Source organism: Harpia harpyja, chromosome 5 (assembly GCF_026419915.1).
Source record: "Harpia harpyja isolate bHarHar1 chromosome 5, bHarHar1 primary haplotype, whole genome shotgun sequence".
Classification (NCBI taxonomy): Eukaryota; Metazoa; Chordata; class Aves; order Accipitriformes; family Accipitridae; genus Harpia; species Harpia harpyja.
In genome coordinates, this window is record NC_068944.1 from 27463182 (window position 1) to 27704315 (window position 241134).

General features: G+C 42.4%; 5 protein-coding genes and 1 long non-coding RNA gene across 20 annotated transcripts; 3 read left to right on the forward strand and 3 right to left on the reverse strand.

The window, feature by feature from the left end:
• Positions 1-15517: 15517 nt before the first annotated feature.
• Positions 15518-27003, reverse strand: LOC128142316 (uncharacterized). 2 transcript variants are annotated; one of them, XR_008235348.1, is made up of 2 exons: positions 20275-27003; positions 15518-18247 (listed from the first exon to the last, which is right to left on the reverse strand). It is a non-coding gene; the product is annotated as an uncharacterized LOC128142316 (long non-coding RNA). The 2 variants fall into 2 exon arrangements; XR_008235347.1 differs by having other exon boundaries at positions 15518-19587.
• A 416-nt stretch (positions 27004-27419) lies between these two features.
• On the forward strand, positions 27420-103909 carry CABLES1 (Cdk5 and Abl enzyme substrate 1). 2 transcript variants are annotated; one of them, XM_052788487.1, is made up of 10 exons: positions 27420-28300; positions 64168-64239; positions 66527-66619; positions 74824-74901; positions 85165-85264; positions 86806-86962; positions 87747-87850; positions 97867-97973; positions 98904-99111; positions 100711-103909. In XM_052788487.1, the coding sequence occupies exons 1-10, from the start codon at positions 27768-27770 to the stop codon at positions 100849-100851; spliced, it is 1593 nt and encodes a 530-aa protein (XP_052644447.1). In that variant the 5' UTR covers positions 27420-27767; the 3' UTR covers positions 100852-103909. The 2 variants fall into 2 exon arrangements, with proteins under 2 accessions (XP_052644447.1, XP_052644448.1); XM_052788488.1 differs by lacking the exon at positions 74824-74901.
• On the reverse strand, positions 84766-175504 carry TMEM241 (transmembrane protein 241). Of its 7 annotated transcripts, none has more exons than XM_052788492.1 (15): positions 175343-175504; positions 172947-172993; positions 170286-170363; positions 165818-165899; positions 162499-162576; positions 161083-161105; positions 159591-159642; positions 158378-158426; positions 156305-156350; positions 155275-155310; positions 148116-148150; positions 146778-146847; positions 143905-143998; positions 121799-121863; positions 117708-118393 (listed from the first exon to the last, which is right to left on the reverse strand). In XM_052788492.1, exons 1-15 carry the CDS (start codon positions 175412-175414, stop codon positions 118333-118335), a joined length of 888 nt encoding a protein of 295 aa, XP_052644452.1. In that variant the 5' UTR covers positions 175415-175504; the 3' UTR covers positions 117708-118332. The 7 variants fall into 7 exon arrangements, 6 of the variants coding, with proteins under 6 accessions (XP_052644449.1, XP_052644454.1, XP_052644453.1 ...); XM_052788490.1 differs by having other exon boundaries at positions 161083-161108; XR_008235394.1 differs by lacking the exon at positions 117708-118393 and adding an exon at positions 123552-123625 and having other exon boundaries at positions 121810-121863; positions 161083-161108.
• Positions 175505-178906: 3402 nt separating this feature from the next.
• Positions 178907-190694, forward strand: RIOK3 (RIO kinase 3). 4 transcript variants are annotated; one of them, XM_052787616.1, is made up of 13 exons: positions 178907-179055; positions 179968-180089; positions 180913-181058; positions 181187-181291; positions 181836-181945; positions 182661-182804; positions 183702-183829; positions 185001-185189; positions 185668-185827; positions 186845-186925; positions 187014-187103; positions 187475-187582; positions 189089-190694. In XM_052787616.1, the coding sequence occupies exons 1-13, from the start codon at positions 178993-178995 to the stop codon at positions 189188-189190; spliced, it is 1548 nt and encodes a 515-aa protein (XP_052643576.1). In that variant the 5' UTR covers positions 178907-178992; the 3' UTR covers positions 189191-190694. The 4 variants fall into 4 exon arrangements, with proteins under 4 accessions (XP_052643576.1, XP_052643577.1, XP_052643579.1 ...); XM_052787617.1 differs by having other exon boundaries at positions 185004-185189; positions 189089-190439; XM_052787619.1 differs by lacking the exon at positions 178907-179055 and adding an exon at positions 179138-179283 and having other exon boundaries at positions 189089-190439.
• Positions 190695-193050: 2356 nt separating this feature from the next.
• On the forward strand, positions 193051-209711 carry RMC1 (regulator of MON1-CCZ1). 4 transcript variants are annotated; one of them, XM_052786856.1, is made up of 21 exons: positions 193051-193306; positions 193346-193450; positions 195821-195897; positions 197364-197448; positions 197833-197889; positions 198954-199040; positions 200221-200361; positions 202027-202130; positions 202595-202684; positions 202796-202901; positions 204269-204380; positions 205460-205504; positions 205934-205987; positions 206302-206430; positions 206761-206867; positions 207605-207724; positions 207908-207985; positions 208148-208252; positions 208338-208406; positions 208550-208775; positions 209526-209711. In XM_052786856.1, the coding sequence occupies exons 1-21, from the start codon at positions 193253-193255 to the stop codon at positions 209603-209605; spliced, it is 2031 nt and encodes a 676-aa protein (XP_052642816.1). In that variant the 5' UTR covers positions 193051-193252; the 3' UTR covers positions 209606-209711. The 4 variants fall into 4 exon arrangements, with proteins under 4 accessions (XP_052642816.1, XP_052642818.1, XP_052642815.1 ...); XM_052786858.1 differs by having other exon boundaries at positions 193051-193303; XM_052786855.1 differs by having other exon boundaries at positions 193051-193450.
• NPC1 (NPC intracellular cholesterol transporter 1) lies at positions 209619-239016 on the reverse strand. Its single transcript, XM_052786854.1, has 25 exons — positions 238851-239016; positions 230067-230189; positions 228698-228804; positions 227924-228099; positions 226849-227016; positions 225962-226211; positions 224377-224453; positions 223336-223706; positions 222742-222968; positions 222075-222175; positions 221002-221104; positions 219855-220044; positions 219292-219474; positions 218432-218546; positions 217485-217612; positions 217255-217395; positions 216587-216676; positions 216283-216473; positions 215371-215486; positions 214667-214796; positions 214063-214263; positions 212950-213181; positions 211891-212004; positions 210931-211093; positions 209619-210248 (listed from the first exon to the last, which is right to left on the reverse strand). Exons 1-25 carry the CDS (start codon positions 238932-238934, stop codon positions 210166-210168), a joined length of 3864 nt encoding a protein of 1287 aa, XP_052642814.1. The 5' UTR covers positions 238935-239016; the 3' UTR covers positions 209619-210165.
• Between the last annotated feature and the right edge of the window lie 2118 nt (positions 239017-241134).

The window sequence follows — 241134 nt, forward strand, 5'->3', positions numbered from 1 at the left end:
AAAGCAGAAGTTACATCCACAAAAAGAAAAGTGGAGGCAGAGTGTAACTCATCAAATATAAAATTTGCTATGAAGTAGGCTATATGAAAAAGTTTTGTAAAGAATTAATTATAAATCCTATTTTTAAGAACTATCAGAAAGAGCAAACTTCACAGTAAGTTGGTAGAGTAAATGATCAAACGATAATGGGAACATTTAAAGGTAAGGTGACAAGAAAAGTTGGGATTTTTGCACCGATATTCATTATGGAAGTGCCTAAGGACCTTTCTTTGCAGGGTGAGTGGGTGGAGCTGTTGTAAACTCAAATGGCAGAAAAGATCAATGAAATGAGTGTCAGCAAGCTGCCAGGACTGGAGCCTACTCCCATGGATTCGAAAGCAAGAGAAGAAACTGCTAACCCCCTCACTGTAGCATGGAACTTGTCACTTAAAGCAGCTTTGATGGTCAAGGAGTACAAAGTGACAATTCTGCCATCAGACTTTAAAAAAGACTCCAAGAAGATCAGTGGAGCTGCAGCCTGATGAGTTTTACGGAGTATTGGAAACAGTGGGCTAATTGATAAGAGTATAACGCACAAGATTTTCAGAGCTATGGATAAATATAATGTGAAAAGTCAACACACTTTAAAGGCAAGTCATTCTGATGGTCTTTGAGACTCTCTGAAGGTGTCAAAGCATGTGTCAACTGACAGCTTGTAGTAGAAGCAACCTTCCATCATCTAAAAGGAAGAGTTCTGTTCTATATTATGCCTTTTTAAAGGTACATAAATCACCACAGCGGGAGGAAATTACAGTGGAGTTCTGCTAGGACCCATTTCATTTAGCCTATTTGTAAGTGTTTTGAGAAAGGGTGGAGGGCAAAGTAGAAAGTTGGTTAAATTATTCACTGTGCAAGGTAGAACTAGAATATAGAAAAGAAGGGCAGAATTTGCAAAGCAGCAGGTAAGATTCAGTCTGAAAAGGAGACACAGAAGAAGGGGTGTGATGGATGCCAGTAGAGTAATGAAGTGTAGAAGCAGTAAATAGGAAGGGTTGCTCACTAAGGGGCAGCAGGTTCAGTTACAAGCAGAAAGGAGCAGTTAGTGTCCGTGAGGATATTGCTACTCCACTAGAGGACAGTAAGGAACTGCTTTTACACTTAAAACAATATAAGAACTACCCTTTCCTCTTCAGTTAGTCGATTTTTTAAGACTCCACTTGCCTTTAAAATTTTAGATCTTTTGCCTAGCTGTTCTAATGCCAGAAAAAATATTTCACTATTGAGAACCAGATTTCGTCTTGACAAGTAAGAGAACAACTTAAAAAATCTAGAAACAAGAATAGAAACAGACTATGTTTTCCCTTACAAAAAGTAAGAGAAATTCCTCAAGAAATACCAAAAGTCTGAGCAACTTTTGTGTACCAAAAAAGATGAATGAAATTTATAAATTTTAGAATTTCAGTTAAAGATTTCTATTTGCAGTAATTTCTGATTGCAATTTCTAATTACAGCTTACCTGTATTTTTAGTAAACTCTTGCAATAATGTATATTTTTTGCCCAGAGGAAATTGAAGGAAAAAGGGAGCCAGTCAAGCCCAGCAAGGAGAGTCTGCAAAAAAAAAAAACTTTAAATGTTGTTACATTCATAATTAGCATTTTTGTCCTCTCTATGGCATGGCAGCACATTGTGATAGCAGTCAGCTGTGCTGTCAGAGGAGTGGACTATGTTCTTTGATGAGCTGGTGTTTTCCACATCTGTAAGCAGTGGAGAAGAAAGGGAATTTCGTATAAAACCCGTAAGCTGAAATAGGTTCGCGTCTTTGGAGGAGATTGGGACAATTGACTAAAACCAATGTTTGTGAGCCAAGTATTTGTATACTTTCTTACATGAAGCCAATACTCACAAGTTGAGAGAGGGGGGGAGATTTCTTCAGGTGTATTCAGGTGTGACCATCCAAATAGGAATCTTTGAATAGTAGTGCCTGTTGGGTCATACCTCCACCACCTGGCACTCCTGCCAGGGTGGCCACAGCTGTTTTCTAGTTTCCTCTCCTTCTCTGTGACAGTGTCTTAGGATTCAGCTGTGTCCACATGCTGCCTCTTCTCATTTTATGAAATGAGGGGAAGCTTAGCATAATCGATGCTGGATTTGTGCATATTTTTTAACAGATAGGTGGATGTATAATGATACCACATTAGCTGTGACTGGGAGAACTTGAAGTTTACATAGTAACAACACCCAAAGAGACAGTAACAGCTAAAAACTCATCCATTTGACATCATCAAAAATGACCCCTGTCAGAATGGGTTGAAGTTATTTCTGAAAGTCTGCTTTTCTTAACTCAGATCCAAGGTAATGCTCAGGGGTTCCAGCAGAGCATCTTCTGGACTACTGGAGTACAGAGCGTTGCCCCTGTATTCCTAGTGATTCTTAGCATATGTTCAACTTTGTGATGTTCAGACACTGGCATGGGCCCAACAATTGTACAGCCTTCAAGTCGGTGGCCTAGTGTCATTCCCAAAAAACGTAAAGATGGCAAGTTGATGGCTTTAGCGCATCCAGAACGTTATCTGTCCAGTCTGCAAACAGATCTCAGCCTGAGAAGGAAACCTTTGATCATAAACCGTTTCTTGGGCTGCTTGGAGCACTAAAGTCAGATTGTTGTGAAAATATCCACAGGCAAGCTGCGTTTTCTGCACTCCCTGCAGGGGCAACTTGGTCATTAGTTGCTTTTAATTAGTTGTGCTTTTGAACTTTGCCTTTCTCCTGCAGAAAAGATGAATGGCTTGTCCCTAATGAAGCGGGAGGAAAACACTGTCTGCTGATTAATGGAAAGAGAGTGGTGAGGTGCTAGTTGTTGATACATCATGGGGTATCAGTGGACTCTTCTTTTTAAAAATAATCAACATTAAAATCAGCCTGGCCTTGTCAGCCCCGATCCTCAAAGAAAGGGCTTTGCTGTATTCAAATAAATCAGTTGTGGAGAATTTGGAAGAATGAACTGACGATACCTTTCTCTTGCGTGTCTTAGTGCAGAAAGACTGCTTGGTCTGAACAGATTTAGTCTTTGCTTTGTTCCTGCACAGAGTGAGCGTAAAATTTCCAGGAGCATTCTCTGTGTACAGGTATGAACAACTAACTACCGAGGGAGGAAGCGAGACAGTGCAGAAATAACCCCAAAGTTTGACCCAATGGAAGATGGACCGAGCTTGCTTCATGCCCATGTAGAACAGTTTAATTGTATAAAACCTGAAATCTAAAGCATTTTCCTCAGAATTCCTCTTGCTTCTTTAGTCTGTGCTTTGTGTGCAGTCTTGGAGGACAATTTGTGTTCCTATATGTCAGCACGAGGAAAAATTACGTGCTGTAGGTGATATAAACAGTGTTGTCTTCTGTGAATTATTTTACAGTTTACAAAGTGATGGGTCAGCACAGGTTGGGCTGCTGTTTCTTCGAACAACGATGTGCTATAAAAATACACAATGCATTTTGACACTCAGTTTTGAGATTATGAGTGCTGTAAATAGAGATAAATCTCTTCTCCCCTTCATGATCACATTAATATGAGATTTTTCCTGGGTTACAACTGTCTTCTGTCTCCCACTCTTTTTAATCTGCTTCTCTTTAGAATGCCTTTAGTGTACACGTATCGCTAGACATTGGGCATCCTGGGCACAGTGCTTGACATGCAAGCATCATCACAGCAGAGCCACATGGGCTCCCAGGTGGCTGGGAGGAGTTATTGCATCAGGTTCGTTGTGAAGAGAGGGACTGGGAGTCTCTCCTCAAGGACAGCGACGTCTGTCTCCTACACTTGGCAATGGTGGGAGATAACCCTGCCCAGCAGGAACTTTGAGAAGGACGTTTGAAGACTGCTTGCCCTTGGGTGGTTTTTGTCTGCATTCCAGCTGCAGCCATGAACAAGGCTAATCAGAATTTCATTTATAGCCAAGGCTCCTTTTTAGCTTCTTGTTAGGAAAATTAGTTGGAGCTTAAGGTCAACACAGGAGGAAAGTTTTTCATTACAGACAGGAAAGCTGATTTAAGCTAAAAGCATGTATTTGTTGGGAAGACATCCTCAAACTAGAATATGTTACCAGATCAGAACAGTAACATTTGGTACATGCTTTCTACACCCATGAGTAGCTACACTTGGAACTAGCCAATGCACGAGCAAAGTTTTATATACAATCTGGTGACAGGCATTGAGGAATATATCCCCAGAAATAATTGTAGGAGGAGTCTCTATTTGACCCATTTCTTCTCTGAAGATACCACTTCCATGTGGTGATGACACATCCTAATACATTTCAACTACTGTACCAGAATAAATATAATTTTAACCACAGTTTGGAAATACAGAAGATCTCCCTTTTTTTTCCTTCTTATTTCTGAGGAGGTTACGTAGAACATCCTCGATGCTCTTACCTAGGACATTGAACTTCAGAGTAGAGATCAGTTAGGTCTTTGATTTTATGTTTGATATTCACCAGCTTTAATAACTGTTTTGAATTAATTCATTTTCACTTACTTAATACCTTACCTAATGTTGTTTATACTTAGTTAACAGTTTCATATGGGGAAAGCTTTAAAAAAAAACTCATAATGATAGAAAAGACAAGAACTTTATATGCCTGTACTCCAGACACAGTAGATATAGACAGGAGACTATGCAGTGGATCATACACATGTGAAACAGGAAGCAGAGGAGACAAAATTCAGATCCAGTCATCAGCTCAAATCCATGTGGTGATAAAAGCCACCCAATCCCCTCACAGTCAAAATTACCAACTCGATGAGTCTTTTTAGAACAGTTTTAAATAAAGTGAGAATAAAATAAGGCTACATAAGAAAGAAATAATGATTTGGGGGCCTTTGGGAATCTGTTACGTGTGCTTTACTTGTGCCCTTGGGTAAATTAGTTGTGGGAAAAGATAAAGAGATTAAATACAGTCTTTGAAATGACATTGCTAATGACTCACCGTTTCAGAGATCTTGAGAATTTAAGCTGCAATTGAAAAGCATAAAATGAAAAAAAAAAAGAACCAACACTAACATTATCTTGGAGAATGTGTATCAGATAATGAGTTGATATTCTTTTAATGTTGAACAGATGTCCTAGAAGAGGCAATTATTTTAATTCAAATTTTCTTTTACTTAAACCAGTTTGCAAAAATACAGGTACTCTATCACACAAGTATAAGGATGAATATAATTAGAACCAAGACACTAATAGTTGCAAATCAGGAAAGCTCATTTCCTATTTCTATTCTATGGAAACATCCAGTATCTCAAATTGTAGTAGCATTCCACATTGGAACAAAAAGCCAAAATTTTCCACAAAATTACATGTAAAAGAATTGGGTTTGAAATATTAGACTTCTTGAAGTATTTTGCTCTGTCCTAATGCAATTCACTTTATATCATTACTGTCAAATTAATAGAAGCAGTCAAGAAATTCAAACTCATCATGACAACTCTCTCTGAAATCACAGTGCTCTTTATATGCATTTCTAAAGTGTTTTTCTTGCTGGGTATCAACTGAATACTTTTCAGTTTGCTAGCCTGCCAAATACACTCTTAATTGCTAATAAATTGTTAAATGCTTGGCAAATCATTCAGACAAACCAATGGGAATTTTGAAGTTTAGTCCTAATAATTTGACACTTAAGCAAGGAAAAAAGGAAATATAAAAAGTTATAAAGAATATGTTTTTAGCCATACTTCCCTCTCCTCCTCTCTTGGTCTATAATAGATAAGCACATGAAATCATTGGAAATATGACTCTGTTCTTCTCAAGCCTGTGTTGAAAGAGTTAAGTATTTAAGGGGACAGGGGGGTGTCAAAAAGCCCTTTTTATTCCTCAGCCTCTGAGTATTGACACAGAGTATTTTCTTAGTGAGTCTTGAAAGGTATTATGCTTTCCTGAGAAAGGACTTGCATATATGTCTCATCTGCTCCGTCTTCTGCCTTAGTTAATGGAGAGCAGCATCGAGCCGGAGGAGCCTTGGGTTAGCGGTGCTTACTGGTAAGCCACTCCACAACTGCACTCATCAAGACTTTGTTAAGGCTCCTCTTCACTCTAAGAATAAGGAAAGGAGGCTTTTGTGAAAATTTTGTCAAGACATTAGATGACCAAACAGTTCTAACATAGCATTATGGAAACTAAGTTTTCATAAGTCATCAAATGTGGTCAATACTTTTTAAGAAAGACAGGTATGTGCTGTGGAGACTGGTGGTCTCCAGGCTGTGCCAGCTGTTTAAAGTTACTGCATATATGATCTCCTCACAGAAAGGGCTTCATTTATAAAGGCATTTATGTTCCTTAAAGCAAGTGCGAACTAGCACTGAAACCGATTTTTTAAAAGTATATTTCCCTTTGTGATGAAAACTATTTCCAATTCAGTATATATAAAAATGGATCTCATGGGTTTTCTCAGAAGAAAACTTCTGCAGAATCTGCTTATCCTAGGACTGAACTGGGAAGGACATGAGAATATAAACACTAAGACTTAAGGCATTTATTACCAAGAGACTACAAATGATTATTCCAAATGGGTATGAAAACTTGACATGACCTGCTCTAGGGGCTCTCACCCATGTCCCCATAACCTGTGGTAGCTCTTTTTACACCTGGCAAAGACACCTGCAAGCTGTAGTAAGCACTGAGTCATTCTCCTAGAGGGAACTGCTTTCAACATACAGTCATGAGACTCGCAGGAGTCTCCTAAAAACAAACACTTCTTCTTTCTGCCACTTTTATTTGCTACCTAGAGGTAGTACCCTGCTTTAATCTGCTCAACTCTTCCAAGTCCTACATGTATGTACCTTTTCAGGACCAAAACTGATGCTTGCCTGCCAAGGGCCATCATCTTCATTCCTTGTGGTAGAATATTTTCCTCAGCAATTTCCCATCTCTCACACAATTCTAGATTCAGGCTTTTGGTTCAGACTAACTTGAAATGTTGTCAAAAGGGGATCTTATTTCAAAGGACAAGAGGCTCAAGATGCTCTGAAACGCGATGGAGTTCAGCAATTAGAAAGCAAGGTGCTGTAATTCACAACCCATTGCAAAAAGCTTGGCTGTAGGTTGGGGCACTGGCAGAGGGCAACCCACAAGGAGGGAGTTTTGTGTGAAAATATTCTGTTTCCCCAGAGTTTGAGAAGCATGTAAACATAAGGGTGGCCACGACCCTTTTGTCAGATCCTGGCCTATTCTACAGCCACTTTCAAAATTCACCAATCTGGATTAACCCCCTGCTCTGTTGGCTTTCCTTGAGACATCATACAACTGATGGCTGTTGAATCAAATATTTCAAATGGGCTTACTGTATTTTAAATCTTAGTTGCCTCTTTTTCTGTATTTTTTACCACTCAGCCAAAGGGAACTGCGTATTTTTTATATATTTATGATATATACTAACCAAGAATAAATCATGCAAGTGGAAGAATATCAGGAACAGTCAAGAAAAATGAAATAATGTGATTATGTCTGTGGCTGCTGTACCTGCAGACCTCAAGCAGAATATCTGCTGCTCTGCACATCTCTCATTCTTTTGAAAGGTAAAAAAAAAAACTACAACATAAAAGACCTGACCTTCCTTGGCCATGGCTGATGCTGAAGGCGAGACTTTTCCAGGGAGGATTTCCAAACTGCCCACTCACTAGCCTATTCAATTCTTTAAGGTTTTGGGATAATAGAAACTCATTTATTGCTCAGAAGTGGCCTGCATGTAACTTTATATCACGGAGGTTTGACAAATTTTCAACATGTGAAATTCCAGGATTTTCCTGGCCTACTGACAGTCCTTCTGAGCTCTTTCTCTTTTGCTACTTACGTGTGTGCATTTAGGTATCTCGGTTGTGTTTTCAGACCATTCCGCTTTCACATTTTCACTGCTGCAGTGCTTTTGAGGGTCATGATCTCACCGCCAAGCCCACAGTTGTTGCATCGCTAAAGCTCCAGCCCCTACAATCAAACGATTGTATAAATTTCTGCTTTTATTTAAGCAAAGCTTTCAAAATAACCTGGGAGGGCAAATAGTTTTCCATATGTCAGACCTAGTGTTATGTGACAAAAGGCTCACCCCCGCACCCCACAGAGGAGCACGGAGGCATGACAGCACGTGGGGAGGCCCTAATAACCTCACTGGGGACACAAGTCCCTCCCGGCCCCTTGCAGGGCTGTCCCAGGGGACCCTCAGCCCCATGGGCCGGGGGTGACCTCCATCAGGGTGAGACAATGGGAGAGGTTCTCCCAAGCACCTCACAGACTGAGGGGAGTTGGCACATCATGGGACACAGGGGAACAGCATCTTGGGATTGCACAAACTTATAGGATGTTATGGGGAGGAACCAAAAGCGATGAAAGAAGAGGGATCACGGGTGGTTTGGGGAATAACGAGTGTGGGAAAATTCAGGGATAAAAGAGGCCAGAGCACGTCAACAGCAGCTGGTCAGTACACTTCTCTGGCCATGCCCTGTGTCTCACTGCTGCCATCTGTCCTGTCTGCTCATTAAACTCCGTTTCTATTTCCCTGGGTAGGGGGGTCCCTACTGTTGCTGGCAGGCAAGTGAGATAGGTGGCTTGGGAGCCAGGCATCAAAGCGGAGATAAGCCCGGGCCAAATGTGCGTGTGTCCCTGCCTGTGAGACAGCTGGAGGAGTTGGCTACTGGCAGGGCCAGGGGGTCCAGGCCAACTGCAGTGGGGGCTGTGGGGTCTCAGTTCCACTGTGAGACCTGTCTGCATGTGTGTATGTGTGTGTGTCTGTGCAAAGGGGGTTGTGAGCATCCAGGGCCAGCCGCTGGGTAGACTGGGTGTCCATGAGTGGCTACTGGAGGGGTCCATAGCCTGCGTGTGTGTGTGTACACATGCAAGGGGGTCTGCGTGCCTGCAACTGGAGTGGGGCTGGGGCCTTCGGGAGCTCATGTGCCCCCCAGGTGCCAGCAGCTACTGGATAGACTGGATGTATGAGGGCAGCTGCTGTCCACAGGGTGTGTATGTATGTATTTCCCACCAATGGACCTTCATGCTCATCAGACACAAAGAGGGACAGGACTAGAGCTGTTTGTGCTGCTTGTGCGAGTGCTGTGTTTTCTGGGCTGTGCTATGTGGCCACGTGTATGCAGGTTTTGTGTGTGTGCCTATTGGGAATTTGTACTCAGCCTGACTACAGGCTAGCCTCGCCTGTTAGGCTGCTGGATCCAGTAACCCCCAACAATTAAAGCTTCATGAATGTCAAAACAGAGTCCCCATGTCCAGGGCTCTTCTCTGCTGAAAGCAGTGGGGATGAATAAGTGACCTAAAGCCTGATATTAAATAAATTTAGATTATTGGTCTTTCTAAATGAAGGATTTCCCTTACACAGAGAAGGCTTACAGACACAGAGGGTCTGTCCGGTCTCTGCTGGTGGCTGCTCAGGGATCTATACAGGGGGAAGTAATTTCTGACTGCTGCACTGGCACTTCTAACTCAGCCCCTATGCAAAAATAAGAGAAAGAAACTACAGAGGGAGAAACTTTGAGCTGCAACTAGTGCAGAGGCTGCAGCTTCTCCCGTTGGATTTCACTAGTGCAGGGCCATGCCTCCAGGATGGCCGTGCCTGTGGGTTTCGTTCTCTCATGCTGCCAGGGATTACACAGCTCCCAGCACAAGATCATCAGCTACATGACCTAGGGCTGCAGGTCCATCCCACTATCCAGTTACCAAGAATTTTCCAGTAAGTGAGACCCCATAAGGAACTGTCAGTGATAAGAGCCAACCTGAGAAGAACCCTCCCAGCATCAACGCTGAGCACACTAATAAATCATTTAGCCCAGCACCTTCTAAATTAACAGCCCCAAAGCAGCAATATTTACATAAGTTTCTCCAGCTCATGCACAGATGGTCTCCTACCGCTTATGCTGTGAGAGAGCTCTCAGCGTGAGCAAGAAGTGCCCTGAATAGGGGAACAGCTCAAGTTATTCACGGGGACAGTTTGCGCACTTAGCTTCGGGTAATAAACAGTGCAAAATAAAGCAGAGAGTATTTCCTATGAGTCTGGGAATTCTGACCTGTTTCTAAACAAGCATCTGTTTGCTCTGAGCATCAAAACCATAAACAAGCACAGGAAGAACCTTCTTGTGAAAGCAGAGCGATGGAAAGCTTTCAAACCCTTTAAAATTCCCGAGATCCTTTAAAATTCCCCAGATCCTTTAAAATTCTTGAGACATGGTATCAAGCGGAAACATCGCCTCAGCATGTGCCAGGATGACTGGCTGGGTTGGCTGTGACACTGCTTGGAATAACTGATCCACTGCCCAGCTGAGCAGAGACGGCAAACTTCACAGGTGATGCCTTGTGTCCTCCAACCAGGAAAACAAAAGACATAGTGGAAGCACGTCAGCCTTACTCACTTCTTTGCCTTTTGGTCCCAAGTGAGACGGCTTCACCTTGCAAGCATTGCTAAGTGTGAATAGCTGGACCACACTCTCTTCTTCCCCAGCAAAGTAGCTTTTTGAAGTAACCTTTTTTAAGGCATGCATTGATAGGAGGCAGTCCGGTCACACGAGATGCACGCACAGCTGGGGCTGTGACATGGTCCTGTGCCGAAAGCTTTGGTTGCAGCCCTAGGTTGAAAAAAAGTGTAAGAAAAAAAATCCTTCATAATTTCTAATGCTTTCCATGAAAGTGATGGGGGAAAAAAAAAAAAAAGAAAAAAGCGGCAATAAACATGTCAGTTCCAGAGGGCTGCTTTGGAGGTGTCCTTGGGGACAAGCTTGGGTTTACCTGGTGATGTTTGCAAGCCGGGCAGCCAACATCATTGGGACTCCTCTTTTTCTCTGTATTGTCATTTCCCGTTTGCTTCTGTCCAAGCAGGTGGATGCCCGAAGGAGGCTGTGACCCCATGGGAAGCCCGCACTGGAGCAGGCTCCTGGCAGGACCTGTGGACCCATGGAGAGAGGAGCCCATGCTGGAGCAGGTTTGCTGGCAGGACTTGTGACCCTGCGGGGGACCCACACTGGAGCAGTCTGTGCCTGAAGGACTGCAGCCCGTGGAAAGGACCCACACTGGAGAAGTTCATGGAGGACTGTCTCCCATGGGAGGGACCCCACGCTGGAGCAGGGGAAGAGTGTGAGGAGTCCTGCCCCTGAGGAGGAAGAAGCAGCAGAGACAGTGTGTGATGAACTGACCCCAACCCCCATTCCCCGTCCCCCTGTGCTGCTGGCGGGGAGGAGGGAGAAAAAATCAGGAGTGGAGTTGAGCCTGGGAAGAAGGGAGGGGTTGGGGGCAAGGTGTTTTAAGATTTAGTTTTTATTTCTCATTACCCTGCTCTGATTTGATTGGTAATAAATTAAGTTAATTTCCCCAAGTCAAGTCTGTATTGCCAATGACAGTAATTGCTGAGTGATCTCCCTGTCCTTATCTCAGCCCATGAGTTTTTGATTCTATTTTCTCTCCTCTGTCCAGCTGCGGAGGGGGAGTGATAGAGCAGCTTTGGTGGGCACCTGGCATCCAGCCAGGGTCAACCCACCACACCCTCTGATCATACATGTCTTAAGAAAAGGAGCAAGGATCTCTCTAGCCTCCACCTAATATTCAGCCTGCTCACTCAGCAGGTAGACATTTCTGGAGCAGGGATTTCCAAAGCACGTACCAAGGAAATGAAAAGTGAAACATGCCGGTCAAAGCGATGGGTCAACACAGTGACACAAATGCAAAATGGTCTGGCATGATCTGTTCCACACCAGTGCACCAAGCATTCATGAGTGCTGCATGGACAGTGCTCCTCACCGAGGGCCAGATCCTGACAAAGCTCCCCTTTCCCCTGTACTGAAATTTTAAAACTGAAAGGCCGCTTCAAGGCTTTGTCCGTATGTCTATAGCCATAGGAAGAGCAGCACATCTAGCAGGAGCAGAGGTCCACTAAACCACAGCTATGACTTAAAGAGTATAGAAAAAGACGCAGGTAAAGTATAGCAAGCCGTTCTTCACGTGGCACAGCATCCCAGCTTCCCGCACTTCACAGATTTCCTGCACCAGAGGTTATGTCTGGACCATTGTCTGGACATAGAGCTTACTCACACCCTCCATGGAGCAGGGAGGCTTGTTCCCGTGTGAAATAAGCAGATATCCCAGTGGAAGGACTAATGAACAAATCGCCTCTGTGGGACAGCACCATCTCACATGCCCCGACACCGAGGATCGGAAGCATCCTGCCACCCTGCCAAAGGGTCCCAGCTTGGAGCTGGCTATAGCTCTGAGTCAGTAACGGTATCCCTGTGCTGGACATTAAAGGAAATATTTCCATATTTTACTTTCAGACTGTGTTGAGATTGCCTCCATGCTGTGGAGCTGCCTTAGCAATGCTTGCTCACAGCAGGCAAAATCCATATCTCGGGTAACATTAAGTCCCTCCTAGGCCTTGCTTTAGGTCCCATCTTCGTCAAGCAGAGGGAATGAGCTGTACACCCAGCAGCAACTTGAAGCCAAGGAGAAGGAGCAGGCCAGCAGAAGTTGACGGTATCCACGTTGACTTGTGACCTACCTGGAGGTCCCAGTCTGATCTCAGGAGGTGTGATGGGGTTCAGCAGGAGAGAAGAGGGGTGCTTTTGTCCCTGGAGACTACACCACCAGTGCTACGCTCAGGGCACAGCTGCTTTCCGCTGGCTGAGTTAATGTTTAAAGCATAGACAGTGTCCATGAAAAATCCTCAGGGAAAGCAATCTTCTGCCATTATGCCGAGGAGGAGGAGGATGCAGTCCCCAGGGAAGCTCTGCTGGCAGCTGAAGTCTGCGCACCAGCCTTTACTGGCCGGGTTAGTCCAGGCAGGGGAGGAAGAGGGCCGCCTCAGCCTCTGTACCCCTTCAGTTCAGCACGTGTGTGGCTTCAGACACGGGCTTGGATCTATGAAGACTAAGATTTGGGTTTAATCATGTCTTCAACAGAATGTAACAGGAAGTTGTGAGCATATTGGTTTGAGGTATGAATACCTAATGGAGCAAATACCAACCAAAACTGAAACTGCTATAATTAACCGGTGTGTAACAGAGATTTCGGTTCATCATCACAGTACTTTTTAAAGTAGGGGGTTATCTGCATGTAAATCATAAGAGTATTTTTAAAAAGGTATTAATAATAGAACAACCTGATTTGCTCTAGTAACACATTCTGGAAGTCAAATTTCTATTTATTTATAGATAACCAAAATGAAAATATTATGTCTGTTTTCATGTGGCAGGCTTAGAAAACAAAAAACAGTCACAGGAAAAGCATTTGTGGTGGAAAGTTACTGTCTTCTCACTGGGACTGCTCAGTCTGTGAGAAGGAAAGGGGAGGGCAGAGCTATATATATATTTAGAGATAGATACATATATAGTATGTGTTTATTTTCATATATATATATTATATATAGAAGTAAGAATCATAATCTCAGGAGAAACCAATATGAATATTTTTAGTTAACATGAGAAGAAATAATACTTTTTCTGAGGCTAGAAGGGAGCAATACATGCTCCACAAATGCACACGTCCTCGCTGGGCGCTGGAGGCCTGGACATTAGTAGTTTCGGTGAGGGCACGAATGACAGACAAATAAATCCAGGCCCTGGCTCCCACCACTGTAGCTCCTAGCACCCATCCTCAGGACGTAGAGGGTGGCTGGGTACAGAAACGTGTGTGCAGGGCCCCCGGTCACTCCCCCAGCTTTCCTGTGGGAAGCCTCCAGGGAGGCTGTGGGCTCTATAGGAGCCTTAGAAGCTGCACTCTGCATTTGTGAAAAGCAATTATAAGGTCAATTATAACATTTTTCTTCTTTCCCTGTAGCAAAGAACATCCCTAAGAGAGTCTCATCCAAACACCTTCGCTCTGCTGCATCCTCCATTTCCCCAGCTTTGGCTGAGCCATCCCCAAACAAACACCAGCCCCGAACCCCTCCCCTCTCCATCTGCCCCAAGGGCTCAGCACCTCTGTAAGAAAAGCTGTCGTCACCTTGCACCCCAAAAAATCAGAATCTAAAAATATCAGCTGGTGCTTTTATAAATGAAAAGGGTGGCCCATCGGATAAAACCCATCGGAGACCCAGTGGATACTTGGTGCCCACGCGTGTGCATACACACTGTGCCACCCACCCGGGTGGGTGAGCAGCAGGCATCGAGGCAAACCTCACGTGCAGCGATGCCGGCCAATTTGTGGAGAACAAAACCCTCCACCAACTCTTCCAGAAAAAAAAAAAGCCTTGAACAAACCAGCCCCAGGCCATTTCAGCCAGCAACAAAGCTAACAAGCAAATCAAATAGAGAAATATCCCAGCAGACCTCAACTGGCTGAACAAACAAACAGAGAAACTCAGGTTCCAAAGAGCAGCGGAGCTGGGTTATGAAACAAGATTTTTGATACAAAAGGAAGCTTACAGCTATCTCTGGTGATTAGACACGGAAGAGAAAGGTCGCTCTGGGTGTCAGGCCACACTTCACACACACGGAGATTATTCAATCAATATTTGTCCTGGAATCACATGTGGTGGAAAAATTTTCAAGTGAATGGTCAGCAGAATTTAATGCTCGTATTCATTCACTTTGTGCTCTTGGATGGACATGTGTTTTTAAATCTAGCACAACCTAAGCTTCAGAATCCAGCAGGTTTTTAACCAAAATACAGGAAAATCTTGGAATTAAACACTGTATTTGTATATGCCTTTCAATTACATCTTCAGCAGGATGGAGACCACTCACCTATAATTTTAGAAAGGGATCTGTGGTAGGAGGGAGATTATTTGAATCACCCAAGTTCTGAACCTAACGGGAAAAATAATTTAGTTAAGGCTCCAGAAAAACAACCCTGTCCACAGAAACCTCCCCAAGGCAGAAGGGAGGGATTTATTCCTGCCATCGCTGCGTTCCCTGGCCACGCTGCTGCACTGGCATTAGAGGTTTTATTTAGGGTCCCAGCAGTAACAGCAGGAAGATATAATCCTCTGATGAACAGACAGCTGTTACCCCCTGCCTTCTTGAAAATGATGATCTCAGGTTGAGGATATTGTTGCCTTGAATCATCATATTTTTTTTATCCCCCCCCCATGAGTTTGCCACAACAGATTGTTTGCTTATGTTCAGATCATAAGGTCGTGACTCAATTTCCATCCCCACCCACACCCCAGCAAGAGTTAAAGGAAGTTTGACCATAGGGGCCCTAACCATGGACTTTAGAATTTGGCTGCAAATGATGATGATTAAAACACAAACAAAACAAAATAAAAACAGACGAAACCCAACCCTCTTGCCTAGTGACTTAATGACAAAGTATGCACAAGTCACAGCACAACATCCAGTTCACTTCAGGTTGTGATACAGCTGATGGGTGGCATTCAGGTAACTATCACTGGGGCAGGGTGCCTCTAAGTCCTTAGAATAGTGGTTTTGTGTGACTAAAGTGAGGTATTGGTGCTCTCTAGGATTGCATAGGGGTTAATTTCAGCTGCACAGGGGATAGCCCGGGAGAGAAGAGCCCCATTCAACAGCAGGGAGAGTTATAGAACAAAGGCAAATACAGAGGCAGGGTGGCTGCTTCAAGGCAGAAGCTTTCAGGGAGAAGTTTATTTTAATAGCCTAGCTGGAAATTCACTGGAAAAACAGCTCCATTAGCTCTGGTCAGGAAGAGTGAAGGCAGAGATTAGGTTCCTCTGGCAGTCTGTCCTGCTGAAGTACCCGTGCTCCAGCACAAGACAAAGCGTTGCCATGTCCTGCATCCGATGTGCTTTCTTCCTTGTGCCACTAATGCAAAAGAAAAAAAGCCTCTCAGTTGGTCACACTGTGTTAAAGATCACTTTGATGGACTTCAAACAGCCTGCTGGAATCATCATCGGCTGCGCACTCAGGGCTGCCCTGCTTCCAGAGGAGATGCTGCAGGAGGACAGAGGGATGAGCAGGGAGCACTGCCCAGGTCAGGGACCACATCCATGTCCAGGGGAAAGGCTCTTTGTCCACATGGCGGGTGGAAAACCAGCAAACCCCATGCTGAAGTCGTTTGGCATAGCACCATCCTGGCACATTCACAGGAAAACTCAGTCCTGCTTCTCTTGCAAACCATTTCTCTTCCACCTGCACACTTCCTCGCCTCTAAAAACACTTGCCCTCGGGGCAACGCTGACCCATGCCCCTGTCATTTGGGGAGAGGAAATTCCCTATTCAAAGTGGGGCACCCTGGCATGAAACAGGGTTTATCCTGCGCATGGTGAACAGGGCTGGCATATTTCATGTGCGGAGTTGCTCTTTCTAGGTTTCACCCACACAAGGCTATTGCATTTGTATTTTGTAACACTTGCAAGCGAATATTCAAAGGTGAGAGGGAAAAGAAAGATCCTCCCTGAGCGTGATCTGCCCCTTTCAGAGCTTTGGCTCTCAGTCTGCATGGCACTGAGCATTACAGTGTCCTGCCTCACTGTGTGCTGTCCTCTGGCTCTGAATTGGGGCAAAACTGCACAGATTCAGGCACAATTAAAATGATGTTTCATGGGAGTCACTCTTAATGCTCTGTAATATATTTCCTTAAATAGCCACACATTTGGCCTAAAATTACTTGGCTCGATGCCCTTTAAAAATACTCACGTTGGAAACAACCGCATACTGAATTTGAGCATTTGAAGTTCTGGGACAAATGACCCTACCTGCATTTGTCATCTTCTTATCTTTATGGGCCATCATCCTCCTGCTTTTCTCCGTAGTCCAAGTATGCTTCGTACAGAGCAATAAAAGCAACATATCCCTCACCTATCTTGTTCTGGTTGGCAAGCAAATACTAAAGGCTCAAGACCAGCAGATGGCTATTCAAACAAATTCACATCTTATCAAGCCTACAAAGGATTAACACACCCGTGTTTTCACTGTGTGGTTCTCCTGTGAGCTGTAAGGGTTTTTCTAAAGACAGAAACTGCCAATGATTGTTTCCAAAGGCACAGTATGCTTCATAATATATTATCAGATATTACATTCGGTCCACTGAAATGCTGATTAGGTGTCAGTTTAAAATTCCTGTACCTTCTTAAGAACAAAAATAGGGAGAGGTGACAACATGTCATTGCTGTTTAGAGCAGCACAAAATTTAAACCGGGGAATTTCTTGAAATTAGAAAGAGGAATTTCAACACTAATTGAAGTTCTGCAATTTTTAAACCTTTGTTTACAGCCTGTTCTTCTTCACTTCTTTTTCTCACAAACATGTTTTCTACCCCCAAAAATAAACAATCACTCAGGTGAAACTGTACATGGAGGTGGGACCTCATGGCCACTTAGGAGCTGCTGAGGTTGTCCCTAACACCAGTACCGCATAAATCAGTCCAGGCAGATCTCTCCTGAAATGTGCTTCAAGTTTCTCAACACCAAGTGTCAATCCTACCATATCACCATCAAGACTTTTTCCTGGAGGTTTTTACTGGTGCCTTAAATCAAAAGGTGTCTTAGGCACCTTTACGATTTCTTCTTAGAGCCATCTCACCATCATCTGCCCTAAGGATGACAGGGGAAATGGCACACACAAATGGTCCCTATGCCTTTAGCACGTGGATGTCTCACACTGGCCACCCTCTGCACCTCAAGCGAGGTGCAAAGGGAGTTGTACTGATGTTAGCGCATCAGTGACAGAAGGTAGGACTATACCAGCAGAGACAAGATATAGATGAAACAGTGCTGAGAATAGAGCTAGAGAAGACATTTTAGCAGTGGTTACAGAAGTGATAAGACCAGGACTGGAAGATACGACTCTGAAACCCTGGTTTCATTTCTTTCCACTAGAGAACCTGTATTTCTGGACTCATAGTACCAGATGGGACGTGATGGGACCACACTTGAGGTTTCATTTACATCTGTACCCTTGATGTACACCACATCTGACTCCATTTAACTGCCTGTTTTCCCCAACTTACAATCTTGCCTCGAAATTTGAGTCCCAGCCTCCCCGTAACTTCCAGTCCATTCATTCATTACCTGCTGGCAAAGAACTGCAGGTTAAATTCTGCCTCCTTTGTATCACTTACGGGCATAACAGCTACTTTGCCGGCAATTTTAACAGCTTGGAGTTAAAAATAAAGCACAGATATATTTGATCATCTTCAGTTCAGGGAATGAACACTCAGAATATTGAATCAAAGAAGTATTCAGCTATCTGCAGCAATCGCTCTGGTTTCTGACCGACTGGTCAGATCGATGCTTTTCTTCCCCAGAATCCCTTATTTTCAAGGCATATTCGAGAGAGCTTTGAAGTTCCAGGGTTTTCTTCTATTAAGCGTTGCTCCTGCTGCAAGTCAACGTTAACGCAACATAAAACTCTTACAATACACAACACAAGACCTTGCTTCTCAGAGGAGAGATGCATTTAAGGCAAACGTTAACTTAAAGCCAGATTCTAATATGCTCCCTCACAAAGAATAGTACTTTAATCCAGCAGTAGTCCCATTAAAGCCTATGGGATTACTCCTGCAGTGTGGTGCTTTTCAAAAGGGGTATCATCATTAGGGTGCAGCTCTGGGAAGTAACACTATGGTTGCAAGGAAGGCGCGAACAAGCTTTTACTACTGAGGATCCACTAGTTAGTCCTAACAATGGTTTGAATGTGGCTGATTGCATCTTGCCTCATTGGCAGAGTAGAAAAGAACTCTTTCAATTAGTTTTGAAAATGAGTAAATTTAATCAGAATATTGCAGAATACTTGACATTTACAGAATATTTAGTTTTGTGCTAAACCCCAAGTTTTTAGCCAGGATTCACCTACTCTCGCTATAGAAGCCTCTTGCTTTGAGGCAGCTTGTTCCCATAGGAACACAGTCACACTGGCATCATGGAGATGGCTAAAACATTTCCAAAAACAGCCAGCAGAATAATTCTGCTACATATTCCTTCTACTGCTCTAGTTTAAGTGTGTGTATTATGTCCTATTATATCTAGTTGGAATTACATCCCTGCAGGGCAAAATGAAATGCACATATATATATATATACACACACACACACATTCATACATTATAGAGACAGCCAAAATCTTGTTAATTCCTGTTGGCGTATATTTGAACTATTTCTTTTTTTTTTTTTTCTTGAGGGGCTGGCACAAAACCCAGCCACCTCCAAAGACACTGCAGTAAATTAGAAGTAAACCATCCATTTTTACTTTGGAAGAAGGAATTACTGGTGTGTCGAACTTCCCAACAGAGACACCTACAGATGCACCACATATGTACCAAATGCCATGCTAGGAGAGCCGTACCCTCCTGCTACATTGCTGTTTCTTTCACTTTGCTTTCTGGCCCCTAACAAAGTTTTATTTTGTAATAAATTTTAGAATGGATCTGACAGACTCTTTCTAGCTCTTATTTCTTCACAGCTTAATGGATTTATCCATTCCTTGGGGCTCAAGGAGGCTTGAATTTTAGTCTTTTGATTCCAATGCCATCTCTCTTCCCTTACTTCCTTCTACACCTGAATGCTTCATTTATTTAAACAGCCTCATTGATCTCCAATATGAAGATTATTACACTGAGGTGCTATTCAATTTGAGCAGAGACAGCAGAAGGCTTTGGATCTGTCTTGCCAGGGGATCGCCTTTCCGTTTATGTCATTTCCATTTACCGCTTAGAAAACTTTCCTGCCAAAACATTCGGAGGAGAAATGTATGCAGTTTAGACCAATTTTTAGCAGCTTTAATTTCAATGTGATTATGTAAAACGTGCACGTGGCAAGTTATGGTTATTTGGGCTGGGGCCGAGCTGCTGGTTTCCCCCCAGTGGCAGCAAGCCACCCCCCCGCCCCATGGGCCGCCAGCTACCCTGGTGGACCCCAGTGCAGAGCTGGGGCACCCGTGGCCATTCCTCTGCAGGTGAACTTGCTGTTCCTCGAGCCGGGGGGCTGGACTCCCTCTCCTCCCAACGCGAAGGCAAGCAGAAGGATTTCGGAAGCACAGGCAACAGCCCCACATGAGCACCATGTCGGCAGCCCAGGGTGGCAGGGAGCCGTGAAAGACCTCCGAAGGGCTGTGGTGGGAAGCCCGCAACCTGACCCGGCCCTGAATGAGACCCCCCCCCGGTCGGGCACACACCAGCATCGAGGTGCGCAGCCTTTGGCAGCTCAGAGGTTTTGAGGGAGAGGAGCTGACTGCCATCCTCCTCCCACCCACTGGTCCCATGACCCCCCCCCACCAAGGTCGCCGCCATTTCACCTTCTTTCTCAGCAGCTCAGTCGCTTGTGTCAGTTTTTCGGGCTGCCCCGGGACAGAGGCAGAGCTGACCTGGCTGGGTTTTATTAAGCTGGAAATTTGCCAGTGGCAAGTATTTACCTGGGAGTATCGCTCGGAGGATCCAGGCAGGACCCGTGCCCCATCCTGGGGGCAAGGAGAAGTGGCTGCAGACCTCCTGGACCCTAGTGCAGGTGGCCCAAGGTGGCAGGACTCAAGGGTGCAGGCGCAGGTTTTATTTCTCTTCTGCTTTCCACACTAGCCTGTGATGAGCACTACCTGCTGACGATCTCCCAAAGTTAAAAGGGTTCTGAAACTTTCCCTGAAATTTCAGAGTGAACCAAGCCTGGCGCTCACAGGATATCATGTTGCACGCAGACCAAAAAAAGCCATTGAGCTGAACGCAAAACCCCAGCTCCTGCCGCCAAAAAGTTTTCCATTTGCCTCCTTCGTTCCCCTTGGAATCACACTCCCTGAATTTAATATTTTCAAGAGGAGAAAAAAAAAAATCCTTTGAACTTTTTTTCTTTTTCTTGGATATTAAACATTTCCAGTCAAGCTGAACTCGTAAGAGAGTGTCTGAAGTGAAACACTCCACCAGCATGTCCCTCCGGGAACTTCAAACGCTAGTTATTTAATGTTTTTACTCATTGAAGACCATGTCTGAGAAGGTGTCAACAGCGTTTTCACTCTCACCCTGCCCCTTGGTCTGACTGTCCTGTGAACTGGAGGACTTTCCTACCCTCAGCAGCCAGCAAACTGAAGGACTTGCTCACATGAATGTTTCAGAAACCTGCAGCCTGTTTTAAAATTATCCCTAGGTGATTAAAAATTACTGGACGCTGTGATGAAGACGGATGTTCTTGCAGGCTTCCCTCTGAAATCTTAATGTCCAGTGATTCTGTACTTGACTCCAAATTGTCTCAAAAAGATAAAAAACAGGATAAATCACAGCTGTCACTTAATGAAAACCTTAAAAAAGCTCTTTTTAGCAACCAGTCGTTCTGTTCTACTGCACTTACAAATGGCTTTTTATTTACACCTCTGCTTAAGGAGATTTCCAGGCAGACAGGACATTTGCCCATTCCTCGTTTCAATAAAGACTACTCCATTTTGAACCTCACGCCTATGTTAACTTATGATACTGCAAAAAAAAAAAAAATCCTGATTTCACAGAAAAAAACTGCAGCAAGACAAGGACAAACAGAGACAGGGGTTGTTTTCTGTACGAGTGCCCACAGTTTTTGTTTTTCAAGGGAGGGAGGAGTTATGTGGCCCTGTTCCCGTTTAATCACTCCAGTAGGAGCCAGCAACAGCCACATTCCAGTTGCAGTTCCGACATGGCCACCTTCCTTGTTTTGTCTAGTTATCCCGCAAGCTCACTGAGGCATGGAAGAGCATTTTAGCAGCACCCAGTAAAAGAGAGGTCCCAGTTTAGTGTGGGTCTTTAAGGGGTCCGACAGCATATAGAGTGAACAAACAACAGCAGCAACAACAAAAAACCTCAAAGCCACCTTAAGTTGAATGAGGAACTTGAAAAATCCAAGCATGCAAAAAAATAGTGAGGAGGACTTCATGTTGGATGTGTAAGCCCTCAGCTCCCCCCGTGTGTATGTGTCAGACCCAAGGACGGTATCTTTTCCTCCTGCAGCTCCTTCCCTCTCCACATCCAAGCGGGCTGCTCCCTCCTCCACTCCGCTTGCCCGCCCTGCACCGGTGGTCCGGCAGCTGCCCCCGCCGTGCCCCAGAGCAGCTGGGAACATCGCTCCCAGCACTCCTGTAGGTCGGGGGACTGCAGGTGCTCAGCCCATGCAGCAAATGCGGAAAGCTGAAGTCTTCTCCATGAAGATATATCCTCACTGGCGGTTCTAGCTGCTAGGCAGGACTAAGTCCCTAGCTAGCATAGGCAAGCTATGATTCAAAGGCTTAGAATTGGACAGAGGTGGGTGGATTTTGATGGGAAGGGCACCCCCTCCTCCTTCCCCAGCCCCACCTCAGAGACAGAAACCCATCTCCTGAATTCTTGTCTTGGTGCTGGGATGCTGGGGTATGCCAAAGGAAAGGTCACAAGAATTTCTAATGTGGGCGAAGCAATGTATTTTTCTTGGTCTTGCCCTTGGAGCTGGCATAACCATTTTGACCAAAGTTTTCCAATAAATGTTTGGCCTGAATTGGATCTAGCATGGGTCTAGCAATGGAAAATGTTAAGTATTCTTAATAAATGGCTGTTGCCACCAGCCTCACCTAAAGGTACTGTAAGTTGGAGTAATGATACAGATTCCAGTTTTGACTTAACTAGACTGCCGTAATTTCTCTGAGAGACAAACGACTATCAGATCAGCTCTACCACCCATATGCACACCACTAGCTTACTGAAGATCTCAGGAAACTTTCAACGCACACACAAACACCATGCATGCCACAACTCTGACATCCAAAACAACTGGCAGGTTGCATGCGCTGACCATCCGCACCTCAACTGATCCGCAGAGACACCGTTTCATCTTTGCTGAGGGCATCTGCTTCTGCACATCCTGTCCCGCAGTCACACACACTGCTCAAACCATGATTTTAGGCGGTCACAAATCTCTGCCACTTTCCCACTGCCATATACGAATTTGGTTTTGCGTTAACTCGGTAATGTTGGCACCTACCCTGGAACGATGCAAGCAAACAACATTAGGTTCTTCATAGAGAGGCAAGTGTGGACCTACACCTATCCAAGGAACGCTGTTCTTCAAGGAAGGTGACACTCATGTTAGTGTAAAGCTTTTACATTTCAATTAGCAAAGGTGGCCCTCAACAAGTAAAACACTCAGGCTCCTGAAAAACGACCAATGGGAAGCACAAGTACTTAGTATTTCTGAGAATCGGGCTAAATTTACAACAGACTGAAGGTTAGGGCCTGGCACCAAAACAGGCCTTGCTATCCAGATGCAGTATTAGTCTTTTGTAAAGAATTTGTACTGTCTTTATCCAATTTCCAGTCTTAACTATGGCTCTCAGTGAAATGTGTTCAAACTCCCTCTACTTTTTTTCTGCCAGACACTCTTTCTAAGCAGAAGGATTATTAAATTCATATTCCAAGTCCTTCTCGAATACTACAACTGCTTCCTCTTTTGAAGCACAATTCTCTTCTGAAAAGGGACTCTGGGAAGGAAAGAAAAAAGCATTTATAAAGACTGCACATTTCTTGTTTCTCCAAAGTCTCGGTGCACAGCAAGGGTGCTCACAGGCTACAGCAAATCTGCCTAACTGTTGGGATCTGATAGTCATATCCATGACCACTGGTAATAATGATCTCCGTTCTCAACTACAGGAGCGCAGAAGCATTACCTCCAGACTACGTCTTTGCTGAGCTTTGCATAACAGCATTACGTGACTGATCCTAACAGTCAGAAAACATGCCTGTCAAAATTAAACGAGACAAATGCATTTACTTTTTCTTCCAATAGCTGCCTTGGTTCTGCAGCTGTAACAAGTATCAGTGACAATAAGAAACTTGGTTTTGTCACTAAACCAGGCAAGAACTATGCTGAGGCCACTCAAGAACTGGCCTGGTGACTCACGCTGGTGACTCAGGACCAGTTATTCCTGCAGAGTTAACTCTCGGTATAATACAAATCTTGCCTCTAACTCAAATTCCAGGTGAAGTTTTCAATTCACTCGCAAAGATATTTTTAAGCTTGACTTGGCAAGCCACTCAGGAGCCCAGCTTTAGCTCAAGGTCTGTGGTCTTTCAGACTGGCTCTTCATGTCTTGCTGGCCGCACGCTTGCATTGTAGCAGGACTGCCCTCACACTCGTTAAAGTAAACCCAAGACAACATGAGGCTTCCACACTTGGCTTAACTTGGAAGGCAGGTACGCAGAGGCACTGCTTCTCCAATCTCATTTCTCAGACTGGAAAATTGCTGAGCTTTCATTTTTGTTCAAACTCCCTCCACCTTCTTCAATGTCTTTCAAGCCAGCCTCTCCACTTAACTGAGTTAATGGGTTCCCCAAATTCCATGTTGTCTCCGAACACCCACAACTGATGAGTCTCTCTTCTAGCTCTTGGTGCACTGGGTGAAAAAGCCATCATGCTCTACCACTCCTATTACCACTTGTCATCCAACCGCTTACGTAAGTCTGTGACCTCTGAAAAATACCCATTTGCTTGCACTTAGGTAGAGCTGGTTGGTTGGTTGGAAGAGAACTGGGAGAGAGAAATGATTGAAAAAACAGTCATAGAAGCAAGCTTCCAGAATATGCCTTTTTGGTTTTCCTTTCAACTTTGCTATTTCCTCTTGTCAACCACTGGTTCCCCATCAAAGAAAAAAGTTTCAAACGGCAAAGTCAATTTGTTTAACATTTCCACATATCCTCCAGCAGACAGGACTACTATAGCACATGTAACCATCTGTAGTTCTGCTAAGCACAGATCAAAAGGACATAAGTAACTGGAAAAAAACATTCACCTTAGGTTGTGCACATTGTGCACAAATTAAATTTGCTACTAAATGTATAAATAGGTCTAGAGAACCTGGTATTTCTAACATGCCAATTATCTTTGTACTGTGGTACCCCACTCGTTATCAAAAATAGCTTCACTTCAGACTGAAAAAGTCATGCTTTTCTTCTTGTATGTGGCTTTCTCAAACAGGTTTATTCTTATGCGCCTTGGAAGGGATGTTTTAACACACCTTCAACGTGATTTTTGGAAAAGGCAGTCTGTGCACACACAGTACCCCCAGAGGCGGCTTGTGCAAGTTAGACCATGGACATCAGTCCACTGAAGTAGTTAGGCTGGTGAGCACAGACATGCACTTTGCAAAGGTTGCACTGGGTGATAAGGTGAGCTCAGCTGAATGAGCCTGGCTAGCAAAGGCCTACAGTTTATCCTGACCCTCCAATTTTGATGCAAGGAGGTTCAATAAGCTCAAGCATTCACGTAAGCATTCCTGGTCTCAGAGACAGTATTGTAAAAATCACGTGCCAAAAAGCATCTGGATGCACATGTGGACATGGGGTGGGTAACACTTTCCTCTGGGACAGCTCTAGAGGAGCAGAGGTCATGGCTCCATTTAAAATAATGCTTACAACAGAGAGTGATTTATCCTATCACAAGAGTAATTTTGTGAAAGGAGTGCACACTTCTGCACTCATAAAAACTGTCCCAAGTTAGACCTACCTCTGGAACCCCACCTGGTGTTTTTTTGGTGGTGGTTCTCTTTCCCAGAACCATACCTTGTGAGCGGCTGGATTTGGAAAATACACTCCAGGACTCAGTTGCCATAGCAAGCTTTTGAGCTCTGGAGAAAAACACTCACTGTGGCTGCTTTCCCTTAGAAATGCAAGAGGAAAAAAAAATCCCAGCGTATACCTTACTCGGCTATAATGTTGGAGGCCTGAGTTTCATGACCTACCTACCATCTAGTAGTAGTCCTTGGACCAGAAGTCAGCATCCAGTGAATGTGCTATCAGGCTGTGACACCTCTCTGTGGCCCAGGACCCCTCCTCCAAAAAGTCCTGAATTCTTTTAAAAGCAGTACTGTCTCAAAAGCACCACGGAGCTCCTCCACGGAAGCAGAGTGCATCGGTGCCCCAACACCAGACATCCCGCTGGTTCTCACTGCATGGACAGGGCCTCCAGTCAGAAATGAGCATCGCCTGCCCCATCAAAGGAAGGTGGCAGGTCTCCAATTCCTTGGTCTTCCTCTCCGAAACAGAAGTTTGAAGGACACTTTGCAACACAGGGGTACAGAGCAAACTCCTAGCAGGTGGGAGATGCCAGCTGGGCTCTTCTTCAGGGAGGCAAGTCTAGCACTCAGGCCGACCCACTTCCCGTCCAAATGATTGAGCCCTGATGTGCCAGAGGGACAGGCACACCAGTGCCCTCTGTTAGGAAAGACAGCTTCAGTGTAAACCTCAAGAGAGCAGTCTGAAATGAGAATGCCCATCTCAAAATAGCACTTACCTTTCTAAGAAGGTGGGATCTGGGAAACATCCCTTTCCTTCATCACTTCTCATTCCCTTGCTCAGTGCTTCTTGCTCAGGATGCTGCCCATACAGCATCCTTACCGCATAAGGAGCACACCCCAGGGACTTGGCCCCTTAAAGTTCAGGTTTTGTGGCACCCAGTGTCAGTAAAGGCCAAACTTTCAGAAATCAATCCAAGTCACAGAGCTTGATTCTAAAGTCATTGAATGCTCCAAAGGTCAATTTTGAGAGGAATGCAAACCTGGGTCCATAGCTCCCTCTAACAATAGGAATAGGTTCCCCCCTGATCAATCTAATTTTTTTTTTGATCAAATTAGCAAGCTTTTGACGAAATTGTAGGGGACATTACAATATTTTTGACAGTTTGGGATGGCTTGTAAATCATCTACCAACTATAACTGGAATATAATACAAGTCATTGTAATGCTTTATGAAGTAGGCGCACATTGCTATCTTGCAACAACCATATGTTCTGCTGTTTGTATGTATGTGTTACCCAACCCTTACATAAGCCGTCGATGAAATTATCATCACAGGACAAGAACACTTGTAGCACGGTTGAGTTGATCAAAATAAAGTAATGAAGAAAGGAAGGAGGTTTATGCTAAGGTGGGACTGGCTGCTCGCCCTCCCAAGCCGCAGCTGCAGAAGGAGGGAGCGTGCAGACCTGCAGCCAGCTGCACCACAGCCATCCCTTCGGAAAAGACAGGGAATAGACAGATTTCGGGCTTGGGCTACATACCAGAGGGCAAACTAAATAACCGCACTTTGTCTGGTGCAGGGGAGAGGGAAGGGTTGGGTAGGGGTTTGCTTTGATGGTTCAGGGAACTCGCGATACGTTACTTACACACACGCACGCCTCACAGGGCAGCTGGGGCAGCCCAGCCTTGCCGCACCGGGGGACGCGCCGCCGGCAGCCAAGCGCATCCCCGGGGGCTGCCCCCCCCGCCCCCTGCCTCCCCCTTCCCGCCCGCCGGGGCGCCAGCGCCTGCCCTGGGCCACTGGCCCCCTCCCGGTAAAACCGGCGGGGCAGCACCCGGGCCACTTTGCCGCGGCCAGCAGCCGCGGGGGGGCCGGGCCGGGCCGGGCCGAGCCGAGCCGCAGCCCCCGGGTCCGGTGCTGCCGGTGCCAGCCTCCGAGGGGCATGTGCCGTGTACGACGGGCGCAGACTCCACCTTCCCCGGCTCCCGCCCGCCCCCACGCATCCAGGAAGGGAAAAGGAGGAGGAGGAGGAGGAGGGAAGGGGGTGAAAGGGAAAAAAAAAAAAAGAGAGAGAGGTTGAAAGGAGGGAGCTCGCCGAGACCCACCCTTCTCCCTCCTCCTCCTCCGGGCTGCTGGCTGGGCTTTTGTTTTCCTCCAGCTCCCCGTTTCCCACACGTGATTGCCGTGTTATTGCACAGGGCGCTCGGCGGCGCGGCTGCACCTATAAATACGGAGCGGGCGGGCGGCGGGGGCCCGGGGCAGCGCGGCGCGGCCGGGCGGAGGGCACCCCCGCGCCACCCCCATGCACCCCGGCGGGCCGACGGCTCCCATGCCCCGCCGCCCGCCCGCCTAAGGGGGAGACCGCGAGAGGCAGCGCCCGGCCAGCGGGGAGGGGAGGGGGAGCCGGCCGACAATGGCGGCGGCCGCCACCGCCGCCAGCCCCGGTAGTCCCGCCGCCGGGCCCCTGCCGCCGCCGGAGCCCTGCCCCAGGAAGGGGCCGCCGCCGCCGGGGCCGCCGCAGCCGCCGCCGGCGCGCAGCGACCCCCGCCGCAGGCAGGCCGCCCTCTCCTTCCTCACCAGCATCTCCCTCGACGGGCGGCCCCCGCCGCCGGGCAACGACGGCTCCGCCGCCAGGCCCCGCCAGGCCCCGCCGCCGCCGCCGCCGCCGCCGCGGCTGGGCAGCCCCCCGGCGGCGCCCGCCGAGCCCCCCCGGGCCCAGGAGGAGGAGGAAGAAGAGGAGGAGGAGGACGCCTTCGCCGCGGTGCAGGTGCCGGCCGCCGCCTTCCTGGGCGCCGCGGCGGCGGGCAGCCGCGGCCGCCTCAACTCCTTCACGGCGGGGGTGCTGCCGGCGCCCTTCGGCCGCACCAGCCCCCAGGGCCCCGCCGGTGGCGGCGGAGAGCTGGGGCAGCCCGGCCCCGCCGCCGCCTTCGAGCTGCAGCGGTCCCGGTAAGCCGCGCCGCGGAGATGAGGGATGATGCGCGGGCGGTGGGCTCGCCCCTCGGGAAGGGCGGGCGCGGCAGCCGGGCGGCGGGGGGCGGGCGCGGGGAGGCCCGTTAGCCGCCGGCTGGGAGCGCCGGTGGCGCGGAGCCTCCCTGCGCGGGGCTGGGCGGGCGCTCGGCTGCCGCCCGGCCGCGGGGCAGCAGCGGCCGCGGCGGGGATGGTCGAGCGTGCAGGGCAGGGGCAGGTCTGCAAAGGCGCCCCAGGCTCCCGGGCGGCAGCAGTCCCTCCCGCCCGGGCGCGAGTGGCGGAAAGTTTCGCTCCTGCTAAGCGATGCAGGCGTAGGGCTGCACAGCCGCCGTCCTCCTGCTGCAGCCGAGCACCGCTCCGCAGCAGCTGTCACCCCCTCCTCGTGGCTGGCGGCGGATTCAGCCCGCCGTGCTGCCGGTCTTCCAGGCAGCAGGCTGGGAACCAGCCCTGAGCCAAGTGCACTGCAGCCAGATCTGTAGCCCACAAAGGGCAAGGAAATCTTCCCATCGATGCCCACGGAATACGCTGTGCGCGCATGGTGTAAGCTGCGTCTCGCTCCCTCCCTAAATAAGCTCGTTGTCTACAAGCACTTCGTGTTCCTCTGGGTTGTTCCTTGCCGCCGGGTACTCTTTTGCCTTTTAGTAAGCTCATCTCAAAAGGATAACCTCACCTGCTTGAAAAGCTGAGACTTTCGGCAAAGAAGCTGCAGTCATGTAAACGTGTGCAAATGCCTATGGATTTATTGCTCCACGGGTACAACATCATCTTCCTTCACTTCTTCAACAACATACTCGGCTATCAAAGGCTCGCGGCGGGGGGGGGGGGGGGGGGGAGAGCCGGGGAAGAAGCTGGAGGAAATGACTGCTCTCCCCAGGCCCACATCGGTCGCCACTCCCACATTCCCCATTCGCCACACTCCCTTCTTGTTTCTCCCTTGGACAAATAGGTAGACTTTGAGTCACATGTTATTGCAAGGGTTTATAAGGGTAATTGAGCATAGATCGCTGTAGAAAAATCCCTTTACAAAACCAACTAGCTTGGGGAAACTGGAGGTATTCCAGGAGAAGGTTCTCTTAGCTGTGTGCCCCTCTGTTGGTTGTTTCTTTTTTCTTCCATCTGGTTTGTATTGGTGGCTTTTTTGAGCCCCTTTTCAGGTGCCGTGCTAGGGAGCCCCACCTTCCCAAGTAAAATGCCTGCTGGTGGGTTACGACCCATCTTCTCCCCATCATGTGACTCTCAAAACATCTCCTGCAGTGACAACCCTCTAATTGCGCCGTGGATCACCAGAACAGCGACGTGACACACACACACACTTGTGCATTTTAGTCTGTGATATGGTTCTGCACACTGCTGCCCTTGGCTTTGTGAGGGAGGAGTGACCCCCAGACCATGATTTGGGAATTGCTTTTCTGCTCTTGAACTTTTTACTTGTTGGTGATAATGCACTTGGCAGTACCCTCTTAGTGGTCAAGAGACTGGATTCTCCTTGGCCTTCCAGTTAGTGAGTTTATTATTCATGCAGGATTCCTACGTTAACTTTCTGGATTCCCAAGGATCCTCATTGTTTTTCCTTGCTTGCACTCTTTGATCCTGCGCTCAGTTCTGGGAAGGATGCTCCGATCTCACCTGTTTCACTCCTTCCCTCAGCCCTTCCTCTTCCCATCATTGTTTTCCCTTGCCCCTGTTTGCCACTCTCTGAAATTTTCCTTCCACAACCGATGGGTTTTTTGTTGTTACATGAGAACACTGTGGAGTTTAAGAGGGAAAGGTAATTACTGTTTCTGTTTAAAACCTAGAAATCCAGCATCATGCAAGCTCTGCTGTGCTCCTAGCCTGCAAACAGGTGGAATGGATAGCCCAAGTCCATAGCAAGGGAAATCACCTAAACGAAACCTTGTCAGGGTGCTCCTCTGGTCCTATAACGGCCCTCCTTTGTGCTGTGTATTTTCTTGTGGTGTAAGGTATAAGGAGAGTGCTGGTTTTCCCATGCCCTTTTGTTTTCTTGAGAGCTAAATTCAGCTGTGGCAGAGACCTTGCATAACTCCACCGACTGTGTGAGGCCTTCTATTGTAGCGGCTTGCTTGCGGTTGGTGCTGGTGCAGGAGAGCTCTGGGTTATGCCCCCGACTTTGCTGACTGCTGTGACACTGCACACGTGCAGCCTGGGGCAGACTTTGGCCTGCCTTCAATAGATTTGATTCTCTTCTGGAAAAGGTACATATTTTTAAACATCAGGAACGGACAGCTGCGGGCCACGGAGGTTGTATTGAGTGTTTGCTCCTCATTATCTCAATGAAAAGATGTGGTAGGGCCTCTGATTGCTGGGTTCACTCTTAGCTGCACAGAAGATAAATTGCAGGCGTGCCCAGGGCTGGCGCAAGCCCAGGGACGGAGGGTTCAAGCAGACCTTCTGCTGCTCTCTTGATGGAGAAGAAGGAGCCGAATGGCCAGCACATGGCCTGCCCTTCTCGGCACGACGGGGTGGGAATCACAGCAACTGCCCAGAGACAGGCATTAGCTCACCTGAGGGAAGATACAGAGAAGCAGAGAGGGAAATCGGAGATTTTTTTTGTAGTTCATGTGTACATCTGCTGTCTCTCCTCCCACCCTTCCGCTCTCCTTGCAGCGGGCTTGAAATTGAGTTTGATGCATCGTTTGACAGACTAGTCCTCTGTGCTGAGACATGTGAGTTATGTTGTAATATGAAACCATCTTCTATTACAGTATCAGGCAAGACAGGCTGCCTTATGTTGTTGTTTTTATATAGTTTTCAGAAACCATTGTGAACATATAATCAGAGTTTCCTGGCTTTTTTGTTTGTGTTAGCAGTTTGTATAATTGCATACTAGTTTATATTTAACAAGGTTATCATTAATGTGGTTTGGGTTTGTGCTTTATGTGTATTCACAAGAAACAAGCGATACAAAAAAAGAACATGGAGCTTCTAGCCGTTCGGAGGCTAGTATGTAATTATATGTAAATGGAAAAAACCCCGCTTCAGAAGTCAGCTTGTTGATGCCAAAGGCTCCTGTCTAGTGCAGAAGGAATTTGTCTCAGTTTTGTGGTGAATGGGTGGCTGAGGACGCAAGGCTACTGGAAACGAGAGCCAGGTTCTGCCAGGTTTTCCTTCACGTCAAACTGTAATTAATTTTAATAGCTTAATCTTAAGATTTCAGCAACACCACTTTAACATCATTTCAGATCCTGGAGGTTAGCTGATGATCGCAGGTACTTGTTTTTATGTATGCCTAGAGTTCTTGTTGCCATAGTTTTCTTTGGGAAAAATATTGCTGTTTCCATACCTGAGGTTTCGTTTTCTACATAAGGCCTTTTCCAGTGAGCCGGGTGGTTAGAATCAAGCACATGCTTTTTTCTGTTGGGGTTTTTTTTTTGCTAAGGAAGCAAATCAGTGATTGGATTTGGAGTTTAAACATCACTTACAGTTGCATTTGTCTGTGTTGCTGTGTCAGGCTTGAAGGCAGATGGGCAGGAGAATTCCTTCTGGGAGCAGCTGGTGCTGGGAAGGAAGCAGAGAGGACTGTCTGCTGAGTAATCGCTGAGGGGGAGGTCCACTCAAAAGGACATCTAAGTTGTCATGGTCCAAATAGATTTATCTTCAGAATTCATTGACCTACAAGACAAATCTCGTTTCCTGAGTAATTCTAAAATTAATTTATGATTAGTAAAGCTCAGTTTGTTTCTACCCATTAGAAAATACAGAGCTGCATATGGCCTCAGTATTCATCTTCTGGAGAGGTGCAGTGAAGGGGGATACTGGAATGGTTGACTTGCCTGGCTTTGGTATGGCTCACGAAGCACGATGGGTTGTTAGTGCTGGAGGAAGCCTCTGGGATGTTGTTGAGGAGCTGAATCCCACCGTTTAGTTTCGTGGCAGAGGGCTGAAATGCCAGAACCCAGTCCTCTGCAGCCTGGGGTGGGTGGGCAGCGCAGGCTCAGCTCACCACAGAAGATGCCTCCAAACTGAAGACACCGGAGTCGAGAGTCGCTCAGAAATAAGTGTCTTGCAGGCAGAGTCCTGAAAGAGGAGCCAAACAAAGAGCTGGGGGCACCGTCCACCCTGCGGGGTCATCCCAGCATCAGCACTTGGCTTGTGAGCCGCTGGAAGCACATTGGACCTTTTGTGTGTTATGGAGACTCTGCTATTCACTGAACCTAAAGCTCTTCAGGCAGCCCGAGTTTCAGAATGATGTGTACAAGAATAGCGTGAAAACAGCAGTTTAATGGTCTGAGAAGTGAATGGGAAGTGCACATGCTGAACTAAGTTTTTTCATAGGTGTGTAACCTTGTATACCACTGATGGTTGCTGTGTCTAAAGAAGGGATGCTTATTGACTTCAGCTGTCACTTCAGGAGGCTAAATGGCCTTTCTATGCCACCCTGAAGAGGGGGACGTTCAACAACAGGGTTAAGACTCAGGTAACAAGGGATGTTTCACGGGTTGCACCAGCATCCTGCTACATCTCTTGGGGCAGGTCCCTCACGGCCCATTTTCAGTGCTACAGGCCCTGTGTAAGTTGGTTGTCCCCCAAGCAAGGGCTTGCAGTACCCATGCACGCAGCTTGCAAGCTCCTTCAGGAGTCTTGTGAGGGACACTGAGCGCACCGATGTCCCTTAGCACGAGCATGCTGAGAGGCTGGGTCCTCACCGTCACTTCGAGCTGTGCAGGAGTGGTCACTGACTGCCGGTGGGCTTTCTGAGCTGTGCGTGTGCTGAGCACGGCCAGCCCCACACCCACGCTGACCAGCATCCATCACCGTTGGTCTCTGCCAGCCTTTTCCCTTGTTCAGGGCACAGGTTTGAGCTTCCCTCCGTTGCTTCCTTGAAACTTGTGGAAATGTAGTCATCTTCCAGATGTTACTTGAAGTTCACCAATGCTTCAGAAGTCACTGCAATACGACGATGCAGAGACAGATGGACAGCATAGATGCATCACTCTTGTTCCCTTAATACACAAAGTTTCAAGAAAAAATCCCACAGATGTTTGTTCTGGCTTATTTTAAGCTTTTATTATACTACTGAGCAAGCATCTCTGGCAGATAAAAAAGGTGATATTCATCAGACAAGGAAAAAAACCCTTTGCTGTCAATTCTGAAGAGGAGCTGGGACAGAACGTAGTGTTCACAACTACTGTGGAATTCATTAGACATCTTCACAGAAGGACAGAGGGTGAGAGGGAGCTGCCTCTGCCGAAGCCTCAGGACGCGGCTGGTTTCAGAGTGATACAGCTGGTAACATGCAAAAAATTGTGTTTGTGTTGGCTGCTTTCACTGGCCGCCAATTCAAAGCTTTCTAGGTCCAACCCTGCCTCAGGAATTCCCGTGGTTATACTGCTCAGGTGCCTAGCTGGTAAGTGGTGACCCCTCATTAGCCATCAGGAGAGCAGAGGAGTGAGACGTTTCAGCAGGTTTGCTTATGTGGTCGGTGCATTTCCATTACTCGATTTTTCTTTTCACCCTTTTCTTTACCAGCAAAGCTCCTATGCAGGCAGCCAGACCGGCCCTTTTCCTTAGGAGCCTGCTACACAGCTTTCTGCTGCACAATACGGCTGCAAGTGTCTTGACATGATGAAGATCGGTAATAACCATGTGAGTCACCAGGCCTCCAGACCATCACAAAAGCATAGTTTGATAGTAGATAGATAGGATAATGACAGATCATAGTATGCTGACAGCTTTTGCATAGGAAGTATGCTTTAATCTATAATTATTACGACTTTGAGAACTCTTGTGGTGGAGGATACAGCTTAGCTTGGAACAGTTCAAAACAGCTAAAACACAAATGTGAGATTCCCGGGTGTGCTCTCTGAAAGGAAAAAAAGCCAACCCTCTAGTAATTCTGTGGCTTCCTTGTTTTAAAGGGGTAAATATCAGGTGGCCTGTCCAGAGGCTCTGTAGAGTGGCGAGTGTGATAGGAGGTAAAGACAAGAAGCAGAACCAAATCCTGATTTTTTTTTTTTTTTATTACCCCCGCCCCCAATTTCAGCTGTTCACAGTCTCTCAGGCAAGATCTCCACACACGAACATAAAGGCTCATCTTCATAATTTAACATGAAAATGCAGAAGTTTGGTTTTACATGTTGGGAATTCTGTACATTGAAACTTCAGTAGACACCAACTTATCCCATGATAAATACGGGAAATCAGATTCTATTTGAGCCACGCAAATATCCACGAAATTCACCTTTGGATGTACGCTAATACCTTCAAGGATGTAACCAGTCCTTTCTGACAAACACTCTCATCTACACCCAGAATTGCTATTGATGGCTGTGGGACTGCCACCGGATTCCAGGCTTAGCAATGCAGCAGGTGCAGCTAGACACAGAGCTGGCTCTTTTCATAACCCAACTAAAAAACCCCTTGCCAGTTTGCTGTAAGAAGTATTATTCCTAGAAAATGGAAATGACATAATTTGGCATATGGAGAGTATCTATCTGCCGGCCTGCAGTTTGCAAATAACATGCTGAGAAATTTAAGGAATGGTATTTGATTTCATAAGAAGGGCTTAGCAGAAGTTTTATTTGCTGCAAGGGTAGGGTAAAGAGCTAGGCAAATCAGTTAGAAGAAGAAAATTTCACCGGTGGTTGGAGAAAACATGATGGTGCCAGTGAGAGACTTCTAGGACTCTCAGGATTTGCTTTTCAGCCTGTAATACGCAGATTTAGAGGAGTACATATTTAAGGAACTGTGAGGTTCCTTTACAGGGGCTACCGTGTTACATTCGTAGCAACTGCTTTCCTGCCATGAATGCTAAATGTATTTTCTGTTCTCATGATATATTTCAAAGTCAACACTGCTCTTAGCAGCTACATTTCAGAGTTTTTGCCTAAGGAAGGTTTTCTATTGTGGAAAATTTAGAAGTGAATGAAAAGCAAAGCAAAGGCTACCTTCCTTTCTAGAAGTATTTTTTTTAAAAAGCCTTTCACCCTATGTATGAATATAAAGGACAAGCACATGTTCTTAGCAAGCAGTTGTGTTTTCCTCCATGTTGTTATAGATTAGGTTAGCAATTTTGTGAAATTGAGGTTGGGGGAAAAAAAGATTCACTCACCACAACTGAAATGTGTTTTCCCCTACTTGTCTTGTATGGCAGAGGAAGGTATGTCCTTTCTGACCCGGGATCCTACAAAGCCTGAACTGTACATTTACATACGTATGAAATTACTCAGTTAAATCAAGCACCAGTGTATATAGTTATGATAGTAAGTAAATCTTTGCAATAGCAGGGATTTTACTGTATAGTATTGGTGGGATTAAAAAATAGAAAGCTAGATAACTTTATTTATAATAATTTTTCAGACAATGGATTGCATTTCGGTGCTCTTACAGATAATCATATTACCAAGGTAAATATGATTAGGTTTTCAAATCTACGTGCTGTCAAGGCAAATCAGACATAGGCACATCAGTTTGTGGGTAAAGGCATTCAAAAGAAGCATAAATTTTCCTGCAAAGAAAAAAAAATCCCCTGATTTTGTGTAACAGGAAAAATCTGTAAGGTGACATTATGCTGACTTCTTTCTGCACCACATCATGCAGCTGGAATTGAGGCACATGGAATAAACAGGGATGAGGCTCTTCGGTTTGCTTTTCCCTTTCTCTGGGCTTTGTGTAGGATGTTAAGCACCAAGAAGTCAGTAGTGCCACTCGATTGGCAGCCTGCTTGCAGGTAACTGTTTTTTTCAGCCATCCGTGTGCTGTCTGCTCCGCGTGGCCTCGCCCATGACCGTTTAGGACATATCTGCACCTATTTTTTGTGTAGACACAAGGGACAGAGAAATGATACTGGGATGGGGTGGTGGTGCCAGTGCAGCCTCAGCAGGTACCAACCACTAGGCACTGTTGCTGTCCTTGGAGTTGAGCTTGTGCCTTCTGCATGGGAACAGTCTCTCTGTTCTGTCCCCTCTGTGGGGCATCGCTTCAGGATGGAGAAAGAGCCACTGCAGGTATAGGGTCAGCAGCTCCCAGTAAGGAAGTGGATGGGGAAAGATGCGGGAGGCTCCAGCGTTGCCAGCATCGTTGTTTCTGGTGGGTCTGCAATGGGTGGAAGTGCAGGGAGAGGTCCCAGCCCTCCAACGAGGTTGGATCACACAGAGGTTAATCTAATCACACAGGAAGGGAAGAGGAGGAGGTGAGAGACCCTGAGCTGAGCTGTCGCCCTGTCCTACAGGAGGTGTACATGCTGGCATGATGGCATGGATTTTAATTTCATCACGATGAAAGGGTCAGATGTTATTACCATTGCTTTTTACACAGGTAACTCACAGCACTGGACCAGCCTGTTCCCCTCTGCAGCTGCTAGCAGAGAAGCGGATTGTAACCCCAGTATGGTGGTGTGCCCTTTGAAGGGTGCAAGCAGCACAGCTTCGCCTGCCTACTTCAGAGGGAGATCTGCTGAATTTTAGTTCCCTGGGTGCATGGAGGGAGGAGAGCAGGGGAGAGCAGACCCTCATCACCCCAAGGACCTAGGATGCCTTCAGCACTTGGGGAGGACCGTTGTGTCACCTGGAGGGATGTCTGGTTTCATCCAATTCACCCAGCACATGTAGGGATGGAGAAAGGGGAACCCGGAGATGAATGTCACATAAGGCCCTTTGCCTTCACGCATGCTTGGATCACATACGTACATTTGTGTGTACACAGATACAGCCCATACCTACAGTTCAAGAAGTTCTCAATATTCCTTGTTCACACTGGCATGTGCTAGGAACCTGCACTTCCCACCCCACTGTGCTCAGCCTGTCTGAAGGATGTCATATAAAGCAGAAGCTAGATGTCAGCTATGGTCTGAAATGTGTCTTGAAAACATCTTACTCTTTTTTTTTTTTTTTTTTTTTTTAACTCACCAACTTTATTCCTTGTGTTTTGTCTGTCATACCCCTTTACGGACAAAATTTTATTTTCCTGTTGCTTCTGCACTTATATTAGTACCTACAGATCCAACAGAAAAGGAGATTAATTTCCTCCTTTTTTGGTTGAGGTTGCAATCAGCTACACCCAGGCAAATGCGGCATGACAGAAGGATTGCCCACGTGTCTGTGGGGTGCGGTGGACTTGCACGGCAGGGAGTGAAGTCCCTGTTAGGTGACAGAGAGCTACATGAAAATGAAGACTCCATCTTGATACCTGGGACGTGGGCAGTGTTGAGCAGCGTTGGTGGTTACAAGCAAACTTTGTAGTGCTCTGAATTTACTTAAGTGAATGATACTGTTTCCCACTGTAAAACACGGAGGTAGGTTTTGGGTAATAGGAAGAGAGGAAAAACAGCTTTCAGATGCTACAGTGCAAAGTATGGTTTAATCGCTTGGGTAGGTGAGTCGTGCAGGTGCTGGAGCAGGTTATGTAAAAAGGCGTGGAAAGCTCGCCGTCTGCTATTAATAGTCTTGAAAGCATGGTCTTTAAAACACAAGGGTGTAATTACGTTTTCTAAAATGGAGTTCACTTAACTTCCCGTCTTCAACACATTGTGTATCTTCAGAACCACCTTAATTTTATGAGGCTGTTTTCTTAATGAAAGCAAAACTGCATTTGATTTTTAGTTGATGGTGTTTACTGTTTTGTAGAATGCCATCTTTTAGCATAACCTAATCCAGATGAAGTGGCAGCTAAGAGGTCATTGCTTAAAAAGGCAGAATTATTTACAGCAGAACACAAAGTGCCACTGTCAAATACCTCATTGTGACCTTTGAGATTTATTTGTAAAATCCATATTTTTCTGTGTGCGTGACTCGCCTCAAGATAAAAAGCTTTTCTACTTCAGAAGGCATTCCAGGTACTGCAGAACTCAGGAACAGCCTCACAAATATCAAGTGTCTGCACACATTTGTTTTAAGGAACAGACTTCATTGTCCAAGGTTTTTTGCTTCTGTTTGTTTTAAAGAGATTATTATAAATATTGGTTTCTTGTTTGTTCATTAGTTTCCTTATTGATGTAAGGCTATTCAAGTCAAAGATAGTGCTAGGGTGTAACAGGGAGCAGATTTTGAGCAAATGCATTTAAAAGTAAAAAATACAAATTGTAGGAATTTGTCAGTACCCTTAAATAGGCACTTCCAAGGCAGTATTATCTGTTGCTATCCTCATGCTCTGCATGAAGGTTGAATGGATGATGTGAACGGAAACATGTATTTTCTCGCAGTGAGTTTGTGAGCTCACAAGCTTCTTTCTCCTGGAAGGATGTAGCCTTGCAGCAGGAGCAAGGATTTTTTTATGGCATGGTACCGATGCTATGCTCAGTGCTGTACAAAATGTCGTTATTCCTCCATGTCCCTTAGGAGCTCAGCCCCAATCCCATGAACCGTTTTGTGCAGTAGGGCACCGCACAAGGGTGTGGGTTGTAACTGGAATTCACTCCCTTGGGGAGAATGGGGTGGGAGCGAAGAGGCTCAAGTGAAAGAGCCCTCGTGGGCCACTGTGTGTTTGCAAAGGTCGAGGCATCTGAAAATGAACAGGCTCTGAACTAATTGCAAGGTTGCTCAGGTACAAATGAGAACAGGATTAGGCCTGCCTCTTCTATTTTAGGTGCAGAGGTAATATTTTCAACCTGTCAAGCGATTGCATATCTTGAATATCTTACTGGATAAGTGAATGTGATATCAACAGTTCAGGGTGGCACGGTCTTCCATGTAACTGGCAGTTTGTCTTGCAGTTGTTGCAGTTCTCTGTTTTGTATGATCCCCAGGAATATTTTGACATGGTCTTGTCAGGGTTCTTTTTGTGTGTGTCGTTTACATATGTTAGAAGAAATGCAGCTTTTGAGAGGCTCTTGACCCTCACATCCACTTTCCCAAGATGTGGCGTTATGGTAATGAAGACTTGACTTCACTTCTCCAGTGTTTGTTCTGAATTAGATGTCAGTCTTGTGTTATTCCAGCTAAAGAGAGCAGAGCAGTTGCAGTTCAAGCTGGGGTTTTTGAAAGAACCTCTGAGCCATGAATTTTGAGGAACTCTCTGAGCTCCCTTGAAAATCTCACTCTGAAAAGACAGCATGTGCTTCTCCTTTACAAGTTGTCACAAATTTTGCTTACCACACTGTCCAGACCTGCTCCCATTTGTATACTTGTCCTCACTGGCATTTTTGGGGGGAGCAGTTGACGTTGTTGTGGACTGTCATTGTGGTTCTGCTTTTATTGAAGCTTACAGCACACCTCTGGTTTGATCAGTGGGCCATAGAGCTTGCTTTGTGCTGACACATTAATAGAAATTGTCAAAAGTGTTCTTTATAAAACTTGAAATGTGACTTTGGAGGCCACAGCACTACTAATCCTTTGCATCTTAGCCTGTGGAGGGACGTGGGCCATGAAAAGCAGAAAATTGAGGTGCAGGTTGTGCTTTTCTAACACAATGTGATTGTAATTGTCTGATCACTCTTCAAGCTGTTGTTTCCACAAGCTCAGAACGAGAGCAAAATTGGAATAAAAAGCCATCTCAAAGGCTTGGTCAGCTCCTCACATGATGTGCCCATGCCATGCTGTGGGGTGATGGTCAGTCCCACTGGGCTGCACTCTTTCTTGTTTTGCACGAGCTGTTTAAACATCCAGTGTGCTGAAGCAAAGCTAAACAAGAACCACCGGTACTATGCATTGTTTAAACATGGAGCCTTTGTGAGAGAATTGGGCCTTCTCCGTCCAGAAGGGCCGTGTCTGTGTCAACAAGCAGCATGGCCCAGCAGGAGCGGGTCGGTAGAGCCAGGAGCTTGGTGCTGAGGACCAGATGTCCACTCTGCGGACGTTCAGACCAGCTCTAGCCCGGACCTGTGGACGGGACACCCAGCAGTAGCTAGAGGACGGGCGCTGTGCTCCTGCAGCGTGTCACCTGGCTTCTTGCCGTCGGAGGGGAAGCCTTCGTGCTCTGGGGCTGCTCCATGCTGCAAAGAAGAGGATGTCGTAAGTGGGCATAGTCGGGAGGCTCGCTTCAAAAGCGTGCTCCTGAGCCAAAGTCAAACACGGTGGAGATAGGCCTGTAGAGTCTGTTCCCTGTTCTGGGACAAAGGGATTCATATTGAGCTAATTTAAATTTCTCACACCCTTCCTTCCACTTGGGTTAATACACTTTTTGTTTGACCCTGTGAATTCAGATGCCTTTCCCCTAGTAATTTCCATTGGAAATTACTGACTTGCCTCTTTCCACTGGGGGTTTTAAAAAGATTTTGTAGGGAAAACATATTTTTTTGCTTGTTGAATCAGAGCACTGGGCATCTGTTTTCTTTTTACTGGTCAGTTGTGGCTTTCTAGATCTTCATTTCGTAATGTGGTAGATTCTGTGAAAATGGATTTTTTTATTACAGTTATTCACATTAACAGACATCTTTCCCGTCTGTTTAGTGCAAAAGGTGAAACAGGAAAACCAAAGTTTCAAAATTCTGTATCACATGTTGATGGCAGTTTGTGAGCTTGATCAACACAGAGGTCTAATGTCATACCCAGCACTGTTTTACCCTTGCCCCATGCTGTTTTTAGATGCAAACATGCAGCGGCTGAGGAAGTAGTGGTTTCTGTTCGTGAGTTCTAGGGAGGAGGGTTCATTTGTTTAATTAAAAGAAAGAAAAAACCCCACTCTTACACAAAGTATAGCTAATTTCACTTTCAGTGGAAGCAATAAGGCAAAATTTTGCCTGTGACTCCTATGTGAGTAGCTACCAAATGAGCCTCCGTGTTGGGTCCCACCCGAGATTTGCAAGGGGGAACGACACCAGGGTTTTGCACAGAGGTCAAGCGTTGTGCTCCTCCTCCGGCCCCGCCATCTGCAGCTCCTCACATGCACGTTTGCGCTTCTCCCCTTTCCCAGCCAGATGCAGGCAGCGTTTGGCAAACACATCTATGCATGTATCTGCTCTGACCCATCCAAGCACAAAGCCATTCCCCTCTCCCCTCCATGTTAGACAAGCTCATTATTGTTCAGGTCTGAGGAGGCAAAGGATGACAGAAGCAAAACAACGCAAGTTTTGTATAATTTGGGTTTTTTCCTGCTGCTCTGGGGGCCATGGCCCTTGTATAGCAGCACTTAGTTCAAACTTCTTCCTCTGCAGAGACTTGCGGGGAGGAGGGAAAATGCTGCAGGTGCTAGGGCAGTCAGAGATATGACAGCAGAAGTGCATTTTTGGTTCCTTCGCTGGACGGATTCTTCGTAAGGTGCTGCTGCTTCTGAAGGAAAAATAATAAGCCTTATATGATCCTGTTTTCCAAATAGTGGTTAGCAGATCCTGCCCAAGAGAGGAAATCTTCCCAGTTCTCCTTATCGCTCTGTCACAGGTAACCGAATGCTGCTCCATTAGCCTTCACATCCCTAATTTTACTTGTTGAACTTGTACAGATGGTTTCCCGCTGTTGGGATCGAGTATCCCAATTACCACTGCCGGGAGCGCCGCTGGCTGCCCCGCGACAGTGCCTGTGGAAGAACCTGAGCATCAGCTGCAAACCCCTGGTCCGCTCCCTTCCCTGCAGCCGCCGCCTCCTTACACCTTCTTGCTCTGGAAAGCTTCACCGTGGGTACACAGATTACTTGACCATCCCATTTCTTGCTGGCATTGTTCTTGCAGTCTGCAAGGCTGTGTAGCGCCTGTTGGAGCACGGTGAGGTGGCTGGGGCTGTCACTGTGAAGGCTTTAGATGTGCTTTACTTCAAACAATAGCTGTATGTCCACATTATATTTGTCCTTATTAGTACAAGCAAGGATGTTTATTCTGTATTGATAGCTGTATTTATTCTTTATGAGGTGCAGGGATAAGTTTTTCCAGTTGCTAAAACACAGGGTTTTTTCCTGTCTATAACTGCAGTGGTTCTATTTCCAAATTTGGTTTTCAAATTTTTTTTTTCTTTTTCTTAAAAACTTTCAAAGCATGCTATGCTTGTCGTGATTAGGTGCAAAATTAGTTCAGATGTAAAAAAAACAAGGGGAGGAATTGGCAAGGGGAAATACTCAGTCCTAGGGCCGCTTTCTCTGTACCCCTTCTGGCTAATACAAATACGGAGAAATTTTTGTATGCAAGCAAGTTCAAAAGGATGCTAAACAGTTTGTCTTCATAGGTTGTAGTATTGTCATCAGGATACTATTTTCTGTGTATTACTTACTTACCCAGATACTACTTTATATATAATTTGAAAGCTTTAAGTTACCAAAAATGTGCTACAAAAGTGTATGCTTCCTGAGCTCCTAGTTAAAGCCAAAAGGAAGAGATGTGTATTTACAGATAATAAAATGTATTGTTTTGGGGAGGAATATTGTTTCTTTATTTGCCTGTCTGATATCCTCCTTGGAAGATTAAGTATTTTGGCAGCAGCTTTGTGGTCTATACCCTGGTTGCTTAATATCTGTCATAAAACGATGTAACTGGTTACTGGCGCAGGTAAAACTTGAGCTTGTGTTCAGTGGTAGGGTATTGTAAATGGGAAACTGTTGTGTATACATAATCCCATTAGGCAATATTGTTCAAAATCCTTTTTTTTTTTCTTTCCCCTCTCACAACAAAGCTCCTAGGTCTGCGCTGAAGTGTTTTGTGACACATTTTTGAATGGGCCTTTTGCCCTGCTTTCAGTTCTTTAATGCAAGAAGCTTTACCAGGAAACAAGAATCTCTTTCTTCTCTCTGTTTTTTCAGCTTGGGGCTGTGATGCTGAATATGCAGACAGACACACAAGTCAGATGATCTAAGATGTGTAATATTATAAGGTTAGCCATTTCACATGATAATAATTTAAAATCTGTATCAGACTTGTTAGGTTTGCATTTAATGTCTATGCCATCTAAATGTCTTAATCCTTTTAAAAGATAGGTTTTTGTGTGTTTTCACAACTCCCCAAGGCTGTTCTGAAGTAAATCTTCCTTGCATTACAATAAGTTGCATCTTTTGAAAGAGGCGATTAGTTTGAAACAAGTATTTCTAAATTAGCTTTTGTCATTGATAAAGGGCTGTATAAAAATAGAGCCTGATCCTGCAAACACTTGCAGATATGGTCAGTCTTAACTCTCCCAGGTAACTCGCTGCCTTTGGCCTATAAAGTCATTGCCTAACACAGTCAAAATGAGCATTTTTGTAGTTTCATTTGAGCACGAGCCCCATCAGCTGAGGTTTCTGCAGAAGTGCATCATTAGTCATGCAGTTAGTACCTTTGTTAAGAATACTGAAGTGCATGAGCTTTTGCAGGATCAGATCAAATTATTGGTATAACTGACTTTTTTCCAGTTAGTAGTCTGGTATATTTTAAAATCTTGGAGAAAATGGGCTTTCAGTCATCACCTTTGAGATGTTTCTGTAAATGAATGTGTGCGGTTAGTTCTTATAATATTAAAAGCTGAATATAACTTATTGCAACCTGGGAGAATACTGGACACTAAATCAGTGAAGTCTGTGACAAAAACTGATTTTTATCCAAAGTGGTGGCAAAGTGCGATTTTTTTCAAGGCATTTCACACTTTATATTCTCCTTTAAATGCCTAGTCTTCTAAGGAGACATGGTGAGCTGTTGTCAAAATTTTCACCAGCTGGTTTTCTGTTTAAGTTTTTTGTTGTCTGTCTGATGCTGCTTATAGAGCAAAGACTTTTCTGCCTGGAGGTGCCTCTAGGTGATTTGGGGTAATTCAAGGGATTACTGTCCCCAAAGCAGAGGCTGGCTGAAGCAAATATGCTCACAATTCCAAGATTTTATTTCACAACCCAAAGTATCACCTTAAACTGAAATAGCTGCTGGTTTAAGCTAGCACACAGGTCTGACTCTGCTTTCATAAAACCCCACATTTAGGTTTTTCAGCTTTCAGAAATATGTAGCTTTTTAGATTGAATGGAGTAGGAGAGCCAGATCCATTGCATCTGTTTTCAGGGACTCAAACTTTTTTCTTTTCTTTCTGCATATGCGAGTGCCTTCAGCAGAACTCAGTAATCGTGTTTGAAAGGTAGCATATGCATGCACATCACACTTCTGGCTTGGGGAAATGGAGGAACAAACAATGGATAGTGTGAACCACAGCGTAGCAGTTTTTAAGATTTTTTAGTAGCTGTTTTTAAGATTTTCAGTATGTTTTTTCATGGTGGTTGGAAGCACTAGCAACATTTCTAAATTACATGATCTGATAAAGGGTCCCATGTCTCCTCTCCACCTGCATACCAGCAGGCAAAAATAAGACTCTTTAAGGATTCACAGAAATTCATAAATTTTTAATATGTTTTAGCTTTGTATTTGTTGTTTAAATGGATAATACAGAGTCACAGGTCTCTCGTGCCTTCTGCTTTTGGAGAATCAGCAATGAATGCTGGAGACACCGTATGCACGTGTAGAGTCCTTGCATGTATTTTTTCATGGAAATAAGGCTCTCCAAAAAATGCCGAATACCACCATGGAAGTGGTAACAACTGTCCCTGTCATGATGTTGCTTTTAGTGTCTGCCTTGGCACCACTGGTCATGGGAAGATGCAGCTTCTGAGGCAGGTGTGGGTACAGCACGGATGGGTTGGGGCAGATCGGGCATCCCGGTACCGAAGCATCCCGCAGCGTAGGGCTGTCTGGTGAATTGCCTCTGCGCTGACATCTCTTCTAACAGGAGCCAGGGTAAGGTGGATGTGAAATTGGAAAACAAGCCAACACACCCTGACGAGCAGCAATGTGGTTCCTGAGTTTACAGGAGGAGGTGTAGAGAAATGGAAGGGGAACCATGCATCCTTCTGACGGTTGAACTTCGTTCTAGCATCCTCACCCCTCCAGTGGTATTTGTGGGAACGGTCTGGATACAGGGACCCCCTTTGTCCTCTTCTCCCAGAAATTTGTGATACTGAACTCAGTCAGGAGGGACTTCTGATTTTATTTTTGTACTATTACTTTTTTTTTTTCTGCAAGGCAATTGACTCCTGTTTCAAAAATGCCTTTTGCCTGTGGACATGACCTGGTGGCACCGTTGCCTGTGTCAGCAAAACCAGCCAGCTGCTCTGGGGCGTGCTAAATCCCCAAAAGGTTGTTAACCTGTCACGAGACGGGGCGTCATCTCCTGCTGGACTGAGATGTTCAAATCCTTTTTCAAAATTACCTGTTTTGCACTAGTACAGGTTTCGTAATGGTGTTTTAGGGTCACACCAGGGGCGGTGCCTGCGAGTAGCTCATCGCCAGCTCTTGCTGAAACTAGTCCCAACAGCAGCCACTTGCTTGGGTTACAGTGGCTGTGGGGCTGGCTGCTGCCCGTAATCCTGTCTGTGGGGTATGAAGCCAGCCATCAAGTGTCTAATTAAAATACCTGGGTCTGGATGACTTAATGATTTTTGACAATAACAGAATTACTGGCAATAGTAAAAGTTCCTTGAAAAACAAGAAGTGGCACTGCAAAATTGTCACAGTGCATAATGTTGGGATGGGGGACAGAGCTGCCCCTTGTATTTGTGACCCTTATTTTTAAGAATTTCTCTCCGATTGTTGTAGTCTGTGAATCAAAATAACATCATGTCTCCTTCTGAATATTCATTAATTTGGGCAATGCCATGGCCAGCTCCCCAGTCCCTGTGGAACTGGATGGGTTTAGTGGCTGTAGTAGCTTGGGAGGTTGGTGTTACTGAGTTTTCTTTCAGGTTGTGATTTTTTTATGTACGTATTGTCAGTCAAATAATTTGCCCGTGCAGTCAGAGGTTAGAATGAGTGACTTCCAGAGATCAAGATAAATATTTTTAAAATTAAAGTCTTGATTCTGTGAAAAGCTTAATGGGCATTTAGTTATGCTCTGGAGTAGTTCACTGGGCTTCAAATGGGGATTAAAAATAAGAAATGCTCAGAGTGAAAGTCATCTCTGCACGGTACTCTGCAGCCCAGTGAAAGCTGCTGCTTCAGTGCTCCAGCTCCCCAGCAAACCTGGCAGGGATGGAGTGGGATATTTGCAAGAGTAAAGGAGGGTAAGGCTTTTTTGTCCATCTTTTTTCCAGGACAGAGGAAAAAAAAGTAGCTCCTGTTTTTACTCTGTGTGTAAAGGGGAGAACAAAGCTTTCAAAGGAAATACTGGGAAGGGAAAGCAGCTGTTTCCTTCTTCCTCCCACTTTCCTCTTCACTTCCCCGTCCCTCCCCCATTGCTGGGATGATCTCAAAATGCTGTGGATATTTGGGCTCAAGACTTGTTTTATAGTGAGATGTGGATCGGGACACTGGTTGGGGGTTGTGACCCCACGTAATTTTTCTGACATTCGTGTTAAGTACAGAGCTAGAAGCAGCGTTCCTGAGGCCTGCCCTGAAGAGGCAGTCTGTTGGGGTGTCAGCCTTTGCGTTGCTTTGGGCAACTGCAGTTGTTTTGTTGTAAAAAAGTGTCTCTTGACTGTTCTCATTTAAGAATAGGACAGATAATTTGGCGTTCCCTGTTTCAGAGAGTCGGTGCTCTGAGTTGCTCAGAAAATTACCATCTTTTAGGATGAAAACTTGCGGTTTTGGGGTGTGTGAAGCGGTGTGCACGCTGTTTGCCTACAAATGACATTAAGCAGGTTGTTCAAACAACCCTCAGGTTGGTCTCCTCACTCTTTTGGCAAACGCTTGCGGCAAATAACCAGAACTAAATTCAAAGTGACTCCTCATGAGAAAGGTACGACAGCTCAGGAAATACACGGTAATACAGGATAAATATGTTGTTTTAGTGATGCTTTAGTACAGCATCACACTGTGGCCAGATGGGCGGGAGGAGAGAAACCTTACCACCTCTAAGCATTTGGACCACTTTGCAAAATACTTTGAAAATTTTTTTTTTTTTCTCTGTCCTCTGCTGGCTGGCCTGACAGCAGTGGCAGAATACCTCCTGCTCCTCCTGTGGTTACAGCCTGGAAGTAGCTCCTGAAAAAGCTTCTAGAAAATAAAATTGAGGGATAATAGAGGATAGAGAACAGCATGGCCACGCTTCGTATGTTATCTGTAATGCCTAACGGAGCTTCTTTAATAGAAAAGATTTCTTCTCCGCTGTCCTTGTGTTAGTGGGGCACGAGCCTACAGGCAAAAAAAATTGGATAAGTGAATATTAATGAAATCTGTCATTAATTATCGCCAGAGCAGCCTCTGGGAGAATTGGGTTGCATTTTCAGTGGATTTAAATATAACTTTGCTTATGCAATCCTGTTAAACATTGTTGCAGTATGTCACTGAGAAAGCTCATTATATTTGCTATATAAAGATTACAACTTTGGAGGGGGGATTAAAGTTTTAGCAGCGGCTGCCGTCTTTCTTGTGGTCACAAGAGCAAACTGTTAAATGTGGAGAAGAGGGGGGAAGCTGTGGGTAAACCAGACTTTTCCGTCTGCCTGGAAACACAACCTTTAATGCTGTTAAGCCAAACCAGAGGAAACTCTGAGCTTTTTTTCAGGAACCAAAATTCTTCAGAAAGGTGGCATGTTCAAGCAGTGGGAAGCATTTTTTTTCTGAGTATGAGTCTTTTATATCATGTATGCAGATTAATATATATGTGTGTGTATATATATAATAAGAAAAAAATAATTTCAAAGTGAAACATTGGCTTCAGGCAAATCAAAATGCGGTGTTCCCCACAAAATCTGAGATTTTTTGATTTTGCTGAGAGGAGTGGCTAAAATGAAAACAGAAATGTCAGGGGGTAACCGAGTCAAAACCCTGCACCTGGCGACTAGGAGGAGCCTCTGCCCTTCAGTGTTGTAGCCCGTGTTCCTGATTGCTAGAGCTGCTTGGCATTTTTAGCCTGAAGATTTTGCCCTTAGAGCTGTGTTGTCCATTATTTTTGCTGTTACGAACCTAAGCATGTCCCTTTGGCCCACTCATTTCTGTTAGTGAAAGTCTGAGCTTGGTGTAAGGGGAAGCAGGTCTGCATTTGCTTGTAGCGTTGATGTGCTGGGGTATGGCTGAGGGGGTTGATGTTCAGATGCTGTTCTGCAATGTATTTTATTCACACCAAGCAGCACTTGCTTCAACAAGTCATTTGCTGACCTCAGTTAAAGTCGTGTTTGCAGACAGATAGCTCTAATTGGACACAAGGCACCTGGTATATCAGTGATTAAAAATAAGAAACATTATGACGAGTTATTGTACAACTGGCTTGAAACCACTGTGTAATGATGGTGCATTTGCCATCAGATTAGGTCATGAAGCAGCTTTACTGCAGCTTGGAAAATTAGGATCAAAAATAGTCGTCTGATTAAAACTTGAGCTTTTGAAAGCTCTTCAGAGAAGAAAGATGTGCAAATGCAGATGTATGGGAGAAATTAAGCAGTCTGGATATGCACGGTTCTTGAATTTAAAGAGAATAATTGATTGAACCACTGTGCTAGCTCATTTCTCACAGCCACCCTGTCTTAAAATTAAATGAAACATCAGAATGATCTGGGAATAAGTTGCCTAAAATACAATCCATAATGGGTCAATGTATTAACATAGTGAATTTAGTAGTTTCTGTGGACATGCAGTTGTTCTGCATGTACCAATGTCAGCCTGCAATAGCAGTCTTGGTTTAGATTTATGAATTTCTGCCACATTTAAAAAAATATTTCATACACTTCATCACACATTTATCAGCAGTAAAATAATTTCTCTTTGAAATGACACTTGCTTTCTGATATCAATGAGAATTGATCTCTTCCTCCTCCCTTCACTGCAGCAGCATGATTCCATCAACCATGGTGCATTCTACAAGTCCCTTACATCCTGCCAGGCAATTTTTAAACACCAGGAAAAAAAAAGAATGTTTGAACCGATAAAGAAAAATTATTAGGTTCTCATTTTGCTGCCATTGTGTTGCTTGCTTTCCTTTGCATCAAGCAGAAAAGCATCAACTGTGCTGGAGTTGTGCTATCAGGTACCTAAAGGCTGAATCTGGTCAGTATTGGCCACAGGCCTATTTGGCGCCTGTATCTGTTGAGCTTGAAGGATTCCAGCCTAAACCTGTTCCCTGTGACTGTTTCAGGTGTCCGCTTTCTGGCTGAATTGAAGGTGAGACCTGTAGCTGCAGTGGAGAAAGGATTGGGGACACATGGGAGCTACGGGAGCAGCTGCCAGGGATGCAGGAACAGCAAGTCTGTTGCTGTGGTTTGAGGATTGTTTTGGGCTGATCCCATGGAGGTCAGCAGGTCTTTCCTCTCTCACAAAACCCAGGAAGAGCTGATCCCTAATCGGGTTTTTTCACTTGTGTGCTTGTTGGCGGGATCAATTCCCTTACTTGGCCGGCTGCAGGAGCCCTTCTGCTGGCATGATGCAGGGGGTGGGTCGGTGGCTGAAGCAGCACGGTGCCTTTTGGTCACAGTGTAAGTTTATTAGCATAAATGAGGCTGGTTTAAACCAATTACGAAGCCATAGTTTGCAGGAGGTCTACATGGGGGCTGACCTTTACTTCGTTTAACCTTATTTTGGTGTCAGGATGTTCCGTGGGTCTTTCAAGGTGAAGTTGTTCACGAGGACAGTTTCTTTGCACGTCAAGTGTCCAGCTGTGGGCTATTCTGCCTGTAAGGTACCAGAGTTTGATAAGTTTTAAGAGTGTTCACTTTTTAAAACCTCATACCCATCTTAGGCAAAATTCAGTATAGTGTGGGTTGACATCTGTTTAACTAATGTCTGTTTACACCTGGCCCAAGGCCATTTTTGTATATTAAAAGTGATGCTGCATTGAAGTAGGTGTTGCCTGTTGTCTATGACATGGACATGATTGATGGTACCGATAAAGGGTCATGATCATGCTGAATACGGTTGCCGCCTGCTCCCTCTGCGGCAGCTCCGTTAGCCTGGACACATACAAGGCATTTGCTCAGTGTTGGAGAGGAGCAAGGAGCAGAGAATTGAGGGAGAACATAAAATCAACTGTGACAAACAAGCAGTGTCAAATACGGTGTACCTCAAGCTCAAACACGACGTATCCCAAGCTCGCAGGTCAGCACGAGCCTGGTGCCTATTCAGAAAATTGCCATGGGCTCAGCTGGAAAGCAACAGAAATGCTCCTGGCAGTGAGCACAGCCCCGGCTAGCCAGGGCAGTCAAATTCCCTTGCCTGTTTATCAGTGTTCCCAAGCTGAAAGGCTGATAGAAAGTGCTTCCTGATCAGCATGATAAATGGAATTTTGCATGATAATTATGTTTACAGCAGGACAGATGTACTAATAACACATCCCCTAAAGACTTCAAATGAGCTATAAAAGAACCAAATCTCTGCTGAAAATGCTGGCAGCAGTAGTATTAATTGTGTAAGTTATAGCTGATAATTGCGTTGTTTCATTTGAATGAGGCAGTCAGCTATTAATGGCTTGCGCTCTGTAGTACCAAAACAGCAGTCTGTGCAAAATTTGTCAGTCTGGATAATATAGTTATATATTAGCAATGCATCCTGATGGACATACTCAAGTGGCTAGGGAAGGGAAGAAGTGTTACAGTTAATTTCTAATGCTGTTTCATCTTTTATATCAAAATACTTGCTTATGTGCCTTCAGGAAGAGAACTTCTTTTTCTTATCTACAAATTGTTTGATGTAAGACGATGCCTGCAGTAAAAAAACAAACTCTCTTTGTGGTTATTGAGGATTGAAATGGAGAATGACTAATTAGCCATCTTGTTCCACTTATCTCTTCCACACTGGTGATATGAATGAAAATCTTACCCTTTTTTAATGTGTATGAAAGATCCCACTGTTCTGTAAATCTGTTAAAGAGCACGTGTAAATGTGCAAGTTCATAGAAATATACATATATATAAAATATAAATGTGACCTGAAAACCTGTTAGAATTACATTATCAAGCCTAATTTTTAAAATAGCAGTAAATGAAGTCCAAAGTGGTGATCATAGTAGGTATTGTGCCAGGTTTACAGTTAAATAAAGATCTTGTAGGTAACTAACCAAATTTAAAACCCTGCTGGTCCAAATTGAATTAGTTTTTGTGACATCCTAATTCATTTGCATTCCCAAAGCGTATTTCATTTCATCTGCAGTAAGTTGAGCTTATCCCCGAGGACCGTGCTTCTAGCAGTCCTAACCCACATCCTTGCTCTGGCTGATTAATCTGTAAATCCTTCAAAATTTCTCTCCCATGCTATTACATCAAAGCATGCCCAAGTAAAACATGTGAGCAGAATCTTGAAATGTGTTCCCTTAGCATGAGAAGGACTCTTTGTGTGTTTCATTAGGCAATACTTTGGGGTTTTTTATGGGGAAACAGACGGTTGACTTTCTAAAGAGTGCAAGATGTGCTCGTTGGTTAGCAAAAGAGAGCTGATGGCCTGGAAAAACTGCCTGGAGATGCTCTGTAAAAATTGTCCTTGGTTCCTTGTAACCTTTCATCAACTTAATTCATTGCTAACAAGCTGCAAGTTCATTACAATTCATTGCAGAGCTTTAAAATTGCCACTGAGTCAGATGACAAAGTGCCTTGTTTCATGTTATCAAGAAAAATCCCCCGATTGATGGAGGACTAGGCGGTAGCACAACTCTGGAAAAAGTCTTGAGCCTCTTGTCTCTAAAGGGTACCAATGGAAGTACAGCAATTTTGAGAAAAGAAAGGAAGGGAGAGACAGAAAAACAGAAAATCTTTCTTAACTTGCATCCACATAGGTTTTATCCTTATGCCTGCTCACCCTAGGGAAATGGTAATGTGATTGATTTGTTCCAGGCAGATAGGCAAAGCCTTAAATATCAAATATATCCATTTCTGCACTGGCTTAGTGTTTTTTCTTCTGAAAACCATCTAAAAAGTGCATGTATATAAACAAATGAAACACCAACAAGAAAAAATGCCAAAAAGAGTCTCGGCTAAAGAAGAGCTGAATAATTTTTTGCATCTATAGTAACGGATGGCATTTGCCTAAGGTTGTACTTGGCATAGCTACAGTTGTAACCACAACACTACTCCTGCCAGGCCCTGGAAATCATTAAGACTAAGTCAGGGTACGGCACCTCAGCTTTGAGAGGACCGACCACTGTATCAACTCAGGTTCCCGTGCCAGGTGTTTTTCAAGTCTGGTGCTGTGATTTGCTCCTGTGCTTCCCAGACCTGTGGAGACAGGCACCTCAAGCAGCTAGCTTTGACTGCTGGGAAGATTTGGAAATGTTGAGTGGTGTCTTACACCCTTATAAATGCTTTGTTAGTAAAGCCTATGGCAATCCATTTTGACAAGGGAGAGGTCCATCATCAAATGTGGGACTGTGGAAGCCATCCCTGCCTTTGCTGAGCTTCAGAAGCAGAGGAGAGAGATCTGCTAACAGACTGCCCCTCCTGGGACTTTACTATCATTTTTAGACTTTTTGCCCCCACCTACTATGTGTATAGGCCCCCATCTGAAGTAATGTACAGGGTGTATTAACTCACCATAAGCAACTTAACGTTTGAGTTAACAATTTCTGATGGGAAGAACTGGGTAACTCAGATCCTCCAGAGTTCCCATAAGGTTAGGGTGTGAACCTGTTCTCAATTAAGCATCTCTACCAGAAGATGGATTGCAACTATATTATTAATGGTTGCTTTATCTATTTGTTTTCTTATATGCACTGTAGATTAGATGAGGTCAAGGGCTCAAGAGACATTTGAAGTGGGTTACTGTGACATTAGGGGTAGGTCAGCCAACCTCTTCCCTTATTCACTGCATAATATGAATGCAACGTATCTTTTGGGTGTGCTGGGGAGAGACTGAACATGTCAGGAACCATCACTGGAGTTATTTGGTACAGCAATCAGTGTGCTTTAAGAGGGCTGCCTGCTCTTGCATCTGCCTGAGCTGCTGCCTCTGCTTCTTCTGGCACGGCATGGCTGTGTGTGGAGGTAGTGAACACAGCACTGACATGGGTGAACCAAGGCAGGGGAGATTACCAAGTATGTAAATGTGAAATCTGGGTCTTGTGCTGCCTTCTAATAATGCTGGTCTTAAAGCAGCCCTCTAAATTGCACTTTGTTAGCCAGATTTGTCACTATGAGATGCTTTTTATTGCACTGATAATATAAAATATCAGTAGACCCAGTCTAGCAGAGCGCTCTGGCAGCTTTCCTCACTTTTGGTGTGTTGATGAATCTGCTTTGAGAATAGAATAGAATAAAATACTTCCGTTTGAAGGGACCTGCAACACTCATCTAGTCCAACTGCCTGGCCACTTCAGGGCTGACCAAAAGTTAAAGCATGTTATTAAGGGCATTGTCCAAATTTCTCGGACCTTCATTTTTCCCCCCAAACTGATTGAAAACTGATATTCAGTACTGGGTATTTGCTGGCCAACCAACTAGTTGGCACCCAGAAAAATTCAGTCCGCTAATAATTAAGTAATTTACTAAGTAGGAGACTGCTCAGATTACCAAAATAAGCATTATTTCTGTACATCTGATAAACCAGCACTTTGACAGTATGTGGGGAATATAAGAATATAAAAGGTCATAAATTTGGGACCCTTTCAGGTCTTCACATCCAGCTGTTTCTGGGGTGGCAGAGCAGCGTGTGTTCCCTGAGTGAGTGAGTGGGGATGGTGCCCTTCGAAGAGGCTGTTTGCAGTAGAGAGTAGGGGAGATGCTTTCTGAGCCTCCGGCCTCTGCCAGTTGCGGTGTACGCTCTGGGGGGGAAGTATTGATCCCGGGAAAGGCAGTTCCTCAGCCTGCAGATGTAGGCTGCATTTGCCAAGTCAATGAAAAGTTCATTAGGGTGACTGCTGGGTGCTCTCTGTTGTGAAAACAGGCAGGGAGGCTTCTTGGCAAGCTTCTCTAAATATTGGACACTACTGTGCCACCATACTTTAACAGTGAGCAAATGATACAGCTACACAACCAAGTGTTACCAGTATTATGAGGATCCCCATAATACTTGCTTACTGGGAGTAGGGGGAAGTGAGGGTTCCTCACAGAGATCTGATCTCTTAGTTGTCACCCTCTAAACCATGATTAGTCTGTGTATGTGTACCTGTGATAAGCCGTACCATCGTGTTTGGTTCATAGCTAGTCTTCCACTCTGCGGATCATACGAACTTAGTGTTCTGAATGGAGTAAACTTGTTTCTGAAAACACTTAAATTTTTAATAGAGATCTGTACCAGGAGAGAGCAGCCTGAGGCTGGGAGTGTGCCAATTATGGTATGCCATGCTGAGCAAGGGACCTCGACAGAGAGAGAAGAAAATGATCTAATCCTCTGCTACCACCTATCAACCCCGTGCCCAGTAACAGGAAGATGCCGTGCCCAGGCACAGTGGCCAGGAGGAAGGGAAAGAAGAGGTAGCTTGCTTTTCCAAGAGCAATCATGCTGGTTGGGTCCAGGATCTGTCCCTAGCAAGAAGAGCAGGGAAGAACCGAAGCTCGCTCTTGTGAGCCCCAGGCCCACCAGCTTGCAGGCATGTTAAAGCACTTCTGCTGGACAGTAAGGACCTTCCTTTACCCTAATAATGGATCTTGTTGCACTGTTTTTGAAACGTCTCTCTGTTATTGCAAATGTGTTTTTAAGTAAAGCATAAGCAAATGCAATATTTTAAGTAAATACATCTTTTTGTACTTGGATGTCTTTGGCATTAAAACTGGCTGTGCGTGAACTGACAGGCAAGAAGGCATTAATCCCTGTGGATGTAATAATGTTTAAAATTATGGCACTGGACTGTCTTGCGTTATCACAGGTATCACATATCCAAAAGTATACCCAGTATTGGATATCTAAGCTATCCAATATTTGACTTCTCTGAACCATATGAATTGGCTTGGGCTTTAGCAATGCATGGCCAGGGAAAGGAGGGCGTTGACTCCTGGGTATGTAACAGGATGGTGGGAAAAGTGCCTGATCCAGAGGAAGTTTGTAGCAAATGTGCCCAGAACTAAATCCAAACTATGCACCAGTAAACACTCTGATTGCCACCACCTGTGCCAGCATTCATATCTCATGCATGAAATGCCTCATGCTAGCTTTCACTTGTTTGTTTTGGTCTTTATGTCCTGCTCACACAGGGGACTTTCTTTTTTCCATCAAAAGAACTTTATCCAGGCAATTCACAGTGTCTAGGATACATTTTTTTTAGCAATGAGATTTATTAAGTGCCTGCTCAGATCTCTTCTAAGTCTAATGTTAAGATGTGGGATTGCAGAATATGTTTTCGCAGATAGCACATGTGCATCTGGAGGCAAGACAGGGATATGAGGTTGGGCTGCAGGTAACCTAAGAAATACTGCAAATGAAATAAAGCAAAACAAACAGGAAAAGGCAGAGGTTTTAATTGCATAGTTATGTATACAGGCTAGAATTAAAATCTTTTTTTTTCAGATGACTTAGTAGGGCATAGATGTGTTTCTATGTGTTACAATATCTACTGCACATAGCCTCGACTTGCGAGTTTCTTAGTTAATTCCAGAACCTTGGCTGCTCTGAAATACAACATTATGGGATTTGATACTTTAAAAACTGGTCTTGCAGTGTGGCTTACTCAAGTAGCGTCCTCGGTGTAAGTCTTGTTTCTTCATTTCTTTTGTTAGGAATAGATATCCTTAGGATGTGACTTTTAAGGAGCAATGTTGCTTGTGAACAGACCTAAATATTCATTGTTTTACAATGCACACAGTTTGTCATGCAGAAATGACACATGAAGAATCTGTTAGTTTAATGTTGGTCGGACAAAGGCTATTATGGTGTGTGGGTTTTACTGTAGAAAAAGGACATAAAGATGGAGAATTTATATGTCCTTTACAGTGCTGTTGTGTCTGCTTTGGCAAGAATCCTTGTTTTCATAGGGACAGATGATTAATCTTGTTGCTTGCTCCTTTGCTAGTTTTGAGTGTCTTTAATTAAGCTGGTGCCCACTGATGTCTTACCATGATAATATGTGTTAGGTTATGAGGTAATGGCTGTTCTGAAAAATATAGCTGTGGCAGTGTTCGGGCATACTCAGAATAAATCACTGCACAGAAACCTTCTGAAAGCTATCACGTTGCTGCAGAGTCAGTAAAGTGAAGACAGTGAATCTGTAAATCATTGGTTACAGATAATAGAGGATGTAGATTTTAGGTGCTTCAGGATCTGTGAGAGCTCTGCTGTCTTTAAATGAATCTTACTGAATTGCAGCTGTAGCTCCTCACTGTGGCTTGGGTAGAGCCAACAGTAGGAGGACTGGGTGCAGAGGCAGCTGCCTGCAGAAGGAAGATGGTAGGTTTCAAACAAGATCCGTCTTTGGTGAATTGGGAATCCATCTGGGGAAGGTGAAAATGAAAGGGCCCCCAGAATCAACAACATGTGGTGATTGCTCTTCCATTCTCCCTAGACTCAACCCTGTTTTTTTCCTTCACTAGAGATTTCATATCAGTGCCTAATTTTGAATGCATCTTCTCCCAGAAACATGTCTTCTAGCAAGACTAATAATTAATATATCAAGTTGAATTGTGCAAGATGTTAAAAAACTGCCAAAACCCAGTTCTACCATACCTTCTGTTTTTCAGCACACGTGTGTATACACATTCACACTATACAAATGCTTTGTCAGTGAACAGCTTGCTTCTCAGCAATTCTAGTATAAGTCCCCTGTCTCTTCACAGTGCTGGTACTCCTGATTTTATATTTGATATAACCAGACCCAGATGATCCCTCTGGGACATTGGGATGGAGCCATGCTAGAATTTTGTGGGCCATTTGAAGGATGACGTGTGTAAAGCTACATAATAATTTGTGAACAGAGCATTATCTTGCATTGCCACGCTATGAAAGGTCAGTGGGATACTTCAGTATTGTCACGTTGATTTCCTTCATTCTTACTTCTTTTCTTTTTGTACTCTGTATTTGACATGAGTATGATTTGTACACAAAAAAATAATCCTACCTGTGGGATGGCAATGTAGGTATTTTTTATGCTGAGATGTTACGTGCAGGCAGGCCAGCAGGCAGCCATTTGAGTGCTGTGTATTTCGAAGCTTCTGCCTTGGGTATTGTGGGAGGGTAAGGCTTGGAGAAGGAGTTGGATGGCAATATAGGTAGGTTACTCAGTGCAGGGGGGACATCGGTTTGTGAGGAGTCTGGCATGGAGGCATGTTCATGCCATAGCCTCATGCCCTTGTTTTCTACCCATCTTCCTTACCCCCGAAAAGTTGATGGAGACTGAGGAGGCATTTGGCATGGAATTATTCTCCTAATTATCACTAGCCTAAGGTTTGAAGGTCTCTCTCCTTGCCATACGTATCCCAAGAAGAGCAGGTTGTTGGGGGTCCTGCTAGCTCAGGATTTCTGCGTCAGAGACTTTCCTTCACAGCCCACTGCAGAAGGCAGTGGTCTTAAACCATGTTTGTATCCTGCCTGCACAGAGATGACAGCTAAATTGAGGTCTCTTGGTATATTCTCTGTGTGTTTGGGTTAGGCTGCTGAATTAACAAAATAACCCATTTCCAGCATGCACCAGATGCTTTTAACTCCCGTTGCGGGCAGCCTTGCCAATATGCTTCACAGCTTGGAAGTCCTAAATGGAGTTTGATGTCCTTTGCAGAGAATGGCTCTGCTGCGTAATTATGATAGCACACAATTAAATACTGCTTTATATCTGTTTGGGTAGCTCCTGGTAACTCTGTTTCCCTTAATAATTTTTAATAGTCTCAGGGTTTGTTTTTCCTGTGTTTGTCTTCCTGTGATATTGGCAAAAGATAGGAAGAAAATGAGCTGGGACATAGGAATCCCAGTAAAAACTTCAGAGGGAGGGCAAGAGGTGACTCATTAGCCAGTCTTTCATCCGGGTTCATGCTGGGTCATGGAGTCAGGGGTCAGGAAGTGAATGGGGATTCGTACGCAGCTGATGTCTTGTATAATATTTCAGAAGAGTGTATTAATTGACGGCAGCCTAGCCTGGGAGTTTGGGCAGAGGCGTTCAGCCAGCAGGCTGAGAAGGAGTTGGAGAGAAGTGGCTTTTAGGTTTCCCCAGGGTGACGAAGGGGCCGGGGCTGCCGGGGACAGGGCATCGCTGGCGTCTGGCAGCTCTCTGCTGATGACCTGCTCCCCTGGCCCAGGAGGGAGCCGGCAGCTGCAATTCTGTTCATACTCGGATCCTAACTCCAAAGGAGTTAGGGAGGAAAATGGTAAATGTACCTTATTCGAAACTCAGAGCTGCTTGGAAGATATGTTTGTGGCCAGCATGTGCCGAAGGAACTAAAACATTGAGCAGCCGGGGTTGGTTGTGGACTATAGGCCAGAACTGTGTTTATATCTATATACATTTACTTGTAATATGTAATATGTATTTACTTGTAGTTTTGTTGGGGTTTTTTTTCCCCCATTCTAGCACCTAGAAGGCTGATCTTAGATCTCATTGAATACTCTCCTTTTCCTTTTATTGGTCAAGCCATTTTGGTGCTGGAGGGAACATTATGAAGCACAATGAAAAAACAGCCCTAGGGTTGCTGTTCCCATAGAGGTTGGATCAAGGTGATGCTCTGCCTGGTTTGACTTACAGGACCTGCATGTCCAGAGCATGTTTTGGTAACTCCCCAGGGAGTGTTTGCAAAGGGCTAGGTTGGCTTTTGGGCAATAGTAAGTTGGCTTTTGGGCAAGAGCTCCTCTTTTGAGTCCAGAGCTGGCACCTTTCAGAAGGGTGGATGGATGGCAGAGGGAAACCCCCCACTTACACCTCTAGGCAGGCCCTGAGGTATCCTTACGGGTATCCTGATCTCATTCCCCATTGCTGCAAGTTTTATAATGACTTTCTTTCCACTCCCTTTGTGTACATATCTAGGGTCGTCATCCTGCGTGTAGGACATATCTTTTGTGATGAAGGCACAGTGAAAATAAGGAATTCAGCATTTTCCAAGTGCCAAGCAGTCTTGTGCTTTTCTGATTCTCCCAAGCCACAATATTAGGAACGCGGTTGTGACCAGAAGGTAATAGCCCTGATGTTTCTGCCCCGTGGCTCTTGTTTGTGCACGTTCATTTTCCCTGGCCACCTGAAGGGAGGGGGTGACCCACTGGGCGTGTGAACTACCGACAGTCTTCAGCTGCTGAAATGTCTTTGCCCTCCCAAGTTCTCCCATCAATGCTAATGCAGTCAGCAGATGTTCGGATAATTAGCACTCATATGTCCCGTCATCACTGCATCTCTGAAGGGATTCAGTTGTCCCGGACAAAGTGGAGAAGCTTGTCCTGAGGGATACTTTTGTTCTGGGAGCCAGCAGCACCCACACTACTGGCTTCAGCCATTGTAGGTTTGTAATCTTAACAGAAGGAGGGGGGATCTACACCCACAACTTTCACAAAAATTAGGCGTATTTAAAATGCAGCTTTTTCTTCCTGGTTTTGTAGCTGTGCTAGAAAGTCATTACACATGGATTTATTTTTCCTTATCTCTTGGATTATCATTGGCTTCCTTCCTTCCTTCCTGGATGAATTTATCCAGTGTTCTGATTGCAGCTCCATTTTTTTATCATCTCTTGTCTAGGGAGCTTAAGATTTTGTATGTTTAACATAATTGAGCTGAGTATTTTGCAGCAATTGACAGCGAAGATAATTTTCCACTGATTGATGGGTTGGTTACAGTGAATCTTTTTGCAGTCTACTCACTGGCTGTTTGCTGTTTTGGTCACAGACCTGCTTTATTTTATTTGTCCTCGTATTTTATTTCTTTTTTTGTCCTTGTATTTTATTCCATTTTTGCAACTGAGCCACATATTAATCTGACTTTAGAGAGGGGAAATGGAGACAACATTTTAGGTTTTAAGAAACTTCCTACCGAGATTCAGACAGCTGGTCAAAGATAAATCCAGTATGCAAACAGGGTCATGTATATCTTAGAAAACAGCTGTTTAAAATACCAGGGCATCAAATGTATCTTTAGTCTCTTTGGACTGGGCTTGGAGTTTGATTGTAGGGTATTGGTTATTTCTGGGCTTATGCAACAATTGCACAGGGAACAGGGAGGAAACAGGAAAAAAATATTTTAGATAGGTGTTTAAGGGAAAGTGGTATTACATGATTTAAAAAAAAAAACAAACTTGTAAGTTGCATGAGACTGTGACTGACAATGTCCTACAGGGGCTGATGGTTAGAACTAGGAGGTTGTCATCTTTCCAGAGCTAAACTGCTTGCTTCTGTGTGCATGAGGGTGCGGAGAGAGAGGGGTGAGTTTGGTATAGCCAGGATGTGGTAGTTAAACTAGGAGGAATTTTTTTAAGGCTTTCCGTGAACTAGGAGAAATTAACGTTTTTACTGAAACATCTTTAATTTTGTTATTAAGGGCAATTGTATTGTAGTGTGTGTTAGCTGGCCAACATTTACTTTGCGCAAGTTTTAAAGCATTTTATATCAAAAATGCATCTGCCTAAAGACTTATCCCAAACCCTGAATCCTGTATGAGTCACAGAGTGCTATTTTGTTTTGGTCTGCGTATAGATACCCTTCCTTAACAATAGAAGGCTTTTCTCCTAATTATTATTGAAATAGGACTTTTTTTATTATAAAATAGGTATCAACACTGCTGTACATCAGAATGATGGTGATGTGTGATATAAAACAGTTTGGGTTATTTCAGTGCAAGTGTCTACATATACCAGCTGCTATAGCATGTTAATCAATTTTTGAGAAATAACCCTTTTAGAAGTTGTATAGACAAGCCCTGACTGCTTGCCTGAAGAAAGAAAGATGATAAATTAATTTAAATATTAAACACCAGTTGAGGCAATTAATTTTTAATGAAGACAATGAAAAACTGGTTTTGCTTGTATTCCCTGGAACACCCTTTTCAAAAGCTTTGCTTTTCTGAAATTGTTTTTTTTCCTATGTGTGTGGCACAGGATGTGACTTGATTCACAGCAGGTAGGTTCATTAACTGGCATTTCTGGTATAATATCCAGCTGTGGAAAGCTTATAAAATATTGGTATTTAGGTCATCTTAATTAGGCCGCGAAATAAAGATTTAAGATAAAGTAGAATAATTGCACATACTTCATTGCAGCTGAGCTTCTTCAGTGAAAAGAGGGTGCAATTCCTGGGCAGTATGAATGGATTTCAGCAGAGTTGCTGCAAATCTGCCTCACTTGTGCTCCTGTGATTGTGCAGGGAGGGAGCTGAACCAATTAAAACTAATGATTTTGGGGAGAGGTGAAAGATGTGGTAGTTTTCAGCTGGGCTGGGTGCTGGCCTGGATATCCTTGCTCTCACTGCTACCAATGCGATACAGGGAGCGGATTAGGCTGGGGCAGCCCCCTTTTATATCACTGCAGGCTTCTGTGTGACTCATGCTTCTTCATTGCTGGTTATTTTGGGGGGCGTTTATCTGCTTCCTTCCTTCCTTCCTTCCTGGATGAATTTATCCAGAGTTGTGCTTATGTTCACACTAGTTGAGAGGGAGCTCAGGAATCAGTGCTCCTCTCCCAAGCCTGGGTGAGCAGAGAGCTTCCCCTTCTTTGTACAGACTCACTTACCATGTTAGGTCCCCAAAATACTGCAAAATCACTATTGGTGAAAATCAGTGTGAGCTCTTTTGTGCCAAGAGGGGTAGCAGCAATTCTCACCCTACCTGTGTAGCATTCAAGGTTAGCAAGCAAAAACCAGAAGGCAGCATCCCTGGTGCTGGGTTTATGAAGTTGTGACCAGCAAGGGAAGCCAGAGGAATCTGAACAGTCAGCAGACAACTGGATGACCAGCGTTTAAAGCTGCCCTGGAGCTGATGAAATGCAGTCGCCTGTATTTCTGCCAACCAATGCATTTGCCTTAATAACAGATGCAAATGTAGAATCTTCAAACCCATCTCCGCCAAGCCGTTGGCAGTGAAGTTGAGGATGGTGCATAACTTTGGGCGAGGAGAGACTTGGAGGAGGGTTGCAGTGGTGGCTGGAATATGCATCTGGTGTTGTACAAGCACCTTATGGCATCTAACAGGCATCTAGGGGAAACACTGTGTGACTAGTTTGACAAATTTAATACGCAGAAGCTGGCAAGGTTGTACTCTTGTTTATCTCTCCTTGACTAACAATACGCAAAGTATGCTTTTGGTGTTGTAACACCACAAGATGGGAGGGTACCATCATTTAAGTGTGTTAGTAAGCTAATGATGTATAAAGAGGTATTAAAAAGCATATCGTCTGCTACATCAGTCGTCCTGGTAGTTGAAACTTCCAACTTTTGTTTATGGACCAATGTAACTGAAAATGGAGGCGGAGCTCCTCCTGATCTGAATTTCTCCCTATAAGAGCATCTCCGTGTCCTCTGACTGGATGGAGCAGAGGGAGCACCTATGGGCACAGGAGACAGATGTTTGGTCTCTTCTTCCTTGAGTACAGCAGCAAGTTCAGCACACCCTGAAATGCAGACTTTGTTTTTTCTTAGCATTTTGAAGGTGTATTCTGTCTTGCACCAGATCTTCTAAATTTCTAGTTTAGACAAAGCCTGAGGGGATTTAGGTTTGCATATTTTCCTAAGAGGATTACACCTCACACTTAGTTGCTCTATAAATTGTTTGAGGGTTTTTTTTATGATTTTCTAAGTACACGAAAAGCCGCATATATATTCAAACTGTCCTGAAATGTGTTGTCTGGGTGTTAGTGATAGAAATCTGGTGTTTGAACTAGTAGTAAACTGAATCACTGAACCTCAGGGTTATTTTGAACTGAAAAACATTTTGGTAATCAGATTTGCAGCACGGCTGCAGGAACAGTTGTAGCAGCACAACTGGAGGGGCTAGCAAATTGCAAGAAGGATTAGAAACTGCTTACACTGGCATCAGAGAAAACAATTTATTGTGAACATACAGCCCAGGAATAAATTAATGAGCACCCTTCCAAGCACAGTGGTGCTCATAACGCGTTGAGATTCTGGGAACTCTTTACTTGCAGAGTAAGGGAGTAAGACAGCTTGGTGGGAAGGGTATTAAGGTAATTGGGGAAAAAATAGTGGTAGTCTATGAGGACTTTTGTCATTTAAGTTCATTCTCATAAAATCACTGGCAAGGTACTGTACACCTCAGCAATGGCCCCTAGGAGCGATGGGTGCTGACATTCCTTGTGCTAGCCGGGTGCTGTGGCATGACACGGCACCTTTACTCCACTGGCTGTTGCTGCAACGGGGTCGTTTTGACGATTGCTAGCTTAATTTTTCATTATGTGCCTGTGGGTGGGCTGTATCGTATGCATTTATTTTTTGTATTTACGGTGTTTTTTGGAGGGCTGGATGCAGCTCCTCATTTTGGGCTGCCATCAGGGTGTTTGGAGGCTGTGCAGCAGCAATTGCTGCTAAAACCAAGCCTGTACTGGGGCATCTTCCCTGCCCACTAGAACAGTCAGAAAACTGGAAATGCTAAGATTTCCTTACTTCATTTCAGTGAAGGTGAATGAGGGATCTGACTCAGCTGTAGAAAACTGGTTTAAAACAGGACTAAACTCATCTGTGCTGCTCACAGGGATGGTCAGAGCTCCCTTTTAAACTGCTGTTTTGTGCCCAGTGCTGCCGGCTCCATCATCTTTCATCTCTCTTCAGTCAGTCCTCTCAGGAGTGATGAGATGGACATCACTGAGAAACAAGTGGCATTTATTTGGTAAAAAGGGCAAGGAGCAAAGAGAAGTGTCCCTGGTGGCAGTGTGAACGACAGGCAGTCTCTGTGGATCTACGCCTGCATTATTTTATCAAAAAGCGGTACTTGTAGCATTGCAAGCTATAACACAGCAAATGTGGGACTGGTGTTAGGTGGGTGTTAAACCCCTGAAGGAAGGAAAACCTGAAAGCACAAACTGAGGAGGAGCTGTTGGGAAGTTTCAGCTTCTGTTTTGCTATAGAAGCTTGTATGGAGTATGGAGTAAGTTTGCTTCTGGTTGGGATCAAATTGATTTAGCAAGGTAAGCAGAACAGAACAAAATTGATTAATATCCAAAGGTACAGTTCAGCTAGTGAACTGCAGTTTGTGAGCTTTACCAAATAACAGCTCTGAGGTCTTTCTCATGCCCTCTAACCCATGGTGATCTTTTGTGTTCTGTTTTCTCTGCAGACGTCGGCTGATCTCCCAGCGATCTTCTCTGGAGACTCTGGAGGACATCGAGGAAAATGCCCCACTGCGGAGGTCATTTTATTTACTCTCTCTCTGGTTACTTGTCTGTAAGGCACGTGCATGGACAGACTTGCTGTCCCTGCACATGTTGGAAAGTAGCTGGGAGTTCACGTTAAGATGTTCTTCACAGTGGGTAAAGTGAAACCTCACACACCCTGCAAGGTGGTAGGTGACATGAATTACATGTTCCCTGGCTTTAGGTTATTAAATAAAAAGGCAGTGTTTAAATAAAATGTCAGGAAATAAAAAGCCAGATTTGATTAATAGAGGGGTTTAGTTGTCACTAACAGGAATGACTAGCCTCTAACATAGTACCTTTAAAAAGTAAGTACAGCTGGTTTAATAAAGTAAGCTTTTGAAGGCTAGTATTTTTAGTATTCTTATTTTTTATGGATTTCTATCATTTGTTCTCTGAGCACACGCAATCTTATTTCAGTAACCAGTGTTACTGTCTTTCTGTGTTGGCTGGTAGGTTTGTGACTGCTACCTCACTAATAAATATGTCCCCATCCTTGTTATATCAGCAGCTTCAGTGTGGTTTTATTTCTGCATCCAAGAGGCCACAGCTTCTCTGAGGACCGCAGTAATTAGTCACTAGTCAATCCTCTGGGGTGATGGAAAATGGAGCAACTGCTTAACAGTTCAGAAACAGGCTGATCAGTAACCTGACCAGTGTGTGGTATGCTTCCAGGTCAGCTGTTTGGCAAGGCAGGAGCTTAATTTTGAATGTCTCTTTATCTTGGCACCTGTAATTCGTCTGGTTTATATTGATGTTTAGCCTATAGCCTTGTTTATCCACATGCAGATGGGCTGTCTCTCCCCACCTTGAAGCAAAGACTTAATAGCAGAGGCTGTACCAACTGGCCTATTACCAAGGCTTGATTATTTTTACCAAGCTTACTGTTGAACACTTACCAACATTTTATGAAGCGTTCTCGTAAATAATTCAAACACGTATAATTGGCAAAAGATATAAACAAAGTATGGTTTGCGAGGCAGTATTTTTACTTGCTAATTTGCAGAATTAGTGGTAGAACCTCTCTCTTGGTGGTATTTTCCCATGAAGACACTAACAAGGCTAATTGCAACCAGGGGGTGAGGGAATCTCAGGGATTTTAGTAACAGGAGGAAGGCAGAAATGGCAAAGTGATGGGGTCCCCCCCTTGGGGTCTGCCCATGCAGTGTGATGGTGTTTGGGTACAGCAATGGGGACTGGCAGTCCCTGGTGTCTTGGGACCGGTGGTCTGTGGTTTCAGTCCAACAAAAGGACCTCTTGGGGTTGGGAAGCTGCTGAACTCTGCCTATGCATAGGAGACGATGGGAAAAATAGGTTAGGGAGCCTCAACACAGAGGGACTGTGCTGGTTCCGTGTGCCGGCAGAGGATGCTTGTCCCTTAGCTCCCACAGAGGATGCAGCGGCTGCGGTCTGGCAGCCCTGGCCACGCAGCGAGCGCAGGAGTTATCTCCGGTGCCTGCGCGTCGTGCCATGCCTTGCAACAAAACAGCGCTGAGATGAAACAGAGGAAGCTTTCACACGCGTTGTGGTTTCAGCTGATTAAAAAGAACAAGGCTGGAGGGGGGCGGATATTGCTGTTTGTCTCATCTCTCCTCCCTCTGGCAATTTCTTTCTCTAACCGCAATTTTAAAAGTGCGTTCAGATGTAAAATAGATTTAAGGATTAATGTATTGAAGAAAGATTTTTTTTTCTTTTTCCCCCTGAGGTAATTTATTTTATTTTCAGTTGTTTTGTATGCTGTCAGGAATGTGAAAAGTGATATGTAGAGTTAAAAGCAAATAGGATTTATCCTTGCAAATGAGAGATTTTAAATCTTTCTAAAATTAAAACAAGAAAGAACTTTCCTCAATAGCTTTTTTATCAATAGCTGAGGAGGATACAGAAGTGTGGGTGTTGGTGTGAGGGGGAAAATTGCATATTTACCAGGTTTTGGTTTAGTTTAATTTTCTTTTTTTCTTCTGAAAGCTTGGGCTAAGCTGTCACAGCAGATTACAGGAAGTTTTATTTTGCTCAGATTTTTTTTTATGATGTGGGTTTTTTGCATGAAGGGAGGCGTGGTGGTGCCTTTTCTTATTACTTTAAATAATTTTTTTAATTTGAGCTGTCACATTTCCAGACTTACTGTCTTTATTGTTCTTGCTGATTCCTAACACAGGGTGACTTGAATCATTTGTCTCGTCTTTCCTTCCTGCCTTTGTGTAGACTTCTTGGCTGTACAGCTGGGAACTGAGCACTTTTATTTTTTTTCTCCCACCCCTCGCCCGCAACTGATTTATTTTTCAGGTGTCGAACACTCTCAGGATCACCCAGACCAAAGAACTTTAAGAAGGTTCATTTTATCAAGAACATGCGGCAACACGATACCAGAAACGGCAGGTACTGTGTTTCCAAATGCTGCTTCTGCAAAGGCAATCCATGGGGCGCGAGGGAAAGGGCAGGGTCAGCGTCCTCGTGCAAGAGTGCAGTGTGCCATTGCCACTTACCACAAACATAGTAATGGCCTTTAAAGTAGTCTGTGAAGGTGCAAGCTGCAATGTACACTCCTTCCTCGGGTGAAGTATGAGTCAATGGAAGTGCTAGCCCATGGATTTTTAAGACCTGTGTCTCCATAATACAAATAACTTGCGTAAAATGAAAATCAGTTGGAGTAAACTAGGCATAATCTGGTTGCATTTCTTCAACGGTAGTGCGGGGTGCTAAGTGTGAGAGGGGCGCATGGCCGAACCTGCCTGGAGCAAGTTTAGCAATGGCTGAATGACATCCTAAGATCTATTAGTGGGTATAAGGGTAGGCATCAAGCTAGCTGGGTTGTCAGGGCTGCCTGTGGTGGGAGGCTTACCGGACAAGTGACTCAAGAAAACAGCTTCAGGGAAAGGTATTAAGATTATCCTCAGTCTTACAAGATAAATTATAAACATGACGGATGCCAGTCACACCATTGTGTCCTCCTGGATGCAAAGTGCTGGTTGGTAAATGCACAGCGGGGGGTGTTTGTGGCAAGGTGAGGAGTGGGATCCCTGTTTTCAGGGCAGATGCAGGCAGAGGGGCTCAGGGGGGTGTGTGAGAGGTGCAGCTGCAGCCCGGATTGCAGCCATAGGCACTGGTGGGACCTATACGGCAGCAGTTGGCAGGGACTTCCCTTACTGCAAAGGCACGGTGCCTGTTGTTGTGTTCCCACCAGCAAAATAGATTCTTTATTGCAGTATCACCCAGCTCAGAAGTGAAACTAGCTCCTACCTGCTTATAAAGAAGACACCTGCCCTCTCTGGTTTTTCTCCCGAGACAATTTCCCCATGTGCCTCATGACTTTATTCTTGAGTTTTCAGGTTTTAAATAGACTACCTGAACAGGTTGCATATAGACTAAACCATCCCACTGAGAGTTGACCTTTGAACATACCTGTTCTCATACAACTGCCGTGGGCGAGAACCACATACGTTCCTGTGGACCAATTTGTGGACGTAGCCTGTGGTTTCCATCAGACATGGAACCAGGTCAACAGAAGTTCTGACATTACATTGAACCGCAGGTTTTATGAATTGAATTCTAGTGGGTGTTACTTGGCTCGAGCAAAATTTTCCTCACATTTATTCTCACATGTACAATTAAATGAAGTGAAGGGTAGTAATCAACATAAATATTGCAGAAGCTGGCTCTGAGAGATGACAGCTTTTTAGAAACAGCTTTTGTAGCAAACAGATGCATGCAGAACTGTTAACTATTGTCTGACTAGCAGCTGATTATTGTCTTTACAACAAATACATGTGGAATCAAATGCTGAAAAGCAGCCCTCTAATTTTAGTCTGCTTTGTGCAGAAATAGATGTATGCTCTGGGAATTTCTTACAGCAAAAAATACTTATTCATAAGGTATTATGCAAATTCCACAGAGAACGAGTAATTTCTGAGATGTGTATAAAATACATGCATAAACTTGATAGAAATATTACCTGTGAAAAAAAGAATAAATATTTGATTTGTAAACTCTTTTCTCCATCTTTTGCAAAAAAGTATTTGTAGGGTATGTGCAGCATTTTATCTTAATTCATAGATCAGTCATTATGTCTGATAATATAACTGAATAGTTTTCTTGCTAAGAAAACAGTGAGTAAGCTTCTGCTATTCAACTGGCTACTTATCTTTGTCAGCAGACACAGTTTTCCAGAACATTTCCATAATCGTAATAAACAATCTCTTTATCTAGAATACAGGTACAATAAGAATAAGACACACAGTTTTGGAAATGCTTTTCGTCCTATGGATAAAGAGCCACAGCGATAGATAAAATAAAATGCAAAGTCAACACTTTGTGTCACCCCTAAGGCCAGCTAAGTCTAGCCATAAGTAATCTGAGCACATACCCTGGTTTTCTGAGGGTTCTAGATGCTGTTGCAGTCACTGAAGTTAATAGGCATTCTGGATGAACAGGACCTCAGGAAAGTCAGGTGGATCTGCTTTATGAGTTCATCGTAAAATAACAGAGTTTCTGAGTACCTTAAGACCTCTAAAGCAGGTGTCCTCTCTGGTTCCCTGTGACATGGAGGAGCACAGGTATTGCAATGGATAGAAGACCCTCCTGGGGCTCCTTCCCATGCTCCGGACCTCATCCCTGGCAGCTCATACATGGTTGTGCAGGACACAGGTGCTGAGCCGGGCTGGGGTCAGGCTCTCTGAGCTCTCTCCGAAACCCCTGACTTTTCTGTCGCAGCATGACAGCCTTTCACTTAGCTTGAGGAACCCAGCTTTGAAAACATCTATACAGAATATATTTTTGAGTGGTGCATTCGATAGCTGGGCTTTAAAATAGCTAGCGCTTTCAGTAATTGTTTCACTGGCTTTTGACTGAGTGTCACAGCAAAGAAAGCTGCAGTGTGGATGATAGCTCAGGGCTCCTTTCTCTGGTAGCTGCCCTTATTTGTGGCTCTCAACCTGTAAAGTGACGTGTCCTTGTCCTGTGGCACTGAGAGCTCTTCCCCTCTCAGCCCCGGGGATGGCACACACTGAGCGACAGTGCTCTGGGTCCAGCCTTCGGCAGTCCAGTGGCAAGGCAGGACTGGCTGTGGTTAAAATAAGAGTTCAGCTATTTAGCACAGAGGAAAACCACCTATACACAGACTGGAGCTTATCAGCTAGTCCTTGTAAAGCTTCCTGTTGATGGTTCTGTGCACTGGTTAAACCGGTTTCTTTGGATTTGTAGGACGTGGCTTATTAAAGGAGCTGGAAAATTAGATTTTCTAGACTGTATTGTCAAAGCAGTCTTGTAAAACAGCACAAAATAAATTCTCCCATTAAAAGACAAAAACAAGTCAACCCTAACATACAAATTCACACAGGTAGCCACCAGCGTGTGGTTTCACCCACTTTGCTCAACAGTTTTATTGGTGGTATCTTCCATAAACTGTGAAGCAGAAGATTTCCTATCTAGCAGAAACAGGCCACCGAAACAGCAGCCTGAGCCAGCCAAACAAACAATTCATGGTGAGAATGGGACAAGAACATTTCTGGAGTCATCCTATATAGCAGATATAAAAGTAGTAAAACAGTGCTCCTCTCCCACCCCCATGCCATCGCTTTCTCAATTTTTTTGTTAGCATGCAGATCTAAGCCAAGGCCAAACACCACCCATAGGCTATGAAAGGTCTCTTTTGCTGCGCTTTTAATTGTGGAAATGCACACACATGCACTCTTAAGAGGTTGGCTATTTGTAGCATCCTCACAGTTCGTAATTACTCTTGGCCACCTTCCAATAGCCCCAGTCTGAACATGGGAGACTCCAAAATGATGGCTGCTTCCCAGACAGCATCCATGGTTTGTGTGTTCACCTTTACGTGCAGGGCAGCAAAGCCCTGGTAGTCAAACACCATCAATCAGGTATGAGAAAAGAGGCTTCAGTATTCCGCATGTGTATGGTACATATGATGTATATCACATTGCCTGATGGCAGCCTTTTGGTGCAACACAATCAAACCTAGAGAGACACTAAAGAAAAGAGAGATTATTCTTCAAGTCAAGCGAATTACTGATTCTGTTGAGAGCCTTATGCTCAGGAAGTTTTTGTAGTTTCATAGCATACACCTCATTAAAGAAATTGGAAGATTAGCTTTTACAGTCTCAGACAGTTGCGCATTGTCAGAGCTCTCTTGCAAAATAATGGTTGCTCTGAACCATAGTAATTAGGACAACTTCTTGGTGAAATGTGAGAATTAGAGAGTGAAAACCTTTTCATGGAGAAATTTTAAACATGTCTAGGTGCCCCAATGGCAATCAGGGCACGTAAACCCACTTTGACTCAAACTGCTGATGTCGGAGATAGCTCATTCAGAGCTGCGCAGGTTTGTAGATGCCCTTTGTTGAAGGGTTGAAATCCAGGAAAATGTTTTCCTCCCTGTCCTGCTTTCAGCTGGGATAGAGTTAATTTTCTTTCTAGTAGCTGGTACAGTGCTATGTTTTGGGTTCAGTATGAGAAGAATGTTGATAACACACTGATGTTTTCAGTTGTTGCTAAGTAATGTTTATGCTAAGTCAAGGATTTTTCAGTTTCACATGCCTAGCCAGTGAAAAGGCTGGAGGAGCACAAGAAGTTGGGAGGGGACGCAGCCAGGACAGCTGACCCAAACTGGCCAAAGGGGTATTCCATACCATGTGATGTCATGCCCAGTATATAAATTGGAGGGAAAGCTGGACAGGGGCTGCTGCTCGGGAACTGACTGGGCATCAGTCAGTGAGTGATGAGCAATTGCATTGTGCATCGCTTGTTTTGTATATTCCAATCCTTTTATTATTATTGTCATTTTATTATTGTTATTATTATCCTTATTAGTTTCTTCCTTTCTGTTCTATTAAACTGTTCTTATCTCAACCCACACGTTTTACCTTTTTTTTCCTGATTCTCTCCCCCATGCCCCTGGGTTGAGGAGAGTGAGTCAGTGGCTGCATGGTGCTTAGTTACTGGCTGGGGTTAAACCACAACACTCCCATAAACAATAATTCGATATTCCTGAACAGCAATGGGCTTCTGCCACACCTTCTCCAAGGCGTACTTTGTGACAAGTTTCTGGACTTTCTGCCCCAGCAAACCATTGCAGGCCCTCAGAATTTTTTTATTTTCCATGCTGTCGTGGTTTAACCCCAGCCAGCAACTAAACACCATGCAGCCGCTCACTCACTCCCCCCCACCCAGTGGGATAGGGGAGAAGATCAGGAAAAGAAGCAAAACCCGTGGGTTGAGATAAGAACGGTTTAATAGAACAGAAAAGAAGAAACTAATAATGATAATGATAACATTAATAAAATGACAACAGTAATAATAAAAGGATTGGAATGTACAAGTGATGTGCAGTGCAATTGCTCACCACCCGCCGACCGACACCCAGCCAGTCCCCGAGCGGTGATTCCCCACCCCCACTTCCCTGTTCCTATACTGGATGGGACGTCACATGGTATGGAATACCCCGTTGGCCAGTTTGGGTCAGGTGCCCTGGCTGTGTCCTGTGCCAACTTCTTGTGCCCCTCCAGCTTTCTCGCTGGCTGGGCATGAGAAGCTGAAAAATCCTTGACTTTAGTCTAAACACTACTTAGCAACAACTGAAAACATCAGTGTTATCAACATTCTTCGCATACTGAACTCAAAACATAGCACTGTACCAGCTACTAGGAAGACAGTTAACTCTATCCCAGCTGAAAGCAGGACACATGCGTATCATCAGACCTCTAAATAAAATGCCATTTTATCCCTCCGTGATGGGCTTCTGACCGCTGCCTTCCCTGCTTCTCTTCCAGTCCAGCTCCTAAGGCTGTTCTGCACTAGCCCCCTCCTGCAGCAGATGAGGTTTGGTGGCATCCTGGCAGTGGAGGCCGTGGGCTTCTCTCCTGCTCTGCCTGGGAGATCTTTATATAAAGAGGGTCCCCCAATTTACAGAAAGAGGGGCAATACTTGGGTCCCAAGGGAAAGAAACCTGAAAAAAACTAGAGGCTGGGCTGGTGCTTTTTATTTCCTTTCAGGTCTGATTCCTTCTGATACACACAGTAAGGTTTGTGTAGTCACGTGCCACTGTTGTCTCTGCTTGTGAATATGGAAGCACAGTTTGTTCTTCTTCAGGTATTAAGAGCTGGGGTTTTTTTTTAGGGAGGTGTAGGGTGTTGGTGTAAGAGCTGTATTTCCAGAAGCAACCAGAGGGAGTGGGGCGAATATGCTTAGTGGATACCGTGGTTTTCTGAATTCAAAGATGCTTTCTTATGTCAGCCTCAAAATCTGTGCTAAGTTTCATAACATCAGCAAGCCAAGGCTTCCAGTGAATAAGCAAGCTGTTGTGAGTAGCAACCATTCAGCAATAAGTAGCAGCAAGCACAAAATTAATCACATGCCAGGTTTTTTTGCTTGTGGATTGCCTTTATTAAATGTGAAAAATGATTCCTCCCCCCCCGCTCTATAACTTACTGCTGCACCATGAGATCATCTTTTAGGATCTGAGATATTTACCATAGGTAAGGGGTGTTATGGCATTCAAACAAAAAATGAAGTCATACTTTATCTGCTGCAAGAGAACTTCATAATGCTGTATGCATGTTTATTATTAGAAACTCTCCTTTATTAAAGGGTAAATACCACTTTGCTTTTAAACATGCTTTTAAGGAGAAAAATAGGATTGCTCTAACAGAATGGGCTAGGAGAAGGAAAATGATCATTCTGCATTTTTCCAAGCATTGCATGCAGCAGCTCTCTTGGGGGTCTAAACCTTTTCCAAGAATGATGACTAAGCTGGTCCCTTAAGGAAATAGTGTTTTAATAACAGTGTAACTGGTACGAGATTTGTAGGTGCATATGGTGGTTTTCAGACAGTAAAGAATAAAATAGCTTGCTAGGGTTCATTGTCCAACTTTGACCAGTGTAGGACAAAGGATGAAATACTCGGGTGAAATCCTCACATACAGATCTGTGGCACAGAACATTGGAAAAATCAATGTTGGAGAGCAGAGCAAGGAAGTGCAATAGCCCTGACAACCAGCCTAGCAGTAGGTCCTAGCATTTGGACCACAAGTACAGAATTTTAGAAAGGTAAAATGTCAGTAAATTCTAACACTAATAGGATTAGAAGATGGCACAAATTGCATCCCCTCAAATTCCTCTAAGACATGGTGATGGCAGTTAGAGGGAAGAAGGGTCTTTTTAGTGTTATGTTGTACAATTGTCAGTGTCCTGCAGGTAAGAAGGAAAGAGGGTATATTTATAAACAATAGGTTATTTATTGGTATTTTATATCTTACATCTTGATCAAGCTTCTCTTGGCTTCTTGCCAATCTGCATCTCCCCACACTATAATAATGTAGCTGTTGGCAGTCCATGCAGTTTTATGGAAAGTGGGTCTTGACCTCATGGTGGTTTTGATGTTGCTTAATGATACGTCAGAGCATGATGGCTAAAGGTAATAGTGTGGCTGTAAAACAGATAGGGTGCTCTGAGGTATTTGATTTAATGCCGCACAGTGACTTTGCAGATGATGCAGAGATTTGGAGACTGGTTAAGAATACAAGGCGTTTGCTGTAAGAGTGGCCTGGATTCTGAGATAAGCTCTGTGCAGGCAGTTAATGTATGCTTTCATGTAGCCAAATCTTGAGCTTCCTGCCTATAAGGAATGAAGGCAAACCATGCTTACAGGAGGGATTCAGTCCTGACAGTTAGTGACTGAGACAGACGTGGCACTGGAGGAGAAGGGGCGAGGAGCTGTGGATCAGTCATGCCTGAGTGTCAATGCAACATCATAACCAAGAGGGATGATGTGATTACTGGGTGCAGAGGCTGGTGGGTCGTCAGAGCTAGACACTGATCTTGAAGGTAAGACTGAAAGATGTGATGTTTATATTTGTCATCTGTGCAACTGCTGAGGCCAGTGATACTGCCCAGAGACCAAGAAGGGCAAAGGGGAAAAACTGGAGAAGACTGAAGGAGGAACCTGGAAAACAGTGAAAGGATCTGAAAGCTTATGATAATAGCAAACTTGGACTTCATCCATGAATCAGTCTATTGCAGGAACTGGAAGCTGAAAATTAAGGGAGTCCTTTGGTTTAGCAGAGAAAGGTCATGACCAGCAGCTGGAAATTCTTGTCTGATAAATGCAGACTCCCAAGTCAGCCACAGAGTTGTGGTGTGTATCGCAGGTGGTTATTGGTGTGTATATCACCTGGGTTGCTGCTGGATTTGTCTGGTTAGTTTCAGCCGTAGAGGTGAGTTGTCAAGAATGGCTCCTTGCCTGTCTGAGTGGACTCCTTTCACTAGGACTCCTTTCACTAGAAAACCATCTATCCTGGATTCCAAGTAATGTGTCCAAGATAGTCTTCCTAGAAAAGGGGATGGGACTGCACTACTCGTTCACCTTGTAATGCATGGCATAGGCTTCAGCACTTCTGTAAACACTCAGTAGCACGATACCCTACCTGTGAGATAAAAAAGAGGAGGGAGAAGTCATCCATGATGGAAGTTTTATGATTATGAATTCCTCAATGGTAACATCTGTTGCTTTGCTTATTGTGGTGGGATTTTTAAATTTTAGTCTTTGATTTCTTTTATTTTCTTTTATATTTTAGAATAGTCCTTATCAGCAGCAGAAGATCCTTCTGTAGCATATTTTCAGTGCTGCCATATCGAGACTGTACCCAAGTCGGGTATGTATATTTATACATGTACTACATAGTCTTTCTGGGCCTGCATGTAGACCCGTTAATGGACAACAGCATGATGGAGGCTAATGCTTTTACATATCTGCTCTGAGAAGAGATAAATGCATTTAGATGTATTTGCCTTGTGGAACATCACCAGGTTAAAAGTACAGCTCTCAGTCCCCAGTTTATTTATATGTATTGTGGTGTCTTTGGTTATTAAACTGGAGAAAACTACCCCCCTGAAATCAACGTTCTTGAAATATGCACTGTTTTTATTGTTTCTTCTGACTTCACTCATCTTTGACAAAGCAAGTACTCTAGACAGCACAACTTTTATTTTATAAGCAGTCTTAGTTTTCTTATTCTCCCACACAAACATGGTGCTACTGTATCTAGGTTTCCAGAACTATAGAGAAATATTTGGATTTAAACACAATACCTTTTTATTGTACATTTAGCCATCGATCAGATCATTCAGTCAGTGAAAACAGATTATTTTGGCCATAATACCATACAGGTTCTTAGCTGGTGTAAGCAATGCCTGTGGAGCTGCCTTGGATCCCTCGACGTGCTGAGACACTAGACCTCTGACAGAAAAGTTTATTTAGATTGAAGCAGTTCTCCAAAGACTGAGATAGCTTTTTGCCCTTGCACTGAAACTGCAGAAGTGGAAGAAACTGGATTTGGCTAGGAGACATTGTCTGGCAGGCTCTGGGGCATGGCTTGCTGGGTGCCTTCAGGGGCACAGGGCAAGTCTGGGAAGGGCAGTGCTGGTCCCCGGCAGCTCCGTGCCCCTGGGGCAGAGGAGTAAAGCGTGGCCACTATGGCTGCTCACCAGAGAGAGCTGAGCTGTCTGTAGTTGGGGTCGGCTCAGCGCCTGCAGGGCACAAAATTTGCGGGAAATATTCAGCTGATACCCTGAGGTGGGTTTGAAAGACCCACAGATCATCTAGAGTCACATTTATCCAGTGCATTAAGGATGAATTCAGCTCGTAGTTTTCAGCCATTTATTTAATTCTGGAGAGTGATTTGCCACAAGCTGCTTGTGCATCAGTAATTCAAAACAAAGGGAGGTTATTTTTAATGCACAAAGGAAAGGAGGCACCTTTGTAGGAGAGTTGACTTGTTCTCCTGTCTCTAACAGTAAATTTTTTCCCTTAATTAAACTGGGATGACCCATCAGGCAACTTCTTGACAGACTGGCAGCTTTGTTCATTCTTCTTGAGTACACTGTCATTCATTTATGATCATTGCCCTTTGGAAATTGCCTCTTTATTGAAAACTGAATGTATTTTGAAATGCTGATGACTGGTTATACCTTCTAAATTACAGCAGTAACGAGCCCAGCTGCAAACCTAAATATTATTTCAGCATGTAATGTCTTGTACCATGCTTGCACAGCAAGAAGGGCATGGGATGAGAAGGTAGCAAGTGCCAGTACAAAACAATTTAGCCCTGTTCCCTTTGCTAAAAAGCCAAGATTAAAAAAAAAAAATGCCCTCTGTCTTTCTTCCAGATCATCAGAGGAAGAGAGGAACAATTCAGTGGCACCTCCTTCCAGGAACAGCTGGTGCAAAGAACAGATGAGGCAGTACAGCATAAACTGTAGCCACTCTGTTCAGGCTGCACAGTGCTTGCTTACTTCATTGCACATTTTGGATGTGTGGTAGGAGCGGGGAGAGACACTGGTACCCTTTTGAAGTACTGTAGTGACAGCATCCTTTAGCTTTGCTTCCTCTGAATCTCTGGATCGCTGATGTCTGTCCCCAGGCAAGATGTCCTAACTGGTTTATGTTCTGCAAACGTTACTGAATAGTTTACAAAAAGAAACAAATTGTTGCAGGGAACCATAGGCACATATGCAATTAGGCTGGAGTAAGCCCTGGCAGGAGTGGGAGGGAGAGAGGGCTGGACGTGCATGCACGGGGGACAATTCCGTGTGAGAGGAGCACATGGTAGAGCTGCTGCTGCTTCTCCACCTCTCCTCCAACTCGCGGGCACTGTGGCCAGAGGGGAAATCTGCAGGCACAGCTGTGTTTTGGGGAGGCTGCCAGCCCCCGTTATATTGTAGGCAGCACAGAAGGGCTCTACTGTATCGATGCTGGCAGCGAAACTGCACTAACAGATCCTTTTTAAAAACCTGTCTGAAAGGCAGTTCCTGCAGTCACAGCTAAACTCTATGTACTTGGCCACGGTGTATGGGGCAGCATCACCCCATACCAACGAGGTGCAAGCAACATACTCTAGACTCTGGCCCTTGCTTGCCCATCCTCTATGCCGAGGTCAAGCTACAATAGCAAGAACCCCCCCCAAACTGTGTTTTTAAGTGGTTGTACAAGTACAAATGGAGGTCTGGGGCATGCAGGGAGGAGAACTGTGGAAGTACATAAGAGGATGAAGTTTGAGCTGTTCCCTGGAATATGTTTCCCAAATCCCCCTCCTGGGCAGCCGGGCAGCAGCCAGCTCACTGGAGCGTGGCTGGCAGCAGGCTTTTGAAGGGAAAAAGGCTCCAGAGCGGCGCAGAGGCTGCTGGTGATGAATGGTAGGTTTTTCTACCTGCAGTTTCAGAAGGCCAATCTGGTGGTACTTGCTGGGGCTGAGAAGGAGGGACACCGTTTGCTAGGGAAATTACTTTCTCTGGTTTTCTCTGTTATGCTGAAGAGAAGCGAAAAGTACAAGGCAGAGTGAAATGGTGCGGAGAAAAAAGTTACAAACAGAAGTAATCACTAGAATTTTCTGTCCTCAAAATTTTGTCCCTACCTAGTATCTGATAGAAACCTAATGCTTTAGCTTATAGTGCTTTTGTGCAAGGGAAAGGGGAGAATTAAAACTAAATTGACAGAGGTTTTGAGATGTGGTATCTCCTCCTGGAGTCACTGAGGCAGGTACTTTTGTGCATCTGGGCCATAAATTCTCTCCAGGTCTGGCTACATTAAGATTGCCGGCATCTTTGCTGGTGGTGTGAAGACAGGCACAGCTTCACCTGTTTCCATAGCCAAGAGTAGGGTAATGGGCAGGACCAGAGCTTGCTTTTCTTCCTCTATCTAGACCAGCAGAGCAGCTGTGAGAGCAGACATAGCCAAGTCAAAGCAATGTAAGGAAGGCTATACTTCAAGTTAGGAGGTGAAAAGAGGAGCTCAGCGTCTTGCCTGTTGGCTTCCCTTGGCTCCTGCCCTGTGGTGTTACAGCCCAAAGTCATCAGACCCTGCGCAGGGTTTAGTGGTGGCTAAGGGCAGTGGTGAGAGGCTTGCCCTGTACTGAGAGCACTGTAACAGTGCTATTGCCTCTGTTATTAAATTAACAGACACACAAATTCTCTTTATCATTACAGGCTGATCTGCAGAGGCAGGTAGCACCTACAGCATCCAGCAACACTGATAATGTCTGAATGCTTGGCTTTGATTATGTTTTTATGAAATACAAAGCCATTGTGTGCACAGGTTAGGGGCGAGGCTATTCAAATGCTAGTAGTGATACTGCAGGATCAGTTGTGCAGTTGCTACTCTTTTTTTCAGTGTATTGGAAATCTTCATGGCTAAAGGGTATCCATGCTCTGAATTTTTCTGCTGAAGAAAATCTTGCTCACCTGTGAAACATGCATGCTGTTACCACACAGAGATTTTGCAGTAAAGTTTACAAACAAAACACATGCATGAGAAGATGCAGCAGTGACCGCTGAACCTTTTTTGCCATTGTGGAGAGATACTTGTGCTTTATAAAAATTGTTTCTCCTCTCCTTTCTCACCATTCACTGGTGTTATACTGTGCATCATGTTGACACCCCCCTATTCTTTCATAATACTTAAAAATTTGAAGCACCATGTGTAATATTATGCTAATACTATTCTTCAAGTTCCTCTTTCTTATTTAAACACAATACTCCGAAAAATGGAAGAGCTACTTTGTGAAGGGTATTGAAACTGGATTTCTGGCTCAGCATCCACCTTCTATCTTCCTTGCAAAAGATGAGAATTAATCCCCATCTAGTTCTGCAGATAGGCAGAAAATGGAAGGTAATGACAGCTATCAGAGGGTGCGCCTTGTGCAACCCCTGAACTGCTGTAGTGTACACCTCCTTTGTCAAAGGTTGTCGTGGTGGAAGCTCATGGCAAGTGGAACTGAGCCTTAGCGCGGTTCCTCTTCCAGGACAAGGGGAGATGCCTCAGGTCACTAGCAAATAGCTGCCCCACCACACACACACTCAGCACGTGCATGTACACACGCATGCTGACCTGCTCTAGGCCCTCAGAGGGGATTCGTGTCACGGCAGACCGAAGAGTGGAGGTGTTCACAGATGGATTAAACAAGACTTGAAGGAATTATTCATTTGGAGATGGGCTCCAGGTGGTTTGAGGTGAATTGGGTTTCAGCCCTTTGAGACAGGAGCTGGGGTTCAGACACAGCAGTTATTAGCCTTTTAGCCATTTAGCCTGTGCAAGGGCACTCTGCGGACCCTCCGTGCGACCCCAGCCAGGGTGGAGAAGGACCAGGTTCAGCTCTGCCTCCAGGTAGCTACCCTGGGAAAGGCAGATTTCCTTGGTAGGGGAAGAAGGAAACCCTTTCTCCATTGCTTGCCTGCTCTTGGAGCTTCTCTAGGCACCACTTCAACTTCCAGGGAGACGGTACAACTCTGGCAGTCCTCATGGATGTTGTCGGAGTTGGTCCATGTGGCCTGCAGGACATGGTGGCCTGCAGAAGGGCTATGCATATGCCTGCAGCCAACTGAGCAATCAGTGCTCGTTAGTATTTTAAAATGCCTAAGCATTTTCAAAAAAGGCAATGGCAGTGTATGTCTGTCACTGTTAGAGGTGTTATAAAGGAGGAAGAAAGTAACGTATTGTCTTTACCCCCAGGAAAAGAAGGTAGTGCAGTTAGTTGGGTTTATAGTTCTGTTGTGTTGTGGGTTTTTTTCTTTGGCGTGCATAATTTAAAAACATGTTTCTGAAAAGGGACTTTTTAGGCTTGTTTTTGTTAATGGAAAAAGCATTCGCAGATTAAAATCATATCTATTCTGATGATAACTTTATTTTGTGATTTTGTAAGAACCTTTTAAGTATTTCCAAGTTCCTGTGAAGTCCTGCCCAGAAGGTGAATCTAGAGGACCCGGGGGAGGAGGAGGAGAGCTGGCAGTGTCGCACAGATGTGGCACTGCAACTTGGCTAGTCTTACATTTGACTCTCAGCTGCTGGGCTTGCAGTGACTGCCTGCCATTGGGGCTGGAGGCGATGAGCTACAGGACAGAAAATCCAGAGCATCAGAAAGTACATGTCCTTACAAAACCGGCCCCAATTCACCTCATCTTTTATTCTTCATGGCATTGAATTCATTAAGTGGTTAGAAACTTACCTGCAGCAGGCATAGCTGCTGAATATTGCTGTCTTGACAAGAATATAGGTATTCATCTGACTAAACTTGCCTCCAGTTAAGGGAAATAATAATATGAGTAATCAAATGGATTGAAGCCCAGGAAACAGACCATTCTTCTAAAGTAAAGCAGCAAGTCGTTAAATAAAAAGACTTTGTGTCCTTCTCAGAAATGCTACAGACCAGCTTCATCCAGTTTCTAAAGATAAATCACTGCTGAATTTAACTTTGAATTTAACTAGGTGCTGGCCAGAACACTAATGAGTTCAACGATGCTGAGAGCAAGAGGTTTTCAATACCATCACCCCAAATAACATGTAGCCACAACGATCGATGTGTCCATAGGCCAGGCATTCCCAATGGCCTTTGTTACCTAAACTCTGAAATCTTTGTTTGTCTTCAATGTTTAAACTGGGTAAGAAAGTCATATGCAAAATGGGGCAAAAAGAAGCATTTAGGTGAGATTGTCTCACATGCCGCACCCCTGCTGTCAGTTATTTGGCAGGTCAGGTAACAAGCATTGCAGTGAGTGTGGAAAATGGGAATATTTACAGGAGAAATGAGAGCATCAAAATTGCATTAAAGATAGTAGCAATAAGCACACAGCAAGGCGGAATGCTCTGTTACGTCCTTCAGATTTGTTACCAAGTTCCTTGCTGTTCTTCCCCAACAGATTTTTGTACGCGTGGCAATTTTGATTAAGTCATCAATCTCAAGTGTTTTTCCTGAGCATTTATCATTCCGTAGGCCTAGGGAAGAATAACTAGCTGGTTTTAGCTGATAATAGGGAAACTGAAATATCCCTGCTTTTCTTTACCATTGCCCATTTTCCCTGGTTCTCCCAAATTGAACAAAAAACGAAAACCAAGTGCATATTAGCTTTACAGAAAGACACATAAATCTGGGGGGGGGGGTTCCCCACAACAGGACATTTCAAAACTAATGATGTCATGTATGAATTTTATAGAGGCACTGTTGCTCATTTTTGAGTTGTCCTGTTCCCTTAGATTGAAATTCAGCAATGAATTTCCAAAAGCTAATAGGTTTGAATTCTGATCTTTTAGTCTGTGTTGGGCAAAACATCGAGACAAGAGCTCACGTGCTGACATCTGAATATGTTTGAGGAGAGAGAAAGGATACTGGCCCATTAGAGCCACCTTTCCAGGAGCTTTTCCACCTCCTCTCCCTGTAAATTGCCGCTGGAGTTGTTGTTCTAGCAACACTAATGGCAATTAGGATCTGAAAGCTCTCAATCAATTAAAGCAGGCAGTCTCAGGCAGCAGGAGATCTGCTGCTGGACTGGCTGGCAGCATGTCTTTTCCAAAGCTGTCATTGTCCTTGACCCTATCAACAGAGACGATAAGTAGAAATTATTTATAGTGACAGATAACAACAGTATCTTTTCTTGATGTCTCATGAACTGCCTTCGCTTTTATAATAAATCTTAACAGTCAGGAGTCACTAAGCATAAAATATAGACACAAGAGTCTTACATCTCTAAATAACAATTATCAGATTCCTTTTCTAATAAGCAGAAGACTTTTTCATGTATCTAGAAATCTATTTAATATTTAATGGACTCCTAAATTATTCACAGGTTAAAGTGTTCAACTGTTGCTGTCATTTAAAGAGCAACTACCCAGCAGGAGTCTTGCATGGGGCTTTGTAGATCACATCAAAGCATAACATTTGATTCATTAAAGAAATGTTATACTTTCAAAAGTAATAGCATCCAATTTATATTCTGTTAGTCCTGGCTTGACTAATAAAAGACACGGTGAGATTTCCTGTTTTGATTCTTATCTACCTGCTTAGTAAAACTTTTCACCATCCGACAACAAATTTGGGATCCCAAGTCACTTGGTACTGTTCCAAGAAAATCTGTGAACTCTGTTAGGTGGAGAAACTTTCGGTTTTTTCTGCAGTCCTGGATAACTAAAACAATATGCTTAGTTTTGAATGTAGTTTTTAACACTGCTCAGCTTTCTGGAAATGGTATGCACGAATAGAATATCTAGAGCTTGACATTGATGTAAATCAGGGTAACTCCCCGAACTTTGTCAGAAAATGGGATCTAGTTTTTTGCCTCCTAAGGAAATGTCATCCCTGATCTTCTCATTTCCTCAAGTTTATCCTGCTCAAATAAAGCGAAGGTAGTAAAATTAAGTTCCCGTGATTTATTTTTGCTTTTCGGTGTCTGCTCGAATCCCTTGAAAACATTGTTTTGGAAAATAAAACAGAAAAATCAAAAATGAGGAAGAAGAGGAAGGAAGTTTTCTTCACTTAAAAGCCTCTTTGGCAAGGACCATCTTTCCTACTCTGCATTTTGTAAGCACCTTTTACTACTGGATATTGGTTTGTGCAGTTCCTCAGTCCCGTTGGTAATCTAAATAATGTAAACACAGTGAAAGCTTGATTTTTTTTTTATATGAAGTGCCTATCCTCCATATGCCTCTGCCCCGTGGGGCCCATTGACTGTGGTGCCACGCGAGGGCATGTGTCCTGAAGAACTTGGTGGTGGTGGTTGATAGCACTGGTGCGGCGGGCTATACCCAACCAACCATCCTGACTCTTCCCCAGGCACGGCTCACCCCTTTGGAGAGGGCAAAGCGGAGGCATCCCCCAGGTCTTTCCTAGCTGCTCTTGGGATTTTGGGTGTGTGGGGAGGAAGCAGCTGTGCTGGGGCTCCCCCAGCAGCAGGGTGGCAGCCCTTGGGCTTGCTCTTCCAGCAAGAGCTTTGCTGAGGCATTCTTGAGCTTTTTGTCTGTAATAGGAGGGAGGGAAAAAAATCAAGGCTTGTCCTGCAGAAACTTGACTAGCTTGCTGTTGATCGTAGTGGTAGGGAACTCAAAAACGGTACGGTAAAGTTGCCTAGGAATTTCTTACTAGGTGTTCTCCAAGATCTTTTACCAGTGAGAGGAGGATGTGTGTAAGCTAGGATAAGCCTTTCCATGTATATGCTGATAAGAAACTGCACATTGTTTAGTACTGATTTTCCTCAGAGAGGGAGTTTAATTCTCTGTTTTATGGACAGGTTTCTCTCCAAACAGTAATACTTTATTACTGTATTTTACAACACAAGCAATCATATACTACCTAGAAATACAGGGTGTATGGAGAGGAGGGGAAGACCCTAAGTAGCCCTTGCAAAACACCTAGGATGAGGGAGAATGGCTATAGTGTTGTTCACAGGGTCCTGAAGGTACAGTCTTCTTTAGAAACATCAGAAAGATGGGAAAATGGAGGCACATTAATGTCCATCGATCTTCAGCTAATGTCCAGGAATCGTTCCCGTGTGTGCTCACACGTGCCAGCTGACACTGGTCCCAGAGCGCTGATTTCTTTTCAGTCCCTAGAGCTGCTCTTTTTTTTTAAAGCTGCTGTGCTGACTCTTCAAAGGGTAGAAGATTTTCATTTGATGAATTACAGAGTTATCTATCCTTGTCTGTTAATTGCATGGAGAAATTTCTTTGTGACTTGTTTTCAAAGTCATAACGGTGTTATTTCTTACTCTATGTCTGTAAGGTTTTGAGTGGAAGGAAACTAAACTGTTCTGATACTATTTCAGGTAATTCAGATATTTGTTTTCATTTCTGGGTTTGGGGGCTACCTCAGGTTGTGTATTTGTTTCATAGATAAGACCTGCTGAAATGGTTACTGTTTGGCATTTATCTCTGTGAGAAATAGTTCCTTTAAGCAACTTCTGCGCAAGAGCGGAGAGGCTAATCCCATGCCTCTGACAAAGAGTTATTTTTACATAATTATTTGTCCAGCCCCCCCACTAACATGATATCAGGAAACAAAAAAGATAATGTGACACTGTGCTAAGTGAACCCCAAGCAAGAAACTAAGAGGACTTTATTGGGATTAGAGACTTGATACAGTCTTTTCCTTTGTCACAGAAGTATGTTTTCCAGCAGATAGACGTGTTGGATTTTTCCAGCAGTAAGGTACATGATCTATTGGAAACTCACTGTTTGCCGTGTTTCAGAGAAATAAAATGAGTGACAGGTTGGAAGGGGAAGACAAGGATACAGGGTGTGCAGAGACACAGTAGGAGACAGCCCAGCCCTGCAATCGGGTGAAGAGCCTGCAGGGTTTCTCCCTGCCTCAGTGTCAGCATCTCTCCCACAGAGATTTTTAAGCACATACTTGGACCTCAGCGGAAGTCAGCCAGGAAAATATTGTGAGATAAATAGTTTGGAGTTGTATACAGCTGTCATTTGCAGAGCGTAGATTTGCTCATAGTCTTTTTTACTTTCACTCACATTTTGATCCTGAGGCTAAAGCATGGGGTACAGCCTGGTTGTCTCAGGCATCTCATTTACCTCCAAGTGGTAGATGCTGAATGGGTCAGTCCTTCTAAAGTAGATTCCCAAGTTTCCATCCCGAGGCAATGGAGAGCTGGATTTCTCCTGCAGGCCTCCAGCAGGAGGGTCACTGGGCTTTGGACACTCTTCTGGGCTCGGAGGAGCAGGAATCCCTCCTGAAGGCTTTCACGGGCAGTTACCTCTGTCCAACGTGGGTATGTACTCTGGGAGCATCTGTCTGCTAGATATGTGGCAGTCAAGCGTTCAAGCTAGATGATTGTTGGATCTTACCTGAAGTGTACATGACTTCCAGTTCCTTCCCAGGGCCAGGTTCTGTCAGAGGCACCCGATGATGGGGAGCCTTGCTCTGCCGCATAGGTGGGGTATGAGGTGCAACCTGGAATAAAGTGGGGGTTTCCTCTGTAACGTATTTTAGGCAGCACAAGTGCTGCCTGTAGGAAAAGTTGTCTGGTCTGTGCTTTGCATTGGCATGTTTGGATTAATGCTGCTACCTTATTTCAGCATTAGGTGGTGGAAGGTGAACAAGGCGTGTGTATTAAGAGCTGTTTCTGCTCTGGTTTCTGTTTCCCAGGGATATGAAGCTGGATGGTGGACGCCAGTGCCATTCTACTGGAGTGTGTCTAAAAGAGATAATTGGTCTTGAAGGTGTGGAGCTCGGAGCAGATGGGAAGGTGGGGATGCTTCAGTTCCTACTCCCTTAGATTTTATGTAATAAGGGGAAAAAAGGCTTAACTAATAACCAACACAAATATAAACATAAATTATAACATGCAGTGTAACACAGTAGTTAAAGCACAGTATGTACAAACTGTAGATAAGCTGAGAAGAAGTTCAGGAGGACTGCCCAAGCTGTCAATGCAAACAACTCTGTCTCCTTGAAGAAATTTGCCTCTGGCAACATCTGACTCTGTAAAGCCTTACTGAATCGCGCAGCCTTCCCCTGGCTCTAGCAGCAGGTATCACTGCAGAGTATATTGTCAGGGGCTTGAAAACAATTTCTGGTGAGAGTTGTAAGCTGTAATTCTGTTTGCTCTCTGTTTTATTTAATGAAATAGATTTTGCTTAACGGTATGTTTTTCCAAAGAGCAGGAAGACAGTAGTACAAATCTGATGAGTATTTCAAAATCCAAGAGTGCATTCACTTGAATAGAATAAGCAATTATGAATCTTTAGGGAAAGTGATCTGTTTTAAACAAATATATAGAGGAGAGACAATTTTCATCATAAATGAAAACATTTTTTGCTGAAGGCCTGATTTACTTTTTACAGTTCAGTTTACCCAGTCTGCTGTCATGTATGGATTTAAAGGCCCTAGGTCAATGCTGCTACACATGGTGTGCTCACCTAACCAGGTGTCAGGCCAGACCACAGGCTGTAAATTCCTAAGGACAATCTGTCTGCTTATAAATAAATGAAAGCTTATATGTTTTATTTGATAGCTGTTCTGACCTCCTCGTAAACCAGTCTAGAGTCTGAGACTCTTTTTTTTTCTTCAGTATTAAGTTATTTTTGGAAAATAAACCTATGAGAAGCAAGGCATAGCCTATTCCTGACCAAGGGTACAAGCAGAGAATCAGTAAGCTCTAAAAATAATTTTGTCACAAGTTATTCATTCACACTTAGTCCATGTTGGGAGGCAGTAAATGATCTCCCACAACCATTGCTGTAAACTGGAGCTTACTTACGACACCAATAAGACCCTGCTAGACAAAATCCTAAAGGAAAAAATACCAAAGTGCTTAAGTTTAGCAGTGTTCAAGTGATTTGCCTCTGGCAGCTCTGTGCTGAAGGGACCGGTCTAGATGATGCTGTTTCAGTAAAGAAGCAGCTGAAATCTGCTACAGATGAGGCCCACTGAAATCTGCTACAGATGAGGCCCACTGAAAAAAACCCGACCAAACTGACATATTTTTAAATCTGACCCTTGAGTAGGATTTTGTAAATCCAGTGTATTAGAGCTTTTGTGTGTGTGTTTGTGGTTTTGTTTTGTTGAATTAATGCCTTTGCAAAAGCTTTTTTTGCAAGAATAAACGGACTGCACTGAAGCACATGTAGGTGACTGGTGTTTATTCATCTGTGCCTAACTATTAAATCCAGAAAATCCTCCGCTAATTTGGCTTCCCTTGCTTCCAGTTGGGATGCACCAAAGGCATCCCGCTGCGGCTGAGCTGGGCTGATAGTAACCGTCTGTCTGTTCTGAGTTTCTTTTTAGACGGTTTCATATACACAGTTCCTATTTCCCACCAATGCTCTGGGAACTCGGAGAAACACGATAGACTCCACCTCATCCTTCTCCCAATTTCGCAATGCAAGCCATCGTAGCCTTTCTTTGGCAAGAGCTAACAGCACGCAGGGGAGCATTGATGCAGGTAACTTCTCAAGAAGCTTCTTTTAATATACTTGCATAGCCTGGTGATAGGCAGTTATTATGAAGGATGGACATATGTCATATTTTAGCCCCCTTTTTTGCTTAAATGAAGCAAAATATAGTCTTGTGGATAAAAGAGCTCATTCTCTGTTTGCTTAGCAAAGCTGGCTTACAAATGATGTAAAGTTAAGTAAACAAGACTGCTGGTCGTATTGACAGCCCCTGATGGCACTCAGCCTGCCTCCTGTCACTGGCATTGTTTGTTCCTCCTGCATCAGGCTCATCATTACCTCCCTTTGCTATGGAAAATTTACAGTGGCAACGTGGTAGTCATAAGCTGAAGGTGTAAATCATACTTGTGACCTTTATTAGGCTGGAAAGGGCTGTGTTTACAAAACTGGGCACAAAACATAAGCCAAAGCACTGTATGCTTAAGATATTTTGGCATGTTAAATGAAACAAATCAAAACATCTGCATAAACAGATGCAAACTTGTTGCTGGGATTAAAAGTCTTTGTGGACCTTTATATAATTTTGCAGTTCTCAGCCCTAAATTCACATTTACCAAGTAATTCATAAGCTGTAGGTCCTCCATATCTTTGCAAATTGTATTAGTATTGAAATACTTAGAGTTTTCAAGATTTAGAGAAATCTTTCGACTCTTTCAAAAATCTTGCATGAAGATCATGTTGTGCATTATCTATGAACTCGTTTGCCACTTCTGATAAGTCCAGAAATTTCTTCATGTAATGAATTCCTTTCTTATTTTTACCATTGTTTTATAGGTAGCGACCTGGGAGACTTTGTTGAATACGACCCAAATCTTTTAGATGATCCCCAATGGCCATGTGGCAAACATAAACGGGTTTTAATATTTCCTTCATACATGGTAAGTGATATGCAAAATTAGGTGTAGCACAGATAAATTTTGGTAACAATATTTTGAAGGTTGAGGTTACATTTGGCCATATTTTAAGAAGATTATTATTATTTTTAATCTACTAATAACAGATGTTTGGAATGCTTTGTTCTAAATGACAGTTACTTACTAGGACATGTAAAAGCAAACTCGTGGAGGTATTACAAAAGTAAACGCTTTTATTACTGCTGTATTTCGTAAATGCTTTAGATGAAAGGCTTGTTCAAACAATGTGTTCGTTCTCTCGCATTCAGAGGAAAATTTATACTTCCTCTAATTGGCATCTACTACAAAATAGGAGGATGCCCATTAGGGTTTTTGTGAAGTCATGAAGCTGTATTGTGTTTTGATGCTTATCATTCACTCCTTGGAACAGCACTTTGGTGTCTAGTAGAGCCTTTGTTTCCCAGGTATTTATTTCACCGTAGGATAGTCCTTCCTTTAATTGCAGCAATTATGAGCAGAGCCTGTGTGTTTTTCACTATATCCAAACCCGTAACAATACAGACACATACCTGTTCCTTGTTCTGTGCTCTAACTCAGTGTTTTCTGTGGTGAGAGACTTCTGTAGCATTTCTTCAGCTGCACCAAGTCTGTAGACTTTGGTGTGCTATTTTGGCAGGACTGTTGCAAGATGCAGTGCCATTGTATGCATGTGACCATGTATCTGTCTGAATTATGCATCCAAAGTACTAGTAGGCAGCAGGGAAAAGCTTTTTTTTTTTCCCAAAGTGGTGAACTAGTACCCTTACCTATATACAAATAGGATACGATTTGAAACACTGAGGTCTAAAGGGTCATCCATCACCTCACGTAACTTGGAACAGAAGATATTATTTAAGAAACTGCTAATGTATGTAAAGATACAGTCTTTGTAGGTTGTCTTCTGCCCCGACCCTGGTCTTTATTTGATAATAGGGCTTTTGGGTGCTCCTTCTTAAAAATAAATGGATTTTAAGTGTTTCATGTAGGTTGAAGCTTATCTCCTTGCTGACAGGAGTGTTCTGCCTGTTGCACAAAGAGGCTTAATTGAGCTCTGAGGCTGTGTTTGTGCTAAATTTTCAAATGGGAAGTCCAGTATGTCCTCTGCTTACTTTCAGCCAGTTTTACTTTTAGGGTTGGCAAGTTATTTTTTGGCTGCCAACCCACAAAGCGTCAACCTTTTATGGCAGCTACATCTGGGTGGAAAAACATTTGTTAGGTTTTGATATGGTTATTGTCAAGGACAGGAAACTGTCTTCCCTCAAAGAGAAAGACATTGTTAACCAGCATCCAAAGTGAACATAGCTTTAGCAGTCATGGTTGTGTTTCTAACCTTCCTCAGGCTGCGAATGTGTGCCAGGCGATCTCTAGTCCTCTAGGATCACCTGAGATCTTTGATCCTTTTTCAACTTGGTGTTGAGATGGTTGGGTGAGTCAAAATAGGGCAGCCAGGATAGTGTCCTGCAGGGGAGGTCTCTGCCCAGGAGTGTGTGTTTGATGCCCTTCTTCTCCATATGCTGGTTAGCCACAGCATTTTGAGGTCTGTGTTTGTCCCCTTTTTGCAAAAAGGAGCTGACTAGGGATTTCCACTGTGACAGAGGTATGACTAGATACTTTAAAGGTGAAAAATGTACTTCAAGGGCAATTGTTAAAATCAACGTCATTGTCTAGAATGTATCTGGACTGACAGGGGTCTCCCCGCTTTTTCATTTTCTCTAGCAGTTAATTACTGCCATGTCTGGAAACACGTCTTATTTGACATTTTGGGGGTTTTTGCCTGAATTTGCCTTCCAGCCATCACTTCTTCAGCACTGCCTGAGGGTCTGCAGCACTCCCATCTCCCTCTCTGAAGGCAGGCACTAATCTAAGAAGGGGCTGAAGGACATTAAGTGCTGTGTTTCTTTTGTTGGTGAGAATCGCAGGAACGTGCCAAGAGCTCTCTTGTTCAAGGATTTCGCCTGTCCCTGGTTGAAGCAGCATAGCTGTGATGCCATGCAGGAGCTACGCAGCTTTGCAAGAAACCGAAGAGTGGGTGGTTGTTCTTCAGTGCTTGGCTGAGAGATTTCACAGGGGCTGGTGCTTCCTTCAGCCGAGAGAAGGGAGAAGAGGCAGTGCCGGAATGTCCTGGGACCTTGCAGGTTAAACAGGATTTTGCAACTTGGGCTGCGGGTGAGAAGGGCTTGTGCATTGAACTGGTGAATATAGGGCCATATTGGCTATGTGGGAGACTTTACTTGCATCCATATTAGACTTTCCTGACTCAGCTGGCTTTCCCCATCCCTGCAGTTCACATCAGCGTGAACAGGAGCATAATAGGCTGTAATTTCAAGTCATTTCCTTCCCCAAATATAAAAATCGGTGTATGCTGCAATTAAAGGAAATTGCAGTCTGAGGCCAGTGAGAAACCTGTGTTTTTTTCCTGACCGTGCACAGCCATCATGGTAGCGACAGACCTCTGCCAAATGACCGTGGAACTGTAGAGCTGCTATACAGAGTCTCTGGTCCTGAGCAGAATGTAGCTGTAATTACTGCCTCACACAAGTGCTGGAGCAGCTGAGAGTGGCTCTGATGTCAGCGCCAAACATTTTGTTGTGTGTGGAGAGCTGCAGCTTGTAATTAAAGTTTCGTTACTTGGCCAGCATTTAGCATTAATGCTTGGCAGCTGCAAGCTTGTAGATATTTCCCCTCCCCAGTTCCTTATGGATGTCAGAGCAGTCAATGGGGGGAAGGTGTGCGAGAGAAATGTGAACACGTGGCGGTGTGGATGAGCGAGGCTGGATGCTGGGCTGCAGCACTGGCTGCGGGATAGAGCTGCGTGCACCAACTGGTATTACTCCTGGGAGCTGGGCTCGTGCTTTGCAGGCCAGGATTTCTCCACTGGTAAAACTGTGTTGAGGTCTGTGTGAATGCTGCATCAGTAAACAGTGCAGGCTTTATCCTGAGGCATGAGACGGACAAAATGTGTGGTCTGGCTTGGATTTTACTCTGAAATACATGCAGTTAACACTCGGCATGCCGTTCCCTCCATTTTTGTGGAGCCCGAGTTTATTATCACTGACATTGACTTTATAGTCTTGTAATTTTACTGAGTTGAATTAGTCCTGACTTGCAGAGGATTTTTAACTGCAAGTCTTCAGCTGTTTTCAAGGAGCAGCTGAGCTTCCTCCTTGAAGATAGCTGTGGGGAAGGAGAAGTGCTTTTGGTTTGGTCTTTTTTTTGCAGTGGAGTTCCTGGCTTGAAAGGGTATACACTTCCCTGTTGCGTTTCTAAAAGTAATACCCACAAACAGCCTGTCAGGGGACGATTCTGAAAAAGCAGCTTCAATACTTGCCCAACACAAATTCTACAGCTTCTATTAATTGTACTAGTCATATTTAAATCCTGGTCTACCCTGGAGAAATTATTTCACTTTGTGCCATCTTTGTAGGAGAGTCTACAATCTCTGCCACAATATAAACAGTAAGAGGTAGAAAAATTTCATGCTGAAGGTCAGGGGGAGGAGGGAAACATCATGTCACGGTTGACAGATGTCTTCCTGGGTGATACTGCTAAAACAGGAATTCTTGCAGATTCTTAAATCTCTCTAGAATAGGAACTTTATCTGCCAGACAGAGCAGTAATTTCTTTGCTAGAGTCTCATGTCGACCGGCGTACATCCAGACTTGTCAGTGCCTCCCTGGCCTCCCTGCATCCTCGCCAGCAGGAACAAACTCCTTTCGTGCAGAAGGAAAAAAACTCACTCGGCAACAGGTGTGAGGCTGACCCCGCAGTCCTGCTTTTGTTGGTAGCACAGAAACGCAGGAGTGTGTTAGCTGGCTGCTGTGCACTGCCAAAACTTGCAGCAAAAGAAGAAAAGCCCAGATCAGTAGCATCTTGACTTTGAGTGACCCTTGTGTAATAACATCCCTGCAATATCCATCTATCTGTGCCCAAGGGATACACATGGAAATTGGCTTGGGTACTTAAGTACAATTTCAGTGCATTGGTTTAATTATGTCAAAATAAATTGACATCTCTACACCGCTAATAAAAAAGCATGTCGCAAAAGTCTGCAGTGCTCTTACAGCGGGCTGACCATCAGCCTGCACTAGTGTCAAGCACAGCCAGGCTGCGTTATTAAATATTAGTCCTCCAATGTGATTTTAAAATTAGAACTGCTTGCTGCCCTGGCCATTTAGTCTAACAAAAGCCCTGCATGATGATACAGCGCATTCAGTCTCTTTCTCCCCCATTCTGTCTTTCACAAGGAGCATCAAGGTCAGGAGTACTCCACTACAGCCAGCGTCCTTCGGTGCCATCACCCTATTCTTTAAGCCGCTTCTGTAGTTGTAAATTAAGCAGCTCCAGACTTCTTTTTTATCGGCTGCTGACCTTGTACCCAAAAGTCTCAGGGAGCAGAGGATCACAGTGGTGCTATATATTCATATTTAAACCCTGTGCTCTATGCATTTAATGCTATATTTGGCTGAGACTCCAATAAACCACTGTTTTGTAACAATGACACACTGTATTAATTGAGAATTATTCCAGTGTGTTAACCGTATAAAATAAACTGGCACCCTTCCATGTACTTTAATTCAAACAAGCAGTTTTGAGATTATTTGCTTTGTGAAATTCAAAAGCTTTCAGTTTAAGATCCTTGAATGTTAGTAACTTTCTAACAACAGAAACATCTTCTTTTAGTCTTCCTTTTCCTTTTTTTTGTTGGTTTTTTTTTTCATTATAAATAAGGAACCACTCCCATTTTCCATCACCATTTTAAGCCTTTGCTCTATCAGGATTTCCCATATATATGCATCTTCAGCCATAATCATATGAATTAGGTTACTGACAGTTTATAGCTACATATCTGGTCACCTATGGTATGCATTAAGGTAGCCAGGCAGCACAGAGTCATTGACTTCTTTTCATTTGTTATGTGGTTGAGAACTTAGCGTTGACCTACTGAAAGTCTGTTAAAGGTACCAGTCTTCTGTCTGCTCTCTGTGAAGTAGATTTATCAGGGGTACACAGTAACGACAGCTGAAGAGAACCTATTATATATCTTTCATTTTATTCACCTATTTTATTCTGATTTTATCCTTCTTAAGCAGGTGATAGAGGCATCCGAGGCTAGATCATCTTTTACTGGTAGCGTGCCAAAGTAGGATTTATTTTCAACAATGTTTCATCTTGCCAGTCTTTCCAACCATTTCAGGCATCCTCCCTCCTCCCATATTTATGAAACTATATATACAGCTTTCCTATGAGAAAGCAGCTGCTTGAAAACACTTGTGAATAACACACAAGCTAACCTCCAAGTTCAAAACTGCCAGCCATGCAAAAAGTGTGCAGAGTACAGACTTCGGCCGAAGCATTCATCATGTCATCCAGGCATCTGTCAGCTACCATATATCAAGGCTTTCATTTGTCTTGTGCAACTTCCATCGCCAAACTAAAATATACATACACAGATTTGTATACAGAGAATGTGAACAGAGTTCACGAAGGAATATTGCTGAATACTGAAGTGAAATGTGTTTTGTGCAAATAAGCTGTGAGAAACAAGACAGACGTTTCTGGATGACAGAAGTTGCAAACATTCGAGATCAGAATTTGAGAAAGACAGTGTGGTAGTTCCCAGTGCCTTGCTCATGTGTCTGACAGCTCTGGGAGTGCTGAGTGCCTGCCTGGTAGGGAATACATTATCTATAAGAAAGCACGTTTGGATAGAAAAATGCTGTGCTCCTTCTAGGGAAATATTTGCAAGCCCTTTAGAAAATTTGGGACATCGATGTTGAACAGTGCTCTTACACAGGCAATACCAGGATTGTTTCGGACAGACAAAAATCCACGGCATTTACAGTCATGTCTTCTCCTCAACATGGCAGCTTCATTTGGGACTCACAGGCAGCTAAAGTGCAATGAAATGGCCTAAAACAGAGGAGAGAAGCATAAACGCTAAGCAGAGAGCAGGCAGCAAAGGATGCTGTTAGGGCAGAGCCCTCCCATATCAGATACCAGCTGGCCCTCATGGGTCGCTGGGCCACCCCAGAGGTTTCCTCTGCTCCATCCCTCATGGGCAGGGGCAGCAGTGGGGATTGCTGCTCGGTGCCAAGCTGTTCATGGGGTGCAGGAGGTGCCCTGGGCAGGAGTGGGGTCAGGGACCGGGATTTCTGTGTAGCCTCGTGAGTGCTGTGCGCCAGCCACGGCATGACAGCGGGAGGGATGCTTGGGTGTCTGGTCAGAAACAGTTAGAAGGGGCAACTGTTTCAATCACTCACACTAATTCAGTATTGCTTTTAAATTACCTGTCAACAGATACTTTCAATCACTCACACTAATTCAGCATTGCTTTTAAATTACCTGTCAACAGATACTTTTTTTTTTTTTTTTTTTTTTTTGCTGCCTGCCTCTCTGGCGGGCAGGGTCCCGCATGCACGCATTTCTATAGGCACCAGCTGGGCAAACAGCATCCCACTACTCAGACAAAGTTTGGCTTCTGCAGCAGCTATGGAAAAAAAAAATTAGGGGGTGGGGGGAAGAAGTTGCACAATTCCTTTTCTTGAGAATAAGGGCAGTTAGCTGAGGTCTCCAGCATGGCACTGACAAGATGAGACAGCTGTCTTAGAGCCAGTGTGTTCACACATGCTGCCGTTATCCTGTTACATGAATCAAAACTAGCACACACCAGCTTTCCTCTGGATTTCATTATTGTGATTTACATCGTAGAGACTGTTGTCTCGCAGGAAGCAACAGTCTTCGGAATTTGGGAGGAGGGGGGAGAGATTCTTATCAACAGGACAAAATTGACAAATCTCTGTTTAAAAATAGCCGTACCTCCTTACCATTTTCAGTTTTAAGCAGTCTGCTTATTCTCAAGCCTCTGAGTGCTTTGCTTTAAATAAAATTTTTAAAAAGAGCCTTTCTCCTTCTAAAGAGAATTTAGCTGAATTCTGGCAAATCTCCCACGGCCTGGAGGAGTCCCAGGTAAAACAGACGGTGCCTGCAGAGCGGCCGTGGGGAAAGGTGCACCCCGGGGGGCTACTGCTGCTGTGTGGCAGAGCCCGGGGCTCGCTCCCCCTCCGCGCAGTCACCCCTGGAGCTGGGGTCACGCTGGCACCTGCTTGTTAGAGGTGAAAGCAACTGAAACTTGCTGTCCAGCATAATTTCTGTGCGGCCCTTCAGCTGAGTCCAGAGGATGGTCAGGCCCTCTGTCCTCTGCTGGGCCATTTGTGCTGCCAAGGGGATTCTGTCTTGCACGCGAGGTTCATGCATGTTTGCATCCTCCTCTGTGCGGGGAAGGATGATTACCTGGAGAGAGCCAAAGGCAAGTCTGCCAGAAAAACCCGTGATCACTTTGACGGAGATAATTAAGATAAAACTAAGGAGCTCCATGGTAATGGAGAGCAAACAACAGGCGGTTAGTTTTGCAGTGAAGCATGAAATAAGGTGTTGTGTAGCTTTGCACAGTAACACTGAGCTCAGTCTTTCTAGAATTGCCCAAGACAACGAAAAAACACTGGTAGTAACTAAAATCATCTTTGGATTTAATAGCAGGTAACCTTTATGTGCTTAGAGTCTCTTGACTATGTAAGTAAGAGCAGCAGGGACCAGTGTTTCTGCACTTTGAGTAGCAGATGGCACTGGTCTAAATTATATGTGGCTTGTTTCAGTCGTCCTCTTATAGCAGTACTAAGAGGAACCCTGTTAATAACACATAAAACTCCCAGCATATCTGTGTGTCAGAAGCACCCAACTTGCTGATGATCCTCTGGCAACAAAACCAAGGAGTGGGCAGGCAGGCAGGCAGCGACATCCCAGGGAAAGACAGGAGAGGAGTAATTGATAAGATCTTCATTCTTCTGCTTCAGAGGGCTGAGCCCTGCTGGGTGAGATGAAGAACATGAGAAGCTGTCTGCAACAGAGGCACGGCCGCACGGGTGTGTGCCTACGTCCTTCCAACCTCAGCAAGGTTAAAACCAGGCAGACCCACACATTCAGTTGAAGCCTTTCCCTCCAGCCCTGGGTAGGGAAGGTTTTTCCTCCCTGTCTTTTCCTCTCTTCCTTTTGTTTAGGCATGGTAGCACGTTGCCCTGCCTCAGCGTCAAGACAGTGTATGAAATTTTAACCTCGGTGGCACTGCAGCATCTGCCCGGACCTGCGCTCAAGCTCATCCATATGCATGCAGGGCAGCAGGGGTGGCTGAAGGGGGTTGGTGTGGCATTCTCCTTTTTGATGATTTCTTATAATTGGCAGCTTTCCTTAATAGGACAGAATTTCCTTAATAAATTGTCCCCTTTATTTTAGCAAAAATTGGACTGGTGCTTAACACGTAACTGGGTCGGAGGGGGCTTGCAAACTTTTATACTCAAGACAACAGCATGAAACTGTTGTGCGTGACGTGCCCAGCAGAATTACCTGCCAGGACGTAGTGGGGAGCAATTTATCCGGACAGATGATGCTTCTCACACTGCAGGTCAGATAGCACAGTAGCCCACATTTTAAAACGTGTGTATGGCCATAACAGTGCACTGTGGCAAGAAGCTGATTTTTTCCTCTTTATTACAGAATGTTTACCTCAAATACTGCTGTGGGCTGTTTAGGGCATACTCCACTTTCTTTTAAATTCCTGTAATTACCCATTATTTCAGTACCATAGCTCCTAAATAAAGTGCAGGAAAAGTTAGGTGTGTTTTACTCCCGTTCATGCTCATTTCTGATCCAGCCAAGGACACGATCAGATAACAAGAGTTGTCTGATTGCTCTCTAGAGCCATTACACTCTCTCCTCCCCAAGCCCTTCCATTTTAATTATTGAAAAAAACCTGCAATCATAGGCAGTCAGTCTTTTGGGCTGATTTAGATTCCTATGAGGATACATATAATACAGTGAGGCTCCATCTTTTATAAAAGTATAACATGCAGCAAGTGTTTTGCACGCCTCTTTCCACCTCTTGTTCTTTAACATTAACAGCCCTTTGCCATAACACAGGTTAATCATAAATGGAAATTAGAAGGGAGAAGTTACTTTACTGGAAGGAGAATGCACTGCACTGCAGACTGCTGCTCTCCCACTGCCCACGCTTGAAGCTGGCCAGGAGCTGGATGCCTGGGGACAAGGTTGTCCCCTGGCTGTCCTGGGGCTTTTCCCTGCTTCTGTCCAAGGGACAGAACAGCCAAAGCTGGGAAGAGAATTGGCACATCCCCAAAATGAAGGTTCATTTGTTGTACACCTGATAGATTTTGGCCAGGTGAGCAGTGACAGAGGATTTGGGCAAAATTGTTCCTGAACTAATACTGAAGGAACAAGAGAAGCGCTGCGCACTCGTAGATGCGAATGCTGGCATTGCAGTACTGGCTGGGAGGGCCCTCTGCTACTTGGGGAAATTCTTTAGGTTGTGACAAAAAGGAATAGAAATCTCAATGCAAAGGAAATAGACTGTACACTTTGAATGTTGTCCTAACTCAATACTTCTGTCCACTTATTGCATAGCTTATGACAGCATTACTGTCTTACACTCCATTGCATTACCTGCCGTGTAGGCTAATCACCTATTTTTTCACAAATGTACGTGGTGGCAGTCAAGAATTTGTACCAGCGGTTGCTTTGAAGAATCAATTGGAGAGAAACTCACAATATGTTTCAGAACCACATGGAGATATGCACACAAAATCTGGCCATCAAATCAGTTATTGTGATGATTTATTTTGGTTTAACAAGACTTCTCAGCTAGGTTTTATCCACCTGCATTTCACTTAAACTCACTCTCAGAGATACTTGGAGGATCCTAATAAGGTATGTGTTGTTCAGGGCTTGTGCTGAATAGTCATGTTAGATTTCAGGTCGCTTGTTCTGACAGAGCAGTCAGAAACAAATGTGGCCTTAATTCAGATTGAATTTTCCCCTCTACTGAAAGCATTGGGACTGACTGGCACTTGTTTGGTGTTACTTGCTTTTGGGAACTGAGTGATCTTGTTTATTACAAACTAAAAGAATAATTCTTTCTTGACCACGTGTTACAGACTACAGTCATAGACTACGTGAAGCCATCAGATCTCAAGAAGGACATGAATGAGACCTTTAAGGAGAAGTTCCCTCACATCAAGTTAACCCTCAGTAAAATAAGGAGGTACGTTGCAAAGCTTGGTAAGGCTGCAACATGATGCAGTTGTCTCGCATTTCAGTGCAATTGCTCTTGTACATGAGGGAAAGCACAGCACTGATTGATCTTCCAGGAGCAGTGACCGGCAGAGGTGCAGAATAAGTCAGATGATTGCTTTGATGAGTGGACTGAGTAAACAAGATAGGGGAATGTACAAACATGTACCGGTCAGGTGTCAAACACGACGTCTAGTGGGATGAGGATGTGAGCTGGGCATGCACTATACTAAAAGTTCCAGAAAAATAACACAAAAAGCTCTCCAAGCTCATGGCACTGAACTTAAAAAAAGACTGAGGAAAGAGAAATGCTGACTTTCGTGCCTTGTCCAGAGAGCATGGCCAGAAGCAAAACAAGTGGTCAGCTTCACAGAAAAGTTGTAGTATTTCATCACTGTTTCCAGTGTAACAGGCTAGACATACCGCTTCACTGAAGTAGCAATAATTTCATTTGACTGAAGTGGCCAGAAGGATACTGAGTTGTATTGCTCTGTAACCAGACAATACTGCAGTACATGGAAAGACATGGATTTGACCAACCATAACCAGCAGCAAAGCTGCATATAGAGCACAAGCAATCAAGCTGTTGTTACTAAATAAAGTATATGCAGCTTAAGACTTCTGATGAAATATTGTTAATAAAAATGTCAAAAGCTTTTCAGTTGCTTTTATAGTTAGACACAACTATCTGTTGGGGGCAGCAAGGGGGAAGGCTGAGGTCAAAATGTGCTGTGAAATGTGTATCCAAAACAGAGCATAAAGATATCTGCCCAGTAAATTACGTTTTACTTTTCCCCTCCATTTGACTAAGAAGGAATCTCTGAAAGGATGACTCTTAGGGTGAAATGAGAAATGCCTTAAAACGCAGTTCACAGCATACTTGTCTGGTCTCTTTACTCAGCTTGAAGAGAGAAATGCGCAAGCTTGCTCAAGAAGAATGTGGTTTTGAAGAGCCCACAGTGGCCATGGCCTTTGTCTACTTTGAGAAGCTCGCTCTCAAGGGGAAGCTGAACAAGCAGAATAGAAAGCTTTGTGCTGGAGCCTGTGTTCTTTTAGCAGCCAAAATTGGCAGTGACCTCAGAAAACATGAAGTCAAGCATCTTATAGATGTACGTATCCATAGGTTTCCAGTGTTCCTTCTACATGAAGTGCTAGTGTATGGTCTATGCAAGCCTGCTTGTCAGTGGTCACACTCTCCTCTAGGTTTCCAGCTGTACAGCCAGCTAAATACCTTTTTTTTGTTATACATTTATGTGGAAGTAGTAGTGATCAATGTCACTGCAGAGGCATGGGAAGCTCATTTGATGTGATTGAAAATCCTGGTGTCAAATACTGTGAGGTCTGAGAGGTATCTGACCACCATTCTGTCAATACAAGTCAAAAGTTAACCTTCAGGAAGTTCATTTTGCTTTTAATTATGTTTTCAAGAGTGTCAATAACGACTCTCCTTTGAGAGGTAAATGCAGATACTAATTTCAGAGGGAGTCTAATAGACTACCAAGTTTGTATTTCTTTCATCATGTTAAGCATTTGGGCAAGAAAACATAAAAAAGTGTTTCCATTAGAACACCTCACCCCAACTGTTTTTTTGTAGAGTAAGGTGTTTGGTCTTCCACGCACTCCATATGAAAGAGTTAACAGAGAGGAGTGTTATTCCATAATTCTTTGCAAGCACTGAGATACCAATCTGATTTAATGCTACAGAAGGTTAGGCAGGTAGCTGGGTACTTGGCTACAACCAACTCACTCAGTTGAGGAGACATGGGAACTTGGTTGGGGGACAGGACTGAACTCATACCCTTCTGCCACAATCACAGAGCTGGGTCTACAGTCAGTTTGTTAGAAAGCTCTCCGAATAACCAGAAGAAAAACCCAGTGTGAGTTGGAAGATCTGGCGTCTCTTGCTATACTGAAACATTGGTCCATCCTTAAGACACATTGAGCTTTTCAGTAGACCCAGTGGGCAGAGAAGTAGCAAGCCAGGGAGATCATACAAAGAGGACGGGGAGGGGCGGAAATATTCCTGAACAGCTGGTTGCCTACTTGTAGCATCCAAATCCAGTGGAACAGCAGAGCAGATGGGAGGCTTAGTACATTACAGCAGAAAGCCAACTATGAAACCCATCTCAACCCCCTTGAGGGCAGTAGTTTCTGTTACTCACTGTTCTTATGGTTGTTGCAAATGACACCTTCTGCATCTGAGGTATTAATGTCAAATGTATGTAATTGTAGCAGAAGTAACTTCCCCAACAGGGTGTTGTAACACAGTCTGATGCTGAAAGGAAAATCAGTGATTTCAAGCAGTGCAGGAAGTTTGTGGGCAGTTACGAGATGCATGTCTTCCATTACACAAGTGATTTCGATGTTTGCATGAAGCCAGGAGTTTCCTCTTCCTGCAGTGGTAATCACTATGATCGTTAGAAGACATATCTGCTGGAGATGGAATGAGTGAAATGACAGACATGTCAGAAATAGCATGGCTGGCTGAGCTTTGTGTGTTCACCTCCGTAGTAAGGAATCAGTAGATCCAGTTCATCCTGCTCTCATTTTCTAAACCTAGAGCCATGCAAGTCCAGCAGGGCAGAGGTTTAATGACAGCAGCATGCGTGTTCTGAATAAAGTCATCTGTAAGAAAGCACTAGAAAGTCAAATCCTTATTCACAAAGACATTGTTTTTATTTGTATTTTTATCTCGGCTGTCGTTGCAGAAACTGGAAGAGAAGTTCCGGCTGAACAGGCGAGAGCTGATCGCCTTTGAGTTCCCGGTGCTGGTGGCCTTGGAGTTTGCTCTCCACCTTCCCGAGCACGAAGTGATGCCGCACTACAGACGCTTGGTGCAGAACTCCTAGCGCTGGCTGCCCTGCAGGGAAGGGGCTCCCGACTGTTCCCGCTTGGCTCTCCTGAGCTGCAGTTACTACTGGAAATGCAAAATCAGACTCCTAACACTTCACTCTCTCTCTCTCTCTCCCCAGAATAGTTTTTCCAGCAACATATAGGAAACAGTGCATCAGCCTAAGACTCTCAGCTTTGACAAATTTACGTATCGTTACTTTCTCAAAGCAGGTGAAGACTGAGCTGCTGGTAAATGGTTAACATGCTGAAACTGGGTGGCGACTGACCCTACCTGTGGGGACTACAGCTAAAAAAGTAGGTGAAAATTTGAAGGGCAGCCTCCATGACCACCCCTCTCTCCATCACACAAACCCTGGAAGCCCACGTGAGTGCATTCTCATAGCGCTTTTTCTACAGACCTGCTGCAACTTCCAAGAGGACTTCTTAACGTGAAAAAGCTTTTAAAGATGATATCTTCACTGTGTCAAAAAGAATGTGCCAATCTATTTTTGTATCAGCAATTGAAAGTGCACTTTTTCCTGTGGGGTGTTTGTGTGTGTATCCGTGTGTGTGTGCGTGTGCGACACCAAGCTGATCTCAGTCCAGCTGGTTGGCTTAGCTGTTTCCGAGTGTATCAGTTACCGACAGCGAAGATCAAGGTGACCTTACATGTTTACTTCTTGAAAAACTTAACTACTGGAAAAGTGGTAAATGGGATCATTTTTGGACACTTGGTTTTTTTATTCTCTGATCTTTCCAACATTGTACCTTTGAAAGGATTACACTACTACTACTATGAGAGAAGGATCAGCAACTGACCTTAAGTTTTCAGTCATGTTTGTGATAAAGATGAAAGCATTAGTATGAGATTTTCATGTCATGTTTTTTAAAAATATCTTGTGTTAAGCCACATGCATATTTTTAACCTTCGCACTTTTCCCACTGTGGAGATGGTTAGACTTGCACTCTGTAGTGTTGTATTTCTGTGCTCTATGTTAGAGTGCGTAATAAGCACATTTATTGTGCTCTATCTTAAAACAGTGTTTTATTAAAAAAAAAAAAAAAAAAAGAAGAGTAGGGCTCAGCAGTATAACAGGTGTCTTAAGGCTCCAACAGCAGGGGCATCAGCTATTAAAGTTTTGGGTTTTAACTAGAATTGACTGTGCAAAACCGAAAATCAGTGACCATTGAAGTTAGAGGTCCAGTTCCTTTAGACATTTCACTACTGGAGTTTTATAGTAAAACTTCTTGCAGCTTCCCTGGTTCTAACTGGACACCCAGAAAGCTGGAGGGTTTCATCCAAGCTCCCCGATGCTACATACACACTATGCTAGTGCCATGCTTACGGACGTCGTTCCAATTGCTGTTATCCTGTGGGATTACACCGCTGTCCAGTCTTCTTCTGTGCTGGTTCACTTAACAAGCCTTGCCCTTGACATGCCCCACATGGATCCGGTAAAGTCAAATACTTACATTTAGGGTAATTATATAAAATAAATAATAATCTCAACTGTGAGATTTTAGCTGAAGCCTTACCTCTCTAAGTTTGGGAGTGCTTGCTCAGAATATGGAAAGGGCTTGTGAGCAGAACGTAGAGAAGTGGGACATACCAGAGGATGTAAACACACTAATGCTTACTTTCTTTTGCTCTTACTTAAATCAGTTTTATTATTTCCTTCAGTTAGGCCAGGAAACATCCAGTTTCTTTACCAGCTTTGACTCCTTTAAATTCTAGTATGAAAAATGCCTGCGTATGATTGCTCTATAGGATCTGGAAAGGTTACACATGTCAGGACAAATGGGAATTTGTTTGATGCTGTTGCTCTCCCTCCATTTTAAGGGGGAGTGTGACTATGCTAGCTTACAGTTATTATTAATACTTAGCTAATTACTGATATAGATACATTCCAACAGGATTGGGGAGGAGGGTCTAAAGAGAAAAGTGTGCACTTAACCTCCCCGGTGCAACGCCCCACGCTGCTGCAACCCACACGTCACTCAGCTGCGGAGCGAGGGGGGGGGGGGCCTTGCCGGCACTCCTGCTCCCTCCTCCTCTTCTTCCTCCCGGCCCCCACGCAGCCAAGAAACAGAGGAGCCAAGAGCCTGGAACACGCCTACAGCTGCCCTGCCGGTTTATTCAGCCCAAGAAGGCGGTGCGGTGTTGACCTACAAGCCAAAACGGTCTGCGGGTCTGCTAGGGGGGCTTCCATCCTTGGCTGCATCCCTTCCCACTGAAATCGTGTATATATGTTCAAGATTTGCTTCTGATTGCAGAGATCTGTTTCTAATAGCGACCACTCAAAGCTAAGCAGAAGCTTTACCTTTCCGTAAAGGCTTCTACCTTTTGCTTTTGAGTCTGATTTTTTTTTATGTTGCTTTATCATATTGCAGGGAAAAAGCAAATTGTGATTGCAAGATGCAGACTAAAGAATGACAGTCTTACAGTAGTCTTTAGAGACGCTATTGAATCATGCTGTCACATCTTTTGTCTTCTGTGCTGCTACCCAACCCTGATCTACAGTTTACACAGATTTCTGGGATGAAATCTGATTGCTGGAGACTTTCTGCTTTTCGTTGTTTTTCTTCTTGTTGTTTTGGGGGCGGGAAAGGGTTTCAGAGTGATGTTCAGTTACAGTTTGAATGTGGAATAAACACTTAAGACGATGATGATGTTGCACTGTTCACTTAGGAACGTATATAAAGCCATATGATGCTAGATCTCAGAGCACAAAGCTTGGTCAGTACAATTATGGTTAGGACAACGGGCAAGATTTGCCCCCCTTTTCTCTCCAACCCTGGGAAAATTCAGGCTGAAGTGGTAGAGGAAATCTGTACCAAACAAAAACCATGTTGATTGTTTTCTTTTGTCTTACATGGTAATGAGTGTTGATTTACAAATGATTTTAGGTTCAAGTTTAAATAGTTAGGAAAATAATCCATTCCATATCACTTGTTCTGTTTTGAAATTATATACCATACACTCTACCATGCAGAGTTTATTCCTTTTCTAAAAAAATAAATAAAAGTTTAAAAAAAAAATTGAAAAACCCAGACTCTTTTCCACCATTGACAGTACGTAAAATTATTCTGTTCTCTCATTTGTATGTGTCAAATGGTTTTGGTTTTGTCTTCCTCTGGGAAATAAAGCTGCTTATTAATAAGCCAGTGGTGGGATTGCCTGAGGGCCATCACCATCTCCTGGCATTCGTCTCCCTGCAGAGCCCTCACTTCCAGGATCTTTCCTCCAGCCAAGATCTTAATCTTCTTCTTCCCAGACCATTGTTCTGGGTTTGCTGGTTTTTTGAAGCCCTTCTTTTTGGCACCAGCTCCTCCTCCTGGAGCTGCCAGGCCCTGGTTCTCCTGGTCCAAACCATCGGTGTGCAGAAGAATGAGGCACAAGCAGGCTCCTCAGCATTGCTCATGTCTCACAACCCCTTGTTCACTGGAGAATTTGGGATATGCCACTTTGGTTTAGTCCAGGTGGTAGCAAAATTTACAACTGGCCCCTGTACCAGTTGTAGATCACAAGCAGCTGCTTCTGCTTGGGAGGTTGAAAGTTCAGTTTTGGACATTCATGCATGCACACACCCAATTATCCACCACCTGTTGGCATTCAAGCTATTTTCTTCCACCTATGATACCCCCTAAATCCAACACTTAGCCAGGTGGTCTCACCAAACAACACCCATTTATTGTGCATTTTCATTCCATGTTAATAAAGTTATGTGGAAGGTTTGGCTCCTTACCTCCACCCATCACTGTCTGGGTTCTCTAGAGACCCTCAGCTGTAAATCATATTTGTGGCAATAGGAACATTAGCTGGATTTATCCCCAGAACATAACAGATCTACAGAAAAATGCTTTACTACTAATTTTCCAAAACTACTTACTAACAGGCAGTGGCTTCTTTGGGATAGCCTGTAACGTCTTTAAATGATACTTCAGCTAATTGCTCCAGCCTCCTAAAATATGGAGCCCACAGCATAAGTCTTTCCTGGAAGCAGTAAGGAGTAGTTTGTTAGGAGACGGTAACACCTTCCCACGATGCTAAAAGATTTTAGCACCAGGCCCCACATTAAACATTTAAAAAAAGAAAAGGTAAAAGTAGTTTAGCGAGGTGAGAGACTGAGCAATCACAGCAACAATGCTAACATCACTAGCTGAGACTGAAATCTGTCCCAAGTTGCACCTTTGGGGAGGAAGGGAAGGAGTGTGAGAGACAGATTTGAACTTAATTTGCTCATCTTCCATTGTAAAACTTCTAGTGAAGAGAGGAAAAAGAAACTTCAGGTGCATCCCTTCAAAGAAAGTTGCACACAAGCATAAAGGCCTTTATGAAATCTTAAACCTTGTTCTTTCCCACTGACTTCACTGTGAGCCCATACAGCCGGAGACTCCCTGCCTCAGCCTGGAGGCCGCTGGTCTGGATGAGCTCAGAGGGGAGCTTTTCAGTCACTATGAAAAAAACCTTGCCCAGACCCCAGCAGCAAATACCAGGACCAACAGTGAGAGGAGGAGTAGCGCTTATAGTGTGCTACTGGGAAAGAGCAGGAACTGTGATCCTGGAAAATGGCCTGTATACCTTCAAAGCAAGGCGGGGGAACCAAGAAGTTGCTGACGTTGCCGCTGATTTGAGCAGCAAACACTTCCTTCCCTTAGTGAGAGCTAAATATTGGCTACTAGCCAATTTGCCTTTTCTACGCATTCCTCTAGCCTGTCATACACCCCTTTCCATAATCTTGCTGAGCCATCATCTTAAACCAGAACCAGCTAGGACCCTTGCCTCTGCTACACTGTTTAGACAGATGCTCCAGGTCTTAATTCCTCAAACCAGAAGAAGCCTTCCAGTTTGCAGTGAAATTTAATTGATGACTAATTTATAACTTTTTGAACTCATGTCAGTATTTCATCTAACTTGAAACTGAAATCTTTCCCCTGTGGGAACTCGGGGATGGGGGGGTCCTCAGCAGCAGCTGCTATTCTTAACGAAGTTCTGGCATTTAGTTAGACGATACTAAAAGGAGAGGCAAGAAAATAACCCTCTTCCAAGTGCAGTGAAGTGTTGCCTTGGCTAACATCAGTGGGTATGTCCATCAGGGAAGAAGCTGTGCAGGCCAGGTTTTCAGAACCACTGACACAAGCCCTCAACTTCCCTCATTTTTTTAATTCGGCAGCATCCGTGAGCTAGCCTTTATACTCTTCTCTCCTTTCCTTCCCAGCACATACGGACGCGAAGGGCAAGTTTCCCTCTTCCCCATTGCTTCCCTCTACCAACAGCTGGAGAGTTTTTACTTTGAGAGTTGGCTGGGAGAGCAAGAAGCTGAAGAGGCAGAAGCGTTTATTTACAAACCAGTATTAAATCCCCGGTGTTCACAGAGACTCGTTTACCAGAAATGGATTCTGTTCATTGATTTAGGAGAGGGAATATTGGGCTTTTCTTTTAGTTTTTCAACTGAGCTTCAGACAAGCTTTTCTTCAGCACCTGTAGAGGCTGGAGCCTGACAGCAAGGAAAGTTTTGGAGAGTAGATCTAGACTACCTCAAGCCACCTGTTTCTCCTCTGTTGCCAGACCAATTATATGTGTTGCCCGCACAGCTGCACTGTGCGGGGTTTTTACAAAGGACAAAGGCATTGCGTCGCAGCACAAGAACAGCGGGTGCAGCATTGGCTTTTAGTCTCTCACACCAGAAGACAAAGGGTCCCCATTCCGGTCCCTACATTTCTGCCTATCTGTTTGTCTATTAGGAACACCTGGGAGTGCACAGGTCTCAGCTCTTTCTCCTTCTCTCACACTTAGCCAATCATCACATACACACAAATGAAAATAAAAAGCAGGTAATATCTCATCATATTTATAGAATGCTAAAAAAAAAAGCAAGCTTACCAAATGGCAAGCACAAGAGATGCATGACGTGCTGGTCCCCCCTTGCAAGGAGCCCACATGGCAGTCCCCAGTGGGTAAAGCAGCACACTCATGACAGCCCCCCACCCCTCCACACCTCAACACGGTCTTCACTAAATGGCCACACTGGATGGGAAGGGACGATAATGCACCAGGAATAGATTCAAAAGAATTGCAGAGCTGAACGGTCTGACACACTGCGTGAGGGAGGGAGGAACCGTTCATGAAATTATAAATACGCAGAAAACAATGGCAGTCTGTGGTTTCCAGTGGTATTTTCTGCTGGCAACTGAAGAAGCCCAATTGTAATTCTTATTTTTATTTTTAAAGATAAAAACCTAATGCAGACACATAGTAGCTGTAAAGTTTTAAAAAGGTGGATAAAAGGATTTTATTTCTAAACTGCTCTCATCCCACTCAGAGCAAAAACGAGCGAGTTGTTACCACCCGAGTTGGATTAACGGTCTAGACCGTGCTGTTTCCCCAGTCCCTCCCCACTTGCTGGCAGCTGGATGTGCCTGCAGAACGACCCGTGAACACCCCTAACCAGAGGCCTGAACCCCAGACACCTTCCTCATGTCCTCCCACTTCTGTGGGTGAGAGCACAGCCTGTGAGACAATCGACTCCTGTCAATTAAACTGCCCCGTGCAGTCTTTTTTAATCATGAAAAATACTAGGTCTGTCTTCGGCGCAGGGCAGGAGCACATGGTGGGCCTAGTTCCCACCTCTGTATATTGGCTACCTCTTGGCTGCATGTTGGGGTAAGACCTGGCTGTGCACCACCACCCCCCATTCAGCCTTCCTTCAAAAGGAAACCCAGAGCGCCGGCAAGAAGGGAAGCAAGGGGCCATCACCACATTTGTCCACGTGAGCATCCCTGGAGGAAAAGCGAGAACTGAGGCATGTTGAAGACATGCCCACCTAAAGAAAGGAGAATTGAAGCAATGACTACCCACTCATCATCAGCTTCCACTTCATCACCATCTCTTCTTAAGAAAAGGATCTCTTCTCCCACCAGCTGAGGGAGGACTAAAAGGGTGTTGAACAGCACAGTTGCAATACAATCATTAACAACCTTTCTTCTGCCTTCCAAGGCCAAAAGTGAGCTATTCAAGGAGGGCTAGGTCAGTGCTCTGACCTCCCATGATGCAACCCACAAACTAACTGCACTGTAGCTCCTCATGGAGCACAAGCATTTTAACGAACCATCTAAGCATGATTTAGACATTTCAGATGGACAAAGTCCAATGCATTTCCAAATATCAGTAGGTTGTTCCAATTTCAGTCTCCTCTAGTTGTGAGCATTTTTTCTAGCCAAAACTAGACCAACTTCAGCTTATAAGCAATCCCAGGGCATTTATATGCAACATCTTTCAAAAGCACGCTGTGCTTTTGAAAGCTCAGTATTTAATACCTTCTTCTGGAGCAACATTCTCCCAGCTATCTTAAAACGTCCTCCAACGAGCAGCAGAGACAGGACGTCAATCAGTATCTGGGGTATTTCCATGGGCAAAGATTACAATGCACAGAAAGCCACCACCAAAGCTGCAAAGTGCTCATCTCTCATGACAGCCCAAGAGGTTCATTAATGTTTTCTGAATCCAAGACTCTGCAAGCTGTCACCTGCCTTCCCGAGTGACCTGTATATCATCTTATTGCTGTACAGATTGGGGTTGAATTAAAACAACAACCTACATATAGAAGAAAAAAAAAGACTTTTTTTTTTGTCCTGTACCCCATCTTTCATTTCCTCTAACCTGAGAAATATCATACTGAGTTAGACCTTTACCAGTCAGTGAAGCATACGAGGCATTGCATTCAGATGTACTCTCTAAGGAACATTTCAGGTATCACAGTTTAAATTATGGATCGTGTAGATGGATTAAGAACTATGAGTTCCTGTTTCCTCTTTTATTCCTTGTTAGGTGCTTTTGCTTGACTGCTGCTGTTTAGGTGTCTTTTTTCTTTTTTTTTTTTTCCTTTTGGTTCACGTTTTATTATTTCAATAAACGCAAAGATAAGCAAAAAGTGCTGGTGCAGTGCTGGGAGTTGAGTCTGGCTGACTCTTTCACACGGTGCATCCGGAGCTGCAGACTCCACCCTTTGTCTGATTTATTTTAAAAGCCTGCTGTGTCCATTAATGGAAAATTGGACTCTGTTCAGGCTGTGATGGTGTCCATGGACAGGAAAATGGAAAGTTTCAGATTAAAGCTGCAGGAGGCCAGGAAGAAAAATATCTGGTGAATTTAATTGATGGTGGCAGCACAATTATTACAGACAAATATTAAAGAAATGGCAGTCTGTGACCCAAAGCAGATCCTTAGTTAGAAAGATAAAGGAGGCTAGCATGAAAGTGTGCAAGGCCACAGGGCTGAGAAATTGAAATATTCCTCACCGGCAGGAAGTTCAGACACTTTGCAAAATTGATCTTTTGGACATATACAATAGGACATCTATCACTGTGACATTAAATTTGCTAACCATCCAAGTTATTCTCTCTTTAATTTCTTAAAGATCTGAGACATATCTGATGACACTCAGGCCTCCCCTGCTCGCTTTTGTACCCATCACTAGGTTTGAGAAAGTGGTAGGAGTCTCAGGGACATCATTCTGTAGTTTCATTAAAATAAGCAGCTGAGTAGAGGGAAGAAGTCATGGTTAGTAGCCTTTACTGAAGACCTGATCAGACATTGGAGAAGCCCATCAAGGCACATGGAAACCCATCTACACCTGGGTTGCTGCTGTAGAGCAGAAGCCAATAAATCGGTGAACAGACTTTTCAAAGTGCAACTGAGCTTAGATCCTAGCAATGGGATTCTTAAGGGGGGAAACAGATAAATAAAAAGCTGGAAAAACAAGCAGAATTGCTGCTCTTAAACCTACTGATTGATTTAATAACAACACTGTCTTCATATGATTTTTTTTTTGCAGTTAACAGTGTAGCAATAAAATAAAATAAATATTTATTGTTAGCATAACCTTAACTATGGTTATTTATATATGACTACTATAGGATATAAGGGGAGATGAAACCAGTGTGATGACATGGAAACTTAATGAATTCTACACCAAAAAAAATCCCAAGACTCCAAAACCTTAAAGAACGCTCCAGCTGAAATCTCATGCCATGGTCTTGCTTTATTGTTTGTTTTTAAACCATCAGATGGAAAATGATGATAGAATTCTATAGCAGGAATATATTTTTGGAGTGGTCAAAAATATTTCAGAGTACTTTGTACCTTCCTATTAAGGCAAGATAGATGAATCTCCAGCCCATGAAAGAATTTGTCATGAAGTGAGTTCATGAAGTCTCTCAGAGAGACCAACATGAAAGACATGGGCTCTTTAAGAGTATGTTCCCTTCTCGTCTTTCCCTAAAAAAATATAAACACTTGCAAAACCCTTCCAGTCTTTACCTTTGGATGAAACAATTGAGCTGACTGGGAGCTTGCGCAATATAATATTCCATTATTTTCCTCCTCCTAGCTGAAGTCACAGCCTAAGACATTCCCATCAGCACAACCATCTAAGGGAGCTGTATCTAGCCTGAAGTCCATACAAAGTGAATGGGGTATCATGATTGATTGATAAGCAGATTTAACTTGCATCAGTTTAAAAGAAGAGGTGGTTTATTAACTCACGGTACAGAACACGGTAATAGACCCAAGTTTCCTCTAGTCTAGAAAACTCTCCCTGTTTTCCCATGAGCTGCTGAAGCCCCAGATGTTGGCAGCAAGAGGTTACACAATCACCTCAGCTGTTTTCCACTGCATTTGCTCCTTTAAAACTGACTTTCCATGGTTTCAAAGAGAAGTTTGAACCAGAATGGTGCCCTTGTGTCACTTGTTTAGAAACAAAAAGAGTAAAAAACACGAGAGAGACTTTGAAGGGAAAGGGGGAGTTATTTTCTAGCTTTTACACCAATTTCTGTAGCAGGAGGTTAAGGGTTTCTCTGTCAAAATTTTCAGTGGTGCTGCCTTTGCAATTCAGCATTTGCTCTGGTGCTTTTCTCCAAAGATTTCTGAATCACAGAGGGTTTGTTTGTTTGTTTTAACCCAAAAGAAAACAATATAGTTGAATTTTTCCATCTGAGAGGCTGCGGTAAGCAACTTACCCATACAACACAGCTATTCACAACATGAGCCATTCAATTCTTTGCTCAGCAATTTTAATATTCCACTTTGAATACAGCTGAGCCACATGAAATTCTGTTGTGTAAGGCTCTCCTTGAAAATAGAGATTTATTTTCTTTGGTTACAGCTCATCAAGTTTTGAGGCTACAACCATCTGTGTTAATCTCCACACAGTCTGTTCTTATTCATCATCAATAATAAGCCCAAGGAGCACCCATGCTGAAGACAGTACGAACAGACAAGTATAATAAAGAAATAAAAGCTGTCTTGCTGAAATTTTTAGCTTCTGTGTCTATCCTACATCCTAATTCTTTGAATATAACTGGAGACATTAAATGAGAGAAAACAATTATTTCATCCTGAAGGAGCATAACGTTTGAAAGAAAGTTCAACTCCGTTTTCTGAGCAGCCATCGCTGGAGTGATTTGCAGATCTCAGTCTTTGGCAGTGGGACAGCCAGGAGCAGGATAACAAAGAGAGAAACCTGGATGCTGTTTGCTTCTGCTTGCTAAAATTTATTGTGTCTCTTACACTACAGCTATTGGGGTGTACTCCACTAACTGCTGAAGTTTGGTACACGAGTAGACCGGTTCATTCAGCTGCTTGTGAGCGAGATCCAGGGCAATGCCTGCAGAGTCACGTACAACTTTACCTCTAGCTTGATCTCCAGTGACGCTGAAATGGAGCTGGCACTTCTGTCGTTCAGCTTAAATGAAGAAACTCACTGTAAGGTCTGATCAGCTAAGCACCGCTGGCAATGTGCTGATAATCTTTTTGCTGGCATTGGACTGCCCGCAGGGTTGCAGACTTATGGGGATGGAGCGTCTCAATTAAAATTTCTTCTGACTGCTCTAACCTGAATGAACTTCATTTGCTAACTTGTGAACTTCTGGAGGTAACTGGCACGGAGGCACAGGGCCCCCTCCCCTGGGAAGGCAAAGAACAGACTGTTTTCTAGGCATCAATAAGGGAGAGGAGACTCCTTGACAGAAGTTTTCCATGCCTTGTTTGAAGCTAAAGCTCATCCCTTGGTGTCCCAGAAGGTACGTGACAGAGAAACATCAAAAATCCCTTCTGGTTCCCATCTCCAGCCAGGGCTAGAGGGGACAATTAGCCAGACTGGCTTAGTCTCCACAGCTTTCAAAATGAAGGTCTGAGAAATATTTGCCTTGCGGTGTTCCCCACCCTAGTCAACGAATGCTTTTGCGATGTGACTGCTAATTACAGCAGTGTAGTTCTTACAGCGGGCATTAGGGCATTCGCAAATTCCAAAACATTTCTGCTTACCAACTTTATGCTTGAACCATAGGTCTCTTAGTAGAAACTTTAACCCTCTTGTTAATCTATCTGGTGTTAGTGATACTCCTTCTGCAGCTAGGCATGGCAAATGCCATTCCCAGCTCTCCACCCTTCCGTTCCATCTTTGTTGCCTCATGATTTAAGGAGCCTAACTGCAATCTACCAGTTTCTCAATCTGAATATCCATTTCCTCCAAACAACATCAACCCTTATCAGTTTCCAACGGGTTGTGCTGGAGGCTTGTTCTATTCAGCCAGCTTGCCTCAGGCAGGCATTGTTCTTACACAGTATGGCAAGGCACTGGGTGCCTGCAACTCCAGCACAGACAACTTGTTGGTGCACCAGCTTTCCTCATTGGCAAGGGGTATAGAAATCAGAAGTTTAAGTGTAAACATGGATCAAACTCCTACAGGAAAATAGGCCTTACGTCTGCTTCCCAAGGGTACTGATCCTCAAGTACTTGAACCAACATCAGTCTTAGGGGAGAGCAACCACCTCTTCACCAGCCTCATCTGTAGAAATGGAAGTTTTCCTCTCTCTCGAAATGACATTTGTGGGGAGTTGTGAAGGGTACAGGACTGCTGATGGCAAACAGCAGGAAGAAAAGCTCAAGCGCTCTCAGTTCCTGACACTACGCAGTGTCTCCTACAGTCATGTCTGTGAATGCAGTTATGGGATTTCATCAGTTGCCAGGCAGGAATGTTCAGAGAGGCTCGCACCCATTTTACTCTATTCTTCTATATACAGACTTCTCCATACAGGCAACAAGTTGGCAATTGAACAAGTTCTGAACTACATGTTTTTAAATCTTAATGACAGCATAAGACAAAATATACTAAGCATGCTCTCAGTGTGTTTTTCAAAGAGAGCTTTTATGCCATCAAATCAAGAATTTAACATGCCAGCTGGCTACCCCCACCTATTCTGGAAGCCAAGGCATTTATTAAGAGGTAGAAGAGCACTGTGTGACTGCTTCCCATCCCAGATAGTAAGGGGGAGGTACACTCCCCACCTTGGTGATCAAGAAGAGAGCGCACAACTTTTTTTCACCAGCATTCTTCCAAAAAAGTCAATTCTCTAGCAGAAATCAAGGCTTACACAATGTCACTTTCAAAGCATAGTTAAAAAAGGGTTAAGCTTCTCAAACCAGGCAATTAATATGAAAATGGTTACACAACCTTCATGGGCTCTTCTAATTCCTTTTTGGGACTAAACAGACTTGTATTTGTAATATACTCTAATAAAAAAGCCCCTATGAATAAGCAACACATTTTTCGGAAGCAAATCTCTTCCCATTTTATCTCCTGGTACGAAAGTATTTCAGCCTCAAGTTTTTTTCAGTCCTGCCCCCAATCTCCTTCTCCTCACCCACACCTTCTTTTTCAGACAAAATTAGCCTGTCCCTGTGTCTATCCTCTGGAACAGGATTAAAGTTTCACACTGAGCCTGTTGCCCCGTTCACAGATGGTCTCTTTGAAAGCTGTTCATTCAGCTTCTGCTCTGGGCAAGACAAATTTGCTATGGAGTTTTCCTGAACCCACCATCTCCTTTAGCCTACAGGTGAAACAAAGCTGGAGGAAACCTTTCCTCAGCACTCAGTACAGCTCCTGGCAACTAACTTTTCTACAATACTTAATAAAAGCATCCTTTTCAAACCATGTTCTGTGTTGACATCACATTTCTTGAATTCTCCAGATCTTCTTGAGGATGGGAAACAAGAACAGAAATATATATACACTTATCCACCAACTCAGACATTGGTGTTAAAAAGAGTAATAGTAAATCAGAACTCTATCCCTTACCCCTAGCGTTTTAATAGGTCCATTGCTCTTTTTAAAAAGAATTTTAAAAGCTTTTCCTATTGCTTTTTCCTATGATCACTTGCTCTGCAGATTTTCAGCTTCAGTATTAAACTGGTACTGAAAAGATTGGCATAGATTCTCTTCCAACACGAGGCACAACAGCCACGCAGCAATAGGCAACAACAGACTCACTTCAGTAGTAAGCATCAGGTTCATTTAATTCATTTAATAACATTTTCTGCTGGAAGCTATGTCACAGCTGCCAGATCCAGAAGACTGTTTCGAAACAGCATCTGTGTTTTCTGCATTTTAGTAACCCACTTGTAGTCAACATCCAGCAGCTTTACTGTTTCAGTTTTCTTTTGATGGCACTTGGCTTTAAGTAGAGGCTCTTTATCATGAAGGGCAGCGACATGCATCAGTGATGCCTCTGCAGCAGGTAATACAAGCCTTGCCCCAAACCAATTACTTTGGGAGAAAAAAAAAAGACGTGAAAAATAAAAGTGTAAGCAAGATAAGATCAAAAAGGTATTACATGATTCAGGACCATCTCTGTCAGAGTGGTTTGATCAAAACCAGTAGGTGTGAAAACGGTGTGATGGGACAGCCTCTAGGGACCTGCTACCTCTCAGAAAGACCAGCACACTCCCATCTCTCTCTCTTGTGCCAACAGCCCGAGAACTGGGGAGCCTTGAGACTGTAAGTTCCTTAAATGATGGATACTGATAAAACCAGAGGTACTTATACCAGCTAAGCTACAAACCCATTGCTTTGCATTCAGGCATTAATTGGTGTCATTGCATCTTTGCAACCTAAAGGAACAACTCCTTCCTCAGAGCTGTGTGTTTATCACTTTGTATCTTTGACTGACTGGAATACAGGTCAATTAGATATAAAGAATCGACCCTTGCATATTCCTTCTCTAAATTACTGAACATAACTGTTCACTAGTCTTGCAAGAGCCATCTTAAGCTTGAACTTCTGAGGTTTCCTACTTCGAAGATCATTGTAGCAACCCTGAAGTGTGTTTTTTACCATGCAGTATCCCTCCTTCTGAGGCAGGGCTGAATTAAAGACCAGGCCGCTGCTTCCTCAGGAAATCATGAGGTCTGCTCTGCCCCATCCCCTCCAGTTGCCAGCCTCTGCAAGGGGCCAGTACGTGCCTGTCCTCCCCTCATTTCACCTCTGCTGTAATCGCCTCCCCGCCTGGGGCTGTTTGCTGCCGGGACCAGGGAGCCCAACCGGCGCCTGTCTGTCTCTCTTCTCCCCTGGGTGCCGCTGGTGGGAATGCACCCCTTCCCAGGAGCAGCGGGGGGTAGCTGGGGTCTTCCCATAGGCGCCCTCCCATGTCTCACGTGTTGGTTTGTATCGCACCCCTGCTCTGAAGTGCCAGCGGAGACGTCATCTTAGGGCTGCAGCTCACCCCTTCCAGGCTGACATCCCCACCCTAGCACTCGTGTTTACAAAGGCACCACTTGTTGCAACAGCCAGAAACCCTCCAAAGGGCTCTCTCTCCACAACCTCTTCCCCTACAGCAGGGCGAACCCTCCATCAGCTCACTGCTGACAACGCTTGAGCAGCCTTTTGCTCATAGGCAATCCCACAGGGGCGGCTGCCACCCCGGACCCCAGCTCTGTTGTCACCTCTGCCACGGCCTGAGGAAGAAGGAAGCCAGCCCATGCCTTTAGCATCTTGAGACAACTCTGAATACACAAAGACAGATTTTGAAAGCCCTGGAGCTCCACTTCTACCCTACTTCAAGTCTTCAGCAAGACTGATGAGCCTCATGCTGATCCGCAGGAGTCATCCTCTCCTGAAGCAGGTCAGGTCGGTTCAGAAGGTGCTTTTTCTTCCCAGCCACGTCTGACAGAGGAGCCCAACTTCACTGTTCGCTCTGCTTCCTTGATTTGCTTATGTGGCAATCAATTTAAACCTGCAGTATTTTACTTACACCACGCAGAGTCTTAGAAACGCAAGCACATTGCGCTAAGGCACAAAAATGAAAGCAGAAGCAAACAGCTCAATGTTGTTTAACATGCATGAAATTAAATAAAAAAGTCCTTAAATAAAAAGGACTTACTACACATGGAGATACTAATTCAGCAGCTACAGAGACTGAATTCCCCCAGAGCCCAGACAACATAATGCCTGTTGCAGCCAAACAACCTTCCCGCAGCTGCCCCAAGCATGCCCTCTGCAATTAAAATGCTACAGCAACCCCGGCTGCTGATTTGGCCACTGGCTTTCCGCTGAGACCACCAGCAAGAGAGCAAATGGGTGTTCCGGGTTTTGGTACATTGCTATGAACACCACAGACAAGAGAGAGGAAGAAAAAAAATCCAGACTGTGGCCTACCCTTGAAAGTTATGCAAGAAGAGAGGTAAACGATGAGCTTTTCCCACAGCAAAGGTTCTAGCTACAATTGCAAAACCTCAGCTATCACACAGGGACTCTTTCATGAGGCCTCCCAGGGTCACTAGTCACTTCAAAATCAGCAGAAAGGTGACACGGCAAGGATCTTACCACATTATCACGACTGGCTGGCAGAGCTAGTTGTCTGGGGAAAGCCAGCATGCTGCAGCCATCGCTCCCAGCACTGTCTAAATTTACAGACTGGAAGGCCATGAGGGTCCCTGACTTGCTGTGTCTTGGCTCCCTGGGCGTGAGTACAGGCTCAACTCCCCATGCCACATGGCTCATGTTGGTTTCAGGACTAGTGCTCAAGTTCAAGCACATGTTTCTTTCATGCTTATCCCCCTCTCCCCCTTTCTTCCCAAACCCGAGTTTTACCACCTGGCAAGAAAATGGCTCACTCCAAACTCAAGCCAGAGTGTGACCCAACATACATGGACAACATTCCAGTATAAACAGACCCTTTGCGATCAATTGGGATAAGCTTAGGTACAATACAGGCCAGAGTACTTCTCTGAATTATCTTTTTTAAATTACAGCATTTTTTTCTGAAAACCAACTAATCTTTACCTAAAACTCTCCAGTCACAGAAATTGACTGCAATCCTTTGTAAAGTTTACCTTCTTTGTTAAACTATGGTGTTTTATTTGAAGTTAAAATGCAGCCATACTTTAAAACAGCTGGTGGAATTTGTTAGATTGAAGCAGATATGCCTCTGCTGACTGTAGCCTTCTAAAAGCCATGTGTCTTGCCGAGACTAGTCACCTAGTTTCCATCTATAGAGAGATAAGCACTTCCAGAGGGTCTTTCAGTCATATTAACACAGCAATCTATTCAAGAATAATCTCTGTGAGGGCACCTTCTATTGAAGGAAACTTTCCATGAAGGAAACTTTGTCAAATTAAGGGACTACAATTTAGATATCTAATGTCATGTGAGACAAGTCCCTCTCCTCATCGAAGATTTGTTATCAAGCTCCTTTTGCCATGTAGACCTTCCCCACAATATTATCAGCTCATCACTTAATATTACTTTCACATAGATTGCTTTCCCAGGCACTAATATATCAAGACTAACTTCTAACAGCCATTAAGCAACTAGAAATGAAATTATTTTAAGAAGTCTTGAGATGAATTGCCTTACACTCTTTATGACTTTCATTCAAGGTTCATAATCTTTGTTGCTTCTTGCAATAATTTAAGAGAAAAACCACTGCTGGGAACAGTACATGTCCCTCCAACCCCTCCAGTTGATAAAAATTTGCAGAGTTCAAGAGAAATCTTGGAGAAAGGGAGAGGAAAAAAAATACACAAAGAGCAATCACTACAGGTACTGAGATTTATTGCTGATTTCCCCATTCTGCAAAGCTGTCAAACCACCGCAGTTCCAGAAGGGGATTATCTCCAGAAGCCCCATGGCCTCAGTCACCATGCCAGTTCAGATGACGTGACTAGAGACCTGTGTGCAGCAGCTTGCTGCTTACAGAACAGTTGGAGACAAAATCCATCCTTCCTGATCCTGAATTCATGGCAGGATCTGGGCTCTGACATTGTTTGGTACAACCTGCTGTCAGCTTCCAACAAAAAAACTGGGGGCATCCAGTTGGGAATGCTGCTTTTCCTGAGTTCAGTTCCCTGTGCAAGAAGCTGCTACTGAGAGGTTCTCACACAGAGCCATCAGCATGAGACAGTGCAGTTTTTTCCTTTACCACATCAATCAGAAATAGTTTGTCTTATGCTTTGAGACAAAGGCTCCTAGCCATCCTGCCAACTATGCTGCTTTCTTAACAGCACTACTAATAGCATAGTTTTCTTTCTTAATAAAAAAACAATAGGTCTCTTTCCTCATGTTTGGTTGCACTTCTTCATTCCTGCTGCCGCATTTTATTCATGATAGGGTCTCTAGGCTGCAAGTCAGCTCTTTTCCAGCTGGTGAGATCTGGTTCCTCTTTATGTGCCTGTCCTTTCAGCGTAAACAAGCAAAGCTTCTCCAACTCCACTGATCACAAGGCTGTAAACAAAGTATATCACAAATTTAGCATCAAGCAAATCCCTCTACTTGATACAATGCCAAACAGCACAACATTAAGAGAAAGGTATTATTTTGTCTGAACACATTTCAACCTAGAGACAGTAACCCAGGTGATTTTTTTCATTCGTCTTGCTAAGAAAAGGCTGAAACCAGAAATGTCTTATTTAACTGATCTCATCAGAAACTACCCTTCCTATATTTTAGGGCTGGTGGTATTCATTTGAAAATACACAGACAAAAACCAAGATAGAGAAGGTTGCACCTAGTTACAAGAATAGTTGTGCACCCATACACTAGCAAGAATAGGAAAGGAAGGCAAGAGAGTTTGAACCTCATTAAGTTAATGATCCCCCCTTGCAATTTCTGTTTGTGTTCTGTCCTGAAAACTTGTCACTTGACAAAGTCAGGAGGAGATGTAAAGCCTACATTTTGGGGACTGAGGAAATCAGGAAAAATAATTTTGCTCTGGGGAGATCCCACTGGCATAGTGAGGCCAGTAGAAATCCCCATGTTTGCTTCTCTTCGTGAGTAACCTGGTGAAAGAACCTGCCCCAGCCAAAACAGCACGTGTCCCCAAGCACTTCCTTCCTGTGCTGCTCACAGCGCAGTGGTGGCACTAAAGCTTCTCTCCAAGACTCAGGCTAGAAGCAGGGCTCCAAATCAGGATGAATGGTTTTACAAACAAAACCATTCACTGAAATAAGCTATCAACCCATTCAATCCATGCAATAGTTAATAATCCCCAAATCTCCTCTGCTGTTTATCGTAGCTGACAGTAATATGGTAGGATACCGACTCTTCTCCCCTTTTGTAACACTGCAAAGCTAAGTGTACTGACCTTTCCTCTTAGCCTCATGGCTTAGTTAGCTTATGAAACAGAAAAGCTCCTTAATGAACTTTATAAACAAAACAAACTTCTGTTAAGTTCACTTGTAAGAGGGCTTTTTTTTTTCTTGGGAAAAAAAAGGCATGTAAAGCTGAAGGCTCTCTGGTCTTTAATAGCATTACATTCGCTTAAATCTTAGCTTTGGTGAGCTGTTTTAAAAATCACATAATTGCCCTTGTTCCCGAGAGGAACAAACATTGTATAACAACAGTACACTATCTTAAAATTACACAGTAAAAAGCCCTGGAAAGTAGGTGCTACAGACAGGCTGCAGACAGTCCACTGTGGAGACAGAATACTTCTGGGTGTGGAATTACCAACAAGGAGCAAGCTTTTCAAAAAGATCTAAAACATGTAAGTCTGTTCGTATGTAATCACTAACAACCCCTGAGCACTTTTCTCCGGAGAGGGTTAACCCCCGTGTCCTGCCTGGATTTCAGCTCCAGTTATACCCTCTGTATTAATTCCTTTGGAAGCTAAGGTTGGATAATGTATTCTTTATCCTAAAGAAAAAAACCTCGCTGTATATAGGAAGACCTAAAACCAACAGAACCTTAGAAATTACTCAATTTTTTTTTTTCATTTCTATAGATGTGTTGTTTTCTACAACGTTTTTAACAGAGACCTTAAAAAAGAAACCTATCTCTGATGTATCATTCTAAAAATTAGACTGGCAATTCTGTACAAAAGATAGTAAACTGCACAGCCCTGTTCTGTAAAAATGTGCCTGCATCTAAATTGTTCTTTAATATCTTATGTCCTCCACCAGAGAAGAAGAATCCCTTTCTGAAGGGTTTGAAATCTCAGGCATCCATGTGCCCATGCAGTCCAGATTACTAGGCCAACAGAAACCATCATTATAACTTCAAGATGAAGCAGAGAAAAAAAACATGGCTAAATGCCAACCCTTGATTTACCTTCAATTTACCATCTGGCAAATCCTCCAGCTTCTGTTTATTGTGGGGTGACAGCTAACTGCATTTGCCCATCACTCAGAAATTAACATATGATATTGTCCATGACAACACTGGAGCAACACTAAAAAACTCAGTGATTAATGATCACGAGTGCTTTGCAGCTGCTATAATCTAACTAACTACTTCCAGAGCTTTTCTTATAAGCCAAGGCACTGCTGATGCACAAGCAATAACAGAACTCAAATAAATAAATAAATAAATAAATAAAATATCTTTTTAAATTATGACAAAGCATAACAGTGGCCCAAGGGCTAAAGCAAAGTTTCTTTTAAAGATACAGATGTATTCATCATTTATATTACTTTCAGTGCATATAGGGCATGTAGCACGTGTGCAACTATACAGGTCCATGTGCTTACATTAACAAAGGTACACATGATTTTTTAGTATACGTGTCAGAGAATACATACATATTATAAAAGCCTAGCTCTAGCATGCACATGATAGACCTGCACAAACACATGTAAAACATGATGAAGGCAGCAAGTTAATGCCCTAGACTAGGAGTGTTGTAGGTGCACTGATATTAGTTTAGCCTCTTACACACATAGGCCACATAAATATATTCCTAGAGCTAAAAAAAATACATGACTCATTTTAGTATTTGAGATTACATGCGCCTAACATACATATGGAGATGCATATTCACACATATGCATATGGGGCTAGTTTAAACTGAGATTCTCCTTCCTGTAACTTCTTTATCACACCTGGAAAAAGAATATGCTAATTCCATTCAGTGCAGAGCTGAATCTTTAGGATGGCAATCAAACCGTAAAGGGAAAAAAATGAAGTTTAAAGCTTTTCAAAAGTAAGCAGATTTTTATTTCCAATAACAAATCTGTCCTCAGAGATACATGCCTAACCCCATATTTGGTTGTTATTTGCATGGCAGAAGCATTTAGGAGCATCAGCCATGGGCTGGGATCTCCTCTCACTGGGTGCTATACAAACACAGACCAAGAACATTGTCTCTGACCAAAGGAGTTTGCACCCCAATCCTACCTAAAAAATTCAGGTTAGGTGATTCATAATGTGCGGTCACACATTACAAAGTCCAGATACAGCTTTGGGAAAAGTTTATTATCATTATTTTTCTACTATTTTCATTTTATGCATTCACAGTACACAGTGTTAGGGAAATACACTCTACTGGTTAAAAAGATGCTGTCACCAAACCATGACTCCTGTGTTTTATTTCCAATTCCGCCACTAATTTATAGTGTGACTTTGAATGGGTCATTTATTTGCCTATTGCATCCATTTGTCTAGCTGTAAAACATGCTGAGTGAATTGTGGTGAGGCTTAATGTCCAAAATGTCCATGTTCTCCCACAGAGGCAGAAGAAACACTCTTCTATTTGTATTACTGTACTGCATCCATCATTGCACACCTGGTTCTTCTTACATGCAAAATATTACTGGCACTAATAGAACTTGACATTTAAAAAGTATTTCCATATGAAGCACTGTGTGGAAATTCACTTTTACTGTTAATAAAAAAGCTCACGTAGGCACTTACCAAGAAATTGTTAGTACATTGGCAGTCATGACAAAGAAGAATGGTGATAAGCTAGCAGTGATAACCTGTTAAATTGAAAGGAAAAAAACCAACACTTTGTGAACTTGTGGTATCACAAATGAAAACTGAAATACTTTTGCTGAAATTAAATTTCTGCATGTGCAGTCGCATTTTTTTTTCTTTTCTTTTTTTCTCTGTTTTCTTAACCATTACATGCAGTACCTAAAATAGATACTCAATGGACAGGAGAAACCCAATGACTTTATGCTAAGCAGCGAGACATTGCTAAACATGATGTTTCCACTCCTGCCCAACCCTCCTCCTGATGGAAGTACAGAGACTAGTACAGGCACCTCCTTTCCCCTCTGGCCAGTGGGAGGCAGGCCAGAAACAGCACAAAAATACCCAACAGATAGGGACACAAGAGCTGTGCAGCCAGCTTAGGGCAAGGAACCTGACTGTGGGGTATTGCTGGGAAAGCACATGCAAAACACACTACTCATTAGGCTGGGAAACCAATGGAGAAAATAGTACGATGGTCACACATCGCAGTTCAATTTTGACTCCTACAGAACCCAGGACACAGCCCAGGCAGGGCAGGGAACCAGAGCAGAGGGTCCCTTATCACACATCCCAGATGGCCTGGCCTGCTGGGCTTGAAAAGCCTTATATTTCTGAGGAGAATGAGAGCTTGAAATGTATTTGTGGGTGTAGAAAAGCCAAAAAAAAAAAAAGGCTTATGGGGTAAAGAAAAACAGCGCAACTTCAGTAGGTTTGTATTACAAATCTCTCATTACACCAAGGTGTCCTGGCCAGAGAAGCTAGGGGCAAATTACTTTACATTTTCATAGTACTGATCCCAGAAACAGCTAGATCCTGACATACAATGGTTTGTAACAGATCCCTGCCTCCACAGCTACGGAGCTACCACATCTGCAGCCTGTGCGCAGTTTCGGACAGTTTGTTGCCAGATGGATAATGTAAAATGGAAAGAGTGCAGAGAACAGTGACAGAGTCATTAGATGAAGGGATTGATTTTCAGTCAACAGTGTAGGAAAAGCAATGCCTGTGGGAAAGGAAGACTTGGTAGTGATTTACAAATACTTGGGAAACACATGCACTGAGGAATGAAAGGAACTATTTAGGATAATACAAAATTGCCCAAGGAAAAAGACGAAATTAAGAAATAAAATATTTAAACAATTATCAGCTAACATTTCCTAATCGTTGTTTGTCTAGTTGACTCCCAGGGGAGACAGCAGAAACTTCATTCCATAATCTATTACTTTTTAAAACACTACTACATGTCCAGTAGGGAAGCAAATACCATTTTAAAGTAGACTCTGTGCACCAGAGCTTGCACTAACAGTTTGTTAGTCAATACCCACTACATTTATTATGCCCGCATTTTAAAAGGAAGGGTTCTGAATCTGCTTGCAGTATAATCAGTGCAGGATCATGAGCAGCAGCGGACGAAGAAGAGATGGTTGTACATCACTCCTCCAGCCCCACTCTAAGAGTTAGCTGGAGAGGAGACAATAATCTAAAGCTAGCAGCGAGACCATGCAGTGGCAGCAAGCACCACACAGGAGCAGTGGTACTCGATGGGGACTATACAGTGAGTGCCTCCCCTGGCCTGTTTGGTGATGTTCTCTTCTTTAGGGAGATTCAGGCATGCAGTTGTTTTTTTTCTTCCTGGACATTACCATAAATCACACCCTGACTGTTCTCCATTTGCCTATAGCACACGCACCTTGCAGAGGGAATGAGGCAGGAGATTGACTTGATCCAGGAAGGATACCACAAGACTGCAGATCCACTTCATTCCTGCACAGCAATCAAATTGCTGGTATCAATACAACCACAGGCATACCTCCTGATACGAACTATTCATTCATCTGACTTAAGTACTTGCACACGGCCTACCACAGTAAAGCTGGAAGCTAACAGGACAAGTGAGCTCCCACTCCAGGGGAAAATCAAAGATATGTATCAGCTCTACCCCTACAGCCTTGTATGTAAACATACAAGCAGACATATGACTAAATAGATGCACCCGAAAGAGACTGACAGAGGAGAAGGACAAGTCACAAACTGAGAGTTATTCTTCAAAACTCAGGAAGATGATATTGCAACTGTCCACATTCAAGTCACACCTTGACCTGTCTCATAGCCATTTGCAGCCAGAGAGAGCTGATGCCTACTCGAAACAGTGAAAGTTAACCATTCGGGAGCTGAATCTTTCATGCACTTTACCTAAATACAGCTCCTAGGCTGGATATCCACCAGTTCAAATGCAGCACTCTAAAATACATCCACATCTTGTTCTAGCAGGCTGCATTCTCCCCTTACACACCTTGCAGCAGCTGCACTGACCTACAAGGAACTATTTCTCATTTTCATCAGTGTGGATGACTGTGAATTAACCGCACTGAGCTTATCTTAGGCTAATGCTAATTTATTACATAAAAATATACAATATTCATTACCAAGCATGTAAACAGGAACTAAAGAAGGATGGCAGCTGTGGTATCTACAGAGCATTCTTTTCTTTAAGCTGTTCTCCTGAAAGAAACTGAAATGCTGTATTTGAGAAGTGACACAAGTTAAAGTTGTGTCACCCACTCCCTTGTAGAGTCTTGTTTATTAGAAACTTGAAAAGAGGCCAACAGCAGAGAAACAGGCATTTAAGAACCCTCCGAAAACAGGCCTTATCAAAAACAATACACCATTCTACTGCAATCATCCCAAACCTCTGCAAAAATGCAGGCTGTAGCCTTTTGGACTATTACCGCAGAACACTGTTGTATTTTTGAAAAATTATGTAAGAGTCTCTCAGTGCCAAAGAGAAACAAAATGTGGGTTGGAAGAGCACATGAAGTAAGCACGTGTAAGAAAAAAAAACAAACCAAAACAAAAGGAAAAGAAAACACATTGCTAAAATGTCCACCTTTGATTGTTTATCTAAGAGAGGAATACATTTAAAAATGAAAAACAAGTTTTCAGGGAAGCTAACCATATCATTTGTTGCAAGGGAAGAATCTAAAATCTAGGGACATAGTTCAGAAGGTAATTTTCCTTTAAGTACACTTCAGCATTTTCCTAAGTGTTTTAAGTGCACGTTTAGTTTTTAAACTAAAACAACACCTACATTGATGTTCTGAATGTCCTTTAAAAAAACCAAAACCACAACATGCTAAGTGCAGTAATCTCTCTTTCTTCACTTTAAAGGTCACAGTTGTCCTCCTAGGCATTCAGGTGCCCTAGGAAAAGGCATGAGCTTGCAAGACAAAAGAAAGCAAGTTAAAGGGCAAACTAAGTTAATGATTTCCAAATATATTTTGGTGGTGAATCTTTAAAACTAGAAGGTGGAAAGGAAAATTTTAATTAGCTATAACCAGCATATTTTGAACAAAGGTCCCCAAGATTTTGACATACAGTAACTAATTCTACCAAATGATACAGACTGGATGGTTGAACCCCAACAATTTTAGAAACATGAATAGCTCAGTGGACTCTGCCTACTTACTTGCTTAAAGGAACTGTGACCAGGCAGTACTGCAAAAGCTATTTTTAAAAACATTCATATCGTGAACATTTCTACAAAATTCTGACACAGCTTTCAGTGATTAGGAAGAAAATCTGAGTGTAGCATCATTTAACAAAACATTTCCACGTGAGCTGAAATCATTTCAAACCCTTCCTTGCACCAAAAAAAAAAAAAAGGAAAAAAGATTGTTTCTTAAAATAAATCACTCTAAATTTAATGTGTCACTCCATTGTACTGTGAAAACAAGACCCATTTAAAGGAACACTTTATTAACACCTATTTGCCTTGATCTCAACTATTTCTATAGTTCCTATCACTGAGTTATTTACAAGCAATTTTATAAATAAACAAAAATCTTGGCACTTCAGACTGTGTTCGTTATCTCCATCAAAACCAGTTCTAGCTCTTTACAATATGTATTAGCATTGAAGGAAGTAAGCATATCCTTGTGATGGATACTTACCTGGGACAAGGTCTGTGCATAAGAGGAGAGTGGGCTGATCTCCTCCACTGCTGGAGGACACAACTTGCAGAAATTCATCAGCCCAGCCCAACTTACCTTAGATGAAACAGCTTCTATGGTAATGCAGATAGCCTGCTTGAGCTAGGACTGCAGATCCCACCAGGAAGGAGAAGAAAGAAGATTACAGCAGCATCACCTCAAGCACAGGGAGAATGCTGCAGGACTGCCAGAACAAAGACTGGGCCTGAATAGTTAGATAACGAAACAGAACAGATGGGACTTCTTTACATAAATACTGTAGTACAGGGAGTGAACAAGAACCAGGAGAGGAAACAGAGCAACCCAGCCCTGTGGCTGGATTATGCCACAGAGAAGGGTCTTAAAACAGCAGCCCTTTTACAAGTTTGTACCAGAAGTGGGGTTGGACCCATCTAGAAAGAGTGGGACAGCAGAGAAATACAGACTCATTCATCACCTTACAACCTGGTCCCGAAAGAGGGAAACAAAGCTTGCAAGATCCCTGCTCCAGTTTCTGAATAGGAGCAACATATTTCAAGGAGATGGTGATAGGAAAGACCTGCTCATTGTAAACACCGAAACAGAAACAGGTGAGGCTGAAATCGTTGTACCTAATGACCACTGACATGTGAAAGCTCTAGGGTTTAGGGTTTGTGCATCAGAGAAATCATGACCATCAAAGATAACTCATCAGAAGTTGATAAGGCATGAACTATGGTGAAGCTTTAAGGAAGGATCATGAGGAATCACTTAGGCGGAAAAAAGTCTGTGTTTCCTCGGTGGTGAAATGCTTGTCTGAAAGGCTGAGATTGGGGTGGGTACTGCTACACCACAGCCTGGCAAAGCAGAGAGATGTGGGGCTCCACAGTATTAACCCACAGTCTGAGGTTTCAAACTTCTTCTTGGTTAGAAGAGATTCCCAGATTCTGTTCCCCATAAAAAAGGGTGAAAACTTCAGGTATTCCCATCATTCTGGGAACCAAAGACAGGCCTGGATGCTATACAACATCCCGCACACCGCTTACATCGTCATTTACATGTAACAAGCCACTCTGAAAGACAACACAGTGCCCAACTTCAGGATCCAAGAAGAAGGGAATCAACTCCACAGGTCCGGAGTTTGCTCCTTATCAGGCTGAATTACCAGCAACAACAAAAATGACAGCATTGTTGAAGTGCTGGGTAAGAGACTAAGATTCATAAAGCAGAAATATCTCAATGTGTGGAAGAACTTGTTGCATGGTAGGGACAAATCCAGCACAGAAAATCACCCTTGCACAGGCAAAAAGGAAGCGTAGGAAAGAATGTGCTCTCACGCACCTGCATTTGTAAATTTGCTTTAGTGATTCATGAGTGGAGGGAGGCACTACTACCACTAGCTTTAAAGAATTCCCAAGGAACTTTGATAAGACAGACCACTACACAACTCATGACATGAATGATCCCCTCCTTTCTCCTAATCACATTATGGTCAGGCAAGAAAAAATGTTCAGAAGAGAAAGCAAAATCTATTTCATAAAAGTCGTTTTTAAAAAAATAGAAAAAAATCAGAAATTCATTTAGAATTAGAAATTACTTTAGTTTTATAGATAGCGAAATAAAAAATAAAGACTGTTTGGAGAATTCTTTGCTGAAGGACCTTAAGAACAAGCAAGATCCCTGCTGAGCCAGCTTTCGTTAGATCTATATCTTGACCACATAACATCAGAAAATTCTGGTAAGTCTGACATGCAGCTTGAAGACAGGAGGTGACATCCTAAGGGTTCCCAGTCCTTGACAAAGCACAAACTTGGATCCTGGGAGATACAGAAATGCAGGACTCTGCATTCTTTGCTGCCTTGCCTTCTCCACCGATTAGCTGTGGTTATCCCATAGTCTCTACGGTGTCAATTCTCGATCAGTTCAAACCAGCCAGCACTGGCTAGATAAATGCGTCATTCTTGACCAAGCTAGCATTTATCCCTTCCACCCCTGACTTCACAGTTACTTTAGAGACAGATCTTCAAGCTGCAGAAGCTGGCTGTAGATTTTGAGTATCTAGCATTTTCTGAGGTGTTCAGGAACATGTTTATATAGCCAAGAACACGGATGAGGACATTTTCAAAATTTAGATTCTGATTTAATCTTCCTATCTGGAATGGAAAGATATGAGGGATTTAGTCCAGACATGACCATGATTTGTTAGTATTACAACTATACTTGTACATACCATATAAAAAGCGCGTTTCCTCTGATTTAGTTTTAAACTGCTAGAAAGTTAAATGTCATAGTTCTTGCTGTAAGTGAACACAGAATACTTTACAAAAAGTTTTCCTTAGTTTGTGTACACAGAGCCAATCCTTGTAACCTTACTTCCCCAAACTGCCAAAACCTCTGTCCTTAGAAAAACGCATATTTTTTTCCAAAGACAGTGTTTTGAAATGGCTCATCAAGTTCACTCACTGTTCAAAATAAATCATTCTATTTATCATCAGGTCATCTTCTCTAAACATCAGAAAAAAGCTTCTGATGTACATAACCTTTGTTTTCATTCTACTGGTGGAATTAAAGCAATGTCAAGCTTTTTATAGACATAATATTTGTTTTGTCCCTCTTCTGCATGTTTTAACCAGCTGCTAAGATAATCATCAAAAATCGCCAGGGAAATGGATCACTATTAGTGCCACTGAAAACAGCTACATCAAGACAATCCAGTACTACCAAAAAGGCAAAAATTACAGCAGGCAAACATCAGCAACACCACATACTCTTCTGTTTCTTGAGGGAGAGTCACTGAAATAATTTCCCAGATTTCAGAGTTACATCTCTTTTGTATATATGTCTACTTGAGACTAAGCATATGTACATGTGTGCACACAAAATTTTATGTCAGGTATAGAGATCTAGCAAAAATGAAACAAAAATCCTCAGAATAGGAAAAAAGGAATAGTTAATCTTTTAATGCCATCGTCTGCATTCATTAATTCACATGAATTTTCTAAGCTATTAACACCATTCCTCCTTGTTTACATACCTTTTTCATCTCAGCTAGACTACAAGCCATTTCTATCTAGCTCTCCTCTGCTTTGCTACATCCAAATTTAAGGCAACCAAACATTGCCAGATGGGTATCTTCTCCGCACCTTAACAAGAATACTTTGATTCAGAGAGATCCAGCAGCTACAGAAACAGATGAACAAGGCATTGACTGGGGCAGCCAAATACATGGAAGAACAAGGGACCTGGATCTCCCCTGTCTAAACCCTGACTAAAGTGGTCCAGTGTGCACTGACAAGCCTTTTTGAAATAACCCAGACTTTAGAGGAGATCTTTGTAGAGCAGGTCCTGACTGTGAAGTTTCACAAACTGCAGAAAGTCAGCAATGAACAATGAGAGGCACCAATGACCACCAGTAAGCTCACCAGCTGTGGAAGGCTGGTAGTCACTGAAAACCTGCCATAAGTTGGCAGCAAAAATCCCTGCTAAAGATGACAAACATGGTACATGTCCTCCCTCACAAGAAAGATACAATGGGACTAGAACTAAAGTCAGACACAACCTGATTGCTTGTAAATAGGGCAGGGAAAAATTAAATACAAAGAAAACATGGAGGAAAAAAAAATATACTGTTTTTCTCCCATGGTCATCAATCAAAATAAAGCACCGTTAACAGCTGCAGATACTGTGCACAGGAGATCTCCATCCTGCACAGTATCTAAATGAATCCTGCACACAGAAACAGACCAAAACCAACTAGTATTAACTGTTTAATTTCAGGTGAGCTTTGGGGATGATCTACCATGGAAATAAAAACCTCCCTGAAAGCTTTCAAGCATATTGCCTATTGCAATGAGAAGGCTTTCCGTGCAATCTGGATCATTTCTAGAAGCTTGAAGGCTCCTTGCAAACCACCTTTAAAGTGCCAAAGCCAATATCTTGTTAAAAGAGATACAGCAAATGCGGGCAAAATTTCTCTGACCAACTCTCCTGTAAAGCCTCCTTCCCCTAGATATTGATTCGGTTGTATTAATCAACACATTGAAATGACCTGTGAGAGTTTTCAACTTTGTTCTGAGGGTCTGTTGTTACCAATCAAAAGGCAAGACAAAATATGCTGCTTAACCTAACAACTTCAGGTGATAATGCAGCCCCCTGAAGGAGCACTACTAATAAAGCCACCGACAAGGAAGGATTTTAAGCAGAGACACAGCTTTTTGCAAGGATAAGTAATGAAGCTTTAGCCTTGAGCCACCAAAATAATGGTTTTTCCCAGAGGAAACAGCAATGCCATGATCCTGCCTGAAAAGCTGAGCAGCCCGAACAAGGGAAAGAAACAATGCAAAGTGAAATACATTGGGGAAAGGGGGAAAGTAAAACAGGTTTTGCTCTCAATTCTGCTCATTAGTTTAAAGGTAACTTGAGCATGTCTGCTGCATTACCCTCACAGCCTGACCAAAGTGCAGACATGCCCTAAGGGTTTTCATTCCCTGACGGACTTAAGCGGAGACTGTCAGTCTATGAAATCAGTAGACAGTGCAATAAGTTTGTGCATTACAGCATACATAGGTGCACATTGCTCATAGGTGGACTCTGCTCAGCTCTCCTGAAGGAAGAAAACCCTTTAACCCTCCCAACACACAGGTTGTTACTTAAAGGATAGCCTGGTGATGCTGGCACCATGGCAACAGTGGCACCATGGCAACGGTGACAGAGTCAGCAACTTCGTGATCCACACAGCTTTGATCCAGCCACACGGAAGTTTTACCAGCTGCTGTAAATTTCTTCGAGATCTTTTATTTCATATTTGCCTAAATGCCTGCACAGACCTCCAGCTTCCCTAAAGCACATTTTTCTCAAAGGAGGTTTTGGTCACTCTCTTCTGCCCTTTCCTTATATTTTATTCCTCTTTATTTTTTTGAGCATTATTAAAACAATGGTAAATTCCAGGGGTTCTTTAAGAACACAATAGTTCTGTGTATTGTGACTCAAAAGCAGCCAGTGTTTAAACACACCTTAGCAGTCAAATGCCTAATGATAATGATAAAACTTAGTTCTAGTGTAAATGAATCTATCCGGTTTTCATAGCAATTAACTCCTGACCCAGCTTAAAATCATCTACATGCTGCATTTAAAACATATGAAAAAAAGAGGGAGAAGGTAGATCAAATGACAAACACAGTGAGCAACCTGTCCTCTAAAATGTTTTCAGAACAGAAGCAGTATAAATGCTGGACTCTAGCAAAATCATCAGATACTTTAAGGTGGGGTTTTTTTACCTTACCAATACCCCAAACAATAATCTGTGTATGGCAGAGGAATATTTTTATATATCAGCTTTTCAACTGCTGTAAGAAAGTAGATTTCTTAATTATCCCTAGTATGGATTTAGAGGGCAGATAATCCTCTGCAATTCTATGCCTAGATACTCGTATGCAGTTCCAGTATTTAGAGAATTAGGTATCCATCCTCTACTTTCTATCGCATTTATGAAGATTTTTCTCAGGACTGTTTTTTGTACGTACTTTTCTTTTCCAGGATGTGATGATCAATACAACCAAGATGCTGATCCTGCAAGTGCAAGACTGAAGCAATAGGTGGTTGTATCAGCTTCCTCAAAGTCATTCAGCATCCTGTCTTAGCAGATTAATACATTGTCAAGATTAATGTATAATCCTTTCAGATTAATATGCTACAGTAACTATTTTTTAACCCTGAGCATCATGTGAATGCCAAAAGAACTCATGAATAGTTGTCTAACTTCATCATTCTTTTATTCCTCATGAGACAAAGGTGGCCAAGCTATTGTTCTTGCACCATATGCATCTCATTAGCAGTTTGGCTGTGGGAGAGCATGAGCCATTAGGGGATACTGAAGCTGTGGTTACTAGGTCATTCTGGAACCCAGCTGTGTGCCCAGCCCCATCCTATAATGCAGAAAGGGCTCAAAAAAGCCCATCTGTCTCTTGCCTCTGAATCACTTCTAGAGAATCCTCTGCCTTCACCTCTTTAAGGTACGTGGCACCTGTCTTACACCTCTCAGCCATACAAAGATTTAATGTATAGCTAACTGACAGCCCTTCTGATTCGTGGCAATACCTTAATTTCCTTGGTTCTGCACTCTTTCTTTTTTTTAACCTTACAAGAACCACCACAGAGAAAGATACAGCAATTATTTTATGTTGCAGAGTGTAATTAATAGAATTTGTGTAAGAAAATACTCCTCTTACGAGAAACAGGACATTATCGTCATGTTTACAATGATCAGACATGAACAAGACAAGACTCTTTTCAGAAAGGCCTATATCTATCAATGTATAAACATGTATCTATATATGCATTCATATATAAACACATACTATATATAGCATAGAAATATATAAACATACGTCACTGATGAGATAGGGCTGAACTATTACAAGCACGTGGTAACTCATTTTGCTTTCCTACAGAAAGTAAAAGATATCCTGAGACTTTTAAAGAAAACCAAAACTCTTTGCCCCTTGTAAAATACTAGATTGGGTTGAAATTATGGTAGCAATTTCTTTTTGAACATCAAGTAGCCACTCCACCCTACCTTCACTTAAACACAAACAGCAGACTTTGTCATAATACAGAGAAAGCCAAAACAAGAAGCATTTGCCCTCCACTACTGGAGATAATGGCCAAAACATACATTTCCCCTTCCTATGACTAATGAGATAGCTGGTGAAGTGCCACCTATCTTCAGCCTATAAAGTGTAGAGTGGTTATAGTACAGAACTAAATTTTAACAGTACCTCAGTTCATATTTAAATATTTCTCTTAAATGTGACCACTGAAAACGTAATCCAGATACTGTTATTACTCTCAGTGTTCCAGTTCTGTATTAAGGAGACAAAGGGAAAACCCTGCACAATTCATGTACATTCTCCCAGAAGTGTGCTTTGCTGACATGGAAACACTATCAATCATGATTCAAACAGGTGTGCATACATGCCCCAGACTAATAGCATCTGTTCAGGTCAGTTCTGCAAACGAGAGGCACAATCCATGGAGCTGAAGCTTTGTCAAGCAAGGACAACAAAAGTCATTTAACGAGGGATACAAGAAGGCTTCTTTAGGCCAAATAACTTTGATTTTATTCAACTTTGCCAAGAAGTGCTTTGTCCATTCTTGCTGTTACAAGATTGACTGCTGATGAACGTGTATTTGACCAAAAGCTGAAATATATTTGTATTTCCAGGTTATACCAAACTTAAGACCCAACACCTCCTGTTTCCTGTAAATGCTTCATGCATTACAATGCTTAATTGTACTTTTCCTCTGTCGTTTCAGCCTATCAAGGAGTCTCTTATCCTTTTATGCTGCCCCATTATTGCAAAGGCCTTAAACTGCTCCTGCCATTTAGTCTCTCCCCTGAAACCTCTGAGCTCAGAAGTTGACAGGGCAATGTGATTCATCATCTTGTTCTTATTTTATTAATTATTAAATATTTGTGTAATGGAGTAAGCATTGCAACAGCAACAACAACAGTGAAGTGTTCTACCTGTTAGGATCATGGACACCAACTGGAGTGGACCAAGGGTTTGTTTAATCAAGTATTGGTTGATGGCAGAGAATTCAGGAGAATTTATGATCCTCCCCTAATGCAGCAAGTCTGCAGTCAATGTGCACATCAGAGAAAAGGAGGGATTTGCACCTTGACCTTAGTTGATACAAAACTTACATCCCATGGCATGCAGTTTGTTAATCTTTCCACTTCTGTCCTAGAAAGATTTCCATATAATGTCTGATTCTGCTGAAATTACTAGCGACCCAGTCACTAAAACCTTTTCAGCAGATCTGAACCTGTAAAAAGTATACCTCTCTTTACTTTTACTCAGTCAATTGTCTTAGTATTATCTTCTGGTTGATGCCCTGAATTTTTACTGGTCAGTAATATGGTAAACTGTGTTAAAGAATTCTTTTTTCTATCTGATTTGAAAAGTATTGCTTTTCAGTTTTGGGGAGTAGCCAGCTGTTCTAACAATCTGCTGCTGTAAAATACCGCAATAAAATACACTTCATCTTATGTTAAGCTCAGCAAGAGCTAGCCTTTTGGCATTCCAAGTTGTTCTTCACCTCATCTAACCCTTATGAGATCATGAAATAGAGATTACCATAAAGACACAGAAAAGGCTGATAACCCAGATAAGACAACCATGCTTTTCATTGTCACACTTAAGCGGCGAATTTAACAGGCAAACTGACAGTTTGCTATGTGTATCTGGCACAAAAGGAGTTGGAGACCAAGCTCAGCATCTGCCTATGTCTATCTTCCTCCCAAGTTCTAGATGCCAGTGGGTGGGCCAGTAGCCAGATCAGGCAGGAACTGTTACTATAACTGCCTTGCAGTATCAGGACCTCTGACTAAATGCGGGAGAGGAGGCAATTCCAAACTCCTCACAGGTGGACCATGACCTCCCACAGCAGTGGCTCAGTGGTGGCTCAGCTGGCATCCAGGAGGAAAAAAAAAAAAGCTGGTTCCAGCAGGCAGAGTGTAAAGTTCCTGGCAGTTGGGGTCCATGAAGAAAAGGAAAATTGACTTGAGTTTCCTGGAGGCAGATACATTGGCACTTGATGTGCACCACTTCATAATTCTTACCAAAGTCCAAATTAACCAGGCTGATACTTTCAACCCCTATCAGTTTGTTCTCCCTCAAAGTGCAAAAGAACATAGTTCAAGGGACCACAAGCAACTATGGCGACTAAGTTGCCACACATAGTGGAGACTAAGGCAAGAAAATGGGGCCAAAGGCAGATATGTTACAGGCTACATCAACGTGTTTCCATGCATCACAAGAACTGAAGGTCTTTTCAAAAGTCAGCTGGACACTCAGTCTGAAGCCATGTGCTTAGGTGTTGCCCTATACCAGATAACACCTTCACACTCTAGACCAGAAGACTGACAGCAGAAAATATCCCCTGAGCAAACTGGGAAGCCAACAGTGAACTTTTCCACATAGACATCAGGTAGGTGAACACCCACCCAGCTGTGCACTCTGAAGCCACCTCCACAACTGGCTCAAATGACCCAGATGGGAACTGGCCCGTTGTGCCAGGACTGATCATATCTGGAGTACCTTGCTGTAGAGGGGGGTGCTGGGTAGGATGCTGCACACATTCTCAGCGACTGTTCTTTCCATGCTAGATTGCCCAAAGGCCTTGGGCTGAACACTGCAGATTGAGGCCATTGTCAGTTCAAGACCTGTGTTTTTTGAGTGCATCTTCAAACCTCTTCTTGCCCCTAGTATCACTGCTATAAGAGAACAGATCCTACGCATGCTGCTTTACTTATACACAGAAAGCACAAATATTGCTGCAAGGGTTCAAGGATATTGTCAGAACCAATGAGGATGCCTAGCTTAAGGGGAATATTTTAGTGAAAAGCAATATAATGCATTTTTCCATTGTTAAAATCTATAGAAACACCTGAAGTTCTTATGTTTCTTGTCAACATTATCAGATGTAAAACATTTTTCTGTCATGACTAATTCAGAACTCTGTGGAGGATATCACTAATATCAAAAATAGCACAGGAAACTTTGGGATGTGTAATCAAGTATTTTTTAAAAACCTGTTAGCAAAAATAGCAAGTTTCCATCAACCTCTCTCCCGCATGACATTTACAGTTTTGGTATTTCTGTGCATGTATAAAGTCCATTTCCTATTGTATTTCCCATCTCACAACTCCTTTGGGAAAAACTAATTCATAAACAAACAATTCCCAGACCAGATAACTAAATCTCCCTGCTGACCCCTTTCCGTACAACCCAACAATAATAACAGAGACAGAGTCTCTGCACTGCCATTCTCTGGTGTGTTTATGCTGTTTTAGTAATGATGTAATGGAAAGAAATCAACATGCTATTATTATTATTATGCTAAGGACTACAAGGAAGAATTGGTATTCTTTAAGGTTTTATTTTTCCATTCAAGAACAAAAGTCTTTCTAGGGCTTTCCAACCATTCACTGTTATAAAAGGTCAAAATATTCCAGCAGAAACCTTAAAAAACATGACACTCAAAAAAATGTTTTTTAAAACATTAACACAGCTAATCCATTTTGAGCAATGCCTTTTATAAGCAATGTCACAAGGTTACACACTTAGCCCTATGGGCCTCAGCAGTCCCTGCATGTCCCATGCATGGGAAGACAGTGCCAGAAGTGACTATAGTTCACTATAGTCTTTGGCCTCCCATTCCCTCAGAAAGGGTGAGGAAGCCTCTGCAAGAAGAGGCTGAACTCTGCCCTCTTCCTCTCCATGCTAGCCGTGGATAGAGTGAGAACAGCTCACAGTCATCTCCTGAGATTGTTTGAAGCCTATGTGATTTCCCTGAGCACCACATATATCAGGGACAGGACATAAACCATTCAGTCTGCCTCCCCCAGAGCCCTGTGGGGCTGACTTTTGTTGAAAGTCAAAATCTAATCCTTGAACAGGTGTACAGAGTGGGATTGAGAAATGAAGGCACTTGAGATTTTGCAAAAATTGGTTCTGAGTTGTGGACAGAGAGGAAGAGAAAGACAGGGACACCTGTTTCAGACAGCAGCAGCTCACTAACATGAGAAGCTTCTGAAGAAAGCAACCTGGAGTGTGACACCAAGTGCCTATCAGAGAGGTCAATGATCAGGATCAAGATTTGTGAGGCAGTCTGGAGACATTTCACCCATGAATGTTTTTAAGAATCAAAAAGGCAGCTAGCAATCCAAATCCTGAGAGAACAGGGAACCAGCAACGGAGAAGAATGTGGCTATTTTTGCTCATTTTTGGAAGCCTAGCCTTAGCTAGCTTTGAAACCTTCTACATTAGTATGTTATATAGTGCACAGTTCTCCCATGTAATTTTGGCATTTACATCAGTACATTAGCAACGGAAACAATTTCCAAACCAGTTCTCGTTCTTTTGTCTTCTCTTTGTCACACTTATGATTCATCTCCCAGTCTCAGCTCTCCGTGTGCAAGTAACTCCAAGAGACCAAATAAAAACATGGGAATCATGGACTAGGAATCTATTATGCAGAGGAACCAGTGAACCTGCATCCTCTGCAATTCAAAATTCTGTTAGATTTGACAAAATCTACTTTTAAATTGTCATTTCTACTGTCAAGTATATAGAGACAATTTGTCAAGGGTAGGGGTGAAAAAGTACCTTCCAAAGACATACTCCAAGCTAGTGGTTCTGCAGTTAGCTTTACGTTCAAGAGAATTACAATACCAAATGTACATGATGCACTTCAAATGGAAATTCTGATGGATAAAAGGAAACAAACTAATTCAGAGCATCTCTTAGGGCTCAATCTATCAACTAATGTCTGCTGAGACTGGATTTATTATATCGAGTGCAGATGAAACTTGTGCTGCGATACTACCCCCAAGTTGCAACACATAACTTTATGTACTTCTTTGTGTGACCATGACATGCCCAAATGCTGTGTAGCAGCCATTTTCAATGGACACACAACTGCAGCCCTATACAACACCTCTTAATGTACATACTAAAATTTTCCATTACCTGGAGATTCAAAATCTCCAACAAGTCTCAGCTATTCTTACAAGACAGCTTCCTTAAATTGCATTAGTGCCCCAGGGAGCCTGTGCCACTTGGCTTAGTGGTCATGTAGCACACAAAGGAGTTGTTATGGAGACTGATGTCTTCCCAACAATTATATGGTGTAATTAGTGTTGGATGCTACAACGTAACTATCAAGCTGTCTCCATGGAAACCACCCAAAACCCTATACTTTTAAGATTTCAGCAACTGATCTTTTTTATAGACCCTTAAGATGCAGTTAAGAGCACAGTGACTGCCTTATCTGCTCGTCAAGCTCAGCTGGGAAACACATTTTCTTTTCCAAGGTATTTGCATAGTCCCCATGATGACTCACAGGAATCAAATATATGTGTCAAGAATAAATGTCCATATTTCATTCAGTGAGGACCAACCTCAAATCAATAAGGATTTTTACCATTTTTAATTATCTTTATGCATATGTGTGTGCATATCCACATGCATAAGAGTATACAAGGTGCATAGATGGAAGAAGCTCACTCCTACTCTTATGAGCCCCTTCTTGGCATACTTGAAAGCTTTAGGGACATGGAAACTCCCTCTCTCAGATTAGAGACGCACTTCAAACCACACTGGTGCCACAGAGAGCACCTACCAGCAGAGTCCAGCCAGGCCTAGCACACAATTCTCCCTCTCTTCCAGAGCTTTGGCTTGTGGCCGCACAGTTTTTCCAGACTGGGTGAGCAGAGATCTTGAGACAGCCTTGCACGCAGTGCAGGATCTTTGCCGAATAAAAATGCACTGTGTTCATGGAACTCCAGTGGGAGTTTATGACATTTTTGCATAAAGCTTTATGAGGTCCAAGCCAAGAAAGCAATGTGATTTTCAGCCAAGAATCTCACTGTCACTTTTGCCTGAGCACAGCAGCATGCAAAGACACTACTTCAGTCTACAACATAACCAAGTGGGCAAGTGCAAGATAACCAAACACATTCTTGTTCTGGTTATGATATCTGTATAAAATTTTTAAACATATCTTTTAATCCAGAATCCTCTCCCATTAGGGCAGAGGTGAACAAAGAGCCATTTGCTTCAGAAGGTACCAATGGCAGGACTCTCTTAGAGTGGCACTTATTTCTTCAAGTAAACGGCCCTCAGCAGAAGTAAGGAACTAACATTCTGGACCAGAATATTTTATAGCACTTGCATGCTAAGCAGCAGTGAGAGAGGAATTAAGATATATACAAATATGAGTGCATGCTTTAGCAGAGGCTTTAAGACTGCAAAAATGTGGAAAAGCATGAATTTGTTTTATTTCTCTTGGTTGGTTTGCCCCTGGAATTAAAGCAGATAAAATTCTCATGTGAGCTGCTATGTGTGAAGAGAGATGCAGTGAGCATAACCAGGCTACGAGCCTCAGGCGGCTTGCAGTTGTGGCCTCTCCATTTCATGAGAAGCAGGAAAATGAGAATTTCTGCTTTAATAAAAAACATCAGTACTTTTCCAGTCTTTAAGAGGGATATCATCCATTTTTTGCATTGACATGAAGATGAATCTAGTCTATCCATTTTCTTCAAGACACCATGGGGACCAAAGAAGCAGATACACACACACAAAATGTAACATCAAAGACCACAGAAGGCATTCTGAATAGCTGTTATATATTTTGGGGGAAGACTGTAACTGCTGGCGTATAAGTACAGTGGGCTACAGTTAGGTACACAGGACCCACAGATAAGATACTCTTTCAGACACTCCTGCAAAATTACTTTTGCAATGTCTGGCAGTCAGCATTAAACATAGGGTGACCTGGGGCAAACACTTCTAAAGTTAACAACCAAAGAGCCAAAGCAGCTGTCAGGGGATGCTTTTATGTACTGGGGAGCCTCCAACACTGTTCAGATACACTAAAGATTACATAATGGTGCATGGGATGGCCACACAGAAAAGAGTTGCATACTCCTGATCAGATTAATCCAAATTTTCTTCCAAGCAATACATAAGAAAACCAGTATAAAACTCAATGCAACTTGATTTCAGTTATCCACCTTCATTTCTTCAGATGAGGGAGGAAGAAAGAGAGAATCCAAAGTCCACTGACCTTCCCATTTATTATTCCTCTTTATAACAAGCTGTCTCAATAGGTTCCTATTGGAAACAAGCTGAATTCCCTACTACAAGTTTATTGGGATAACACTAAACATGATACGGGAATATGAATTCATAAGTAACCAGTATCTTGCTGAAGAAAAGCTCTGAATTACCATTTTTCCCTTCTATTAATGATTTAAGTTATTTCTGCTACTTAACTTTTAGAGACCCTAACAGGTTTCATCACCAGATATAGATTGGCAGCCTTAATCTAAACAAACTCAGTGACAGCACTGTTAGAGCTCATTAGTGTTCTCACCAGATGCTTCTGTCTGTATATATAAGCATCTCCAGTTTTTTTTTCCAGTACATGACCCATGATACCAGCATAGCTTTCAAATTAAGACAAGAAATCTCAGTACAGCTTCAAATTCTTGCTCTTCTGGGGATTAAATCTGTGCAAGGCTATGACAAAGCATTCCATATTTCTTGGGCTTCTTAAAAGCATTTTTTTGTTGTTTTACAGATCACTTTAGTGATTTTTTTGGCATTTCTCACGAATCTATATAGCTATGACTAACACACGCTATTTGCTTTCACAGCAAAAGTGCAGAGAGCATTTGTCGCTATAAATATCACACAGGACTATACACACAGATGAAACCTGTGCTTCGTCTGTCTCTGCACAAAGCAATGCTTTGACACGAAAGCTGTCAGAAATCATTACAGGGAAGAATTTAGAAACCTCATACATTGATTAAGTTGCTGCAGCCAAAGTATCATAAAAACAAGTTACGACCCAGCTCCGGTTTTTAAATGAATGAAAAATTAGAGGGCAGGGAGGCCAAATACGTGGGCTTCACAAAGAATGTCTCCTTGAATCTGCAAAGCAGGCCCGATCAGATCTCATGGTTAGTTTATTGGTCTATCGGCACTTAACAAGAAATGAAGTGGTGGCAACGATCTCAGCCCCAGCTCATCAGTCACATAGGTACAAAGCATCCAGATGGAAAACAGATTTTCTGATTCTCTGCACCTCCCTAGAGACCTGCACTGCTGTCTGAGGACTACAGCATTCTCCTTTCTTGGCTCATTTGCAAGATAAACATATTCTGGCCTCAAATGCTGCTCCCTTCCAACTGCTGGTGAAAACTCCAGTCAGTCTGAGAGATTAAGGGGATGATCTAGGGCACTACTCAATCCAAGAAAAATGCCTATGTGGGAACGTAAAGCTGTCGTTGTGAGCAGAGGGCGTTTTTTCCACTGGATCTCATTCTGCAAGTCCAGATTCAAATACTTGCTATCTTTATTCTTTATCCACATTAACTTCCTTCCTTTTTTTTTTTTTTTTTAAAAGGGAGTCACACACCTGGATTTAAACATTTTTACAGTACTAGTTAAATACTGTTTTTCTGCACTTATGATGACTTAAGATGTGATTGAGACAGCCCTCATACCCAGGCAACGTTGGGCTGGATCAGTATGTAGTTTTAACACTTCCAACCACCTGCAGGAAGCAGCGTTAGTGATCAGATAGATAGGACTTTTCTTAACAACCCCATCTGTAAATTTATAGTTCCTTATAGTTACAAGATACCTTGTGAGAATCTTGAAGGAGCTGGTAGATCAGCCCCTACCCTTGCAGGCAAGCTCCACTTCAGCTCTTGCTCTCTGCCTATCTGTGTCTGCAGTCTCTTTTGATCCTTCTTCTAAAACTGACATACAGTGTTCCCAAATTTTTCAAGCATTCACTGACTTCTAACCCAAAATCAGCTGCATTTCAGCATTTGGAGCAGCTGTCCTTCCATGCTCCTCATGCTGCCTCAGATGGTAATGACTGAGCCCTAAAATCATTCTTATAGCAAGCTTTAAAACACTAGTGAAAGACATTAGGGAAACTGCAAGTTTTGATAAAATTATTAGTGCTACAGTCAGATATCATGTCCTTAGTACTTCTTCCCCTCTTTGAACTCAATTTAAGACATATAATTTGAGCACTGGTTAGAAGCTACAACAGGAAGAGGACTAATTTAGTCTGTTACAAAACCCTTCCTAAGCAAGATAATTAAACCATGCACATTAACAAACACAGATTTTTAAAGCTGAAGAACAGATTAAATTATCGCAGTGACACAGGGACAAATTTTTAGTTGCTATAAAGGCATGTAATTTCATTGACAACAGTGGCTAGAACAAACTTTGTCTAACTTATGTCTAGAGTTGGCCAAAACCCCACAAATCTAGAAACCCTTGAACTTTGGGAAAGCTTTGATCCAGTCCAGACTTTGTGGCTCTGATCCACTTCAGCTGGGAAGGACCCAAATCTGCTTAAAATATATTTCACAACACATCTTTGTCTGCATTTTTTTTCAGATAGGTCATAAATACCACATGTAGAACCACTTCTCCTCATTCACAACACCTATTAGCAAAGCCAGCTATTCCCATCTCCAACCCAGAATGTTTAAAAAAAAAAAAAAAGCAGGATTTTAGATCAGTTGACTTGCTACCAAGGAGCAAGAAGAAAGCTAAGGTACTAAAATACGCACAGTCAGAATGTTTGGAAGAAATTCAGACTAGTGAGAAACTCTATGTGACTTCTACAGTGTGGAACAGCTTGCAAAGCACAAAACGAGACATATTACTCCCTTCTTGTTATCCCCAGAAAAACCAAAGACTCATTTGACTACAGTTTCTAAACAAGTGTATTATGCAAGTCTTTTTTTTTTTTTGGTAAGGTGACAGCTTCATTCACTGTAGTAGGAAAGCTGTGATCACAAACCACATAGGAAGGTTGTGGTTTTCAGATGACCTAGCTGGGACTGATGAAACTAAGTAAAATCTAACCAGAGAAAAGGAGTCTGACAAGCTCTTCTGACTGCATTTACCACTGATAATTTAACAAATAAGCTGTTAATAACTTAAATCAAGTACAGCCAGACCCTAGATCCACAGATCGTATGATAATTCCAGCAGGAATGGACCTTAGGAGGTCAGACCAGGTCGCTCAGGGCTTTGTCCAGTTGGGTCTTGAAAACCTTCAAAGACAGACTGCACAGCCTCCCTGGGCAACCTGTGCCCCTGCCTGACTTGTCCTCTGGGTGAAAAATGTTTCCTTATACCCAATCTGAACTTCTCTTGTTTCAACTTACACTTGTTGTCTTACACATCCCCCACCATGCACCACTGTCAATAGCCTGGATCTGTCTTCTTGATAATTTCTCCATAGCTACTGGGTGGCTGCTGTTTGTTAGGTGCTCCCAAAGCTGTCTCTCTTCGAGGCTGAACAAGCCTGGTCCAGCAGCCGTTCCTCACAAGGCAAGTGCTCCAGCCCCTGACTTTCTTGGCAGCCCTCTGCCAAACTCGCTCCCGTTTATCAATGTCTTCCCTGTATTGAGGTGCCTAAACCGAGGTTCCCTGGTCTAACAAGTGCTGAGTAAAGGGTGCGATCGCTTCCATGAATTTACTGCCTGTGCTACTGTTAGTACAACCCAGGATGCTTTTGGCCTTCTTAGCTGCCAGGGCACACTGCTGGGTCATGTTCAGCTTGCTCTCTACCAAAATCCCCAGGTCCTTTTCCACAGCTCTGCTTCCCAGCTGTCCAGTCCCCAGCCTCTATTATTGTCAGGGGCTCTTCCTTCCCATGTGCAGGGCTTCACATCTGTCCTTGTTGAATTTTCCAAGATTTCTGTTGGCCAATTCCTCCAGCCTGTCCAGGTCCCTCTGGAACACAACACTGCCCTTCAGCGTTATTGACTGGTCCTCCCGGTTTGGCATCCTTTGCAAATGTGAGTACACTCCATCACCTCTGAGTCTTCAACAAAGGTGTTGAACAGGATGGGTCCCAAGACAGACCCCTGTGCTACTCCAGTTGTCACAAGCCTTCAGTTAGAGCAGGAATCGTTAGCCTCTACCTTCTGAGCCTGATCATCCAACCATTTTTTTACCCATCTAACTGTCTGCCCATCCAGACTGTAACAGTCTAATTTGGATATAAGAACATGGTGGGAGATACTGTCAAAAGCCTTGTTAATGTCAAGGCAAATGACATTCACTGCTCTCCCCTGCAACAGTAACAGTGGGAGTTCTGGTACTGAACTTCAGGGAATTATTTTTAACTCTTGGCTCAGGGAAGACAACGGCTGGTGCACACACTCTCAGAAGGAGTATTCTTCTCCAAAACACCTTAAAGTATAGATTTGTATTACTGGGATTCAGTAGGCCAAATCCTTAGCTGCAATAATCAGCCCAGTTCCATTAAACTCAGTCTATATACAGTATTTCATCTCAGCTAACAATCCTGGCTTATTATGCACCTGATATTTGTTGCCTCAACTCTACGTGCAGGTTGCACAGACAGGCCCTAGGAGCGTCAAATAGGAATAGCAAGGGAAACTAGAGAGATGCAGAAATTCCTCAGTTCTCCTGGGAGAAGCACAGATCCACTGTGTTCCTGTGACAGTCTTTCTCTTACCTTTGCAAGGAAACTCCATGCTGCATATTGCCCTGAGGTTGTGCTGCTTTTTAGCTTCACTGTGTGCAACATCAGAAAGAATCCCAACAGTCCACTGCAAGGAATGGGGAAAGCTTGTTAATAAAAAGTCTCTTAATTTCAACTAAGCAACCTCTTACAGGCATCTTGGTTTTCCTAATGCAAAACTGCAGTGTTAATCCCATTTGGAGAAAGAAAGCTGGTGGACAAAGAGCTTACGTTATGTCCAGTACATCTCGGGTTTTGTTCAGTCAGTGACTACAGTCTGAGTAAAGTTAAGTCTGGCGCTCTTATGGCTGGTCTCTAATGCACTTGCATAATCAGAAAAGTAGACATTATTGGAAACATGAGGTGAAATATTAACTTCAGGCATTCAAATGGCTCTGAATAAAGGCAATGCTAATTTCAACAGGAGCCACATGTGTTTGGCAACCAACTCACTTCAACCTCCACTGAGCCTTGAACTGAAAAAATAACCACTGGAAAGTTTCTGCCTGAAGCTTTCAAGCTGTTTAAACTTCATGAAGCCTAAATTCCAGTTAGGAAGTGAAATACATCTCTACTGTATAACAAATAGACAGATGACTCAGTAGTGCTGGGAACAGAATACTCCAAAGCTCTCTGCTGACGATTAAGGGAATTTTGATTCTTAAGTCATATAGGACAGTAGTCCCCAACATTCCTGTAGCCAAGACTACTCTTAAGGAAACTCTGTTCCACATCTAGCTGGACCTCACAGAGCTTACAAGCTTTGGCTCTGGATTTTGTTTCACTTGTGACATACTTACAACCTACTGGTTGTGAACCAGTGAAATAGTGTAAACCAGCAAGCAGGGAATAGAAAAGGACTTCAAAATATGTAAGGCACAAATTACTGTGTGGCTGGTTGAGAGGTGTAAGAGATCACAAAGTACTGTGGCAAGCTGCGTGGGAAAGGAGATAGGATCAACACAGCATATAGTAGGTGAGGCAAAAAGTGCCTTGGTATTTGAAGAGGGTATGCTGTTCTGGATAGTGATGCAATGCAGTTGGTCCCCTCTCTGCAATAGCAGGAAGAGTGGAAGACAGTGGCTCCCCAGGTCAGAAGTTCCATGCTGGACTCCAGCACCTCAGCCAAGTGCTGTTCCCTGCTCAGTACATGTGGCAAAGTTGTGTCTCAGCCACATGTCAGTACAGGTGTTTTTGATACACCAAACAGTAGGGTAAGATAACTGCCCAGGAGTAGGAGGTACTAGGGTTTCTCACACTGAGCCTTAACATGAGACCCCAAAGGACTATCCACTGTGCCTGGAGCCAAGAAAGCAGATGCTGCTTTGATGATAAAAGATAGGCTCAAGCTCCGCTCCTTGTTGCAGAGGATGAAGTGCTGAGCAGTAGAGCTTCCACTCTCAGAAGTCAGTGAGTTCAATGAAGCAGCATTGCCCAAACTTTTGAAAGTCCAGTAGCTGGCTTAAGTTTGTTCCACATCTTCTGCCCTGCTGAGAAGGACTTTTTGTCAGAGTGATTTGAAGCTGTTTAGTGTAATTCAGATATAAAAAGTGAAACAGCTAATTGTAATACCTGAAATATTGATGTCACAATTAACACCAATTTATTTCATTAAATAAATGGAGCACTTTGGACCTTACTACTAATGCTTCAGACATTCTGCACAGGTAGTAGATTTAGCTGCATCAGTTACCCTTACTTTACCTTGTATAGGTTTTCCTCCAAATCCTTTATGTCTACAAAAACACTAGACTACAAGATGTAGGAGAGCAACTGAGATGCTTGTTTCTCCACCTAACTATTCCTTTCCAATTGCTGTAGCGTATAGTGCTATCTACTACACACGTCCTGAAGCTGGGGCAATGGAAACAGAAGTGGGAGGCTACAACAGTGGTAAAATTCTAATGAAGTGAAAGAGAAGAATATCTGGGCTAGACAGATATCCATTAGTGCCTGCAGTTAGATCTTGCCCTCAAGAAGAAATAGATTTCACCTACCTAGCATGGAACAACTTATTCATTAATACCTAACTGCAAGTTACTTGTAGTGTGGATAGTCCACCCTTGAAAAAAGCTACTTTCGTACCAAAAAACTGTGTACATAGGGAAATTATTTAACAATCATTTTTAATATCCCCTTTTAATGGAAAATCCAGATACAAGTAAGAAAATACCTAACAGTCAGGAAATATTTTTGCCATCAGTTAGCATGAAAATATTTTTTCCCCTCTAAAAAGAAAATAGGCAATTTGGCAAAAGACTGGAGGGGAAAGACAGGAATAACTTTTTTTTTTTGAGATAATTAAGACCTATAGGAAACATATTTACGTTGCCCTGTGAGTATGACACTACTGGGCAGTGAACTTCTGCTACTCAAAATAAAGGAACACTTGTTAAAGCTTTTCCCTTTTACCCAAAAAAAGCATTCTGCCAAATAACAAGATGTACAGGCAAATAAATCCATGTACACCCATATACTGCTGAAGACTAATGCTTCGTAATCATTGCAAACAGCAAGTTTTACAAGGGCTAATCCGACTTGAGAAGCATTTGAGAGATGCTATTTATCAAAGCTTTGCTACATTAGGTAAAAATTATTTTACCGGTGACTGGGAACTTTCCTGATCAGAATGCACTCACTCAAATAAACACATACACTTCCAGCACATTTGAATCTCAGGCCTTCAAATGCATATCCAGAGATATGCACAGATACATATTATCTGCAGTTTTACTGGTTTATGCCAGCAGAAACTAGTATAACTAAGGTTTTGCATGTTCCAAAATTTTTAACTGAGAGTCAAGGTTGGAAGTCAACAGGATCTCTTATTTTGAAAACATTCACATGTCCTGTTATCGAAAGGTTACCTGGCGCAGCAGCTGCTATGAAACCTGTAGAAGTACAGGAATGGAAAGTCCAAGGCACTGAAGAGATCACCTGAGGGACAAAGCAATATACTCAGTGGTACACAGGGGGGAAAAATGACCCACTGTTACAAGCAGGGGAACAGCAATTATATGAACATTACTAGTTTAACATTCCTTTGAGCCTTTACAGCTGGCTGACTTTTCATTTATGATGCTTTCCACATTTCTAGTGTGTTTAATGATTTCTCTCTGACCTTGCTTCTAGCCAGTTCCCGCCTTTGGTTGAAAAAGGGGAAAGTGATACATAAGAGTATTCTTTGCTAGTATAAAGATCCTGTTTAAGCAACAGTTGCCAGTGGATAGACATGCATCATATCCACTTCTTTTATTACAGAGCTCGTGGTAGCTCCTACTGAAGCAACAGGAACCACAGACATATGTTGGCTTCCCCCTCTGGCATTTGAACTCTGTCACACAGAGCAAGTTGAGAGGTTTAAAAAAGTTCTCCCAGATCCAAGTAGAGCTCTCAAGTACTTGCGTTTCCAGGAACCTGGGCCCTGGTTGTTCTTGGTAGCAACAATTCCCAGGAGTTCTCTGGCCTTCAGGCTCTACAGATTTGGAGGAAGCTCCATCTTTCACTTTTTGAAATGCAGGACTACTTTGCTTAACACATCTGTCTATCCTGGTAGAGAAATGGTATATACACAATATGCACCAACAGGCAAAAGGGGGAATTTATGTTTATCTAAATGCTGCTTCTTTTGTTTTTCTGACTGAGCAAATGTCTAGTGAAAGCAACGGACGATCATCTTTATCCTTCTAACTATTAAAACACCAGTATGATAGGAATATTAGCCACCATCAAATTTTCAATTTCTCCATTTTTAGCCTTTGATCTTTTGCTACTTCAAATCCTGCCATGGGCTCAAGCGATGGGATACATCTTATGAAAGCAACAAAATTAAATCTCCACATAGCATTGAGGGCAGTGCAGAGAAGGAAACTCAGTTCTATATGGACTGCTGTGACACTGCTCTGAAGAGGACATATTCACCTAGAGAATCCTTGTTCTGTACCATGCACCACCTCAAAAGCTGATCTTTGTTGTCTGTCCCGGGCTGCTTCTTTGCAAAGGGCAGCTAAGAAAGGTATTAGTAAATATCATGCAAATTACACAGTGTTATATACCCTCCTCTCCTCTTCCTACAGATCATACTATTGGTCATATTCCTGTTGAATTCCAGGGCTAAAATCGTACAGGGTTTGGCCTCTAAAAACACGCATGGAAAGGAAAGGCAATATGGAAACCTAAAAAAGGAACAACTCAATCCACTTTACCTGCTGGATGGGATGCAGAAGCCAACAGCACCACACTAAAAAATAAAAAAAGATTAATTGTATACTACGGAATTTATGACATGGCCTGAACATCATAAATTGACAGCTTTGTGTTTGTTTTTTCATGCTGAAACTTACTCCAGTTAAGTACAATAACTGAGGCACAAGTATCAGTTAAAAAAAAAAAAAGTTGGTTGGGAAGGAATCTCTGGGGTCACCTAATACAAGCTCTCACCTGAAGCAGGACTATCACCAATATTTGATCATGTCCTCTGTGGTTCTGTCTCAAAAAGCCAGGTCTCAAAAACCTCCCAGCATGGAGATTCCACACCTCTCTAGATAACTTACCCCAGAGCCACCCTAGTGAAGAAGTTTTTCCTGATGTCCCGTCTTTAAACCACCAAAGCTGCAATTTACGGTTGTTGTTCCATTTTATACCATCTGCCACTCCTTAGAAGAGTTTGGCTCTGTCATCTTTGCAACTCCCTTTCAAGAAGGTGTAGGCAGTTGTTAGGTTACACCTTGGTCTCCACTTTGCCACTCTCAACAAGAGTAGCTCCTTCAAACTCTCCTTGCAGTAGGCCATGTGCTCTAAGTCTCTAACAATGTCAGTAGCCCTCTGCTAGATCTTCAATTTCTCAGTATCTTTCTTGAACGGGGAGGGCCAAAACTGAATATTCCAGCTGCAGCCTCAGCAATGCTCATAATAACTTCTCTCGATCTGATGGCCACATTCCTTCTAACATAACCCAATACATAGTTTGCCTTAATTTGCCATGAGCATGCACTACTGCCTCATATAGATTTCAGCATTCACTGTTACCCCCAAGTCCTTTTCAACAGACCTGCTGTTCAGCCAGCTGATGACACCACTGAGACAGAATCTACAGAGAACTGTACTTGTGTCTAGACTTAAGTGTCTTTCTGTCCAAGGATTAATTTCAGCTGTGTGCATACCGATGTCTACTTTATAGGGATGTGCATATATTGCATACAAGAGTCAAACACAGAGTCTTATGCATGTGATTGTGCAGGTGCTGCACATTCATGGCCAAACTGTCAGTTAGAGAAAGGACAAATGCTGCAATGAAACAAGTTTAAAAAAAACCATGAAAATAAAACCAAGCACAAGCCCAAATGATGCACACTTTTCAGAAAGATACCAGTGAAAAATCAGCTGTGACCAGTTCTTTACCTGGAGTATCACTTAAGACTTCTGAGGTCCTACAAATACTTCATCCTCTGAGTTTGCAGTATAGGCTGTACAGAGCCTTTTTCAGTGCTACTGATTCTTCTGGTAAATTTCTGATTTTTTTCCAAATTTTTTCATTAGATGTTGTTTCCAAGGTTAGAAGGCTACAGAAACATATTCTGGTGCACTTTAAGACGGGAGAAGCATGCACGTCTCCAAAGCAGAGCTACAGCTTCCTCCAATTACCAACAACATATGTCCATGACAATCACAAAGGACAAGTTGGAGAAGGAGAAAAGAGTATCTGGAGAGGTTGGTGCTTGATAAGCAGCAAGCACTGCACTTACAAAGGTAAAAAGACATTAATGTTATGAATGCTAAAGCTAGGCAATTTTCCCTAGCTAATTACCAGTGATTCTTACAGTTCACTAAGCCCAGTAATGGCAGTAAAGTGCCAATCCAGCCAGCCGAGGAATGGAAGCCTGCACAATGAAAAGTTAAGGCAGAGAAAGAGCTGGAAGTGGTTCCCAACACACACAGTGATGGCTAGAAAACTGAACTTGCTGTAAATGAGCTACCTCCAGTACCTGGAGCAGTACAGTATCATCAGCGTGGTGCTTATACCAGGCCAACTCCCTTTTCCAGCATTAACACAGCTACCGTTTCCAAGCCTGCTTGCTCTCAGCTGGTCCCAGTTCTCTACGTGAGCAGGCTACTGCACTGGTGGCCTGCCCTTGGCATGCTTTTGTGAATCCCAGCATCATTCGCAGAAATGCCAGTAGCAAAGGGAACTGCAAAGAGCATGGAAATCCCATGGCCAGGGAAGCCCTGGGGGGAAGCTTGACACTGAAATCAGCCATGGAAGACAACAGGCTGAAGGAGGAAACAGTTCACGAGTGACAGCCAGGCAGGTATTTTAGGCTTAACGTCTTATACAAAGTCTTTGAAAGGCATCAGCTTGTACAGTATGTTCATGTTGTCAATATTTATATATGTTTTTAAAATATCTTGTCACAAAGATACTAAACAAGGCAAAGCAGATCACTTACAGTAGGCAATTCCCCCCTCCCCTCCTCCCCACATGGGATGCCAAGAGGAATTCACAATAAACAGGCCCAATTCCTCAGTTTCCTGGTAAAGAGAGAAAAGGAAGCAAAGGCCTATTGCTTTTGACTGAATAACATAGAAAACAGGAGACTGGCAGGGCAAGTGAAACTGTATCAACAGTGATGAGAATTATGACTAAGTCATGTTTCTCCACTTTTGCTTTTTGCATTATTAATTTTTAAACAAAAAAACCAGTGAGATTGGGAAATGCTCAGAGAGAAACTTCCTTCTGCAACCAAGAGGAATTGATAACCCTACCAGACATCCCAGGCCTCGATCCAAAGAAAACATAGGAGGAAAACAAAACTTTCTTTGTGAAGTGCAGGGCAGGTTAAGGCAAATGGGTCAGATGGCATTAAAGCTGTACTGTAACTCTGCTCAGAACAGAACATCAGTAGAAAAGACACAATGATGTTGTAAAACCAGATTAGGGATTCAGAGGTTTCCAGCAGGACAGCCCGGACATGAGGCTGCAGGAAAAACAAAATCCCTGTGCCGGATTTCTCTGCTCCTCTTTTTTATCTCTGTACTCAATACTGAGGCCTAGGTCACCCGTGGTTTTCCTTCTGGCTAAAAAGAGGTTTTGTCAGCAAGAACAGCAATTTATGCCTGCAAAGCTGCCCTTTCCTTATTGCAGAAAATCTACTGCAGCTTTTTTAATTCACAAAAGTGACAGATTAGCAGCTATTCCAGAAGCCACATGTAGTTTAGCTGCATAGAGTAGAGCCTTTACCTCACACCGCTGTCAGTGACATTTATTCACCATTTGAAACTCTCCCACTATAAGTCTTTGTTTTCTCCTCACTAGTGACTGCTAGGCTATCTGGCATGCCTTTGTGAACGAATATCAGACAGTTACAGACACTGTGATGTACTGAAACTTTCTTCCAGGTTCTCCACAATAAGTAACATATCTCGACCTGCCTCAGCATAGGAGAAAGCCTAAGATGAGCCGCGATCCACTTCTAAGACACGTTATGTATCCCTCAGCATGCCAGGTAGACATTACTACTACCTCCTTCACACTACCCCTTGCCAGCTAGCTAGGGGGTAGAAATCTGGCTCCCTCCTTGGTAAAAAGTGGGGGACTGGAAAGAATAAAAGGAAATGCAAGATTACTGGAAAAACTACTAAGAAGTAGAACACTAATGCAGAAGTCAGAGTGCAGAGAAATACAATACTGCAGTAAAAAAAGGTGGTGGGAAGAAGACTGGAGGATTAGAGGGAGGTTCTTGGAAGTACATTTCCCCTCTTCTCTTCCTCCCCCTCCCTGCCCCACATGCTTATACGCAAGGGAGATGGATGAACAGGATGGGGTTGGGCACTCAGAAGCAACATCACCCCTCCCTTCTCTGCACAGCACAACTCTGCTTTCCCTCCTACACTTGTTCCTCATCTGGGTCCCTTTTAAAAAGCCATTGAATAATCATGCTGTAAGTGATGAAGTGAGAATAATGCCACACTTTCAACATCAGCAAATACTTCTTCAGATCTGTTTGGTTCTGGAAAGTTCCTGTTCATGTACATTTGCTTAAGATGTTCTCCCCTCCCGAACTGTTCCAGATTTTAAAACAAGAAACAGTGCATGGAATGTAGGGACAGCATATGTTAGGAGACTTTGCTAATTTCAGTCACACCTCTCGAAGTATCCAACAGAGCCAATACAGTAAATATTTCTTTTTAATCTAACATATTGGTACATTCTAGCATCCAGTAGCTTGGGGCAGAACTTTTAATCTGCTCTATCCAGACAGTCTCTACACTTAGAGTACAACTGTGCTTTCGTACCAAACAGAAACGCTTTGAACAGCCTCTATTGTAACAAACCTATACACTTTCCTATATTTTCCTACATATTAGGAAAAATTTCTTCACCAAAAGGGTTATCAAGCACTGGAACAGGCTGCCCAGGGAAGTGGTTGAGTCACCATCCCTGGAGGTATTTAAAAGACATGTAGACGTGGTGCTTAGGCACATGGTTCAGTGGTGGGCTTGGTAGTGTTAGGTTTGTGGCTGGATGCAATGATCTTAAGGGTCTTTTCCAACCTAAATGATCCTACAATTCTAAACACTATCTGGCTGTGCCCACACAGCTGCTTTCTTTTCCTCACAGAGCCGCATGTCAGCTGTCTGATCTAGGTTAGAAATAAGGAGCTATAAAGGCCTATTGATAACAGTGCGAAGAGGATAAAGTTGCACTGATACCACACTAGCAAGTTGCTTCATAAATCATAGAATAATTTTCTACAGACAAGACCACCGGTACACATTAGATTGTCCTGTTCTGGAGATGGAACTGGGATCCTGTCATGGCTGAAACAGTCCTCAAGAAGCCCCGAGTAGAGGAAGCAGCATATACCTTAAAGCCTGCTAAATCACAAAATGTAGTTCTGGGCACCCTCTGTCAGAGATAAGCACACGTTTACAATAATTCTGACCAAGAACTGCCCATGAAGAGTTAGCACTCATTCAGAGAATGTTCAGAGTAAAATGCCCTCTACTCAGTGTGATTTAAAAATACTTTTGACTGTTTTCTACAGAAATTAAGCTTGTGCAATAAAGCTGTGTGTACACATACATACATAGCTCTACGTAGCTCTCAAACACGCTGACCAGTTTCATCCAAATTCGGGAAGTGGCAGTCATCTCCAAGATAACTACATGTGCAGAGGTCTCACAAAGAGACAAACCCTGCCACTGCCTTCTGCAGCAGAAAGATTTCAGCTGCATTAGACACTGGAGGACCTTCACAGCAGTAGCACATCATGGAGGTCTCAAACAAGCAGAGAGCTTCCGCCAAATTTCACACCCTTTCAAACATCATGACAAAGCAAAACTCTAAAAAAAATCAGATGTCACTTATCCCATTGTCCATGGTACTGTTTGTTTTCCCTAGACAAGTTGAGGTCCAAATGCTATGGACTGCGAGCTTCTCTAACACATAGAAATACATACATACATATATAGATACATAGACATACAGATATCCACAGAGCCAAGCCAAACAAATATGCATCCAGTCTTCTACCTCCTCTAAGCCACCTGTTTTCCAGCAATTGTTCTGCACCATCATCTCGCAAGCTACACTGACCTTTCAGCCCCTTAATGGTGAAAATCTCTGCAAGCTTTGATAACAGATTTTTGCTTTTAAGCAGATGCTAAAAAAAGCCATCTTCCAATTTGCACAATTCCATTGTTGTTTTGTTTTGGTGTTGTTTTTTTTTTAAAGAACAGTTTTAAAATACATACCACTGCACCTCACAGTTCCTTAGCAAAAGTTTCTCCCTTTCAAAAGCCTCTAAATCAATAATCAGTTTCCATGTAATGTGGAATTCCTGCTCTCTGCTGGACACAACTTCACAGACTTCAAAGGATACCATCAACTAACAGAGCAGGAACCCAGCTCTGACTTTTCAATCAAAACTGCAAAATTAAGACCTTCAGCCAAAATCTGAATTTAAAGGTTCAGGCCCAGATGTAGTTTTCAATTAACATTACAACTGAGAGCCATAGTCAGGCAGGTGCCAAATGAAAAATCAATTGATTTTACAGCTTGTTTCATGACTCTCCCTTCAACACAGACAAATAGCTACAGCTCATTCAAGACTTCATGGGTTATTTCTGCACTCAGCAGCCTATCTGCAAGTTCCATGACTAATTCTTCAAAATGGTTTCAATAAACACAACTACCTTCTTTCAGTAAAATTGATTTGCTTTGCACTTCATCGTAGTTGGAAAACAATTGACTTAAACAAGAGCCAACTTCAAGCAAACTGATATTCAGATATTGTCAATGCATGGGACCCTGGTAAATAGATACTGGAATCATACAAACGCAAAATCAGAGGCCTGCATTACTTATTTATGGAAACAGGAGATTTGATTGAACTAAGATAGAAAGAGATACACAGTATTATCATGTTGATGATGCTCACAAGATAAATGGGAATTGAAGTGAAGTAACTGTCCTACACTGGAGTCCCTGGTGTGTTCCTATCAAGTATCTTAACGTGGTCAGACAAGAGCACACATCCATCTAACCAAATGGACAAACACAACTTCAGTTTTGTTATGCTTTTTCCTAACTTCTGCTCCCTTTCATTCCTTTTGAACATTCTTTCTTAGAACTTAGTATCTGTACTCCATAGTGTTCCCATACAACTTTAGCTACCATTCCAAGAAAAGAAGTCAACATATACAAGATGTGATTATGGATGGAGGAGGATCTAGTAAAGTCTCTAGCGGAAGCCATGCATACTGAATGTTCTGGCTTATATGGCTCTTTAAGGAAAGGACTGGTTTTGGGGGTTGGGGGTTTTTTTAATAATAAAAAAAACACAGGGGAGTCTCATCAGTGACTCGAGCTCTTTCACTAACTACAAAATAACAACCCACTTTTATACCTCCAAATCAGAAAAACAACCGAAGGTCTCAATTACTCAATCCCACTAATCAGTTACTGCTCACGTGCTTTGCACATCGTACTTTTGTAATCACTACCTCCCCTTCTGGCAATTTTGTATAACTTTTATTTTCTGAAGTGGGGTATTGCCAGGGAGTTACTCTGTAAATATTATTTCTGGAAATGATATATCACTTGTGCACATGGTGATTAAAATATTCATAATTAACACCTCGTTACCTCCCCAGGTGTATATTGGCATGTCTACCTATAACCAGAGCCCAAAAAATTCAGCTGCTAAGCCATTCAGCTTAGCACTGTTCTTCCAGTGAAAGTCCTGCTAAATAAATACATTTAAGTAGTGGTAGCTATGGGTTTCCTAAACAAGCCACGGTTGAAAATGAAAACATATACCACATAAAGCCAGCTACGGTGTATCAAAGGCTTATTCATTTTACCTGAATACATAGTTGATGTACTGTTGGTCCAGATCACTGGGAGAGGAGGGAAAGAAAAAAAGGTCATCTTTTAGTAATGCAGTTCATTTGGTATAAAAGATCAGTATATTAAATAGTATTATAACACTGTAATATTACATAATATTAGTATTATATAATACATGACACAATGTTATAATTAGGTAATACTAACATTATATTATAATTATATACATTCTAACCACAATCTATTAATATTATAATATTATCAATACATTAATCAGCATATTAATTTACACACTATTTCTGTTGTTACTATGTCAGTGGGAGTCTCATTTAAAGTGAAGATAAAAGTGAGACTGACTAAAATTTAGACCCTTTAAACAGAGATGGAAAATGGTTTTGAAATAAATGAGCTTATCCATATTCTATACACGCATGTATTATGTACATATACGTAATATGCAGTGGCAACATATCCACCTCCATCCATACAGACAAGTGCAGATTATAGACGCTGTGAACATGTAAGCCACCTGCTTTCAAAACAACTATTGTCTGGCTGAAGTTCTAACACGTACATGGGATTAGTGGAAGGTTTCAAGGTTTTTAAGGTACTCAGCCATTCCAGTCCTGTGGCAAGTCACCAGCTGCTAAACACTTCTGAGACTGTGTCGCAAAGGGAGATACTGACAGATTCAAACCATGCAGCTTTCAAGACTAACACAAACTAACATTTCCTCTTAATGCCTATGCCAGTAATTAGGGGTTCTTTTTCCAGGACTGAGTCATCACCCTTTGATAATACACTGTTTAAAACTAATTCAGTGTTTGAGTTAGCAGTATAACTATCAATAACCACATGCTATTGTTATCAACAATAAATAAGGCTCCTCTTGCAAGAAAAGTCATTAACGATTAAGCAAGAGTGGCCCAGCCCATGCTGATAATGTAGAGATCCCTACAGTTTACCTGACTGCTACACAGAAGTGTCTCTAACCCTCTTTGATAGCAATCTCTTTCTTTTTAAAAGAATATGAAAACACATTACCTTAAAGAGCTAGGTTTCCATAACTTGTGAAATACTTTGTAAGCCCCTGTAATTGAAATGACATGTGTAATTGCCATAACATGCAATCATTCTGACAAACAACGGCTTATTTGGCCCTGGTACCAGCAGACGTGGAACCCCTCTGAATTACAGTTTAGCAACACGGCACAAAGGACACTAAACTATGAGTAAAATGAACCTATCACTTCAAATTAATGGTTTTCAAAAGTGTTATCATCTCAGAGTACTGTCATGCTATTTGTTTCTGCTACTCCTTCTGTAAAAGAGACAACTAGCTCATGGCTAGCTGCAAAGGAGTGTGTGTGTGTGCGCGCGCGCGTGTGTGTACGTGTGTGTAAATACATAAAGAAAAGCATCTCAGAATGGGTTCTTCAGCCCACCCCATTTTCTGGGTAACTTCTATGATGTGTTCATCTATGTAGACCCCTACAGCTGTTGGCTCTGAGCCATCTTTCCTGTTTAGAGTTCTCTCAGCTCTACGGCATCCAGGTTCTTTACATTCTTGACCTACCCGCCTCTTGGTTAGCTCCCATTTCTATTCTGGGAAAAGCTTTAAGCACTCAAGGGAGGAACAATACAGCTTCAGGCTGTATTTTTTCAGACCCTTTCTTCAAGGCTTTGGGGTTTTTTTTGATTCACAGAGAAAACCAGAACATGAAAAGCAAATCCAGTAGAACACTATGTAATAGGAGTCCTCGATTCTGCCTCCGTTAGACAAGCTGAAGGGTAGAACACATGTCCTTTCTCTAATGCTCTGTCTTGAATAACCCTGTGTTATGTTAGTTCATCTGTTTGTCCTTTCTTACAGCATCTTTATTCTGTGTCAGCTGATAAGAAATCTAATTACACAACAAAATCTCAACCCTTGTATCAACAACTTTCTCTCAAAAACAAGAGAAATGGAAAGGAGCTATATTTTGAGCATAAACGTTATGTTGGCACTTCCTACATGTTTCAAGCACACAGAAGAGGCCTCCTGAAGACTCTCTAAGCAGTTTTCCACCTCCATGGCCTAGCACTGCTTTACAAATGAGACCTCTTGGCTTTGAGAAAGCAATAACATCACTCGTTACAGCAAACAAGTATTTGAAGTGAAAAATCCTTAGCTTTTTGTTTTATCTAAATGAGCAAATGTTTACCATATAACATTTCCTAAAGGAAAAAAAATAATTATACTATTTCTTATTTGTATGTTAACAACATTTTAGAATGTGATCTCTAGACCTCCCTAGACACAAATGCATATAAACACATTACCTCTGCCCTGAAAATTTTACAGTATGAATAGACAAAATAAAGAAGGAATCATCCTAATTTGCCGACAAGACTTAACACATGAATGAGTCACTCACTAAGTCTATAGGACAGCTAAGAACCAAATACAAGTCCCTTATTATCTAGCCTAATGCTCCAAAAATCTCCTAGTTAAAAATTACTACTCTTGTTTTCTTCAGATTTTCTGGGTCTAACTGTTTCTAGCTTTTCAGGAAAGAGCTACGATTTATCCAAATCAATGTTTAGTCTGAAAATGACAAAAGAAAACCTGACAGGTTATGCAACTCATGGTTAAAATTTTTTAAAAATGCATATGACTGCATAAAAAACCCCACCATTTCTACATCATTCCTCTGGGAGCATATTCCACGATATTTTAGAATATAATATTTTTTGTCAGTTTTTAAATAAAATCAGTGTGTGCAATAAAGCTCCAACTACAAGTTATTGCTTGGTTTTTTTTATGTTTCTTCTCCCCTCAGAAAGAAGTGTCTCTTAGTAGGCAGCCATCAGAAACTCCCAGAAAAGCTTAGTGTTGATTAAAATTGTATGTCCATTTTCTCATCCACTGTGAACTGACTGCAATATCTAGTTTATTCTGTTGTAGTTTTCAACGTAAAAGCTATAAAAGGAATGCACTTTCTTATATATACTGAGCTTCTTCATTCTAAGTGTTTCTTAAATGAAGAACCTTAAATATCAGTAACTTCATAATAAAGCTGATTTCTCCAACACGTTTACTCTTCCTAATTTTTTTTCCAAAAGAAAATTACTTACCAACACAGATCAAGTGAATTAGAGCCCATAAATAACCGTTTGGATCAAACTGCAATAAAGAACATCTACATAAATAAAAGTACGTTCATGTAAACATACATATCACTATTTCCCTGAAGTTAGCTTCACAAAGCAAGTACAGCGAGTGGGAGCTATGCTACAAAGAAAGAGAATACAGCTAAAGAAGACTAGGAAGACCAAAGTTTTTCCTGTCCCACTTAGAGACCTCATATATGCCAGCTACTCAGGCTCTCAGCTAGTCTTGGCGAGAATAGCTCTATTTCTTTCAGATATGTACACCATTTAAAACAATCTGAGCATATGGACCCCAGTCTGTTTAGTCTTGTATTGGCAGTCAGGGAGGGGCAAGAGGATCAGAGGAACATCACTAAGGTTTTTGTCTTGTCTCCTTTCCCCTCTCAGCTCCAGCAGCAGCTAAGCAGTCTCTCTCCCCAAGGCTCCGACTATCCACAGAGTATCCAAAAGAGTGCTTTAAACAGACATCTGTGTCTGAGCAAGGTAGGCTCTCTTCACAATCAGTGGGGAAAAATAAACATTTTTGAGAGGAATTCACCTGGCGTATTTTAGATGTCTGCTTTCAGGGGAGGTGAATTATACACCAGAAGTTCCTGCTCTGCACCACGGACTATCAAGGGAGCCAGCACAGGTGGAACACTTCTGATGGCTACATTTAATCAGATGCATTCAGACAAGTTCACAGATTCATCCCACCTGACTTCAGATATTACCTAAAGTATCTAAAACAAGGAAGAGGCCTTCCTAAGTCTCCAAAAGAGAAAAGCACCTCCAAGGAATAGATCTTTGCTGGACTGAGCACTTCTGGAGGTACCTCCTTTCTCCAGTAGCTACAGAAAGCGTGTCAAGTGATTACAAAGCTAATTTAGGAACTTCCTGAAAGTACATGCAGTTAATTCAAACCTAAGTGATTTGCTCTAAGCCCTGTAAGAAGTTAAACCGTGGTTTCTCCAGCCACCACCTTCACCAAAGAGCTGTATGTCCGCACTGCTCAGAGGTTTTACCATGATGCACATGCATTAAAACCAGCAAGACTACAACACAGCAATAGGCAGCATTTACAATTCCTTCACAGGAATCCCACCCTAGCTTACAAGTAAAAGCTGCATCCCTCATATGTCAACAAGATGTCAAACATCAAGGTCTAACTAGAGCTGCTTTACAAAGCAGAGCTCACCTGTGTGTCACACAAAGGAAGGCACACTGCTGCTACCAGGAGGAACAGCACACTGTGGAGAAAAGAACCAAACAAGACCAAAAGCTCGTAAGCTGGATTGGTACTCTCAGCAAAGTATAGGCAATTCCACTCAATTTTACACTGACATTTCATTTGTTTAATTTTTATTCCATATTTTAAAAGTAATTTCTGCCACCAAAATTAAGTTTTACATCATACATTCTTTGTAAGTCATACACAGCGAAGTTGTATGAGAAGAGAAGCAGCATGAAATATCTCAGCAGTGATGAAAACAAGTTTTTTGGTAGGGAATATCATTCTTCACTTGCCATCTGGCTTCCCTAGGCTGCTTCAGAAAGCCAAAATCAATCAATTTCTGGCTTTGAATGGCTACCAAAAAGTCCTTTCATTAAGGTGAATTGCCTGTTACAACAATTCCAGCAAAGGTGACTCCATTAAAAGTTATGGTGTAACTCCAGAACACACAGCAAAGTGGGAGTGAGTGGTATTACACTAGAAATGGCTTAAGGACAGCACAAGTCCCCCCCTAGTCCACTGGCTTGGACTAAATAAATTCTTAACCTGTGGCTGAGTCAGTATTTCTACAGGCTACACTGAATACACTGATGTGGAATTTCTGTGGACAGAATTTCTGTCACTATTAATAAAAACAAACATTTGCTTTTGCAGCTTACTTTCTCGCTCTCTAGGGGCATACGAAAAGACAGAATAAAGATGATAAAAAACCTGGTATCCTTGACAATAATTCAGTGGTGAAAACAAGACCACAGTAAGTCAGATAATAGAAAAAACGGGAAGAACTTAGGAAAATGGTGCCTCTAAGTACACTAAATAATAACCCAACATTACCCACTCTAAGTACAGCTAAAAGATTACAGAATGTGGAGGACAGTAAATATGTGTTTTTCAAGGCAATGGCGGAGAAGAATGAAACTTTTAATACATGACTGGCCGACTTCTGTTTGTCCCTTTCTATCTCCTTTTTGAAGCCTAAACAACTAGGGCCAACAAGAGTTGGTAGGTTGTGTAGCTTAATATGAATGATTCTAGCAGAACTGGATATCACTCACCTTTTCTTTCTTAGGAAAGGCATTTTTAGCTATTTTCTATCACATTAATTATCTTTCTCTTACTGTTTAAGATTAACCACTGGAACTTCAAACCTGATTTCTATCTCCTTTCCAAAAACATACTTACAAGCACTGCTTTGTTATTCAGAAGACTGGCCTTCTGGCTTTTTTTATTTTTATACAGAGGAAAAAAATGTATCTATTTAAGCAACTGTTAAAAAAAATAAAAGAAAATACATTTTAAAAATATTTAATTACTCCTATGTTGCAATTTAGGCTCACCGCCCATGGGAATGTGCCTTACATTCTTCATTGTTTTGGTGTGCCATTATCTGAACCAAATACAGAAGCTGGAGCCAAAACAAGTCTGAATCTGAATCTGAGCAGTTTTAAAAGCTTACCTACAGACTTTCAGATGAGAGGTCTGCTGTAAAAAAAGAATGATTAAAAAAATTTAAATTTAGAAATAAAAATGGTGAAATAGTGCTTTCCCCTTCCAAAAACAGGAAAGTGATAACAGCTGATCTTACTGCACCAAACACATTAAAAATCCAGTGAGCAACATTCAACAGCCCATTATGTTTGAGCACTGCTTAGCAAATTTAGTTTGAAAAAAAGAACCAGGACTACAGATTAGCCTACTTCAACTTGATTTTTATTTTCAGATTACTTGCCAGCAGGTAAACCTGAAACCAGACATGAACTCTATACCTGGTCCTCAAACTTAACTTGAACTATATCAAAACTATATTAAGTATTCTTAATTAATTAGGTACTACCCCAGCCAAAACAGTCTTGGTCTAAACTCATGAGCGTTTCCCAATCCTTTGGTCCAAAATTATTCTCCTGAAGCTTTCCAGCAAGACCTGCGTTTGCATTATCCTTGTCCATAGTGCTTTTGTTTTCAAAGAGAGGAGACATAAACGTGAACTAGAAGGAAAATATGAAACACTTTGACAGGGACACTGATCAGAGTACAATACCACAGGGACATGCCATGGTACACACTGCTATGTCCCTTAGGCATAATCTCAGTGACCTCTTCAGTTTGTTAGGAGTAGCAAACATGGGCCATTTATATGTCTTCTATATACACGACAGAGGTAGTGAATGGAAGATCCCTTGACAGCAAGACAGGGGCCACTGTAGAAATGACTTTGTGATGAATGATTTCCCAGTGTTACCTCACACAGCAGCTCTCTGGTCAATTAGAAAAGCATTTCATAGCCTAAAAAGAAGGATCCCCAATGCAGTTTGTGAGAAACAAACCCAGCTCTTACTAAAGGGAGCAGGAATTACTCTCCTGACTTTAATAGGTCTTGGGACAGATTCTCAAGCATTCAAAACAAATCAAAAAATGCACTTTTTCCAGCATTTCATGTGGAGATGTGATCTGTCTATAATCATACAATACATCAAATACCAGATATATTATACTGGTTAGATCTAAGGACCCAGTCCTCCTCCCTCTCAGCTCAAACAATGAGATTCTTACATGGGGCATGAGAGAGAGGCGATATTAATTTTCAGACGGAAAAAACAAGCAGGACCAAGCCAGTCTTAAAAATGCAGATAAAACTGTCGATACACATTTGCAGTGTTTCATCAACTAAAGGGGAAAAGAGCAAAAGAGAACATCAATATAGGTACTTGTCAACAGCAAAGCTCTCTCTGGGTCTCGTTAATGACTAGCTATCACAGCAAGACTAAAAAAGCACATGGCACTAATGCCCGTATTAAAAGAAATTAGGTGTCTTGTTATAGGGCAATTATAGGGCAGGAGGTACCTTGAATGTATCAATTAACATATCGATTACCTCTTTCTGCACAAACTTCTGGAACCCACAGGTTATAACTTCTGCTGCGTTGTGAACAGTGAGGAACACCGGGATTGGCTGCCATTGGGAGAGAACAAAAACGCCCAAATCAACCCCGAACAGTGACATACATAGGAAGGGGCACTCATCTTAGGGACAGCTGTCCCATGTTTGTGGTTTGTGGTTTTGTTTTGTTTTTTAAGCGTAAACCCATCTCCTAAAAGGGACTTAGACCCATTCCAATCACTATTACATGGCACAGGCATCTTTAATTGTAGACTCTGCTTGCTGCTTCTCCCACTTTTGAGTGCGCAGTCGGTTTGTTTGTACACAGCTACCTCAGTGAGATTTACTCCAGATTTCTGCCTCTAGTTTTGCCTTTCTGTTCAAATATCTGCAGCCTCCACAGTAAACAGTTCTCATTAGTCTTCCCATCTCTGTCTACTGGTACTAAGAATACAGTGTGACTCCTAGCAACAGCATTATGGGCAAGATGATTTTAGATGATTGCTTTCAGTTACTGTTAGGAAGAGCTGCCCGAAATTAGGGTAGAAATGTAGAAGTTCATACACAAGTGATATTGAAATTATACCTACTGAGGTATCTGGACACCATCCCAACATGAAATCATTAAGAAACAAACCCCAATGATAACCATAATGAATCAAACACCCATTGCCCCAGGCAAACCCAACCAGAATTAGTGGTTCATAGTACTTCCTCCAAATCAGATCCCTGGTCTCTAAGACAGTTGAAACAGAAGCAATTCTCTGCTCCGATTAAGATAATCTAAAGACTAAGGCAGTTTTAGGAAGCAGTATTTCCCCACTTGTGTATAGTATTTACATCACATGAGTAGAGAATGAGTTAATTTCTCAGTGATGTCCATGCCTTTTAAGTGTCAGGTGATATAAGCAGCAAATATCTCTTAAATTTTACTTTGTATTCAGAAATCTGTATTTTCTGGATTTTTCTTTTCATTCCCATAAAGCTGGATAAGCATCGCTAATTAAACGTTTTAAGTCATAATGACAACTTGGGTGGATCCATAAACACAACAGTTACACCAAGATAAATTTTAACACCTCTAAATTAGCAAGGAATGAAAATCACACAAACACAACTGGCATGAAGTTGTCAGTCTCAGCTTCACCAATTCTGAAAACCAATTCTCAACCCTGTTCCTAGACAACTGAGAACATAAAACCATAAGTATCTAACATAAGCATCCTGAGCCTGACACAGTAATAGGAAATACAAGAAATAACTATACCCAAGGAAAGTTGACAGCAGAATTTACATTATTCCTTTTGTGAAGCCAATTTACTGGGTTTTTCTTTCCTCCCGCCTGCTTTTGGCTCTTCCAAATGTGTTTTGGAGCCAACAATGGCTCCAGTTTGCCTAGCCCAGTTAACCTTCTCCATATGTCTATTGTCTTTGATGTATTTCTTAAATTTGTGAGTGCACTTAATGCTTACGAAAAGAAAGGTTTACTGGTTGGGCAGGCAGGGTGAATAGACTCTGTACAAACCTCCCCTCGCAGCTCTGCATACTTCTGTTAATGTATCACAGTCCAGAGCTAAGCAGTCCTCCTCCAGTTCCAGCCCTGAACTCCTGGGCAGGGGAGACTGCCAGCACCTCTAGGGTGAGGCACAAACAGATATTAAGATTGTAGCCCTGCCAGTATACAGGAGTGTTTGAAAGTGGGTCTCCCTGGCTTTGATCAAAAAAGTGCATGTAATTTCTGCTTTAGGAATAAACCCACTTAATTCAAATACACCGCTGAGGTAAGCCAATTCAGGCGCGAGTTTGGAAGAGTCCATTTTCCTTCTCACTGTGTCATAAAATTGTTCTACGCAAAGTTATTGTAAGTAAAGCTTCTATGTAGGATTGAATTTAGCCCCAGTACAAGGCATTACACAGTAACTATGGCCTAACGCTACTTGTCCTTTTGTCTTTCCTCCTAAAATGGCCACAGAATTAGGCCTCTAAATCCCCATTCATGTACAATAAAAAGCCATTCAGAAATGGGAGATGCTCCTTAAGAAAGGTTTGGGATACAAATCAAAACCATTCACAGCCCCTCTACCACTCCAGTGCATCTCATTCTTGAATGACCAGAGCAGGGACAGGAGGGAAACAAGGTAACTTACAGGATGACTAGGAAGTAAGAAGAAATAGCAAAGAGGATGTCTTTCATACCTAGTCCACCTCCCAGGTAAGCAGGCAGAAAACATGCTGCTGCCAAGGCTTTATTACTGTTTCCAGACAGGCCTCTCCTTAGGGATCTTTGCTCAGTTTACACCGGGGAAGCCCAACAGAACTTGCTTTGACAAAGAACCAAGAGGAAGTAAATGCAATCACCCTGAGACAGAGCTAATCTGGAGGCATGGGGCTTCTGAGCACAGACCTCTGCTTTGCAAAGGTCACTTGGGTCCAAGATGAGGCCCCCAGCCTTGTTTGTGAGAACAGAGATCTTCTGTCCTTTTCTGCCCTACCTCTCCACCAGGATGTTCAAGGGATCACTACAAGCAGAATCTTGTCAAAAATTCCCTTTTGATCCTTCTTGGGGTTTAGGAGCTGGCAGGAGCGAGCTGGCTCTGGAATTAGATTAAGATGCATTGACAAAATGCAGAAGGGAACTAGGGCAGAATCTGGCCTTGCAGACTGCATAACAGCAGTAAGACATTGCTGTTTTTTAAAAATTCATGTCACTCTTTTTTTTTTTTTTTTTTTTTTAAAAAACTGGATCATTTAAGTAAAAAGCATTCAACTTCAAGGAAAGCAGATTTGATATCCTCTAAACATTTGGTAGGTTACTGTGATTCAAATGGATGATAAAACTGATTAATCTAACCCTTCCCATAATCTCTTTCCAACTTTCAATTTATTTTTTCAAATCCTGTAAAGCATCAAAAGCCTCTCACTGAAATGGTCTTCACCGTTTTCCTGGAAGGATTTCCCACAGATCCCACAGCCCCATTCCCCCTTTTGCAAAGTTACAGCTAGTATCTTCTTCAGCTTCTTCCCTACTTGCACAACTCAGACCACTGAAGATCTGTTCTGCAAAACACTGAGTACTCTGGAGGGATGCTGAGTGCTTTGAACTGTCACAGAAGTGCTTTTTGATACTGCTCTACACTTCATAGGATTGGACTGCTGCTCTAGCACCATTAGCAATGTATGTATTATTTAAACCCCTCCTCCCTTCTTTCCCCCGCAACCCAGGAACAGCATTAAACACCTTGTATGAAGGGAACGTTCTTTGTTCATAAAGTAGAGGTAATAAAGAACTGACTTCTACTTGTGTGTTTCTTACCAATCTAGACAGTGCCCTAGAGCCAGCATAAATAATGCCAACAAACAGTATTGAAGCAGGAAGCCATGACAGGATTTCAGACCTGTGAAAACAATTAAAACCCCATTACTTCACCACATTCTGTTTACATACAGTCAGCAACAGTTGCCTGCAAGGAATATAATAACATGTATACATGTACATGTATTTCAAAGGTGTGCATATTAAATTCATTGTCTGATTGTTCAGTATTCCTTCCACATAGTAAAGAAATCTGAGACAGAAATTAATCACTTCATCTGATCCCAGATAGGAGCTATCTGCAGATATATTTTCTTTCTTTTACTCTTTCCCTGGCTCCTCTCCCTGCAAAATTGTTTGTTTCATAGCAATTACTCCTATTGGTTTTAAGGGAGAGAAATTTCAACTAATTTCCTTGATGCACTGTAAAAGGAAGAAAAACTGACAAATGAAGGCATAAAATGGAGTACTTGCACAGACAGCACAAATTTTCACTATGTACAAATACACTTGCCCACCCACGCATTCATTTCTCAGCCAGATTTACAAAGACATTCTTCCTAAAGATCAGATTGTCTCTGTGGGAGCCTGTCTCTTGAGATTTCCTAATGATATTCCTTTGACTAAGCCAAACTCCTAGAGGCAGTTTGACAACTAATGGAGGAATGAAATCATCACAGATTGATCTGATATTTTTTTAGCTATGGTTATTGCAGTAGGGTCAGGTTTCAATTGTGAGAAGGGGCTTCAGAATTCACACTTTTCCTTTTTGATCTTGGTACTTAAGGGGAAAAAGGGATCAGTAGGTGGTAAATTTCAGAGACAATAACGTATGATTTTGAGCAAGGGAAGAAAGGAGTAGCAGTGATCTAAAGGCCTGATCCAAAGGCTTCCCAGGACTGAAGACACTGCTACCCCCATTCACTCTTCCCAAGCTTTGAACTAAATTCAAGAAAATGTCAGTGAATAATGCTGGTTCTCAAAACGAAACCAAACTGCTTGTAGTGCCTTAATTTGGATTACACTTCCAACTAGCATGCAAGAGTTAAAAGATAGTTATAGGTACCACTACACTACCATATTTCATGGAACACAAGAAAAACAGACCTCTAAACGATGAAATCTAAACAGTCTGAATGAAGATAAAACATGCTTAAAGATTCATGTAAACACAGACAAGGAAAAAAACCTAAACATCATGTTTCTTTTTTTTTTTATACATAATTTCCTAAGATACTTGATCAAAAACCCAGGGTAACAAAAATAGAAAAATCTTTAGATCTTTTCACTGGCATAAATATTTCCTCTGGTTTTTGGGGGTAGTCACCACCATTTTTTATAAAAACACTGTTCCTTTTAAGGTTATTGACTTCAACTGGAATTTTACCAAGACCAGGATCTAAAACTGTCATACCTCATTACCAACAAGTTCACATCAGACACCAACAAAAATAGCCCCGCCCTATTGGAACTGCCACAAATGGAAGAAAGGGGGAGGAAATAAAAGAAAGGAGGGCTGGAAAGATCAAAGGAACACATGATGAAAACTGAATTTTCATTTAGAACATAACACTCTTTCATGTTCCCCACCACTAAATTCTAGGAATCCCAAATATATATCTTCACCTCCAATGCAATACTGTGAAGTACAATGGAAAAGGACTTCAGATGCTTTTTCCATGATGTAAGGGTAGAATTTTATGCTGCCAAGTGGGAATTTCAGGACTGAAAAAGAATGAATGGATATTTGATGTAATGTGTCAGCACCAACAATCTGTCTTGTACCAATTAGTAGCTTCTTATGTTGGCAATACAGTGATATACACGCAAACCAGGAAAGCTCAGTGACATAAAAGAACTGATGAGCTTGTAGTCGTAGGGCTAGTTCCAAAGCCCACTCAAGTCAATGGGTAGCTTCCCCTGAACCACACTTTGGAGCTTTGGTTTAAGCAAGGCTCTGAGGTGCTGCTTAGCTGTGGGGAAAATTCAGCACTACAAGAAATGCCAACTAGAACACAGAGGACTTATGTGCCTACAGAGGTTAGGCAGAAGCTGGGTGGCAGATCACAGCACTGGAAGCATTATGCAGGTGCTACACATATTCCTCTGCACTCCACAGGGCCCTTGCTTTGGATACAGATTTTGCAAACAGTCACCATTCACCCTTTAGAAGCAACGATGGTGGTGACAGAGTCCCTTACAGCTGGGAATACTGGGGGGAAGCAGATGAAAAGCAGGATATCCCCAAAAATCTAAGACAAAATACTCTAAGAAATACATTTTTATTTGGTCTTCATTGTGGAGCTAATATTCCTGACTTTAGACAAAGGGTGATGATCTCTATGTAATAAAATTATTTTCCTGAGACACTTTGGGATAATCTGAACTGGCTCAGAAAGCATATAAGATCAGTCCACATGACAGAAATACTGAAACTTTGTGGAAATAAACAAACAAATGAGTAGCAGTTTATTATTTGAAGCATGACAAGACTGGGGACTAGATGTGGTATTCTTAAGTATCCTACACATACACCAAAAAAAACCCCAAACAAACCCAGATAGATTCAGAGACCAATATTCTGTAAGAGGGGGGGAAATGTCTTCACCTTTGGAGGGGGAAAGAGCTTGAGAGGAAGTGGTAGACAGAAGCTTTGAGACATTATGTTTGTTTGTTGGGGAGTTGGTTGGTTGGTTGGGGCAGGGGGGTGTTTGGTGGTTGGTTGGTTGGTTGTTTTTTAATATAGGAGATACATGCTACAAGTCCAGTTCAGCAAAGCATTAAAGCATGTGCCTAATTCTTCTGAAGAAAGACAGATTTAAACTCATGCTTAGGTAGTTGGTTGAATTATAGCCAAAACATGTAAATTAATTCTGGTAATTTCATTAGGTCTATTCTAGAAAAGGCGTTTTGTATTAGCTAAACTAATTAAGAGGTTTCTGAAGATATAATCACTTTTCCTATCGTGTGCTGACATCTAGTGGCCTGAAGTCAAAACACGAACTAATTTTTCACCAAAACTTTTTTTAGATAAAAACATCCTCTTCAACAACAGAAAATGGTTCTTGTTCAGTATTTTCTTTAATGTCGTCCAAGTTTTGAAAAAACGAAAATATCTTTTCCAGGCTGGAAAAAAAGATTCAACTTCTTTAATTTCATGATTTAAAGCAAAAGTAATCATCTAGTGACGAAAAGTTGAACTAAAAAGGACATTACTGATGGCTGTGTTCCTTTGTCCTTTAGACTCTTCTGTGAAGACAAAATCTGCATAAACAATATACATTTGATAATAATATCAGTAACTGCCCCTAAAGGAAGGTTTAGACCCTAATCCTGCCTCTACCAATATCATTGACAGCTTTTAAACCAATATCTTCATTTTATCTACACTGCAGATAAAAGATAGGAAGTTAAATTCTGTGTCCATTTACAACTTGACTTAAGTTTCAGTGGTGATGTAGTCACTTGCATGGACATTAAAATAGAACTTAGCCTGGTTCTTCTGACATACATGCAGGATTTCATTCCAAATGAGGAGATTCAGTTTTGCAAGTCAACTGTTTGAATCCTAAACAGAAAATTCATCAGCTGTCACTTGCTAATACAGAATCACTGAAAAAAGTTACAGTAGAAGGGAACTCTGGCAATCATCTAGTCCAATCCTCCCCAGCTTCAGAGTCAAGTCACATTACTCAGGTCATTGTCCAGTGAGGTTCTGAATACCTCCAGAGATGGAGGTTCAACAATTGCTGTGGGCACACATCTTCTAAATTATAACATTTTGCGAAATAAAAAAGATATGCTACATTCCATAGCGCAGAATGGATCCACCTGAGCACAGTACAGTATGCTGGATGACTCTTCTGAGTTGCCGTCACACTCAGTTCAAGCAGATGACCTTTGTCTACAAAGCACCTTTTAATTTGGAGTCTGATTATTATACCAATCCTGTACTGCAGTGGCTGCTCTTGCTGTGCGGTTATAAATGCTACAGTTAGACAAGGGTGGATGATTCTCATTTATGGGACACACTTCTTAGAGAAAAAGGCAGATCACATTTGTGGACTTCACTGCACTGACGTTTTGGGGAAGGGTATGTCAGTGCTCTTAACTAACATTACTAAGGTTTCTCTTGTAATACTATAAAATAATCCAGGGAAGAGATGTGGACAGATGGTTGGATAAATTATCCTTATAGTTTTCACTAGGGGCTATGCTTTTTTGATTGTCTTACCAAGGTTAAATTGAATCCACTTTATATTAGTAATCAGTTGAAGTCTGTGTCATTAAACATTCATTAGACTAAAACACAAGATCTCTCCCCCACCTGTGGAGCAGAACACATACAAACTCACAACCCCCACTACTTATATTTTCGCAAGTTAGTTACTTCCACCAACGACTTAACTATGCCATAACCCAGCTACAGAAAATAAGTATTTAGCAGATACTGAAAACCCCACAGTACCTCGAACACAAATTTATCTCCACCCAGCCCAGCTTCCAGGAGACATGAAGCAGAAGTCCACCCACTAATGTCTGCCACCTGAAACAGAAACAAAACAGCATCTCTAAATCGTTTGTCCTTTTTAACCATGTGGACCATGTCCTTAGAATCCACAGAATTTCTCACAGCACACCCATGACTCTAGTTATCTACCGTTTCCCTAGGTTTCCAGGGATGCCACTATTCCTCTTCAAATCTTTCATTTTTGTCGGCCTTCATTTCCTCCAAACTTTCTAGTACTCCAGTTCTTCCACCTCTTGTTTCAAATGTTTTGTAAATTACCATCTACCACAATTACCTTAGTCGCATTACAGAATCCCTGTTTTATCATCTCTTCCCACACAAGGTTTACAATAATAATAGTGATGTTACAGCCATGATGATCTGAAGATGCAAGTGAGGCAGGGTTTGTGACAAGAGATGAGTATCTTTTCATATATAAACTGTTATTGTTAGAACAAATAAACATGATTTCAGGATTCAAAGACTCGCTTCGGCTGAAGTAATAAGCCCTTAGGATGACGTATTGTAGTCCTAGTAGTTTCAAACATCAGCTCTATGACTTCCCATGGTTATTCACGCTAGGCTTAGATGACAAACTCCCTCGAATTCAGACTGCCTTCCCCCCCCCCCCCGCTATATTTTGTGTAGCAAGCACGAAGTGAAGTGTCATCAACAATAACATCATTATGCTGCATGAAGCTCTGATTCAAAGCCTCTAGAGAAAACACCTTTACAGCCAGATAACCTTTCATATAAAGCACAATACTGTGGTTTTCTCATTAAAAAGGTATATAAAAATTACATACATTCTGCATTGATGTATCTATCTAATGACTTATCTTACCATAAAGGTGTTCCTCAGTCTATTATGGAAATAGTATGTAAGGCATTAGAAATGCTTGCAGGTAACTTAAAATGAGTAGTGATGCACACTGATTTTTTTTTTTTTTAAGCTTTAAAAAAGTTATTAGCTTCCTTATTCCTTAAGCTAGTGGTTTTCAGAGAAGTGTTCCATGTTTCTTGGGTGAAAATCCTTGAACATCTAGCATAGTTCAGAGATACTGTATTACAGTGTTAAATCACATTAACATCTGTAACAGGTATAGAAGTGATTTTATTTATTATTCCCATTCATTGCAATGCATTTAAGGAATTATTTAAAATCTCTCACACATATGCAAATAAACATTCACTCTACGCAGTATTACATACAGTTGGACAGTGTCAGAGAAGACCGAGCTCATTGTGCACATGGGTATGACAAATACTCAATGCTAGTACCACAGCTCACTTAATCTTTTTTAGATGAGGAGCATGCAAGAGCTTAAAAGCCAGATATCCCTGATATTTGCTGCAGGCTTGACTGTGCTCTATTCCAAGCCAGTGATGAATTCCCATCAACTTTATTGGGAAGAATTTCCTCTTGTCTCATGTTTTAAGGACAGAAGTTGAAGTTACTAACAGTTCCAGATGCTTAGCACTATGCAATATAGTCTTAGATTATATAGGGAACAAAAACAATGACAACGAACAATAACAGCATGAACTGAGAATAACATTCTTTTCCTCCTTTGCTCATCTGTCATACCTCTAAATGAAAGTGCATCTGAGCCACTTAATAATTTTCAAGGAAAGTTCACTTTTAAAATCCAGAACTTATGGAAAAATATTAAGATGCTGAGATGCATTTCCAAATTATAGAAAAAGGAAATAACTGTGGTAACACAGATACCATAAGGCAGTTGCTTGCTGTTGAAATACGCTTTTTTACTGTTGATTTACCACACTTGTATTTTACATACATTACCCAAACCCCTTTCCCCATACGATAAAAGCCTTGTCCAAGAGACAGTCTGTGTGTGTGTTGCATATTTACTAGAATCAAGTACGCTCAAAGAAAATGGAGATTCCCAAGGCAATTATTCCTAGAGTTGGTCGCAGTCCTGGGGCTGCAAGTCAGGCAAGAATATAAGCCATGCTAAGCAGCAATAGAGGAATTAAAGACATCCAGTGTCTGCAGATTTTACCATTATCTCAAAAGAACAAATGGGGGAAGTCTTGACTCAAAGAGGCCAGATTTTCACTAAATGTCTCACAAATTATTAACAGCACTGATGGTATATATGGACACTTGACAAAACATTAGATTTCTCATTACAATCATTAAGATATGATAGTGATTTGTGATGCAGGGTTACAACAAAGGCTAAGCATGAAAATAAGCAACATGGTATTTGTGTATGCCTAAAGATGGGTTTAAGGTTGGTTTTCATTAGCATAGTGAAAGAATACACCACAACGGCACATTATCCATGACTGCCATTTCCAAAGAAGACAGGCTGTACTATAATTGCTACTTTTCTATGCTGAAGTATAAGACTTTCAGAAAAATGAGAAATTATGGAGTCTATATATCTTAATTACATCACCACCATGATAATTGAAAACTAACCAAGACACATTAATGAATGCTTTACTAAGGCTTCATGAAGTATGTTCTCTAGAAAGCAAAAGCCAGTAATGACAAGAGGTACTAAAGTTAGCTTCAGCACGGAATAGCAAGACATTTACTGATTAAAGTAATTTTTCAAACAACTGTATTCTTAAAATGGTACTTACCCTTGAAAAAGGGTAGGGTAGGTAAATTTCAGGACAGACAGGACATACTGGAAAACAAATACCAAATTAATGGACATCAAACACCTACAGCTTACAACATTAACAAACAATCACAAGAGCAACAAAACACAAAAAGTTTCTACCAAAATGAAGAAAAATAAAAAGAAAAAAAACTTTGGTAATATCTCTTCCCACACCAGAATGCTGTCCCAGTCACTGTGGAAGGTAGCAGACACTGAAGTACATGAAGTATGGAGTGGACACAGTGAACAATGGAGAGAAGGCCACCTTCTGAATTGCTCTTTCACTTTCTGAGCACACTACATGCATCACACTGAATGGGAAAAAGATTAACAGGAACAAAAAGACACAAGCACTTGTCATTTAAAATCATATCATACCACAGGGGCAACCTGTGGCACAACCAAGACCAATAATCTTAACATAATCGTCTTCTGATTAATTCATCTTAGAGACCTAACATTCTGTTTATACACCATTATGTGTAAAATATTAAGCAGTCCATAAAGCCCTTTGGAGATGTAATGTACGGGGTAAAAAAGCAAAGCGCCTGCATCATTGCTTTAGCATGCTTTGTCAGAGTCTGCGCGTATGGATGCTAGTGTCTTTTCCCACTATATATGTATATATGCAAATATGAGGCAGAAATACATATGCCTTTCAATACATATATCAGGACCTAACAACTTCCCATAATTAAGTCTATAAACACTATTTCTGCAAAGGAGAAGTATGACTGAAGCTTCCTCAGAGGAAAGGAAAGGTATCTGCCATTCCTTCCAGGAGCCAGCAGAAGCCGTCAAAGGCAAAAGGAGAAGCTGAAAGCTTTCAACAGAGAGAGGAAACTGTGCTGAGCACTTTGCAAGGTCCAGTTTTTAGGTGTAGGGGGGTGTCGCTAAGAACCTGGCATCAATATACAGAGACAAGGCTTGTTGATTCACAACAGGTCATGTTACACATACACTTGTCAGAACAGCCACACAGATTTTAAATCAGGATGATTTACCTGCACATGTCCATACCCCCACTTGCATTTACATACCACCTGCAACAACTGGAAGGTCTATATTCTGGTTATTTTTAACTTTATTACACTAAAACCTACATTCAGGTTTGAAAATGGAGACCCTATGTCAAAGTCCTTCCAACTTCTTCTCAAGTACAGTTAAGCCAAGAACGTTTCGCAACGCATAATGCAATCTGGCAGCTCTACTAGCCCCTTTCTGTTTTATTAATCATTGCTCCTAGAAGTCTGTAAAACCAAGTATATTCTCTCTCCCTATGAGCTTTGCTTCACATCTGGACTTCAGTCTACTTCTGGGCATCCTTAAAGACAAGTGTACCTTGGAACAGAAACTAGTGGCCAGTGCTGAGAAGAGATTTAATTTTCACCTCTGAAATGCTGCTTTCCTCTAACCCTCCCCCCCAGGAAATCCATACCCTGATTGCTTCAAAAACATCTTTTCTTTCAGAAACCTGCAACAGAAACACAGACACACTTCCTAATAAATAGGGCAGCAAGGAGTGATTACTCTATCTCCTCCTCCCACAGTGAAAAAACTACTTCAAACTATGTTTAAACTATAGAATTTTATTCACAATTTAGCCATCTTCGGCCTACTTCTGCTTAGGCATTTCAGCAATACCAACAGGTGATTAAGTTGAACAGTGGAAAACAGACTTCTTGTCCTCAATTTGCAGGTTAATTAAACTGTCAAAGTTAACAACTGGGAGTTAATGTTTGTTTCACTACTGCTATAACACTTTGAATATTTCACATTTCTCCCTTGGATACTTGGTATTATTGTTCCAGTTAACAGATCTTCTTTTGGGAATGACTTTGCATTCAGTGGTTGCTAGGTACCCAATAATGAAATGTATTCAGCATCACCGATGGTTTCAAAGCAGCATAATTTCTGCCTCTATAACTAACACTTGAATAACGTAATGTCAGCCTTTTACTCTCCTCAATCTGCCAGTACTGAAACGCGTTATGTCGTGGAAAGGTAAAGATGTCACACGCTGACTAAAACGAGACCGGTGGAAGACAGCTGTATTCTCAATCTCCAGGGCACACTGGGGGAGGGCGGCGGTGGGCCTTTGGGCTGAAACGCGGGGGGGGTGGGGGGGTGTCACTCGTGGGGTGGCCCTCCTCCGGGAGGAGCTGACCCGGCGGCTCTCCCTCAGCAGGGCAAGGCAAGCAGAGGGCACCGTCCCTCCTCCTCCTCCTTCTTCTGGGTCCCTTCGCACTTACCTCGCCCTCTCAGGCGCGGCTCCTGCCACAGCGGATCAACTGCCCAGCGCCCCCGCATTTCCCTCCGCCTCGCCCGGCCCCGGCCCCTCCGAGACTGGGGAGGCTCCGCGCCCGCCCTCACCTTGTTGGTGAAGCAGGACGCCAGGTAGAAGAGGCAGAAGGCGAGGCCGCCCGCCGGCCTCTTCAAATACATCTGTCACCGCACGCCCCGCCGCGAACGCCTCGGTGCGCGGGCCCGGCCGGCAGCGGCGGCGGCCATCGCAGCGACACGTCGCGCCGCCGCCGCCCCAATGGGCAGCGGGCGCCCGCCGCCGGGCGCCGCCTCCTTAAAGGGCCGTTGCTGCCGCCTGGCAGCGGTGGAGCGTGTCCCCGCCGAGGGGGGCCGGCGTGAAGCCGGGCGTGAGGCGGCAACGTGCGCTCGCAGCCCAGAAAGCCAGCCGTGCCCTGGGCTGCATCCAGAGCAGCGTGGCCAGCGGGTCGAGGGGGGGGATTCTGCCCCTCTGCTCCGCTCTGGTGAGACCCCAGCTGGAGTGCTGCCTCCAGCTCTGGGGTCCTCAGCACAGGGAAGACATGGGCCTCTTGGAGCGGGTCCAGAGGAGGGCCACAAAAATGATCAGAGGGATGGAACACCTCTCCTGTGAGGACAGGCTGAGAGAGTTGGGGTTGTTCAGCCTGGAGAAGAGAAGGCTCCGGGGAGACCTTACTGCAGCCTTTCGATATATGAAAGGGGCTTATAAGAAAGATGGAGACAGACTTTTTAGTAGGCCCTGTTGCGATAGGACAAGGGGTAATGGTTTTAACGTAAAAGAGGGTAGATTTAGCCTAGATAGAAGGAAGACATTTTCTATGATGAGGGTGGTGAAACACTGGAACAGGTTGCCCAGAGAGGTGGTAGATGCCCCATCCCTGGGAACATTCAAGGCCAGGTTGGACAGGGCTCTGAGCAACCTGATCTAGCTGAAGATGTCCCTGCTCATTGCAGGGGGGTTGGACTAGATGACCTTGAAAGGTCCCTTCCAACCCAAACTATTCTATGATTCTATGATTCATGGGTGACATGTAAACTATAAATATCCCAGGGAGGTAGAGAAGCGGTGAAAGACGTGACCCGCCTAGTCACAGTTACTGGGCGTTCTTTTATTATGGCCTAGGTAAGCCTCGTTCTTCCCAGATCTGGTATTAACAAGGCCCTATCTCTGCAGTTCTCACCTTGACTTTGCTCAAGTAATGCAAAGTGTGGGGCTCGCTCTGTACACATACACCCTATTTTTAGAGGACAGAGCAAAGCAGCGTAAATAAGGAACTGAGTGTGGCCTAAACTGGGGGCCGAGGGGGGCACTAACCGGTAGACCAGAGGCCAAATCCAGCCCATAAAATGAGCCTGTCTAACCTGCTGTGTTCAGCCTCAGAAGACAAAGTCAGCAGAGCACAACAGCTGAACGGTCTCCACCGCACCAAGTCAAATTCAAGCATTTTGGTCCATCAGACGCAATCCTAGCTGGTTTGTAAGGAGGTGGCCCAAACCAGATGTCAGATTTCCGGTGTTGAAAGGTTTGGTCCGTCCAGGCCTACAGAGATCACTGACATGCTGCTGTAATGGATGCGATAGAGATGGCAGGGTAGGTGATACAGCATTTCCACTTTGGAGCATGTGTTTATGTAAGCGTGTCAAATGCGTATTTTGCAAACAAAGGTATGCTTTGCATTGTGCCAAAAATTCAGTCTGTAAAGCTTTAAAAAAGAATAAGGAAAGTTTACAGGTATCTACAAAGACTAATGTAAGCATGTGATAAGAATACTTTTGACTTTTTGTTTTAGTGGACTATCATTTTAATGTAAAATATTACAGTGATATCTGTGTTTCTTGCAGTATTTCTTATTAAAAGTGGGAAACTCAGGCAAAGATGATACATCTTCCTACAGCAAAATGCAGAGGTGGGTTTGAATTCTTATAAGCCACTTCCAGTGAGGCATTAAGAATGAAGATAGAAATTTCTGCCAATGTGGTTTATCATGACTACCTTGAATTACATAATAAGTAATCGCTATACAGCTTTGGAATTATTTTGAGTAATATGAAGGGAAGTTTCCACTCTGTCTAGATTTTTTAAACTATTTTTATTAGGAGATGTGAATGTGTGGCAAATGATTTTGTTTACATGTTATTTTACAGAACATTTCTTCCTAATATAATTCAGTTCAAAGCTTGATCCATTCATCTAAGAGGTCGTGGGATCAAGGCCTAATCAGGTAATATTTAAGAGACTAATATAGAAAACTTGTTTCTGAAAATTAAAAACAGAATAAAAAGACATAGGAATATTAAGTCATTGTTAATGTCTTTTTGAATCAAGAACTACCAAAACCCATTTTCTTAATCAGTGCTTGTACAGCTGTGCTAGAGTAATGATTTTCTTGGGGCAGCAGGACATTGCTTTGACATTCTGTTCATTTATAAAGCTGATAAATGTAGCCAAATAAGATTGAAGGGGGCATGGCAGCAGCCTTCACACCCCAAAAGGCGGCTGCAAAGAGGAAGAAATAATGTCTTTCCGCCAGGGCTAAGGGCAGAGAGGATAAGAACCACAGTGGTACCGCATCACCAGACACAGCCATCCTAATGCCTCCGTGGCACACGCCTGTGTCGTGCCTGCAGATTGTGCGTTACGACCTGGGTCCCTACCCTCTTCCAAACCCTCTGCCCTTCCTTTAGTTGGGGACTTTCTGCAGTCATGAACGCTGGAACAGGTTGTCTTGGGACATTCTAACATCTTACGTCATTGTAGGTTGTTAAGGACAAATTAGATGACCTTTGGCCGACAAAGCTGATTCTTGCATGCCTAAGAGTTGACAAGAGTGGCTTTTGCTGGGCCTGCCCTGGCAGTGTGGGCATCTAGCAAAAGATGTGTAACAGGCAACTTACTCTGAGCAGGCCGGGGAATGCCGCAGGGGCTGTACGAGCCCTTACTGCTCCTCCCGCTCTTGGAGCCAGCCAGCTTCGCTAGGCTGGCTTTCTGGGTATCGACAGCGGCTGTGACGGCACCATAGTCTCCGTTTGCAGAGACCTCTGACAGCTGGTGGTGAGCCAGGCCTGAGGAGGCTTCTGGGCATCGCTTCCTTCCTGCTGGGAAACGAGCTCGAGCAGCGGTCAGGCAGCGACTGCGTTGTAGCAGAACGCCAGCCAGTTGCCCCTGCCCTGGGAACAGGGCATTTTAATGGCAACGCGGTTTCCCAGATAAAGATACAAGATATATAAAGATATAAGACATATAAGATTGAGGTGTAGCAGGTGTCAGGTGACACACGAAGTACTTGATTTTGTATTTACGGTGAGTCACGGGATCAGGATCAAATGAATTTGCTCGCTTACGGGTCCTTCCTTCCCCTTCCCTTGGTTACTTCCTTAGGCAGACGCAAACGTCACCGATCTGATTTCATCCTATCTGTTTCGCTGCCAGCTCCGCTCCGCGGGCGGGCTGCCATCGCCCTCGCGCCCCCCGCTCCCCATTAGCTCCGCGGGGCGGCCGGCCCGCCCGCCGCCTCAGCTGGCAGGTGGCCCCCAGGGGTCGGCGGCCTGCCGGGGACCCCGCGCCCGCCCCGCTGACATCACCGGAAAGGCGGGTGAGGCCCCGAGCCGCCCGCCAATGGGGAGCTTGACGGCAGGCGACGGCAAGAGAGAACGGGGCGGGGGGGGAACCCGGAAGGCGTCGCATAGGGAGCGTCGCTGCCCTGCCGCGAGCCCTCGCCGCCTGCCCGCCGTTGCATGCGCAGATGGACCCGGTAGGAGTCGCCGCCGCCCCCGACGCCCGGCCGGGCCCCGCCTGGCAGAGCAAGGTGAGGGCGGGCTGGGCGGGGGGCGCGGGCCCGGCCCGGCGGCCCTTAACGGCCCGTAGAGGTGCGGCCGCCGCTGGCCTGGCTCCTGCGAGGTGGAGGAGGACAGAGGCCTGTCGGGGCACCGGCGGCGCCGATACGCGGCGGCCCTTCTTCCGCCCGCCGCAGCGGTGTCAGCAAAAGAAGGGTCACGGTTACTCGCCAAACTGAGCGCTTGGCTCCGCGGCCTGAGTGAGTGAGGAGCCGCGCTGGGCAGGGCATGGCGTGGTTCGCTGCTCCCGGCAATTATCTCCGCGGTGGAGAGAGCTGCTGTTAGAGCCTGATAAACGAGTCGCTTCTCTCCAAGCCCTGTCGGTGAGCCGGGGGCTGGATCTCGGCGAGTTTGGTTATCGAGGCGGTAGGCAGTGAGTCACAGCTTGGTTGGATTCGTCATCACCTGACCACCGCCTCCCGGGGCAAAGTTGTGTGCGGGCTTCTGCGTTTTTGAGGGGATGTTTATGACGGCTGTCCTTTCAGGGCTCCAGAAATGGGGGAGGAAGCTGTGCGTAAGCCGTTACTGTTGAGTTATTCCAAGAGAATTTTTACGTAGCCTGTGTATACACTCGTACGAAAACTTTCTGAGAAGGCTTTGCCCCATCTTCAGAGGGTACTGACACTGACAAACTGACTCTTCCCCCCCCCCCGTTAGTAAGTGACCATCAATCCTTTCAATCGTAGTTCTCCCTAGTGAGTTTATGAAACTACTCTTTGAGTTATTTTCTGTACTTTAGTTCATCATAGTTCCCTAAGTATCTGTAGAACACAGGCTCTTATAAGATTACGTGAGCTTATTTTAAAGCCAGTGATAGCTAATTGTCCTGATTATTGTGTTGCCACTGCATTTCTTGCCGACTTGAATAAAGTGTTTATTTACAGTGTCCGTGGGGAGCCCCTAACACAACATCAATATCGTGTTCCCTTGCTGATGTAATGAGTGAACAGCTGGCAAAAGAGCTGCAGCTAGAAGAAGAAAATGCTGCTTTTCCTGAAGTGGTTGCGTAAGTTTAAATCCTGGATTAGTGATCTCCATAGTTGTGAAGCCGTCTTCTCTTTCTTGTGCGTTTTCTGACAATGTGCTTAATGCGTAGTGATACAGTAAATGCTTTGCCTATTATCTCCAAACTCTGCTTCTTTGGGTCTCTTTCAGTGAAGACAGCTTCCCCAGTTGAAACTCTTTTCTTAGATGCTCTTCTCTGTCACCCTTCCTTCTTTCTTGATATTTTCTTCGCATTGTTTTGGGTGCTTTAAGCTAGTCTGGAAGCTATGCTTTGAGAAACATTGTCAGAAATATTTTTTTTTCTTCCCTTCTAGAGACTCTTGTTAACAGTGTACAGTGTTATTTTGAGAACTGTCAGGTGTATCGCCCATATCCTCCTAATACTTGGAAGCTCTAAACATAGGCCAAGAGCTTACTAGTTCTAAACTCATACAAATATTGCCTGTGTTCATTTCTGTGAAGCAGAGCAAAGCAACGCTGTTTGGTTTTTTAAAATACATAAATATATATACACATACCCCTGTATACCTTCTTGCTCTTTCATGAAGGGCATCTTAAAAATATAGCCTAATGCTTCTTACGGAATGGTAAACAAGTAAAGGTTAAGTAATATTTGTATTGTAAAGGAGTGGCAAAGAGAAATTAAGTCATGCTCTGTTAATATTTAGTCTTGGCTTGGAGGGGGGGCAGACAGTTGGGATCCATTAGTTTCTATGCAGCTCTGCATGAAGTCTTTTGTATAGAGTGATGAAATGGTATAAAGCGGTGTTTCTGTTTAGATTACTGTGTTTAATTTTTTAAATTTCTGTTTTCATTTTACATAGTGTTGCTGAAGGACCATTTATTACAGGAGAAAATATTGACACTTCTAGTGACCTGATGCTAGCTCAGATGCTGCAGATGGAATTTGACAGGGAATATGATGCACAGCTTCGGCGTGAAGAGAAGAAGATTAATGGAGATAGCAAAGGTACCCTCATCAGAAGAAATATTTTTGCTTTGGAGATATTCTTGGCACTCTGCTTAAGTTGACAGAGCTGTGAGGAAGTGGCAAATCCCTGATAATCACAGACACGCTTATTTGTTTTGTTTCTTAAGTCTCCATATCCTTTGAAAATTATCGGAAGGTGCATCCCTATGACAGTGACAGCTCAGAGGATGAGGTTGATTGGCAGGATACCCGTCATGATCCTTATAGAGCAGGTATGTGGCAGTTTTAAACAGTACAATTTCTTCGGTTAATAGACCTAAGAATATGATATAGTTAAATTAGGTTTTTTGAATGTAGAGAGACATACTAGTTGTCTGTAAAAGGAGGTCACCTAACTGGGAGGTGTTATGCAGGAAGTTGGGCGGGTAACTTCAGGCTTCTGTCTGCCAGTGTATTGGCTTTGGTGGCTGAATCGGGCAAAATAACTATTGTATGTGGAAAGCATTGTGGGATATGCATATCTGTCATCTACGTTTGCCTAGGGCCATCTGCACATGATATTGAATATTGCTGTCATTAACACACCAAAAGTGTATCTGACATCCCAGAAAACACATAGAAGTAAGTCATAACATAGCAAAAGAAGCTGTCTTGTTTAGGGTGAGAGAAGACTGCATTAAGATCATACGATTGAAGTATTTTAGTCTGTTTAATAAATAAAATTATGTTACTTTCATGGGTATTGTGGAACCTTTATGAGCATTGGTTATGTTTGCTTACGTGTAAAGTTTGATTTATTTTTCTCACTGCTGGCAGATAAACCTACTACTACACCAAGAAAGGGCTTCGTAGGAAAAGGAAAAGACATTACTACTAAACACGATGAAGTGGTATGTGGAAGAAAGAACACTGCTCGCATGGAAAATGTAAGTGAAAACTTAGGGAAACTTACTTTGTGTGTGAAACTGGAATGCTGTAATTCAGCCAAAGAACTAATGTTTGTCCATCTGTGCTACTGTATACGGTGCTGATTTTTTTTCTTTTATTGGATGAAAGCAATGCAGTGTTTGGAGTAGTTACTCAAATTGGCAGTTCAAGTTGTATGGGTTTTTTGTTTAGTAATAGTTTGTTAATGACCACGATTCAAGAATTTGCACAGAACTGTTTTGGCAAAACAAAGCTATCAGCAGGTTTATTACACAGGCAAATAAAACACCAAGGCTATTTTTGAAAAGCATAGCTATTGTGTAACCTATTTTTTTTTTAATTAATTTTCCCTGATGAGCCAAGTAACTCATTTTCAGTAAATTGTTTGACTTGGAGCTTTTCAGTCTGTTTATCCATAGTACGTAAGTTCCATTTTCTTTAATGTAACTGGTGCAACTTCTGCAAATAAGGAAACATTGCAAGTGCTATTTTTACAGGATGTTAGGTAATCTCATATCAATTTGGGCAGAACTTCGAGTTCTGAGTTTAGAGCAATATGTTTTTTAACATAGTGACAACATTACACAAAGTGGGTTTCACATAGGTCCTAATCTACCCTAGGTTTTCGGCAATCAGAATGAGAAATTTCTGCTTGTGCCAACTTTTGGTGTCTGCTAGTAACAATACTTAAATTTCTATTATTTCTACTTGTAGTTTGCACCTGAATTCCAAGTTGGGGATGGAATTGGGATGGACTTAAAGTTATCAAATCAAGTCTTCAACGCCTTAAAGCAACACGCGTACTCTGAGGAACGTCGAAGTGCAAGGCTCCATGAAAAGAAGGAGCACTCCACTGCTGTATGTTTTTAATAAAGTATCTCTATATACTTTTTAGCTTGTGTAACAGCTGAACACTGTTTTGGTAATTTCCTTGAAACATTCCATTTTTAGTAAAAGAGTTAAGTGATATTATGTTAACATTGCTGAAGGAGATGGTATCATCCAGCTCCTACTAGAAAAAGGCTGTCTTTATTTGAGCTGCATTAATGTGACAGCCATATCAAAATAAGACCAAGCAGCTTCCATATTTTTCCTTTGTCTTTCTAAACTTGTCTCTTAATCAGCTACAATGAAAAAACTGCCTAGAAATTATTTATGGAAACCATCCAGAGGACTAATCCTCTGCAGTTGAACCATGTGGCTTGAAATATGTCTTCATAGCAAGTTTCAGGAAGATGAGGTGATCAAGTAAACTCTGACTTAATAATTTAGGAAGTCAGTTGATATGCTTTATGGGTGGGTTGAGAGCAGGGCCTCTGGTAATTCCTGCTGTGGACTTCTTCAAATTTGGGTGTTCTGCTTTATTTTATTGTTACTGATATAAAAGGAATATAAAATTCGGGATATTTTGATTCACGATTTGTAAAGATTTCTTGAAAACACTATGGAAAGTGCACTTGAGCCACAGTCTGTACTTTGTGTAGAATTGGTAAAATACTATATGTGCTATACAGCTATAAGGTATCTGAGAGTATTAAATCTTAGGGGCTAAAGATGACAGTGCTGGAGCAGTTTGGCTTTGCTTCATCTGTTTGTTTTGGATTGGTTTGGTTTTTTCTCTCTATCAGTTGAGAGAATGATCTTCATACATTATTCTTTCCACCTAGTTGAACGCTTGCAGTATATAAATACTCTAAACTCACTGTAAAGCAAAGAATTATTTTAATGAATTGCGTATTCATTTCTTGCCTGTAGGAGAAAGCAGTGGATCCTAAAACACGTTTACTTCTGTATAAGATGGTCAATGCTGGGATGCTGGAGACCATCACAGGCTGCATCAGCACAGGAAAAGAATCTGTTGTTTTTCATGCATATGGAGGAAAGTAAGTATATTGTTTGTTACTGACAGTAGCTTCAAGTACCAGAGATGGTTGAAAAAGCAGAAACCACAAAAATATTTAAATCTGCAGCTTTCATTCCCAAGACTTAAAGTTTGTATTCACGTATATGCAGGTAATAGTAAAATCTGAAAACTAAATGGTACCAACCGTAAAGTAAAAACATCCTCACTTTCCTCCTTGGAGACCATTTAATGAATGGGGACAAATCCACTGTAGCTTTTTGTGGAAAAATATGTACTCCTTTTATAAAAAAGAAGTCTTGAGATTTTGGGGAATGCTTTCTGCTGACCCGCCCCAGACTACAGAGCTGTCATGATGATCTTAGGCTACCTAAAGATTGTCTTTCCATACAGATAGATCACTGTATTATCAGCTCCATCTGTACAATGCAGGAGAGGTGGTGTTTGTTACTTTTGGGTTACCTTGAGAATGGTGTTGGGATGCTGTTCACTTTGCAAGTTGTGCAAGAGTCCAGTTTTGAAGGCTACCATGCTGGAAGGATTGTAGTACGTTAGTAGCGACTGTAGTACATTGAAACACCACTAGTTTGAAGTGAGTTAAGAAAGAGCTAATAAACCCCAAATACAGGTAACCTGTTTAGAGATGTCAAGAGAGAGGTAGGTTGAGGGTGGGGAGAAGAGATGCGGGGTTTTTTTGGGGTGTGTGGGGATTTGGGGGGTTGTTTTTTTTTTTAATTGAACTTTGCTTGAATGATGTTCAGTAGTATTCTTTTGCTTAGTATTCAACGGGCAATATCTTTGTGGTGCTTAACAAAACATTGTGATACTATCATTATTGTTCTAATGCAAGACTTTTTTCACTTGTAATTTCTTGAAGTACATCTGTTAACAGGGCTGTTATTAGCTATGATATTTAAGTAAAATATTAACAAATTGGGAGATGGAACCTATTTGGTAAGCAACATATAATCAAAATGCCGAAACATAAACATTCATATATAAGCTTAATCATAGAACTCTTAACTTAACTTGAATTGGCTTCCAAATTTGATAGAAAATCAGATCTTTTTCCTCTCTTATATTAAAAATCGCTAATCTTGCAATGTTTAAAAAAAATAAAAAACCAAACCCATGCATTTGCTTGTAAAGATGTGAATAGTTAACTTTGTTAAATATTTGACTTTTTCCATGAGAAGTGCAAATGAAGATAAAGTTATACCTCCAGAATGTGCCATCAAAGTGTTTAAAACAACTCTTAATGAATTCAAGAACCGTGACAAATACATTAAGGATGACTACAGATTTAAAGACCGCTTCAGTAAATTGAATCCACGAAAGATTATTCGTATGTGGGCTGAGAAAGAAATGCATAACTTAACAAGGTAAAGGAAAAAAAAAAAAAGTGTAGTTGCCAAATGCCTGTAGGTTTCCTATTTTCTGTTTAAGGGAGATACACTATGTCTGGGTAGAAGTTTAGATGTGATTTTTAGGCTAAATAGTATACAGCCTGGCACAGATTGAATAAGCCTCTGGTTTCTTACAGTTTAATGAATTGTCAGCATCTTCAGGGATTTGGCGGCAGAATTTACAAGCCCATGAAGTTAAGAGGCTCTAGCTGTAAAAGTAATTAGTTTTCAGTGAGCATTGCTAGACCTACTTATGACTTTAAGATCTGAATTTTCCTGTGTGAAATATATACATTTATTCAATTTGGTCTATTTCAAAGACTTTTTGACTGTGGATCAAGTTTCTCACACACAGCTCTCTAAGATTGGAAATGAGCAAGCAGGAACTCGAACTGTAGGGTTTGGGGGGTTTTGTTTTGTTTTTCTTAATTGGTATCTGTTTTCTGATCCACAGAATGCAGAATGCAGGAATTCCTTGTCCTCAAGTGGTTATCCTTAAGAAACACGTCTTGGTTATGTCTTTCATTGGCCAGGATCAAGTCCCAGCTCCTAAACTAAAGGATGTAACACTTAGTAGTGAAGATATGAAAAAGGCCTACTATCAGATTCTTAATGTAAGCCAGTGCTGATTTCTCCTCCAATTTTGGGTTGTGTTTTCTTTTAGGGGAATAACTTAAAGGACAAATCAGCATTTATTTACTTTTCAGGATGCTTGCATCACTTTCAAGATATGGAGTCCAAAGGCTTATTTTGCTGCTGTTTAATATGTGACTTAGAATAAATAAGAAATTATGCACTAAAAAAAAAATAATAAATTGAATCTTAATCTGAGTGGAAAACATGCTGGAACTTGATGACAAACAGATACTTAGCAGCAGAGGAATTGTGAGCAGGTAGTTCTCCTTTTATAGAAGCAGTATGTGGTTTAGTAAGCTCTCTGAGGTCTTTCTGGGCTTACCGAGTACTTAATTTACAGTGCTTAAGCACTTTCCAGTGGATAACCCCTCCTCACCCCCCTTTGTAACAAATCTAGAAATCAGAGAATGAATTAGAATATTTCATGGTGGATACTTTACTTTCCTATTATCTGCTGTAATTGGTTCAAACATGTACCTGCTAACTGTCCACTCGCTACTAGCTTCCTGTAGACATTAAAAAAAAAAACAAACCCAACCAACCCAGCAGCTTGATAATATGAATGGTCTGTGCCTCAAATCTTGAGACCAGCAGAGCAACACAACCATGTTTTAAGTGAATATGCATACTAGTTAGGATTCAGTATCTAAAACTGAGACTTCTCTCCTGTGTGACAGGGGTGAGAATGACAGGTATATTTAGAGAACTTGTTTATCTCTCTCATGTACTTGGACTGGTTGGTAGAGCTGACGTGAGTTTACCAGAGTGATTCTCCTGACTTGCCAAAGCTAAGCTCAGTGATAAAAGCTTAGTTTGCTGGCAGTTTACCAAAACTGCGATTCCCTGTATGGAACTTTGTTGAAGACTTTGGCGGGGGGGGCGGGAAGATGTAAATTGGGTGGGCAATTGTGGAAAGGCTTGTTTTTGTTATAGTCATGCAAACTGTATTTATTTGGAGTGTAGCATACTTCATTCATTAATTTGGTTCCTTGCAGATGATGCAACAGTTGTATAAGGAGTGCAACCTAGTCCATGCAGATCTGAGTGAATACAATATGCTTTGGCATGACGGGAAGGTGAGCTTATTCTTAATGTGGGAAGGAAAGGTTTCATCTAATGTGAAATGTTAATACAAAGTGAATTGCTATCTCTCTGTGGCTACAGGTCTGGCTTATTGATGTCAGTCAGTCTGTGGAGCCAACCCATCCTCATGGACTTGAGTTTTTGTTCAGAGACTGTAGAAATGTTTCACAGGTAGGACCTCTTTGTCTGACAGTCTTCTGTTATGCTGAATGTTTTTCAAGATAAAATCAATATTCAGAGCTAACTAAAAATCAACCAATACAACTCCATAAAAAATGATCACCACCACATATATATATGTATACATATGATTGCTCTTGCATATTGTCGGTACTGATGCTGTTCTCCAAAAGGGAAAAAAGTGTGGAAGAATAAAACAGTACCGCTAGAACTTAAAACTTCTTTTAGTTATTTTTATCTGTAGGTCAACAAAAGCAAAAATGTGATTTTGACTAAATATTGTAATTGTAACTTGGGGAAGGAAAAGGAGTATTTTGTTTTGTGTAGTAAAGTGTTTAATGTGTGCTTTTTATATTGAATAGTTCTTCCAGAAAGGAGGTGTGGCAGAAGCACTTAATGAGCGTGAACTCTTCAATGCTGTCTCAGGTTTAAATATTACAGCTGACAATGAAGTAGACTTCCAAGCAGAGGTATAGCTTTCTCTGTGTCTTAACATTTTAATCTGGTTAGTTACAGTAGCTATTGTGATACCTTACCTTTCCACGTTTAGTTTGTATGATTAGTGTGTGCGAGTATAATTTCAGCAATCATTCTGCATCTCTCTTTCAAAACTTGATTATTTCAACCTAATACAGACTGTCAGAAACTCAGATTGACAGACCTCTCCACCCCCTTTCCTGATCCCCCTGCTCTGAGTATAAAAAGTTTCATGTTGCATACAGTTGCTTCTTTTGTTGTCATGGAAAATGTAGTGATCTGTTTTAGTTTAAAAGCTAGCTTTGTTGTCTTTCCTTATATACCTTAAAGGTTGTGCAGAGAAAGGAAAGCTGGGTTAAAAATAATAATTGTTCTCCTGCTTATTTTTCATGTTATAGATTTTAACTTACTTGAATTTAAAGTTTAGGCTAGCATTTTCAATTTTCAAGCCTAAAATCATGCTAATGTAAATATGGACCAGGAATCTTTGGTCACCTTTGGCTTTTAATTTTCAAATTTTGGCTGTAACTCCTCAAGGCGTGCATTCCAATATCAGACACTTATAAAAATAATTAAAGTAAGGGCAACATGGCAGTTCTACGCTACTTGATTTGTAATGATAGTTTAGGTTTATGCTAGTCCAGCATATAGTAGGTGGGAGCTTGCAACTAGTTAACTCCTGGGGTAGGTCCTCGAAGTGAGGAAGAGATAAACGGAACACAATGTCACTGTTACACGATCCTTATGTATTGGTTAATCGAGCAAAAACCAATTCCCTCACTGACTGTTGTGAGAATTGGGGTTGGGGGGGGTGGTGCTGGGGGGTGGGGTGGTTGTTTTATGTCACCTTTTGTGCTTACAAGTGTTATTGGAAGGACTTACATTACTGTTTACATAGAGGTGAATTTGAGCAGCCCATCCTTAAACTTCAGACTTTGACTTTAGTCATTAGTAACTAAAATTATCTCCCCTGGAGTACAGGAGGAAGTAATCCAAATGTAACAATCTGATGATCACAATAAGCTACTGTACTGTGTTACTTTGATTGCACAAAACATCAAAGTATAACTGTCTTCAACTTCCACCGTTAAAAATGGTTGCAGTGGATTTGTAATCTTAGGATTGGAATTTCTCCAATGCTGATGGATTGGCTGAGTTACAGTAGAGGTGTTCAGAGTTGGAGAAAGGGACACTTCTGTACTTCAGGGAATACAGCTGAAGTCTTACGAATCATCCAGTCCTCCCTGCAACTCGTGCATTTCAGTTACATAGCATGAAAATATAAAGGAGTGCTGTTCGTTTTACTAACTTGTTGAGAACAGATGTTTCAAGCTGTACTTCCAAAGTATGTTGCTCCATACAAGTGACTGAATCATTGACATAGCAGTATGGGATATATCTGATCGGTCATCTGAAGCTACCTTTTAACACTGTTTAGAGACATTCTGGTGCAGGTGTGTTTTTATGATTTCAGCATGGATTTATTTTTGGCTCTCTAGATTGAAGCTCTGGAGAAGATGAATGAAGATCACGTGCAGAATCATGGAAAGAAACTGTCAATGTTTTCAAATGATGGAGACCCACCTATATATGATGAATAGCACTGAGTGTATAGCTGCTAAAGAAGAGAAACACAAATTTACTGCTTCTAACTATGTTGGTGCAGTGGTAAATGTCAACTACCAACATCAAGAGAGAGTGGTTGACTGGGAATACCAAAATGGAAAACACAGTGAGCATATAGTGATGCCTCAGTGGTTTGGTTTTTTTTTGACGTAGCCCACACATCAGGCTGGCACTGTGACAATGGACTGTCACTACCTCTTCGGATGGTCTGACAACTTCACCAATTGCCCAGTTACATCAGACTAATGTAGCTGAGGTGGTCCTGTGTTGCATGATTCAGAGCGTATATATTTTAGTTTTAAAAACCAATTTTTAAAAATAATTTGAAGTATTTAGTGGGAAAACATACTAGGAGAGTCCCTCTTTTTTTCCTATTGCTACTTGAAAAACTAATTAAAAATTGCATATGGACCCAATGTCAGTGAACCTTTTATCCTTCTCCACCAAGGGCAAAACGAAAAGTCAAACTATGCGCTGCAATCATACGAAAATGTTAATTTAACAAACCAGTGTCTTTATATATGCAAAAGTCTGGACCTTTTCATTTGAAGTACATGGAATGTGGCTCTATCTATGTCTGTAAATACAGTTGGGTATTACATGAGAAACAGATTTGAATCCAACCAGCAGAGGACTTCTTTGGTGATGTGCCAGGAAATCCTGAGGGCTGCATCCAAGTTGCATAGCAAAGAGTAAGTTCAGTTAGCTTCACTCTTAATATACAAGTGGTTCCAAGAACTCGATGCAAGCAAAAAAAAAAAATTAACAATCCTTCTCTAAATTGAAATTCTGGGTAGAGCATTGAACATTCTTACTCGCTCTGAAGATAATCATAGACTATGAAAACTAAATAGTGATCATCAATATTTTTAAATGAAACTTTTTGCTTACAAGTGCAAAAAGAATACTCAAATTTTGTCTTTTTCTCATGCTTTTATTCTTAATGTCAGTCTTTATTTAGCAAGTTCTAAAAATCTAGCAATGTTTCTCTCCAAAACAACACCTTTAAAGATGAACTGATGTAGTGGGATGGTTTGGAATTAAGACATTCTGATCAACTTATCTTTAACTCTGATTGCTGTTTCTGATGCTGCTCTTTATCAAGCAGAATACAGTGTTGCTACATGTGACATTCTCATAGCGTGCTGTGAAAGTAATTTTTAAATTTTTTTTTGTTGTTGGAAAACTGGTGGTGAAGTAAAAACTTAAGATCTTCTGGTGGTATTCTTGCATGGTTCTTTGCATCATACAGGTCTTCATTGATCTTCAGTGCTGCACTAGAGCAGTGTTAGGGTAGGACTACCCTAGTTCATTATAACAATAGAAAAATTACTATTTTGGTGGATACTACATAAACAGTAAACAACCTTGACATTTTTGCCAGTTTCATTGCAGTACTTGCATCCTCTTCCCTTTTTTAAGTTAGACAATTGTCTTGCATTTACCCCTTACTTTTGAAATAAAGTCTTTTGGAGGCAAGTCCGTTCCTAATTGCTCAGTGAAACTGCTGCCCATAAAAATAATATCAGGGAAAGAACAGACTAGGTACTGAGAGGAAGGTGCTACACTTACCTAACCCCTTCAGGAAGACTGAAAGATTCTGTTGCCAAATGTAACCAAATCTTCCTCAAAGCATTCAGAGAAGGCTTTTAAAAAGCAAAGCGTAGTCCTATTCTAGGCTTATTACAAGGTTCAATACTCTAACATTTCTTAGAGAAAAAATTATCTCAAAGCAGTTGCTAGTGCCTTACAGTGTGCTTGTCTAGGAAAGGTGTTGATTGTTAAGGATGTTTGCATCAAGTGAGGGGGAGGAGAGAGCAGACATAAGGGAAAGGGAGGGGAGGGTGGTTTTGGAGCTGTCACTGAAACAGAGGCACCTGCCTCTATCATTGTGCTTGAATGGAAGCCTCAGTTGTTACTGTCATTTTTAATTTCTTTCTAAAATATGTCTAGCACAGATTTAAAAAAAAAACAAACACAAAAAAACAAATAAAGAAGCAATGGTCCTCAAGTCTGTGATTTAAAGCTACTGGGCCCAATATTGCCTAAACATCTTCTAGCAGTAAAATTGGCTAAGGAATTTGCTTTGAGATTTTAAGACGTCTAGGCACTTCATCAAGTAGTTGAAAATAAGGAAAAACTTGCTGAAGTGAGCATTTTCTCAGACAACTTTGAAATAAAAGGTTCTGGGATTATTATTAAGCAAATAGAATCTTAGAAGTACATCTAGATTTTTCATTGTTAATTAAGCCATTAACTTTTCTGACATTATGACTATTCTAATGGCCAATTCTAAAACTATCACAGTAGTTTCAATTTGTGTGTTTATATCCTTGTCTGCTGATTTCCCCCTCACGGGCCCTGGTTTTCTACTATCTTAATACTCCTACTGCAATTACAGAAAGCGCTTGCTGTCCCATAGGGAAGTCGTAGAAGATTAAACGTCAGTAGAATTTCTTAAATTTTGACCTTGGATTAAACAAACTTTTGGCTACCATGCAATGAATTTTTTATTTTGTAAAAAATTACAGACTTTAAGGTACTCTAATTGCTCTGAAAGTACTTGTACTCAGTAGCTAACAGAATTGTTTGATGATGCAGGAGGGTTCTGCAGAACAAATAGCTCCTTGTAATTCCTAGTTGTGACTTTAGTTTCCCTAGTCGTATGTGAAATTATTGCAGTTGGACTAACTGGGTCACAAGTCAGCAAGCAGTTGCTTGTGCGATACTGTGTTAGTATCTGGTACTTAAATTTCTATTTCTCCTGTACTAAGTTGCGCCACTCCGGTCTAATCTGAAAACTTTTAAATTGGTAGTATCTCAGTCTTCCCCCCCCCCCCATTTTTTGTTTCCTTTATTTCCCTTTCTAAACCAATAAGCAGATAAGTAATTGATGATGTTCTCGCACAATTTCTACTTTATACTGTAGGTTTTGCAACTGGTGAACTACAGCATTAGCCAGTGCATCAACCAAAAAAACCCGTTGCTAGTTTATCGCCCAAACTAAACTACAAATAAGCATAAATGCTGAGAAACAATCCAGACTAATTTCAGTAATGCTTTATTAATATTGTTCGTGAAACAAGTACTACTTCCAGAGTTTTAATGTCCCTTTCTGATCTATTTTACAACTAGCCACTAAAAAGCAGTTTCATGCCCAAAAGCAGTACCAATAGCGACCGCTTTTCAGTGATGGTGCAGTGTGGGCAGGTTAGGGCAGCGCTCTGAAGCAGTTGGTTCCTTTTCAACCCCCGACCTAGAAGTTCTGAGGGTTTTTTTTTTGAGACAGCGCTATGAAAGGTTGGGCCAAGCGTATTTACCTCCTGTGCGACACGTCTCGGCTCTTACGTCTTTCCCTTCCAGGGGGCTAGCAAAGCGACCGGCTGTCTACCTCAGAGGCCCATCTAAGGCACAGGAGGAGATTTCAGCGTGACACCGCACCGCACAGCGGTGCCGAAACCCCGGCAGCACCACGGGCCGCGCCTGAAGCGCGGCCCCCCTCTGCCAAGGGGCCGGTTGCCGCGGCGGCCGCTCTCCCGGCAGGGGCCGGCAGCAGGGCGGGCTGGGGGCGGCTGCGGCCTCCGCCTGACGGGGCGCTTCGGTCTCTCCCCAGACAAGACACCCGCCCGCGAGGAGCCCGGTGCCGCGGCCCGCAGCCCGTTCACCCACAGCCTGAAACGCGGGGCGACGGAAAGGGGTGGCGGGCCCGAGGCCGTGAAGAGAGCGGCGGGGTGGGCGGGGCAGCCCGGAGCCCCGCCCATCGCCCGTTGCGGGGCAGGCGCGCGCTCGAGCGCGGGGCGGGGCCTTTCAGCCCGGAGCCGCCGCTTCCTCCCCTGCCGGCCCGGCCGCGGCGGTCACCCGCGCGCTCCCCTCTTGCCGCTGCCTCCGCGCCCTGCGCCTTTAAGGCAGGCCGGTCCCGCGTCACGTGGGAGGGGAGTGTAAACAGGAAGCGGCCGGCCGGCCGGCCGGGAGGTGGGGTGGGCTCGGCTCGATTGGGAACCGTTTGTGCCGGGTGACTTGTGCTGCGAGCCGCCGCCATGAGCCGCGAGCCGCCGCCGGGGGAGGAAGAGGCGCCGGGAGGAGGAGGAGGAGGAGGAGGAGGAGGAGGAGGAGGAGGAGGAGGCGGGGGGAGAGCCGGGGAGGGCGGCTGCTACCTGGCGCTGTGCGCGCGGCCCGTGCACTTCGAGAAGGCCAACCCCGTCAACTGCGTCTTCTTCGACGAGGCCAACAAGCAGGTGGGCGCGGCGGCGGAGGGCCCTCCCTGCGGGGGGCGGTGGGAGGCCGCGCTCCCCCGTCCTGACAGGCCGCCGGGCGGTGTTTGGGGACCGACGGATCGTCGCCGGCGGACCTCGGCCCACCCCCTTCCCCCGGGGCTGCGTGAGGGAGAACCGCTGCCTTTCGCCGGTGGCGAGCCGCCAGCCCGCCGCGGTGGGCGTTTGGGGAGAGGGAGCGGCCGGCGGACTCTAGCTGCCCCGCCTCCGCGCCTCGCGTGGTTCTGCAGGCTGGGGTCGCGGCTTCGGGCCTGCTGCCTCCGCCTTTCCCGCGGCGGCGGCTGCTGCTGCTGCTGCTCTGTGGCCTCTGCGAGAAGAGGGGTCTGGAGGCTGCCGTGCTTGTGCTTGATTTCCTTCCCTTCCCTCGCCTGCTCAGCATGGCTCTGGTGGTTCCCCCTCTGTGGAACTGCTGCGGTGCGAGGTCTTGCTGCTGGGTGACTGGCTCAGGACCTGTCATGTTGCTAGAGATGGTAGAAATTTTTTTCTCAGATGTGTCAACATAGATTTATTAGGTTGAATTTCACCTGCCTTTACTCTCACTGCCGTAAGGTCTTTCAGGAATTCTTTAGGGTTAGCACTTTTACTTTCTATTCCATATGTCCCAACTTTACTGGCAAACTTTGTCACTTCACTGTTAGGTTCATTTCTCTGATTTTTTTTTTTTCTTCCCCTTTTCAATTCCTGAAGTTCAGCATATTCATAAAAATTAATATTTGTAGCTTTACTTGTGGCTCAGACCTGAGTGGACGCTTTGCTTTTCATTTCTTGGCTTTAGTTCTTTTAAGCGTGTTTCTCATTGATATCCTTATGGGCCTCTGACTACTCAACTCAGTACAGCTGAAAGATCCACAGTCTGTCATGAGGCTTATATGGATGTGGATACGTTCTGCTAATTCCTGTAACCGTTCTGTGACCTCAGCATTCACAGCGTTGAAACATTCAAGCCTTCTTCCCCATATAAACGGCATGGCTTGCCACGTGTGATGTGGACATGATCAGTGGCATATGTGGAGAGGGGGGAGTATTTCTGGGATGCGTTTCTTGCTCGTGCACTCTGTTCAGAATTGTTGGTGTCCTTTCTCTTTATCAACCATAATCTGTTACTTATATTTTGAGGGCCAGTTGAAATAAGATTACTTAACCGTGCCTGCCAGGACACACTATATCACAGTGTGGATGTGGTGTAACTACACAGAAACTGTTTTTTAAGAGCTTACTTTCAAGTAAGAAACTTATTTCAACTGTAAATTTAATTCTCTGTGTTTTCTTGCTACTCTAAAATTGTTTAATTTCTGATGCATCTCTAAATCTGTGTTTTCTTGCTACTCTAAAATTGTTTAATTTCTGATGCATCTCTAAATAATTTGTAACCACTATTTCAATGACAGTTTCCCACGTGAACGGCCTTCTGAGGGATCTGTCCTTGCTATCTTCTCATCTCACAAAGATTAAGAGAACGTTGCCTTAATTTTCTATCTACATCAATATTAAAAGTAGTTAAACTAAGTATTTATCATTCTAGTAAGGCTGTGGACTGTAGTCTTGACACCTACATTTCTGCATGAGCATACTGCACCAGTAGCACGGCCAATATTACAAAACAATATATCTGTTATTCTGAGACCTGGTCTGTGTGTCTAGTGCTTCCACACATACAACAAGTACAAATAAGGTATCTGCCTGACGTTCTTTTTCTAAGCCAGTTAAAGTTTGTAACAGCATGACTTTTTTTTTAATGTTGTCTTATTCCAGCTCAAAAAGCGGTATAGCTCTAGCAGGTTTTACGTATATATGTGCAGTTGTGCTAAAGGAATTCTTTAAGTTGTTAGTGCAAGTCGGCTGAACCTTCTTAGGTACAGGCAAAACTGCAGATTTCTGTTAAACTATTCCTATCTAATAACACGTCCTGACAAGATCAAGCTTCTGGGTCATTGAGTTGCGTCTTTTCCGAATCCCCAAGCTGATTTCCTTTTTGTTTTAAACCATGTCCAGATGTCTCAGATACTTTTCCTAGTACCTGACTTAGGAAAATACGAATATTAAAAACAAAAGAGATAAGCTTATACAGACTTTTACTGTTTTAACTTCCCCAGAAGTTCAGAATATGCCTACAAGACTGTTACAGTACCATTGGAAACCTGTCAACTCTTAAGTAAACTTGGAACCCCAGAGGAAGGAATTGATTATTTACTGAATCTCAGTGTGAACTAGCAGATCTGTGTAAGAACAGAAATTGTCTAGTAAAAAAATTAAAGGTATGGCTTATAGGAAGAAAAAGCATGTTAAGGTTATGATTTTGAATAAGCTACAAACATGTTCAAAATTTTTTTATAGGTTTTTGCTGTTCGATCTGGTGGAGCTACAGGAGTTGTTGTTAAAGGTTTGGAGGATAGAAATCCTATTTCCTTCAGGTAAGGCACCTTCATCTTTGTTGCCTTGGGATAGAATTCTGCAGTCTTAAAGTTATGTGGTACTTAGTCCTGATCTACTGTAATTCAGGCATAAAACTTAGAAGTAGTTGTGATCATCTTTTGATTTTGTTCTCAGACAAATCTTGCAATTAACGTGGCATGCTTTGCCCTCATGAATTTATAGTCATGGGGGTGGGGGGAAGTTAGTAGGCTGTGGCTTTTTTTTTTTTTTTAAACAGCAGTGTTTTATTAAAACACGCTATATATGTGAGAGAGTGTGGAGACTCAAACTTGTGATTCCTACAACAGCAGTGACTTATCCAAGGATGCAGTTTAGCAAGTTAAATGAAATGAAGTAAACTTAAATGTGTAGAGAACCATAATTTCTGAATTTCATGCCTCTGATTCAAGCACAGTGTTTCCTACATGTAGGTTTCTTGCATCCTGTTTCTTGTTTAATCTAAATTGTCTTCTTTTATATCTTCCAATTTTTGTTGACGTGTTTTTTTTTTTTTTTCAGAATCTGACAACAGTACTTTCAATGAAACTATTTTGTCTTTAGAAAACTATTTTATGTATGCCTCTGTTAAGATGGCTCTTTGCACTCTGTTGTCCATATGTAAGGAAGTATTCTTTTGCTCGAAGGTTGCTTCAATCTAGATATGGATGAAACAATTTGTAGTCGAGGTGTGTTTACTGTTATCTGTCAGGTATTAACACAGGGCCTGTCCTGAGACTTGCTATTTTTATTTGACTTTTTAATTTGACTACCTTTGTCACAAATCCAGAGGGAGCTGAAAATACTCAGTGAACTTCAGGAGGTTCCACAGTTTTCCTGCTTGACTATCTAGCTCTCTCTTTGTCTGGACTTAATAATGCATAGTGGAAGTAGAACTACCTTATTCATGCCAATTGTACTGATGCTTGTTTGGTAAGAATACATTTTTTTATTTTTTCAAATGATGTGAAAACAGCCTCACTCTCCCTTTAACATCAGAAGTTCTTTTAGAGGATGTGTCCTAATGAGGAAGCAAGTAGGCTTGTGTCACTTAGCAGTAGTTCTGGAAATAAAGGAGCTGATTGCAGGATGTTGGTGAGTGTCACAGAACTCCAGACTCACTGAGACACAACTGAGAATGCAGGTTTGAATAGTTCCACAGTCTTCCAGTTCCACATCATAGGCCAACAGAGGTGAGCATTTGTAGTAACTTCAGGTGCTGATTTGTGAGATCTGAGCTGTGTTTCTGTAACAGATGTGTTCAGGACTTCTGAAGAGTGAACTGCCGTTACCTTCCAGTCTGAATTTTAAATCCTGTACTTGTCTGGCAACACGCATAAGTTGTATTCGAAAGCATTTGCATTACACTTTTTTTCCTGTCTCATTGTCTTTTTGAGGGGGTATTACAGAGTTCTGTAAGAAACTATTTTAGACGATATTTCCATAACTTCTTTTTCTTTCTGTATAGGATGGAAGACAAAGGAGAAGTGAAGTGCATCAAGTTTTCCTTGGGGAACAAGATACTGGCTGTGCAGAGAACTTTGAAGAGTGTGGTAAGAAACCTACACACCCTGCAGATAGGGAATTGGAGCAGGAAATTTACTTAGAGTACCAGAGTAGAAGCCTCTGAGACAAATGTTCAAGAGGTCTGGTGGCTAACAACAGCTCTAGTGAAAATTCCTCTGTCGTCCTGAGAGGCTAAACAGGCAGCATTGTTGTCTTGCTAGTATCATCATTTAAGAAAAAGTTGGGGGGGGGGAGCGAACTTCTACAAAGAATTCCCCGGTAGGGGTGAAGTGGAATATAGTAAGTCAAGTTTTTCTTCTCTGCATCTCATCCAAAATAATTTGATAAACTAATATTTATTGTCTTGTATCTGTGTATGTATCTTGTCTGTGCTTCATAATTGCTAATATACTTCATGGGTGTTTTTGCAGGATTTTTTGAATTTTATTCCAGATAGCCCTCAGCTAGAATATACACAGGAATGTAAGGTAAGTTAAATGTCCCAAATGCTTAAGTGAAACTCTAATGTTAGTTACGCTGGTGGCCTCTACTCTACAAGAGAACTAATTGAGATATCTCATTTATTTCATGTTAGTGTTTTGGAAGGTATGTAGTCACTATTACCTGTCTGAATTGAGGTAAACAAACAGGTATTAACAATACCATAAAAAACTTCTTGGTCCAGTCACTTTAATTCTTTCCTACAAAGGACTGGAAATGCTGTGGATGCAACAATGTCAAGGTTTGGGAAGGAGAAGAGACAAAGTGCTGATGATGTAGAAACAGTGGACAGTAATTATACTAATGCCAGATGTGTTAATGTGGATTTTTTACCCTCATTTCACTGATCAGTGATAGTAAGCTATTACTAGTTTGCATACCAGATTTGGTATTTTTAAATGACCCTTCTAGTTTTTTGATGATTCTTTTACCAGAAACAAGTACCATTGTCATTGTTTGGTACTTTCCAACTTTTAACTCTGATAAATTACATTTTTGGGTAATAGAATGCTAAAGTAAATTTTTAAACATCTGATTTGCACAGATCCCTTTATTCCTGTAGACTTTAAAGCTGAAGTACTCTTTGCTTCATTATTTAGGATTATGTGTTTGAGTAAACCATTCTAGCAAAGCAGTTACGATAGTGTTCTGAGTGGAGTCATGGCAAATGTTTCCACTTAGTTCTTAATTTCTGTCATCAGAAGGAACCTGCTTTTCATGTCAGGAATTGTTTGAATTGGCAGTATGGTTTGAACCAGAAGAACTTGGCTGTATTTAGGGTGAAAAGAAAATTTGACTGTGTAATAAACTTGTAAGTCTTACATGCTGCCAAAAATTCAGGTCATGCAGTAGTTGTGTTCATATGTGGTTGTGGAAGTCTTTACAAAAGTAGCTGATGCATGCTGGGTGTCTTGTTGGCCAAAAGTATTAACTCCAGTGATTGGATAACTAAATTGCGTTTGGTCTTGCGTTCTTCATTTAATAGTATTAGCTTATCTGAATAGTTAATTTTTCCAAGTAAAAGAGTGTTTGTTTGCTTGTTTGTTAAAAGACAAAGAATGCCAATATTCTAGGATTCTGCTGGACAAGTTCTACAGAAATCGTATTCATCACAGATCAAGGAATTGAATTCTACCAGGTAATACAAATAACTCTTGTAGGACATATTTAGAGATTTGAAAATGTAAATTTGTGACAGTATCTTTGAATACCTTTCTTCTAGTTTTCTAACTGAGAAAGTGCACTACTAAAAAAAGAAATTCTGCCATTTTGTTTGCAAACTACAATTATTTTTCCTTTGAAAGGAATACATTTTTGGGGCAGAGGGAATTTATCATTAACAGGTTATTTAGCACAGCTAACAGACTGTATAAAGGAGTACTGAATTAAGCATTGAGAACTCTAGATTAATAGATGCTCTTGGCTTGTATGGAAATGTGTATTTAAATCTAATGTGAAATACCACTTCATGCAAAACAGATCAGCATTGGGGAGGATGTGTGCATGCTTAAAATGCAGCAAAGAACAAATAATTGACAGTGATACCCTTCTGCACATTGGCAGCTTCCTCCTATGTTGATCTCATTGTCCGAGTTCCTCTGTGTTATGTGTAATTACCTTTGCATATGTTTTTGGAGAAATCTAATTAATAAATAGCCCTTTCTGACATTCATGATGAGGGATATTACAAACTTCCTCCGAAGTTGTGCACTTCCCAATAGTTCCAGTCCTGGAGCTAAGACACAGTGGTTTCACATAATTACTGTTACTAATAGCTAGTACTAAAGAAAGTAACTGAAAAAGCAGCATTATTTCCTACTGATTGAGGGAGAAGAATATATTTAGCACCTCAGAGGATTATGAACGTCAACCCTGCAGGTAAAAGGACCAAATCAAGTAAGTGTGTTTTTGAAGACAAGTTATTTTAGCCCTTAAAATGAAGGGAATCAATTTATATACTGTCTTAGTTCTTAAAAGACTAAGGAAGGTAGGGAGTGAAGGCAGCAAAGGTAATAACTTTTTAATAAAACTTCACTAGTTGTGTCAAGCTAGGTGTTTTCTCCACTGTGAACAGAACTTATACACAGACCTGTATGAGGCGGAAGACACAGCACCTTGCAGCTTATTAGAATTTGAGGAGGATTTGATGTACATTTCCTTAGATACAGTAAATTGGGGCCTAAGCTGTAATTGTCAGGTTGGTGATTTTTAATTCTAGTGCTGTAAATGCCCTTAACTGTTTCTCACTTAACATTCCTAGCTACTGTGTACTACTGTTGGAATCCTGATGGTAATATAATGCTGATCTGTGTTTCTAGGTATTACCAGAGAAACGAAGTTTGAAACTTCTGAAGAATCAGAGTATTAATGTCAACTGGTACATGTATTGTCCAGAGAGCTCTGTTATTCTTCTGTCAACCACTGTCCTTGGCAATGTCCTGCAGCCATTCTATTTCAAGGTAAAGGGATATGTTCCAAACTTTTCATTTTGCGTGCTTCCATTTTTTTAGGCTGCTGCTTCACCCAAATACTCTGTTGATTTTCCTGGATTTCTTCTGAGAGGTGCATGTGTTCACATCTTTGTATGACAATAAGCAAAGGACAAAGCAAAAAGCTATAAGGTATTTCCTAGGTGATGGCTTAAAATTAATTTGCTCTTTCTGTCCTCTTTGGAAAGAGGTGTGTTCAGCTAATGTTGGACAGTTGACCTTGAGAAAGGAAAAAAAAAAATTAGTGACCTAATACTTGACAACCTAAGTATCTTTCAAGAGATTTTTTTTCACTTAAATAAGTATATATTATTTACTTTTACTACAGGCATTTGCACGCTGTAGTGCAGTAATAAAGAAAAATTAAGGGCCTTCCACTTGTGTTTACAGCTATAACTCTCCAAATGTGAGTGAATGAATTTGAAACAGAAAGAAAAAAGGTAGTGCTTAAGAAACAACTATTGTCCCAAGCATGTGAGGACTTTGTTTACATTATTTATTTCTCTTAGTATTCTTCCCTGTAGACAACACTTAAGGTTACTGGGAAAATATTTTTCTTTTTGGCTTGGAAAAAGTGTGTAGTGAAAACTAGGATCTGTTTTAAGTTAATCGTGCAGTAAGATGATTTTAAAAAGGAGGAAAAGAACTATAAGCGTTCATCTTGCTTCTCTTAAAGGATTAGGAAGATTTCTCTAGTAGTCTAAGGGAAGAGATTAAAAAGCAGTTCATTCAGATGGGTTTCCTGGTTTGATCGTGTGTAGGGTCTATATTGGATCCTGAAATTATGTTCTCTTAGCAGGCTAAGTGGAACTTACTAGCCTCTCACAGCTTTCTTTTTAAGGATTTAGGCCATCCTTCCCCATCCTTAACATTTTGTGTCAAGTTGTAGCTTGAAGCTAAGTAATTTTTATTTTGTGTTCAGAAGGTAATCCTTAAAGATTTCCAGAGACTGGTACTGTACTAAAATAACTTTTGAAAATAGAGCTCTAGCAAAAGATACATTTTTGTGGTGTTCACACTCAAGAATGAGTTAATAAGCATGGGAAGTGAATTTCAGTAGAAGCTTTGGAAACTCTGAAAACTTGCTTAAATATAAATCCTCTATGAAAGAGGAAGAGGAGAGAGGAAACCTTGGGCAGGAACAGGAATATGCTCCGAGTAGAAGGCAGATTCTGGAGTTAGCAGGAACAAAAGAAGGAGACTGTGACTGGTAGAAGGTACTGATATTTTCCCCTTCCCAGTAAGCAGTTATTTAAGAGTTGGAGCATATGTTTTGCTGGAAGATAGAAAGGAAGTTTAAGAGAACTGCTGTTCGAGATCTCCAGGCCAATTGTAAATGGGATCTGCATACAAATTTGTCTTAATTAAAATGGAAATGTTTTGGTAGCTGAAGCTGATGTTATAAAATTAAGATTTTAAAGCTGCTAAAATTGTAATACCAGAAGTATGTGTTTAGGATCCCAGTAGGAAATAAAGTGTCAAACCCTTTTTTTTTTTTTTTTTTTTTCCCGGCTATCACCATTCTTCACCTCATAGGGGAGCTATTGATGCAGCGTTTGATTAAAGGTTACTTGAGACCTTTCTGTTTCAAATCTTGACAATAGATTTCTTTGCGTTTTTTTTGCTATTTAACAGAGTGGAACAATGTCAAAGCTATCAAAATTTGAAATCGAGTTACCTGCAGCACCCAAGTCCTCCAAGCTCAGCCTTTCTGAAAGAGATATTGCTATGGCTACAATGTAGGTATCTAACTAAACAAGTCTTTCTTGGTATGACAGTTTGGGAATGCTGAGAAAAGACAAGAATGTTAACATGGTTGCACTTGTTTCTTGTTTTAGCAGTACTACTGGTTTAAAGTGCTTCAGTTACTGCCTTGAACAAAGCATCTAAACAACTCTGTTGGAGCAAGGTGGGGAGGGGAAGCTAACTGAGAAGTCTTACGTGAAATTGTTCTTTAGTAGAGAAATTTTGAGATTACTTCATTTTTGAACTGATATGTTGATAGAGTTGTTCTTAGATGCCTAACTTGCATGAGTATAGGCTGTGTGTTGTGACTTATTGAGTGCTGCTTTAGTCTTTCACTTTTAATTAATTGATCACTTAGGTAATCTCACATCTGTTCTTTTAGGACAAAATGTATGGCTCTAACAGACTGGTAGAGCTCTTATTTGAAAATAATGCTTTAATCCTGTTGTCTCGTTAGATATGGGCAGCTTTATATTCTCTATTTGAGGCATCACTCAAGGACTTCCAATAGTACAGGAGCAGAAGTAGTCCTCTATCAGTTACCAAGGTGAGAGCAGAATGAAGAACATTAGCGGCAATTCACATGTGTGTAAGAGACGTCTGCCTTTCTAGTTTGAACAGGCTTACTGACCAGTTCTTCTCATCTCTCTTTCTGTAGAGAGGGCTCCTGTAAGAAGACACATATTTTAAAACTGAACAGAACTGGAAAGTTTGCACTGAATGTCGTCGATAACTTGGTGGTAGTACATCATCAGGATACTGAGGTATGATTTATTTATATTATGTTGTGCCTTAACTTTTAGAAGTTATGGGCAGATTTTACTAATGAATGATGCCTGTTAGCTCTAGAAAATATTTTTGCATGTGCTTAGCTTTGCCAAAAGCCAGAGTATTTGCAGGAACAAAACCATAAGGGTATAAGAGATTCAAAGTTATCCTTTTACCTTGTTGGGCTAACATTTAATCAGGGCTGTTGCTAATGCCTGTTTTTTCATACACTTTTATTTTTCTTCTTGTTAGTTTCCTGTGATACTCTGCTGCTGCACTGTGTAAGCTTTTAAGGCATTATACGAAGAGGTAGAGTTAAATTGGATGCTGAATTATTAATCCTGGGAACTTCTCATATTGCAAACATTTGAACAATATGTTTCTATGACACAAACTGATGCTCCTTTAGTTTGAAGGCCTGGATCTGCAAAAACTTCTATGAACAAAAATGATCTTGTACATATGGTAGCCCAGGTAAAACTTGCTTGGCTGTAATCTCAGTAGCAAGGCTTGATCAGTGGTAAAGCTAAAGTTGCTCTTAACTTGTGGAAAGGCTTTGGCTTCTTGTATTATCTTCTCTTGGGCAGCCTCAAGAACTGGGGCATCTTATCTCATTAGGATGATTAATTGATGTTTCAGTTATAATTCATGTGAATTCTACACATTAGCATTTAACCCAGAGCATTTATTCTGCAGCATTTTGGTCAAGCTATAAACAGGACCATATAAGCACAGAAACCAAAATCAGACTGAATAGGGTAGACACCAATAACTGAAGTTATGTTTCATTAGCACTGAAAGTGAAGCTAATTTCTACCCTGCAAGGCTAAAAATGTGGTCCATACTGGGTAGAAGCATTAGTGACCTGAGTTGAACAAGACTGAACGGTAGGAGTATGAGGATGTATCATAGGAACATGCAGAATTTTCCTCACAGTTTCTAGCATCCATAACTAAGCAGTGAATTTGATATGAATCTCTTATAAGGGGGTATGTAAGAAAGACCGAGACTTTTTACCAGGGCCTGTAGTGACAGTTCAAGGGGCAATAGTTTTAAAATAAAGGAGGGTAGATTTAGATTGGATATAAGAAAGAAACTTTTTACAGTGAGGGTAGCGAGACCCTGGATCAGGTTGCCCAGGGAAGTTGTAGATTGCCCCATTATTGGAAGTGTTCAAGGTCAAGGGCTTTGAGCAGCCTGATGTAGTAAAAGACGTCCCTACCCACAGCACAGGCCTTCTAACCCAAACCATTTTATGATTCTAATGGAGAACATAAGATGGAAATATGAAAAGCAGCCTGAATATATGTAAATGGATGGTATTTCACATTTATAAATACTAATTTCCTCTTCTCAATTGCAGACTTCAGTTATATTTGACATCAAGCTAAAAGGAGAATTTGATGGCTCTACTACCATCCATCAATTTGTACTTCCACCTCGATCAATACAACCCTATCAAATACCTGTAGCAGGTAGAACTACTATATAATAAATATCTGAACACTGTTATCAATATTATCTAAGTGTAACAGCTGGCATACAAGAATGCTTCAGTTTTTAGAATGCTGGTTACTAACATTTCTATTATACATATTCAGGGGAGGGTGAGGGAGGAAAGGAGGTAAGAAGGAATTGAGCATAAATGTGTGTTCTAAACTTGTATCTACTACAGAAAAGTAAGAGTTGCTGTTTAAGGTTCATACTTCCCATAGTACTTTGCTTTTACACTTCAAAGTTGGGGTTTGGGGTTTTTTTGACCACACATGTAAAAGCTTGTGTGTGTACTCAAAAGCACTTCATGGTTTTCTGGCTTAAGCCATGACTATTTAACTTCTTAAGTCACATAAAGAGGGTTAAAGATAATCCAAGCTCAGAATCAAGTTTAGGACCAGTTGAGAAGCAATGTTAAGATCAATGTTAGGACTTCAACACTTAGATTCTACTTCTTAGATTATCTTTCTGTTGTCTTGTCCTAGAAGTGTAGCAGATGATTACCCTCAAGCTGGAAGTAGCTAGAAATAGTCTGAGCGTAGTTCCACTAGCATATGGCAGAGCAGTGTGGTTCTCTTTATAGAAAAGAAAGATGCTTCTATAGGAATGATTGCACCTTAAAAGCTCTTTACAATCTGAATTTTGAAGTCACTAATAGCAAGTACAACTGATAAATCTGCAGGTGGAGGTTTGCATTAAACAAAGGTTAGGATCAGAAAGTACAAACCAGTCTTGCTTTTTAAGAAACTGAAGTGGTTGCATGTAAATACAGCAAATGGAGTCTATACATTTAGAATTATAGTACTAGAGATGGAATACTTCTGCATGCTTGATTTCACTCAGCTAAAAACCAAAACAACCATGGTCACAGTGTCAGATTTTCTTTATAGATGATCTGGCTACACAAATGAATGTATCTTTTTTGCTTGCATGCTGTAGGACTGCTAGACATTACAATTCATACTTGCCTTTTCAGTGTAAGATTGTAGTTTGTGTTTTGTTAGTGTAGGAGAGCTGCCAGAGTACTGCTATTCTTCACCTAATGTTAATTTTTCTGCAGGTCCAGCCTCTGTGACTAGTCAGTCTCCTGTTCCATGTAAACTCTGTATCCTTTAAATACTCTAAAAGTGCAAGAGTCTTACTGAAGCCTCATTCTATGTACCAAGCATGGAAGAAGCTAGCATTTGTTACCTTGACCTGTTAAGTCCAGCTTTAGCTGATTATGCATATTTACTTCAAGACAAAATAGCATGCTTCATAAGAGACTGTAATGCTTTCATGGAGTTGTAAATATGGAAGTCTAGTACAATACAATACCACCTTTCTTGGTCATTTGAGATGCATGTATGAAATTACTGAATAGGTACACCATGAAATTCAAGATATAATTCTAAGAATATGGTCAAAGACCTTACAAAAAAGGTAACAGTAAATGAAAGTATGTTAATGGGATCTGCTTCAGTACAGTAACGTGAATTTAGTAGTAACAGCTTAGAATCAATGTTAATATGGATGTTAGAACTTTAACATTTAGATTCTTCTTCTTGGATTGTCTTTCAACCTGATATTATTATCAGTGCAAGTGAAGGTAAGTGGTGAGCTGTTTGACTCCACTATACTCAGTGTCAAAGGGTGGCTAGTTTATACCTTCAGTGCACCAAAGCAGCCTAAAACAAAGTGATTAAACAGATGTACCTAGTAAGATGACTACTCTTGGTAGTGATAATTGAGGATGACCATATCTTTACTACAACTTTTCAGGGGTAATGCTGCTCTAAAACATAGACTTAGGAAGGCAAATAAATCATCATCTAGATGTGTTCTCATTTAAAGGTGGAAAAGTTGGATGTCTAGGCTATACTATATAAGGCAATTCACTTTGTTTTACTCCTTCAAATCAAGGTTACCTCTGGAGTCTTCAAGTGAAACTTGAACCTGTAGTTAACCTCTTGCTAGATAAAGGAAAACTAATGGATTTCCTTCTCCAAAGGAAAGAATGCAAAATGGTTATTCTATCTGTATGCTCTCAAAGTAAGTTCACATGATTTGTCTGTCTCTTGAAAGTACAATACTGCTTATTCATAAATACACAAGTTAGCTGGGCTGTTCTTAGATTTGAGATCACCTCTGAAGCTAGCTTGGTCCTGTAAAATGTCATTTGCCTAGGCTACCCTGTCACCATTCTAAAGGAATTATGTAACAGCACAAAAAAATTTAACTTCTCCCCCATTTAGTTAAAATACATGACACAACTGAAAGTGTTTCTTTGAAGTTTAGAGTAGAGATCACCTTTTGAAATAGGCAACATTAAAGCCCCTGGTTATTTCTCCTCATAGTTCTTTTTTCTTTTTATCTTTTCAGTGCTCAGTGAGCCAGAAAGGGGATCACTGTCTGTGATTGCAACTGTTTTTGACAAACTGAATCATGAATATAAGAAGTACTTGGAAGCTGAGCAAAGCTATACTATGGTAAACCATGTTAGCTACAGCAGCTTACAAAGACAGGATGATACTACTTGCATTTCAGGTTGCAGGTGTCATGGTGAAGGCAGGATCTTTTCTACTTAGGACTAATTCAAGCCTACCCCAAGGTCCTGGCTGCCTCAGGCTCACAGTAGGAGGTCTGCTGTACAAGGTGCCCTAAAATGCCCACTTAGCACTCTGTTGTGGCAGATGCTGCATAGCTCATCTCCAGCATGACAAGTAACATACCCCAGTGCTTGAAAGCAGAGAGAGGGTAGAAGCTTAAAGAGCAACTTGGAATCCATAACTATAGTTTCCAAACCACTGATTTCACAGCACACTATACCACTGCACAACATAAGCAGCCCTAACACATCTTGGAATTACTTCTGTTAAAATACCAAGTTCAAACACTAACTTACATAGTACAGCCACATTCTAAAAATCCTTCTAAAGTTGATGGCCTGTATCAACATAGTAAGTTTGATTCATCTCCTGGCTTTGAGGCATATAATAGCAGCTACATTTATATAACTTTTAAAAGGAGTTTTAAATTTAAATATGAAAGCCCACACTGAACAGAATGCATCTAGTATAACATGACCATAGATGTGAATTTGCTCAGTAGCAAAACATGTTTATAATTACATTCCCAGTGGAAAACAAGTCTCCATACAGATGAGACTGACTAAAACTGTACTGCAACACTACAGTTTTCTTTTAAAAAGGCTTTCTTCTTGTAGGTGGTAGAAGCAGGCCTGAGTAGAAGTAATCCACTCCTGAAACGTCCAGTCCGCACTCAAGCAGTTATTGACCAGTCTGACATGTACACACATGTTTTATCTGTATTTACAGAGAAGAAGGTAAGTTAATTTTAAGCGCTAGTTTGGCAGTAGTCTCAAAGCAGCAAACTTAAGTTGACCACTTGAAATAACCTGCAGAAGGCTTTATTGTCAGGATTAAGGTATTTTGATGTCTGTTCTTATAGGGTTGTCATTAACAGGGGAAGCTACGCAAGTTCCACCTAACACTTTTTTCTTGTCCAGGAGGCACCTCATAAGTTCACTATAGCAGTCTTGATGGAATACATTCGCTCTCTTAACCAGTTCCAGATTGCAGTTCAGGTAAAGTACTTAAATGCCAAGTATATCACCTCACTCCATGAAATTACATGGAGTTTCAGACCAGTCTTGGTCATGTGTCTAAGTCCTATACAATACTACCTCCTAGATTGTAAAAACTGGTATTGAGACATACCTTTGATGGTCTTCTTCCTGCATTCACAGCACTACTTGTATGAGCTGGTCATCAAAACCCTTGTTCAACACAACTTGTTCTACATGCTCCATCAGTTTCTGCAGTACCATGTGCTCAGTGACTCAAAGCCTTTGGTATGTAAGACAAGTTGCTTCAATAAGCTAGTGATGGAGGTAGGAAGTCTTCAGAATTTTAAGGTTATTTCTACTTTTGCCCTAGGCTTGTCTGTTACTATCCCTGGAAAGCATTTACCCTCCCGCACATCAGCTCTCTCTGGACATGTTAAAAGTAAGCATTTCAGACTATAGTAACTCAGTGTCACATGTGGGTTAGACTTGTCAAACAGCTTACCTGACCAAGCTTGAAGTGACTAGCTAGCATCTCAGTCATTTGTTAGAAGCATAGTCTTACAGCTGTGATTGACTTCACAGAGACTTTCCACAGCAAATGATGAAATAGTGGAAGTTCTGTTGTCCAAACACCAAGTTTTGGCTGCCTTGAGATTCATCAGGGGTATTGGAGGACACGACAGCATTTCAGCCCGCAAATTCCTTGATGCAGCAAAACAAGCAGAAGATGACATGCTTTTCTATACTATATTCCGATTCTTTGAACAAAGAAATCAGCGGTTACGAGGAAACCCTAGTTTCACACCAGGTAAGCAATAAGCAGTTAGACGAAGATACTCAGTTGTGCAAACAGAACTAAGACTTGTTTTACTTCCAGTCCAGTTGAGTCTGTATTATAAGATAAAACTCTTGGTGCATCTTAGCCTGTATTTTAGACTTACCTTTAAGCATAGTTCCAAAGTTAACTTGTCTTACCCCTCTGTATACTGCAACCAGGAGTAAAGAGACTGAGCCAAACAGGAACTTGCAGATTAAGTGAACCTGTTTGGCTTGCAGTTGCTGGCACTGCTTAGTTTAGCAGAGCCATTATCTCCAATTTGTGCTTTCTCCTGAAGCCAGAAACTGGATCAAGAAACCTTTGAGTTCAGTTGTCTTTCCACAGATTACAAAAATTTAAGGCCTGTTTTATACTATGGTTCCTCTTACTTTAAAACCCAAGCTAAACTGCTTGCACCAGCAACATGTTCATAATCACCAGATAGTCTGTAGGCACAGAATCCCACTCCAAGATTTTACATCTTGACAGTAAAGAACTCTCATGGATATGAATCTGCTGGTTAGATACAGGAACTAGATCAAACATCTGCTTCATCACAAGAATACTTGTCACAGGACTGGAGATACCTCAGTATTCCACTGCTTTAAAATTGTGAAAATCCTTTGCTCGAAGACATTAGAGATAAGAATTAGTACTTATAAATTGAGGTAAGTGGAACTACACAATCTTGCTTTGCAGTTTTTGAGTTTTAAAGTTAACTTTTATTTTGCCCCCCCTTAGGTGAGCACTGTGAAGAACATGTCACCTTCTTCAAACAAGTTTTTGGAGAACAAGCTCTCATGAAGCCCACAACATTCTGAAAGACTCTTCCACTGAAATGTATAAACTTAATTTATTGCGTTTAAGTAGATTTTTGAACTACAAAATTACTATTTTATAATAAAGTATATACAAGACATTTTGGCAGATAGTACTAAAAATATTACAACTTGTGATGGCTTCCCCCTAAAAAGAGACAAAAATTGCATTGACCTGCATTTAAAATTAGTGTCAGTGGTTTAGCAGTCCATTCTCATACACATCATCTTGGTTTCATTGACAAAAAAAAGCTATTCAACTTGCAATAGAGCTGGTTTAGGTTTCTAGAAGAAAAAGATGCAACCTCTTGAAAACAGAAGTGTTTTAGTAATCTTGTTAACACACCTAGTTTTAGTAATACTGTTACATGAGCCACACATAGCATTTCCTGAGTTTAAAGCTGTGTCCAAAGCTGCAGCTCGTATCTTCTAGTTGAATCTGTGCAGGAGTCAAGTCAGTGGTGGTTACAGCATGATAGTCGTAGAACATTGCTGTGCTTCAGTTCTTAAGAACAGTTGGACCTAAGCCACAGTTCATGGAGTCCACTGAACACTGTTAAAAACTAGAAGTAGAAGAGTCTCTCCCGTTCTGTACCTCTGGTCCTCTCTCGTGCAGTGTGAGTTTTAGCTTTATTTACTGATGGGCCTGAGTGAGAGAAAAACAGAGTTATTCCAAAGTCTCAACATTACAGCAGATCAGTTAGTCATCAAGAAGCATGCATGATCTTAGTTGTCTAGGTCCAGCTTAACACTGATGAGACTTTAGAAGCATGTTTCTGCTCAGCTGTTAATAGCTGTCAGCAACAGCAAGGGCAGTAGGTGAATCCCCATCAGTCTTAACCCCCTTAGTTAAGGCTCAGTTAAAATCTGCTTTTAAGAACTACACCATAGGCATGAATTTCCAAGTTCAAGAGGACAGCGTTTGGACCATCCTTACTGCAAAGCAAGATCGCTTCTGCAAATGCAGGAACAGTGTCCCACAGCAGATTTGTTGCTTCTACCCACCATCCTGTAGGTTTAGAAACATTAATCATGCTGCTGTCTGTTGGGCCACATGGGCTTAGGCAGCTACCTCCATGAAGGACAGCACAGCACAACCACAGGGCAGGCTGTGGTTACTTCAGTTCAGCATGCCCATAACAGCAGGCTTGCACTGCCACCAGTCAACCCTTGCTTTCCAACAGACCAGCTACTTGCATGACAGAGGCACATTCAGGAACTGCTTTCTGCCCTTGTGGACACTTTCGCTCCACAAAATAGAAAGGATCACAAGTAGGCCAGCTGTTTTTGTTTGAAGTGTGTTTTAGAGCAGATTTGTCACATCTTACCTATGTAACTAAGCAGAACTGGAAGAAATATTAGTCCATGTGCTGCTCCTAGCAGAACCATAGCTAGATACATCCTGAAGTAAAATATCTTGAAGATTTGAGATTTGGAAAAAGCCAGTACTACAATTCCTCCAAATTTGGTCAGTGTGATACCACTGAAAACCTGTCAATAAAAAAGTGGTTTTAAGTGATAAGTAGGGCTTTACGTAATCCATTTGCTTTAAGCATTTAACAATTGGCTGAAATTCTTATGTAATTTGAGGCTCCTATACACAGTATACCTCCTTACCTTAGAACCACATCCAAGACCTACTCAGTGAGAAGAGTTCAACTTCTTGGTCCCACTAGAACCTGACACCACAGGCCAGGCTCAGTATGATTAAAAATCCACTCTAATCTGTACAGCCACCTAGTTTTAGTTTAATTTTTACTTCAGGCAGATACAGATGAAAACCATTACTGAAGTAACTTACATTCCAGTGAAGTTCCTCATCTGGGTTCAGTACATGTATCACCAGAACAGTTTATTCCAACCCCATCCAGGTTGCTTATCTTAGACTACATGACATGACAGAACTGCCTCAATACTGAGCCCTGCTTGCATTCCCAAGGCTTCAGCTTCATCCCATACTCAGAACAACCTTTCCTAGTCACCTCTGAGTATGTGGAAGAGAAAAGCACTTAAACTTTAACAGGACAATTTAAGGTTAATCCAAACTACTAGTTCAGCTAAAGCTTTTAGCTCTGTTCTCTACTATTAGGTAGTAGTAACCTCAGACTAAAAACTGAGTCTTGATCACCCCTATTACTAGTAGAAGCCTAGGTTGACCTCTAAGAGTTTTTCAAGTATTCCGTAAAGAAAAGGCAAGGTCATCCTTACAACTTAAGGATATTGGCATAGTCTGTAACATTGTAACTTGGCTACTCATTCCCACCCCACCCCAAACAGTAGATACTTACTGAACTGCCCATGTGAGACAGAGCTTCTTCTGCACGCTCTACTCTACTGCCCTTAGTACTAACAGTGAACGCTCTTGTCACGTGACTACAGAATTCCACAGCAATACCACAACTCTAGAGAATGAAAAGAAACATATGTGAAAGTATCATTTTGACAAGCACTTCAATGGTAAGGTCTCTACTTGGAACTCTAGACAGGCTAGAGAGGTTCTAGCAGCTGTGTTCAGTTCCCAGGGCTTCAATACAGTGCATGCAGTGAACACTGAACACTAAAACCACTTTACAGATACCAGCTGCAATAACATTGCGTTAGAGGAACACTGAGTATACATGCCAATTTGATACCATAAAAATTCAGCTGAGTTTAACACTTTAATTTAATCCTAAAAACAAGCTATTTAAATAGTCATTTACAACACTGATTGAACAGTTGGCAAATCTTAGACTTACCTAGCAGGTAGACTTGCATGAACATATGCGTAGTTGTAACACAGGGCAACAGTTTACTTTCTCATAACTTTCTCAGATCTGCAATAATCTCTAGAGAGCAAGGCAAGCCAGAGCTCCAGCACTCAGCTACTAGTTAACTAAGTTCGAGTGTTTCACCAAGGCACTGTGCCCAAGTGGTTTCATCAGCTTATGCAGGAACAATACTGGTGCTAGCACATCACAGATCTACTCTGTAGAACATAAATACAGAAGCAGCCTTAACACTAACCTTTGTATCCTTACCTTAGGCATGAACAACCTCTGTTGATGTGCAACAGCACCTAGCCTATATAGTAGCAATACAACTGTTGCTGCAGAACACAAGAGACCACCACCAGATACAGTATAGCTTACAGTTCAGTTGCTCTATCTTATCAGTACTGGGACTAATTGTCAGAATAAACCTGTTTTCTACACACCACCTAGATGTATTAAAAGGTAATTCCACTACTATTCAAATGCCTGTCAAAGTTTAGTAGAAAATACTACTCAGTGTCATGAATATACATAAGACATACAGAACTGTTCAAGACTTGGAAACAGAGGCAGAAGGATGTCTTGTTAACTTACCATGACAAGATTTACTAATGAAACGGCATTTAAGCTGATGCCCCAGAGCCACATCACTCCAAACATGTTGATGATTATCATAGCAATAGTTATTGAAACTACAACAGCAGCCCATACTTCAAAACCAAGCAGCACAGTTGTCACCAAAAATATTGATCCCAAGGAGATGCAGAGGTTAAAGATAGCATCATGCACAATTGTCAAGTATTGTTCATAGAAGACATAAAACACACTGTGGAAAGAAGAGAAGTTGTAGTTAGCCATCTTCCTCGCTATATGCTGATATTAGATTAGCCTCTGTGCTAAGGATAAAGTAGTTCTCTCCTTATAGGAGTCACCAACAGGAACTGGCTTCCTATCATCTGTGGAATGACTCCTGCAGAACACTGGCTGTTATATGACAGCTCTTCACTAACACTTCAAATAAAGGTTGTATCTGGAATTCAGGGCAATTCCCACACTTTAATAGAAGCAGCTACAGTAGTTGCCAGAAGGTAGTTCCTCAGACTGATTGTGGCATCTGCAGGAGCTACTGCCGAGTGTCTGAACTGATTCATTATGCGGTGAGACCATAAGGATGGATAGGAGGCATTCTGCTTTGCTTCTTTGAAGCAAAGAGATTAGTATTTCAGCTGTACAGATACCAATTCCAACTCAATTTCACTGTGGTACTCTTTAGTATGTTAATCTTGCAAGCATTAAACAAGCAGTACTTGACATCACTGCTGCCTTTGCTTTAAGTTTGAATAACTTAAGTTTGAAGGCAATACATTCATGTTACAGCTTGCAATGACCCAGGTCAACATATCTGCTTAAGTTAGAACTATTAAACCCTGCTATGAAAGCTAGAAAGTGCCAGAGCTGAAGCCAGAGCTTCAACCTTTGTAGCGGAGGACAGGTTTCTTGATTTAAGTTAGTAATCAACCACAGTAAAAAGTTAGTGCTGTGATCTAAATTGTATTTTTGAGGCTTTACTAGACATTCCAGAATCTCTATATTACCTCCTGTTAGACAAAACCTCAAGACTCAAGTCTAAGATGTTATTAGCCAGTACCTTTTCTCAGTTCCTCAAGTTGTGTATTTGTCACTAAGGTAAGAAAGATCTAAGCATACCTGTAAGGAAACACCCGGTAGCTCTTCTCTTTGATGCCCATGGTTTCAGTAATGTTATCTGCTATAACCCGAGCTTTCTTCATAGCATCAATAAAATCAGATGATGTTTTCAGTACAGTATGGTATGTCATAAAATAAGTAGCTCCAACATCAGATTTGTTGTGTATAAAGTTGACAGCAGAGTTATATGCAGCATGTCCTCTATATAAACATAGTAACATTTTATATATCAATGTCAGTGATAACCATTCAAATTTACTAGCTTTTATAACTTCTAATTTTGTTTCTAAGAGTTTCCAAAACTGATAAAAGCTTCAGAGCACAATACATTTCAAGATTGCACAGGATGTACTAGAACAGACTGACTACAGAAGTTGTTTCTCTTTGTACAGGGGAAACCTGCTGTTCCATTCAGTTGATTATGCATTTGTTTTCCCACTTTTGTTCCAGAAAATACTACAGAACAGGTGAAATGTCAATGTTTGTATGACTTTTAGAAGGACATTAGATATCCAACCTTGCAGACGTAAAAAAGTCACACTTCCAGAGCAAGTATCTTTGACATACTGGTCTAAGCAATATATATATAGAATATAGCTCTTACCCTTTGCCACATTTAGGATTAGGGTTGTCCGATAGGAACATTGGCAAAAATGTCATGAAGTCTTTGCCCTGTGGTCTCTGCTTGCCTTCTTGAGTCAGTGGTCGACAACGAGTGCAGGATGGATCGGTGACTGAAGAAATACAGGACAAAAGGTCAGCTACAGGATCAAGTATTCTTTGTCATAACACTAGTAGCTTCTGACTTGCAATACTACAGGATACAACTCCATAAAAAGGCATTTTCACTGATGAAATTGCTGATCAGCCCTGAAATTCTGTATAAAATTTGTAGTCCTTTATTTTTTATTACTACTAAGGCAAGGGCTACTAGAGAACTCAGTTACTTGTGCACTATCTACATTAGACCCAATAAAAATTATACCAAACTGAAGGATCCGAACAAAGACAGAGCATTAAGTTTGTGTGCTCTAATGAAACCAGCAGAAGGATCAAAATTGTTAAAACAAGTTATTTTTTGAATAGTCATTACATTGGTTGTCTAGATAGGCTGTCTTCAACCTGCAGCATTCCAGCAGAACATTTAAATTCACTCAAACAGCAGTTTAAACAAATTAGAGGGCAACTCAGGAGGTGCCTGCTCACAGTAGGAAAAGCTATTCACCTGACTCATACCACAATAAAATGTTTTGGCTGTGAAACTTATAAACCAAGCTAATCCCCTAACAACAAGATGGATGCTAATACCTGAAGCATTGCAAAACTGTCCAGTGGTATTGTAGACTCTGCAACAGGATGACTGTGGCTTCACCCAGTCAAAGTAGTCATCAATCCAGGATGATGGGGCATAGCCTATCCTTGTGCTAATAAAATAATGTAACATATCCATCATCAGTAATTTTTATGTTTCATTCCAGAACACATCCCTTGATCTCTCCAGTGCTGGCCTACACCATGTCAACTCATTCCAGTCCAAGCTACTTAGCTCTCTGTAGTCCCCTGCTCCAGTACCCCAATCCAAGAGCCAGTCTTGCTTGTAACACTGCAGCTAGCAAACAGCAGGAGCTTCCTCCTTGCATTCAAGTTCCACTGCCAAGCTCAGCTTTGTTTCCCTGTCCACTCTATGCCCATCCTATTCCAGATATTGTTGCCTCAGTTTTCAAGCAAGGCTCCTCCATCAGTTAGGCTGAAGCAAAACCACTGAACTACAGTGGAAGGAATCAGGAAGACACTTTCTTCAGTTGTTAGCTACTGAACTCCAGATACAATTCCTGCTTCACCTTGCTAGGCTAGACTAGTTTTATTCACCAAGTTTAGAAGCTGAGCATGCAAGTCATTTTCCAGGAGAACTTAACCACACAGAGGTTTTCATGAGTTTTTCTTCCTACCATTCCCAGATTTCTTGAAGCATCAAGCCCCTTTTCCAAACCCAAGTACATCAATATATCCCACCAGTCCAGTCCAGACAGTTTTTAATCCTCATTCTAGGAGATTGCCACAGCTTGTCCCCACCCCGCCCACCAAAACCACAGTATAAAGCAAGTACAATAGAGTGTCAGTTGTACAATCAACAGCTGAGCCTGAAGTAAATTAAAAGGACACACTGGTCAGCTACATCTCTTCCATGTGACTATGCAGAGAAAAGCATGAAAGACTTACTAGCTACCAATTTCCGCAGCATTGAAGACTTGCTGGACAAGTGAATCATTATTACATCCCACTCCACCACACACCATGTTCTGCCCTTCCAAAGATGTGTAGTTGTGCCCTTCTTCTAAAACAAAGTAGACAGGAGGACCTGCATGCAGGTACTTGCCGAGCTGGCTGAAGTAATCCATTACATAGGAGTCCTTAAAGGGAAAGTTTTGACTTACTATTACATAATGTTGAGGTAGCACAGCAAGATATCAAGGTTTCAATTCAGCCACAAATTACTGAAGAGCAACATGGTCTTACGACTTACATCTGGCATTGAGAGAGACTGATCCAGTCCAATCTCTACATTGTGTATAACTGCTGTACTGAATGACAGAACACCCACGAACACTGCTATCTGCAAAAAAGCAAATTCAGGGAAGTGAGAACAGTACAGAAACAAGCAATAGAAGTAACTTACTAAGTTAATGGGAACCATATAAAGAGGCCCTAGCTTAAGTATGCTACCCAGGCTTAGTACAACAGTGGCAGTAAAACCTAGCTACTCAGAGTTCCCTTAGCAGCCGTAAGGGAAAATTTATACTTAGAAGGCAGCAGTGAAAGATATGCCAAACACCTTCTGTAAATAAGCACAGTAACCTCAAAGTGAATCACAGATTCAGCAACACCACTCTAGATTAATGCAGTGTAGGAGCCAACATGTGCTGATCTTTTACATATGCCTAAAGCGATTCAACTGTCAGTAATGCAACTCTTAAATCTGGGCCTTAGACAATCCAAGGTCAAACCTCTTATTTACTAGAAATACTCTTGCAGTTAGAAAAGCTTATTCCAATACTAATGCTGAAAGCAAAAATCCTAGAAGCTTCATTTGTTCCATTGTGTTGAAGATTTTTCTTCAGTACAAGACCTTCAGGCTCACTATGCTTTTGCTCAAGTTTAGATGACTGCTTACTGCACACAAAGTATACATACTACTATTGGTCTCATCCAATCCTTAAGCAGATATGGAGAATACAGATTTCTGAAGAACAGAAATAAGATGCTCTCAGAACGTTGGACTCCACTCATTTCTTCATTGCTTTTGATGCAACACAGAATATCCAGTCTATTCCTCTGAAAATTGATTAATGCCAGATTTAGTACAGTTCTGCAAAAGATGCCATCTGTATCACACTGCAGTTACAAGTGCATTTAATACTCACCTCTTGACGCTTAATATCCAAGCCCAGGAGACTTACAAAGCAAGTGACTTGAAGAATAAAGTCTATGAGCACAGCCATTCCAGCAAAAAGGGAGAATGTGCGAACCGCTGGCATCGTAGACAGTGTCCCTGAAGGAAGTGACCCAGTTTGTTAAACAAGCAAGCTCCCTTCTCTCAGAAACGCACGAGCATTTTCTAGACAGATAGCCAATTTAAGTGTTAGCAGGACAAAGAGCCTTTCTCTTCAAAGTAAAGAAAACAGCTGATATGAACCTGCCTACAACTGCTGCCTTTGACCTGTTTGACAGCATTAAGGCTGTGCAAAGAAGTGACTAGCTTTAAGACATTTCTCAATTCCAAAGTTATTAGTCCTGTGCAGGCTGCATGAGAGGGTAGTTAAGGAATGCTGCCAAGCAAAATCTTGCTTCAATATTAAGCCGCTCAATGCAAGTTGAATCAATGCCAAATTACACTCCAAGTAAGTTTATTATGAAAGAAGGCCAATTTATACTTGAAGGGTAACAACATAAGATATGCCTCTAACACATACTGCAAGAGTGAGCCTCAAACATAATCTGTCATAGGGGCATTTTTCCAAGCAGGGGCAAGACGACCAAATACAATGTAGGAGCTAGTACGCCCTGATATTTGATATATTACTAAGGTCAAATTTAGACTTGACTGTCACTACAAATCAGTAAAACCTCCAGCCAATTCAAGCCTAAGAGCTTGACAAATTCAGAACTACATCTTTTTAACTGTGCCAGTCTCTTAAAGTACTACAATACCTATACTCAGCAGAGGACAAATAAACTTGATTACAGCAATGAACAACTAAGATAAAATTCCTCTACAAATTCTTGCTTTGTTTCTATATTCTAGTTTTGCATTTATTCTTGCAGTATGGAGGTATAAGGCCCTTATCTTCAAATATTAAAGAAGTCTTACCAAGAAAGAATGCCACAGTCTCCGAAAAAGACGAGAGAAACATACTGGGTGCCACATCTCCCAAGACTCTGCCAATCTGTTTATCCAGAGTTTCACCCTGAAGGCGCTCATCTCTCTGGTTTAAGGCAATAATTTATTATAATTAGGAATCATGCAATTTAGAAAGTGCTGTCATATGGCTTAAAAAACGCCCAAACTTTCAAACATCCAAAACTATCTTTTATCTTTTTCACTGCATTAACGTGAGTTAGATAAAGAAAGCAGAGATTCCCTAATACAAAAGGAGCATGAACGTCCCCTGTTGCCTTGCTTCAAACTTAAGATACAGTACTAAGTTCAGTACTTCAGCCAAAACCACACACTTACCAGAGGCAGTGCCAGTTTCAGTGGGTTATTGAGCCTGTCAAATTAGAAAGCTGATTACCCACTAAGACTTAGTGTCAGAAGTCCCTGGTCTGAAGCATGTAGTTTAGTCCATGATTACTGCTCACAATACACTAAAAGTACAAGTGATCAAAATAGTAGTCAAGTTCTACAACTACCAGAGAAGGATGTTAAAAATATTATTCATTTGTACATCATTAGTATGTGGACCAGAAACTATGTTAAATGAGCCTGATAACAACTAGCAGTAAGAAAAAAGGTGTATTAATTTTACTTTTTTTTTGGGGGGGTGGGGTGGGACACAGACAGGCAATGCAGGGAGGAATGTACATAAAAATCTTGGCTCTCCAAGATCACTATATATCCTGTGAGAGTCCAGAGCTGCTCAGACTGGGCTGAGCACTGGAATGCAGAAGACCTTTCTGCTCCAAGTTAACAGCCTACATTTAGAAGAGTCCATATGAAAGAATACATACCTGAAGCGTCTGGACTATAATGAAAATGTTGTCCACCCCAATAGCCAGCACCAAGAAGGGAATTACTTCTATCACAATCAGTGTCAGTGGGATTCCAAAGTAGCTGAAAATGCCGATAGAACATGCCACTGAGCTTAGTACGATCAGGATGCCTGCAATGCCCAGGGAGATCTTTGAATCCACCTAAAAAATTTGTAATGACTGTCAACAAAACCAGCATCATCACACAGGACAGATTATAGCAAAGGTAAAAAACATATTCTGACATTTAGCGTAGTTAGTAGAAAGCTTACTTTTCTGCTTCTTTTAAAGATCCACATATATAAACTTAAACTGCGCATTTCAAGTGAAAACAGACTTAGTTGAGGCTATGAAGCACACATGAATTGTCAAGTGTGACAAGGACAATGCTCCCCATAGCTCCTACCCAAGGAGGACTCAATGCTTTAGGACAAGATTGAGTATGAGCATTCTGCAAAAATATTTAAGTCACTTAAAGCTAAGAAAAACTAGTCAGCAAGCTGTAGCTTCAGTGTTTATAGCAATGACAACTATACACATACCAGCAGTCTTCTACAGCTCTGGATATGTCCCAAAGCTATGGAGATGTACACAAACATTACAATATAGCTTATCAACACAGTGCCAATATCACTGTTGCTTTCGCGATTGATTTCATCTTCAATACTCCGTTCAGCAGAAAATGATATAGTTAAGTTTGGATTATCATAGTTCTTCAAAAAGTTAATAAACCTAAAAAAAAAAAGTCAGTCACACTTTAAGGAATAAAACATTTTGTATTAGAAATACTTGCAAGTCTGTTGAAGGCAAATTTAAATCATCTGTGTGGTACAAGAGTGCACTGTGGCCAGACAGTACTTTGAGACACCCTCATTTTTAAAAAAGGGATGCTGGCTACACACCCCTAGAACTCTGCTCCAAGCACTAGAAATAGACTATGCTGAAATACTTTCCATGTTCTCTCCAGAGTTTGAGGACAACCAGATATCTTGCATAAGCGTAAGCTATTTCAAAGTGTAAGTACAATTTTCCTCAAAGCTAGACCTAGAAGTACACACATGAAATATGACTGCACCTTGCTTACAATACTTGAAAAATTTATTAGCCCTTATTTCAGTTCCCCTAACTGAAGAGAGGTGCTCGTGACACAGGTAGACACTAGTTATACATGTACTTAGTCTCAGACTTTCTAGTACAGTATTTTTATCTGAACTGTTAGCCAAAGCAGGTGGCCTGTGTGAGCCAACATCAGCTCTTCAAGATGGTGAAGGGTGTGAAAGCTTTAGATCCTTATCTGGAAGATGTTTTTAAAAATTAAGCTTCAAGAAATATAGGATAATGATGGATGTTTCCACTGGTTGTTAACAGTCCAGCAGATTGAAAAGTCTACCTGTGTAATTCTAGCCAAAGTAAAATATATCAAATCCTTTCTAGAGTTACTTATCAGCAAGTACTACTAGACAGTCACTGACAAGACTAGAATCTATCTCAAAGCAAATGAAGTACACCAGATAAAGTGAAAGTCTTATGACCAGTATAGTCTGTCCTTAACCTGTTTTGCTGCCTCTCAAAACATCCCTGTAGTTATACTGAAAAATTGCCAGTACAGTACAGGTGTTTTTCATGTATCTACATTTAAAGCTGCTTTAAAGTAACATATGCATTTCAGAATAGAGGAAGCCTACTTACTCTTTTTCCCACGCCAAGGCTTTCATTAGCTTTCTTGACTCATTGTAGTAGTTGTTGACAGGAAAAGTAATAACAAGAGCTGTAGCATTATTATAGTTGTCGTCTATGGAGTAGGAAAAAAATTGTCAGGCATTATGAAATGGAGCTTACATTCCAGTATAGGCAGGTACAATTAAGTTTAAAATGAGTATTTTCCAAAGCAATCCCATCCCTACAACTCCATTAAATGCAATCTGTTTAACAACACTGAGTTCTCAAACACACTACTGAAATAAGAATAGAAGCTGATAAGCACTCCAGATTGTACTCAAAAGTAATTATTCACTATTTACCATGTTCATGGCACTCTGATATTAAGTTGTTGCATGGTTAGACAAGGGGCTACTATATAACCAGTGCTTATGACTTTCCATCTAATGAGAAACAGGATGTGGTTTCCTAAATACTGTGCCTCTTGCATTCTTAGATTTTTCTCAAAGCAAGTACAAAAACCCTACAGTTTAATCAAGAAGTGCCTGCCTTCAAGGCCTGTTTTAGTACATCTGTGTTTGATGTATCTATCAAGTTATATTTAATTGGATAAATTGCTTGAACAAAATTCTGGCTTCAGAATAATTATGGAAGGATCTCCTTTGTGAACACCTTAATCTCTTCTTAACTGCTTTGTCAGATCAGTGACAAAACTTAGTATTCTAACTCAAAAGCAAAATACATGCACATGCCAGCACATCAACTTGAGATACTTCATATCTTTATCTAGTCTCCAGAAACTAGAGATCCTTTAGCAGGCCCAAAGCAGACTGATTATTTGGATACTTGTCAACACAGCTAGTATGTTCCAGTAATAGATTGCTTGCATTTTGCACTTCCAGAGTAGTCTGCCTCCAATCTCAGAACTGATCTACTGAAAAGTTATTTAGAATATCCTTACTTATAGAAAGTTTAACAAAACTCCAGTTTCTCTGGAGTGCATTTAAATATCTGTGTTAATGAGAATGCACCTTTAGTGCAAAAGACAGCACACAAGTATGTACTCTGAAGACTTAAAACAACAGTACTGTTTTGACACCTACCATCATATCCTCCCAACACCAGCCATGGAAATACAGGTCCACCAAATGTTCCTAAGCAGGGATCGTGAAGCAAGCTTGTGTCATTCAGTGATGCAGGAGCCCTAAAGAGACCACCAGCAATAAATAACTGTTAGCTTCTGCTTGACTACTGAGGCACAGCACCACAGGACAAAAGTAAAAAGCTGTTGCATTATAACTGATTACCAAGAGAGAAAGAAGATAAGACTGCTAGTGATACATTGTCCTTGTGCTATGTTTGCTTTGACTTTACAGTTTTAAAGGTGTCTTCCTTATAGCTTCTAAGACAAGGAGTAGCTTCTACCCAACTGAACTATAAACTGAAGTGAAAGCTTAGAAACTGTCTTCTGTTACAGAACTCTACTTCTCAGAAGTGTCTGAAACATGTTTAAGCTATACCAGAGCCAGTGTCTGCCCCAAACCAAGCTTAACTGGAAACCTGATCAAAACGTAACTCCTGCTGAAGTACTAAGACACAGAAACACAAGCAATCTATACTAATCTGCAGTTCCACATAGTATTGTGAGGTTTTTTAAAAGGAGTAGGAAAAGGGTCAAGCGGGGAGTGAGAACTAGCTAGTTTCGTTTGCCAGCAGGACAAAGACCTAGCTGGCCTACAGTACGATTACACATTTTTTCAAACTGCTTACCGAACACAGTATAAGAAGTGAGTGTGGTAGTCAGCATAGACAAAGAACTCATCCCCAATAGCATGATCTAGAACGGAATGACTGTTCTGAAAGTAGTTGAGTACACTCAGTATAGTGCAGTTGTTGTTGTAGGGAGCAAGAGGAGCCAGGCAGATGTCTTTCAGCATTACAGTCTCATTGTCAAAAGAAGCAGTTATGTTGACAATAGCATCCTGCAAATCCAGTACCTTGAAAAAACAAACCAAACCATAGTTTAAGAGCAGCACAAGAAAGCATTTCCCTTGCAAGACAGGACTTAAGTGCATGCAATAATCCTGTAAGTTTCCAGGGACAGTGGCACACATCAATAAGAGCATGTTACTAAACCTATTATGTCCATGTTCACACCAAGAATACTTACTGGAACTTAGCTTGCAAGTCTACTTCTAACAGAAAGGTTTTCAGCAAAAAGCTTTTATAGTAAGACTAAAATGTTTAATAGGAGTATCTAGTGACTGTCTTGTTGGACACATGGCATTACAGATGGAAGCCAACTCCATATGGTTATACCTGTTAGGTATGTTTACATCTTTGCTCTTGGAAAGTCCCAATTACCTGATGGAGAATGTCTTTAGTAAGTGGAGGCCCAAAAGGTATATCTGCTCCTGATGGGTAAGGCGAATAGGTGTCTGGATGGCTGTTTGGTGCTCGAATAATAAGTTGTTCAGTACGAAAGAAAGGCCCAAAGTGTGTATCAAAGTACTCCTTCTCCTTGCGAGCTTGGCTGCTTGGGGCTGACCAGAGATCTACAGGGTTTGTAGTTGCTTTAACGTATATGAAGCCTGAGCAACACATTGCAATGAAGACCACAGAGAAGAGGATAACAGGACGTGGATTTCTGACACAGAAAGCCCCCCATGATGTGAATGTCATCCTTAGGCCATTCTCAAACCTTTCACCAAGCCTTTCACCACAGGTAATTTTCCCTGTAAGAGCAAGAAGTAAACAGTAAATGTTTGAGAAGTCAGTTAAGCAGCATTTTCTTGAAGTCCACTAGGAAAGATGAAATTTTATTCTAGCTCTGTTTGTAGTAAGCACCAGAAGCTATGTCTACACTGACAGTCAGACCCAGGGGCCAATCCTTGACTGAGGTCAAGGTGGCACAAACCAGCTTGTACCTAACACTGCCCCTTCTAATGTAAGGTTGTCTTCGACAACAGCAGGCACAGCAAATAAAGATAGGAAGCAGCTAAAAGATACATAAGCATTAAAATGAGCTACATCTCAGCTGCTACACAAATTAAAATACAGTTCTTTCATGACATGCTTTGAACGGATACATGCATGGATGGGTCAGAACATGATTAAATTGATTTTAGCATCATGTTTCCCCCTCCGCCCCCAGCTACAAAGCACTCCAGAACTTCTGATTAGCATCACTAGATCCATAAACAGTGCACCCAGGGCTATCAGCATCCAGCAAAATAAGGTTAAGTACTACTCTAAAAGAGAGATACTCGCCAAAAGAGTGAAATAAAGACCTGTAAGAATGGATTATATGGCCTAACAAAGCTAAAAGTCCAGAGCCCATCCACAGGAAGGGGATGCACTTAAGCTGAGTTTCTAATAAATCTGTTGCTCTTATGCAAGACATACCATTGTCACGATGGGAATTCACAGAAAAGGCTATATTGCTGTCAATTGGTGTGTATTCTGAGACAAAGTGCCGCCTCCTGCAAGACAAAAAGCTATGTTACCCTGCTCCCCCAAAAAGGTATCTTTTGGGGTTTGTACAGTAAGAATGGAGTCCAATGCTAGTAATAAATTTGATATTTGACTCCTCCAGAATCTATAGGCATCATGTTTCCCCTACACCCATCCACTCAAGAACAGCAATCTCCAGCTTTATGATCCTTTGGAACATCTTACAGCCACGTCAGCTGTCTTAAACTTTTCCAGCTTGGATAAAGCACACATTCTTTACTCATATTTAGAAGATCAGTAGCATTAACAGCACAGAGAATCTCTTTAAATTGATCATAACTTAGAGTGCTAACATTTGCAAGAGATTTCTACATTAGAAATATTTTACTTCATTAGTCAAACTGCTTAAGTTACACCTACTTAGCCTGAAGAAAAGAAGTGAGGAAAAAGGAAAATAAGGTACTTTCTTCCTGTCCTGAAGACAGGCAAGTTATAGCATAGAACACTTATGACAGACCTATATTGCTTATACTCATTCCTGATACCCAGAGCAGGAGATAAGTTCAACAGCCTCCTCATGGTAATCTAATCAGACCTCCAATTATGACAGGATGTTTTGGGCTATGAACCAGACATCTCAAGCTTCCCTACCATTTCACGTAGTTTACTATGCATGTTGCCCAGTAAGATAAGATTGCTGAGCGTGTCATAAGTTTGTTGCACCCACTATCCTCTTCCACACAGATTTAATTCTTATTACACAGCAATTTCAGATTCCTGGTCATAACTGAACAATATTAAAGCTGTACTGAAAAGTGCCACCATACTTAAGGATATTAGATAGTGGAAGCCTCTGGAAAATGCTATTAAGAAATATTAATAGGTTTCTACTGCTCCAGATTGCTAGCACACCCACACCAAAGCATTTATAGCTACAGCTACTTGTGCACTTTACTAGCAAATATCACATAGCAAAGAGAAGCTGCCTTGCTACTCCTTACTTTACAAAATGCTATAATTACTGGAAGCTCAGCTTTTGTTTAGTTTTTTTTTTTTTCAAAACAGGAGACTAAGTATTCATGACTTAATTTGCAATAGGGCAGTGATTGTTTTGTTACAAGTATTAGCCTGCAGGAAAACTACGTTATGATTGCATGTGGCTGCCAATACTAGATCTTGCTCTCTCCCAATGATTCTGAATTGAGTTCCTACAATCCCATTATCTTCAAGTCAAACTTTTATGCATTTCCCCTTTTTCATACTCTCAAGTTCTTGCTTATTAAAGTTGTAGAGTTGTGTATTTGATCCTGTAGCTAGGGATGCCATGAGTTGTGCATCAACTAAACCAACTTCTGCACTCACTTTCTACCACATGGTTTTAGGTGTTAGAACACTCCCTGTAAGTATAAGCATCTGCCACAGAACATGACTTTTGGCTGGATGAGGAAGTAGAGACATAAGCATTCTGTGCTGGGCAAAGGAAGTTTTCAGGGAAAAGGCAAGTGACTTTCAGAGCTGAGCATTTTGAATGCTTTACCTGTAACACCAGACTCCAAAAACTAGTGCAAAAAATATGAGTAGAAATCCCATGTAGGAGATCCACATGATGACATACACAGCATCCAAACCAAACAAAAGCCAAGGAGCAGGCAATGGAGGGGGTTGAGGTTTTGGACCACAAACAATTGAACAGTCCTGACAGCTGCATGGTCCTGTTGAATCATCCATAGACTCATTACAGCCTTTGGTAGCATTGTTCATAGGATTCATGCCACGGACAGGAGCATCTACAACAAATCAGAAGTTGCAGAGCCAGTTCACTACCAGGTAAAAATTCAGAACTTCAAAACACAAGCTTCCCAGTTAAATGAGTTAACCCTTTATATGAAAGCCTGTAGCCTCTTTATAGAGTAGCTTTTCTTGGTGTTATAGCTGAAGAAGCCACTGCCTTTTCCATAGCAGGTAATGACTATTTACAGTTGTCAACTAAATAACTGGTCATGTTTTAGAACACTTCAGTCTATAAAACTAATAAGCACATACTTCTATCATCCCAGCAACAATTTGTCATCCCCTTCATCTGTTCAGATTGTGAAATGTGTAACAACTTCCTTACAAAGAAATCCTAAAGGATCAGAGTACTTGTCCTAGTTTCCCAAGGAATACAAGCTATCCAGTTGCCTAAGTTCAGTCCATCCCTTAATGAGTCTGAGATCTATACAGCAAGAAGCTGCATACAAAGCAAGCACAAAGTATGACTTCCAAGCAGAAATCAAAAAAGATAATTGGTTTAGCTTACATTGCTTTGAAAGCCTCTGACTGCAGACATTCATTGCTAGGCAGCTGTTTAACAAATCAATACACTAGCTATAGCACACAGCCTTTGACAGAAGCTTCAAAGGCAAGGACTGTTCAGTTTCTTACCTGAAAAGATAGGAATAATGCTGAAAGGAGTTTGTCCATTGTCTTTACTAAACATGTACTCAATCCAGTTGGTTGCATTGCAGTCCTTGACATCCTTCCCACACAGCAGCCCCAGTGCTTTAACATTACTTGATGGAGCCTCCACATCTTTGCAGGCATTATACATTGCTAGGAAGAGCGTATGAAGACAGAAGAGTCATTAAACCAATGTTATAATTTATGTGAGCATTCCAAGTATTTCCAATAATTACAGACTCACCAAGTTCAAAGAACATGCTTATAGCTTTCAAGAGGAAACATCTTAAGATAGTGAAATAATGCTTTTGGTTGTATTTACAGTATTCAAGGTTACAATGCTTTGTTACAGCTATCTTAATACAGATTCAGGTGGCCTACTTGCAGTACACTAGAACCTACTTCACTGTTTAAGAGGGAACAGTACTTAATATAAAGCTCCTTTCAGAGGAAGTTGACAAATATTTAAGGTACTTTTGACCTGTAGGCCATATATGACTTTCAAGCGTCTCATAACTTGATTAAAGGTTACCACACAAAGTGTATAAAGACCGAGCTAATACTTCAAGTTCACTATAAAACCAAAATACAACCCAAATCTGTTTCTTCTTAGAAAAAACTTTGGATTCGACAAAGGATTAGAACAGTCCCTTTCAAGAGGGGCAAGTACCTCAGAGAGCCATTGTAGTGCACTGTGTACAAACTTTACTATCATACTTGCTAGACAGTTTCAATATCACATAGGCTTTCCACATTCAGTATTTGGCAACAACTTTGTTTTTCTGAAGTTAGTCATCAGGGTTATCAGCTATTAACCATATGTATAAAAGTCCAGTCTCAGCTGAGTCTTCAGAAACACTATTAATAGTGTCAGTGTAACATCTCCTACCCAGGCAGAAGTTAGTGTTCCAGCAGTTTCAAGGGGAACCTACTGGTACCTGTTTGATGCCTCAAACATCAGAAGACAGAGAGATGTTTCCCCCTCCCAACTCTTCCTGAGAAAGTATTGGTCTTGTTACGTTGACAAAAGCCTAGGTAAATTAACACACTGTTTACTCACCATTTGCAAAGCGTTCTCCAATAAAGTACTGCAGCTCTGTAATGCTACTTCTGTTCTCTTTTAAAATTGGATCATAATAAGGTATGGTGCTTGTAACATTCAAAAAGTCAGACTGATCTGGACTGCAAGTCAGTTCACAGAAGAGGTTTATCAAGTTGTAAAAACACGAGGGACATCTGGGTAGGAAAGTCAATGCAGTAATCAGATTAAGAGGTAAAGATGCAAGGCATACCTGATTTGACCTACACAGCAAGCGTAAACGTTCTACTCAGAGTGACAGAACAAAATATTTAAATTCTGTAAGTGTTTAATCAGTAATAAAACACTAGTTGGTGCTTAAAATTGTTTAATACTCATCAGTAGCATCAACATCATTCACTAGCAAAACTGCCCACCTCAAATAGCAGATACAAGCAGAATTTGACTAGAATTTGAAGGAAAACTTAACTGCTGCTAGCACGAAGACTTCTGTTAGAACAAGAAGACCGAACAGTACTTATGTCACCCTCTTCTGAAGTTTTCGTTACAAATACAATAGCTTGAGACAAACTCAGGTAATGTTTATTCTACCAACTAACTCAATCCAGACTGCAAGTAGTTGTTTCATGAAATTAAAGCCCCCGATATGGATGACGAAGTCTCTCCAAGAGCTTGCTCCAATAAGCCTTTAAATGAAATTACCACCTTTTCTAAAGTCTATTGGAGCAGAAGAGTCTTAATGTGCTTTCTTATTACATTACAAAGCTCTAGCTGCTTTGCCATTCATTAGCATACCTGGAGAGAAACTGTAGAGGCAGCTGCAAGTTGTTTTTCAAAGTCTGAAGCTGACGAACATCACAGCAAGTGCTAACATTGCCAAAGAATAAACCAGGACAGAGTTCCTTAAATAAAAACAGTATTGAGATCAGGGGAAAGGAAGGAAAAGCATGTTTAAGACTTCAGAACTCATTATAGTTATGGGTTCTGCCTCAGCATATTTCAGAAGACTAGCTGTTGCTGTGGGAGAGGCATAGAAAAAAAACCAGTCTAGCCAACGAGATTCTTTAGAGAATAGGGAAAGAATAACTTTTTATTCAAGGCATCACTTCCTTTTTTTAAAGCTCCTTCAGATGATCTTTAGTCACTAGGGTCTATATATAGAATGATAACGGTATCTGAGAGTCTATGAGTAAGGAGACAACACATGTTTATCCAAGTTGAAGGTATTCCTGCAGCTTATCCTCTAGTATGCCTTCTGGATAGTATCAGATTTTGAAGTCTCAGAAGGCAAGCCACTAACCACAAAATCATTGATTACCTGGAAGAGCTATTTCATGTTCAGTTTATAGAAGAGACAAATGCATTTAATACAAGTATAACTGATAGTAACATACAAGAACTGTACACTAAGCCTTCAGAAACAGTACAAAACGGTAATTAGCTCACCTACATATTTAAGTCACTCCCACCACCAGCCAAACCACTGTTTAACTCAATAGCTATTTCACACTTTAAAGCTTTAACTATCATCTGCCAGAAGACAAGTCTGGCAATATCATCCTATACTGTGCATCAAATACACAAATTGTATTTTGACCATGGTTTTGTTCACTTTGACAGCCAAAGCCCAGGTAAGGAAATATGGTCTCACACTAGGCACAGCTAAGGAGACTGAACTTTGTCCAAGTTTGCTCCATGTGAATGAGTACAGTTACTACCTTCCTATTTAAGGAAGAAATCAGAAATGATCAGATGATGGAAAACATAGTTTAGTCTTGTCCTTTAGAGGTCAGGATGGCGTAACTGCAGAATGTGTCATAGTTTGGAAGAGTCCTAAAAAAACCCCAGTCTGACTGAAGAGTGCTCAAATCAGTGAGGAAAACATGCAGGAAAGTGAACCAATCCTTTAATTAAGGTTATGTTTGTGAAAGCCTGTAATCACAGGTTTTGGAGACTTCTGTCTCTGAACAGAAACTGACATATATTACCTTCACACAGTTGGGGTTATGAGCTCTACCTGAGAAATCAGAGATAATCTGTTCACTTTCTCATCAAGTTAGGATGAGAAAGCTAAAGGTCATAGTGTAGGTCCAACAGAACCCAATACAGAACTCTAAAGTGTAGGAGAATTATTTTTAGCAGCAGACCTCCAAAAGAAGCTCACCTGCATTAAGTCATAGCCATCCTCTGGTAGTGCTATTGGTGGTCCATCATAAGCACAGTTGTATCTCTTGTCTCCAGAAGCAACTCCACATTCCCCATACCAGACACACAATTGCGGAAGTACCTAATCAACACAAGACAACTGATTAACTGCAAGGAATAGTTGCCAAATTCCTCAGCTCTTGTAGAGTTTAGGTGCTACCATTCCAAAAGTCATTTACAATCCAGATTAGGTAACTTCCTGCTAATTTAAACACCAGCATGTACTACATAAAACACGAATTAACAAAAGCATGTGTTTTTGACACGGTGCATATTACCACTGATGTCCAGCTCAGCTCCCCACCCTTCCTTGCCCAGTCTCAAAATGGGAAGTGCACTGTCTATAGTTAAGACCAAGTATAAGAGTTACTCAAGAAAAACCTAAATCAGTACTTGAATAGCACCTCCAAATAGAAAAAGGTGATGTAGAAAATTTGTTCATGCAAGACAATGCATATGATTAGTGGGTTAAACTGTCACTTCAGAACACGAGTCAGTGTACATGGAGAGAAGAATATTGATTATACGCAGTATTTCAGTTCCTCCTGCCAACTTTTAATCCTTCTTGCAAACTCAGTCACTTACAGTGACAGACTGAGGAGGCAGCAGCATAAAGGATTCTGAAACAGAACTTCACAGCTCTGCATTCACCATAGAAAGCCATATATTGTCACAATCTCAAAGGATGCTCTCCATCACCACTTTCAAGCCTAAGCATGCAACATTTAAATGGGCTTACAGTGCTAAGTAAAAAGAAAAAAGCTTCAAGCCTCATTTTAAAGATGTTTCAACTTAAGGGACTATTGAAAAAATTCAGAAACGGGTTCTTTATCATGTGCATAAAATAAAGGGAATTGAAAAAGGACAATGGCACCTTATGAGCCTCATTTTCGTTTGGTTGTGCTGACACCGAGACATCTGAAATGCTAAACCAAAATACTTATTCTGAAAATTAAAACATTTAATGCAATAACAAGTTATTTACAGCAAAAAAAGCTTTAAGACAGCTCCAAGGTTTTCCCTATGCACCTGGGCTGCAAGTGGAAAGCAGACTGCACAAACATTTACTACACTTGTGCCAGCTCTGATCAGAAGTTTGCATGGTACAGTTTGAGAGATAACCAACCTGTTTGTATCTCCTGAACAACCTTGACCTAGCATTTGTAGAAACGCCATGTGCTTACGCTGCAAGGACAGACTGCTGCGCTTTGTGCTTGTCCATGAAGAATATTGTTTACTGACCAGAGAGGTCCCTGAAACGCTGTGTTCATAATACCCAGGAGCTACCCAGAATTACGCCTCTACAACATGTGTTGTGCTGAACAACGCTGACAGTTCTTTAAAAAAAAAACAATTACTGATGTACTTTTTGATCAGGACAATAACCATCACCAATTTATCTGACCCCATTAGAAATGTTTTCCCTTAACTTAACCTAGGTAACATGGACCAATTCAAAGTTACTCACTATAATCCAGATCCAGAAGTGAGTTTAAGTACCACTCATCAAGATCACTATTTCATTTGTCTACTCCAGCATTTCTTCTAGCTAAACTTGTAACCAGCTGCTAAGGATCACCGTATTCTTACACACAAGTTAGAAAGCACCCCTTAAGACTTCACTTGTAAACACTGAATGTTTAACACCAGCATAAGCCAAAAGTTAAATTCCCATAACTTGGAGACTATTTACAGAAACTACATTGTAAATTTGTCCATGCATCAAATTAATCTAAGTCAACACTTCTTTGCTGCAAATTCAGAATACCCTATCTTCACCTCTGCTTCCTCACACCTGTATACTCCAATTTCAATAGCAAACAATCTACTAGTGTGGAAAGAAGATGGTTTAGTGTTTGTATGTACCAATGTCAGAAGTGAATTAATCATCTCTTCAAGAGGAAGCAGAGATTCACTGCTACTCTTGCAAAAGGGCAAAGAATTGGACACTCACAAATCTATGGGACCTGATGGGATCCATCCAAGAGTACTGAGGGAACTGGCAGAGGTCCTTGCCAAGCCACTCATCTATCAGCGTTCCTGGTCAACAGGGGAGGTCCCAGAGGACTGGAGGCTTGCCAATGTGACTCCCATTTATAAGAAGGGTCGGAGGGAGGATCCGGGGAACTACAGGCCTGTCAGCCTGACCTCGGTCCCAGGAAAGATTATGGAACGGTTTGTTTTGAAAGCACTCACATGGCAACTCCAGGATAAGAGGGGGATCAGGCCCAGTCAGCATGGGTTTACGAAAGGCAGGTCCTGCTTGACCAACCTGATCTCCTTCTATGACCAGGTGACCCGCCTAGTGGATGAGGGAAAGGCTGTCGATGTTATTTTCCTTGACTTCAGCAAGGCCTTTGACACTGTCTCTCATGGCATACTCCTTGAGAAGCTGGCGTCTCGTGGCCTGGATAAGTGCACTATTCACTGGGTGAAAAACTGGATGGATGGCCGAGCCCAGAGGGTAGTGGCGAATGGGGTGAAATCCAGTTGGCGGCAGGTCACAAGTGGTGTTCCCCAGGGCTCGGTGTTGGGCCCTGTTCTGTTTAATATCTTTATTGATGATTTGGATGAGGGGATTGAGTGCACCCTCAGCAAGTTTGCAGATGACACCAAGTTGGGAGGCAGGGTTGATCTGCTTGAGGGTAGGGAGGCTCTACAGAGAGATCTGGACAGGCTGGATTGATGGGCTGAGGCCAATCGTATGAAGTTTAGTAAGGTCCTGCACTTGGGTCACGGCAACCCCATGCAGTGCTACAGGCTTGGGGAAGAGGGGCTGGAAAGCCGCCCAGCAGAGAAAGACCTGGGCATGCTGGTTGATAGCCGGCTGAATATGAGCCAGCAGTGTGCCCAGGTGGCCAAGAAGGCCAACGGCATCCTGGCCTGTATCAGGAACAGTGTGGCCAGCAGGAACAGGGAGGTGGTTGTTCCCCTGTACTCGGCACTGGTGAGGCCGCACCTCGAGTACTGTGTTCAGTTTTGGGCCCCTCACTACAGGAAAGACATTGAGGTGCTGGAGCATGTCCAGAGAAGGGCAACCAAGTTGGTGAGGGGCCTTGAGCACAAGTCTTATGAGGAGCGGCTGAGGGAGCTGGGGTTGTTCAGTCTAGAAAAGAGGTGGCTGAGGGGAGACCTTATCGCTCTCTACAACTACCTGAAAGGGGGTTGTAGTGAGGTGGGTGTTGGTCTCTTCTGTCAGGTGTCTGGAGATAGGACAAGAGGAAATGGCCTCAAGTTGAGGCAAGGGAGGTTTAGGTTAGATATTAGGAAAAATTTCTTTACTGAGAGGGTTGTCAAACATTGGAATGGGCTGCCCAGGGAAGTGGTTGAGTCACCATCCCTGGAGGTATTCAAAAAGCAAGTGGACAGGGTACTCCAGGGCATGGTTTAGGGGGCATGGTTAATGGTTGGACTCGATCTTGAAGGTCTTTTCCAACCAAAATGATTCTATGATTCTATAATTTTGAGCTGCTTACGACTGCCCACGAGAACAGAATTAGGCATTTCTTCAGTATCAGGCTGGCTTCCATGTTTAGTCTAGAACAGTTTGTAATCATACTTTCTATGAACACTTTCTAAAAAACACTTTCTTTGCTTCATTAAGTCTTGTTATCTAACACTTCTTAATATTGAAAGCCCCCAAAATTATCAACCTACTCTTTTCAGAAAGAATTGAGTGGAAAGTGTGGTAGTTACAAAAAACTTACCAGGGCATTTCTTACCTAGAAAAACTTAAAGTAAATTTCAGCTATCACATCAGGCCAACTGAGAGTTCTATTGTTTTTAAAATGTTATCTGTATTTCAATGTAACATTTCCTTGGTTATAACTACACAGATACAAGGTAAAATACAAGCTGTATTATGTCTATAAATTTACCTAGAAGGCTCTTTGCCATCTTTTTCAGGACAGAACATAAAGCAACTTACTTGCACGCAACACTTGGTCATGCACCAAAAAGTATTCAGCTAAACACACAAGAACATAAAGCAAGATGACATGTTTCAGCCTAGTGTTAGTTTACACTTGTAATTTGAAAAAAGAATTTAGAACCATATTACTGAAGTTCCACATCGATAAAACCTACAATGGAAAAATCAACATGTTTATCACTCAAACTTTCAGCCTGTTTAGAAAAGCTGAACAGATCAGTTACTTTTAACTACTGGAAGAGCACTTAGACCTAGAACTGCAAGTTTGAATACTCTATTTTAGTATTAACACCAAGAACATGATTTCAGAGTCAATCTAAGATTAGATATTTATGCTATGACCTAGCAAGATCTCACTAATAAAAGTCTGAATTTGTTCCCTGAACTGGTAAACTTTGGTGATCTTTGATTTATAGTGGTTGAACCAAGTCAATTAAGGCTAAAAAACACCAAATCATTCGAAGTCAGAAGCCTAAAGTCACCAACATAGCTCTCACACATTAATAAGTCAATAGCATGCTCATTACTGAGTCAGCCACAAAATATGGGAGAGGGCTGGTCTCCTAGGGTTCAGACAGTATTTGGGGATACTACAAGTAACTAAGTAACTACTCCATTACCACTGATAAGATACAGCTGGAAGTTCTTCCCCCAAAAACGCTCTAGTAAAAACTAGATTAAGTTACAGAATGAGACAAGTACTTTGCTCTTTCCATTCTTTCAGAGGAACATTCCTATAGTGGTAGGAAGAGATCAGGATGAGTAAGCATGGTTGTAAATAAGTCACAGTTAAAGAAAGCTACTGCTGGCAGAGTCAGACTTTCAAGTCACTGAAGATGCAGGTGAACAATCATCTTGAGTGAAAGCCCTCCTAGCCCCAAAATTAACAGATAAATGCTGTTGTGAATCCAACTGTCTTCTAAACAAGGCAAGATACTCCATAAGACTAACCCAGGATTGGGTTTTGGCTTTTTTTTTTTTTTTTTAAAAAGGTCACATTACTAAGTGCTCCATATTTTAAAATGGGACTTTCCCAAGTACTTTACAAAGCAATAGCAACCTAACCCTAGATTAAGGCTATACCCTCCTGCCCCCAGCACAGCTTAGAAACTATCTGGCAGTACACTAACACTAGCTTTCAGTACATCCCCAGAGTTCAGAAAAGTGTATTCCTACTTCTGGTAGACTTACTCTGTTTGAAGAGAAATTTCACCTCGGGTCAGAGCTCCAGAAGCCCTAAGAAATAACTTGCACATGAGCAAGTATGGGCATTTCATGACTATTAACGTTCTACAAAGGTTCTACTACAGCTTTCTGGTTCCCAGGCATTATCATTTGTTTGTAATAAAACTAGCATTCCAACAGATCATAAACACATTTTACTTCAGTCCAAGTTTCTTCAACTTCATGTTGAAACAAATCAATATCTTCAATGCTTCCAGCAACATTAGCCTTCACCAACAATGAATATGTAGCTGTTAAGCAGACAAAGAACAATGATGATGTTGTACACAGAAACAGCAACTACTTGTAGTCTTGCAAATACCAGATGACAAGTGAACATTGTTTGGCTATCCAAATTAAGATTACTAATGTATGGAAAAGGCACCAGCATCAGATACAGCTGTTTCCCCTTCCTTCATCTAGGATGGCACATCTAGGATCTTGCAGGGCAAGAAGAAAGATTACAGGAAATCACATACTCTTCCCCTCCCCACTCTCTTAATATCTAATCCACACCACACTTAATAGTTGATATTGCCCACTAGGTTGAGAAATTGAGTTCTAGGGAAACACAATACCACATTACCCTTAATAAGTGGCAAGACTGGTTTATGGAAACAGGTGACCAGGTCAAATTTGCAGATCTGCCCCAGAAGTTACACATTACCTCACAGCCCTCCCTGTGAGGGGAGATCCACAGACTAAAGGCAACTTTACAGGTTTCATTCTTACTTTTACTATGTCTCTTTCAGAAACTTGTTCAGAGGCAGCCAATTCAGAGTCAAGCTTTGTCTGCCAAGCTCCTCTTGTTCCTTTGCTCATAGGTAGGGGACTGTTCCCTTTCAAACAGAAAAATCATTAGCTACCCCTAGTCAGGCAAAGCAAGCCCCAATTCTGGAATTATCCAAGCACACTTCACCTGTCACAGGACAGTCAAGGTCAAGTAGGAAGAGAAAGTTGCAATAATGGTAATAGTTCAATATCTGTGGGAGCAAGCTGGTGTTAGCCGTCAATGATTTATTGGGAAAATACACACTTATTGCATGCATGATCAGAAAGCACAGGGCCCCTAACTAGCAGCTATCTGCCACTAAGGCCATCTGCACCAAAATACCTCTGATGCCCTGCAGGGGAATAGTAATAATACTGCGCAACACTTAGATTTTGTCTACTGCCTAGCAAACTGCTACTCAGATCTACCAGTCATTCTAAGAAGGCTTCCTCACTTTCCATCCAGAAAGACTATGAACAAGTCACTCTTGATTTTCCAGGCTGTAACTTCAGTGGTTTCTGTCTTGTTCTGAAGCTACATTGCCAGCCCTGCCAAGCAAGCTGCTCCACATAGACATTTTAGAACTTCATGCCCAAGGTCAGGTAACACTGGACTGCAGGCCACTTGGCAAGTTTGAGACAGAGCAGCACCTGCCATTAACATCTTCCCATAGAATTCAGAAACTCAAATACATCCTACAGCTTGGGATCCCAGTTGCTGATAGGAAACCTGTGTCCAATCTTGCTTAGTCACTAATTTGACAGCTTGTGTCTTAGTATAAATAACAAGGATCAGCTAAAACAGCTGCCATTAAGCACACAAGATGCCATCCACTACATTAGGATTTTCATAAGAGAACAAGAACCATTTCAAGACTTCATCCTCCTGTAAGTCCACATTCAGAAACAGGGCTAAAGGATCCAAGACTTTCAATGTAGTTCTTAGATGGTATTAAAGGGTAGTTAACTATCAACTAATAATGGGTTAGCTGGCACAAGTCTGGTACCATGCACTGTTCAGAGCGAAAGATACATCCTATACAGGCTGAACACTTCATTGTGAAAGCATACGTAATGGAAGGATTGCAAACTGAAATGCCACTTTAGCCCACTGACTTCTTTAAAAAGAAGTAGCATGACATATGGCACTTTGGTTTATACACACCACAACTGAAAGCATGAAAACATCCCACTACCAGTACACTTGAGGGAGAGAACAGGTTCACCTTCACAATGCTTCTCTTCTGCAAGCATCTAACACTATATAGGGTCAGTCTAACTGAAGGACCAGCTTCTCTTTGAAAGATATCAAGGTCCACTTGGTGACTTGTTAGGCTGTAAGTAAGAGTTAATGGCAAAAAAATTCAAGTTTTACCTTCTTACATTACAAAACTGAAACATGCTTGGATAAAGTAATTTTGCAGTGTTTACTTCTCATGGACCACAAAGCCACATCCTCTACAAGGATCCCTTAAATCTTAGGGGAACTTGTTTCAAGCTCCTCTAGCTCAATATCCTTCTCTCACCTAAAGGAAAGCATCTTGTCATTTCCTTACCAGCCTAGGACACACCTCATTGCTACAAGGTGGCATCTCCCTCCAAAAACATTACATAAAGGAGTGTTGGTAAAGTGTGAAATCCATTATCTACACACCTAGAGATCATGACTCATTAGTAAACAACCAGCTTTGCCAGTGGTAATAGAAGAATGAATTCCTAGTTTTCTGTTCAAGCTCTTTAAGAAGTTGTTTGAAGAGGATATAAGAACAGGAGAACCTCAGCACATACACACACAAGGTGACAAACTTGTGAGTTTAAAAACGGTTAAGCATAAAACTTGACCTAGAAATTATGTTTCTAAGTTGATTAGAGGGGGGGGGGTGGAAAAAACACAACAAAAAACCAACCCCAAAACCACCAAGGCTCACAAGACACTCCTTGCTTCTCCCGAGGAATGTGGAGTATCTCACTTCCATCCTGGACTACAGCATAAACAAAACACAACTGAGAGGAGTGACAGTTTTACAGTATTTTTCCTAAAATATCAAGAAGTCCAACTTATTCTAGTCCTTAACTTTAAGAAAGCACAGAGCCTTAATATTTGCACATCAATAAAATGCAGGTCTTGCTACACACGGACTATTACTTCCAGGAAGCTGTCACCTAGCATAAGAAACACGCTGAGCAAACCGAACCAGACGCTGAGGACATATGCAAGCCTCTGCGCGAACATGTGACCGACCGCACGGCTACTCGCATGCATCGGGCATTGCATAACCAGGGCACACACCACGGGAACGCGGCATCCCGGGCAGCTGCCGCTGTACCCCACAGCCGGGCTGCAGGAGCGGGCACAAGCTGAAGTTTGCTAAGCCCGAGCATGCCCGCCTTCGCGCCGCAGGTGCTCCCAGGCGGGCCTGCCGTGTCACCGGACTGTCCCGCACTCCTGCCTCACCCCGGCCCCCGCCTCCGTCCCGCCCGGCACCGAGTCGAGGGGTGAGGGAAAAGGGAGGGAGAGCCCCACCGGGAACAAGGAGGGGACACGCCGGTACCACGCTTCAGCTCCGCGCCGCTCCGAGCCCAGCGGCCTAACTCACAGCTGGCGGCCGGCGGGACAACCGCCTCCCTCAGCCAGCTCCCCCGCCCGGGAGACCCCCGGCTTCAGGCAGCGCGGGGAGTCACCGCGGCTCCCCCCAGCCCTGAAGCAGCAGCCGGGGGGACGCCGCTCCCCACGGCGGGCACCCGTCGCTGCCTCTCCTCCCGACGGTGCCAGGAGGCCCGGCCTCCCCCACCGGACCCTCCCCGGGAGGAACTCACCACCACGGGCGACAGAAGCAGAAGAAAGAAGAGGACGAGCAGGCCGAGGCCGCCCCGCCCGGGGCTGCCTTGCGGGCTCCCCATGGCGGCGCGGGCAGGAGCGCGGGGGGGGGGGGGCGGCAAGGCTCTCGGCCGCAGCACGGAGAGGCGGCGAAGAGAAGGCGGGAGGAGGAGGCGGGGAGGGAGGGAGGAAGGCGGGCAGGCAGCCGCAGCCGCGCCCGCGCAGGTCCGGAAGGGCCGCTCTCCTCAGGCCGGGCGGTGCCGTCGGCCCCTTCGAGGAGCGGCGCGGGGGGGCCGCGCCCGCGCGCCGCCGCCAACCGCCGCCGCCGGCCCGCCCCTGGGCACCGCCTCCCGCCGCTGGCGGGGCGGGGCCGCGCCTCACGCCACGGGCGGGCCGCGCCTCAGGGGCGGCGGCGGGGCTGCCCTGCGCTGTCCTGTCCTGTCCTGTCCTGTCCTGTCCTGTCCTGTCCTGTCCTGTCCTGCGGGCGGGCAGCGGGAGACTCGGCCCGGTGTCAGAGCGAAGCTGCTGTGCTTCTGCGGAACGGAAAATCCCGCCTAGGCTGCTGCATGGGCAGCCGGTCAGCGGCTTTGTATGGGCGCGGAAGCGTTAACCACGCAGTTTATAAATATGAAAGTCTCCTTAAAAACCCAGGCTTTGACAAAAGCATTTTAATTTCGCTTCAAAGTTACTACCTCGTGATTTCCAAGCGTCGGTCACGCGATCCCGTGTGCAGCTGCGATGAATGTAACTGCCAAGCAAGGCAGGGCAGGCTGCCGGGTAGAAAAACGCTTTCCCGGGGCTTTCGCTGCTGGTGAATTTGGCTGGCAGGGCTGTGTTTGCTGCTCCCGACGGGCTGACATCAGGTGGCCTGACCGGTGTTGCAATCAGCAGTTTTGGGAGTGCTGATTGCGCTCTGCCGCTGTTTGGGATCTGTTTGTTTGGGATCGGTCTGGGGGCCTGCTGGGAGGAGGCACACTGAGGGCAGGGTGCCACGCGTTCCCGCGTAGCATCTCTCCCTGATTTCCCCGCCACTTTATTGCCTTCCCGGCCAGGTAGCGCACGTTGCGCTGCGGGAATAAAATATGTACTTTAGCTGATACTGCCATCTGCTGACAAAAATGCAGACCAGTCTTGGTGTCATAGCTTCACGGGCTATCGTGTTGGCCGGGGACCTCTGGAGGGTCACGTAGTCCAACTTTCTGTTGAAAGCAGAATCCAGTCAGATGAGGTGGCTTGGGGAATTATCTGGTTGTGTTTTGAATAGCTTCAGAGATGGAGATCTCACAGCCTTTTTGGACAAACTGTTCCACTCTTTGGCCACACTTGCAGTAAAATGGTTTTTTTTCCTGTATCTGAAGAGATTTTCCCATGTTCCAGCTTAAGTCTGTTGCCTCTCGTGCTGTCATTACGCCTGCCTGAGAAGGGTGTGGTGCCCCCTTCTCCACATCCTCCCATTTGGTAGCCATGGATAGCAGCAAGATGTCCCCAGAGCCAGCTTTGTGCTTAGGGCTGAGCAAACACGGCTCATGTGCTCCAGCAGCCCCAGCTGTCGTGGTGGTGGTAAACTGGACTTGCTCCACTATGTCAGTGTCTTTTTTTTATTCTGGGGACCCCAAACCTGGACACAGTACTCCAGATGTGGTCTTACGAGTCCCAGAGAGAGAGGAATAACCCCAATCCTTGACCTACTGGCTACCCCATTGCTGACACAGCCCGCTGACTCATGTTCAGAGTCTTGCCCAGCCCAACCACCCCGTTCTTTTCTGCCAAACAGCTTTCCATCTAGTCACTGCCCAGCTTGTACTTTTCCATGGGATTATTCCATCCCAGGTGCAGGACTTGGTATTTGGCAAGTGCTAAACAAAGCTAGAGTAGCTAAAGTTATATTGTGTTTTATTTTTGATGTCATAAATAAAAAATTTATTCAGCACTATGCTGTGTGATCATAAAAGCAGGGAACCGAGTTGCCACCATTTTCTAGGCACTCCACACAAGCAGAGGATGCAGTGGGCATAGCTTGCATAGCTACAAGTTAAAAAAATGCAAGAACCTTGTTTCAGTGCTTGTGAAAAAGGTGAAGGATAGCAAAACTGACTAAACAGAAATGGCATTTCCTTCTGGATGAATTACATAGAGAAGAAATGATTTAAGAATCATAGGTGAGAGACAACCAATTTATAATGGTGCAAAACAAGCAAAAGGGAATACATTGCAGTGACAACTTCCACCATGAATTAAGTCCATAACATCACACTTGTCTACCACCTACAGTATAAACAGAGA

Excerpts from the sequence above, each read along its gene's own strand:
- TMEM241 (XM_052788489.1), bottom strand. The coding sequence starts at position 175,414 with ATGTATTTGAAGAGGCCGGCGGGCGGCCTCGCCTTCTGCCTCTTCTAC. Across the intron at positions 158,427-159,590 it reads TTCCTTTGTGTGACACACAG|TTTGATCCAAACGGTTATTT; the intron begins GTGAGCTCTGCT and ends TCTTTATTGCAG. Across the intron at positions 156,351-158,377 it reads AATTCACTTGATCTGTGTTG|GGGCTTACAAAGTATTTCAC; the intron begins GTAAGTAATTTT and ends TTTCAATTACAG.
- CABLES1 (XM_052788487.1), top strand. The coding sequence starts at position 27,768 with ATGGCGGCGGCCGCCACCGCCGCCAGCCCCGGTAGTCCCGCCGCCGGG. Across the intron at positions 74,902-85,164 it reads CGAGACTGTACCCAAGTCGG|GGATATGAAGCTGGATGGTG; the intron begins GTATGTATATTT and ends TCTGTTTCCCAG. Across the intron at positions 97,974-98,903 it reads ACCCTCAGTAAAATAAGGAG|CTTGAAGAGAGAAATGCGCA; the intron begins GTACGTTGCAAA and ends CTCTTTACTCAG.
- NPC1 (XM_052786854.1), bottom strand. The coding sequence starts at position 238,934 with ATGGGGAGCCCGCAAGGCAGCCCCGGGCGGGGCGGCCTCGGCCTGCTC. Across the intron at positions 228,805-230,066 it reads ATGGCTATGACTTAATGCAG|GAACTCTGTCCTGGTTTATT; the intron begins GTGAGCTTCTTT and ends TTTTTATTTAAG. Across the intron at positions 214,797-215,370 it reads ACAGTTTTGCAATGCTTCAG|TCACCGATCCATCCTGCACT; the intron begins GTATTAGCATCC and ends GTATTTCTTCAG.
- RIOK3 (XM_052787616.1), top strand. The coding sequence starts at position 178,993 with ATGGACCCGGTAGGAGTCGCCGCCGCCCCCGACGCCCGGCCGGGCCCC. Across the intron at positions 182,805-183,701 it reads AGAAGGAGCACTCCACTGCT|GAGAAAGCAGTGGATCCTAA; the intron begins GTATGTTTTTAA and ends TCTTGCCTGTAG. Across the intron at positions 185,190-185,667 it reads GAAATGCATAACTTAACAAG|AATGCAGAATGCAGGAATTC; the intron begins GTAAAGGAAAAA and ends TCTGATCCACAG.
- RMC1 (XM_052786855.1), top strand. The coding sequence starts at position 193,253 with ATGAGCCGCGAGCCGCCGCCGGGGGAGGAAGAGGCGCCGGGAGGAGGA. Across the intron at positions 205,505-205,933 it reads TCCTGTTCCATGTAAACTCT|ATTCTTCTTCTTGGATTGTC; the intron begins GTATCCTTTAAA and ends TTTAACATTTAG. Across the intron at positions 205,988-206,301 it reads TATTATCAGTGCAAGTGAAG|GTTACCTCTGGAGTCTTCAA; the intron begins GTAAGTGGTGAG and ends CTTCAAATCAAG.